Below are 288358 nucleotides of genomic sequence, written 5' to 3'. Positions count from 1 at the left end.
CTCGCATTTGCCCCATATCCCTCTGTACCCATTCTACCCATGCAACTATCTAAATGCTTTTTAAAAGATAAAATTGTACCTGCCTCTACTACTACCTCTGGCAGCTTGTTCCAGACACTCACCACCCTCTGTGTGAAAAAATTGCCCCCTGGACACTTTTGTATCTCTCCCCCTCGCCTTTTTTCAGAATCATGGAATTATAGGTCCCTACAGAGCAGAAGGAAGCCATTCAGCCCATTGGGTCTGTACAGACAGCAATCCCACTCAGGCCTTATCCCCGTAACCCCCCATTTTTATCCCGCTAATTGCTTTAATGGACACATCCTCTAATTTTATGATTTTATGCCCTCTAATTTTCGACTCCCCTATCTTTGTGAAAAGATATTGACTATGTAGCTGATCTGTGCCCCCCCATTATGTTGTAGACCTCTCTATGATCACCCATTAGCCTCCTACGCTCCAGAAAAAAAAGTCCCAGTCTCTCCAGCCTCTCGTTATAACTCAATCCATCAACTCCTGGCGGTACCTTAGTAAATCTTTTCTGCACTCTTTCTAGTTTAATGATATCCTTTCTATAATACAGTGACCAGAATTGCACACAGTGTTCCAAGTGTGGCCTTACCAATGTCCTGTACAACTTCAACAAGGCGTCCCAACTCCTGTATTCAATGTTCTGACTGATGAAACCAAGCATGCTGAATGCCTTCTTCACCACTCTGTCCACCTGTAACTCCACTTTCAAGGAACTCTGAACATGTCCCCTTAGATCTCTTTGTTCTGTAACTCTCCCCGATGCCCTACCATTAACTGAGTAAGTCCTGCCCTTGTTCAATCTATCAAAATGCATTACCTCGCATTTGTCTAAATTAAACTCCATCTGCCATTCATCAGCCCACTGGCCCAATTGATCAAGATGCCATTGCAACTGGACATAACTTTCTTCTCTGTCCACTATGCCACCAATATTGGCATCATCTGCAAATTTACTAACCATGCCTCCTATATTCTCATCCAAACCATTAATACAATATTAATATAAATGACAAATAATGGATCCCTGAGGCACACTGCTGGTCACAGGCCTCCAGGTTGAAAAAAACAACTCTCTACAACCATCCTCTGGCTTCTGTCAAGAAGCTAATTTTGTATCCATTTAGATACCTTACCATAAATCCCATGAGATTTAATCTTATGCAGCAACCTACCATGCGGTACCTTGTCAAAGGCCTTGCTAAAGTCCATGTAGACAACATCAGCTGCACTGCCTTCATCTACCTTCTTGGTTACACCTTCAAAAATCTCAATTAAATTTGTGAGACATGATTTTCCACTCACAAAGCCATGCTGACTGTCCCTAATCAGTTCTTGCGTCTCTAAATGCCTGTAGATCGTGTCTTTCAAAATACCTTCCAACAATTTACCCACCACAGATGTGAGGCTCACTGGCCTGTATTTCCCAGGCTTTTCCCTGCCGCCCTTTTTAAACAAAGGCACAACATTTGCCATTCTCCAATCTTCAGGCACCTCACCCGTGACTATCGATGATTCAAATATCTCGGCTAGGGGACCCGCAATTTCCTTCCTAGCCTCCCACAGTGTCCTGGAATACACTTCATCAGGTCCTGGTGATCTATCTCTCTTGATGCGCTTTAAGATTTCAGCACCTCCTTCTCTGTAATATCTACACTCCTCAAGACATCACTATTTATTTCCCCAAATTCCCTACATCTACTCAGTGCGACTGCTCCTCCTCACAATCTGTTTTCCCTCTTCCTCCTACCTCCTGGGTATGGCTGGGGCTGTTACAAAGTTACTTCTCACATCATTCACAGGCTGGCACAGATTCAAAAACTCACCGAGAGCTGACACAGATTAACAGAGAATAAAGGACAGAGGGAAAGAGATTGACGTGGAGGACAGGCAGGGTAATAAAGGGAGAGAGCTGTGAGGTGGAGGGCAAACGGCTGTGATTATTCACGATGTTTGCCGGTAATGTGTGTTTGGTATTTCTGATTTGGTGCCAGGTTTCAGATCTTTCAGCAGTAGTAAATGAAGAGACTGCAGCTGCTGATGTGAGAACTCTCAGAAGTTCGACATTGTTAACTGTTCCCAGTAATGAATCCAACAGCCGTTCACTAGGAGCTGACTGGAACACTGAGATTAATGGATCTTCTTCAAGTGGACAAGAAACTGCTTCAGGTGAGGAAGAACAGTGACTGAATCTTAATACTTTTAATCTTCCTTAAATAATGAGAAAAAAATATTGAAATAATAAAAAAAATTGTAATGGTGAAATGGTCACAGCACTGTTCATGGGATACAGGAACAGGAGTGTGTTAGAGTGTAATGCACAGGCACTGTTTATGTACAGGAACAGGGCTGTGTTAGAAGGTATAACACTGGTACAGTTTATGCTAAGTTTATTTGTTAATCATAAGACTTACATTAACGCTGTAGTGAAGTTACTGTGAAAATTCCCCTAGTCGCCACGTACTGGTGCCTCTTCGGGTCAATGCAACCTAACCAGCATGTCTTTCAGGTATTTATGGGGAGATGCCCATAATTTGCAATTTTGGAGATTATGGGGAGTATACATGGAGAGGTAGTAAATTGGATTACATTCTGGCTCAATGGAAGAAGCCAGAGAGTGGTTGTAGAGGATTGCTTCTCTGAGTGGAGGCCTGTGACTGGTAGAGTGCCGCAGGGATCGGTGTTGGGTCCATTGTTGTTTGTCCTGAATATCAATGATCAGGATGATAATGTGGTAAATTGGATCAGCAAATTTGCTGATGATACAAAGATTGGAGGTGCAGTGGACATTGAGGAAGGTTTTCAAAGCTTGCAGAGGGATTTGGACCAACTAGAAAAATGGGCTGAAAAATGGCAAATGGAATTTAACGCAGACAAATGTGAGGTAGTGCACTTTGGAAGGACAAACCAAAGTAGAACGTACAGGGTAAATGGTAGGATTCTGAAGATTGCAGTTGAACAGAGGGATCTGGGAATACAGGTACAGAATTCCCTGAAAGTGACGTCACAGGTGGATAGGGTTGTAAAGAGTGCTTTTGGTACATTGGCCTTTATAAATCGGAGTATCAAATATAAAATTTGGAATGTTATGGTAAGGTTGTATAAGGCATTGGTGAGGCCAAATTTAGAGTATTGTGTCCAGTTTTGGTCACCTAGTTACAGGAAGGATGTAAATAAGGTTGAAAGAGTGCAGAGAAAGTTCACGAGGATGTTGCCAGGACTTGAGAAGCTGAGTTACAGAGAGAGATTGAATAGGTTAGGACTTTATTCCCTGGAGCATAGAAGAATGAGGGGAGATTTGATAGAGGTGTACAAGATTTTGATGGGTATAGATAGAGTGAATGCAAGCAGGCTTTTTCCACTGAGGCGAGGGGAGAAAAAAAACAGAGGGCATGGGTTAAGGGTGAAAGGAGAAAAGTTTAAAGGGAATATTGGGGGGCATTCTTCATGCAGAGAGTGGTGGGAGTGTGGAATGAGCTGCCGGATAAAGTGGTAAATGTGGGGTCACTTTTAACATTTAAGAAAAACTTGGATGGGTTCATGGATGAGAGGGGTATGGAGGGATATGGTTCAAGTGCAGGTCAGTGGGACTAGACAAAAAATGGTTCGGCACAGACAAGAAGGGCCAAAAGGCCTGTTTCTGAGCTGTAATTGTCTATGGTTCTGTGGTTCAGACTGTGGGAGGAGAACGTGCAAACTATACACAGACAGAGATCCAAGCCAGGAATCGAACCTGGGCCCCTGCGCTGTGAGGCAGCAGTGCTAACCACTGTGTCACTGTGCTGCCTCACACGTACAGAAAGAGGATTGTGTTAGAGTGCATGACACTTACACTGTTTATACACAGGAACAGGCTTGTATTAGAATGTAGAACACTGGCACAGTTTATGTACAGGAATGGGATTATGTTACTGTGTGTAACACTGGAACTGTTTATACACAGGAACAGGATTGTTTTCCAGCGTATAAGAACAAAGATCAAAGAAAATTACAGCACAGGAACAGGCCCTTCGGCTGTCCATGCCTGCACTGACCATGCTGCCCAACTTAACTAAAACCCCCTACCTTGCCAGGGACCATATCCTTCCATTCCCATCCTATACGTGTGTTTGTCAAGATGCCCCTTAAAAGTCATTATCATATCTGCTTCCACAACTCCCCTGGCAGTGAGCTCCAGCACCCATGGACAACCTCAAATTTACCAACATTGTGCTCCATCTGCCAGACACTTGCCCAGTCACTTAGACTATCTATATCCCTTTGCAAACTTTCAACATCCTCTGCACACTTTGCTCTGCCACCCATTTAGTGTCATCTGCGAATTTTAACACACTACATTTGGTCCCCAACTCCAAATCATCGGGTTCGATTCCTGGCTTGGATCTCTGTCTGTGTATAGTTTACACGTTCTCCTCCCACAGTCTGAACCACAAAACCATAGACAATTACAACTCAGAAACAGGCCTTTTGACTCTCGTCTGTGCCGAACCATTTTTTGTCTAGTCCCACTGACCTGCACTTGAACCATATCCCTCCACACCCCTCTCATCCATGAACCCGTCCAAGTTTTTCTTAAATGTTAAAAGTGACCCCACATTTACCACTTTATCCGGCAGCTCATTCCACACTCCCACCACTCTCTGCATGAAGAAATCGTAAACAATTGGGAATCTTACTGACCCTCGGGTCAGTAGTTTTAGCTGGGGGAAGGGTAATTATGAGGCCATTAGGAGAGAATTAGGAAGCATTGGTTGGACTAGGAGATTACAGGGACTAGGAACGTCTGAAATGTGGAGTTTTTTCAAGGAGCAGCTACTGCGGGTCTGTGATAGGTATGTCCCTGTCAGGCAAGGAGGAATTGGTAGGGCTAGGGAACCGTGGTGCACAAAAAAAGTTGATTTGTTGGTTAGGAAGAAGAAGGAGGCTTATGTTCGGATGAGGCTTGAGGGCTCGGGTAGTGCAGTAGAAAGCTTTAGATTGGCTAGGAGGGAGTTGAAGAGGGAGTTAAGAAGGGCTAGAAGAGGGCATGAGATGACTTTGGCTGATAGGATTAAGGAGAATCCTAAGGCGTTCTATAGGTATGTCAAGAACAGAAGGTTGGTTAGGGCAAGATTAGGGCCAGTTACAGACAGTAGGGGGAAGTTGTGTGTGGAACCGGAAGAGATTGGAGAGGCATTGAACCATTATTTCTCTTCGGTGTTCACGCAGGACGATATGAATGTAGCTGAGGAGGTCAATGGGGTGAAGGGGTATAAAATAGAAAGTATTGCAGTTGATACAGAGGATGTGTTGGATATTCTAGAAGGGTTGAAAATAAATAAGTCCCCTGGTCCAGATGGGATTTACCCTAGGATTCTATGGGAGGCAAGAGAGGTGATTGCAGAGCCACTGGCTCTGATCTTCAGGTCGTCGTTGGTCTCTGGTATAGTACCGGAAGATTGGAGGTCAGCGAATGTTGTCCCATTGTTTAAGAAGGGGAACAGAGACTTCCCTGGGAATTATAGACCAGTGAGTCTTACTTCTGTAGTGGGCAAGGTTTTAGAAAGAATTATTAGGGATAGGATTTATAGTTATTTGGAGAGTAATGAATTGATTAGAGATAGTCAGCATGGTTTTGTAGCGGGAAGGTCGTGCCTTACTAACCTTATTGAGTTCTTTGAGAAGGTGACCAAAGAGGTGGATAGGGGTAAGGCAGTAGACGTGGTATATATGGATTTTAGTAAGGCGTTTGATAAGGTTCACCATGGTATGCTTCTGCAGAAAATGCAGATGTATGGGATTGGTGGTAATTTAGGTACTTGGATCAGGAATTGGTTAGCAGATAGGAGACAGAGGGTGGTGGTTGATGGTAATTATTCATCATGGAGTTCGGTTACGAGTGGTGTGCCTCAGGGATCTGTTTTGGGGCCACTGCTGTTTGTAATCTTTATTAATGATCTGGATGAGGGTATAGTTGGGTGGATTAGTAAGTTTGCTGATGACACCAAAGTCGGAGGTGTGGTAGATTGTGAGGAAGGGTGTCGAAGTTTGCAGGGTGACTTGGACAGGTTGCAGAGCTGGGCCGCGAGGTGGCGGATGGAGTTTAATGCAGAGAAGTGTGAGGTAATCCATTTCGGTAGGAATAACAGATGTGTTGAGTATAGGGCTAACGGGAGGACTTTGAATAGAGTGGAGGAGCAGAGGGATCTAGGTGTATGTGTACATAGATCCCTGAAAGTTGGGAATCAAGTAGATAAGGTTGTTAAGAAGGCGTACGGTGTCTTGGCGTTTATTGGTAGGGGGATTGAATTTAGGAGTCGCAGCGTCATGTTGCAACTGTACACAACTCTGGTGCGGCCGCACTTGGAGTACTGTGTGCAGTTCTGGTGCCCACATTACAGGAAGGATGTGGAGGCTTTGGAGAGGGTGCAGAGGAGGTTTACCAGGATGTTGCCTGGTATGCAGGGGAGGTCCTATGAGGAGAGACTGAGGGATTTGGGGTTGTTTTCACTGGAAAGAAGGCGGCTAAGAGGGGATCTTATAGAAACATATAAGATGATTAGAGGTTTAGATAGGGTGGATGGTGATAGCCTGTTTCCTCGGATGGAGAAAGCTAGCACGAGGGGGCATGGCTTTAAATTAAGGGGGGGTAGTTATAGGACGGATGTCAGGGGCAGGTTCTTTACCCAGAGGGTGGTGAGGGACTGGAATGCCCTGCCTGCTGCAGTTGTAAATGCGCCTAGTTTGGGGGCGTTTAAGAGATCGGTGGATAGGTTTATGGACGAGAAGGGATTGGTTTCGATTAGTGGGTCAATGTTTTTTTTTAAAAAATAAGACTGGTCGGCGCAACATTGTGGGCCGAAGGGCCTGTTCCGCGCTGTAATGTTCTATGTTCTATGTTCTATGTTCTTTCAAACATCAACAAAGCGATACTGAAGAAGTAATAAAAAGTGCTAAGGTAAGATTGATGAGGGTAGGGCACTGGATGTTGTCTCCGTGGATTTCAGTAAGGCCTTTGACAAGGTCCCTCATGGCAGACTGGTGCAGAAGGTGAAGTCGCATGGGATCAGAGGTGAGCTAGCAAGGTGGATACAAAACTGGTTCAGTCAAAGAAGACAGAGGGTAGCAGTGGAAGGTGCGTTTCTGAATGGAGGGCTGTGACAAGTGGTGTTCCTCAGGGATCAGTGCTGGGACCTTTGCAGTTTGTAATGTATATATATAAATGATTTGGAGAAAAACGTAACTGGTTTGATCGGTAAGTTTGTGGATGACACAAAGATTTGTGGATAGAGATGAGGGCCATTAGAGGATACAGCAGGATATAGATCAGTGGGAGACTTGGGCGGAGCCATGGCAGATGGCGGTTAACCCAGACAAATGTGAGGTCATGAATTTTGGAAGGTCTATAGGAAATATACAGTAAATGGCAGAACCCTTAAGAGTATTGATAGGCAGAGGGATCTGGATGTACAGGTAAACAGTTCACTGGAGAAGGTAATGAAGAAAGCACACGGCATGCTTATCTTCATTGGCTGGGGCATTGAGTTTAAAAATTGGCAAGTCATGTTGCAGCTTTTTAGAACCTTAGTGAGGTCACACTTGGAATATAGTGTTCAATTCTGGTCGCCATACCACCAGAATGATGTGGAGGCTTTGGAGAGGGTACAGAAAAGATTTACCAGGATGTTGCCTGGTATGGAGGACATCAGCTATGAGGAGAGATTGGAGAAACTTGGTTTGTTCTCACTGGAGCGCTGGAGGTTGAGGGGTGACCTGATAGAAATCTACAAGATTATGAGGAGCATAGACAGAGTGAATATTCAGAAGCTTTTTCCCAGGGTGGAAAAGTCATTGACTAGGGGGCATAGGTTTAAGATGTGAGGGGCAAGGTTTAAAGGAGGTGCACGAGACAGATTTTTACACAGAGAGTCATGGGTGCCTGGAACTCGTTGCTGGGGGATGTAGTGGAAGCGGATACAGTAGTGATTTTTAAGGGGCATCTTGACAAGTACATGAATAGGATGGGAATAGAAGGATATAGTCCTCGGAAGGGTAAGGGGTTTTAGTTAAGTCAGGCAGCATGGTGGGTGCACTCTTGGAGGGCTGAAGGGCCTGTTCCTGTGCTATAATTTACTTTGTTCTTTGTACACTGGAGGGAGTGCAGATGGAGTGAGATTCACTTGGTTGATTCTGGAGTTGAGAGAGTTGGCTTTGAGAAGACACTGAGGAGACTGGGGCTATACTCACTGGAATTCAGAAGAATGAAGGGAGATCTTATAGAAACTTATAACATTATGAAGGAAATTGATACGATGGAAGTAAAGAGATTGTTTCCAGTGGTAGGTGAAACTAGACTAGGGGGCATAGCCTCAAAATAAGGGGAAGTAGATTTAGAACTGAGTTGAGGAGGAACTTCTTCACACAAAGGATTGTGAATCTGTGGAATTCCCTGCCCAGTGAAGCAGTTGAGGCTACCTCATTGAATGTTTTTAAGGCAAGGATAGATACATTTTTGAACAGTAAAGGAATTAAGGGTTCTGGTGAGCAGGCGGGCAAGTGGAGCTGAGTCCACAAAAAGATCAGCCACGATCTTATAAGAACATAAGAACTAGGAGCAGGAGTAGGCCATCTGGTCCCTCAAGCTGCTCCGCCATTCAAGAAGATCATGGCTGAAGGGCCAGATGACCTACTCCTGCTCCTAGTTCTTATGTTCAATCTTTCCAACCTGCCAGTGGCAATGTTTACATACAGGGAGAGTATTGTGTTACAGTGTATAACACTGACACTGTTTATATACAGGAACAGGATTGTGTTAAAGTGTATAACACTGGCAGATTTTAAATACAGGAACAGATTTCAGTTAGATTGTATAACACTGTCTCTTTCAGTACATGAAAAGGATTGTGTTATAGTATAAAACACTGGCAAAGATTTGTGTTAGAGTGCATAACACTGGCACTGTTTATGCACAGGGACAGGATTGTGTTAGAGTGCATAACACTGGCACTGTTTATGTACAGGAACAGGATTGTGTTAGAGTGCATAACACTGGCACTGTTTATGTACAGGAACAGGATTGTGTTAGAGTGCATAACACTGGCACTGTTTATGTACAGGAACAGGATTGTGTTAGAGTGCATAACACTGGCACTGTTTATGTACAGGAACAGGATTGTGTTAGAGTGCATAACACTGGCACTGTTTATGTACAGGAACAGGATTGTGTTAGAGTGTATAACGCTGGCACTGTTTATGTACAGGAACAGGATTGTGTTAGAGTGCATAACACTGGCACTGTTTATACAGGAACAGGATCACATTCGTGTCTATAATACTGGCACTGTTTATGTACAGAAACAGGATTGCGTTAGAATGTATGACATAGGCACTGTTTATGTACAGGAGTAAGATTTTGTTAGAGGAAATAACACAGGCACTGTTATACAGGAACAGGATCACATTTGTGTATGTAATACTGGCACTGGTTATGGACTGCAACACTGGCACTCGAGTATAAAACACTGGCAAGGCTTATTTTCTGGAACAGGATTGTGTTAAAGTGTATTGATCTGGAAAGGTTTATATACAGGAACAAATTTGTGCTGCTTATGTAAAGGAACAGGATTGTGTTACAGTACAAAGATTTGTGTTAGATTGTACTAACTGGCATTAACCTGCATGGGTTCAATTCCCGTACCGGCTGAGGTAATTCATGTAGGACCCAACTTGTCAGCTTTGCCCCTTGCCTGAGGTGTGGTGATCCTCAGGTTAAAGCATCACCAATCAGCATCCCCTTTAATATAGGAACGTTTGCCTCTCTTCGCTCTTTACATTACCACTGTCCCAGTCTTCATTCAGCTAATTAAAGTCCCCATTAAAACTGCTCTATAATGTTTGCATCTCCGTGTAATTTCCCTGCAGACTCATTACTCTACATCCTTCTCACTAGCTGGGGGCTATAGCCTACACCGAGCAATGTAATTGTTCTTTATATTCTTTAGCTTTAGCCAAATTGATTCTGTCCTCGAACACTCTGGGACCTTCTCTTTCTCCAGCACTGAAATGATTCCCTTAACAATACCACACTCTCCTCTTTTCCTTCCTGTCCTACTGCTTCTGAACATCTTGTACCCAGAAAGATTTATCCCCCAGTCTTGCCCTTCCTTGTGTCAGGTCTCTGATAACACCACCACATCACATTTCTATAATACAATCTGCTCCTGTAACTCTCCAGTCTTATTCATGGGATGTTGCTGTCACTGGCTAAACCAGTTTTTATTAACCATCCCGGGTTCCATTCCTGGCTTGGGTTACTGTCTGTGTGGAGTTTGCACATTCTCCGTATGTCTGAACGGATTTCCTCAGGGTCTCCGGTTTCCTCCCACAGTCCAAACATGTGCAGGTTAGGTGGATTGGCCGTGCTAAATTGCCAGTTAGTGTCAAGAAGACTTGTGAGTGTATAACACTGGCATTGTTTATGCAGTAAACGCAGTAACCATGCAGTAACGATGGGGATAGGGCCTGGGTGAGATTGTTGTCAGTGTAGGCTCAATAGACCGAATGGCCTCCTTCTGCACTGTAGGGATTCTCGGGGTGGGGGGAGCGTGGAGGAGAGGTAGTCAAAGCAAATACAACAGTGACTTTTAAGGGGCATCTGGACAAATACATGAATAGGATGGGAATAGAGGGATATGGTCCCTGAAAGGATAGGAGGTTTTAGTTAAGTCAGGAAGCATGGTCGGTGCAGGCTTAGAGGGCCAAAGGGCCTGTTCCTGTGCTGTAACTTTCTTTGTTCTTTGTGATGGTTGGCCTTGCAAAGGTGGTGTTTAGATGCCTTCTGGAACTGCTGGGTGTAGGTACACTCAAGGTGCTCTTAGGGATGGAATTCCAGGATTTTGACCCAGTGACAATGAAGGAATGGCAACTCTTTCTACCCTTCCCGCTCCCTCAGAAAAGCAGCCAGCATGTGGAGAAGTGATAGCCTCGTGGTATTGTTGTTAGACTATTAATCCAGAAACTTAGCTAATGTTCTGGTGACCTGGGTTCGAGTCTCACCAGGGCAGCTGTTGGAATTTGAATTCAATACAAAATATCTGGAATTAAGAATCCTCTGATGATCATGAAGTCATTGTCAATTGTTGGAAAAGCCGATCTGATTCACTAATGTTCCTTACGGAAGGAAATCTTCCGTCCTTACCCGGTCTTGCCTATATGTGACTCCAGAGCCTGAGCAACATAGTTGACTCTCGACTGCCCTGGGACAACTAGGGATGGGCAATAAATACTGGCCAGCCAGCGATGCCCATGTCCCATGAATTAATAAAACAAAATCAAGGACCCCATATACCCGGACATTCTCTCTTCCACCTTCTTATATCAGGAAAAAGATACAGAAGTCTGAGGTCATATACCGACCAACTCCAGAACAGCTGCTTCCCTGTTACCATCAGACTTTGAATGGACTTCGTATTAAGTTGATCTTTTTCTATACCCTAGCTATGACTGCAATACTACATTCTGCACTCTCTCCTTCTCTATGAACAGTACTTTGTCTATATAGCGTGCAAGAAACAATACTTATCACTGCATACTATTACATGTGACAAGAAAGCAAATCAAATCAAAAAAAAAGAAAGAATCTGCTGCTCTTGTCCTTCTGGATGGCAGTGGTCATGAGTTTGGAAAGCACTGCCTAAGGATCCTTGGTGAGTTTCTTCAGTGTGTCTTTCAGACGGTACATATTGCGTCAGTGGTGAAGGGTGTGAATGTTGTGGAAGGGGTAGCAGTCAAGTGGACTGTTTTGTCCTGGATGGTGTCAAGTTTCTTGAGTGTTGTTGGAGCTGCATTCATTCAAGCAAGTGGGGAGTATTACATCACACTCCTGACTTGTAGAAGGTGGACAGGCTTCAGGAGTCAGGACGTGAGTTACTCTCCACAGAATTCCCAGACTCTGACCTGATCTTGTAGCCACTGTGTTTATATGGCTAGTCCAATTGAATTCCTGGTCAATTGTGATCCCCAGGATGTTGATGGAGAACGGTTTGTAATGGATTCATGTGAGGTACTGGATAGTCTGTCTATAATTAACATTGATAAAGCACTGGTACCAGATGAGATACATCTATGGAAGGTGAGGGAATTGAAAGTGAAATTTGCAGAGGCATTGACTGTAATTTTTCTGTCATTCTGAGTCTCCGGGGTTGGGCCAGATAACTAGAGAATTATATATCATAGAATCATAGTAAAACTACAGCACAAACAGGCCCTTCAGTCCACAAGTTGTGCCGATCATATCTCTACCTACTAGGCTTACCTATTGCCCTCAATCCTATTAAGTCCCATGTACTCATCCAGAAGTCTCTTAAAAGACCCCAACGAGTTTGTCTCCACCACCACCGACGGGAGCGGACTCCACTCACTCACCACTCTCTGAGTGAAAAACTTGCCCCTGACCTCTCCTCTGTACTTACTCCCCAGCTCCTTAAACCTGTGTCCTACGATCAAATCTATGGCACAGAAACAGGCCCTTCAGCCCAAACTGGTCAATGCCACCCAAAAAGCCCACCTAAGCTCAGCCCATTTTCCTGCATTTGGCCCATATCCCTCTAACCTTTCCTTTTCCAAATGCTTTTAAATATTGTCAATGTCGCTGCCTCAACACTTCCTCCGGCAGCCCATTCCACATACGTACCACCCTCTGTGTAAAAAGTTGCTCCTCAGGTTCCCATTAATTCTTTCCCCTCTTAACTTAAACCTATCCCCTCTAGTTCCCTATTCCCCAGCCCTGGGGAAAAGACTGAATGCATTCACTGTATCCATGCCGCTCATGATCTTATACACTTCTATAAGAGCACCCCTCAGTCTCCTATGCTCCAAACAAAAAAGTCCTAGCCTCTCCCTATAACTCAGTCCCTTGAGTCCTGGCAATATCCTTATAAATCTCTTCTGCCCTCTCTCCAGTTTAATAACATCCTTCTGAGAGCAAGGTGACCAAAACTGAACACAATATTTCAGAGACATGGATAGAGCAGGGACAGGAATGGTTGTTGTAGGTTCCGGGGTTCAGATGTTTCAGTCAGAGCAGAGAAGGTGGTAGAAGAGGGGGACGTGTGGCATTGTTAGTTAAGGACAGTGTTACGGTGGCAGAAAGGACATTTGATGTGGACTCGTCTATTGAGGTAGTATGGGCTGAGATTAGAGACAGGAAAGGAGAGGTCACACTGTTGGGAGTTTTTTATTGGCCTCCAAAAAGTTCCAGAGATGTAGAGGAAAGGATTGCAAAGATGACCCTGGATAGGTGCGAAGGTAACAGGGTAGTTGTTATGGGGGACTTTAACTTTACAAATATCGATTGGAAAAACTATAGTTCAAGCACGTTAGAAGGGTCAGTTTTTGTCCAATGTGTGCAGGAAGGTTTCATGACACAGTATGTAGATAGGCCAACAAGAGGTGAGGCTACATTGGATTTGGTACTGGGTAATGAACCAGACCAGGTGTTAGATTTGGAGGTAGGTGAGCACTTTGGTGATAGTGACCACAATTCGGTTACGTTTACCTTAGTGATGGAAAGGGATAGGCATATACCGAAGGGCAAAAGTTATAGCTGGGGGAAAGGTAATTATGAGGCTATTAGGCGAGATTTAGGATACATAGGGTGGAGTAGGAAATTGCAGGGGCTGGGAACATCTGAAATGTGGAGCTTATTCAAGGAGCAGCTACTGCGAGTCCTTGATAAATATGTACCTGTCAGGCAGGGAGGAAGTGGTTGAGTGAGGGAACCGCGATGTACTAAGGAAGTTGAATCTCTGGTGAAGAGGAAGAAGGAGGCTTATGTAAAGATGAGACGTGAAGGCTCAGTTAGGACACTGGAGGGTTACAAATTAGCCAGGAAGGAGCTAAAGAGAGAGTTAAGAAGAGCTAGAAGAGGAAATGAGAAGACTTTGGCAGATAGGATCAAGGAGAACCCTAAAGCTTTCTATAGGTATGTAAAGGATAAAAGATTGGTTAGGGCAAGATTAGGGGCAGTCAGAGACAGCACTGGGAAGTTGTGCATGGAGCCTGAAGAGATAGGAGAGGCACTGAATGAGTATTTTTCGTCAGTATTCACGCAGGAAAAAGTCAGTGTGGTCGAGGAGAATACTGCGATACCAGATAGTAGACTAGATGGGATTGAGGTACATAAGGAGGAGGTGTTAGCAATTCTTGAGAGTATGAAAATAGATAAGTCCCCTGGGCCGGATGGGATTTACCCTAGGATTCTCTGGGAGGCTAGGGAGGAGGTTGCAGAGCCTTTGGCTTTGATCTTCATGTCATCATTGGCTTCACTTATAGTACCAGAAGATTGGAGGATAGCAAATGTTGTCCCCTTGTTCAAGAAGGGGAGTAGAGACCATCCTGGGAATTATAGACCGGTGAGCCTTACTTCTGTTGTGGGCAAAGTTTTGGAAAGAATTATAAAGGATAGGATTTATAATCATCTAGAGAGAAATAAATTGATTAGGGATAGTCAACACGGTTTTGTGAAGAGTAGGTTATGCCTTACAAACCTTATCGAGTTTTTTGAAAAGGAGACCAAAGAGGTGGATAAGGGTAAGGCAGTTGACGTGGTGTATATGGATTTTAGCAAATGGCTTGATAAGGTTCCCCATGGTAGGCTATTGCAGAAAATGCAGATGCATGGGATTGAGGGTGATTTAGCAGTTTGGATTTAGCTAGCTGATAGAAGATAGAGGGCGGTGGTTGATGGGAAATATTCAACCTGGAGTTCAGTTACAAGTGGTGTACCTCAGGGATCTGTTTTGGGGCACTGCTGTTTGTCATTTTTATAAATGACCTAGATGAGGGTGTAGAAGGATGGGTTAGTAAATTTGCTGACGACACCAAAGTCGGAGGAGTTGTAGACAGTGAGGACGGATGTTACAGTTTGCAGAGGGACATAGATAGGGATATTTTGGCCTTGGAGGGAGTGCAGAGGACGTTTACTAGGCTGATTCCGGAGTTGAGGGGGTTGAACTATGAGGAGAGGCTGAATAAACTAGGCTTGTACTCGTTAGAGTTTAGAAGAATGAGGGGAGATCTCGTTGAGACGTATAAGATGTTGAATGGGATGGATAGGATAGAGGTGGAGAGGCTCTTCCCGCTCAGAAAGGACAGTAGGACTAGGGGGCACAGCCTCAAGATAAAGGGGGGGCGGTTTAGAACGGAGTTGAGGAGGAACTTCTTCACTCAAAGGGTGGTGAATCTCTGGAATTCTCTGCCCGTTGAAGTGGTGGAGGCTGCCTCGCTCAATATTTTTAAGACGCGGGTTGATGGGTTTTTGATAAGCGAGGGGATTAAGGGTTATGGGGAGAGGGCGGGAATGTGGAACTGAGCCGCGACAAATCAGCCATGATCTTATTGAATGGCGGGGCAGGCTCGAGGGGCGAGATGGCCTCCTCCTGCTCCTATTTCTTATGTTCTTATGTTAGACAAGCTGCAGAGCTGGGCCAAGAGGTGGCAAATGGAGTTTAATGTGGAAAAGTGTGAGGTGATTCACTTTGGTAAGAGTAACAGTAGTACAGAATATAGGGCTAATGGAAGGACTCTTAGTAGTGTTGACGAGCAGAGAGATCTCGGTGTACATGTGCATAGCTCCCTGAAAGTTGGCATCCAGGTTGATAAGGTTTTTAAGAAGGCCTACGGTGTGTTAGCTTTTATTGGTAGAGGGATTGAATTTCGGGGCCGTGATGTCATGTTACAACTGTACAAAACTCTGGTGCGGTCGCACTTGGAGTATTGCATACAGTTCTGGTCGCTGCATTATCGGAAGGATGTGGAGGCATTGGAAAGGATGCAGAGGAGGTTTACCAGGATGTTGCCTGGTATGGTGGGAAGGTCTTATGAGGAAAGGCTGAGGGACTTGAGGTTATTTTTATTAGAGAGAAGAAGGTTACGAAGTAACCTATTTGAGGCATACAAGATGATCAGAGGGTTAGATAGGTGTGTTCTTATGTTCTTATGACAGTGAGAGCCTTTTTCCTCAGATGGTGATGGCTAACACGAGGGGACATAGCGTTAAATTAAGGGGTGGTAGTTATAGGACGGATGTCAGAGGTAGGTTCTTTACTCAGAGGGTAGTAAGGTCGTGGAATGCCCTGCCTGCAGCAGTTGTGGACTCGCCAAGTTTAAGGGCGTTCAAATGGTCAGTGGATAGGCATATGGATAACATTGGAATAGTTTAGGTTAGAGGGTCATTAGATTGGCTCCACTGGTCAGTGCAATATTGAGAGCCGAAGGGCCTGTACTGCGCTGTTCTATATCCATGTGTGGCCTCACCAATGTCCTGTACAACTGCAACATAACTTCCCAACTTCTGAACTCAGTGCGCTGACTGATGAAGGCCAGCATGCCAAAAGCCTACTTCACTGCCCTATCTACCTGTGACTCCACCTTCAGAGAACAGTGCACCTGAACTCCAAGGTCCCTCTGTTCCATGATACTCTCTAAGGTCCCTAAGGTCCTACCATTCACTATTCACGCAAGGGGACATGGATATAGCTGAGGAGGACACTGGATTGCAGGGGAGTAGAATTGACAGTGTTGCAGTTGATAAGGAGGATGTGCTAGATATTCTGGAGGGTCTGAAAATAGATAAGTCCCCTGGTCCGGATGGGATTTACCCCAGGATTCTCTGGGAGGCAAGAGAAGTGATTGCAGAGCCTCTGGCTCTGATCTTCAGGTCATCGTTGGCCTCTGGTATAGTACCGGAAGATTGGAGGTTAGCGAATGTTGTCCCATTGTTTAAGAAGGGGAACAGAGACTTCCCCGGGAATTATAGACCGGTGAGTCTCACTTCTGTTGTGGGCAAGGTTTTAGAAAAAATTATTCGGGATAGGATTTATAGTTATTTGGAGAGTAAAGAATTGATTGGAGATAGTCAGCATGGTTTTGTGGCGGGTAGGTCGTGCCTTACGAACCTTATTGAGTTTTTTGAGAAAGTGACCAAAGAGGTGGATGGGGGTAAGGCAGTGGACGTAGTGTATATGGATTTTAGTAAGGCGTTTGATAAGGTTCACCATGGTAGGCTTCTGCAGAAAATGCAGATGTATGGGATTGGGGGTGATCTAGGGAATTGGATCAGGAATTGGCTAGCGGATAGGAGACAGAGGGTGGTGGTTGATGGTAAATATTCATCATGGAGTTCGGTTTCGAGTGGTGTGCCTCAGGGATCTGTTTTGGGGCCACTGCTGTTTGTAATTTTTATTAATGATCTGGATGAGGGTATAGTTGGATGGATTAGTAAGTTTGCTGATGACACCAAAGTCGGAGGTGTGGTAGATAGTGATGAAGGGTGTCATAGTTTGCAGGAAGACTTAGACAGGTTGCAGAGCTGGGCCGAGAGGTGGCGGATGGAGTTTAATGCGGAGAAGTGTGAGGTAATTCACTTTGGTAGGAGTAACAGATGTGTCGAGTATAGGGCTAACGGTAGGACTTTGAATAGTGTGGATGAACAGAGGGATCTAGGTGTATGTGTACATAGATCCCTGAAAGTTGGGAGTCAAGTAGATAAGGTTGTTAAGAAGGCATACGGTGTCTTGGTGTTTATTGGTAGGGGGATTGAATTTAGGAGTCGCAGCGTCATGTTGCAACTGTACACAACTCTGGTGCGGCCGCACTTGGAGTACTGTGTGCAGTTCTGGTCCCCACATTACAGGAAGGATGTGGAGGCTTTGGAGAGGGTGCAGAGGAGGTTTACCAGGATGTTGCCTGGTATGGAGGGGAGGTGCTATGAGGAGAGGCTGAGGGATTTGGGGTTGTTTTCGCTGGAAAGAAGGCGGCTAAGAGGGGATCTTATTGAAACATATAAGATGATTAGAGGTTTAGATAGGGTGGATAGTAATAGCCTTTTTCCTCTGATGGAGAAATCTAGCACGAGGGGGCATGGCTTTAAATTAAGGGGTGGTAGTTATAGGACGGATGTCAGGGGTAGGTTCTTTACCCAGAGGGTGGTGAGGGATTGGAATGCCCTGCCTGCTGCAGTTGTAAATGCGCCTAGTTTGGGGGCGTTTAAGAGATCCGTGGATAGGTTTATGGACGAGAAGGGATTGGTTTAGATTAGTGGGTCATTGTTTTGTAACTGGTCGGCGCAACATCGTGGGCCGAAGGGCCTGTTCTGCGCTGTAATGTTCTATGTTCTATTAAAACGTACCTTGATTTGGCTTTCCAAAATGCAACTCCATTTGCCATTTCTTGGTCCACTTCCCCAGCTGATCAAGATCCTGCTGCAATGTTTGATAACTTTCCTCACTATCTGCAATACCACCTATTTCAATGTCATCTGCAAACTTACTGATTATGCCTTGCACATTTGAATCCAATTGATACAGATAACAAATAGCAATGGGCCCAGCACTGACCCCTGAGGCACACCACCAGTCTCAGGCCTCCGATCTGACAAGCCAATTTGCCAGCTGTCCCTGGATTCCATGTGATCTAACCTTCCAGAGCAGCCTACCATGTGGAACTTTACCACCCTTCCCTCATCAACCTTCCTGATCACTTCATCAAAGAATACTAACAAATTTGTAAGGCATGATTTCCATGCACAAAACCTTGCTGACTACTCCTAATCAAACCCTATCTTTCCAAATTCCTGCATATCTTATCCTTCAGAATCCTCTCCAGTAACTTACCAACCACAGATGTTAGGCTTAGTAGTCTATAATTCCCAGGTTTTTCTTCAGTCCTTCTTAAACAAGCGCACAACATTTGCTACCCTTCAGCCTTCTGGTATCTGATCCATGGCTAACAATGATGCAAATATCTCACCCAGGGCTTCGCAATTTCTTCTGTAGCCTCACATGGTGTTCTTGTATGTACTCGGTCAGAGCCAGGAGATTTATCCACCTTTACACATTTTAATATGTCCAACACCTTCTCTACTGTAATGCAAGCTGTCCCCAAAATATCACCATTAACTTCCCCAGGTTCCCAAGTCTTAATGCCTTTCTGCACGTAAAAGTAGAGGAGAAATATTCATTGAGAACCTCAAACATCCCCTGCTGATTCATACATGTGTGCCCACTTTTGTCCTTGAGGGGTCCTATTCTCTCTCTAGTTATTCTTTTTCCTTTAATATACTTAAAGAATCCCTTTGGATTCACTTTAATCCTCTCAGCCAAAGCAATCTCATGCCCTCTATTTGCCGTCCTTCTTGAGTATACTCCTTTATCCCCTGTACACCTCCAAGGAATCCTGTGATTTCAGCTGCTTGTGCCTGAGCCATGCCTCCTTTTTCCTGGCCAAAACCTCACTATATCTTGTCATCCAGGATTCCCTACTCCTGCCAGCTTTGCCCTTCACCCTAACAGGAACATATGGACTCTGAACTCTAGCTATTTCACTTCTAAAGGCCCCTCACTTGCCGGAGGTCACTTTGCCCTCAAACAGCTATTCCAATCAACCCTTGCAAACTCCTGTCTAATTCCGTCAAAGTCCGCCTTGCCCCAATTTAGAACTTGTACCTGTGGACAAGTTTTCTTCCTTTCCTTAACTATTTTAGAATTAATAACTCTGGCCACTGGTCCCCCACTGCCATCTCAGTCACTCACCCTTTTACACCCTTGTTTAAAAAAAGGGTGTAAAGCAACAACAGACTTTTGAACTTTGGTGGTGGAGAAACTGCAAGAATCAATAAGTTAAGACATTATTGTCAATCATGTAGAAAATGGTAATTTGTAAAGAAAACCACAAGGGACAACTGTGTTAACTAATTTGCTGGTGTTTTTGAAGAGACCTTTGAGGAGGACAATGCTGTTGTCTCCAACAGAGAACAGGAAGGGTTGTTGAGGGTCATGCTGTTGATATGATGTGCATGGATTTGCAAAAGGCAAAAGGATACAGAACCACACCGTTTTAGGCAATGCTGTAAATGCAGTAATATGGACATTAGCAAATGGATATGCATCGTCTCCGTCACCAGAAACAAAACAATGGCTGGAGGAATGTTTGTACTGGGATTCCTCTGAGGTCAGTTTTTCAATTCTGTTTTTTCCGATGTATATTAATAACCCTGATGTACGGGGCACAATTTCAAAGTTTACAGATGACGTGAAAATCTTGTGCACTGTGGGTAGAATTGTTTAGAATTTATAAAGGTTATGGGTAAGTTGTTGGAATGGCTGGACAGGTAGATGGAGTTCAATCTGGAGAAATGTGAAGTGATTGTATTAAAGAACATGCAGAGATAATACAAAACAAAGGGTACAAACTCTAAGGAGTTACAGGAGCAGCTGTACAGTGACATACTAGCTGTATAGAATCAGAGAATGCATACAGACTGAAGAAGGCCATTCGACCCATCATGTCTGCACCAACTCTTACCGAGGCTTACTTTGCAACCCCGTGTCTTTACTCTGCTAATCCCCTAAACTATATATCTTGTGACACAAAGGGGCAATTTATCATCGCCAATTCACCTGACCTGCACATTTTTGGAGTGTGGGAGGAAGCCAGAGCACCTGAAGGAAACCCATGCAGACATGGGGAGAACATACAAACTCCACACAGACAGTGACCCAAACCCGGGTCCCTGGCACTGTGAGGCAGCAGTGCTAACCTGTGCATACTTCATTAAAGGTGACACGAACAACTCTGTTATTGTGTGAACTGTATTGCTCTCACTTGATTAAAACTGCCTCTTTTACCATTTAATTCGTATTGCCTTTCCATATTCTTCCCACCAAAATGAATATTTCACATTGTTCTGTATTCAGTTTCAACTGCCCATTTTCCTGTCTGTCTGTACGGAGTCTGCACATTCTCCCCGTGTCTGAGTGGGTTTCCTCCCACAGTCTGAAAGGCTTGCTGGTTAGATGAATTTAGCATTGGCCATGCTAAATTCTCCCTCAGTGTACTCAAACAGAGGCCAGAGTCTGGCACCTAGGGGATTTTTACAGTAACTTCAGTGTTAATGTAAGCCTACTTTTGATGCTAATAAATAAACTTAAATTTAAACTATGTCCCGCTGAGTACCAATTACTCCTATTAGAGTGTTGAGGAAAATATCTGGTGTGTCCAGATCGTGAATAAATATTGAAAAGAGCAAATGCTTTAAAACAGTGCCTTGATATCTTTCCCAAGCACCTGACAGCACAGAGGGAGAACTTCCTTCATCCGCTTACCTGAAGGATCTCACCTCTAACAGTACAGCACCCCCTCGGTACTGCTGTGGTGTTCAGCCTAGATCCCGTGCTCACATTGAGTGAGACTTGAAGTCACAACTACTGGATAATGATGTGTCGTTGAGTTGTGGATCTCAGTGGTAGGGATGACTTGTGCTGGGGTGACTGGAGCAGAAGGATCCTATTGTGGGGCCTGATAATACAGGTAGTTCCCCGTGCTGCGGTGTGTTGAGCTGTCCAGTACTTGGTTACACGAGTACTGAGGGCTGCCATTGTTGAGGCCTACGCAGACGAGGAGCCTGCTGGTGCTGAGAAATCTCTATGTCGTGGACTTTCACATCATGTCCAATATACAAAAATGGTGCCCTGGCCTTTGCTAAAATGCCACAAAATCTCCCCTTTGTGTTTCATACAGATGACCCAGATCAGCAGAAACTACTTGAAGAACTGAAGGATTACAAGTTTGTATTCCCACAGGTGTTAGTAGGGAAACGGAAACAGAACATAACCCTACTGCCACAGGTAATTAATCTGACGCGGTTCCGACAGGCTGATCGTAACAACCCAAAGTGCGTCTCCATCCCTGTATACTGTAATGATCAAAATCATTCCAGTTTATCCTGGGTGTGAATTGTTTGAGTAACATTGTGCTAATAATCCAGAAAAAAATCCCAATATGGGAATTGCAAAGTGGGAAATCTGTTTTTTAAAAACTGTAGTAGGTTTGGCTCAGAACGATTTGAAGCGTGGAAGATACTGAATGTTTTTAAGAGGAATAGTGCTGAGGGGGGAGTGTTGTATTTCCATGTACCCAGATGGTGTGTCCAGTTCAGAGAAATGATCCATTTTTGAACCTGAATACAGAAATTGTGTAATGGAATTTGCACTTTGGGACTCAGATAAGAGGCAATCAGTGCAATTTTACCCCCTCATCATGCCTGTTTTTCAGCAAATTAAGGCTGTAAAAGTGGGATTGAGCCGACTCACGGGAATATTACTCATTTTCACACCCATTCCCATTGTCCCTTCAGATTAGAGGGTAGATACTGGCACTCCAGTATTCAAAAAGGGAGATAGAGAGAAAACAGGGAAGCTTAACATCGATAGTGGAGAACACCAGTGAGCTTAACATCGATAGTGGGGAAAATTCTCAAATCCATTATCAAGGACTTTATAGCAGAGCGTTTAGAAAGCAGTGACAGGATCAGATAGAGTCAGCATGGATTTGTGAGTGGAAAATCATATCTCACAAATTTGATTGAGTTTTTTGAAGAGGTAACAAAGAAGGTAGATGAGGGCAGTGCAGTTGATGTTGTCTACATGGACTTTAACAATGCCTTTGACAAGGTACCGCAAGGTAGGTTGTTGCATAAGGTGAAATCTCACAGATTCAGAGTGAGGTAGCTAAATGGATACAAAATTGACTTCTTGACAGAAGCCAGAAGTTGGTTGTAGAGGGTTGTTTTTCAAACTGGAGCCTGTAACCAGCGGTGTGCCTCAGGGATCGGTGCTGGGTCAACTGTTATTTGTCATTTATATTAATGATTTGGATGAGAATATAGGAGGCATGGTTAGTAAGGTTGCAGATGACCCAGGATTGGCGGAGAAGGTTATATCAGATTGCAACAGAATCTTGATCAATTGGGTCAATGGACTGATGAATGGCAGATGGAGCTGAATTTAGACAAATGCGAGGTAATGCATTTTGGTAGATTGAACCAGGACAAGACTTACTCAGTTAATGGTAGGGCATTGAGGAGAGTTCAATAGCTCCTTGAAAGTGGAGTCACGGATGGACAGAGTGGTGAAGAAGGCATTTGGCATGCTTGGTTTCATTGGTCAGAACATTGAATACAGGAATTGGGATGTCTTGTTGAAGTTGTTTAATTCATTGGTAAGGCCACACTTGGAGTGCTGTGTACAGTTCTGGTCACCCTATTATAGAAATATATTATTAAACTAGAAATAATGCAGAAGAGATTTACTAGGATGCTACTAGGATTGATGGTTTGAGTTATAAGGAGAGGCTTGACAGACTGGAACTTATTTCTCTGGAACGTAGGAGGCTGAGGGGTGATCTTATAGTGTTCTATAAAATAATGAGGGGCGTAGATCAACTAGATAGTCAATATCTTTTCCCAAAGATGGGAAAGTCTAAAACTAGAGGGCATAGGTTTCAGGTGAGAGGGGAGAGATGCAAAAGTGTCCAGAGGGGCAATTTTTTTCCACAGATGGCGGTGAATGTCTGGAACAAGCTGTCAGAGGTAGTAGTAGAGGTGGGTACAATTTTGTCTTTTAAGAAAGCTATTAGACAGTTACATGGGTAAGATGGGTATCGAGGAATTTGGGGCAAATGCGGACAATTGGGGCTAGCTTAGGGATTTAAAAAAAAATGGGTGGCATGGATAAGTTAGGCCAAAGTGCCTGTTTCCATGCTGTAAGCCTCTATGACTGTCAGTCCTGCACAAGAGATTATCATGCAAGTTTAAAGCACACGGGATTGAAGCAAGTATATTGGAATAGATAGAAAACTGGTTGGCAGAGGGAAAACAAAGAATAGGAGTTAATGAGTGCTTTTCATATTGGCAGGCAGTAACTAATGTGATGCTACAGGGATCAGTGCTGGGACCCCAGCTGTTCACAACAATAATTAATGATTTCGATGAGGGAACAAAATGTAACATCTCAAAGTTTGCAGATGATGCCAAGTTGGGTAGGAGGGTGAACTGTGATGAGGATGCAGAAATTCTTCAGAATGATCTGGACAGGTTGGGTAAGTGGGTAAATCAATGGCAGATACAGTATAATTTGGATAACTGTGAAGCTATCCACTTTGGAAGCAAAAACAAGAAAGTAGATTAGTACCTGAATGGCTGTAAATTGGGAGAGGAGGGTGTGCAGTGGGACCTGGGTGTCCTTGTGCACCAGTCACTGAAGGTAAGCATGCAGGTGCAGCAGGCAGCGAAGGCAAATGGCACATTGGCTTTCATTGTGAGAAGTTTTGAGTACAGGAGCAGGGATGTGTTGTTACAATTATACAGGGCCTTGGTGAGGCCATACCTCGAGTATTGTGTGCAGTTTTGGTCTCTTAGATCATAGACCCCTACAGCGCAGAAAGAGGGCCTTTAGCCAATCGTGTCTGCACCGAACACAATCCCACCCAGGCCCTACCCCCATATATTATACCCGCTAATCTCTCTAACCCATGCATCCCTAGACACTGAGGGGCAATTTCTTAGCATGGCCAATCAACCGAACCCACACATCTTTGAACTGTGGGAGGAAACCTACACAGACATGGGGAGAATGTACAAACTCCACACAGACAGTGACCCGAGCCGGGAATCGAACTCAGGACCCTGGAGCTGTGAAGCAGCTGTGCTAACCACTGTGTTACCGTGCCGCCTGTTCCTGTACACCAGATCCCTTTGCCTATCAATATTCTTAAGGGTTCTTCCATTTACTGTATATTTCCTATCTGTATTAGACCTTCCAAAATGCATTATCTCACATTTATCTAGATTAAACTCCATCTGCCATCTCTCCGCCCATGTCTCCAACTGATCTGTGTCCTGCTGTATCCTCTGATGGCCCTCATTGCTATCCACAAATCCACCAACTTTTGTGTCGTCCACAAACTTACTAATCAAACCAGTTACATTTTCCTCCAAATAATTTATATATATTACAAACAGCAAAGGTTTCAGCACTGATTCCTGATGAATGCCACTAGCTGCCTATTAAGAAGCACACCCTTCCACTGCTACCCTCCGTCTTTTTTGACCGAGCCAGTTTTGTATCCACCTTGCCAGCTCACCTCTGATCCCGTGCGACTTCACCTTCTGCACCAGTCTGCCATGAGGGACCTTGTCAAAGGCCTTACTGAAGTCATGTAGACAACAGCCACTGCCCTACCCTCATCAATCATCTTCATCAGTTCCTTGAAAAATTCAATTAAGTTTGTGAGACATGACCTCCCCTTCACAAAACCATTGTGTTGCCGCTCACTAATACGTCCACTTATTTTCAAGTGGGAATAAATCTTGTCTTGAAGAATCCTCTCCAATAATTTCCCAACCACTGATATAAGACTTATCGGCCTATAATTACCTGGTTTATTCTTGCTACTTTTCTTAAACAAAGGAACAACATTGACTAGTCTCCAATCCTCTGGGACCTCCTGTAGCCAGTGAGGATACAAAATTTCTCTTAAGGCATCAGCAATTTCCTCCCTTGTCTCTCTCAGTTTTCTGAGGTATATGTTTAACGTCTGTGGTAGGTAAAATTTTAGAATCCGTCATTAAGGAGGAAATTGCGAGGCATCTTGAAGGGAATTGCTTGATAGGGCGGACGCAACACGGTTTCATTAAAGGGAAGTCGTGTCTGACAAATTTACTGGAGTTCTATGAGGATGTGTCTAGGGCAGTGGATAGAGGAGAGCCGGTGGATGTGGTCTTTCTGGATTTTCAGAAGGCGTTTGACAAGGTACCTCACAAGAGGTTATTGCAGAAGGTCAGGGGACATGGAGTTGGGGGTAGGGTGTTAGCGTGGATAGAGGATTGGTTGACAAATAGGAGGCAGAGAGTGGGGGTCAATGGGTGCTATTCGGATTGGCGGTTGGTGACTAGTGGGGTGCCCCAGGGGTCGGTGCTGGGGCCTCAGCTATTTACCATTTATATAGATGATCTGGAGGAGGGAACCGAGTGCAGGGTGTCGAAATTTGCTGATGACACCAAGACTGGGGGAAAGGCAAATTGTGCGGAGGGTGTGGAGAGTCTGCAGAAGGATCTAGATAGGCTGGGCGAATGGGCCAGGAAATGGCAAATGGAATTTAATGTTGGCAAGTGTGAGGTGGTCCACTTTGGTAGGAAGAATGGTAGGAAGGACTATTACTTACGTGGCGAAAAACTGCAGCAGGCGACGGTGCAGAGGGACCTCGGGGTCCTTGTGCATGAGTCGCAAAAACCCAGCTTGCAGGTGCAGCAGGTGGTCAGGAAGGCGAATGGGATGCTGGCCTTCATAGCGAGGGAGATTGAATATAAAAGTAGGGAGGTCTTGCTGCAGCTGTATAGGGCATTGGTGAGGCCGCAGCTGGCGTACTGTGTGCAGTTTTGGGTGCCGCACCTGCGCAAGGATATTTTGGCCCTGGAGGGAGTGCAGAGGAGGTTTACTAGGCTGATACCGGAGTTGAGGGGATTGAGCTATGAGGAGAGGCTGAATAAACTAGGCTTGTACTCGTTAGAGTTTAGAAGAATGAGGGGAGATCTCATTGAGACGTATAAGATGATGAATGGGATGGATAGGATAGAGGTGGAGAGACTCTTCCCGCTCAAAAAAGACAGTAGGACTAGGGGGCACAGCCTCAAGATAAAGGGGGGGCGGTTTAGAACGGAGTTGAGGAGGAACTTCTTCACTCAAAGGGTGGTGAATCTCTGGAATTCTCTGCCTGTTGAAGTGGTGGAGGCTGCCTCGCTAAATATTTTTAAGAAGCGGGTTGATGGGTTCTTGATAAGAGAGGGGATTAAGGGTTATGGGGAGAGGGCGGGAAAGTGGAACTGAGCCACAACAGATCAGCCATGATCTTATTGAATGGGGGGGCAGGCTCGAAGGGCTAGATGGCCTACTCCTGCTCCTATTTCTTATTTCTTATGTTCTTATATCCAATCAGGCCCTGGGGACTCATCTGCCTTAACTTTTCTCAAGAACCCCAATACTCCTCCTTTTTGATCTGAACAAGGCTCAAACACATCCTTTCCCAGACTCAACATCCACCAAGTCCTTCTCTTTGGTGAATACTGATGCAAAGTACTCATTTAATACCTCACCCATTTTCTCTGGATCCACCCATAGATTTACTCCCTTGTCCTTAAATGGGCCAAACCTTTCCCTGGCTATCCACTTGCTCTTTACATATGTATAAAAAAACCTTGTGATTTTCCTTAATCCTGCTGGCTAATGCTTTCTCGTGGCCCCTTTTTGCCCTCCTTACTCCTTGCTTAAGTTTCTTTCTGATTTCTTTGTATTCCACACTTGCTTTGTGTGTCCCCAGCCTCCTCGCTTTGAAAATGCTTCCTTTTTCTCTTTGACTAGGCTCACGACATCTCTCGTTATCCAAGATCCAAGGTTCCCAAAACTTGCCATACTTATCCTTCGTCCTTCCAGGAATGTGCTGGTCCTGGATCCCTATCAACTTAAACTTGAAAACCTCCCACATGCCAGATGCTGATTTGCCCTCAAACGTCAGTCCCCAATTTCCATTCTTCAGTTCCTGTCTAATATTGTTGTAATTAGCCTTCCCCCAGTTTAGCACCTTAACTTGAGGACTACACTTATCTTTATCCATCAGTACCTTAAAGCTTACTGAATTGTGGTCACTGTTCCCAAACTACTCCCCCACTGAAACATCGACCACCTGACCAGGCTTATTCCCCAATACCAGGTCTGGTATGGCCCCTTCCCTATTTGGCTATCTACACACTGTTTCAAGCCCTCCTGGATACTCCTTACAAAAGGCTTGAGTGTTTTGATATTCCCAGTAGAGGTGCACTAAGAACCCTCTCCCATGGACATCCACATGCAGGATTCCTCCAGCGAAGTCAGAAATGGTCATCCCTGTTGGAGGCTAATCAGAGACAATTTGGTCATAGCTGTGGGGATGCTACAACATTTATTAGTGGCTATGACTGTGCAGTCAAACTCAGTGCTCATATATAAAAAGTGCAAGTGAAACTTCACAGTGCCTAATTCACGAGCTAACTGGAATGTTCTTCACCCATGCCGTCAGACCCACTTTCCCGCGTCTGGCACCCCGCAGTTGGAGTTGCCTTGCGACAATGCCCTCCGTGCCCTTTGCTGCTGCATGTGGAGGTTTCCTGTATGGGTTGCTGCACATCTTCCATTACAGTGCCCTCGCCTGTTGCCTGGATACACCTTGGTGCACCTTGTTGCTGTCCAGTGTCAGAAGTCCCCAGTGGAGATGCCTCTAAGGAGGGATCTTCCCCCAGTACATTGGGAACCTGGGCTGGAAACTTGTGCATGCAGCACAACTGTAAATTCTACCTCTTCATGGGTTCCCAAGAAACCTGCCCCTTTTTGCAGTCTTGTGGAGTCCATGGATTAGGTATAAATTTATTGTTTTAAGCTGCACTCCCTTTTGTGTGACATCAAAAACCTTTTATTGATGTTTAGTTTGCACTTCAGTCCCACACTCCTGATCCATGTACCTGGCATGGGCGGGCGGCAGAGGTTGTGGGGGTGGGGGGGTGGGGGGTGGGGGTGGGGGTGGCGTGTGGGCCTGTCCACACTTGCCAGAAAAAGGTCCAGGCAGCTGTCGGGGGTGGGGGGGAATTGGGTGTCATCCGACCCAACTGTCTGACCCTCTATCACAGCTGCATTCATGAACAGTTATCCCTGGAGAGGGATCATGCAGAATCCACGGGCACTGTTTACTCCCTTGTGTTTATTGCACGCTGCAGGGGCTGGGGTCTATTATAGGCCCTCTTAATCACATTTTGATTTGACATTTTAAGTTTGCCTTACGCTTATTTTTTGTTTTGGGCGGTTGCCCCTCTTTATAAGGGGCTGCCCCTTTTACTTTGTCCCTCATTTTATTTGATTTACTTTACGCAAGACAGGCAATTGCTGATCTGCCTGAATGCTTTGGGACACTTCTCAACAGCCATTCAGTCGGTACAGTGTGGCCACAGAGTCATAGAGGTTTACGGCATGGAAACAGGCCCTCGGCCCAACTTGTCCAACCTGTCTTTGTTTTTCTAAATCCCTAAGCTAACCAATTGCCTGCATTTGGCTCATATCCCTCTATACCCATCGTACCCATGTAACTATCTAAATGCTTTTTAAAAGATAAAATCGTACCTGGCTTTACTACTACCTCTGGCAGCTTGTTCCAGACACTCACCACCCTCTGTGTGAAAAAATTGCCCCTCTGGACACTTTTGTATCTCTCCCCTCTCACCTTAAATCTATGCCCTCTAGTTTTAGACTCCCCTTCCTTTGGGAAAATATATTGACGGTCTACCTTGTCTACGTCCCTCAGTCTCCTACGCTCTCGAGAAAAAAGTCCCAGTCTATTCAGCCTGTCCTTTTAACTCAAACCATCAGAGGCCATCCTGAACCTCTAAGATTTTGGAAGACCACAACCAGTGCATCCACTAGTCCTGAAGTCAATTCGTTTCCATCCCAAGGAAGCAGGCCACCAGGTCCATGAGGGCTTGTCAGCTATTGATCCCAGTCCATTTTGCTTGGTGATTGTGATTGCATTAAGCTCCTCCCTTCCTGTTATCCACTGGTTTCTAACATTCTTGGGTCTTTTTTTCTGTGAAGACCGATACAAAATACTTGTTCAAAACTCCTTGTTTGCTATTTCTTTATTCACCAGTCTGACCCTCAAAGGGACCAACTTCCACTTTAGCAACTCTTTTTTATGTTTTGTAGGAGCTCTGAAATGTCTGTTTTTATATTTCTTGCTAGTCTGCTCTCATACTCTAAAATTCCCCTTTTGTTTTGTAATCATCATTTTCTGGTTTCTAAAATTTTCCCAACCTCCTGCCTTGTCATCCATTTTCAAAACATTTTCTTATAGGAGCTGTTCCGACCAAATGTTTTCTTGTGGGGTCTATTTTCTTGATGGTTGAAGTTGTACAAGATATTGGTAAGGCCACACTTGAAATACTGTGTGCAATTCTGGTCATCCAATTATAGAAAGGATATTATTAAACTAGAAAGAGTGCAGAAAATATATACTTGAATGCTACCGGGACTTGATGGATTGAGTTATAAGGAGATACTGGACAGACTGGGATTTTTTCTCTGGAGCGTAGAAGGCTGGGAGGTGGCCATATAGGGGTTTATAAAATAATGAGGGACACAGATCAGCTAGATAGTCAATATCATTTCCCAAAGGTAGAAGAGTCTAAAACTAGAGGGCATTGGTTTAAGGTGAGAGGGGAGAGATACAAAAGTGTCCAAAGGGGCAATTTTTTTCAGACAGAGGGTGGTGAGTGTCTGGAACAAGCTGCCAGAGATAGTACATAAGAACATTAGAAATAGGAGCAGGAGTAGGCCATCTAGCCCTTCGAGCCTGCCCCGCCATTCAATAAGATCATGGCTGATCTGAAGTGGATCAGTTCCACTTTCCCATTCTCTCCCCATAACCCTTAATTTCCTTGTCTATCAGAAATCTATCTACCCGTGACTTAAATATATTCAGCGAGGCAGCCTCCACCACTTCAATGGGCAGAGAATTCGAGAGACTCACCACCCTTTCAGTTCCTCCTCAACTCCGATCTAAACTGCACCCACCCCCCCGACTTATTTTGAGGCTGTGCCGTCCAGTTCTGCTATCCTTTCTAAGTGGGAAGAATCTCTTTACCTCTACCCTATCTAGCCCCTTCATTATCTTATATGTCTCTATAAGTTCCCCCCTCATCCTTTTAAACTCCAATGAGTACAGACCCAGTCTATTCAATCTCTCCTCATAGGCTAGCCCCCTCATCTCCGGTATCAGCCTAGTGAACCTTCTCTGTACTCCTTCCAAGGCCAATATATCCTTTTGCAAGTGCGGCGACCAAAACTGCACACAGTACTCCAGTTGCGGCCTCACCAGTGCCCTGTACAGTTGCAGCAAGACCTCCCTACTTTTATATTCTATCCCCCTCGCTATAAAGGCCAACATCCCATTCGCCTTCTTGATCACCTGCTGCACCTGCAGAGTGGGTTTTTGCGATTCGTGCACAAGGACCCCCAGGTCCCTCTGCACTGTAGCATGCTGCAGCTTTTCATCCTTTAAATAATAATCCCTCCTACTATTATTTCTACCAAAGTGATAACCTCACATTTGCTAACATTATACTCCATCTGCCAGGTCCTCGCCCACTCACTCAGCCTATCCAGATCTCTCTGCAGATTTTCTGCACCTTCCACGCAATTTGCTTTTCCACTCATCTTCGTGTCATCAGCAAATTTCATTACCCTACACTCAGCCCCCTCCTCCAGATCGTTCTATGTAAATGGTAAACAGTTCAGGCCCCAGCACTGATCCCTGCGGCACTCCACTAGTCACCAACTGCCAATCAGAATAGCACCCATTGATTCATAAGAACATAAGAACATAAGAAATAGGAGCAGGAGTAGGCCATCTAGCCCTTCGAGCCTGCCCCGCCATTCAATAAGATCATGGCTGATCTGTCGTGGCTCAGTTCCACATTCCCGCCCTCTCCCCATAACCCTTAATCCCCTCTCTTATCAAAAACCCATCAACCCGCGTCTTAAAAATATTTAGCGAGGCAGCCTCCACCACCTCAACGGGCAGAGAATTCCAGAGATTCACTACCCTTTGAGTGAAGAAGTTCCTCCTCAACTCCGTTCTAAACCGCCCCCCTTTTATCTTGAGGCTGTGCCCCCTAGTCCTACTGTCTTTTTTGAGCGGGAAGAGTCTCTCCACCTCTATCCTATCTATCCCATTCATCATCTTATACGTCTCAATGAGATCTCCCCTCATTCTTCTAAACTCTAACGAGTACAAGCCCAGTTTATTCAGCCTCTCCTCATAGCTCAACCCCCTGAACTCTGGTATCAGCCTAGAAAACCTCCTCTGCACTCCCCCCAAGGCCAAAATATCTTTGCGCAGGTGTGGCGCCCAAAACTGCACACAGTACTCCAGCTGCGGCCTCACCAATGCCCTATACAGCTGCAGCAAGACCTCCCTACTTTTATATTCAATCCCCCTCGCTATGAAGGCCAGCATCCCATTCGCCTTCCTGACCACCTGCTGCACCTGCAAGCTGGGTTTTTGCGACTCATGCACAAGGACCCCGAGGTCCCTCTGCACCGTTGCCTGCTGCAGTTTTTCGCCATGTAAGTAATAGTCCTTCCTACCATTAATCGTACCAAAGTAGACCACCTCGCACTTGCCAACATTAAATTCCATTTGCCATTTCCTGGCCCATTCGCCCAGCCTATCTAGATCCTTCTGCACACTCTCCACACCCTCCGCACAATTTGCCATTCCACCAATCTTGGTGTCATCAGCAAATTTTGACACCCTACACTCAGTTCCCTCCTCCAGATCATCTATATAAATGGTAAAAAGCTTAGGCCCCAGCACCGACCCCTGGGGCACTCCACTAGTCACCATCCGCCAATCCGAATAGCACCCGTTGACCCCGACTCTCTGCCTTCTATTTGACAACCAATTCTCTATCCACGCTAACACCCTACCCCCAACTCCATGTCCCTCGACCTTCTGCAATAACCTCTTATGAGGTACTTTGTCAAACGCCTTCTGAAAATCCAGAAAGACCACATCCACCGGCTCTCCTCTATCCACCGCCCTAGACACATCCTCATAGAACTCCAGTCAATTTGTCAGACACGACTTCCCTTTAATGAAACCGTGCTGCGTCTGCTCTGTCAAGCAGTTCCCTTCAAGATGCCTCGCAATTTCCTCCTTAATGACGGATTCTAACATTTTACCTACCACAGACGTTAAACTAACCGGCCTATAATTCCCCGCCTTTTGCCTGGCACCCTTCTTAAACAGCGGCGTAACATTAGCCGTTTTCCAATCCTCCGGCACTTCCCCGGAATCCAGCGACGTCTGGAAAATAACCACCAAGGCATCCACTATCACCTCCGCCATTTCTTTCAGAACCCTCGGATGCATTCCATCCGGTCCTGGGGACTTGTCCACAATCAGCCCCTCCAGTCTGTCGAGCACCGCCTCTCTAGTAACAGTAATGTCATTAAGACCCTCCAGTCCTACCACCTTTCCATCACTAACACCCGGCAAATTATTCACGTCCTCCTCCGTGAAGACAGAAACAAAAAAGTTATTCAATACCTTAGCCATATCCCCATCCCCTACCATTAGGTCCCCTTTCTCATCCTCTAAAGGACCAACGTTCACCCTAGCCAGCCTCTTCCTTTTTATATATTTATAAAAACTCTTGCTATCCTTTTTTATATTAAGTGCTAGCCCAGCTTCATAGTTTCTCCTACCCTCCTTTATCAACTTCTTTGTCAATCTTTGTTGACATTTAAACCTCTCCCAATCCTCTTCTTGCCCACTACTCTTAGCTACTCTAAATTCCTCCGCTTTTAATTTAACACTTTCCTTCACCTCCTTCGTTATCCACGGCTTATTACCTCTCCTCCTACTGTCCTTTTTGACCATCGGAATAAATTTCCGCTGAGCACCAAGGAAGATCTCCTTAAAGATCCTCCACTGCTCCTCAACAGACCCTGCCTCCAACGCGTTCCCCCAGTCCACATTCGCCAATTCTTCTCTCATCCTACCGTACTCCCCTCTATTCAAACAAAGTACACGTGTCTGGCAACCCACTTTCTCCTCCTCCATCTGCACCAGAAACTCCACCATATAATGATCACTCTCCCCAAGAGGATCCTTCACCGCAGGGTCCCTAATTCTACCCGCCTCATTACATAGCACGAGATCCAAGATAGCTCTCTCCCTCGTCGGCTCCAACACGCACTGTTCCAGGAAACTATCCCGGCAGCATTCCAAGAACTCCTCCTCGAGCCCACCGCGTCCAACATGGATCGACCAATCAATATGCAGATTGAAATCCCCCATAACTACGGCTGTCCCATTCCTGCACGATTCCAACACTCTGCTTCCTATTAGACAACCAATCCTCTATCCACGCTGACATCTTACCCCCAACTCCGTGCACCCTAACCTTTTGCAGCAACCTTTTGTAAGGCACCTTATCAAACACCTTCTGGAAACCTAAAAACAGCACATCCACTGGTTCCCCTCTATCTCCCGCACTAGTCACATCCTCATAGAAATCCAATAAATTTGTTAAACATGACTTCCCTTTCACGAATCCGTGCTGCGTCTGCTCGATCAAACCATTCCTTTCTAGGTGCCTTGCTATTTCTTCTTTGATGACGGATTCTAGCATTTTTCCAACTACAGACGTTAAACTAACCGGCCTATAATTCACTGCCTTTTGTCTGCTACCTTTTTTAAACAGCGGCATGACATTAGCCATTTTCCAATCTTCCGGCACTTCCCTAGAATCCAATGAATTTTGATAAATAATTACTAAGGCATCTGCTATCATCTCTGCCATTTCTTTCAGAACCCTGGGATGCATTCCATCCGGTCCCAGGGACTTGTCTACCTTCATAGCAGTAGAGACAGGTACAATTTTGTCTTTTAAAAAGCTTTGCGACAGTTACATGGGTAAGATGGGTATAGAGGGATATGGGCCAAATGTAGGCAATTGGGATTAGCTGGGGTTTTAAAAAAGAGTGTGGCATAGACAAGTTGGGCCTAAGAGCTTGTTTCCATGCTGTAAACCTCTATGACTCTATGACCCTCATGGCAGGCTGGAACAAAAAGTGGGATCAAGGGTGAAGGCAATAAAGAAGACAAATGATATGTTGGCTTTCATCATGAGAGGATTTGAGTATAGGGATAGGGATGTTTTGCTGCAATTGTATAGGACATTGGTGAGGCCACACCTGGAGTATTGTGTGCAGTTTTGGTGTCCTTATCTGAAGAAGGATATCCTTGCTATAGAAGAAATACCGCAAAGGTTTACCAGGCTGATTGCTGGGATGGTAGGTCTGTCATATGAGGAGAGTCTAAGTCGGTTAGGATTATACTCACTGGAGCTTAGAAGAGTGAGAGGGAATCTCATCGAAACTTATCAAATTCTATCAGGGTTAGACAGGGTAGATTCAGAAAGACTGTTCCCAGTGGTGGGGGAGTCCAGAACTAGGGGTCATAATCTGAGAATAAAGGGTAAACCGTTTACAACTAGAGTTCCACAAGAGTTTTTATAAATATATAAAAAGGAAGAGGCTGGCTAGGGTGAACGTTGGACCCTTAGAGGATGAGAGGGGGGACTTAGTGGTAGGGGATGGGGAAATGGCTGAGGTCTTGAATAACTTTTTTGTTTCGGTCTTCACGGAGGAGGACGTGAATAATTTGCCGGGTGTTAGCGATGGAAAGGTGGTAGGACTGGAGGGCCTGAATGACATTATTGTTACTAGAGAGGCGGTGCTCGACAGACTGGAGGGACTGATTGTGGACAAGTCCCCAGGACCTGATGGAATGCATCCAAGGGTTCTGAAAGAAATGGCGGAGGTGATAGTGGATGCCTTGGTGGTTATTTTCCAAACGTCGCTGGATTCCGGGGAAGTGCCGGAAGATTGGAAAACGGCTAATGTTACGCCGTTGTTTAAGAAGGGTGACAGGCAAAAGGCAGGGAATTATAGGCCGGTTAGTTTAACGTCTGTTGTAGGTAAGATGTTAGAATCCGTCATCAAGGAAGAAATAGCAAGGCGTCTTGAGGGGAATTGCTTGATAGAGCAGACGCAACACGGTTTCGTTAAGGGGAAGTCGTGTCTGACAAATTTATTGGAGTTCTATGAGGATGTGTCTAGGGTGGTGGATAGAGGAGAGCCAGTGGATGTGGTCTTTCTTGATTTTCAGAAGGTGTTTGACAAGGTGCCTCACAAGAGGTTATTGCAGAAGGTCAGGGGACATGGAGTTGGGGGTAGGGTGTTAGCGTGGATAGAGGATTGGCTGTCAAATGGGAGGCAGAGAGTGGGGTTAATGGGTGCTATTTAGATTGGTGGTTGGTGACTAGTGGAGTGCCTCAGGGGTTGGTGCTGGGGCCTCAGCTATTTACCATTTATATAGATGATCTGGAGGAGGGAACCGAGTGTATGGTGTCGAAATTTGCTGATGACACCAAGATTGGTGGAACGGCAAATTGCGTGGAGGGTGTGGAGAGTCTGTAGAAGGATCTAGATAGGCTGGGCGAATGGGCCAGGAACAGGCAAATGGAATTTAATGTTGGCAAGTGCGAGGTGGTCCACTTTGGTAGGAATAATGGTAGGAAGGACTATTACTTACGTGGCGAAACCTGCAGCAGGCGACGGTGCAGAGGGACCTCGGGGTCCTTGTGCATGAGTCGCAAAAACCCAGCTTGCAGGTGCAGCAGGTGGTCAGGAAGGCGAATGGGATGCTGGCCTTCATAGCGAGGGGGATTGAATATAAAAGTAGGGAGGTCTTGCTGCAGCTGTATAGGGCATTGGTGAGGCCGCAGCTGGAGTACTGTGTACAGTTGTGTCGCTGCACTTACGCAAGGATATTTTGGCCTTGGAGGGAGTGCAGAGGAGGTTTACTAGGCTGATACCGGAGTTGAGGGGGTTGAGCTATGAGGAGAGGCTGAATAAACTAGGCTTGTACTCGTTAGAGTTTAGAAGAATGAGGGGGGATCTCATTGAGACATATAAGATGATGAATGGGATGGATAGGATAGAGGTGGAGAGGCTCTTCCTGCTCAGAAAGGACAGTAGGACTAGGGGGCACAGCCTCAAGATAAAAGGGGGGCGGTTTAGAACGGAGTTGAGGAGGAACTTCTTCACTCAAAGGGTGGTGAATCTCTGGAATTCTCTGCCCGTTGAGGTGGTGGAGGCTGCCTCGCTAAATATTTTTAAGACGCGGGTTGATGGGTTTTTGATAAGAGAGGGGATTAAGGGTTATGGGGAGAGGGCGGGAATGTGGAACTGAGCCACGACAGATCAGCCATGATCTTATTGAATGGCGGGGCAGGCTCGAAGGGCTAGATGGCCTACTCCTGCTCCTATTTCTTATGTTCTTATGTAACTAAGGTGAGGAGACATTTCTTCACCCAGAGGGTGGTGAATGCATGGAATTCAGTACCACAGAATGTAGTTGAGACCAAAATGTTGTCTGATTTCAAGAAGAAATTAGCAATAACTCTTGGGGCTAATGGGACCAGGGATATGGGAGGAACGGGGATCAGAATATTGAATTTGATGATCAGCCATGATCAAGATGAATGCCGGTGCAGGCTCAAAGGGCCAAATGGCCTACTCCTGCTTCTAGTTTTATGTTTCTAACTAGCTAGGTGGATTCAGAACAGGCTTGGCCATAGAAGACTGAGAGTAGTGATGGAAGGGGATTTTTCTCAATGGTGATCTATAACTAGTGGTGTTCCACAAGGATTAGTGCTGGGACCTCTGCTGTTTGTAATATATATATATAAATGACTTGGAAGAAAATATAGCTGGTTTGATGAGCAAGTTTGTGGATGATACTAAGATTGATGGAGTTGTGGATAGTGATGAATATTGTCAGAGAATATAGCAGGATATAGATAGGCTGGAAAATTGGGTGGAGAAATGGGAGAAGGAATTTAATTTTGAAAAACGCGAAGTGATGCATTTTGGTAGATCCAATTCAGGTGGAGCTACAAAATAAATGGCAGAATCATCAGGAGATAAGACACACAAAGAGACCTGAGAGCACAGGTCCACAGATCCTTAAAAGTGGCAGCTCAGGTGGAAAAGGTGGTGAAGAAAGCATATGGCGTGCTAGCTTTCATCGGACGGGGCATCGAGTTTAAAAGTTGGTAAATTATGTTACAGTTATTCTAAAATGTTGGTAAGGCCACATTTGGAATATTGTGGTCAATTCTGGTCACCACACTAAGAAGGACGTGGAGGCTGACCAGGATGTTGCCTGGTATTGTTCCTGAGGAGCAGTATCCAGACGCAGCAATTTTTGGGCGTGTGAAGAGGCAGCAAGAAAGGTGCATTTTTCTGTTTATTTTGTTTAACTGTTTATTTCTAGTTTAAGTCGCGAGTTTTTTCGGCGGTTTTTTTAAAATTAGTTAGAAACCGGAAGTCGTCACTAGGACGCTTACCGGTAGTTGTAGTTTTTTTTTCTTGAGCCCCTAATCCTATAAATTAGCGCAGAGAGGTATCCCGATTCTCTACACTGGTAGAGAATCCCACCCCTCCTCCTCCTCTAACCTAAATTATAAGTGTGGGAAAGTTTTTTTTTGTTTTTGTTTTTTTTCTCTGCTGGTAATTGTTTCAGGGATGGCAGTTCAGGCAGTGTGCTGCATCTCCTGTGGGATGTATGTGGTGAGGGACTCCAGTAGTGTTTCAGGGGATTTCACTTGTAAGAAGTGTGTTAGATTGAAGCTTCTGGAGGAGCGTGTAAAGGAGCTGGAGGGGGAATTAGAGGAACTCCGCATAATTCGGGAGGCAGAGGAGGACATCGATAGGAGTTATAAGGAGATAGTCACTCCTAGAAATCAGTCTTGGGTCACTGCCAAGAGGAGGGGAAAGAAGCAAGTGGGGGGTCAATCCCCTGGGGCTGTTCCCCTCCAAAATAGGTTTTCGGTCCTGGAGGCTACAGTTGAGGAGGAATCAACTGGGGATAGCCAAAGGGAGCAGGTCTCTGGGGGTGAGCCTATTGTAAAAGCTCAGGTGGTTAGGGGATGCAAAAGATTGGGCCTCGTGATTGGGGACTCCACAGTTAAGGGGACGGATAGGAGAGTCGGTAGTAATGGTAGGGACTCAGGGCTGGTGTGTTGCCTACCAGGGGCTGGGGTCCGGGATGTATCTGAGAGGATATTCAAGACTCTTAGGGGAGAGGGAGATCAACCCCAAGTTATAATTCATGTGGGGACACATGACATAGGGAGGCTAAGGGAAGGGGATATTAAGCAGAGATTCATGGAGTTGGGGTGGAAACTAAAGGCCAAGTCAGACAGAGTGGTTATCTCTGGACTCTTGCCTGTGCCACGGGATAGTTTAGAGAGGAATAGAGAGAGGGAAAGTTTGAACTTGTGGCTGAGGGGATGGTGCAGGAGGGAGGGGTTCAAGCACTTGTGCAATTGGGGCTCATTCTGGGGAAGGTGGGACCTCTATAAGAGTGATGGTTTACACCTGAACCAGAGGGGAACAAATATCCTGGGGGGTAAATTTGTGAAGGCTATGTGGGGGGGTTTAAACTGATTCAGAGGGGGGGTGGGATCCTGAGTGGAGGGGGTGAAAGTGAGGGGGGCATAGATGGGGACTGCAATGCACGGCATTGTGGGGGTGGGGCGGAGCAGGGTTTGAAATGCGTATACTTTAATGCGAGGAGTATTCGCAATAAAGTGGATGAACTTGCAGCGTGGATCAGTACTTGGGACTTCGATGTTGTGGCCATTTCAGAGACATGGATAGAGCAGGGGCAGGAATGGATGTTGCAGGTCCCGGGGTACAAATGTTTTAGTCGGAGTAGAGAAGGAGGTAGAAGGGGGGGTGGGGTAGCATTAACAAAGAACAAAGAACAACCCAGCACGGGAAACAGGCCCTTCGGCCCAACGAGCCCGCGCCGCCGCGTCACCCTACACCTATTCTACCCTGCATGTCTACGAATGGGACCCTACTCAGTCAGATTCAGGGAAGAAATAGTGTCAATTTGGTGGAAACCGATTAGCCTAAGAGCACATCTTTGGGGTGTGGGAGGAAACCGGGGCGCCCGGAGGAAACCCACGCAACCACAGGGAGAATGCGCAAACTCCCACAGACACAGGCCCAAATCCATGTATCTGCACAGCTAGCAGTGCTAGTCACTGAGCTGTTGCGGCGCCCGTCTATCGGTCCAGGATCAAGCACATACACCGACATGAAGTACTAGGCCACTCCTGGACTTCCAAGAGCAGCCCACGCACGACCCGCCGTGTGCATGCCCCTCGCTTGACACGAGGTGGACCTCCACCTGTGGAATAAAGACAAAAAATATCAATCATACAGCCTGCCCTTCCGGTGTCTCCCGAGGTTTAACCCTATTTAATAGCCCCTACCATATCCCTCCATTCTCGTTTCACTCATGTGCCTATCTAACTGCATCTTAAACGAGTCCAACGTTCCTGCCTCCACCACCCTACTCGGTAGCGCATTCCAGACCCCCACAACTCTCTGCGTAAAGAACCTTCCTCTTACCTCCAAATTATACCTCCCCCCCTCACCCTTAAGTGATGACCTCTCGTGTTCAAGGACTGTATCACAGTGTCAGAGAGGAAGTTTGATGAGGACTTGTCTGTTGAGGTAGTATGGGCGGAGATTAGAAATAGGAGAGGAGAGGTCACCCTGCTGGGAGTCTTTTATAGACCTCCAAAAAGTTCTAGAGAGGTTGAGGAAAGGATTGCGGAGACGATCCTGGTTAGGAGTGAAAGTAATAGGGTAATTGTCATGGGGGACTTTAACTTTACTAATATTGATTGGAATAGCTATAGCTCTAGCTCGTTAGAGGGGTCAGTTTTTGTTGAAAGTGTGCAGGAAGGTTTTTTGACTCAGTATGTAGATAGGCCAACTAGAGGTGAGGCTATATTGGATTTGGTGCTGGGTAATGAGCCAGACCAGGTGCTAGACTTGGAAGTTGGTGTGCATTTCGGTGATAGTGACCACAATTCGGTTACGTTCACCTTAGTGATGGAAAGGGATAGGCATGAACCTCGGGTCAGTAGTTTTAGCTGGGGGAAGGGTAATTATGAGGCTATTAGGAGAGAATTAGGAAGCATAGGTTGGACTAGGAGATTACAGGGACTGGGAATGTCCGAAATGTGGAATTTTTTCAAGGAGCAGCTACTGCGGGTCTGTGATAGGTATGTCCCTGTCAGGCAAGGAGGATTTGGTAGGGCTAAGGAACCATGGTGTACTAAAAAAGTTGATTCGTTGGTTAGGAAGAAAAAGGAGGCTTATGTTCGGATGAGGCTTGAGGGCTCAGGTAGTGCATTAGAAAGCTTTAGATTGGCTAGGAGGGAGTTGAAGAGGGAGTTAAGAAGGGCTAAAAGAGGACATGAGATGACTTTGGCTGATAGGATTAAGGAGAATCCTAAGGCGTTCTATAGGTATGTCAAGAACAGAAGGTTGGTTAGGGCAAGATTAGGGCCAGTTACAGACAGTAGAGGGAAGTTGTGTGTGGAACCGGAAGAGATTAGAGAGGCATTGAACCAATATTTCTCTTCGGTGTTCACGAAGCGGGACATGAGTGTAGCTGAGGAGGACACTGGGGTGCAGGGGTGTAAAATAGAAAGTATTGCAGTTGATACCGGGGATGTGCTGGATATTCTAGAGGGCTTGAAAATAGATAAGTCCCCTGGTCCGGACAGGATTTACCCTAGGATTCTCTGGGAGGCTAGAGAGGTGATTGCAGAGCCTCTGGCTCTGATCTTCAGGTCATCGTTGGTCTCTGGTATAGTACCGGAAGATTGGAGGACAGCGAATGTTGTCCCATTGTTCAAGAAGGGGAACAGAGACTTCCCTGGGAATTATAGTCCGGTGAGTCTTACTTCTGTTGTGGGCAAGGTTTTAGAAAGAATTATTAGGGATAGGATTTATAGTTATTTGGAGAGTAATGAATTGATTAGAGACAGTCAGCATGGTTTTGTAGCAGGTAGGTCGTGCCTTACTAACCTTATTGAGTTCTTTGAGAATGTGACCAAAGAGGTGGATAGGGGTAAGGCAGTTGACGTGGTATATATGGATTTTAGAAAGGCATTTGATAAGGTTCACCATGGTAGGCTTCTGCAGAAAATGCAGATGTATGGGATTGGGAGTAATCTAGGTACTTGGATCAAGAATTGGCTAGCAGATCGGAGACAGAGGGTGGTGGTTGATGGTGAATATTCGTCATGGAGTTCGGTTACGAGTGGTGTGCCTCAGGGATCTGTTTTGGGGCCACTGCTGTTTGTAATTTTTATTAATGATCTGGATGAGGGTATAGTTGGGTGGATTAGTAAGTTTGCTGATGACACCAAAGTCGGAGGTGTGGTAGATTGTGAGGAAGGGTGTCATAGTTTGCAGGGTGACTTAGACAGGTTGCAGAGCTGGGCCGAGAGGTGGCGGATGGAGTTTAATGCAGAGAAGTGTGAGGTAATTCATTTCGGTAGGAGTAACAGATGTGTTGAGTATAGGGCTAACGGGTGGACTTTGAATAGTGTGGAGGAGCAGAGGGATCTAGGTGTATGTGTACATAGATCCCTGAAAGTTGGGAGTCAAGTAGATAAGGTTGTTAAGAAGGCATACGGTGTCTTGGCGTTTATTGGTAGGGGGATTGAATTTAGGAGCCGCAGCGTCATGTTGCAACTGTACACAACTCTGGTGCGGCCGCACTTGGAGTACTGTGTGCAGTTCTGGTCCCCACATTACAGGAAGGACGTGAAGGCTTTGGAGAGGGTGCAGAGGAGGTTTACCAGGATGTTGCCTGGTATGGAGGGGAGATCCTATGAGGAGAGACTGAGGGATTTGGGGTTGTTTTCGCTGGAAAGAAGGAGACTAAGAGGGGATCTTATTGAAACATATAAGATGATTAGAGGTTTAGATAGGGTGGATAGTGATAGCCTTTTTCCTCGGATGGAGAAAGCTAGCACGAGGGGGCATGGCTTTAAATTAAGGGGTGGTAGTTATAGGACGGATGTCAGGGGTAAGTTCTTTACCCAGAGGGTGGTGAGGGATTGGAATGCCCTGCCTGCTGCAGTTGTAAATGCGCCTAGTTTGGGGGCGTTTAAGAGATCTGTGGATAGGTTTATGGACGAAAAGGGATTGGTTTAGATTAGTGGGTCAGTGTTTTTTTTTAAAAAACTGGTCGGCGCAACATCGTGGGCCGAAGGGCCTGTTCTGCGCTGTAATGTTCTATGTTCTATGTTCTATGTATGGAGGGTATTAGCTATGAGGGAGAATGAATAAACTGGGATTGTTCTCCCTAGAGGAATAGAGGTTGAGGGGCAACCTGATAGAAGTTTATAAAATTATGAGAGGCATAGAAAAGGTGAAGAGTTGAAAGCTTTTTCCCAGGGAAGAAATGACAATTGCAAGGGAGCACAAGGGGGGAAAGGTTCTTTGGAGGTGTGTGGGGTAAGTTTTTTACACAGAGGGTGGTGGGGTCCTGGAATGCGCTGCCAAGTGAGATGGTTAAGGCAGACATGTTAGCGACATTTAATGCTTATCTGGGTAGGCACATGGACAGGTGGGGAATAGAGGGATACAGCTGGTTGGTCTAGATAGAACAGTGTGATCAGTGCAGGCTTGGAGGGGCCGAAGGGACTGTTTCTGTTCTGTACTGTTCTTTTTTCTATTCTTTCTTGATTTAATGCTCTGTCCTCCAGTGGAACTACTATTAAAGGGCCAATATTTTCTTTCCCTTCCTATTTCTTACCTTGGCCCAGGCTGATTCTACATCTGGCCGAGACCATTTCTCCCTGCTGCACTGGTCACAATGTTTTGGGGTCCCAACGCCATCTCCACACGTATTGTTTTGAACAGAGATGCACCATCTCCTCCTTTTTTCCAATCTTCCCAAAATCTTAAATACCCTTGAATATTAGGTTCCCTGCCCTCGTCACTTTGCAGTCAATGTTCTGCAATGGTTTCATATTTTACTCATTTGTTTCAATTTGTTTAAGTTGAAATTTATTTCTTTGGGTCCCCAAGTAGGCTTACATTAACACTGCAATGAAGTTACTGTGAAAATCTCCTAATCGCCACACTCCAGTGCATGTTCAGGAACACTGAGGGAGAATTTAGCATGGCCAATCCACCAAACCAGCACATCTTTTGGATGGCGGGAGGAAACCGGAGCACCCAGAAGAAACACACGCAGACATGGAGAGAATGTGCAGACTCCACACAGACAGTGACCAAAGCAGGAATCAAACCCAGGTCTCTGGCGCTGTGAGGTAGCAGTGCTAACCACTGTGCCACCGTGCTGCCTAATCTCAAGTAAAAGATAGAACAGTGCTATAGAATAGTACTGCAGATAAAATAGTTCTATGAGTTTATCTATCTTGTTATGAATGTTGCCATTTTTCCTCACTCTGACTCTGTTTGCTGTTGCTCACTCTGTTTGTATGCTCCGTTCTTTTATCACAATGTCATTCTCATTATCCATATCATTATCTTGCACTATTAATTGTCTAGCCCCTTCTTATTAACTTTCTAACTCTGTGCCCACATGAACCTATTTACTGTTCCCCTGTTCTGGTAGTGTGGTGGGAGGGAGAAAGGACGTTATGGGAAGTAAGAGTTGAGATGGGATATAGAACTGAGATTTGGATTGGAGCTAAGATGTGGAGATACTGGCGTTGGACTCGGGTGGACACGTATGTAGTCTCACAACACCAGGTTAAAGTCCAACTTGTTTATTTGGTAGCACGAGCTTTCGGAGTGCTGCTCCTTCATCAGGTCATCACCTGTTGGACTTTGACTTGGTGTTATGAGATTTAGATTTGGATTGAATTAAAAGCCAAGGAGTGACACATAAGCAAAACTGAGATGAAAACGGGAAAAAGAATGCGAGAGAGTGATGGAATGAGTGAAAGACTCAGCAAGAGAGCAAATAAGACTGAGAGAGTATAAGAGAGCATGAGAGAGAAAGAGAGATAATAAAACAAGATGGAAGATATGAGTGTGTGACTGGTGCTACAGTATTCATGTGGCTGTATCCTATTATTTCCGGGTTACTGATTAACCATTAAGATTTGGAAGGCATTATCCAAAATGGTGGTGGAAACAAGCCTTTAAAAAGGAATTGGAGAAATACTTGATAAATAATTGCTGGAAAGGTGTTAATTATTTATTTATGGTACGATAGAGTGGATATCACTGGCAAGGCCCATCCCTAATTGCTTTTGAGCAGAGAGCTGAGTGGGTGAAGAAAACTCAGTGCCATCCCAAAGGATTGTTCCAAATGAACGTCACTGCTGTGAGACTGGAAATAGAGAAATCAACCAGGCGAGTGCTGGAGTTCACCCACCTCACCCGCAGCTGGGATTCTCCAGTCCCACTGCTGTGATTGGAGCACTGGCTAATCACCAAATTCTCCATTCTCACTGTCAGCGGTACGACTCAGCGAGTACCAGACCAGGTAATGCCAGCAGGTTAAGTGGGACTCAGTAGAATGACATTGGAAAGGGCTGGTGCAGACTCAATGGATAGGATTCTGCACTGTACCATTCTATCACGCAATGCTTAGTACAGGAGATAACTGCTATGTCTGCAGAATTTGTTACTGTCCTAAGTTGGAGGAATCCATGTATACATATGAGCATTTATACTCTCCAAACAAATTACTGCCTTGTGAGTAATATAAAGTAAAAGTAAAGTTTATTAGTCACAAGTAAGGCTTACATTAACACTGCAATGAAGTTACTGTGAAATTCCTCTAGTCGCCTGTTTGGATCAAGGTATCGAACCAGCACATCTTTCAGAATGTGAGAGGAAACTGGAGCACCTGGAGGACACCCAAGCAGACCATGGTGGGCGGCATGGTAGCACAGTGGTTTGCACTGCTACTTCACAGCTCCAGGGACCGGAATTCAATTCCCGGCTCGGGTCACTGTCTGTGTGGAGTTTGCACATTTTTACTCTGTCTGCATGGGTTTCTTCTGGGTGCTCTGGTTTCCTCTCAGATTCCAAAGATTTGCGGGTTAGGTTAATTGGGCATGGCAGATTGCCCCTTAGTGTCCTGGGATGTGTAGGTTAGAGGGATTAGCAGGTAAATATGTAGGGATCTGGGAATAGGGCCTGGGTGGAATTGTGGTCGGTGCAGACTTGTTGGGCCGAATGGCCTCTTTCTGCACCGTAGGGTTTCTATGATTCAGACCCAGGGAGATCATGTCGACTCCACACAGACAGTGACTCAATTGAAGCCAGGCCCCTGGCACTGTGAGGCAGCAGTGCTCACCACTGTGCTACCTTGCTGCCCCATAATGTGCGGGCTTCAGTGAATAAATCATGTCTCATAGTGAGTAATTCTTTGTACCTTTGTAGACGGACTATCCAGAACACATTAGCATTTCTACGGTAATCGAGGAAGAGAACATAATATTGGACCTCCGCAGAGATCTGTAAGTAAATCTCACTTTGTATGAAAGAGAACTAGGTATCAATTCTCATGATGCCTTGTGGATGGATTTCATTCAGTAGTTTCTGTTTCATATTCAATATAGGTATCCTGTACAAATGATAGGAAAGTTAGAGTTTTGCTTTGTACCTAACACTCTTTAAACTCCATACTGCAGCTATCCTAGCCTGCCTCCCACCATTCTGCCCTTTGGCTTGTGCTGGTTGTAATGTAGAGCCACCCAGTCATTCCCACTCTCCTGTTCATTCCTCATAGTTTAAAGTTTATTTATTAGTCACGGGTTCAATCGCAATGAAGTTATTATGAATGTCGCCACACTCCGGTGCCTGTTCGGGTACACATAGGGCGAATTTAACATGATCAATCCACCCAACTAGCACGTCTTTTGGACTGTGGGAGGAAACAGGAACACCCAGAGGAAACCCACGCAGACGTTGGGAGAACTCCGCACAAACAGGGACCCAAGCTGGGAATCGAACCTAGAGCCCTGACACTGTGAGGCAGCAATGCTAACTGTGCCACCATGCCAACTCCTGTTCTCTCTTCAAGCACTTATACAATTATTTTGAAAGTAACAATTGGATTTGCTTGCTCCACCTTTCTGGAATACCTTCCAGGACTCATTTACTCCTTTTTTGTACAAGTAAAGTTTTAAAAAAAATTCTCCTGGTTCTTCTGTCGTCAACTCATTCACTTCAAATCTGCATCTTTGGTTGCTAACTCCTTTTGCTAAATTAGCTGATGAGATATGGACATGTGTGGTATTGCTCACTGTTGCATAAGAACATAAGAAATAGGAGCAGGAGTAGGCCATCTAGCCCTTCAAGCCTGCCCTGCCATTCAATAAGATCAAGGCTGATCTGAAGTGGATCAGTTCCACTTTCCCGCTTTCTCCCCGTAACCCCTAATTCCCTTGTCTGTCAAAAACCTATCTACCCGTGACTTAAATATATTTAGCGAGGCAGCCTCCACCACTTCAACGGGCAGAGAATTCTAGAGATTCACCACCCTTTGAGTGAAGAAGTTCCTCCTCAACTCCGTTCTAAACTGCGACCCCCTTATCTTGAGGCTGTGCCCTCTAGTCCTGCTATCCTTTCTAAGCAGGAAGAATCTCTCTATCCATCCCTTTCATTATCTTATACGTCTCGAGAAGATCCCCCCCTCGTCCTTCCAAACTCCAGCGAGTACAGACCCAGTCTATTTAGTCTCTCTTCATAGTCCAACCCCCTCATCTCTGGTATCAGCCTAGTGAACCTCCTCTGCACTCCCTCCAAGGCCAAAATATCCTTGCACAACTGTGGCGACCGAAACTGCACACAATACTCCAGCTGCGGCCTCACCAGTACCCTGTACAGTTGCCTGTCCTGGATTTTTCCTGAGGAGGTGTTGGTGATCTTTCTGAACTGCAGCAGTCTTTGTGATGTTGGAATAGTTCTCAGAAACCATTTTTAAACAGAACAAACTACAGCACAGAACAGTCCCTTCAGCCTACCAAGTCTATGCCAACACATGATGCCTTTCCTTGTGATCCTTGTCCCTCTATTCCCTCAAACTACGGGGGGAGTTTTCCCATCCTGCCTGCCACAGGAATGCAAAGATCCGTTGACCTCAGTCAGTATTTTCCCATTTTAGGGCAAGCGTGGCCGGAAAATCCCACCTGACATCTCTTACCCTGAGGTAGGCTTGGGCCTCAACCAATAATTGGTTACCATAGCTACCTGTTGTCTGCAGCTGAATTCCCTTAGACAAAGGCCCATTCAGTCTTACCAGTCAAGGTTAACATTCATGTAATCTCTTTACTCGGTGGCCTAAGAAACACATATTAATACCATTCTCTCACAGCAGTTTAAAAGTTTGTGTTAATGATCAAATGTCAGGAAAAAAAATGCTTAATATTCTGAAAGATAAAACATTTGTGTTCCAAATTCCATTTCCAGTTTTTCTAACATAGTTATTACTGAATCACTTCATCTTTTATTATCTCACAATTAAGACAATTTTCGTAACTAAAACTGGATGGCTTCCAGTAACACTAGATAAAAGCAAATTACTGCGCATGCTGGAATCTGGCACAAAAAGAGAAAATGCTGGCAAATCTCAGTAGGTCTGACAGCCTCTGTAAGAAGAGCTGATGTTTCGAGTCCAGATGACCCTGGGTCCAGTAACACTGGTTTTCTTTTTATTAAAGTGACTTTATCAATTGTTGAGGCCACAGTTGAAGTGCTGTGTGCAGTTCTGGTCACCACACTGTTGGAGGGATGTGATTGCACTGGAGGGGGTGCAGAGGAGATTTACCAGGATGATGCCTGGGAAGAAACAATTAAATTATAAAGAGAGGTTGGATAGTCTTGGGTTGTTTTCTCTGGAGCAGAGAAGACTGAGGGGTGACCTGATTGAGGTGTTCAAGATTATGAGGGGCATGGACAGAGCGGATAAATGGCAGCTCTTCCCTTTCGGGTCAGTTACAAGGCGACACAAGTTAAAAGTGAGGGGTGGGAGATTTAGAACGAATTTAAGGAAAACCTTTTTATCCAGAGGGTAGCGACGATCTGGAATGCACTGCTTGGGAGAGTGGTGGAGGCTTCACATCCTTTAAAAAGTACCTGGATGAGTACTTGGCACGCCATAAAATTCAAGGCTATGTGCCAAGTGCTGGCAAGTGGGATTAGCTGGGCAGGGCAGTGCAGACTTGATGGGCCAAAGGGCCTCTTCTGCACTGTAATATTCTGTGATTCTGTGACTTCCATCAGTTTCAGGTAAGAGCATAGTCATTCAAATTTCAAAATGCAAGCTGCAAAATGGCCATAACACTTCGTGATTTTGGAATTACCAACAACAGAAAATAAGTGTGGCTATCATTTTGTAATTTCCATTTGTAGCAGGTTGCGTTGGATGCAGGCAACTACAGAGATTTATCGAATCGCTGTTAACTCTGTAAAGACTGAGGCAAAGCCCATGCAGCAGCTGATGTCACAAATTAAACATGTGACTAACTCTTAAAGTAACAGCACAACAACAACCCCAAACATATAACTTCCCTCTCCCTTTACTTCTAAGGTCCCACAACAACAAAAAACCAAAATCATGAAAATATATATACAAGGGCTGGTAATGAATTATCAGACAGTAATAATACAGTTAATAGGAAAGGTCTTTTTCTGACTGGATGCCTACACACTTCAAGGATTTGGTTGTTCTCGAACTTTGGTCAATTTTGATCGAATGTGTGGATGAGGGAAGTGCATTTAATGTTGTTTATTGGATTTTAGCGAAGCTTTTGACAAGGTCACACATGGGAGACTGACTGAGAAGGTTAAAGCACATGGAATTCAAGGATAGAAGGCAAGATGATCCAAAACTGGCTCGGTAATAGACCTCAAAGGGTAGAAGGATGTTTGAGTATCCGGAGGCCGGTGTCCAGTGGTGTAATCATTGAAATCATAGAAACACTACAGTGTAGAAGGAGGCCATTTGGCCCATTGCATCTGCACTGACCACAACCCCACCCAGGCCCTATCCTTGTACCTCCACATATTTACCCTGCTAATCTCTCTAACCTACACATCCTGGGACACTAAGGGACAACTTAGCATGACCAATCAACCTAACTCGCACATATTTGGACTGTGGGAGGAAACCGGAGTACCTGAAGGAAACCCATGCTGACACGGGGAGAAAGTGAGGGGGGCATAGTTGGGGAATGCAGGGCACGGCATAGTGGGGGTGGGGCGGAGCAGGGTTTGAAATGCGTGTACTTTAATGCGAGGAGTATTCGCAATAAAGTGGATGAACTTGCAGCGTGGATCAGTACCTGGGACTTTGATGTTGTGGCCATTTCTGAGACATGGATAGAGCAGGGTCAGGAATGGATGTTGCAGGTTCCGGGGTACAAATGCTTTAGTCGGAGTAGAGAAGAAGGTAGAAGGGGGGGTGGGGTAGCATTGCTAGTCAAGGACTGTATCACAGTGTCGGAGAGAAAGTTTGATGAGGACTTGTCAGTTGAGGTAGTATGGGCGGAGATTAGAAATAGGAGAGGAGAGGTCACCCTGTTGGGAGTCTTTTATAGACCTCCTAAAAGTTCTAGAGAGGTTGAGGAAAGGATTGCGGAGACAATCCTGGTTAGGAGTGAAAGTAATAGGGTAATTGTTATGGGGGACTTTAACTTTACGAATATTGATTGGAGTTGCTATAGTTCTAGCTCGCTAGAGGGGTCAGTGTTTGTACAAAGCGTGCAGGAAGGTTTTTTGTCTCAGTATGTAGACAGGCCAACTAGAGGTGAGGCTATATTGGATTTGGTGCTGGGAAATGAGCCAGACCAGGTGCTAGACTTGGAAGTTGGTGTGCATTTTGGTGATAGTGACCACAATTCGGTTACGTTCACCTTAGTGATGGGAAGAGATAGGCATGAACCTCGGGTCAGCAATTTTAGCTGGGGTAAGGGCGATTATGAGGCTATCAGGAGTGAATTAGGACGCATGGATTGGATTAGGGGATTACAGGGACTGGGAACGTCTGAAATGTGGAGTTTTTTCAAGGAGCAGCTACTGCGAGTCCTTGATAGGTATGTCCCTGTCAGGCATGGTGGATTTGGTAGATCTAGGGAACCGTGGTGCACTAAAAGAGTTGAGTCGATGGTTAAAAAGAAAAAGGAGGCTTATGTTCGGATGAGATTGGAGGGCTCAGATAGTGCACTAGAAAGCTTTAGATTGGCTAGGAGGGAGTTGAAGAGTGAGTTGAGAAGGGCTAAAAGAGGACATGAGAAGACTTTGGCTGATAGGATTAAGGAGAATCCTAAGGCGTTCTATAAGTATGTCAAGAACAGAAGGTTGGTCAGGGCAAGATTAGGGCCAGTTACAGACAGCAGGGGGAAGTTGTGTGTGGAACCGGAGGAGATTGGAGAAGTATTGAACCAATATTTCTCTTCGGTGTTCACGCAGGGGGACATGAATATAGCTGAGGAGGACATTGGGTTGCAGGGGTGTAAAATAGACAGTATTACGGTTGATAAAGAGGATGTGCTGGAAATTCTTGAGGGGCTGAAAATAGATAAGTCCCCTGGTCCGGATGGGATCTACCCTAGGATTCTCTGGGAGGCTAGAGAGGTGATTGCAGAGCCTCTGGCTCAGATCTTCAGGTCGTCATTGGTCTCTGGTGTAGTCCCGGAGGATTGGAGGATAGCGAATGTTGTCCCATTGTTTAAGAAGGGGAACAGAGACTTTGCCGGGAATTATAGACCGGTGAGTCTTACTTCTGTTGTGGGCAAGGTTTTAGAAAAAATTATTAGGGATAGGATTTATAGTTATTTGGAGTGTAATGAATTGATTAGAAATAGTCAGCATGGTTTTGTAGCAGGTAGGTCGTGCCTTACTAACCTTATTGAGTTTTTTGAGAAGGTGACCAAAGAGGTGGATAGGGGTAAGGCAGTTGACGTGGTATACATGGATTTTAGTAAGGCGTTCGATAAGGTTCACCATGGTAGGCTTCTGCAGAAAATGCAGATGTATGGGATTGTGGGTAATCTAGGAAGTTGGATCAGGAATTGGCTATCAGATAGGAGACAGAGGGTGGTGGTGGATGGTAAATATTCATCATGGAGTGCAGTTACGAGTGGTGTGCCTCAGGGATCTGTTTTGGGGCCACTGTTGTTTGTAATTTTTATTAATGATCTGGATGAGGGTATAGTTGGGTGGATTAGTAAATTTGCTGATGACACCAAAGTTGGAGGTGTGGTAGATTGTGAGGAAGGGTGTCATAGTCTGCAGGGAGACTTAGATAGGTTGCAGAGCTGGGCCGAGAGGTGGCGGATGGAATTTAATGCGGAGAAGTGTGAGGTAATTCACTTTGGTAGGAGCAACAGATGTGTCGAGTATAGGGCTAACGGGAGGACTTTGAATAGTGTGGATGAACAGAGGGATCTAGGTGTGTGTGTACATAGATCCCTGAAAGTTGGGAATCAAGTAGATAAGGTTGTCAAGAAGGCGTACGGTGTCTTGGCGTTTATTGGTAGGGGGATTGAATTTAGGAGTCGCAGTGTAATGTTGCAACTGTACACTACTCTAGTGCGGCCGCACTTGGAGTACTGTGTGCAGTTCTGGTCCCCGCATTACAAGAAGGATGTGGAGGCGTTGGAGAGGGTGCAGAGGAGGTTTACTAGGATGTTGCCTGGTATGGTGGGGAGGTCCTATGAGGAGAGACTGAGGGATCTAGGGTTGTTTTCGTTGGAAAGAAGGCGGCTAAGAGGGGATCTTATTGAAACATATAAGATGATTAGAGGTTTAGATAGGGTGGATAGTGATAGCCGTTTTCCTCGGATGGAGAAAGCTAGCACGAGGGGGCATGGCTTTAAATTAAGGGGGGGTAGCTACAGGACGGATGTCAGGGGTAGGTTCTTTACCCAGCGGGTGGTGAGGGATTGGAATGCCCTGCCTGCTGCAGTTGTAAATGCGTCTAGTTTGGGGGCGTTTAAGAGATCTCTGGATAGGTTTATGGACGAAAAGGGATTGGTATAGGCTAGTGGGTCATTGTTTTTGTAACTGGTCGGCGCAACATCGTGGGCCGAAGGGCCTGTTCTGCGCTGTAATGTTCTATGTTCTAATGTTCTATGTTCTAATTTGCAATCTCTACACAGACAGTGACCCAAGCAGGAATTGAACACAGGTACTTAGCACTGTGAGGAGTGCAGTGCTAACCACTGTGTCACTGTGCTGTCCACAAAGTTCAGTGCTGTTATATCCAAAAATGATGTGGAGATGCCGGTGTTGGACTGGGGTAAACACAGTAAGAAGTCTCACAACGCCAGGTTAAAGTCCAACAGGTTTATTTGGTAGTAAATGCCACTAGCTTTCGGAACACTGTTCCTTCATCAGGTGAACTCTGCACTCATCTGATGAAGGAGCAGCGTTCCGAAAGCTAGTGGCGATTACTACCAAATAAACCTGTTGGACTTTAATCTGGTGTGTGAGACTTCTTACTGTGTATATCCAAAAATGACGTAGATGATAATGTGCGGGAAATGATAACCAAGTTTGCAGAAGACACTGACATTGGTAGGGTCGCTAAAGTGAAGAAGAAGGTCATAGGTTAGAGGAAGCTGTAGATTGATTGGTCAGATGGGCAGGGCAATGGCAGATTGTGTTTAACCCTAATAAGTGCAAGGTGATGCACTTTGGAAGAAGAAACAAGACGGGGGAGTATTTATTGAATGGCAGGACACTGGGAAGCTCAGAGGAACAGATGGATCTTGGACTAATTAGTTGTAGCTCCCTGAAGACAGCAGAGCAAGTGACTGGGCTAGTTCAGAAGGTATGTGGTATACTTGCTTTTATCACTCATTGTATGGAGTGTAACAGCAAGGTGGTAATGTTGGAGTCGGACAGAATGTTTTTCAGGCCACAGCTGGCATGAGTACTGGTCACCTCACTATAGGAAGGCTCTGATAGCACTTGAAGGGTACAGAGGAGATTCACCAGGATGTTGCCCGGAATGGAGCATCTGAGCTATAAGGAGCAACTGGAAAGGTTTGGATAGTTTTCTTTAGAACAGAGAAGGATGAGGGGGGGATATGATTGAGGTGTGTAAGATTATGAGGGGTATGGACAGGGTGAGTAAGGAACAGCAGTTCCCCTTAGTTGAGGGATCAATCATGAGGGAACAGGGTTTTAGGATGAGGGGCAGGAGATTCAGAGCAAATTTGAGAAATACTTTCTTTCTCTCAGATGGTGGTGGCAATCTGGAATGCACTGCCTGGGAAGGTAGTAGGGGCCGGAAACCTTCTACCCATTAAAAAGTGTTTGGATAAGCACTTGTTACATCATAACATTCAAGGCTATGGGACAAGTATTGGAAAATGGGATTAGCACACTTTGGAACATATTTTCTCGTATGTCAAAGGGTGAATAAAGCATGCAAGACTAAATCCCAACTGATTTGATTTTGATTTGATTTGATTAACTATTGATATATGTATTAGCATACAGTGAAAAGTGTTGTTTCTTGTGAGCTATACAGACAAAGCATACTGTACATAGAGAAGGAAAGGAGAGGGTGTAGAATGTAGTGTTACAGTCATAGCCAGAGTGTAGAAAAAGATCAACTTAATATAAGATAGGTCCATCCAAAAGTCTGATGGCTTTTGATGGGAAGAAGCTGTTCTTGAATTGGTTGGTGTGTGTCCTCAAACTTTTGTATCTTTTTCCTGACAGAAGATGGTGGAAGAGAGAATGTCTGGAGTGTGTGGGGTCCTTGACTGTGCTGGCTGCTGTTCCGAGGCAGTGGGAAATGTAGATAGGACTAATGGATATGAGGCTGGTTTGAGTGATGGACTGGGCTACATTTACAACCTTTTGTAGATGGTCGGAGCAGGAGCCATACCAAGCTGTGATACATCCAGAAAGGATTCTTTGTATGGTGCATCTGTAAAAATAGAGTCGTAGTGGACGGATCAGATCAAAGCTCTACATTGTGAATGTTGGTAGACAATTAAGTAACTCTCTGAAGGAGGAGGCTCCACAAATATTCCCATCCTCAATGATGGAGCAACTCAGCACGTCAGTGCAAAAGACAAGGGTGAAGTAGTCGCAACAACCTTCAGTTGCATTCAGTGGAATTTAGAAGAATAAGAGGGGAACTCATTGAAAGGTATTAAATTTGACAGGATGGGACAGACTGGATGCAGGAATGATGCTTTGTCTGAATGGAGGCTCTAGAACCAGGGGTCACAGTTTCAGGATGCAGAGTAGGCCATTTAGAACAGGATGAGGAGAAATTTCTTCACTCAGAGGGCGGTAAACCTGACAAATTCTCTACCAAAGAAACCCATAGAGGATAAATCACTGGATATTTTTAAGAAGGAAATCGTTAGATTTCTAGACTCACGGAGTATCAAGAGGTATCAAGAGTATCAAGAGGTTTAAATGTCAACAAAGATTGACAACAAAGTTGATAAAGAAGGGTAGGAGAAACTATGAAGCTGGGCTAGCGCTTAATATAAAAAAGGATAGCAAGAGTTTTTATAAATATATAAAAAGGAAGAGGCTGGCTAGGGTGAATGTTGGTCCTTTAGAGGATGAGAAAGGGGACCTAGTGGTAGGGGATGGGGATATGGCTAAGGTATTGAATAACTTTTTTGTTTCTGTCTTCACGGAGGAGGACGTGAATAATTTGCCGGGTGTTAGTGATGGAAAGGTGGTAGGACTGGAGGGTCTTAATGACATTACTGTTACTAGAGAGGCGGTGCTCGACAGACTGGAGGGGCTGATTGTGGACAAGTCCCCAGGACTGGATGGAATGCATCCAAGGGTTCTGAAAGAAATGGCGGAGGTGATAGTGGATGCCTTGGTGGTTATTTTCCAGACGTCGCTGGATTCCAGGGAAGTGCCGGAAGATTGGAAGACGGCTAATGTTACGCCGTTGTTTAAGAAGGGTGCCAGGCAAAAGGCGGGGAATTATAGGCCGGTTAGTTTAACGTCTGTGGTAGGTAAAATGTTAGAATCCGTCATTAAGGAGGAAATTGCGAGGCATCTTGAAGGCAATTGCTTGATAGAGCAGACGCAGCACGGTTTCATTAAAGGGAAGTCGTGTCTGACAAATTGACTGGAGTTCTATGAGGATGTGTCTAGGGCAGTGGATAGAGGAGAGCCGGTGGATGTGGTCTTTCTGGATTTTCAGAAGGCGTTTGACAAAGTACCTCACAAGAGGTTATTGCAGAAGGTCAGGGGACATGCAATTGGGGGTAGGGTGTTAGCGTGGCTAGAGGATTGGTTGTCAAATAGGAGGCAGAGAGTGGGGGTCAACGGGTGCTATTCGGATTGGTGGATGGTGACTAGTGGAGTGCCCCAGGGATCGGTGCTGGGGCCTGAGCTTTTTACCATTTATATAGATGATCTGGAGGAGGGAACTGAGTGTAGGGTGTCAAAATTTGCTGATGACACCAAGATTGGTGGAACGGCAAATTGTGCAGAGGGTGTGGAGAGTGTGCAGAAGGATCTAGATAGGCTGGGCGAATGGGCCAGGAACTGGCAAATGGAATTTAATGTTGGCAAGTGCGAGGTGGTCCACTTTGGTAGGAAGAATGGTAGGAAGGACTATTACTTACGTGGCGAAAAACTGCAGCAGGCGATGGTGCAGAGGGACCTCGGGGTCCTTGTGCATGAGTCGCAAAAACCCAGCTTGCAGGTGCAGCAGGTGGTCAGGAAGGCGAATGGGATGCTGGCCTTCATAGCGAGGGGGATTGAATATAGAACATAGAACATAGAACATAGAACATTACAGCGCAGAACAGGCCCTTCGGCCCACGATGTTGCGCCGACCAGTTACAAAAACAATGACCCACTAGCCTATACCAATCCCTTTTCGTCCATAAACCTATCCAGAGATCTCTTAAACGCCCCCAAACTAGACGCATTTACAACTGCAGCAGGCAGGGCATTCCAATCCCTCACCACCCGCTGGGTAAAGAACCTACCCCTGACATCCGTCCTGTAGCTACCCCCCCATATAAAAGTAGGGAGGTCTTGCTGCAGCTGTATAGGGCATTGGTGAGGCCGCAGCTGGAGTACTGTGTGCAGTTTTGGGTGCTGCACCTGCGCAAGGATATTTTGGCCCTGGAGGGAGTGCAGAGGAGGTTTACTAGGCTGATACCGGAGTTGAGGGGATTGAGCTATGAGGAGAGGCTGAATAAACTAGGCTTGTACTCGTTAGAGTTTAGAAGAATGAGGGGAGATCTCATTGAGACGTATAAGATGATGAATGGGATGGATAGGATAGAGGTGGAGAGACTCTTCCCACTCAAAAAAGACAGTAGGACTAGGGGGCACAGTCTCAAGATAAAGGGGGTGCGGTTTAGAACGGAGTTGAGGAGGAACTTCTTCACTCAAAGGGTGGTGAATCTCTGGAATTCTCTGCCCGTTGAAGTGGTGGAGGCTGCCTCGCTAAATATTTTTAAGACGCGGGTTGATGGGTTTTTGATAAGAGAGGGGATTAAGGGTTATGGGGAGAGGGCGGGAATGTGGAACTGAGCCACGACAGATCAGCCATGATCTTATTGAATGGCGGGGCAGGTTCGAAGGGCTAGATGGCCTACTCCTGCTCCTATTTCTTATGTTCTTAAGTTATGGGGCTCTGACCTTTTCAGTTATCAACATTCAAAGCTTTTAATAAGCTCAAGTACATTGGAGTTGCATTTACAAGTGTTGCTTATCAGTTTTTCTGTCAGATACTCCCATATTACTACAACTTTAAATCTTTAAAACTATAAATTAAATTCTAAAGTCGTGACTTTACTTTTTCCTGCAGTACCCATGTGCCAAATGTGTTTCAGACATCACACTACGATTCAAATGAGCCATTGATGACAGACAAGGGAGCTAAACTGGTGAGCATTATCTTATAAACTGAGATCAAACTGCATGTATTTTGCCCTTTTATTTCCTGCCCACCTTTCTGGTGGCTGTGACTTCTATAAAACTCCTCAGTTGTCAGAGTCAGAACTGTACATTGTCCAAGTTTCCATTCTTCAGATATAAGACCATAAAAAATAGGAACAGGAGTCGGCCATTCGACCCCTTGAGCCTGCTCTACCGTTCAATAGGATTATGGCTGTTTTGACATTCTCACTTCCATTTTTCTGCCCTTCCCCCTCACCCTTGATTCCCTTCCTGAGCAAAAATCTATCTCAGCCTTAAATATAAATATAGACAACTTCTGCTTCCATAGTTCTCTGTGGCAAGGAATTCCAAACACCCACAACCCTCTGAGAGAAGAAATTCCTCCCCATCTCTATCTTATCTCCTGGATTATCAGGGACTTTGCCATTTGGTCTGAGACGCAGCACTATCGCCTGGAATTTTGTGATGAAAGATCTACCATGATTCACAAATTTTTCTCATCCTGTGATCCAACCTTCATTCATTTAGGGAGATGGCGGTCACAACCCAGAGACCCAAGGCAATGCTCTGGGGACCTTGGTTTGAAATTTGGATTCAATTTGAAATTTAGAGTCGACCAGTGACCATGAAGCCATTATCAGTTGTCGTAAAAACCCATCTGGTTCACCTATGTCCTTGAGGGAAGGAAATCTGCCATCCTTACCTGGACTGGCCTACATGTGACTCCAGAGCCACAGCAATGTAGTTGATTCTTAAGTGCCCTCTGAAATGGTCTAGCAAGCCACGCAGTTCAAGGGCAACTAGGGATGGGCATTAACATAGAAACAGAAAATAGAAGCAGGCGTAGGCCATTCAGCACGTCGAGCCTGCTCCGCCATTCATTTTGATCATGGCTGATCATAGAATTCTGCATCTTGATCCCTCCTCCCCCCCATATTCCTTGATTCCTTTAGCCCCAAGAGCTGTATCTAATTCCTTCTTGAAATCAGACAATGTTTTGGCCTCAAGTAGTGAATTCCACACATTCACCACCCTCTGGGTGAAGAAGTTCCTACCAACAACCTGTCCTGGCCCCTGCACGCTGATGCCATATTTAAAAAAGCCCACCAGCACCTCTTTTCTCAGAAGGCTAAGATAATTTGTCATGTCGCTACGACTCTCACCAATTTTTACAGATGCAACATAGAAAGCATCCTTTCTGGATGTACCACAGTTTGGTATGAATCCTGGTCTGACCAAGACCACAAGAAATAACAAAAGGTTGTGAATGAAGCCCAGTCCATCACACAAACCAGCCTCCCATCTATTGACTTTGTGTATGCTTCCTGTTGCATCAGAAAAGCAGCCTAAATTATCAAGGACCCCACACACCACAGACATACTCTCTTTTACCTTCTTCCATGGGGAGAAAGATACAGAAGATAGAGAGTCATAGAGGTTTACAGCATGGAAATAGGCCCTTCGGCCCAACTTTGGTCCATAAAGCCCTTTTTTGTTCAAACCCCTGAGCTAATCCCAATTGCCTGCATTTGCCCCATATCCCTCTATACCCATCGTACCCATGTAACTATCTAAACGCTTTTTAAAAGACAAAATTGTAACCACCTCTATTACTACCTCTGGCAGCTTGTTCCAGACACTCACCACCCTTTGTGTCAAACAATTGCCCCTCTGGAAACTTTTGTATCTCTCCCCTCTCACCTTAAACCTATGCCCTCTAGTTTTAGACTCCCCTACCTTTGGGAAACAAGCTGAGCTGTATCCCTCATTATTTTATAGACCTCTATATGGTCACCACCTCCCTCCTACGCTCCAGAGCAAAAAGTCCCAGTCCGTCCAACCTCTCCTTATAACTCAATCCATCAAGTCCCGATTGCATCCTAGTATATATTTTCTGCACTCTTTCTAGTTTAATAATATCCTTTCTGTAATAGGGTGACCAGAATTGCCCACAGTATTTCAAGTGTGGCCTTTCCAATATCTCGTACAACTTCAACAAGACATCCCAACTCCCATATTCAATGTTCTGACCAATGAAACCAAACATGCTGAATGCCTTCTTCACCACTCTGTTCATCTGTGACTCCACTTTCAAGGAGCTATGAACATGTACCCCTAGATCTCTTTGTTCTGTAACTCGCCCCAACATCCCACCATTCTGAGGTCACATATCAACCGACTCAAGAACAGTTTCTTCCCTGATGCCATCAGACTTTTGAATGGACCTTCTTCGCATTGAGCTTTTGCTACATCCTTGTTATGACTGCAACACTACATTCTGCACCCTCTTTATAAACATTATGCTTCTTCTGTGTGTTACGCAAGAAACAATACTATTCACTGTATACCAATACATGCGACAATAATAAATTAATTCAAAAATCCTGAAGGGTTTACCTCTTATTGTCAAACTATGACCCCTAGTCCTGGACTTAGCCATCAGCGGGAACATTCTTTCTGAATCTAACCTGTCTAACCCCGTTAGAATTTTATCTGTTTTTATAAGATCCACTCTTCTAAATCCAATGAATACAATCCTAACTGATTCAGTTTCACCTTATGCGACAGGCCTGTCATCCTGGGAATCAGCCTGATAAGTCTTATTCTCCAGTGCCAATATATCCTTTCTCAAGTAAGGAGACCAAAATTGTAATAGTACTCCAGGTGTGGCCTCACCAGCACCTTATACAGCTGCAACGTTACCTCCCTGTTTTTAAACTCCATCCCTCTAGCAATGAAGGACAAAATTCCATTTGCTTCTTAATTACCTTCTACACCTCCAAACCAGCTCATTGAGATTCCTGCACAAGGACACCCAGGTCCCTCTGCACAGCTGCATGCTGCAATATTTTACTATTTAAATAATAGTCCATTTTGTTAGTATTCTTACCAAAATGGATGACCTCACATTTACCAGCATTGCAAGCCATCTGCCAGACCCTCGCCCACTCACTTAAACTATCTATATCCCTTTGCAGACTTTCAGCATCCTATGCACTCTTTGTTCTGCCACTCACCTTAGTGTCCCCTGTGAATTTTGACACACTACACTTGGTCTCCAGCTCCAAATCATGTTATGTAAATCATAAACAATTGCGGTCAAACACTGATCCGTGAGGCACACCACGAGTCACTGATCACCATGCTTATAAGAAGATAAGACCTAGGAGCAGGCCAACTGGCCTCTCGAGCCTGCTCCGCTATTCAATAAGATCATGGCTGATCTTTTTGTGGACTCAGCTCCACTTACCCGCCTACTCACCATAATCCTTAATTCCTTTACTGTTCAAAAATTTATCTATCCTTGCCTTAAAATCATCCAATGAGGGAGCCTCAACTGCTTCACTGGGCAGGGAATTCCACAGATTCACAACTCTTTGTGTGAAGAAGGTCCTCCTCAACTCAGTCCTAAATCTGCTTCCCCTTATTTTGAGGCTATGCCCCCTAGTTCTAGTTTCATCCACCAGTGGAAACAACTTCCCTGCTTCTATTTTATCTATTCCCTCATAATCTTATATGTTTCCATAAGATCTCCCCTCATTCTTTTGAATTCCAATGAGTACAGCCCCAGTCGACTCGGTCCCTCCTCATAAGCCAACCCTCTCAACTCCGAAATCATCCTAGTGAATCTCCTCTGCACCCCCTCCAGTGCCAGTGTATCCTTTCTCAAGTAAGGAGACCAAAACTGTACACAGTACTCCAGGTGTGGCCTCACCAGCACCTTATACAGCTGCAACATAACCTCACTGTTTTTAAAATCCATCCCTCTAGCAATGAAGTGGCGCCACTATTTAGAAAAGGAGGTAAACAAAAGGCATTTGCTATTTTCCAATCTGCGGGAACCACCCCAGAGTCCAGTGAATTTTGATAAATTACCTCTAGTGCATTTGCTATTTCTCCCACCATCTCTTTTAGTACCCTGGGATGCACTCCATCAGGGCCAGGAGACTTGTCTACCTTTAGCCCCCATTAGTTTGCCCAGCACTGCTTCTTTTGTGATAATGATGGTTTCTAGGTCCTCACCTGCCATAGCCTTTCTGTCATCAATTTTCGGCGTGTTATTTGTGAAGACTGACGCAAAATACCTGTTCAATGTCTCAGCCATGTTCTCATTTCCACTTATTACATCCCCCTTCTTGTCCTCTAAAGGACCAATGTTTATTTTTCGTCACTCTTTTTCGTTTTATGTATTTGTAGATACTTTTGCTATCTGTTTTTATATTCTGAGCTAGTTTATTCTCATAATCCATCTTACTTTTCTTTATAGCTTTTTTTGTGGCTTTCTGTTGGCCTAAGTTCCCACTAATCTTTGCCACTTTGCATGAATTTTCTTTCAATTTGATACCCTCCTTTATTTCCTTTGATATCCATAGCTGACTATCTCTTTTTCTACAGTCCTTCCTTATCACTGGTATATACTTTTGCTGAGCACTGTGAAAGATCACTTTGAGAGTCCTCCACTGTTCCTCAGTTGTCCCACCATAAAGTTTTTGCTCTCAGTTTACCGTAGCCAACACTCTCGCATCCCTTTATAGCCTCCTTTGTTTAATCACAAGACACTGGTATTGGATTTTACCTTCTCAGGTTCCACCTGTATTTTATATTCAATACTGTGATCACTTTTTCCAAGAGAATCCCTAACTGCAAGATCACTGTGTACGTACATAACGTGTATTACGACCGCAGGCTGTTCGCCCTTCCCCTTCAGGATGTCCTGCAGCCACTTCGAGAAATCCTTGACTCTAGCACCAGGCAGGCAACATACCATCCTGGAGTTTTATTTGTAGCCACAGAAACACTTAACTATTCTCTTTACAATTGAATGCCCGCTAAGTATGACATCCTCACGCCTTTTACTCCTCCCCTCTGCAGCAGAACCAAAATGATGCAAAGTTGCTGCTTTCCCCTGAGACCATAAAACCATAAGATTTAGGAGCAGAATTAAGCTATTTGGTCCATCGCGGCTTCTCCGCCATTCAATAATGGCTGTTATTTTTCTCATCCCCATTCTCCTACCTTTTCCCCATAACCCTGATCCCCTTATTAATCAAGAACCTATCTATCTCTGTCTTAAAGACACTCAGTGACCTGGCTCCACAGGCTTCTGTGACAAAGGATTCCACAGCCTTCTGTGGCAAAGAATTTCACAGATTCATGACTCTCTGGCTGAAGAAATTCATCATCAACTCTTTTTTAAAGGATCGTCCCTTTAGCCTGAGGTTGTGCCCTCTGGTTCTAGTTTTTCTGACTAGTGGAAACATTCTCTCCACGTCCACTCTATCCAGCCCTCGCAGTATCGTGTAATTTTCAGTAAGATCTCCGCCTCATCCTTCTAAACTCCAACATGTACAGACCCACAGTCCTCAACCATCCCTCATTTGACAAGCTCACTATTCCAAGGATCACTCTTGTGAACCTCCTCTGGACCATTTCCAAGGCCAGCACATCCTTCCCCAGATATGGGCCCAAAACTGCTCATAATTCTCCAGTGGGATCTGACCAGAACCTTGTACAGCCTCAGAAGTACATCCCTGCCCTTGTATTCTATCCCTCTTGACATGAATGCTAACATGGCATTTGCCTTCCTAACTCCGACTGAACCTTCACGATAACCTTAAGAGAATCTTGAACAATGACTCCCAAGTCCCTCTGTGTTTCTGATTTCCTAAGCATTTACCCATTTAGAAAATAAATCTATGCCTCCATTCCTCCCTCCAAAGTGCATAACCTCAAACCTTTCCACATTGTATTCCATCTGCCACTTTTTCGTCCACTCTCCCAACTTGTCCAAATCCTTCTGCAGCCCTTCCATTTCCTCAATGCTACCTGTTCCTCTACATACCTTTGTATCATCTGCAAACTTAGCAACAGTGCCTTAAGTTCCTTCCTCCAAATTGTTAATGTAGATTGTATAAAGTTGTGGTCTCAACACTGATCCCTGAGGCATATCATTAGTCACCAACTCCCATCTTGAAAAAGAGCCCTTCATCCCCACTCTCTGCCTTCTGCCAGGCAGCCAATCCTTTATCCATGCCAGGATTTTATCCTTAACACCATGGGCACTTTAATTAATTTAACAGCCTCCTACGCAGCACCTTGTCAAAGGCCTTCTGGAAATCTAAATAAATCACATCCATTGGTTCTCCTTTATCTAACTTCCATATTACCTTGTCAAAGAACTCTAACAGATTTGTCAAACATGACTTCTCCTTGCCAAAGCTGTGCTGACTCAGTCCTACTTTATCATGCACTTCCAAGTGCTCTGCGATCTCATCTTTCAGGGGAATGACCTTTGGAGAGGTCATTCCCTGAACAGTATCCAATAGGGTATATATGTTTTTCAGGGAAATGCCACAGGAGATTCCTGCACTACCTACCGTGCCCTCTTGCTCCATCTGGTGGTCACTCCCATTCCTTTCCTGCCTGTGGGGTCTGAGCCTGCGTTGTGACCACCTCTCTATATGGGCTACCCACAATACTCTATGCCTCGCAGGTGCTCCACAGTGTCCCCATCCACCGCTCTACCTCCATCTCCATCTGGAGCTGCAGCTGGAGACACTTCCTGCACACGCTGACCCAAGGCACTGGAAATGTTCCCGGCCTCCCACATGGAGCACGATGGGCAAACCATGGCTAGGAGCTCTCCTGACTTTCTCCCTTTCAGTTAAGCTTTTGAATGATACTTGATATCAGATTATATCCAATCCTCAAAGGCCGTTCTTTCTGTTCCTCATTACTACCGAACATAATTCTTACTATAAGTGACAAAAATTACTTCTGAAACTATAAGCAATAAAATTCAATACTTACCCAAACTTACTGCTTGCCAATCATCTTTGGACTGTGTGAGGAAAACAGAACACCCAGAGAAAACCCACTCAGACATGGGAAGACTCTCAGGATACAGTGAAAAGTATTGTTTCTTGCGTGCTATACAGACAAAATGTACCATTTATAGAGTACACAGGGGAGAAGAAAAGGAGAGGGTGCAGAATATTGTGTTACAGTCATAGTTAGAGTGTAGTGAAGGATCAACTTAATATAAGATTGATCCATTCAAAATTCTGATGGCAGCAGAGAAGAAGCTGTTCTTGAATTGGTTGGTACGTGACTTCAGACTTTTGTATCTTTTGCCTGACAGGAGAAGGTGGAAGAGAGAATGTCCGGGGTGCATGGGGTCCTTAATTATGCTGGCTGCTTTTCCGAGGCAGTGGAAAGTATAGACAGTGTCACTGGATGGGAGGCTGGTTTATGTGAAGGACTGGGATACCTTCACAACCCCTTGTAAATTTCTGCAACCTTCAGAGCAGGAACTGTACCAAGCTGTGATACAACCAGAAATAATGCATTCTATAGGGCATTTGTAAAAAATAGATGAGAGTTGTAGTGGATGTGCTGAATTTCTTTAGCCTCCTGAGAAAGTAGAGGTGTTGGTGGGCTTTCTTAATTATAGCACTGCGTTGGGAGACCAGAACAGTTTGCTGGTGATCTGAACACCTAGAAACCTGAAGCTCTCAGCCATTTCCACTTAATCACCATTGATGTAGACAAGGGCATGTTCTCCACTACACTTCCTGAAGTTGATGATGTTCTCCTTCATTTGACATTGAGGGAGAGATTATTTTTGCCTCACCAGTTCATCAGATTCTCTATCTCATTCCTGTATTCTGTCTCGTCATTGTTTGAGATCTGACCCACTACAGTGGTGTCGTCAGCAAACTTTCAAGTTTGTTAGAAGTCGAGTTGGAGGGGAATTTGGCCGCACAGTCATTGGTGTATAAGGAGTACAGTAGGGTGCTGAGAACACAGCTTTGTGGGGCACTGTGCTGATTTCCACATTCCATATCTAACTATTGTATAGTTGCAGTGTTGTACTGGAAGCGCTTGGCTAGGGTAGTGGCAAGTTCTGGAGCACAAGTCTTCAGTACTTTGGTTGGAATATTGTCAGGGCCCATTGCTTTTGCATGATCAGTGCCTTCAGCAGTTTCTTAACATCACTTGGAGTGAATCGAATTGGCGAGAGACTGGCATCTGAGATGCTGGGGACCACTGGAGGAGGGTGAGATGGATCACCCACTCAGCACTTCCGGCTGAAGATTGCTGTGAATACTTCAGCCTGATCTCTTGTACTGATGTTCTGGACTCCTCCATCATTGAGGACAGGAAATTTGTGGTGTCTCTTCCTCCAGTGAGTTGTTTAATTGTCCTCAACCATTCACGATTGGATTTGGCAGGACTGCAGAGCTTGGATTTAATCCACTGGTTGTAGGATCGCTTAGCTGTCTATCACTTGCTGTTTATGCTGTTTGGCATGCAAGTAGTCCTGTGTTGAAGCTTCACCATTTTAGGTATACCTGGTGCTGCGCCTGGCATGCCCTCCTGCACCCTCCATTGAACCAATGGTTCATTCTCTGGCTTGGTGGCAATGGTAGAGTGGGGGATATGATGGGCAATGAAGTTACAGATTGTTATTGAATACAATTATACATCTGCTGATGGCTCCTCAGCTCTTCATGGATGCCCTGTCTTGAGTTGCTAGGTTTGTTTGAAATCTGTCCCATTTAGCATAGTGACAGTGCCACATTACACAGTGACGGATATTCTCAATGTGAAGGTGGGACTGCATCTCCATAAGAACTATGCGTGGTCCCTCTTACAGATACTGTCATGGACAGATGTATCTGCGCAGGCCGATTTGCAAGGACGCAGTCAAATATGTTTTTCCCTCCTGTTGGTTTCCTCGCCACTTGTTGCAGTCCCAGTCATTGTCATCGTTAGAGATTTAAGTTGAGATATTTTACTGAGTTTGTAAATTTCATTATTTGTCATGATGGGAATTGAACCGAGGTCCTCAGAGCATTCCCTTGGGTCTCTGAATTATTAATCTCCCGACAATACTGCTCAGTGACATCAATAACTGTCTGAGGAATCTTGCTGCAAACAATGTGTGTGACGATTGAACAAGAGCAGGGTCAGCCTTTTGATGAATGGTCATTAACTTGAGGTGTTAACTCCAACTCTCTGTCTCTGTGACACTGCTCCACCTACTGAGTGCTTTGGAATTTTCTCTCTACCTTGAAGTGTTCGACCTCCCTGTGTCAATTGGCATAGAAAGAGACGACTTAATATGTGGCTTCGTTGGTGAGGCCAGAAAGTGGGTAAACATGCTCAGAGCACCACCATATTTCATTTTGGTAGGACAAACTTGAATGCAGATTATAGGGTCAACGGCAGGGTTCTGAGGAATGTGGAGGAACAGAGAGATCTTGGGGTTCATATCCACAGATCTCTGAAGGTTGCCATTCAAGTGAATAGAGCCGTGAAGAAGGCTTATAGTGTGTTAGCGTTTATTATCAGGGGGTTTGAGTTTAAGAGCTGTGGGGTCACGCTGCAACTATACCGGACCTTGGGTAAGACCACGTTTGGAATATTGTGTTCAGTTCTGGTCACCTCACTATAAGAAGGATGTGGAAGCATTGGAAAGAGTGCAGAGGAGATTTACCAGGATGCTGCCTGGTTTGGAGGGTAGGTCTTATGAGGGAGCTGGGGCTTTTCTGTTTGGAGCGGAGGAGGATGAGAGGGACTTAATCAAGGTTTATAAGATGATGGGGGGATAGATAGACTGGACGTGCAGAGACTAGTTCCTCGGGTAGATGCAGCTGTTACTAGGGGCCATATATATAAGGTTCATGGAGACATAGGAGGGGTGTCTGAGGTAGATTCTTTACTCAGAGAGTAGTTGGGGTGTGGAATGCCCTGTCTGTTGTGATAGTGGAGTTGAACACTTTAGGAACTTTCAATCAGTTATTGGATAGGTACATGGAACACATCAGAATGATAGGGAGTGGGATAGCTTGATCTTGGGTTTGGACATAGCTCAGCACAACATCGAGGACTGAAGGGCCTGTACTGTGCTGTACTGTTCTATGTTCTATATTTTCTGTTGAATGATAACCCCCAGTGCTCTGCATGGGGGATCACTAACTGAGCTGCCAGTTGGGCCTGTTGAGTATAAGCTTCCTAGAGATTGGTAATCAGCCAATCTCTATATGGAGCCCTGTATAAAGCAAGATCCTGAGACATATTCATTTGTGAGACATGAGTGTTGCTGACAGGCCAGCATTTATTGCCCATCCTAGGTGCCCTGAGAAGGTAGTGGTGAGCTGCCTTCTTAATTGCTGCAGTCCCTGTTCTGTGGGTTGACCCACAATGCCGTTAGGGAGGGAATTCCAGGAGTTTGACCCAGCAACTGCGAAGGAACAGCGATATATTTTCCAGTCAAGATGGTGAGTGACTTGAAGGGGAACTTGCAGGTGGTGGTGTTCCCATTTATCTGCTGCTGTTGTCCTTCTAGATGGAAGTGGTCATGGGTTTGGAAGGTGCTGTGTAAGGATCTTTGGTAAATTGCTGCAGTGCATCTTGTAGACAGTACACACTGCTGCTACTGAGCATCGGTGGTGGAGGGATTGAATGTTTGCCAATGTGGTGCCAGCCAAGTGAGCTGCTTTGTCCTGGATGGTGTCAAGCTCCTTGAGTTGTTTCAGCTGCACACATCCAGGCAAGTGCAGAGTATTCCATCACACTCCTGACTTGTGCTTTGTAGATGGTGGATAGGCTTTGGGGAATCAGGAGGTGTTACTCCACAGTATTCCTTGCCTCTGACCTGCTCATGTAGTCACTGTATTTATGTGGTGAGTCCAGTTGAGTTTCTGGTCAGTGGTAACCCCAAGGATGTTGACAGTGGGGGGATTTAGTGATGGTAATACCATTGAATGTTCAGGCGTGGTGGTTAGAGTGTCTCTTATTGGAGATGGTCATTGCCTGGCATTTGTGTGGCATGAATGTTACTTGCCACTTGTCAGCCCAAGCTTGGATTTGTCCATAGTATCATAGAATAGAATCCTTCAGTGCAGAAGCAGGCCATTTGGCCCATCAAATCTGCACCAATCACAATCACTGCTGGGCCCTATCCCAATGCACTTATCCAAGCTAGTGTCTCTGACACTAGGAGGAAATTTAACATGGCCAACCCACCTAACCCACACATTTTTGGACCGTGGGGGGAAACTGGAGCACCCAGAGGAAACCCACGCAGACATGAGGATAATGAGCAAACTCCACACAGACAGTGATCCCAGCCAGGAATCGAACCTGAGTCCCTGGCACTGTGAGGCAGCAGTGCTAACCACTGTGCCATCATGCTGTACAGATTGAGTTTGAACATGGACTGCTTCAGTATCTGAATGATGCTGAACATTGTGCAATCATCGGCAAATATTTCCACTTCTGACCTTATGACAGAGGGAAGGTCACTGATGAAGCAGGTGAAGATTGTTGGGCCTAGGACACTACCCTGAGAGACTCCTGCAGAGATGTCCTGGAGCTGAGATGACTGACCCTCCACAACTATCTTCCTATGTACCAGGTATAAGAACATAAGAACATAAGAACATAAGAAATAGGAGCAGGAGTAGGCCATCTGGCCCTTCGAGCCTGCCCCGCCATTCAATAAGATCATGGCTGATCTGTCGTGGCTCAGTTCCACTTTCCCGCCCTCTCCCCATAACCCTTAATCCCCTCTCTTATCAAAAACAACTCCAGTTAGCGGAGAGTTTGCCTCCTGATACTCATCGGTTCCAGGTTTGCTAGGGCTCCTTGATGACACACTCAGTCGAATGTAACCTTGATGCCAGGGGCTGTCACTCTCACCTCACCTCTGGAATTCAGCCCTTTTGTCCATGTTTGAACCAAGGCTGTAATGCGGTCAGGAGCTGAGTGACCCTGGTGAAACCCAAACTGGGCGTCACTGAGCAGGTTATTGCTGAGCTGGTGCTGCTTGATAGCACTGTCGATGACCCCTTCCATCAGTTTACCGATGATTGAGAGTAGACTGATTGGGTGGTAATTAGCTGGGTCGGATTTGTCCTGCTTTCCCACATTGTCGGGTAGATGCCAGTGGAAGAGCTTGGCTAAGGGAGTGGCAAGTTCTGGAGCACAAAATATTGCCTGAGTATTTATCAGGGCCTATTACCTTTGCAGTATACAGTGTCTTCTGCTGTTTCTTGATATCATGTGGAGTGAATCAAATTGCTGGAGACTGGCATCTGAGATGCTGGGGACCACTGGAAAAGGCCAAAATGGATCATCCACTTGGCACTTCTGGCTGAAGGTTGCTGTGAATACTTCAGCCTTGTCTTTTGCACTGATGTGCTCGGCTCCTCCATCATTGAGGATGGGGATATTTGTGGAGCCTCCTCCTCCAGTGAGTCGTTTCATTGTCCACCACCATTCATGACTGCATCCATTAACCTTTTAGTCCTGGTTGGGATCTGTGGTTATTGTTTATTTTCATTTTGTGCAATAAAAGCAGGGTTTCTTCACTGCCAACTCCTGGAGTTATTATATTGGTGATGAGGGAAAAGGAACCTGCTCACCAGATCCTGGTAAGCCTGTATCATTCAGTTTTGTAGTGCCATTTTTTTGGGAAGTTGGAGCCATACAATGTGAGTTTTGGGGACTGGCCACAATATGCTGAGGGAATGAGGTACATCTTTTGAACAAACAAAATAGAAGGAGATACTTGGCAAAAGGTCATTCTATTGACCGCATGTGGGGCTGCAACATTCGCTATTCTAAGAAATCGGACATATCCAGAATCACTGAAGTCCAAGACTGCCAATGAGTTAGTAGAAATGGTGGCAAATCATGGATCCTAAACCCGCCACGATTTTCCAACATGTGGTTGAAAAAAGAACAGCTACAACAATGATTTAACAACAATAATGGCAATAATGGCTTTAAAATGGCTATTCTGAATGAAGCATGCTGGGATTTTTGGTCAATTTATAGATTAAAACCAGGTGTAATTCATAAAGAGGCTCTGGTTTGGGAGCTGTGATCTGAAGCTACCTACGTTGGTCAGATCAGGGAAGTTGTTTACATTAACTGAGACATTGTGGCTCCGATTTATGGCTGCTCTGTATGGAACATGCGGTTTGAACTAAGTGTAATGGTTTCATTCAAAAGTAATTTCACTGGATGTTCAAGCCCTGTGATGTGTTTCTGGTGACACAGTTGGCTGGATGACAGGGAATCTTCCGGAAGCGAGTGGAGAATTGTGGATAAAAGACATGTGAGTTCTTTGTTTAGCAGCGATAACTTGAAGGGAACAACCATCGCAAAAACCTTGTACCCTGAATGATACTTCAGAGAGAAGAAGATTGGTTCTACATCAAGGATGTTTGTTAGCCAAGGTTTTCCTGAACTTGGGATTATCTATTTTCAGTTAAATAGTTAAAATTGATGTTCAGTTAAAGTTAAAGTGCACTGTGAGAGTTAAAGTTCAGTTGAAAGTTGATATTCAGTTGGAGTTAATGAGTCGCCCCAGAATGTAACTTCTAGTTGGCACTAGAAGTGTTTAATAAAGAAGTAGTTGAATTCCTCCCCTTGTTTGTCTCATTAAACTGGAATGCTTGGAAGGTATTTGAATTGAAGCTGTACAACAAAAGATACATGTTTAATACAACTAGTAGATTTGCAGGGGAGGCAGTGATAGAATTTTTGATGCGACTTAGAAAACTGATGAAGCATTGAGAGTATTGCCCAGCATTATCAGAAATGCTCAGAGACTGTTTAGTATACAACAGGAATGATCTGACAAACCAAAGAAAGTTTTTGACAGAGCCAAACCTAGTTTTAAAAAAATCTATCGAGCTGGCCTTAGCTTGGATAGATGCATAGAAAGGGGCTCCAATGATAACTTCAGCCAGGCTAATGAGGTTGGCTTGCTAGAGTATGCAGTCTCCACGGGCGCAGTTGATGCCTTCCACGTCTGCTGGGTGCCGCAGGGGCTGGGGTGTATTATAGACCCTGACAATCACATTTTGATTTAACATTTTAAGTTTCCTTTCGACTTTGGCTTTTTGTTCAGGCTGCTTCCCCCTACCTTTTTGGGGGGCTGCCCTATTTAATTTGTCCCTAAGTTAATTTGAGTTTGTTTATTTGGTGGTAAGCAAAAGAGCTACCTAATGAGCCCCCTTCAGTTGCACAGACTGAATTACGACATGCAGTTCCAGCCTTTCAATCTGCGGCGTATTCTGACTTCTTTGCAGGAGTTTATCAGGACCTCCTCACTGACTGGAATGCGGTTACCTTGCGACACAGCTCTCCCCCATCAGGAGGAGCGGCTCTTGTGTGAGACCCGCCGCTCAGGAATCCACTTCTCCAGCCATATAACTTCAGGTGACTGGCAGAGAGGACGGCTGTGGATGCTGGGGTGACCAGGATCAGGGATGTGCTGGATGGCGGAAGGGCGGGCTGGATGAGCCTCCACGTGCTGGCTGAGTGCACGAGGCTGGCCATCTGGCATGTGGCCAAAGACATCCAGCTATCCAACACCTTAGGACGGTCGTGCCCGGCCCCAAGTGCACACACAGTTTCGAGGTGGTCAGTGGGATCCCATCTGAACGTTTCCCTGTGAATCTATGCTTGGACAAATTCCACATTGGTCCAAAGCCTCGACACCGCCCCTCGCCCCCCCCCGCCCACCCCCCACTCTTATCCATGGGTCATAAGAACATAAGAAATAGGAGCAGGAGTAGGCCATCTAGCCCTTTGAGCCTGCCCCGCCATTCAATAAGATCATGGCTGATCTGTCGTGGCTCAGTTCCACATTCCCACTTTCTCCCCATAACCCTGGTGCCCCACAGCATTTGCCGCCTCACAGAAATATCCTCCGTGCCCTTTTCCACCGCGTGGAGGCTTTTCCTGTACTGGTTGCTGCTGCACACCTTTCATTACCGTATCCTCATCTGGCAGGATACACCTTGGCGGGCCTTGTTGCTGCCAGGTGGTGGAGATCCCCAGTGGAGGTCCCTCTATGGAGGGATCTCCCCCAATTATTTTGGGGACCTAGGGTGGAGGGTGCTGCGTGCAGCAGTCAAATACAACCGTACATTCTTTAGGTTCACGGGCCCCCAAGCTTGCCCTTTCTGTGGTCTTGTGGAGTCCGTGGACTATGTTAACGTTTTGTGACTTCAGTTGCACTCCCTTTTTGTTTTCCTCAAACACCTTTTGCTGATGTTTTGTTTGCACTTCAGTCCTACACTCCTGATCTTTGGGCACCCGGTGCGTAGAGGGGTGGGTTGGGATGCCGACTTCTTCATGAACCTGCTCCTGGGCCTGGCGAGACGCGCCATCAATAGATCCAGGCAGCGGGTGATCGACGGCATCGTCCATCCTGACCGTCTGCCCCTCTACTGCGGCTAGATTCGCGGCCAGGTGTCCCTGGAGAGGGAGCATGCAGGGGCGCAGTGACGCCTTCCATCCCCATTGGACACTGCAGGGGTTAGGGCGCATTATCGACCCCGATAATCACCTTATCTTTGAATGTTTTAAGTTTTCTTTCGACTTTGTTTTTTGTTTGTGCTGTTCCCTTTCCTTTTGGGGAGCTGCCCCTTTTAATTTGTCCTGAAGTTAATTTGAGTTTGTTTATTCAGTTGGTGCCAGAAAAGAAGAACCTTTTGAGTCCTATTTGTCCCGATGTTAATTTGAGTTAGTTTATTATGTTGGTACCTGAGATACCTGATGAGTCTTAATTGATGATTAGGGAGCGACGAACACAAAAGTGCTGTGCGTGCAGCCAGGAAGCCCACCCCAAGCAAGCTTACCAAAACAAACAGCGTGCAATGCCCATATCAAAGGGCAAAGCCACCCCAAACAGAGTGTACCAGGCTGAAGAGGAGGAACTAGCATTGCTAAATTTCATCATTGCAGTAAAGGTGGCCGGATATGGATACAGCCCCAAGTGAATGGACATGAGGGCAGCAAATCTATTGTACACGAGTGTGAACTGAAAAGATTATGATTGGGTATCTGTACGTTCAAGTTGAAGAACACTAAGGCAAGATTGACAACTACTCAGGACAGCCATTACTAGTAGTAGGGACCACCGTAACCCCAGTCACAGATGGGAAACAAACAAGAGCTTCTACAAATACGTAAAGGGCAAAAGAGTAACTAGGGAGAAAGTCGGACCTCTTAAGGATCAACAAGATCATCTATGTGTGGATCCAGAAGAGATGGGCGAGATCCTAAATGAATATTTCTCATCAGTATTTACTGTTGAGAAAAGCATGGGTGTTAGGGAACTTGGGGAAATAAATAATGATGCCTTGAGGAGTGTACATGTAACAGAGAAGGAAGTGCTGGAAGTCTTATCAAGGTAGATAGATCCCGGGACCCGATGAAGTGTGTCCCAGGACATTGCAGGAGGCGAGTGAGAAAATTGAGGGTGCCCTAACAGAGATATTTGAATAATCGTGGGTGAGGTGCCTGAAGATTGGAGAGTGGCCTTTGTTTAAAAAGGGCTGCAGGGAAAAGCCTGGGAACTACAGGCCAGTGAGCCTCACATCTGTAGTGGGTAAGTTGTTGGAAGGTATTTTGAGAGACGGGATCTACAGGCATTTGGAGACACAAGGACTGATTAGGGACAGTCAGCATGGCTTTGTGAGTGGAAAATCATGTCTCACAAATTTGATTGAATTTTTTGAAGGGGTGACCAAGAAGGTAGATGAGGGCAGTGCAGTTGATGTTGTCTACATGGACTTCAGCAAGGCCTTTGGCAAGGTACCGCATGGTAGGTTGCTGAATAAGGTTAAATCTCACGGGATCCAGAGTGAGTAATTAGATTCAAAATCGGCTTCTTGACAGAAGCCAGAGGGTGGTTGTAGAGAGTTAATTTTCAAACTGGAGGTCTGTGACCATCGGTGTCCCTCAGGGATCAGTGCTGGGTCCACTGTTATTTGTCATTTAAGTTAATGATTTGGATGAGAATGTAGAAGACATGGTGAGTAAGTTGCAGATGACACTAAAATTGGTGGCATAGTGTACAGTGAAGGAAGTTCACTGCAAATGTAGCAGGATCTTGATCAATTGGGCCAGTAGGCTGACGAACGGCAGACTATGAAGAGAGACTGAATAGACCGGGTCTGTACTCGTTGGAGTTTAGACGGATGAGGGGGGATCTTATAGAGATGTATAAGATAATGAAGGGGATGGATAGGGGTAGAGGTAGAGAGATTCTACCCGCTTAGAAAGGACAGTAGGACTAGAGGGCACAGCCTCAAGATAAGGCGGGGGGGGGGGCGCAGTTTAGAACGGAGTCGAGAAGGAACTTCTTCGCTCAAAGGGTGGTGAATCTCTGGAATTCTCTGCCCGTTGAAGTGGTGGAGGCTGCCTCGCTAAATATATTTAAGTCACGGGTAGATAGGTTTTTGATAGACAGGGGAATTAAGGGTTATGGGGAGAAAGCGGGAAAGTGGAACTGATCCACTTCAGATCAGCCATGATCTTATTGAATGGCGGGGCAGGCTCGAAGGGCTAGATGGCCTACTCCTGCTCCTATTTCTTATGTTCTTAGATGGAGTTTAATTTAGACAAATGCGAGGTGATACATTTTGGTAGATTGAACCAGGGCAGGACTTACTCAGTTAATGGTCAGGCATTGGGTAGACTTAGAGAACAAAGAGATCTAGGGCTACATATTCATAGCTCCTTGAAAGTGGAGTCACAGGTGGACAGAGCGGTGAAGAAGGCATTCAGCATGCTTGGTTTCATCGGTCAGAAGATTGAATACAGGAGTTGGCATGTCTTTTTGAAGTTGTACAAGACATTGGTAAGGCCACACTTGGAATACTGTGTGCAATTCTGGTCACCCTATTATTAGAAAGGATATTATTAAACTAGAAAGAGTGCAGAAAAGATTTACTCGGATGCCACTGGGACTTGATGGATTGAGTTATAAGGAGAGACTGGGACATTTTTCTCTGGAGCGTTGGAGTCTGAGGGATGATCTTATAAAAGTCTTTAAAATAATGAGGGGTACAGATCAGCTAGATAGTTAATATATTTTCCCAATAGAGGAATCTAAAACTAGAGGGCATAGGTTTAAGGTGAGAGGGGAGCGGTGCAAAAGCGTCCAGGGGGGTAATTTTTTCACACAGAGGGTGGTGAGTGTCTGGAACAAGCTGCCAGAGGTAGTAGTAGAAGCGGGTACAATTTTGTCTTTTAGAAAGCAATTAGATAGTTATATGAGTCTGATGGGTATAGAGGGATATGGGCCAAATGCGGGCAATTGGGATTAGCTTAGGGGTTTAAAAGAAAAGGTGGCATGGACAAGTTGGGCTGAAGGGCCTGTTTCCATGCTGTAAACCTCTGTGACTCTATGACTCTACAACTCAACATTATCCGATTTTAACTCCGATCTTTCAAAATCTTGATAATGACCATCCACATGTATCAAAAATGAAGATGCTTGTGGGAAGCTACATCTGGTGGCCTGGAATTGATGGGAACAAAGAGAAAATGGTAAAAACAATCTGGGGGATCTGTCGATACCAAACAGGCCATTTACTCTTCAGTTATAGATCAAAGACACATATAACAGGTATAGCCCCAGCTGAGTTATTAATGGGCAGGTGCCTACAAGGCTTCGCCTTGCATACCCAAACCTAAATGGAAGAGTGGAAGAGAAGCATGAAACCCAAAAATGTGGCCATGATAAAATAAAAGCAGATAGAGTCTTTTCAAAGGGAGACATGGCTTAATGCAAAACTTTGGAGGCAGCACCCAATGGACATCAGGAGCAATTCTCTCCGAAACAGGGCCTGTGTCCTACATGGTAAAAGTTGGAGACACAGTACAATGGAAAAATGTGGACCACCTAAAACGTCAGGATCCTTCAACAAAAGCAGCCAACTCGGCGAGTATGTCATCAGAAACCTCAAGTACACAAAGGAAGTTCATGACACATTTGACAATAGAAGGCCCCGAAACTTCTTATGAGATTTCCAACTCTGAAGCGGAGACTGAAACAGCAGAAGCCCAGCCAGAAGCTCTCAGTGAGGAAGAACTATCTTCAATAATACCTCGTTGATCATCAGGAAAGAGGCATTCGCTGATAGACTACAAACCACCTGACCAGGCGGTATATGAAATAGGAAAAAGGCCAAGGGCCAAAAGACGCAGATGGCCCTAATGCCCAAGGAGCGAGGGAGATCTCTCAGCCTTGGAAGGGGAGGGCCGTGATAACCCTCAGAATCTGCATGGGAAATCATTAATTGACCCCCAAGTTGGCCTCGTTGAATACAAGCTCCCTTGGTAATTAGCCAAGGAGGTGGATTTGTACCCTGAGCCCTGTATAAAGTGAGACCCTGAGAGGGTCCACTAACCAATTGGGACCTGCTGTGTTAACCACAGGTTTGTGGTTATTGTTCATTTCATTTTGTGCAATAAAAGCAGGGTTCCTCCCCAGCCGACTCCTGGGGTTATTATGTTTCGCAAAAATGTATCCTCTTCACAAAATATCTAAATGAACATTATTAACAACTCAAAATGGCCAGCATTGAAATTGCAACAACAATTATGCTTTCTCCATCGATTGTGTTGAACTCTGAGGTGCTTCAATGTTGTCAAAGAAAAATATCTCTGGTCCAGAACAAAGTGACTGCAGCCACCGTGAACAATCCCAATCAACCCGAGGCTCAGCACTGCCAAACCTTTCATTTTCCACCTTAATTACACAGTTGTTGCTGAATGCAACTGTCATCATTCTCTCACAAAGATACTGCGGGATGTGTGGAGTTCAGTGAACGCCAACACCAGACCTGCCCAGGAAAAGAAAGAGGAAATCAGCAGAAAACAGGCAAGAGCAGGTGAAGTGTCAAACAAAGCACAAAGACAGCCTCGTATCTCAATACGGGCTCTTTTATTTTGCCCTAATACAAACAGGCCTGTCATTTTCCTGTTGCTGTTCAAGTCTTCTTAATTGCCACAGCATCATAGTTCCATGTAGTAATCCAAGCTTTAAGTTCATCCACCTTACTTATCATACTCTTTGCGTTAAAACAGACACACCTCAGACCATCTGTCCTGTCATGGTTTGTACATCCTCTCTGTGTTTTATTTCTCTTAGTCTTACTGGACCCATTCAGTGAGTTCTCCACAGTCTCTGTACTGTGGCTCTTTTTGATTTTTGTCTTTGATCTCTGTGCCTTCCACTGTTTCCCTTCCTGCCTTTTGTTTCTGTCCACATTTTACTTCCCTCTGACACATTACATCTCCCTGCCACATTAGTTTAAACCCCCTCCAACAGCACCAGCAAACACTCCCCCAGCACATCAGTTCCAGTCCTGCCCAGATGCAGACCATCCAATTTTTATTGGTCCCACCTCCCACAGAACTGGTTCCAATGTTCCAGGAATTTGAATCCCTCCCTCTTGCACCATCTCTCAAGCCACATATTCATCTTAGCTGTATGACATTTCTCCTCTGACTAGCACATGGTCGCAATCCTGAGATTACCCCCTTTGAAGCCCTATTTTTTAATTTAATTCTTAACTCCCTAAATTCTACTTGTAGGACTTCATCCTGTTTTTTTTTTGCTGAGATTGTTGGTGCCCATATGCACCACAACAGCCGGCTGTTCACCCTTCTCCTCCAGAATGCCCTGCAGCTGCTCCAAGACATCCTTGACCCTGGCACCAGGCAGGCAACATACCATCCTGGAGTCTCGCTTGCGTCTGCAGGAACTCCTGTCTATTCCCCTCACAATTGAATCTCCTATAACCATAGCTCTGCCACTCGTTTTTTTGCCCACTGTGCAGCAGAGCCAGCCACAGTGACATGAACCTGCTGCTGCCACCTTCCCCTGGTGAGCCATTTCCCCCAACACTATCCAAAATGGTATATCTGTTTTGGAGGAAGATGATCACAGGGAACCCCTGCCTTCCAACTCTTCCTCTGTCTGGTGGTCATCTATTCCCTATCTCCCTCTGTAATCTTTATCTTCAGTGGGTGACCAACTCACTGAACATAAGAACATAAGAAATAAGAGCAGGAGTAGGCCATCTAGCCCTTCGAGCCTGCCCCGCCATTCAATAAGATCATGGCTGATCTGTCGTGTCTCAGTTCCACTTTCCCGCCCTCTCCCCATAACCCTTAATCCCCTTGCCTATCAAAAACCTATCAACCCGCGTCTTAAATATATTTAGCGAGGCAGCCTCCACCACTTCAACGGGCAGAGAATTCCAGAGATTCACCACCCTTTGAGTGAAGAAGTTCCTCCTCAACTCCATTCTAAACCGCCCCCCCTTTATCTTGAGGCTGTGCCCCCTAGTCCTACTGTCCTTTCTGAACGGGAAGAGCCTCTCCACCTCTATCCTATCCATCCCATTCGTCATCTTATATGTCTCAATGAGATCTCCCCTCATTCTTCTAAACTGTAACGAGTACAAGCCTAGTTTATTCAGCCTCTCCTCATAGTTCAACCCCCTCAACTCCGGTATCAGCCTAGTAAACCTCCTATGCACTCCCTCCAAGGCCAAAATATCCTTGCATAAGTGCGGCGACCAAAACTGCACACAGTACTCCAGCTGCGGCCTCACCACTGCCCTGTACAGTTGCAGCAAGACCTCCCTGCTTTTATATTCAATCCCCCTCGTGATGAAGGCCAACATTCCATTCGCCTTCCTGACCACCTGCTGCACCTGCAAGCTGGGTTTTTGTGACTCATGCACAAGGACCCCGAGGTCTCTCTTCACCGTCGCATGCTGCAGTTTTTCGCCATGTAAGTAATAGTCCTTCCTACCATTATTCCTACCAAAGTGGACAACTTCACACTTGCCAACATTAAATTCCATTCACCAGTTCCTGGCCCATTCGCCCAGCCTATCTAGATCCTTCTGCAGACTTTCCACGCCCTCCGCACAATTTGCCGTTCCACCAATCTTGGTGTCATCAGCAAATTTCAACACCATACACTCGGTTCCCTCCTCCAGATCATCTATATAAATGGTAAATAGCTGAGGCCCCAGCACCGACCCCTGGGGCACTCCACTAGTCACCAACCGCCAATCTGAATAGCACCCATTGACCCCCACTCTCTGCCTCCTATTTGACAACCAATCCTCTATCCACGCTAACACCCTACCCCCAACTCCATGCCCCCTGACCTTCTGCAATAACCTGTTGTGCGGCACCTTATCAAACGCCTTCTGAAAATCAAGAAACACCACATCCACTGGCTCTCCTCTATCCATCGCCCTAGACACATCCTCATAGAACTCCAATAAATTCGTCAGACACGACTTCCCCTTAATGAAACCGTGCTGCGTCTGCTCTATCAAACAATTCTCCTCAAGATGCCTCGCTATTTTCTCCTTGATGACGGATTCTAACATTTTACCTACAACAGACGTTAAACTAACCGGCCTATAATTCCCTGCCTTTTGCCTGCCACCCTTCTTAAACAACGGCGTAACATTAGCCGTTTTCCAATCTTCCGGCACTTCCCCGGAATCCAGCGATGTTTGGAAAATAATCACCAAGGCATCCACTATCACCTCCGCCATTTCTTTCAGAACCCTTGGATGCATTCCATCCGGTCCTGGGGACTTGTCCACAATCAGTCCCTCCAGTCTGTCGAGCACTGCCTCTCTAGTAACAATAAGGTCATTCAGGCCCTCCACTCCTACCATCTTTCCATCCCTAACACCCGACAATCCTCCTCAGCATTGCGAATGCTCCAAAATGAATCCAACTGCAGCATCAGAGCCGTCAATGTGTCCAACAGGGGCTGCAGTTGGACGCACTTTCGCACATCAAGGAGCCAGGGACACCAGAGGGGTCTCTAAATTTCCACATACCACAAGAGGAGCATGATATGGGTCCGGGATCTCCTGCCATGACTTAACCCTTAAGTTAACAACGTCAACTGCAATGCAAGAGGAAAAAAAAGAGAAAAAAGAAAGAAAAAAACTACTTACTAGTCACCAGCCAATCACTTACCTGCTGGCTGTGACACCAGGGTTCGATTTCTTTCTACTTCTCACTTACCCTCGAGTCTCCCACATAAGTCTGTCTCTCCGCTCCTCCTGAAGATGAGCACCTCTTTCTCCTCAGCACCAAATTCCTGATACCCTCACTCTGGCTGAATCTCACTCAGGCCGCAGTCTGTCTCTCACTGGCTTGCGAAAGCTCACTGATTCTGTGGAGACAGAAACGGAGCTAACACTTTCAGAGTGAGAGGGGATCTGATAGAAACGTATATAATTCCAACAGGGTTAGACAAAATAGATTTAGTGAGAATGTTCCCAATGGCGGGGGAGTCCAGAACTAGGGGGTCGTAGTTTGAGGACAAGGGATACACCTTTTAGAACTGAGGTGAGGAGAAATTTCTTCACCCAGAGGGTGGTGAATGTGGAATTCATTCCCACAGAAAGTAGTTGAGGTTAAACATTGTGTGATTCCAAGGGAAAATTAGATGTAGCTCTTGGGGCTAAAGGGATCAGGGGATATCGGGGGGAAGGGGAGATCAGGATATTGAATTTGGTGATCAGCCATGAACAAAATGAATGGTGGAGCAGACTCCAAGGGCCGAATGGCCTCGTGCTGCTTCTATTTTCTATGTTTCTGAGTTCAAGCACAAGATGCCTCATCTCTTTTCCAGAACTGCTGAGTTTTTCCAGCAATTTGTTTTTATTTCAGACCAGTCTGCAGTATTGCAAGGAATGAGAACTCAGCCTGAGTTAAATGGTGAATGTGGTAGTGCGCAGTCCTTCACAGGTCAATGACCAGTCCAGACCCAATGGCCAACCTGGAAGTGAGAATGAGCATTCCTGGACTAGAGGATTCATGATGTGTGTTGTCAAACTTTTTACTAGAGGATTCAGTCAGAGTCATGGTGTTAGGAGGAAACCTACATTAGTTGTGCTGTTAAACCCTTCTTAGTATCTAGTTCTTGTCATCAATAATTCCTTTCAATTAACTATTAGCCACATCGATGCATCTCAAGTTATGACAGCTAGTCTCACCAGAGATCATGGATCCTGACACTGGAGAGGGGCCTGTTTTGGGGCCCAGTGCCTGTGAATCACCACTAAAACTCCTTTCCTCCTGATTGTGAGAATCTCTCCCAGAATCAATGAAACTACAGCCATTCCGACTCCTCGCTCAGAGCTTTTGTTACATTTGTTCCCTGACTATAATGCTATTTGATATATCAAAGAAGATTTGTCAATATGTTCTCTTGAGGTATCAGGAGTTTTATACTGAGATTTAATCATCTTCCTACAGCATCACTGTTACTACAAGGGTTCCATCAGAAGACTCCCTGGATCCCAGGTCTCTGCAAGCATCTGCTCAGGACTCAGGTAACAAGACTGACAGTTAATTCTCAGTTTGCTGTAAATATTCACATTTGTAACTTATAGCCTGTTAATTCAGTTGGGTAAAGGGATGTGTTTTATTTGGAGTTAGCTTTCTCCTCTCAGGATTGAGGATTTAAAAAACATTATTCACATCATATAAATCCACATCCAAGATGTCAGAGCCTTTAAAAAGCCAGTTGTTAACAATTCAGGACAAGAATGTCCCTGTAAAAATGAAGGATGAAAATGGCAAGATTTGGGAACCCTGGATGACGAGAGATTGTGAGCTTAGTGAAAAGGAAGAAGGAGGCATACATAAATTTCAGGAAATTGAAAACGGATAAGGCTCTTGAGGAATACAAAGATAGCAGGAAAGAGCTTAAACAGGGACTTACGTGGGCAAAAAAGGGGCTATGAAATGTCCTTGGCTGGCAGGATTAAGGAGAAACCCAAGGCTTTTTATTCGTATATAAGGAGGAAGAGGGTAGCTAAGGAAAGGGTAGGTCCACTCAAGGACAGTGGAGGGAATTTCTGTGTGGAGCCAGATGAGGTGGTTGATGTCCTTAACAAATACTTTGCATCATTATTCACAAAGGAGAAGGATGTAGTGGATGGTGAGTGTAGAAAGGAGGATGTTGACATTCTCGGACATCTTGAGATAAAAAGAGAGGAAGTATTGGAGGTTTTAAAAACCATTAAGATGGACAAGTCCCCAGGGTCAGATAGGGTCTATACTCAGAGAAGCGAGGGAAAAAATTGCTGAGACCTTGGCCAAAATCTTTATATCCTCTTTAGCCACGGTCGAAATACCAGAGGATTGGAAATTGGCCAACATTGTTCCTCTGTTTAAGAAAAGCAGAAGTGACAATCTGGGAAATAACAGCCTGTGGACCTCACAACAGTGGTGGAGAAATTATTGGAGAAGATTCTCAGAGACAGAATGTACTCACATCTGGAAGAGAATAGGCTTATTAGCAATAGCATGGTTTTGTGAAGGGGAGGTCGTGTCTCACAATCTTGTTTGAGTTCTTTGACGAAATGACAAAAGAAATTGACCAAGGCAGGGCAGTGGATGTTGTATCCATGGACTTTAGTAAAGCCTTCAGGAAGGTTCCTCTGGTCTGATACAGAAGGTGAAGTCATGTGGGATCCAAGGTGAGCTGGTAAGATGGATGCAAAACTGGCTTGGGCTAAAAAGCAGAGAGTAGAAGAATACTTTTCTACTGGAGGTCTGTGACAAGCGGTGTTCCACAAAGATTCGTGCTGAGGCTTATGATGTTTATAATATATATAAATGCTTTGGAGGAAAATGTAGGTCTGATTCGTAAATTTGCAGATGATGCAAAAGTTGGGGGAATAGCGGGTAGTGAGGAGGATTGTCAGAGGATACAGCAGGAGACCTGGGCCAAAAAGTTGCAGATGGAATTTAACCCAGACAAATGTGAGGTAATGTGATTTGGAAGGTCCATTGAAGAAGGAAAGTACACAGTAAGTGGTAGAGCCCTTCGAATTATTAGCATACAAAGGGATCTAGACGTACAGATCCACAGATTCCTGAAGGTGGCAACTCAGATGGACAAGGTGGTCAAGAAGGTGTATTGCATGCTGGCCTTCATCGGTCGGGGCATTGAGTATAGGAATTGGAAAATCATATTGCAGCTGTATAAGACTCTGGTTCGGCCGCATTTGGAGTATTGTGTGCAATTCTGGTCACCACACTACCGGAAGGATGTTGATGCATTGGAAAGGGTGCAGAAGAGATTTACCAGGATGTTGCCTGGTTTGGAAGATATGGACTATGAAGAAAGGTTGAACAAACTTGGGTTGTTTTTATTGGAGTGTCGGAGGATGAGGGGGAGCCTGATAGAGGTTTACAAGATTATGACAGGCTTGGATAGAATGGATGGAGTCTTTTTCCTAGGGTTGAAGGGTCAATCACTTGAGGCATAGTTAGAAAGTGAGAGGGGAAAAGTTTAAAAGGGATGTAAGGAGCAAGTTTTTCACACAGAGGGTGGTGAATGTCTGGAATGCGCTTCTGGAGGAAATGGTGGAAGCAGTAGAGTCTATAACAATGTTCAAGAGGCATCTGGGTAAATACATGAATAGGTCAGGAATAGAGGGATATGGACCACATAGAGGCAAGAAAGTGTGAGATTAGAGAGACATCTGTGTTGGCACAGAGTTGGTGGGCCAAAGGGCCTGTTCCTGAGCTGTACTGTTCTTTGTGAGCATTTGAGTGTCAACCACATTGCTATAGGTCTGGAGTCACATGTCGACCAGACCATGTAAGGATGGCAGATTTCCACCTAAAGAACCTTTGTGAAGCAGATGGGCTTTTATGACAATCGACAATGGTTTCATGATCATCATTCGATTTTTAACTCCAGATTTTTAGTGAATTCAAATTTTGCCATCTGGTGTGGTGAGATTTGAACCTGGCTCCCCAGAGCATTATCCTGGGTCGATTGGACTACTAGTCCAGTGACAATACCACTACACCATGCATGCTTTGAACACGTTCCAAAAGCATTTCCTCCTGGGAGCATTGTGCTTTGATGGTGTTCTGAGGGGAGTGGTTGGTTCAGTTGTCTCAGTCGATGGATGATATATATGTCCTGCTCATTCGCAGCGTGCTGCCAGATTGCCTTTCTTTTTCTGGGGTTGGGAGAATCTTGAATGGGAGAGCGCTGATTGTATTTGTCAAGTTTCATGATTGATCTGCAATAGATTATTCAAATCTCTGAATTATATAAGAACATAAGAACATAAGAAATAGGAGCAGGAGTAGGCCATCTAGCCCTTCGAGCCTGCCCCGCCATTCAATAAGATCATGGCTGATCTGTCGTGGCTCAGTTCCACATTCCCGCCCTCTCCCCATAACCCTTAATCCCCTCTCTTATCAAAAACCCATCAACCCGCTTCTTAAAAATATTTAGCGAGGCAGCCTCCACCACTTCAACGGGCAGAGAATTCCAGAGATTCACCACCCTTTGAGTGGAGAAGTTCCTCCTCAACTCCGTTCTAAACCGCCTCCCCTTTATCTTGAGGCTGTGCCCCCTAGTCCTATTGTCTTTTTTGAGCGGGAAGAGTCTTTCCACCTCTATCCTATCCATCCCATTCATCATCTTATACGTCTCAATGAGATCTCCTCTCATTCTTCTAAACTCTAACGAGTACAAGCCCAGTTTATGCAGCCTCTCCTCATAGCTCAACCCCCTCAACTCCGGTATCAGCCTAGTAAACCTCCTCTGCACTCCCTCCAAGGCCAAAATATCTTTGCGCAGGTGCGGCGCCCAAAAATGCACACAGTACTCCAGTTGCGGCCTCACCAATGCCCTATACAGCTGCAGCAAGACCTCCCTACTTTTATATTCAATCCCCTTCGCTATGAAGGCCAGCATCCCATTCGCCTTCCTGACCACCTGCTGCACCTGCAAGCTGGGTTTTTGCGACTCATGCACAAGGACCCCGAGGTCCCTCTGCACCGTCGCCTGCTGCAGTTTTTCGCCACGTAAGTAATAGTCCTTCCTACCATTCTTCCTACCAAAGTGGACCACCTCACACTTGCCAACATTAAATTCCATTTGCCATTTCCTGGCCCATTCGCCCAGCCTATCTAGATCCTTCTGCAGACTCTCCACACCCTCCGCACAATTTGCCGTTCCCCCAATCTTGGTGTCATCAGCAAATTTCGACACTCTATACTCGGCTCCCTCCTCCAGATCATCTATATAAATGGTAAAAAGCAGAGGCCCCAGCACCGACCCCTGGGGCACCCCACTAGTCACCAACCGCCAATCCGAATAGCACCCATTGACCCCCACTCTCTGCCTCCTATTTGACAGCCAATCCTCTATCCACGCTAACACCCTACCCCCAACTCCATGTCCCTCGACCTTCTGCAATAACCTCTTGTGAGGCACTTTGTCAAACGCCTTCTGAAAATCTAGAAAGACCACATCCACCGGCTCTCCTCTATCCACTGCCCTAGACACATCCTCATAGAACTCCAGTAAATTTGTCAGACACGACTTCCCTTTAATGAAGCCGTGCTGCGTCCGCTCTATCAAGCAATTCCCTTCAAGATGCCTCGCAATTTCCTCCTTAATGACAGATTCTAACATTTTACCTACCACAGACGTTAAACTAACCGGCCTATAATTCCCCGCCTTTTGCCTGGCACCCTTCTTAAACAACGGCGTAACATTAGCCGTTTTCCAATCTTCCGGCACTTCCCCGGAATCCAGCGACGTTTGGAAAATAACCACCAAGGCATCCACTATCACCTCCGCCATTTCTTTCAGAACCCTTGGATGCATTCCATCCGGTCCTGGGGACTTGGATGTATTGATGGGCCAAAGGGCCATTGCTGCTGCCCCCTGAACCATAACCTTTGTCCTGGGTTTAAGGTACCACTCCATACACTCGGTCGAATGCTGAGCTGGAAGCAATGATAAACATCATTGTCTATGTCTTCCTTTATCAGATTGGGAGCTGCTTTGATAAGGAAAATGATGTACGTTTCCAGGATCTCACCATTGAGCTAGATCCGTGTGGGGGTGGGGTGGGGGGGTGTGTGGGTAGCACGGGGGGATTGTCACAAGAACATATGAACACGAGAAATAGGATCATGTCTCAAGAGATCAGGCGTTTCCACAGACTCATGGGAGAGTCTGGTTTGTGACCAGTCAGAATGAGAAGGCTCACACGGGAAGACAGCAGACATATTGACAGTCTTTGTTGGCAACGTGCAGAAGCAAAGTTGAAGATGTCGGAGGAAGTGTACAACCTCAAACTGGATGGCCAGCTAGTGAAGCTTGATCCACCATTCAACATTATCATGGCTGACCTTAGGGGCTTCAGCTACACTTTCCCACTCACTCCCCATAGAACATAGAACATAGAACATTACAGCGCAGAACAGGCCCTTCGGCCCACGATGTTGCGCCGACCAGTTACAAAAACAATGACCCACTAGCCTATACCAATCCCTTTTCGTCCATAAACCTATCCAGAGATCTCTTAAACGCCCCCAAACTAGACGCATTTACAACTGCAGCAGGCAGGGCATTCCAATCCCTCACCACCCACTGGGTAAAGAACCTACCCCTGACATCCGTCCTGTAGCTACCCCCCCTTAATTTAAAGCCATGCCCCCTCGTGCTAGCTTTCTCCATCCGAGGAAAAAGGCTATCACTATCCACCCTATCTAAACCTCTAATCATCTTATATGTTTCAATAAGATCCCCTCTTAGCCGCCTTCTTTCCAACGAAAACAACCCTAAATCCCTCAGTCTCTCCTCATAGGACCTCCCCACCATACCAGGCACCATCCTAGTAAACCTCCTCTGCACCCTCTCCAACGCCTCCACATCCTTCTTGTAATGCGGGGACCAGAACTGCACACAGTACTCCAAGTGCGGCCGCACTAGAGTAGTGTACAGTTGCAACATTACACTGCGACTCCTAAATTCAATCCCCCTACCAATAAACGCCAATACACCGTACGCCTTCTTAACAACCTTATCTACTTGATTCCCAACTTTCAGGGATCTATGTACACACACACCTAGATCCCTCTGTTCATCCACACTATTCAAAGTCCTCCCGTTAGCCCTATACTCGACACATCTGTTGCTCCTACCAAAGTGAATTACCTCACACTTCTCCGCATTAAATTCCATCCGCCACCTCTCGGCCCAGCTCTGCAACCTATCTAAGTCTCCCTGCAGACTATGACACCCTTCCTCACAATCTACCACACCTCCAATTTTGGTGTCATCAGCAAATTTACTAATCCACCCAACTATACCCTCATCCAGATCATTAATAAAAATTACAAACAACAGTGGCCCCAAAACAGATCCCTGAGGCACACCACTCGTAACTGTACTCCATGATGAATATTTACCATCCACCACCACCCTCTGTCTCCTATCTGATAGCCAATTCCTGATCCAACTTCCTAGATTACCCACAATCCCATACATCTGCATTTTCTGCAGAAGCCTACCATGGTGAACCTTATCGAACGCCTTACTAAAATCCATGTATACCACGTCAACTGCCTTGCCCCCATCCACCTCTTTGGTCACCTTCTCAAAAAACTCAATAAGGTTAGTAAGGCACGACCTACCCGCTACAAAACCATGCTGACTATTTCTAATCAATTCATTACACTCCAAATAACTATAAATCCTATCCCTAATAATTTTTTCTAAAACCTTGCCCACAACAGAAGTAAGACTCACCGGTCTATAATTCCCGGCAAAGTCTCTGTTCCCCTTCTTAAACAATGGGACAACATTCGCTATCCTCCAATCCTCCGGGACTACACCAGAGACCAATGACGACCTGAAGATCTGAGCCAGAGGCTCTGCAATCACCTCTCTAGCCTCCCAGAGAATCCTAGGGTAGATCCCATCCGGACCAGGGGACTTATCTATTTTCAGCCCCTCAAGAATTTCCAGCACATCCCCTTTATCAACCGTAATACTGTCTATTTTACACCCCTGCAACCCAATGTCCTCCTCAGCTATATTCATGTCCCCCTGCGTGAACACCATGTTCCTGAATTCCCTAAAAGACCAAAAATAAATCCATAAGATGTAGGAACACAAGTGGGTCATTCAGCTCATCAATTCTGCTCCACTGTTTAATATCAAAACTGATTCAATGCAAGCTTCAACACCATTTGCCTGCCTTATCCTCATAATCCTTGATTTCCTTACTGATTAAAAATCTGTCTATCTCAGCCTTGAACAACCTTAACGACCCAGCCTCTACCGCCCTCTGTGGGAAAGAATTCCACAGATTCACTACCCTCTGAGATAAGAAATCCCTTCTCATGCCACCCTTGGGGTGGCACAGTGGTTAGCACTCCTGCTTCACAGCTCTCAGGACCTGGGTTCGATTCCTGGCTTGGGTCACTGTCTGTGTGAGTTTGCACATTCTCCTCATGTCTGCGCGGGTTTCCTCCAGGTGCTCCGATTTCCTTCCACAGTCCAAAGATGTGCGAGTTAGGTTGATTGGCCATGCTAAAATTTCCCCTTAGTGTACTGAGATGAGTGGCTTAGCGGGTAAAATATATAGGGATATTGGGGTAGGACCTGGGTGGGATTGTGGTCGTGCAGACTCAATGGGCCAAATGGCACTGTAGGGTTTCTATGATTTCTCATCGCTGTCTTAAATAGCAATCCCTTACTTCGAGATTGTGCCCTTTGGTCCCAGACTCTCTTCCAAAGTAAAACAACCTCTCAGCATCTACCCTGTCAAACTCACTGAGAATCCGATGTGTCTCAATAAGGTCGCCTCTCATTCTCTACTTAAATAATAGTCAGCTCCTTCATTCTTCCTACCAAAGTATAAAACTTCACATTTTTGTACATTATATTCCATCTGTCAAGTTTTTGCTCACTCACTTAACCTGTCCATATCCCCCAGCACACTCTTTGTGCCTTCCTACCTAATTTTGCCAGTAGGACTTCCAAGTGGTGAACATATATTGTAAATCTGTCTCTTCCAGACTTTAATGTGTTCAATTCTAGAACTACCCTCTGCGGCAGAGAATTCCACATATTCATAACTCTCTCAGTGACATGATTTCTCCTCATCTCAGTCCTGCGTGATCAGACCTTTATCTTGAGACTGTGCCTGTGTTTGAGATTCCCCGATCAGTAGAAGCAATCTCTTATAAAGCCTCTTGAGAATCTTTCAATGGGATCACCTGTCATTCTTCTAAATATTGGAGAATGTGAGCTCAATTTACTCAGTCTCTCATCTCAGGACGAACCCTTCATGCCTGGGACCAAAACAATGAATCTTCTTTGTACCCCCTCCAATGTATCTTTCCTGGAAATGTGGAGACCAAAATTGTACACGTTATTTCAGATGTGATCTCGCCAAAGCCCTGTGCAATTGCAGCAAGCTTCTTTATTCCTGTATTGTGTAATGTCCCTTGCATTGAAGGCTAATATGCCATTTGCAATCCCAATTGCTTGCTGTACCTTTTTTCATCATTCTTTCATGGGATGTAAAGTGATAAGAGATGGGCGGGGCCATTGAAAGCACTATCAAGTGGCACTTACTCAACAATGACCTGCTCACTGGTGCTCTATTTGGGTTCTAGCAGGGTCAGTGAGCTCCTGACCTCATTACAGCCTTTGTCCAAAAAAGTGCTGAGGTGAGGTGAGAGTGACAGCCCTTGACATCAAGGCCACATTTGACTGAGTGTGGCATCAAGGAGCCCAGCAAAACTGGAATCAATGGGAATTGAGGGAAATTCTCTGCTGATTGGAGTCACACCTGGTTGTGATAGTGGACGATCACTCACCTTGGTTCCAAGTGCAAGTAACATTTGCATCACACAAGTGCCAGGAAATGATCATCCCAACAAGAAAGGATTCAACTACCTCATCATAACATTCACCACTGAATCCTCCCACTATCAACATCCTGGGGATTACCATTGACCAGAAACTGAACTGGAATAGTCATATAATAAATATTGTGGCTACTAGACCAGAGTAAGAAGTCTCACAACACTTGGTTAAAGTTGCGAAAAAGACGACTTGCATTCCAATCATTATTCTGTAAATTAAGTTTGTGTCTTTATATATCCTGTTTGTGATTAGAGTTCCCACTCGCCTGATAAAGGGGCAGCCAGCGCTCCAAAAGCTAGTGGCTTTTGCCACCAAATAAAACTGTTGGATTTTAACCTGGTGTTGTGCGACTTCTTACTATGTTTACCCCAGTCCAACGCTGGCATCTCCACATCATGACTCCCAGAGCAGTCCAGAGGCTGGGAACCCTGCAGCGAGGAACTCCCCTCCTGACTCGCCAAAGCTAGTCCACCATCACAGCACAAGTCAGGAGTGTGATGGAATACTCCCTGCTTGCCTGGATAGGTGCAGCTCCAATAACTCCAAGAAGTTTGACACCATCCAGGACGAAGCAGCTGGCGTAATTGCCACCTCTTCCACAAACATCCAATCCCTCCACCAACGACAAATAGTGGCAGCTGTGTGTAAAAGATGCACTGCAAGAACTCACCAAGGTTCCTTAGGTAATACCTTCCAAACCCATGACCACAACCATCTAGAAGGACAAGAGCAGTAAATACATGGGAACACCACCACCTGGAAGTTCCTCTCCAAGACACGCACCATCCTGACTTAGACCATTCCTTCACTTTGCTGGGTCAGAATCCTAGAACTCCCTCCCTAACAGCACTGTGGAAGTACCTACACCACAAGAAGTGCTTTGGTTCAAGAAGGCCGCTCACCATCATCTTCTCAAGGGCAATTAGGAATGGGCAATAAAAGCTGGTCTAGTCAGCGACACCCACATCCTTTGAATCAAATGAATATTGAGAAATGTTTGAGAAATGATTTATTCTGCAGAGCGAGTTATTCCTTTTGGAAATACAGATTTGTATTTCACCAGGGTAAGGGTGTTTTCTCTCTGTTTCTCTCCTCCAGCGCTCAGATTATTTTCAGTAATCAAATTTACATCATTGAACATCTGAAGGGAGATGAAGTTGGCCGTCATTTGTTATACAGATTCGAAGATCTCCCCCCAGAATCAAGTAGCTTTGGAGTCAGAACTGTCCATCAGAAACTAATTGACACTCATCAGTCTGATCGTTCACGGAGGGTGAGTAATCAGCAGTACAATAACTAAAAGAAAGAACCGATTAATTCTAAAATTGTGGCATGTAAACAATCTTATCGACCCAGCAAGCTGAACAGGTAGCATCCCCTCCAACCAAGGAAAATGTCCAAATCATATTGATGTGCCATGTTCTCATTCCCTTTTCCTTTATCTACCTATCTAATCTAAACGAGATCACACAGACTGCTAAGTAAAGCAAAAGAACATGCGATTGTAGGTCATGTCTTGAGATGGATAGAAAGCTGGTTAGCGGATAGCGATAAATGAATCTTTCTCTGATTGGTAGGCATTACCGAAAGATGTGCTGGTTAGGTGCATTGGCCATGCTAAATTCTCTGTCAGTGTACCCGAACAGGCACTGGCTTGTGGTGACTAGGGGATTTTTACAGTCACTTAATTGCAGTTTTAATGTAAGCTGATTTATGACACTAATAATAAACTTTAAACTAGTGGGGTACCGCAGGAATCTGTACCTGGACCCCAGTTGTTCACATTCTATATTAATGATTTGAAAGAGGGAACTAAATGTATTATCTCTAAATTTTCAGGCTATATAAAGTTGGGTGGAAGGGTGAGCTGTGAGGAGGGTACAGAGATGCTTCAGGGTAATTCAGATAGGTTGAGTGTAGCTGTATGCATGGCAGATGCAGTGTAATTTGGTAAATGTGAGGTTATCCTCCTTGATAGCAATAATAGAAAGGCAGATTATTATTCAAATGGGTGTAAATTGAGAGAGGTGGATACTCAGCGAGACCTTGGTGTCCCCATGCATCAGTCCCTGAAAGTAAGCATGCAGGTACAGCAGGCAGTAAATGAAGCAAATGGTATGTTGGCCTTCATAGTGAAAGGAATAGAGTATAGGGATAGGGACGTTTTATTGCAATTGTATAGAACATAGAGCCTAGAACACTACAGCACAAACAGGCCCTTCGGCCCACGAGTTGCGCCGATCACATCAACACCTACCAATCCATAGACCTATCTATAACCCCCAATCCGACTAAATCCCATATACTCATCCAGAAGTCTTTTAAAAGACCCCAGTGAGTTCGCCTCCACCACTACTGATGGTAGCCGATTCCATTCACTCACCACCCTCTGAGTGAAAAACTTACCCCTAACATCACTTCTGTACTTGCCTCCCCGCACCTTAAATCTGTGTCCTCTCATAGCGACCATTTCAACCCGGGGAAATAGCCTCTGAGAATCCACCCTATCTATTCCTCTCAACATTTTATAAACTTCTATCAGGTCGCCTCTCAACCTTCGTCTCTCCAGGGAGAAGAGTCCCAGCTCTCTCAACCTATCTTCATAAGGCATGCCTCCCAATCCAGGCAACATCCTTGTAAATCTCCTCTGTACCCTTTCAATAGCTTCTACGTCCTTCCTATAGTGAGGCGACCAGAACTGCGCACAGTACTCCAAGTGAGGCCTGACAAGGGTCTTATAAAGGGCATTGGTGAGGCCACACCTGGAGTATTGTATGCAGCTTTAGTGTCCTTATCTGAGGAAGGATGTCCTTGCTATAGAAGGAGTACAGGTTTACCAGGCTGATTCCTGGAATGGCAAGTCTGTCATTTGAGGAGAGATTAAGTCAGTTAGGATCATATTCACTGAAGTTTAGAAGAGTGAGAGGGGAATCTCATAGAAACTTATAAAATTCTAACAGGGTTAGAAAGGGTGAATTCAGAAAGAATATTCCCAATGGTGGGGGAGTCCAGAACTAGGGGGCCATAGTTTGAGAATAAGGGGTAAATCTTTTAGAACTGAAGTGAGGAGAAATTTCTTTACCCAGAGGCTGGTGAATGCGTGGAATTCATTCCCACAGAAAGTAGTTGAGGCCAAAATCTCATCTGATTTCAGGAAGAAAGTAGGCAGCTCTTATGGCTAAAGGGATGATGGGATGTGGCAGAAGGGGGTTATCAGGCTACTGAATTTAATGATCAAAGATAATCAAAATGAGTTGTGGAACAAGCTTGAATGGTCTTCTGCTTCTGGTTTCTATATTTACTTCACTTTGGAATCAACAACGAGTTCTGGAAGTGACTTCTACAACCTCGATTCACTGCGTGAGGTTTTTTTTTACATTCTTAGTCATTGCCTGGCATTTGTGAGGCATGATTGTTACCTCACTTATCAGCCTAAGCCTGAATGCAGTCCAAGTCTTCGTGAATGCGGGTATGGACTATTTCATAGAGTCATAGAGGTTTACTGCATGGAAACAGACCATTCGGCCCAACTTGTTCATGCCACCCTTTTATAACCCCTAAGCTAGTCCCAATTGCCCTCATTTGGCCCATATCCCTCGATACCCATCTTACCCATGTAACTCTCTAAACACTTTTTAAAAGACAAAATTGTACCCACCTCTCCTATTGCCTCTGGCAGCTTGTTCCAGACACTCACCACCCTCTGTGTGAAAAAATTGCCCCTCTGAACCGTTTTGTACCTCTTCCCTCTCACCTTAAACCTATGCCCTCTAGTTTTAGATCCCCTACCTTCGGGAAAAGATATTGACTATCTAGCTGATCTGTGCACCTCATTATTTTATAGATAAGATCACCCCGAAGCCTTCTACACTCCAGAGAAAAAAGCTCCAGTCTATCCAGCCTCTCCTTATAATGCAAACCATCAAATGCTGATAACATCCCTGAGTATTTTCTGCAGTCTTTCTAGTTTAGTAATATCCTTTCTATAATAGGGTGACCATAACTGTACACAGTATTCCAAGTGTGGCCCTACCAATGTCTTGTACAACTTCAATAAGACATCCCAACTCCTGTATTCAATGTTCTGACCAATGAGACCAAGCATGCTGAATGATTTCTTCACCACCCTGTAGTGTACCCCTAGATCTCTTTATTCTGAAACTCTCCTCGCATCCTACGATTAACTGAATAAGTTCTGCCCTGGTTCGATCGGCCAAAATGCATCACCTCACATTTGTCTAAATTAAACTCCATCTGCCATTCATCAATCCACTGGCCCAATTGATCAAGATCCCTTTGCAATCCTAGATATCCTTCTTCACTGTCTACTATGGCACCAATCTTGGTGTTATCTGCAAACCTACTAACCATGCCTCCTAAATTGTCATCCAAATCATTAATATAAATGGCAAATAACAGTGGGCCCAACACTGATCCCTGAGGCACACCACTGGTCACAGGCCTCCAGTTTGAAAAACAACCCTCTACAACCACCTTCTGTCTTCTGTCATCAAGCCAATTTTGTATCCATTTGGCTACCTCACCCTGGATCCTGTGAGATTTAACCTCATGCAACAACCTACCATGCGGTACCTTGTCAAAGGTCTTGCGAAAGTCCATGTAGACAAATCAGCTGCACTGTCCTCATCTACCTTCTTGGTTACCCCTTCAAAAAAACACGATTTCCACTCACAAAGCCATGCTGACTGTCCCTAACCAATCCTTGCATCTCTAAATGCCTGTAGACCCTGTCTCTCAAAGTACTTTCCAACAGTTTACCCACCACAGATGTGAGGCTCACTGGCCTGTAGTTCCCAGGCTTTTCCCTTTAGCCCTTTTTAAACAAAGGCACAACATTTGCCACCCTCCAATCTTCAGACACCTCACCCGTGACTATCGATGATTCAAATATCTCTGCTAGGGCACCCGCAATTTCCTCCCTGGTCATCCATGGTGTCCTGGCTTCACTTCATCAGGTTCCAGGGATTTGGCTTTAAGACTTCCAGCACCCCCTTCTCTGTAATATGTACACACCTCAAGACATCACTATTCATTTCCTCAAGTTCCCTAACATTGATCCTTTTCCCAACAGTAAAAGAACATAAGAACATAAGAACATAAGAAATAGGAGCAGGAGTAGGCCATCTAGCCCTTCGAGCCTGCCCCGCCATTCAATAAGATCATGGCTGATCTGTTGTGGCTCAGTTCCACTTTCCCGCCCTCTCCCCATAACCCTTAATCCCCTCTCTTATCAAGAACCCATCAACCTGCTTCTTAAAAATATTTAGCGAGGCAGCCTCCACCACTTCAACGGGCAGAGAATTCCAGAGATTCACCACCCTTTGAGTGAAGAAGTTCCTCCTCAACTCCGTTCTAAACCGCCTCCCCTTTATCTTGAGGCTGTGCCCCCTAGTCCTACTGTCTTTTTTGAGCGGGAAGAGTCTCTCCACCTCTATCCTATCCATCCCATTCATCATCTTATACGTCTCAATGAGATCTCCCCTCATTCTTCTAAACTCTAACGAGTACAAGCCTAGTTTATTCAGCCTCTCCTCATAGCTCAATCCCCTCAACTCTGGTATCAGCCTAGTAAACCTCCTCTGCACTCCCTCCAGGGCCAAAATATCCTTGCGCAACTGATGAGAAATATTCATTTAGGACCTCACCCATCTCTTGTGGATATGCACATAGACAACCTTGTTGATTCTTAAGAGGCCCTACTCTCTCCCTAGTTACTCTTTTGCCTTTTATGTATTTGTAGAAACTCCTTGGATTCTCCTTTGCCTTATCTGCCAAAACAATCTCGTGTCCCCTTTCTGCCCCCCTGATTTCTCTCTTAACCCTACTCCTACACCCCCTATACTCTTCAAGGGATCCACTTGATCCCAGATGCCTATGCATGTCATGTGCCTCCTTACTCTTCTTGACCAGGGCCTCAATATTCCGAGTCACCCAGGGTTCCCTACTACTGCCAGCCTTGCCCTTCACTCTAAGGGAAACGTGCTCACCGTGAATCCTGGTTTCAGCAATGATTAGGGCTGAACATCAGCGAACACACCACCTTTGACCTTTTGATGGAAGCTGAAGCTGGTTGGGCCCAAGACGCAACAGGGACTTCAGTAAAGCTTTTGACAAGGACCCACATGGGAGGGTGATCAAGAAGGATCATGGGACCATGGAATCCAGGGCAGTTTGGTAAATTGGATCCAAAATTGGCTTAGTAGCAGGAAGCAGAGGGTATTGGTCAAAGGTGTTCGTGGTGTGCCACTGGGATTGGTGCTGGGTCCTGTAATAAGTCCTTGGAGGTAGAAGTCCCTTCACTAAAATCCCTTTATTTGCAATTCTGACAACAGCACATAGAGTACTTTCAGTTAGCAATCTACTCTAGGAGTCCCAGAGGAACTGACACGCCTGGGTCAAATGGGCAGAGTACAGGCAGAGGGAATTTAATACTGAAAAGTGTGAGGTGATGCATTTTGGGAGGATTTGATTTGATTTACTATTGTCACATTTTTAAAGTTTATTTATTCATGTCACAAGTAAGCTCATATTCACACTGCATTGAAGCTAGTGTGAAAATTTTTTAGTCATCACACTCTGGTGCCTGTTTAGGTACACTGAGGGAAAATTTAGCATGGCCAATGTACCTAACCAGCATGTCTTTCAGAATGTGGGAGGAAACCAGAGCACCTGAAGGTTCTACACACACATGAGGAGAAGGTGCAGATCACCAACAACCTGACAGTGACCCAAGCCGGGAATTGAACCTGTGTCCCTGGTGCTGTGAGGCAGCAGTGCTAACCACTGTGCCACCATACTGTCATCATGTATCAGTATAGTAAAAAGGATTATTTCTTGCATGCTGTACAGGCAAGCATACCACTTGTAGAATACTGAAGGGTAAAAGAAAGGAGAGAGTGCAGAATGTAGTGTTATAGTCATGGCTAGGGGGTAGAGAAAGATCAGCTTAATGTAAGGTAGGGCCATTCAAAAATCTGACAGTAGCAGGGAAGAATCTGTTCTTGAGTCGGTTGGTACGTGACCTCAGACTTTTGTATCTTTCTCCCAAAGGAAGAAAATGGAAGAGAGAATGTCCGGGGTGTATGGGGCCCTTGATTATGCTGGCTGATTTTCCGAGGCAATGGAAAGTGTCGACAGTGTCAATGGATGGGAGGCTGGTTTGTGTGATGGACTGGGCTACATTCACAACCTTATGTAATTTCTTACGGTCTTGGTCAGAGCAGGCTGTGATAAATCCAGAAAGAATGCTTTCTATGGTGCATCTGTAAAAATTGGTGAGAGTCGTAGCGGACATGTCAAACTTCCTTAGCCTCCTGAGAAAGTAGGCTTTCTTAACTATAGTGTTGGTGTGAAGGGACCAGTTGTTGGTGATTTGGGCACCTAGAAACTTGAAGCTCTTGACCAATTCCACTTCATCCATGTTGATGGAGACAGGTTCATGCCCTCCACTATCCTTCCTGAAGTTGATGATAATCTCCTTCATTTTGTTGACATCGAAGGAGAGTTCACCAGATTCCCTATTTCTTTCCGGTACTCTGATCATTGTTTGAGATCCAGCCCTCTACGGTGGTGTGAAAATCAAGTTGAAGGGAATTTGGCCACACAGTCATGAGTATAAGGAACTGTATAAAACACTTGTTAGGACCAACAAGGCAAGGAAATATACAATGAATGGTAGTACTGAGGACCGCAGGGACCTTGGTTACATGTCTAAAGATCCCTAAAGGCACAGGACAGGTAAATAAGGTGGTTAAGAAGGCATATGGGATATTTCCTTTATTAGTTGAGGCATAGAGGTTCAAGCAAGGAGGTTATGACGTAGGTGTATAAAACACTCGTTAGGCCGCAGCTAGAGTATTGTGTGCTGTTTTGGTCAGCTTTTAATAGGAAGGATGTGATTGTACTGAACATAAGAACATAAGAAATAGGTGCAGGAGTAGGCCATCTAGCCCCTCGAGCCTGCCCCGCCATTCAGTAAGATCATGGCTGATCTGTTGTGGCTCAGTTCCACATTCCCGCCCTCTCCCCATAACCCTTAATCCCCTCTCTTATCAAAAACCCATCAACCCGCGTCTTAAAAATATTTAGCGAGGCAGCCTCCACCACTTCAACGGGCAGAGAATTCCAGAGATTCACCACCCTTTGAGTGAAGAAGTTCCTCCTCAACTCCGTTCTAAACCCTTTATCCTGAGGCTGTGCCCTCTAGTCCTACTGTCCTTTCTGAGCGGGAAGAGCCTCTCCACCTCTCTCCTATCCATCCCATTCAACATCTTACACATCTCAATGAGATCGCCCCTCATTCTTCTAAACTCTAACGAGTACAAGCCTAGTTTATTCAGCCTCTCCTCATAGCTCAACCCCCTCAACTCCGGAATCAGCCTAGTAAACCTCCTCTGCGCTCCCTCCAAGGCCAAAATATCCTTGCGTAAGTGCGGTGACCAAAACTGCACACAGTACTCCAGCTGCGGGCTCACCAGTGCCCTGTACAGCTGCAGCAAGACCTCCCTACTTTTATATTCAATCCCCCTCGCTATGAAGGCCAGCATCCCATTCGCCTTCCTGACCACCTGCTGCACCTGCAGGCTGGGTTTTTGCGAATCATGCACAAGGACCCCGAGATCCCTCTGCACCGTCGCCTGCTGCAGTTTTTCGCCATGTAAGTAATAGTCCTTCCTACCATTATTCCTACCAAAGTGGACAACCTCACAGTTGCCAACATTAAATTCCATTTGCCAGTTCCTGGCCCATTCACCCAGCCTATCTAGATCCTTCTGCAGACTCTCCACACCCTCCGCACAATTTGCCGTTCCACCAATCTTGGAGTCATCAGCAAACTTCGACACCATACACTCGGTTCTCTCCTCCAGATCATCTATATACATGGTGAATATCTGAGGCCCCAGCACCGACCCCTGGGGCACTCCACTAGTCACCGACCGCCAATACGAATAGCACTCATTGACCCCCACTCTCTGCCTCCTATTTGACAGCCAATCCTCTATCCACGCTAACACCCTACCCCCAACTCCATGCCCCCGACCTTCTACAATAACCTCTTGTGAGGCACCTTGTCAAACGCCTTCTGAAAATCAAGAAACACCACATCCACCGGCTCTCCTCTATCCACCGCCCTAGACACATCCTCATAGAACTCCAATAAATTCATCAGACACGACTTCCCCTTAACAAAACCGTGCTGCGTCTGCTCTACCAAACAATTCTCCTCAAGATGCCTCGCTATTTTCTCCTTGATCACGGATTCTAACATTTTTCCTACAACAGACGTTAAACTAACCGGCCTATAATTCCCCGCCTTTGCCTGCCACCCTTCTTAAACAACGGCGTAACATTAGCCGTTTTCCAATCTTCCGGCACTTCCCCGGAATCCAGCGAGGTTTGGAAAATAACCACCAAGGCATCCACTATCACTTCCGCCATTTCTTTCAGAACCCTTGGATGCATTCCATCCGGTCCTGGGGACTTGTCCACAATCAGTCCCTCCAGTCTGTCGAGCACCGCCTCTCTAGTAACAATAATGTCATTGAGACCCTCCACTCCTACCATCTTTCCATCGCTAACACCCGGCAAATTATTCACGTCCTCCTCCGTGAAGACCGAAACAAAAAAGTTATTCAAGGCCTCAGCCATTTCCCCATCCCCTACCACTAAGTCCCCCCTCTCATCCTCTAAGGGTCCAACGTTCACCCTAGCCAGCCTCTTCCTTTTTATGTATTTATAAAAGCTCTTGCTATCCTTTTTTATATTAAGCGCTAGCCCAGCTTCATAGTTTACCCTACCCTTCTTTATCAACTTCTTTGTCATTCTTTGTTGACATTTAAACCTCTCCCAATCCTCTTCTCACCCACTACTCTTAGCTACTCTAAACACATCCGCTTTTAATTTAACACTTTCCTTTACCTCCTTCGTTATCCACGGCTGATTATCTCTCCTCCTACGATCCTTTTTAACCACCGGAATAAATTTCTGCTGAGCACCAAGAAAGATCTCGTTAAAGATCCTCCACTGTTCCTCAGCAGACTTACCTTCCAACACACTCCCCCAGTCCACATTCGCCAATTCCCCTCTCATCCTACCGTACTCCCCTCTGTTCAAACAAAGGACACATGTCCGGGAACCCACTTTCTCCTCCTCCATCTGCATCAGAAACTCCACCATACAATGATCACTCTCCCCAAGAGGATCCTTCACCACAAGGTCCCTAATTCTACCCGCCTCATTACATAACACCAGATCCAAGATAGCTCGCTCCCTCGTCGGCTCCAACACACACTGTTCAAGGAAACTATCCCGGCAGCATTCCAAGAACTCCTTCTCAAGCCCACCGCGTCCTACATGGGTCGACCAATCAATATGTAGATTGAAATCCCCCACAATTATCGCCGTTCCATTCCTGCACGCCGCATTTATTTGCGCGTTAACAGCCCTACCCACCTCCAGATCATTATTCAGGGGCCTATAAACGACACCCACCAGCGTCTTCCTCCCTTTGCTGTTCCTAATCTTCACCCACAACGATTCAACATTCTGCTGTTTGGTTCCTATATCATCCCTTACTACCACCCTGATGCTATCCTTAATCAGCAGAGCTACGCCCCCCCCCCCCCCCCACTTTTTCCTCCTGCCTATCCTTCCTAAACACTTGATACCCCTGGACATTCAGTTCCCAGCCCCTGTCACCTTGCAGCCTCTGTCTTCACGGAGGAGGACGTGAATAATTTGCCGGGTGTTTGAGATGGAAAGGTGGTAGGAGTGGAGGGTCTTAATGACATTACTGTTACTAGAGAGGCGGTGCTCGACAGACTGGAGGGACTGATTGTGGACAAGTCCCCAGGACCGGATGGAATGCATCCGAGGGTTCTGAAAGAAATGGCGGAGGTGATAGTGGATGCCTTGGTGATTATTTTCCAGACGTCGCTGGATTCCGGGGAAGTGCCGGAAGATTGGAAAACGGCTAATGTTACGCCGTTGTTTAAGAAGGGTGCCAGGCAAAAGGCGGGGAATTATAGGCCGGTTAGTTTAACGTCTGTGGTAGGTAAAATGTTAGAATCCGTCATTAAGGAGGAAATTGCGAGGCATCTTGAAGGGAATTGCTTGATAGAGCAGACGCAGCACGGTTTCATTAAAGGGAAGTCGTGTCTGACAAATTTACTGGAGTTCTATGAGGATGTGTCTAGGGCGGTGGATAGAGGAGAGCCGGTGGATGTGGTGTTTCTTGATTTTCAGAAGGCGTTTGACAAAGTACCTCACAAGAGGTTATTGCAGAAGGTCGAGGGACATGGAGTTGGGGGTAGGGTGTTAGCGTGGATAGAGGATTGGTTGTCAAATAGGAGGCAGAGAGTGGGGGTCAATGGGTGCTATTCGGATTGGCGGATGGTGACTAGTGGAGTGCCCCAGGGGTCGGTGCTGGGGCCTCAGCTATTTACCGTTTATATAGATGATCTGGAGGAGGGAACCGAGTGCAGGGTGTCGAAATTTGCTGATGACACCAAGATTGGTGGAACGGCAAATTGTGCAGAGGGTGTGGAGAGTCTGCAGAAGGATCTAGATAGGCTGGGCGAATGGGCCAGGAAATGGCAAATGGAATTTAATGTTGGCAAGTGCTAGGTGGTCCACTTTGCTAGGAATAATGGTAGGAAGGAGTATTACTTACGTGGCGAAAAACTGCAGCAGGCAACGGTGCAGAGGGACCTCGGGGTCCTTGTGCATGAGTCGCAAAAACCCAGCTTGCAGGTGCAGCAGGTGGTCAAGAAGGCGAATGGGATGCTGGCCTTCATAGCAAGGGGGATTGAATATAAAAGTAGGGAGGTCTTGCTGCAGCTGTATAGGGCATTGGTGAGGCCGCAGCTGGAGTACTGTGTGCAGTTTTGGGCGCCGCACCTGCGCAAAGATATTTTGGCCTTGGAGGGAGTGCAGAGGAGGTTTACTAGGCTGATACCGGAGTTGAGGGGGTTGAGCTATGAGGAGAGGCTGAATAAATTAGGCTTGTACTCGTTAGAGTTTAGAAGAATGAGGGGAGATCTCATTGAGACGTATAAGATGATGAATGGGATGGATAGGATAGAGGTGGAGAGACTTTTCCCGCTCAGAAAAGACAGTAGGACTAGGGGGCACAGCCTCAAGATAAAGGGGGGGCGGTTTAGAACGGAGTTGAGGAGGAACTTCTCCACTCAAAGGGTGGTGAATCTCTGGAATTCTCTGCCCATTGAAGTGGTGGAGGCTGCCTCGCTAAATATTTTTAAGAAGCGGGTTGATGGGTTTTTGATAAGAGAGGGGATTAAGGGTTATGGGGAGAGGGCGGGAAAGTGGAACTGAGCCACGACAGATCAGCCATGATCTTATTGAATGGCGGGGCAGGCTCGAAGGGCTAGATGGCCTACTCCTGCTCCTATTTCTTATGTTCTTATGTTATGTTCTTATGTTCTCTGTAATGGCCACCAGATGATATCCATTTGTGCTGATCTGCGCCACCAGCTCCTCCACTTTATTCCGAATGCTTCGTGCATTCAGATAAAGTGCCTTCATCCCAGCCTTCACCTGTACCCTATTTGCCAGAACGCCACCAACCATACTCACGCCCCCTACTCCTTTCATTATTGGGACATCCTTGGCCTGCTCCCTTACCTGCACCCTCTCCTTTACTTTAGACCCCGTAATGTCACCTACCCTCGCACCCTCCCCCCCCAATTAGTTTAAAGCCCTAACTACAGTCCTATTTACATGATTAGCCAGGACTCTGGTCCCAGCATGGTTCAGACCAACCCCATCCCACCTGAACAGGTCCCACCTACCCCAATACTGATGCCAATGCCCCATAAATTCAAACCCATTCCTCCCACACAATCCCTGAGCCACCCATTCACTTCCTTAATCTTATCAGCCCTACGTCCGTCTGCACTCGGTTCAGGCAGTAGTCCGGAGATAACCACCTTGTCGGTTCTACTTTTTACTTCCATTCCCAGCTTTTCAAACTCCCTCCCCTGATCCTCAGTTCGCATTTTGCCTACATCGTTGGCACCCACATGTACTACAACGACCGGATTTTCACCCTCCCACTCCAGGTTCCTCTGCAGCCCAGATGTGACATCCTGGACCCGAGCACCAGGCAGACAACACACCCTTCTGTGCACTTTGTCATTGTGACAAAGGACCGTGACAATACCCTTCACCCCACTGTCCCCAATTACTACTATGTTCCTTTTCACCTTCTCTTTGCCTATGACCTGTGTCTGCATCACAGTACCGTGTGCAGTTTGCTCACCAAGCTCACTGCCCTCGTTCTTGTCCACACTGGAAGCAAGAACCTCAAACCTGTTATGCAGATTGAGAGGCTGAGGCATTTGGTCCCCACCCTCCTTCCTCCGGTCCCCACCCTCCTTCCTCCAGTCCCCACCCTCCTTCCTCTCCGCAGCCCCCTCCTGTTCCTGACCCTTAGAGAGGGTGCAGAGGAGATTTAGCACCCTTACTGGAGAGGTTTCAGAGGAGATTTAGCAGAATGTTGCCTGGAATGGAGCGTTTCAGCTATGAAGAGAGGCTCATTAGGTTGGGCTTGCTTTCCTTTGAGAAGAGAAAGCTGAGGAGGGACCTGATTGAGGTGTACAAAATTATGAGGGACATACACAGGGCAGATTGGAAGAAACTTGACCCTTTAGGGTCAAACTTGACCCTTTAGGTGCTAGACTTGGAAGTTGGTGTGCATTTTGGTGATAGTGACCACAATTCGGTTACGTTCACCTTAGTGATGGGAAGAGATAGGCATGAACCTCGGGTCAGCAATTTTAGCTGGGGTAAGGGCGATTATGAGGCTATCAGGAGTGAATTAGGAAGCATGGATTGGATTAGGGGATTACAGGGACTGGGAACGTCTGAAATGTGGAGTTTTTTCAAGGAGCAGCTACTGCGAGTCCTTGATAGGTATGTCCCTGTCAGGCATGGTGGATTTGGTAGATCTAGGGAACCGTGGTGCACTAAAAGAGTTGAGTCGATGGTTAAAAAGAAAAAGGAGGCTTATGTTCGGATGAGATTGGAGGGCTCAGATAGTGCACTAGAAAGCTTTAGATTGGCTAGGAGGGAGTTGAAGAGTGAGTTGAGAAGGGCTAAAAGAGGACATGAGAAGACTTTGGCTGATAGGATTAAGGAGAATCCTAAGGCGTTCTATAGGTATGTCAAGAACAGAAGGTTGGTCAGGGCAAGATTAGGGCCAGTTACAGACAGCAGGGGGAAGTTGTGTGTGGAACCGGAGGAGATTGGAGAAGTATTGAACCAATATTTCTCTTCGGTGTTCACGCAGGGGGACATGAATATAGCTGAGGAGGACATTGGGTTGCAGGGGTGTAAAATAGACAGTATTACGGTTGATAAAGGGGATGTGCTGGAAATTCTTGAGGGGCTGAAAATAGATAAGTCCCCTGGTCCGGATGGGATCTACCCTAGGATTCTCTGGGAGGCTAGAGAGGTGATTGCAGAGCCTCTGGCTCAGATCTTCAGGTCGTCATTGGTCTCTGGTGTAGTCCCGGAGGATTGGAGGATAGCGAATGTTGTCCCATTGTTTAAGAAGGGGAACAGAGACTTTGCCGGGAATTATAGACCGGTGAGTCTTACTTCTGTTGTGGGCAAGGTTTTAGAAAAAATTATTAGGGATAGGATTTATAGTTATTTGGAGTGTAATGAATTGATTAGAAATAGTCAGCATGGTTTTGTAGCGGGTAGGTCGTGCCTTACTAACCTTATTGAGTTTTTTGAGAAGGTGACCAAAGAGGTGGATGGGGGCAAGGCAGTTGACGTGGTATACATGGATTTTAGTAAGGCGTTCGATAAGGTTCACCATGGTAGGCTTCTGCAGAAAATGCAGATGTATGGGATTGTGGGTAATCTAGGAAGTTGGATCAGGAATTGGCTATCAGATAGGAGACAGAGGGTGGTGGTGGATGGTAAATATTCATCATGGAGTACAGTTACGAGTGGTGTGCCTCAGGGATCTGTTTTGGGGCCACTGTTGTTTGTAATTTTTATTAATGATCTGGATGAGGGTATAGTTGGGTGGATTAGTAAATTTGCTGATGACACCAAAGTTGGAGGTGTGGTAGATTGTGAGGAAGGGTGTCATAGTCTGCAGGGAGACTTAGATAGGTTGCAGAGCTGGGCCGAGAGGTGGCGGATGGAATTTAATGCGGAGAAGTGTGAGGTAATTCACTTTGGTAGGAGCAACAGATGTGTCGAGTATAGGGCTAACGGGAGGACTTTGAATAGTGTGGATGAACAGAGGGATCTAGGTGTGTGTGTACATAGATCCCTGAAAGTTGGGAATCAAGTAGATAAGGTTGTTAAGAAGGCGTACGGTGTCTTGGCGTTTATTGGTAGGGGGATTGAATTTAGGAGTCGCAGTGTAATGTTGCAACTGTACACTACTCTAGTGCGGCCGCACTTGGAGTACTGTGTGCAGTTCTGGTCCCCGCATTACAAGAAGGATGTGGAGGCGTTGGAGAGGGTGCAGAGGAGGTTTACTAGGATGTTGCCTGGTATGGTGGGGAGGTCCTATGAGGAGAGACTGAGGGATTTAGGGTTGTTTTCGTTGGAAAGAAGGCGGCTAAGAGGGGATCTTATTGAAACATATAAGATGATTAGAGGTTTAGATAGGGTGGATAGTGATAGCCTTTTTCCTCGGATGGAGAAAGCTAGCACGAGGGGGCATGGCTTTAAATTAAGGGGGGGGTAGCTACAGGACGGATGTCAGGGGTAGGTTCTTTACCCAGCGGGTGGTGAGGGATTGGAATGCCCTGCCTGCTGCAGTTGTAAATGCGTCTAGTTTGGGGGCGTTTAAGAGATCTCTGGATAGGTTTATGGACGAAAAGGGATTGGTATAGGCTAGTGGGTCATTGTTTTTGTAACTGGTCGGCGCAACATCGTGGGCCGAAGGGCCTGTTCTACGCTGTAATGTTCTATGTTCTATGTTCTATGTTTAGTAGAGGGGTCAATAACCAGGGGGAATAATTTTAAGGTAAGGAGCAGGAGATTTGAGGAAAGCTTTTCCACCCAGAGGATGATAGGAATCTGGAACTCACTGCCTGAAAGATGGTAGAGGTGGGAACCCTCACAGCATTTAAGAAGCATTTAGATGAGCACTTGAAACACCATAGTGTACAAGGCTAGGGACCAAGTGCTGGTAAATGGGATTAGAATAGATAGGCGCTCAATGGCTGGTACAGACACAATGGGCCAAAGGACCTCTTTCTGTGCTATAAAACACTCTGACTTGGAGGAATTCCTGTAGGGATGAATTGATTGACCAAAAACCACAACCATCTTCCTTGGTTCAACAATTGAAAAAATGTTTCCTGATTCTCAAGTCTTGATGTCGAGGGCAGTCACTCTCACCTCACCACTTTGCTCAGCTCTTTTGTCCATGTTCCATGCTGGAACCCGATGAGTGTTTCTTAGCAGCTTATTGTTGTTTAAGAGCTGTTCTATGAACTCAATTCTCCCCAGTGCTTTGCTGGTGATTGAGAGTCGATGTCTTTATTGGCTGGGTTGGAATCATCCTGTTTTTATGGACAGGAAATACGGACAATTTTTCACCATGTTAGGGAGAAGCAAGCGTTGCAGCTGTAAAGTTGAGCTTGGCTCGGGTTGTGGCTCACAAAATCACAAAATTGTTACATTTGGCCCATCATGTCTGCACTGGCCCTCTGAATGACTTAGTGCTATTTCCCTACCTTTTATTCTTACTCCTGCACATTGTTTTAATTCAAATAATCCATCAGATGCCCTCGAGTGCCTTGATTGAACCTGCCTCCACCACACTTCCAGCCAGTGCATTCAACTCAACCCATTAATTTGCAGAATGAACATCACTGCCTAGGCTCACATTTAGTGCCCATTCCTAATTGCCTTTGAGTGGAGTTTCAGAGGGTGTTTCAGAGTGGGTGAGGATGAGGTCGAGTATTTTTTGCTTCTCACTGCAAGTTCGTCTTTAGCTCCAAGCAGATATCCTGAACCCTGGCACCAGGCAGACAACACAGCCCTCTGGATTCTTGGCTGCAGAAAAGAGTGTCATTTCTCCCGAACTATCCTGTTCCCTTCTATCCCAATATTCTTTTTAACTCCCCACTTGAGTGGCTTCCTTCACCGTGGTTGTTCTGCACTCTAAGTCTGTACAGTTCGCAAGAAATAATGCTTTTCACTGTATACTGATACACGATGGCAGGTTCTAGATTCCCTAACATCCACACAGTAGCCCTTGCTCTTATACATTCAAGCAGGTTGTTTAATTTAAGTTTAAATTTGAGGCTCCTTTACTCCCACCTTCTCGATCCCCTTCCCTGCTTGTCTCACGGACTGGCCCCCTTTCTCCAAATACTGATCAAATCAGACAATACTAACCTAAGGGGTGTGACTTCCTTCTGGAATGAAATGTCCGGGTAACTGTTTCCCTCCCTGAGCATCAGCATTGTCTGCAGCTCAGCCTCCAGCCTATTAACTCTGAGCTCAATCTTCTCCAGCTCCAGATACTCACTGCAGATGTGGCTGCCATGGATTGCAATGTCACTCACATGCTGCAGCTGTGACACGTCTGTATTGTGTTAACTAAACAGTTATTTTAAAATTAGTTTCTCGTTCCCCTCCTCACCAAAGTCCCAGCTTGACCTTTTGTGTATCCAAAGCAGCAGCCAGAACAGACCAAGCGCTGTCTGTGTGGAGTTTGCACATTCTCCTTGTGTCTGTGTGGGTTTCTTCTGGGTGCTCCGATTTCCTCCCAGAGTCCAAAGATGTGCGGGTTAGGTTGAGTGGCCATGCTAAAATTGTCCCTTAGTATCCTGGGATGTGTAGGTGAGAGGGATTAGTGGATAAATGTGCAGGGATATGGGGATAGAGCCTGGGTGGGATTGTGTGTCGGTGCAGGCTCGATGGGCCGAAGGTCCTGTTTCTGCACTGTATGGTTCTATGATTCTAAACAGTACTAAGGAATCCCTGGCTTTATACTTTCTGAAAAACAAAGGGACATAGTGTTATAATTCAGGTCAGAAGTGTTTCATAAAGTCTGCCTGGTTCATAAGTTTTGCACTGTGAATTTGGCTAGGGTGAGCATGAGATGTTTTACTTCGGGTATGATTCAACCGACCCACTAGGGAGCTTTTACCAAACACAGTTTATTTAAGAATTCACATAACATATAGCAATAACTTTTACCAATTACAGACAAGAAAAAACAACCATAATATTGTATAATCCTTAACAACAATAACCAACAAACCTCCTGAAACAAAGCAAAACAAGTATAACACAGAAAATGCTCACATGGAGCTGGAACTTAGTCCTTTGTTGGAGAACTGAAACACTGACTTCCCAGCCTTGTAACTTTCAGCACCCCTCTTGATACATACACAGCTTGAATTCAGGACAGCTTCCCACAACACCAGGAGAGAGAGAGATTTTAGGTAATAACTAGCAAACCAGGTGCGGTCTAACCAAACTGCTTTCCAATTGAAGCAAGACATCACTACTCCTATACTCAAATCCTCTTCTGATAAAGGCTAACATTTCACAAACCTTCCTGAAAGCCAATCTCTTACAATTCAGAAAATATCCTGCACAGCTGCTCCTTCTATAAAAATGGATTAGCTCACATTTTTCATCCTATATTCCATCTGCTCATTCAGTAGATCTGTCCAAATCTTCCTGTAGCCATTTTATATCTTCCTAATAACACACATTCCCACCAGCATTGTATCATCTGTGAACTGGGAAAATTACATTAGGTTCCCACATGTAAATTCTTGATATATTTTGTGAACGGCTGGGGCCCAAGTACTGATCCTTGCAGTATCCCATGAGCCACAGCTTGTCAACACAAAAATTACCCATTTATTCCTACTCTCTGTTTTTGCCTGTTAGCCAATCCCCAATCCATGACAGCGTGTTACCTCCTATCCCACAGCCTACTATTTTTGCTAATTAACTTCCTCTAGGGGATTCAGAGCCAAAGAGGTTGACAGCATGGAAACAGGCCCTTCGACGCAACTTGGCTATGCCGTCCTTTTTTCTTAAAACCCCTAAGTTAATCCCAATTGCCCGCATTTAGAACATAGAACATTACAGCGCAGTACAGGCCCTTTGGCTCTTGATGTTGCGCCGACCAGTGGAACCAATCTAATGACCCTCTAACTATTCCAATGTTATCCATATGCCTATCCACTGACCATCTGAACGCCCTTAAAGTTGGCGAGTCCACAACTGCTGCAGGCAGGGCATTCCACGCCCTTACTACCCCCTGAGTAAAGAACCTACCTCTGACATCCGTCCTATAACTACCACCCCTTAATTTAAAGCTATGTCCCCTCGTGTTAGCCATCACCATCCCAGGAAAAAGGCTCTCACTGTCCACCCTATCCAATCCTATGATCATCTTGTAAGCCTCAATTAGGTCACCTCGTAACCTTCTCTCTAATGAAAATAACCTCAAATCCCTCAACCTTTCCTCATAAGACCTTCCCACCATACCAGGCAACATCCTGGTAAACCTCCTCTGCACCCTTTCCAATGCCTCCACATCTTTCCTATAATGCAGCGACCAGGACTGTATGCAATACTCCAAGAGCGGCCGCACCAGAGTTTTGTATAGTTGTAACATGACCTCACGGCTCCGAAATTCAATCCCTCTACCAATAAAAGCTAACACACCATAGGCCTTCTTAAAAACCTTATCAACCTGGGTGCCAACTTTCAGGAAGCTATGCACATGTACCCCGAGATCTCTCTGCCTGTCAACACTACTAAGAGTCCTTCCATTAGCCCTGTATTCTGTACTCCTGTTACTCTTACCAAAGTGAATCACCTCACACTTTTCCGTATTAAACTCCATCTGCCACCTCTCAGCCCAGCTCTGCAGCTTATCTATGTCCCTCTGCAAACTGAAACATCCATCCTCACTGTCTACAACTCCTCCAACTTTGGTGTCGTCAGCAAATTTACTAATTCATCCTGCTACACCCTCATCTAGGTCATTTATAAAAATAACAAACAGCAGTGGCCCCAAAACAGATCCTTGAGGTACACCACTTGTAACTGAACTCCAGGTTGAATATTTTCCATCAACCACCACCCTCTGTCTTCTATCAGCTCGCCAATTCCTGATCCAAACTGCTAAATCACCCTCAATCCCATGCATCTGCATTTTCTGCAGTAGTCTACCATGGGGAACCTTCTCAAACACTTTGCTAAAATCCATATACACCACGTCAACTGCCTTACCCTTATCCACCTCTTTGGTCACTTTTCCAAAAAACTCAATAAGGTTTGTGAGGTACGACCTACCCTTCACAAAACCACCTACCCTTCACAAAACCATTTGGCTTCTATACCCATCTTATCCATGTAACTGTCTAAATGCTTTTTAAAAGATAAAATTGTACCCACCTCTACTATTAACCTCTGGCAGTTTGTTCCAGACACTCACCCCCACTGTGTGAAAAAATTGCCAATCTCGACACTTTTGTATCTCTCTCCTCTCACCATAAACCTATGCCCTCTAGTTTTAGACTCCCTAACTTTGGGAAAATATATTGACTATCTACCTTGTCTATGCCCCTCATTATTTTATAGACCTCTGTAAGGTCACCCCTCAGCCTCCTATGCTCCAGAGGAAAAACGTCCCAGTCTATTTGAGGTATTGATCGGGTGGATTCTCAGAGGCTTTTTCCCAGGGCTGAAATGGCTGCCACAAGAGGACACAGGTTTAGGGTGCGAGGGAGTAGGTACAGAGGAGATGTCAGGGGTAAGTTTTTCACTCAGAGGGCGGTGGTTGAGTGGAATCGGCTGCCGTCCGTGGTGGTGGAGGCAAATTCGATAAGGTATTTTAAAAGACTTCTGGATGAGTACATGGGACTTAATAGGATTGAGGGTTATAGGTAAGTGTAGTAGGTAGAGATATGATCGGCGCAACTTGTGGTCCGAAGAGCCTATTTGTGCTGTAGTGTTATATGTTCTATGTTCGATTCAGCCTCTCCTTATAACTCAATGCATCAAACCCTGGTAGCATCCCAGTAAATCTTTTCTGTACTCTTTCTAGTTTAATAATATTGTTTCTCTAATAGGATGACCAGAATTGCACACGGTATTTCAAGTGTGGCCTTACCAATGTCTTGTATAACTTCAACAAGACGTCCCAACTCCTGTATTCAATGTTCCGACTGATGAAACCAAGCATGGCAAATGCATTCTTCACACTCTGTCCAGCTGTGACTCCACTTTCAAGGAGCTATGAACATGTACCCCTTGAGCTCTTTGTTCTGTAACTCTCCCCAACGCCCTACCAGGACCGGATGGAGTGCATCCAAGGGTTCTGAAAGAAATGGCGGAGGTGATAGTGGATGGCTTGATGATTATTTTCCAAACCTTGCTGGATTCCGGGGAAGTGCCGGAAGATTGGAAAACGGCTAATGTTACGCCGTTGTTTAAAAAGGTTAGCAGGCAAAAGGCAGGGAATTATAGGCCCGTTAGTTTAACGTCTGTTGTAGGTAAAATGCTTGAATCCGTAATCAAGGAGAAAATAGCGAGGCATCTTGAGAACTGTTTGATAGAGCAGAAGCAGCATGGTTTCGTTAAGGGGAAGTCGTGTCTGACGAATTTATTGGAATTCTATGAGGATGTGTCCAGTGCGGTGGATAGAGGAGAACCAGTGGATGTGGTGTTTCTTGATTTTCAGAAGGCGTTTGATAAGATGCTGCACAAGAGGTTGTTACAGAAGGTTAGGGGGCATGGAGTTGGGGGTGGGGTGTTAGCGTACATAGGGGATTGGCTGTCAAATAGGAGGCAGAGAGTGGGTGTCAATGGGTGCTATTCGGATTGGCGGTTGGTGACTAGTGGAGTGCCCCAGGGGTCGGTGCTGGGGCCTCAGCTATTTACCATTTATATAGATGATCTGGAGGAGGGAACCGAGTGTAAGGTGTCGAAATTTGCTGATGACACAAAGATTGGTGGAACGGCAAATTGTGCAGAGGGTGTGGAAAGTCTGCAGAGGGATCTAGATAGGCTGGGCGAATGGGCAAGGAACTGGCAAATGGAATTTAATGTTGGCAAGTGTGAGGTTGTGCACTTTGGTAGGAATAATGGTAGGAAGGACTACTACTTACATGTCGAAAAGCTGCAGCATGCGACGGTGCTGAGGGACCTCGGGGTCCTTGTGCATGAGTTGCAAAAACCCAGCCTGCAGGTACAGCAGGTGGTCAGGAAGGCGAATGGGATGCTGGCCTTCATAGCGAGGGGGATTGAAAATAAAAGTAGGGAGGTCTTGCTGCAGCTGTATAGGGCATTGGTGAGGCTGCAGCTGGAGTACTGTGTGCAGTTTTGGTCACCACACTTACGCAAGGATATTTTGGCCTTGGAGGGAGTGCAGAGGAGGTTCACTAAGCTGATACCGGAATTGAGGGGGTTGAGCTATGAGGAGAGGCTGAATAGACTGGGTTTGTACTCGTTAGAGTTTAGAAGGATGAGGGGAGATCTCATTGAGATGTACAAGATGATGAATGGGATGGATAGGATAGAGGTGGAGAGGCTCTTCCCGCTCAGAAAGGACAGTAGGACTAGAGGGCACAGCCTCAAGATAAAGGGGGGCGCAGTTTAGAACGGAGTTGAGGAAGAACTTCTTCACTCAAAGGGTGGTGAACGTCTGGAATTCTCTGCCCGTTGAAGTGGTGGAGGCTGCCTCGCTAAATACATTTAAGACGCGGGTAGATAGGTTTTTGATAGGCAAGGGGATTAAGGGTTATGGGGAGAAGGCGGGAAAGTGGAACTGAGCCACTTCAGATCAGCCATGATCTTATTGAATGGCGGGGCAGGCTCAAAGGGCTAGATGGCCTACTCCTGCTCCTATTTCTTATGTTCTTATGGTCTACCAGTAGCTGAGTAAGTCTTGACCTGGTTCAGTCTACCAAAATGCACCACCTTGCATTTGTCTAAATTAAAATGCATCTGCCATTCGTCAGTCCACTGGCCCAATTGGTCAAAATCCCATTGCAACTGGAGATAACTTTCTTCACTGTCCACTATGCCACCAATCTTGGTCTCATCTGCAAATTTACTAACCATGCCTCCTATATTCTCATCCAAATCATTAATATAAGTGACAAATAACAGTGGGCCCAGCACTGATCCCTGAGGCACACCGCTGGTTACAGGCCTCTAGTTTGAAAAACAACCCTCTGCAACCACCTTCTCTCAAGAAGTCAATTTTGTATCCATTTAGATACCTCACCTTGGATCCCGTGAGATTTCACGTTATGCAACAACCTACCGTGCAGTACCTTGTCAAAGGTCTTGCTAAAGGCCATGTAGACAACATCAATTGCACTGCCCTCATCTACCTTCTTGGTTACCCCTTCAAAAAGCTCAGTCAAATTAGTGAGACATGATTTTCCACTCACAAAGCCATGCTACTGTCCCGAATCAGTCCTTGTGTCTCTAAATGCCTGTAGATCCTGTCTCTTAAAATACCTTCCAACAATTTACCCACCACAGATGTGAGGCTCACTGGCCTGTAGTTCCCAGGCTTTTCCCTGCAGCCCTTTTTAAACAAAGGCACAACATTTGCCACCCTCCAATCTTCAGGCACTTCACCCATGACAATCGATGATTCAAATATCTCGGCTAGGGGACCCGCAATTTCCTCCCTAGCCTCCCACAATGTCCTGAGATACACTTCATCAGGTCCTGGGGTTTTATCTACCTTGATGCACTTTAAGACTTCCAGCACGTCCTTCTCTGTAATATGTACACTCCTCAAGACATCAATATTGATTTCTCCAAGTTCCCTAACATCCATGCTTTTCTCAACAGTAACTACTGATGAGAAATATTCATTTAGGATCTCATCCATCTCTTGTGGATCTGCACATGGATTACCTTGTTGATTTTTAAGAGGTTTTACTCTCTCCCTTCTTACTCTTTTGCCCTTTATATATTTGTAGAAGCTCTTTGGATTTTCCTTTGCCTTAACTGCCAAAACAATCTCGTGTCCCCTTTTTGCCCTCCTGACTTCTCCCATAACTCTACTCCTACACTCCTATTCTCTTCAAGAGATTCACTTGATACCAGCTGTCTTTGCATGTCATGTGCCTCTTTCTTCTTCTTGACTAGGGCCTCAATATCCCGAATCAACCAGGGTTCCCGACTTCTGCCAGCTTTGCCCTTCACTCTAAGAGGAAAGTGTTCACCCTGAACCCTAGTTAACACACTTCTGAAAGCATATCACTTACCAGATGTCCCTTTTCCTTCCCGCAGACTCCCCCTATTAACTTTTGAAAGTTCCTGCCTGATACCATCAAAATTGGCTGTGCCCCAATTTAGAATTTCAACTTTTGGGACAGACCTATCTTCAGACTAATAGAATTATGGTCACTGGTCCCGAAGTGATCCCTCATTAACACTTCTGTCACCTGCTCTTCCTTATTTCCCAAGAGGAGGTCAAGTTTTGCCCCCTGTCTCGCCCCCTTTCTCATACTGAATGAGAAATTCCTCCTGAATACAGTCAGCAAATTTCTCTCCATCCAACCCTCTAAAACTATCGCTGTCCCAGTCAATGATGGGAAAGTTAAAATCTCCGACTATTACCATCCTATTTTTTTGGAGCTATCTATAATCTCCTTTCATATTTGCTCCTCAATTTCCCGCTAACTGTTAGGGGGTCTATAGTACAACTCTATCAAAGTGATTTCCCCCTTCTTATTTCTCAGTTCTCCCCATATAGACTCAGTGGCCGAACCCTCAGATATATCCCCTCTCAGTACGGCTGTAATGTTTACCCTAATCAACAGTGCAACTCTCCCTCCTCTCTTACCTCCTGTTCTATCTTTCCTATCGCATCTGTACCCTGGAACATTGAGCTGCCAGTCCTCTCCCTCCCTTAGCCATGTTTCAGTAATTGCTATAATATCCCAGTCCCACGTACCCATCCATGCCCTGAGTTCATCTGCCTTGCCTGTCAGCCCTCTTGCATTGAAATAAATGCAGTTTAATCTGGACTTTGCTTGCTCTCTGCCTTGCTTCTGTCTGATCTGTCTGGTACTAGGATTACTGACACTGCCTTTACTAATTAATGTGCTCTCTTTAACTTCTGTCTTTTAAGGAGCAGTTGATGGGGCTGCAGGACAGGCATGTGTCTGTGAAAAGGAAGGATAGGAAAGTTAGGATTTGAGAGCCGTGGATAACCAGGGAAATTGAGGATCTGATCAAAAAGAAAAGAGAAGCGTGCGTTAGGTCCGGCAACTAAGAACAGACAGAGCACTGGAGGAATGCAGAGAAAGTAGGAAAGAACTCAAACGGGGAGTTAGAAGGGCAAAAAGGGATCATGAAATGTTCTTGGCAGACACAATTAAGGAGAATCCTAAGGCATTTTATTCATACTTTAGGAACAAAAGAGTTGTCAGGGAAAGAAATCGGACCACTCAGGGTCAAAGGAGGGGAATTATGCTTCGAGCCCAAGGAGGTAGGGGAGATCCTAAATGAATACTTTGCATCAGTGTTCACAAAGGAGAGGGACGTGTTGACTGGGAGTGTCTCAGAGGGAAGTGTTGACCCATTAGAGAAAATCTTCATTACGAGGGAGGAAGTGCTAGGTTTTTTAGGGAACATTAAAACTGACAAATCCCCAAGACCTGATGGCATCTATCCGAGACTGCTCAGGGAGACAAGAGATGAAATTGCTGGGCCTCTGATGGAGTTCTTTGTCTCTTCATTGGATACAGGTGAGGTCCCTGAGGATTGGAGGATAGCGAATGTGGTACTGTTATTTAAGAAGGGTAGCAAGGATAACCGGGTAACTATAGGCTGGTGAGCTTGATGTCCGTGGGAGGGAAGTTGTTGGAGAGGATTCTTGGAGATGGGATGTTTGAACATTTAGAACGGAATAACCTCATTAGTGATAGACAACATGGTTTTGTAAGAGGGAGGTCATGCCTCACAAATTTGGTGCAGTTTTTTGAGGAGGTGACAAAAATGGTTGACGAAGGTAGAGCCGTGGATGTCGTCTACGTGGATTTTAGTAAAGCATTTGACAAAGTCCCTCATGGCAGGTTGGTGCAAAAGGTTAAATCTCATGGGATAAAAGCAGAGGTGACTAGATGGGTAGAGAACTGGCTTGGCCACAGGAGACAGAGGGTAGCAGTGGAAGAGTCTTTTTCCAGCTGGAGGTCTGTGACTAGTGGTGTTTGCAGGGCCTTTACTGGGACCTCTGCTCTTTGTGATATATATAAATGATTTGGAAGAAGATGTAACTGGTGTGATCAGTAAGTTTGTGGATGACATGAAGATGGCTAGACTTGCGGATAGCGATGAACATTGTCGGAGAATACAGCAGGATATAGATAGGCTGGAGAATTGGGCAGAGAAATGGCAGATGGAATTTAATCCAGATAAATGCGAAGTGATGCATTTTGGTAGGACTAATGTAGGGGGGAGTTATATAATAAATGGCAGAACCATCAAAATTATAGACAGACAGAGGGACCTGGGTGTGCAAGTCCACAGATCCTTGAAGGTGGCAGCATAGGCGGAGAAGATGGTGAAGAAGGCATATGGCATGCTTGCCTTTATAGGACGGGGTATAGAGTATAAAAATTGGTGTCTGATGTTACAGCTGTATAGAATGCTGGTTAGGCCACATTTGGAGTACTGCATCCAGTTCTGGTCGCCGCACTACCAGAAGGACGTGGAGGCTTTGGAGAGAGTACAGAGAAGGTTTACCAGGATGTTGCCTGGCATGGACGGTCTTAGCTATGAGGAGAGATTGGGTAAACTGGAGTTGTTCTCCCTGGAAAGACGGAGAATGAGGGGAGACCTAATAGAGGTGTATAAGATTATGAGGGGTATAGATAGGGTGAACAGTGGGAAGCTTTTTCCCAGGTCGGAGGTGACAAACACGAGGCGTCACAGGTTCAAGGTAAGGGGGGGTGAGGTTTAACTCAGATATCAGAGGGACGTGTTTTACACAGAGGGTGGTGAGGGCCTGGAATGCACTGCCAAGTAGGGTGGTCAATGCAGACACGCTGGGATCATTTAAGACTTATCTGGATGGTCACATGAGCAGACTGGGAATGGAGGGAGACAGAAGAATGGTCTGGTTGGGCACATGAGTGGCGCAGGCTTGGAGGGCTGAAGGGCCTGTTTCCTGTGCTGTATTGTTCTTTGTTCTGTGTTGTCCCCAACCTTCTCTTCTGTCTCCCTGCTGCTTTGGATCTCCCCCCGCCCCGCCAAACTAGTTTAAACCCTCCTGAGTCGTTCTAGTAAATCTCACCGCCCTCTTGAACAAATCAGCTCTTCCCCAGAAAAGATCCCAATGATCCAAAAATCTAAATCCCTGCCCGCCCTGCACCATCTCTCAAGCCAGGCATTCATCTGCCTAATCTTCCTATTCCTACTCTCACTAGCACGTGGTACCGGTAGTAGTCCAGAAATTACTGCCTTCGGGGTCCTGTGTGTTAGCCTTCTGCCCAACTTTCTATATTCACATTTTAGGACCTCATTTCTTTTCCTCTCTATGTCGTTGGTACCAATATGTACAACAATCTCTGGCTGCTCACCCTCCCCCTTAAGAATGTCCTGCTATCGCTCAGTGACGTCCTTGATCCTGGCAACACCCATCCTGGAGACTCAACTGCAGCCACAGAAACACCTGTCCGTGCCTCTAACTAATGAGTTCCCAATTACGACTGCTCTTTGCTCTTTGCCCAACCCTTCCCCACAGCAGAACCAGCTGTGGTGTCACAGGCCTGGCTACTGCTGGTATCTCCCCCTGACTGGCTATCCCCCTCAACAGCATCCAAAACGGTATACCTGTTTGAAAGGGGAATAGCAGCAGGAGACTCAAGAGAAAAAACCCACTCTGCAGGTGCAGCAGGTGATCAAGAAGGCGAATGGGATGCTGGCCTTTATAGCGAGGGGGATTGAATATAAAAGCAGGGAGGTCTTGCTGCAACTGTACAGGGTACTGGTGAGGCCGCAGCTGGAGTACTGTGTGCAGTTTTGGTCCCCTTATTTGCGAAAGGATATATTGGCCTTGAAGGGAGTGCAGAGAAGGTTCACCAGGCTGATACCGGAGATGAGGGGGTTAGTTTATGAGGAGAGATTGAATAGACTGGGCCTGTACTCGTTGGGAGTTTAGAAGGCTGAGGGGGGGATCTTATTGAGACTTGCAAGATAATGAAGGGGCTAGATAGGGTAGAGGTAGAGAGATAAGAACATAAGAACATAAGAAATAGGAGCAGGAGTAGGCCATCTAGCCCTTCGAGCCTGCCCCCCCATTCTTTCCACATAGAAAGGAAACCAGAACTAGAGGGCACAGCCTCAAAATAAGGTGGCGGGGGGAGCAGTTTAGATCAGAGTAGAGGAGGAACTTCTTCACTCAAAGGGTGGTGAATCTCTGGAATTCTCTGCTCATTGAAGTGGCGGAGGCTGCCTCGTTGAATATATTTAAGTCACTGGTGGATAGATTTCTGATAGACAAGGGAATTAAGGATCATTGGGAGAAAGCGTAACTTAGTAAGATAACAGATAACTATCCCTTCACAGCAGCTCCTCCACAAACCATCTTCTGGTCACAGCGTCTGCACTTATGCAAACGTGACCTGCAACCACCAATCACCTTCGCCAGTAAGTTAGTTTTATACTCACAATTATGTTCAGCTCCGCCCTCTGACGTCTCCCTGCAAGCTAAGCTGTAGATCCCGAGATTGTTCCTGACCCTGTTCCTGATACTGTTCCTGATTGCGGTCCTGATCCTGTTCCTGATCCTGGTCTCGATCCTGATCCTGTTCCTGATCCTGTTCCTGAACTTGTTCCTGTTTCTGTTCCTTATCATGTTCCTGACCCTGTTCTTGATCCTGATCTCATTCCTGAACATGTTCCTGATCTTGTGTCTGAACCTGTTCCTATTCCTATTTCTGTTCCTGAGCCTGTTCCTGAAGCTATTCCTGACCCTGGTCCTGATCCTGTTCCAGATCCTTTCTGTGTTCCAGATCCTGATCCGGGTCCTAAACTGGTTCCTGATCATGTTCCTGATCATAGAAACATAGAAATATAGAAAAACTACAGCACAAACAGGCCCTTCGGCCCACCGGTTGCGCCGAACATGTGCCTACCCATTAGGCATACCTGTAACCCTCCACCTTACTAAGTTCCATCCTGAACTTGTTCCTGATCCTGTTCCCATTTCTGTTCCTGGTTGATCCCTGTCCTGATCCTGATTGTCTTCCTGACCGGGCTCCTGTTCCTGATCCCAATCCTGTTTCTGATCCTGATCTTGTTCCAGATCCAGTTCCTGATCCTGTTTGTGGTCCCGATCCTGTTCCTGTTCCAGATCATGTTACCGATCCTGTTCCTGATCGCGATCATGTTCCTGTTTCTGTTCCTGATCCTGTTTCTGTTCCTGACCCTGTTCCTGATCTTGTTCCTATTCCTGTTCATGATTCCATTCCTGTTCCTGATCCCGATCCTGATCCCAGTCTTGATCCTGATCTTGTTCCTGACCCCGGTCTCAATCCCGATCCTGTTCGTGTTTCTGCTCCTGTTTCTGCAAAGGGATATAGATAGTCTAGGTGAGTGGGTGGGGCCTGGTAGATGGAGTACGATGTTGGTAAATGTGACGTCATCCATTTTGGTAGGAATAACAGCAAAACGGACTATTATTTAAATGGTAAAAAATTGCAGCATGCTGCTGTGCAGAGGGACCTGGGTGTCCTTGTGCAGGAATCACAAGGAGTTGGTTTGCAGGTACAGCAGGTAATTAAGAAGGTAAATGAAATTTTGTCCTTCATTGCTAGAGGGACGGAGTTTAAAAACAGTGAGATTATGTTGCAGTGTATAAGGTGCTGGTGAGGTCACACCTGGAGTACTGTGTACAGTTTTGGTCTCCTTACTTGAGAAAGGATACACTGGCACTGGAAGGAGTGCGGAGGAGATTCACTCGGATGATTCTGGAGTTGAGATGGTTGGCTTAGGAGAGACTGAGTAGATTGGGGCTGTACTCATTGGAATTCAGAAGAATGAGGGGAGATCTTATAGAAACATATAAGATTATGAAGGGAATAAATAAGATAGAAGCAGGGAAATTGTTTCCACTGGAGGGTGAAACTAGAACTGGGAGCGTAGCCTCAAAATAAGGGGAAGCAGATTTAGGACTGAGTTGAGGAGGAACTTCTTCACACAAAGGGTTGTGAATCTGTGGAATTCCCTGCCCAGTGAAGCAGTTGAGGCTACCCCATTGAATGTTTTTAAGGCAAGGATAGATAAATTTTTGAGCAGTAAAGGAATTAAGGGTTATGATGAGTGGGTGGGTACGTGGAGCTGAGTCGTCGAAAAGATCAGCCATGATCTTATTGAACGGTGGAGCAGGCTCGAGGGGCCAGATGGCCTACTCCTGCTTCTTCTGTTCTTATGTCCTTATCCTGTTCCTGGTCCCGGTTCTGTTCCTGTTCTTATTACTGATCCTGTTCCTTATCCTGATCCTGTTTCTGTTCCTGACCCTGTTTCTGTTCTTGACCCTGGTCCTGATCCCAGCCCTGACCCCGTTCCTGGCCCTTCCTGTTCTTGATCTGTTCCTTATCCTGTTCCTGATCCCGGTGTTGATCCTGGTCATGATCCTGTTACTGATCCTGATCCTGTTCCTGATCCTGTTCCTGATTCTATTCCTGATCCTGGTAAAGCAGTTGATGTGGTGTACATGGATTTCAGTAAAGCGTTTGATAAGGTTCCCCCCGGTAAGCTACTGCAGAAGATACGGACGCATGGGATTGAGGGTGATTTAGCGGTTTGGATCAGGAATTGGCTAGCTGTAAGAAGACAGAGGGTGGTGGCTGATGGGAAATGTTCATCCTGGAGTTCAGTCACTAGTGGTGTACCACAAGGATCTGTTTTGGGGCCACTGCTGTTTGTCATTTTTGTAAATAACCTGGATGAGGGTGTAAGTTTGCGGATGACACTGAAGTCGGTGGAGTTGTGGACAGTGCGGAAGGATGTTGCATGTTACAGAGGGACGTAGATAAGCTGCTGAGCTGAGAGATGGCACATGGAGTTTAATGTGGAAAAGTGTGAAGTGATTCACTTTGGAAGGAGTAACAGGAGTACAGAGTTCTGGGCTAATGGTGAGTTCCTTGGTAGTGTGGGTGAGCAGAGAGATCTTGGTGTCCATATGTATAGATCGCTGAAAGTTGGCACCCAGGTTGATAGGGTTGTTAAGAAAGCTTACGGTATTTTAGCTTTTATTGGTAGAGGGATTGAGTTTAGGAGCCATGAGGTCAACAAAGAACAAAGAACAACACAGCACGGGAAACAGGCCCTTCGGCCCAACGAGCCCACGCCACCGTCCCATTGTCTCAGTGACCTATTCATGATTTTAGTCTACGCCTAATGTGCGAGGATCAGGGAGGTCCAATATAGGGACAATTTGTTACCCAATCAATCAGCCTAAAAGCACATCTTTGGGATGTGGGAGGAAACCGGAGCACCCGGAGGAAACCCACGCAATCACGGGGAGAACGCGCAAACTCCCACAGACACAGGCCCAAATCCATGTGTCCGCACAGCAACAGAGATAGTCTCTGAGCTGTCATGTTGCCCTCGAGATGGTCCAGTTTAAGCACACTAACAACATGAAGCAATAGGCAACTCCCGAAGCAACATCCAAGAGCAGCCCACTACAACCTGCCACATGCATGCCCCTTGCTGGTCAACAAGGTGGACTTAAATGCCTGTGGAGACAAAAAATTCATTATTAAACAGGCAAAGACTGTAACATCCCTGAGGCAAAAACGGAATCCCAAGCCTACAATGTTTAGTAAGGCCTGCTATATCCCCCTATATGTAGACCGCTCATGTGGCTGTCTAAGTGACTCTTAAACAACCCTAGCGTGCCTGCTTCCACCACCTTACTCGGCAGTGCATTCCACACCCCCACTACCCTTTGCGTGAAAAACTGCCCTCTAATATTTGTCTTATACCTAGCCCCCCTCACCCTAAGCCCGTGACCCCTTGTTCTATCCATTTCTAATAGCGGAAAAAGCTTACCACCATTTACTCTATCTATCCCCTTCATAATCTTATAAACCTCTATTAGATCCCCCCTCAGCCGACGTCTCTCAAGGGAAAACAGCCCAAGTTCGTTCAATCTTTCCTCGTAAGACAGCCCTTCCATACCAGGCAGCATCCTGGTAAATCTCCTCTGCACTCTCTCCAGGATCTCTACATCCTTCCGGTAGTACGGCGACCAGAACTGGACGCAGTACTCCAAGTGAGGCCTAACCAACATTCTATACAACTGCAACATCAGACTCCTACTCTTATATTCTATACCCCTTCCTATGAAGGCTAACATACCATACTCTTTCCTCATCACATTCTGCACCTGCGCCGACACCTTCAGGGACTTGTGCACTTGCACCCCCAGGTCTCTCTGCGTATCTATACTCCGGATAGTTCTACCTTTTATCGTATAACTCCCCTCCACATTATTCCGGCCAAAGTGCATCACCTCGCATTTCTCCGGATTAAATTCCATTTGCCATCTATCTGCCCAATCTACCAGCCTGTCTATGTCCTGTTGCATTGCCAGGCACTGCTCCTCAGTACCCGCCAATCCAACCATCTTAGTGTCATCAGCAAATTTGCTGATCACACCACCTACCCCCTCTTCCAAGTCATTAATATATACCACAAATAGAAGAGGTCCTAGTACCGAGCCCTGCGGCACACCACTGGTGACAGACCTCCAATTGGAAAAGGAGCCTTCCACTACTACCTGCTGTCTCCTCCTCCCAAGCCAGTTCTCCACCCATCTACATACCTGGCCTTGTATCCCATGAGCCTTCACCTTTTCTATCAGCCTACCATGAGGGACCTTGTCAAACGCCTTACTGAAATCCATATAGACAATATCAATGGCTTGTCCTTCGTCAACCGTTTTTGTCACCTCTTCAAAAAATTCCACTAGATTCGTAAGGCACGACCTCCCTGTAACGAAGCCATGCTGCGTATCCCTGATCAGATTGCAGCGCTCCAGATGTTCATACATCCTGTCCTTGAGGATCCTCTCCATTAGCTTGCCTATAACTGAAGTCAAGCTCACCGGCCTATAATTCCCTGGGTTATCCCTCTGACCCTTTTTAAACAACGGTACTACATTTGCAATGCGCCAATCCTCTGGGACCTCACCTGTGTCCAAAGAAGAGACAAAGATTTGCGTCAGAGGCCCAGCAATTTCATCCCTCACCTCCCTTAACAGCCTGGGATAGATGCCATCAGGCCCCGGAGATTTATCCGTCTTTATACTGTCTAAAAGTCCCAACACCTCTTCCCTCGTGATGACTATTTCCCTCAATGGACCCTCAAACTCCTCAAGCACAGCACCAGACATCAGGCCCCTCTCCTGCGTGAATACCGACGCAAAGTATTCATTCAGGATCTCCCCCATTCCCCCAGGCTCCAAGCATAGTTCCCCTCCTCTGTCCCTGAGAGGACCAATCTTCCCTCTAACCATCCTTTTGTTTCTAACATAGGAGTAAAATGCCTTAGGATTTTCCTTAATCCTACCCGCCAAAGCCATTTCGTGGCCCCTTTTTGCCTTTCTGATGCCCCTTTTAAGTTCTCTCCTACATTCTCTGTATTCTTCTAACGCTATCTCTGTCCTCAAATGCCTAGATCTAATGTACGCCTCCCTCTTCCTCTTGACCAGGTCCTCAATATCCCTAGTTACCCACGGCTCTCTAATCCTACCCTTCCCATCCTTCCTCTTGACCGGCACATGTCTTTCCTGCAAAGATTTTAGTTTTCCCTTGAGAGACTCCCACATACCCAGCGTCGACCTGCCATCAAACAGCTTACCCCAGTCCGTATCTTTAAGATCCTGCCTAATCCGGTTGTATCTAGCCCTCCCCCAGTTTAACACCCTCCCCTTAGGACAGGCTTCATCTTTATCCATTAATATCTTAAACCAGACAGAGTTGTGGTCACTGTTAGCCACATGCTCTCCTACTTCAACGTCAACCACCTGCCCAGGCTCATTCCCCAGAACCAAGTCCAGTATAGCCCCCTCTCTGGTCGGGCTATCCACATACTGCTCCAGGGATCCTTCCATTACACACTGTACAACTTCCTCCCCGTCAGCACCCTCTGATCTCGGCACCTTCCAGTCTACCCCGGGGAGATTAAAACCTCCCACTACCACCACCCTATTCTTCCTGCACTTATCTAGAATGTCCCTGCTTATCCCTTCTTCCACAGCCCTCGGGCTGTTGGGCGGTCTGTAGTACACACCCAACATAGTAACATCTCCCTTCCTATTCCTCAACTCCACCCATAGCGACTCGATTCCTATATCCTCTATACCTCCCTCCCTCTTCACTGCTATGATGCAATCCTTAACTAACAACGCCACTCCCCCACCTCTCAGCGACCCACCCCTATCACGCCTGAAGCACTTATACCCAGGAACATTCAACTGCCAGTCCTGCCCTTCCTTTAAGGAAGTCTCTGTAACCACCACCACTTCCAACTTCCTTTCGAACATTAATGCCTTCAGTTCATCTGTTTTGCCAGTCACACTCCTAGCATTGAAACACATGCACCGAAGACCCTCAGAAACAATCCGATCCTTCTTCCTACCCTCCGGGCTTACCCTATCCCCAATCCCAGTTCCGTCCACCTCTCCACCCCCCCTCCATATTAGTTTAAACCCTGCCGAAACACTCCAGCTAACCTTCCAGCTAAGATATGCATGCCCTTCCCAGTTAACTGTACCCCATCCCTCTTGTATATTTGCCCCTCTTTCATAAAGACTTCCCAGTGGTCTACGAATCTAAAACCCTCTGCCCTACACCAATCCTTCAACCACGCATTTAGTTGGAGTATCTCATTATTTCTAGCCCTGCTAGCCCCAGGCACCAGCAGCAGCCCAGAGAACGCCACCCTGGAGGCCCTACATTTCAGCCTAGCCCCCAACTCCCTGAACTGCCTATGTATGTCCCCCCTGCACTTTGTTCCTACATCCTTCTCTCCTACATGCACTATCACATCAGACTCAGTCCCTCCACCCTTCAAAATTCCCTCTACCCTTTCTGAAACATCCTGTACCCCTGCTCCAGGGAGGCAGACTACCATCCTGGAGTCCCGCTTTTGCCCACAGAACCGCCTGTCAATCCCTTTGACTTTCCCATCCCCCACCACTATCTCACACCCTGCACTCTTCCCTTCCTCCGAGGTATTCTGATCTCCCTCCCTTGCCTTCTCTACCCCAGCTGTCACCCCACCCTTGATATTCCGGGGTGATTCCTCCGGGGCGGTCCTAGTGCCATGACTCCTTTTCTTTTCGCTCTTCCTAACTGTAACCCATCCGTCTCTCCTCCTAGGTCCTGGTATCTGCTCAGTGTTACTGTCCCTATCCATTATTTCCTCATTTTCCCTAACTAAAAACATATCCTCCAGCCTCAGTTCCAGCTGCCTCACCCGGGCCCTTAATCGCTGCACCTCTAGACATTTCCCGCATATGTGGGCTTTCGGGAGATGTGCTGTCTCCAGAAATGTCCACATGTGACAGTGAACACAGTGAACCCGTGTAACCCTAGACCCTGCCATTATGTTTGCCCCCTTTTAAGGTGTCCTATTAATTCCTGTTACCGAGCCTGCGCTCGCCCAAGCCCAGTGAGCTTAAGCCCTTTTACCTCTCACTCTGCTTCCCACCTCACTCCGCTGCCCGCTATCTACCTTGGCCTTCTTTTTATACTCCCGCGCTCCCTTCCCAGCAGCCCCCGCGCCTATCTCCCGCTACGGAGCGCCAAAATAAACAAAAACCCTCCCGAACTAGAAGTAAGTCAAAATGCAGTAATTACAATGCAGCACACTCACCAAAAGGCAGCCACTCGTCGAAATCACAGCTCCAGAGAACAGTGAGCATGTTACAACAGGTCATGTTACAACTGTACAAAACTCTGGTGCGGCCGCACTTGGAGTATTGCGTACAGTTCTGGTCGCCACATTGTAAGAAAGATGTGGAAGCATTGGAAAGGGTGCAGAGGAGGTTTACCAGGATGTTGCCTGGTATGGTGGGGAGGTCTTATGAGGAAAGGCTGAGGGAGTTGAGGCTGTTTTTGATAAAAAGAAGGTTAAGAGGTGACCTGATAGAGGAATATAAGTTGATCAGATGAGGTGGACAGTGACAGCCTTTTTTCTTGGATGGTGATGGCTAGCACGAGGGAATGCAGCTTTAAATTGAGGGTGATAGATATAGGACAGATGCCAGAGGTAGGTCTTTACTCAGAGAGTAGCAAGGGCGTGGAATGCCCTGACTGCAACAGCCGTGGACTTGCCAACATTAAGAGCATTTAAATGGTCATTGGATGAACATATGGATGATATTGGAATAGTGTAGGTTAGATGGGCTTTAGATTGGTTTCACTGGTCAGTGCAACATTGAGGGCCGAGAGGCCTGTACTGCGCTGTAATGTTCTATGTTCTATGGTCCCGGTACTAATCCTGTTCCTGACACTGTTCCTGTTTCTCTTCCTGATTACATAGAACATAGAACAGTACAGCATAGTACAGACCCTCGGCCCTCCATGTTGTGCTGAGCTTTGTCTGAACCCAAGATCAAGCTATCCCACTCCCTATCATTCTGGTGTGCTCCATGTGTCTATCCAATGACCTCTTGAAAGTTCTTAAAGTGTCCGACTCCACTATCACAGCAGGCAGTGCTTTCCACACCCTAACCACTCTCTGAGTAAAGAATCTATCTCAGACATCCCTCCTATATCTCCCACCATGAATGAACCTTATAGTTATGCCCCCTAGTAACAGCGACATCCACCCGAGGAAATAGTCTCTGAACGTCCAGTCTATCAATCCCTCTCATCATCTTATAAACCTCTATTAAGTCGCCTTTCATCCTCCTCCGCTCCAAAGAGAAAAACCCCAGATCCCTCAGCCTTTCCTCATAAGACCTACCCTCCAAACCAGGCAGCATCCTGGTAAATCTCCTCTGCACTTTCTCCAATGCTTCTACATCCTCCTTATAATGAACTGACCAGAACTGCTCACAATATTCCAAATGTGGTCTCACCAAGGTTCTGTATAGTTGCAGCATAACCCCATGGCTCTTAAACTCTAACCCCCTGTTAATAAACACTAACACTGTATAGGCCTTCTTCACAGCTCGATCCACTTGGTGGCAGCCTTCAAAGATCTGTGGATATGAACCCCAAGATCTCACTGTTCCCCCACATTCCTCAGAACCCTGCAGTTGACCCTGTAATCCTCATTCAAGTTTGTCCTACCAAAATGAATCACCTCGCACTTATCAGGGTTAAACCCATCTGCCATTTTTTGGCCCAGCTCTGCATCCTAAACCTGTTTCTGTTTCTCATTCTGACCCTGTTACTGATCCTGTTCCTGAACCTGTCCCTGATCCTGTTCCAGATGCTGTTCTGGATCCTATTCCTGATCCTGAATCTGTTCCTGAACGTGTTTCTGTTCCTGATCCTGTTCGCAATCCTATTCCCGATCCTGTTTCTGTCCCTGATCCTATTCCGGATCTGTTCCTGCTCCTGACCCTGTTACTGTTCTCTGACTCTGATCCTGTTCCTGTTGCTGACTCTGTTCCTGATCCTGAAACTGTTCCTGAGCCTGTTTGTGTTTCTGTTTCTGACCCTGTTCCTAATATTTTCCTGATCCTGTTCCTGACCCTGATCCTGTTCTGGATCCTGTTCCTTTTCCTGAACTTGTTCCTGACCCTGCTCCTGATCCTGTTTCTATTCCTGACCCTGGTACTGATCCTGCTCTGCATCCTGTTCCTGTTCTGGATCCCGTTCCCGTTTCTGTTCCCCTTTCTGTTCCCGTTTCTGTTCCCGATTCTGTTCCTGTTTTTGTTCCTGTTTCTGGTCCTGATCATGTTCCTGATCTTGTTTCTGTTCCTGATCCTATTTCTGAGCGTGGTACTGACCCTGTTCTGGATCCTGTTCCTGTTCAAGATCCTGTTCCTGATCCTATTCCTGTTTCTGTTCCCGTTGCTGATCCTGTTCCTGTTCGTGTTCCTAATCCTGTCCCTGAACTCGTTTCTAATCTTGTTCCTGAACCGATTGCTGTTTGTGTTTCTGTTCCTGATCCTGTTCCTGATCCTATTTCTAATCCTATTCCACATCCTGTTCCCCACCTTGTTCCTGTTTCCTGACCCTGTTCCTGATCATGTTCCTGTTCCTGACCTTCATCCTGTTCTGGATCTTGTTCCTGTTCCTGAACACATTCCTGATCCTGTTCCTGAGCTGATTGCTGTTCCTGTTTCTGTTACTGATCCTGTTCCTGATCCTATTCCTAATCCTATTCCAGACCTGTTCCCGATCCTGTTCCTCACCCTGTTCCCGTTCCCTGTCGTTGACCCTGTTCCTAATCCTGTTCCTGATCATGTTCCTGAACTTGTTCCTGTTCCTGATCCTTTTACTGACCCTCATCCTGTTCTGGATCCTGTTCCTGTTCCAGATCTGTTCCTGCTCCTGTTCCTGCTCCTGATTCTGGTCCTGTTACTGATCCTGAATCTGTTTCTGAACCTGTTCCTGCTCCTGTTCCCGATCCTGTTCCCGTTTCTGTTCTTGAACCTGATCCTGACTGTATTCCTGTTCCTGCTCCTGATCCCACTCCTGTTCCTGCTCCTGTTCCTAATCCTGTTCCCAATCCTGTTCCCGATCCTGTTTCTGCTCCTGATTCTGGTCCTGTTACTGATCCTGAATCTGTTTCTGAACCTGTTCCTGCTCCTGTTCCCGATCCTGTTCCTGTTTCTGTTCTTGAACCTGATCCTGACTCTATTCCTGTTCCTGCTCCTGATCCCACTCCTGTTCCTGTTCCTGTTCCTGTTCCCGATCCTGTTCCCAATCCTGTTCCAGATCCTGTTCCTGATCCTGATCCCAGTGCTGATCCTGTTCCTGACCCTGTTTCTGTTCTTGATCCTGATTCTGTTGCTGTTCCTGACACTGTTCCTGTCCTGTTCCTGCCCCTGGTCATGACCGTGTTCCTGATCCTGATCTGGTTCCTGATCCTGTTCCTGACCCTGGTCCTGATCCTGTTTCGGATCAAAGAAGAAAGAACAAAGAACAGTACAGCACAGGAAACAGGCCCTTCGGCCCTCTAAGCCTGTGCTGCTCATTGGTCCAATTTGACCATTCTTTTGTATCTCTCCATTCCCAGTCTGCTCATGTGACTATCCAGGTAATTCATAAACGATCCCAGCGTGTCCGCCTCCACCACCCTACTTGGCAGTGCATTCCAGGCCCCCTCCACCCTCTGATATCTAAGTTAAACCTCGCCCCCTCACCTTGAACCTGTGACCCCTCGTGTTTGTCACCTCCAACCTGGGAAAAAGCTTCCCACTGTTCACCCTATCTATACCCCTCATAATCTTATACACCTCTATTAGGCCTCCCCTCATTCTCTGTCTTTCCAGGGAGAACAACCCCAGTTTACCCAATCTCTCCTCATAGCTAAGACCCACCATGCCAGGCAACATCCTGGTAAACCTTCTCTGTACTCTCTCCAAAGCCTCCACGTCCTTCTGGTAGAGCGGTGACCAGAACTGGACACTCCAAATGTGGCCTAACCAACGTTCTATACAGCTGTAACGTCAGACTCCAGGTTTTATACTTTATACCCAGTCCTATAAAGGCAAGCATGCCATATGCCCTTTTCACCACCTTCTCCACCTGTGCTGCCACCTTCAGGGATTTGTGGACTTGCACACCCAGGTCTCTCTGTGTTTCTATACTCTTAATGGCCCTGCCTCTTATTATATAGCTCCCCCCTACATTAGTTCTTCAGATTAGTTCTATTGCTGTTTCTGTTCCTGATCCTGTTCCCGACCCTGGTCCTATTCCTGATCCTATTCCTGATCCCGGTCCTGATCCTGTTCCGATCCTGGTCCTGATCCTGTTACTCATCTTGTTCCTGCTCCTGTTCCCAATCCTGTTCCCGAACCTGTTCCTGTTCCTGACTGTGCTCCTGATCCTGTTCCTGTTCCAGATACTGTTCCTGATCCTGTTCTTGATCCTGTTCCTGACCCTATTCCTGATCCTGGTCTGTCCCTGACCCTGTTCCTGATCTCAGTCCTGACCCTCTCCCTGATCCTGGTCCTGATCCTGTTACTCATCTTGTTCCTGCTCCTGATCCTGTTCCTATTCCTGACCCTCTTCCTAATCCTATTTCTGATCCTGACCCTGTTCTGGACCCTGTTCCTGATCCTCTTTCCTGATCCTGATCCTACTCCTGACCCTGGTTCTGATCTTGTTTTGGATCATGATCCTGTTCCTGATCCTGATCCTAATCTTAATCCTGGTTCTGATCCTGTTCCTGAACCTGATCCTGTTCCTGATCCTGAAACTGTTCCTGATTTGTTTCTGACTCTGTTCCTGATCTTGTTCTTGACCCTGTTTCTGATCCTGTTTCTATTCCTGATCCTGATCATATTCCTGACCCTGGTACTGATCCTGTTCCTGATCTTGCTTCTGTTCCTGATCCTGATCTTGTTTCTCTTCCTGATCCTATTCCTGACTGTGGCACTGACCCTGTTCTGGATCGTGTTCCTGTTCAAGATCCTGTTCCTGATCCTTTTCCTGGTTCTGATCCCATTACTGTTTCTGTTCCTGTTCCTGGTCCTGTTCCTGATCCTGTTTCTGTTCCTCACCCTGTTCCTGATTCTAATCTTGATCCTGGTCCTGATCCTGTTCCTGATCTTGATCATATTCCTGTTACTCATCCTAATCCTGAACCTATTCCTGTTTCAGTTCCTGACCCTGTTCTCGATCCTATTCCTGAACCTGTTTCTGTTCCTGACCCTGTTCCAGATCCTGTTCCTGAACACTTTCCTGATCCTATTCCTGAACCGATGGCTTTTCTTGTTTCTGTTCCCAACTCTGTTCCTGATCCTGTTACTGACCCTTATCCTGTTCTGGATCCTGTTCCTGCACCTGCTCCTGATTCTGTTCCTGAACCTGTTCCTGATCATGTTCCCGATCCTGTTCCTGACTCTGTTCCTGACCTTGATCTTGATCCTGTTCTGGATCATGTTCCAGTTTCATATCTTGTTCCTGATCCTGGTTCACATCATGTTCTGGATCCTGTTCCTGTTCAAGATCCTGTTCCCGATCCTATTCCAGATCCTGATCCTGTTTCTGTTCCTGAACCTGTTCCTGATCTTATCCCTGATCCTTGCCCTGACCTTGTTCCTGACCCTGGTCCTGTTCCTGTTCCGGATCCTGTTCCTGTTCCAGACCCTGATCCTGTTCCTGATCCTGTTTCTGATCCTTATTCCGGTCCTGACCCTGTTTCTGATTCTATTCCTGTCCCTGATCCAGTTCCTGATCCTGATCCTAACCCTGATAATGTTCTTGATCCTGATCCTATTCCTGATCCTAGACTGACCCTTGTCCTGACCTTGACCCTGTTCTTGATCCCTGTTCCTGACCCTGATCCTGTTCCTTTTCCTGATCCTGTTCCTGCTGCTGGTCCTGATCCTATTGCTGATCCTGTTCCTGATCTTGACCCTGGTCCTGACCCTGGTCCTGACCCTGGTCCTAATCCTGTTCTGATTCTGTTCCTGACCCTGGTCCTGATCCTGTTCCGGAGCCTGTTCCAGATCCTGTTCCTGATTCTGTTCCTTGAGAGCAAAGTGTACAGAGGACGCTAAAAGTCTGCAAAGGGATATAGACAGTCTAAGTGAGCGAGTGAGGGTCTGGTAGATGGAGTACGATGTTGGTAAATGTGAGGTCATCCATTTTGGTAGGAATAACAGCAAAATGGACTATTATTTAAATGGTAAAAAATTGCACCATTCTGTGGTGCAGAGGGACCTGGGTGACCTTGTGCAGGAATCTCAAGGAGTTGGTTTGCAGGTGCAGCAGGTAATTGAGAAGCAAATGGAATTTTGTCTTTCATTGTGAGAGGGATGGAGTTTAAAAACACTGAGATTATGTTGCAGCTGAATAAGGTGCTGGAGTACTGTTATAGTTTTGGTCTCCTTACTTGAGAAAGGATATACTGGCACTGGAGGGGGTGCAGAGGAGATTCACTAGGTTGATTCTAGAGTTGAGATGGTTGGCTTATGAGGAGAGATAGAATAGATTGGGGTTTTACTCATTGGAATTCAGAAGAATGAGGGGAGATCTTATAGAAACATATAAGATTATGAAGGGAAGAGATAAGATAGAAGCGAGGATATTGTTTCCACTGGCGGGTGAAACTAGAACTAGGGGGGGATAGCCTCAAAATAAGGGGAAGCAGATTTAGGACTGAGTTGAGGAGGAACTTCTTAGAACACTAAAGCCCTTTGGCCCACAACTTCTTCATTCAAAGGGTTGTGCATCTGTGGAATTCCCTGCCCAGTGAAGAATGTGCATAGGCAGCTGGGATCAAGTGAATCTCTTAAAAAGTATAGGGGGTGTAAGAGTACATTTAAGAGAAAGACCTTATACAAATACATAAAGGACAAAAGAGTAACAAGGGAGAGAGTAGGGCTTCTTAAGGATCAACAAGGTCATCTATGTGTGGATCCACAAGAGATGGGTGAGATCCTAATTGAATATTTCTCATCAGTATTTACTGTTGAGAAAAGCAAGGATGTTAGGGAACTTGGGGAAATAAATAGTGGTGTATTGAGGAGTGTACATATTACAGAGAAGTCTTAAAGTGCATCAAGGTAGGTAAATCAGCAGTACCTGATGAAGTGTGTCCCAGGACATTTTGAGAGGCTAGAGAGGAAATTGTGGGTCCCCTAGGTGAGATATTTGAATCATCGATAGTCACGGGTGAGGTGCCTGAAGATTGGAGGGTGGCAAATGTGGTGCCTTTGTTTAAAAAGGGCTGCAGGGAAAAGCCTGGGAACTACAGGCCAGTGAGCCTCACATCTGTGGTGGGTAAATTGTTGGAAGGTATTTTGAGATACAGGATCTACAGGCATTTAGAGATGTAAGGACTGATTAGGGACAGTCAGCATGGCTTTGTGAGTGGGACAATCATGTCTTACAAATTTAATTGAGTTTTTTGAAGGGGTAACCAAGAAGGTGGATGAGCGCAGTGCAGTTAGTGTTGTCTACATGGACTTTAGGAAGGCTTTTGATAAGCAAAACCAGTACCTTTGCAGGATCAGAGGTGGCTTAGGGTCATAATATTCATTTATAAGTCTGTCCCATCCGATTCAATTTTCAAGTTTGCTGACGACACCACCATAGTGGGTCGGATCTCAAACAATGACGAAACTAAGTACAGGAATGAGATAGAGAATCTGGTGAACTGGTGCGGCTACAATAATCTCTCCCTCAATGTCAGCAAAATGAAAAAGATTGTCATCGACTTCAGGAAGCGTAAAGGAGAAAGATAGACTAATGGGACTGATGGTGGACAAGTCCCCAGGACTGGATGGAATGCATCCCAGGGTTCTGAAAGAAATGGCAGAGGTCATAGTGGATGCCTTAGTAATTATTTATCAAAATTCGCTGGATGCCGGGGAAGTGCTGGAAGATTGGAAAACGGCTAATGTTATGCCGCTGTTTTAAAAGGGTAGCAGACAAAAGGCAGGGAATTATAGGCCGGTTAGTTTAACGGCTGTAGTTGGAAAAATGCTTAAATCCATCATCAAAGAAAAAATAGCAAGACACCTAGAAAAGAACGGTTTGATCAAGCAGACGCAGCATGGATTCGTGAAGGGGAAGTCATGTTTAACAAATTTATTGGATTTCTATGAGGATGTGACTAGTGCGGTAGACAGAGAGAAACTGGTGGATGTGGTGTTTTTAGATTTCCAAAAGGCGTTTGAAAAGGTGCCTCATAAAAGGTTGCTACAGAAGGTTAGGGTGCATGGAGTTGGGGGTAAGGTGTTAGCGTGGATAGAGGATTGGTTGTCTAATAGGAAGCAGAGAGTTGGTATCAATGGTTGCTATTCTGATTGGCAGTTGGTGACTAGTGGAGTGCCGCAGGGATCGGTGCTGGGGCCTCAACTATTTACCATTTATATTGACGATCTGGAGGAGGGGGCTGAGTGCAGGGTGACGAAATTTGCTGATGACCCTAAGATGAGTGGAAAAGCAAATTGCGCGGAGGGTGTGGAAAGTCTGCAGAGGGATCTGGATAGGCTGAGCGAATGGGCGAGGAGCTGGCAGATGGAGTATAATGTTGGCAAGTGTGAGGTTATCCACTTTGGCAGAAATAATAGTAGGAGGGATTATTATTTAAAGGGCGAAAAGCTGCAGCATGCTACGGTGCAGAGGGACCTGGGGGTCCTTGTGCATGAGTCACAAAAACCCAGTCTGCAGGTGCAGCAGGTGATCAAGAAGGCGAATGGAATGTTGGGCTTTATAGCGAGGGGGATAGAATATAAAAGCAGGGAGGTCTTGCTGCAACTGTACAGGGTACTGGTGAGGCTGCAGCTGGAGTACTGTGTGCAGTTTTGGTCGCCACACTTGAGGAAGGAAATATTGGCCTTAGAGGGAGTGCAGAGGAGGTTCACTAGGCTGATACCGGAGATGAGGGGGTTGGACTATGAAGAGAGACTAAATAGACTGGGTCTGTCCTCATTGGAGTATAGAAGGATGAGGGGGGATCTTATAGAGACGTATAAGATAATGAAGGGGATGGATAGGGTAGAGGTAGAGAGATTCTTCTCGCTTAGAAAGGATAGCAGGACTAGAGGGCACAGCCTCAAGATAAGGGGGGTGGACAGTTTAGATCGGAGTTGAGGAGGAACTTCTTCACTCAAAAGGTGGTGAATCTCTGGAATTCTCTGCCCGTTGAAGTGGTGGAGGCTACCTTGCTAAATATATTTAAGTCACAGGTAGATAGGTTTCTGACAGACAAGGGAATTAAATGTTTTGGGGAGAGAGCGGGAAAGTGGAACTGATCCACTTCAGATCAGCCATGATCTTATTGAATGGCGGGGCAGGCTTGAAGGGCTAGGTGGCCTACTCCTGCTCCTATTTCTTATGTTCTTATGTTCTTAGAACATGCCCCTATCTACATCAATGAGGACAAAGTAGAAAGGGTCGAGAGCTTCAAGTTTTTTGGTGTACCGATCACCAACAACCTCTCCTGGTCCTCTCATGTTGACACGATAGTTAAGAAAGCCCACCAACTTTCTCAGAAGTCTAAAGAAATTTGGCATGTAAGCTACCACTCGTACCAACTTTTACAGATGCACCATAGAAAGCTGGTTGTATCACAGCTTGGTATGGCTCCTGCTCTGCCCAAGACCTCAAGGAACTACAAAAGGCCATGAATGTAGCCCAATCCATCACACAAACCAGCTTCACATCCATTGACTCTGCCTACACTTCCCGCTGGCTTGGCAAAACAGCCAGAATAATTAAGGATTCCACGCACCCCAGGCATTCTTCCTTCGGGAAAAAGTTACAAAAGATACCAACTGACTCAAGAACAGCTTCTTTCCTGCTGCTGTCAGACTTTTGAATGGACTTACCCTTGTATTAAGTTGATCTTTCTCTACACCCTGACTGTAAAACTACATACTGGACTTTCTTGTTTCTTTCTCTATGAACAGTATGTTTTGTCTGTATAGTGCACAAGAAACAATACTTTTCACTGTGTACTAATACACGTGACAATAATAAATCAATTCAAATTAAATTGAAAAACAATGCAACCCACTTGATTGACACCACATCCACAAACATCCACTCCTTCCACCACTGATGAACAATGGTATCCGATGGTCAAAAAGGACCGTAGGAGGAGAGGTAATCAGCCGTGGATAACGAAGGAGGTGAAGGAAAGTGTTAAGTTAAAAGCGGAGGCGTTTAGAGTAGCTAAGAGTAGTGGGCAACAAGAGGATTGGGAGAGGTTTAAATGTCAACAAAGATTGACAAAGAAATTGATAAAGAAGGGTAGGATAAACTATGAAGCTGGGCTAGCGCTTAATATAAAAAAGGATAGCAAGAGTTTTTATAAGTATATAAAAAGGAAGAGGCTGGCTAGGGTGAACGTTGGACCCTTAGAGGATGAGAAGGGGGACTTAGTGGTAGGGGATGGGGAAATGGCTAAGGTCTTGAATAACTTTTTTGTTTCGGACTTCACGGAGGAGGACGTGAATAATTTGCTGGGTGTTAGCGATGGAAAGGTGGTAGGACTGGAGGGTCTCGATGACATTACTGTTACTATAGAGGCGGTGCTCGACAGACTGGAGGGGCTGATTGTGGACAAGTCCCCAGGACCGGATGGAATGCATCCGAGGGTTCTGAAAGAAATGGCGGAGGTGATAGTGGATGCCTTGGTGGTTATTTTCCAGACGTCGCTGGATTCCGGGGAAATGCCGGAAGATTGGAAAACGGCTAATGTTACGCCATTGTTTAAGAAGGGTGCCAGGCAAAAGGCGGGGAATTATAGGCCGGTTAGTTTATCGTCTGTTGTAGGTAAAATGTTAGAATCCGTCATCAAGGAGGAAATAGCGAGGCATCTTGAGGGGAATTGCTTGATAGAGCAGACGCAGCACGGTTTTGTTAAAGGGAAGTCGTGTCTGACAAATTTACTTGAGTTCTATGAGGATGTGTCTCAGGCGGTGGATAGAGGAGAGCCGGTGGATGTGGTCTTTCTTGATTTTCAGAAGGCGTTTGACAAGGTACCTCACAACAGGTTATTGCAGAAGGTCAGGGGACATGGAGTTGGGGGTAGGGTGTTAGCGTGGATAGAGGACTGGTTGTCAAATAGGAGGCAGAGAGTGGGGGTCAACGGGTGCTATTCGGATTGGCGGTTGGTGACTAGTGGAGTGCCCCAGGGATCGGTGCTGGGGCCTCAGCTATTTACCATTTATATAGATGATCTGGAGGAGGGAACCGAGTGTATGGTGTCGAAATTTGCTGATGACACCAAGATTGGTGGAAAGGCAAATTGTGTGGAGGGTGTGGAGAGTGTGCAGAAGGACCTAGATAGGCTGGGCGAATGGGCCAGGAAATGGCAAATGGAATTTAATGTTGGCAAGTGCGAGGTGGTCCACTTTGGTAGGAATAATGGTAGGAAGGATTATTACTTACGTGGAGAAAAACTGCAGCAGGCAACAGTGCAGAGGGACCTCGGGATCCTTGTGCATGAGTCACAAAAACCCAGCTTGCAGGTGCAGCAGGTGGTCAGGAAGGCGAATGGGATGCTGGGCCTTCATAGCGAGGGGGATTGAATATAAAAGTAGGGAGGTCTTGCTGCAGCTGTATAGGGCATTGGTGAGGCCGCAGCTGGAGTACTGTGTGCAGTTATGGGCGCTGTACTTACGCAAGGATATTTTGGCCCTGGAGGGAGTGCAGAGGAGGTTTACTAGGCTGATGCCGGAGTTGAGGGGGTTGAGCTATGAGGAGAGGCTGAATAAACTAGGCTTGTACTCGTTAGGGTTTAGAAGAATGAGGGGAGATCTCATTGAGATGTATAAGATGATGAATGGGATGGATAGGATAGAGGTGGAGAGACTCTTCCCGCTCAGAAAGGATAGTAGGACTAGGGGGCACAGCCTCAAGATGAAGGGGGGGCAGTTTAGAACGGAGTTGAGGAAGAACTTCTTCACTCAAAGGGTGGTGAATCTCTGGAATTCTCTGCCCGTTGAAGTGGTGGAGGCTGCCTTGCTAAATATTTTTAAGACGCGGGTTGATGGGTTTTTGATAAGAGAGGGGGTTAAGGGTTATGGGGAGAGGGCGGGAATGTGGAACTGAGCCACGACAGATCAGCCATGATCTTATTGAATGGCGGGGCAGGCTCGAAGGGCTAGATGGCCTACTCCTGCTCCTATTTCTTATGTTCTTATGTTCTTAAAAGATGTATTGCAGGGACTCACCAATGTTCTTTAGGCAGTACCTTCCAAACGCATGACCACTATTTGATTAGTTTGATTCCTAAGTTTGTGGACAACACAAAGGTTGCTGGACTTGTGGATAGCAATGAGGATCATTAGAGGATACAACAGGATATAGGTCAGTTGGATATTTGGGCAGAGAGATGGCAGATGGAGTTTAATTCGGACAAATGTGAGGTAATGCATTTTGGAAGGTCTAATACAGATAGGAAATATACAGTAAATGGCAGAACCCTTAAGAGTATTGATAGGGAAAAAGATCTGGGTACACAGGTCATTGAAAGTGGCAGTGCAGGTGGAGAAGGTAGTCAAGAAGGCATACGGCATGTTTGCCCTCATCGGCTGGGTCACTGAGTTTAAAAATCAGCAAATCATGTTGCAGCTTCATAGAATCTTAGTGAGGCTGCACTTGGAATATAGTGTTCAATTCTGGTCGCCACTCTACCAGAAGGATGTGGAGGCTTTGGATGGGGAGAGAAAAGATTTACCAGGATGATGCCTGGTATGGAGGGCATTAGCTATGAGGAGAGGTTGGAGAAACTTAGTTTGTTCTCACTGGAATGATGGAGATTGAGGGGTGACCTAATAGAAGTCTACAAGATTAGGAGAGGCATGGAGTAGATAGTCAGAAGCTTTTTCCCAGGATGGAAGAGTCAATTACTAGGGGGCACAGGTTTAAGGTACGAGGGATGTACGAGGCAGATTTTTTACACAGAGAGTAGCGGGTGCCTGGAAATTGTTGTCGGGGGAGGTAGTGGAAGCAGATACAATAGTGACTTTTAAGTGGCAGTTGGACAAACACATGAATAGGATGGGAATAGAGGGATATGGTCCCCGGAAGGGTAGGGGGTTTTAGTTCAGTTGGGCATTTGATGGGCATAAGATTTTGGTGGGTATAGATAGAGTGAATGCAAGCAGGCTTTTTCCACTGAGGCTAGAGGAGAAAAAAAAACCAGAGGGCATGGGTTAAGGGTGAAAGGAGAAAAGTTTGAAGGGAATATTAGGGGGGAATTCTTCATGCAGAGAGTGGTGAGAGTGTGGAATGAGCTGCCGGATAAAGTGGTAAATGCAGGGTCACTTTTAACATTTAAGAAAAACTCTGACGGGCTCATGGATGAGAGGGGTGTGGAGGGATATGGTCCAAGTGCAGGTCAGTGGGACTAGGCAGAAAATGGTTCGGCACAGACAAGAAGGGCCAAAAGGCCTGTTCCTGAGCTGTAATTTTCTATGGTTCTACGGCAGCATGGTCGGTGCAGTCTTGGAGGGCCAAAGGGCCTGTTCCTGTGCTATAATTTTCTTTGTTCTTGTTCACTGCCGTGTAGAAGGACAAGAGCAGCAGATACCGCCTGGAGGTTCCACTCCAAGTAACCCACCATCCTGACTTGGAAATATCCCACTGTTCATTCACTGTTGCTGGGTCAAACTCTTGGAACTCTGTAATAGCACTGTGGGTTTACCTACACATGAAGGGACTGCAATGGTTCGAGAGGACATTTGAGCACCATCTTCTCAAGGGCAACAAGGGATGGGCAATAGACTGTGGCCAAGTCAGCCATGCCAAAATCATGTGAATGAATTGAAAAGCAATTATAACAGGGATGCCCATTCGCTCCTTATATTGTGAGAATGAGACAGCGAAAAGTAAAGTACTTGTGTATAACTTCAAAAAATTGTTGGATCCACATGATCTGGGTCTCTCCCAGCCCAGGTCACTTGTACATTTGCACCTCAAACTAACTGATATTTTCTCTATCTCCAGGTAAGAAGGAATGTTATTACACAGCAGAAATATGTCGAGCTGGTGGTTGTGGCAGACAGTGCAATGGTAAGTGGCTTCTCTGAGCATGTTGAACATGGGTTATTGAGGCCTAGAAAAGGGCCCACAGTACAGGATAAGGAGCAAGACTGGAAATAGTGACATCAGGGTCAGGAGGATATCTCTTCCTCTTTGGTTGTATACAACGTTCTGGAGCTTGACTGTCCTTGACCCTAGACATATGATTTGGAACTTCGGTCGACATTTCTTCTCTGGAAACTGATAATGTTTCATTCCCTCTTGGTTATAGTAGCAGAGGCACAGTCATCAGACAACTAAGATTCAATTAACTCTTCCTGTAATAGTATTCACAACACTAGGGGCTAAGGAAATTGGCATTTCTGGAGATGATTCTGAGATATAATTTTGAGATGACAATTGGTCATCTTCAATTTAAACCGTGTAGGAAATGGGACCTGTTTTTGCGAAAACTATGGCTGGTACCCATTTCTCACTTGTGGGTAATGAGCATGAGATTGTTGTTGATGCTGTAATATCTCTGAAGTCTGGAAGTCAAACATCATTCTCAACTTTCTTTTTAAGAGTAGCATTGTAAGTGAACTTTGGGTTGTCGCATGAATAGTGTTTCTATAAGATACCAAAAAGGTGTTTACATGCAGTGATGACAAACATTGCTCTTTTGAAGCTTTTAATCTTTCAGTGAATCCATTGGTTGATGGATAATAAGGGTGTGAATACCATTTACTTTGAGATAATCGTGAATCTCTCATGAAGTAAATTGTGAACAATCTCTTCTAGTTTATCAAACCTTGTAAAGATTTAATCAAGTTTTTCAATGGCTAGTTCAGATGCGGTGGATCTCATAACTTCTGGACACTTTGAGTGTGCATCAATTATAATGAAGAACATGCAACCCTCAAACAGCAAAATCTACATGTAATATTAGCCATGGCATTTTAGGCCATTCCCAAGGGAGTAAAGAAGATAATGATGGCGTATTTCCTGTTTGTGCACAGGATTGACACAGTCCAACTACTTTTTTCAATTTGAGCATTCAGACCCATCCACAAAAATTAATTATGTGCTAATTCCTTCATCTGGACTATACAAAATTGTCCTGCGTGTAGTTGTTCAAGAACTCTTCCATACAGACTAGGAGCAATGAGCACTCAGATTCGCTGCAGTAGACACCTACCCTGGTCAGTCAACCCAAGCTCGCTTGATGTCTGGCCTCAAACCGGGATGTAGACAGTGAATTCCAGCGATCATAGTGATATTCGTGAATCTTTAAGAAGTGTTACGAAGGGCGGCATGTTGGCACAGTGGTTAGCACTACTGCTCACAGCGCCAGGGACCCGGGTCCAATTCCCATCTTGGGTCACTGTCTGGAGTTTTCACATTCTCCCCGTGTCTGTGTGAGTTTTCTCCGGGTGCTCCAGTTCCTTCCCACAGTCTGAAAGACTTCTACTTTAATTTTGTTTTTGTTAAATCATGTTCTCTGCAGTTGTAAGCAGGCCTTTTGGTTTTATTTTGCTGAGCTGTCTGCTGGAAGCCCTTTCATTGAAGCTTCAGCACTTTTTTAAAATTTTTATCCTGGGCCTCAGGTACTTTCTGGGACCTTTTATGACTGCATTGTTAGGGTGAAGATTGTTTGACAGGTCAAAGCCGGGTAGTTCCTCCCCAGAATTCAAGGACCTACTTTCAGATTTGGTTTTAGAATCAGAAGCTGTCCTGGTTGTTTCCCTCTCTCTCCCTGGTATTGGAGATTCCGCTGGCCAACTGGAAGCAGGTTTCCCTGCCTTCCTAGAGTGGAAAATCTGCTGTTGGTAGGAGCTTGCCTAAGGTCTCTCTCTCTCTCTCTGCCCCCCTGCTGTTTTTGAAAGCTGCCCTGACTCTAAGCTTGTCTGTGTGTGTGTGTGTGTGTGTGTGTGTGTGTGTGTGTGTGTGTGTGTGTGTGTGAAGAGAAAGGCAGCATCCAATGAAAGGACTAAGCTCCAGCATCGTATCAGCATTCATATTTCCTGTGCTAACCCTGTGTCAAGGGATTTCTATAGGGAGGTTTGTTTGGTTGGAACATTTCATATATTTATCTAAGATTATATAATATCATGGATTTTTTTCCTTGTTTGCCATTGGCAAAAGTTATTGCTATACAGTAACTGTATTCTTAAATAAACTTCGCTTGATAAAAGCTCCCTAGTGGGTCAGTGGAATCATACCTGAAGTGAAACCTATCATGCTTACCCTAGCCAAATTCAAATTGCAAAGCTCATGATCCAGGCAGACTGCATAACACACTTTGGAGTTTCTGGCCTGAATTATAACATTGTTCCTTTCAATACGATATCCATCACCTTCACATTGTGAGATCGTTTCTGATATGTCACTTCTGACGCGTCCCAGACATCCTGAAAGGGGAGGGTGAGGAGCCGGAGGTTGTGGTTCATATAGGTACCGCTGACATAGGCAGGAAGAGGGAAGGAGTCATGAAAAGGGATTATAGGGAATTAGGTAGACAGCTGAGAAAGAGGAACGCAAAGGTAGTAATCTCAGGATTGCTGCCTGCGCCGCAGGAGAGTGAGAGCAGGAATGGAATGAGGTGGAGGGTGAATGCGTGGCTGAGGGACTGGAGCAGGGGGGCAGGGATTCCAGTTCCTGGATCATTGGGACCTCCTTAGGGGCAGGTGTGACCTGTTCAGTAAAGACAGGTGGCACTTGAATCCCAGGGGGACCAATATCTTGGCGGGAAGATTAGCTAGGGCTACTGGGGGGGCTTTAAACTAGAAAGGTTGAGGGGAGGGAATAGAGATGAGGAGACTGAGAGCGAGGACGTTAGCTCCCAGGTAGAGGACTGTAGACAGTATGAGAGGGAGGTTAGACGGGTAATGGAGAAGGGAAGTGCCCAGACCGAGGGTCTGAGGTGTGTCTATTTTAACGCCAGAATATAAGAACATAAGAAATAGGAGCAGGAGTAGGCCATCTAGCCCTTCGAGCCTGCCCCGCCATTCAATAAGATCATGGCTGCAGCTGTATAGGGCATTGGTGAGGCAGTACTGTGTGCAGTTTTGGGCGCCGCACCTGCGCAAGGATATTTTGGCCCTGGAGGGAGTGCAGAGGAGGTTTACTCGGCTGATACCGGAGTTGAGGGGATTGAGCTATGAGGAGAGGCTGAATAAACTAGGCTTGTACTCGTTAGAGTTTAGAAGAATGAGGGGAGATCTCATTGAGACGTATAAGATGATGAATGGGATGGATAGGATAGAGGTGGAGAGACTCTTCCCGCTCAAAAAAGACAGTAGGACTAGGGGGCACAGCCTCAAGATAAAGGGGAGGCGGTTTAGAACGGAGTTGAGGAGGAACTTCTTCACTCAAAGGGTGGTGAATCTCTGGAATTCTCTGCCCGTTGAAGTGGTGGAGGCTGCCTCGCTAAATATTTTTAAGAAGCGGGTTGATGGGTTCTTGATAAGAGAGGGGATTAAGGGTTATGGGGAGAGGGCGGGAAAGTGGAACTGAGCCACAACAGATCAGCCATGATCTTATTGAATGGCGGGGCAGGCTTGAAGGGCTGGATGGCCTACTCCTGCTCCTATTTCTTATATTCTTATGTTCTTATGGCTGATCTGTCGTGGCTCAGTTCCACCATCCCACTTTCTCCCCATAACCCTTAATCCCCTCTCTTACTAAAAACCCATCAAGCCGCGTCTTAAAAATATTTAGCGAGGTAGCCTCCACCACTTCAACGGGCAGAGAATTCCAGAGATTCACCACCCTTTGAGTGAAGAAGTTCCTCCTCAACTCCGTTCTAAACCGCCCCCCTTTATCTTGAGGCTGTGCCCCCTAGTCCTATTATCCTTTCTGAGCGGGAAGAGTCTCTCCACCTCTATCCTATCCATCCCATTCATCATCTTATACGTCTCAATGAGATCTCCCCTCATTCTTCTAAACTCTAACGAATACAAGCAGGAATACAGTGAACAAAGTAGATGAGCTTAGGGCGTGGATTGCTGCTTGGGAATGTGATGTGGGGGCCATTACAGAGACTTGGATGTCTCAGGGACAGGACTGGGTACTTCAGGTGCCGGGATTCAGATGTTTCAGGAAGGACAGGGTTGGGGGCAAAAGAGGTGGCGGAATGGCACTGTTGGTCAGGGATAGTGTCACGGCTGCAGAGAAGGAGGATGCCGTGGAGGGACTGTCTACGGAGTCTCTGTGGGTGGAAGTTAGGAACAGCAAAGGGTCGATAACTTTGCTGGGTGTTTTCTATAGGCCGCCCAATAGTGACAGGGAAGTTGAGGAGCAGATAGGGAAACAGATCCTAGAGAGATGTAGTAATAACAGAGTTGTCATGATGGGAGACTTTAATTTCCCAAACATCGACTGGAATATCCCTAGGGTAAGGGGTTTGGATGGGGAGGAGTTTGTAGGTGTGTTCAGGAGGGTTTCCTGACACAGTACGTGGATAAGCCTACGAGAGGAGAGGCTGTACTTGACCTGGTGCTGGCTAATGAACCAGGACAGGTGATGGACCTCTCGGTGGGAGAGCATCTCGGGGATGGAGATCATAATTCTATCTCCTTCACGATAGCATTGGAAAGAGGTAGGATCAGGCAGGCTAGGAAGGTGTTTGTCTGGAGGAAAGGGAAATATGAAGACATCAGGCAGAAAATTGGATGAGTAAACTGGAAGGAGGTGTTCTTGGGGAAAAGTACTGAAGGAAGGTGGCGGATTTTCAAGGAATGTTTGACTGGAGCTCTGCACGACAACGTTCTGATGAGACAGGGAGGTTTTGGTAGGTCGCGGGAGCTGTGGTACACGAAGGTTGTGGTGAACCTGGTCAGGAAGAAAAGAAAGGTGTATAAAAGGTTCAGAGAGCTAAGAGATGTTCAGGATCTAGAGGAGTATAAGGCTTGTAGAAAGGAGCTTAAAAAGGAAATTAGGAGAGCCAGAAGGGGTCATGAGAAGGCCTTGGCGGGTAAGATTAAGGAGAATCCCAAGGCGTTCTACAAATATAAGAGTTAAAGGATGAGAAGAGAAGGGATAGGACCTATAAAAGGTGAAGGGGGAAAAGTCTGTGTGGAACCGGAAGAAATGGCAGGGGTGCTTAATGAGTACTTTGCCTCGGTATTCACGGTGGAATGTGATCTGGGAGGTTGTACTACAGGTTTGCAGCAGACTGAAAAGATTGAGTGTGTGGATATTAAGAAAGAGGATGTGTTGGAACTTTTAAACTCTATCAAGATAGACAAGTCGCCGGGACCGGATGGGATGTACCCCAGGTTACTGTGGGAGGTGAGGGAAGTGATTGCAGAGCCCCTGGCGATGATCTTTTCATCGTCGATGGAGACAGGAGAGGTTCCGGAGGATTGGAGGATTGCGGATGTGGTTCCTATTTTCAAGAAAGGGAACAGGGATAGCCCGGGAAATTACCGACCGGTGAGTCTGACCTCAGTGGTTGGTAAGCAGATGGAGAGGATTCTGAGGAACAGGATTTATGAGCATTTAGAGAAGTTTAGAATGATCAGAAATAGTCAGCATGGTTTTGTCAAGGGCAGGTCGTGCCTTACGAGCCTGGTTGAGTTCTTTGAAAATGTGACTGAACACATTGACGAAGGAAGAGCGGTAGACGTGGTTTACATGGACTTCAGCAAGACGTTTGATAAGGTCCCCCATGCAAGACTTCTTGAGAAGGTGAGAGGGCATGGGATCCAAGGGCCTTTGGCCTTGTGGATCCAGAACTGGCTTGCCTGCAGAAGGCAGAGAGTGGTTGTGGATGGGTCTTTTTCTGCATGGAGGTCGGTCACCAGTGGAGTGCCCCAGGGATCTGTTCTAGGACCCTTGCTGTTTGTCATTTTCAGAAATGACCTGGATAAGGAAGTGGAGGGATGGGTTAGTAAGTTCGCCAACGATATGAAGGTTGGTGGTGTTGTGGATAGTCTGGAGGGATGTCAGAAGTTGCAGCGAGACATAGATAGAACATAGAACATAGAACATTACAGCGCAGAACAGGCCCTTCGGCCCACGATGTTGCTCCGACGAATTAAAAAAGCAATGACCCTCTAACCTAAACCAATCCCTTTCCATCCATAAACCTATCCACGGATCTCTTAAACACCCCCAAACTAGGCGCATCGACAACTGCAGCAGGCAGGGCATTCCAATCCCTCACCACCCTCTGGGTAAAGAACCTACCTCTGACATCAAGATAGGATGCAAGACTAGGTGGAGTGTGACAGATGGACTTCAACACGGATAAATGTGTTGTGGTCCATTTTGGCAGGACCAATGGGATGAAGGAGTACAATGTCAAGGTTAGGAGTCTTAGCTGGGTTGAAGAGCAAAAGGATCTTGGGGTCCGGTTCCATCGGACTCTTAAATCGGCCTCGCAGGTGGAGGATGTGGTCAAGAAGGCATATGGTGTACTGGCCTTCATTAATCGAGGGATTGAGTTTTGGGGTCGGGAGGTAACGCTGCAACTTTATAAGACCCATGTCAGACCCCACTTGGAGTACTGTGCGCAGTTCTGGTCGCCTCACTACAGCAAGGATGTGGAAGCTATTGAGAGGGTGCAGAGAAGATTTACAAGGATGTTGCCTGGATTGGGAGACATGCCTTATGAAGATAGGTTGAGGGAGCTGGGACTCTTCTCCCTGGAGAGATGAAGGTTGAGAGGCGACCTGATAGAGGTTTATAAAATGTTGAGAGGAAAAGATAGGGTGGATTTTCGGAGGCTATTTCCCAGGGCTGAAATGGTCGCTACGAGAGGACACAGATTTAAGGTGCTGGTAAGCAAGTACAGAGGAGATGTTAGGGGTAAGTTTTTCACTCAGAGGGTGGTGAGTGAGTGGAATTGGCTGTCGGTGGTGGTCGAGGCGAACTCGCTGGGGTCTTTTAAAAGACTTCTGGATGAGTATATGGGATCTAATGGCATTGGGAGTTATAGACAGTTCTGTGGCTTGGTAGGTAGAGATGTGATCGGTGCAACTTGTGGGCCGAAGGGCTTGTTTGTGCTGTAGTGTTCTCTGTTCTATGTCTCTGAACTTGAGAAGCTGTCACAGGCAAATGATCTATGAGTGAAAAATAAAAAATATCAACAAAACTAGTTGTTGGCATCTACGCGATAGTAAAGATAAGAATGACAATGTATCAGCATTTGCATTAATACTCTGACAATACGCTATATCATAAGAGTGTGCTGATAAGATCAGTGACTATCTTTGCAATTGATTAGCAGTTAACGAAGGTTTGCCTTTATGTGGCCCAAAAATCGTGGTTTAGGGGTTCATGATCAGTGAATAATGTGAAATGATGACCATATAAATAATGATGATACGTTTGTTCATCACAAATTATACTCAATGCTTTATTTTCAAGCTGAGCATTGTTAGATTCAGCATTAGTGAGAGTCTGCAAAACAAAAGCTATTGGTTGTTCTTCTCTCGAAGACTTAATGTATGCAACGACCGCCCCAACTTCACAAGGTGAAACATCACAAGCAAGCAGTAATGTGAGTTTCCGATTAAAATTAACCAATACTTCAGATTGCTGCAAAGCATCTTTGACATCCTTGTGCTTTCTCATATTCTGTTGTCAAGTTCTGTGACTGTTTCACACAAAATAAATTAACCAATGGCTTCAATAATATCACTAAATTAGGAACAAGTTTGCAATAATAATTGACTAACCCCAGAAAATACCTGTTATGCTTCTAAATTTTTAGAATGTTTCCACATTTTTAGGTGCTTTGCTTAGCAAAGCATTATGGTCAATAACCTGACCCAAATACTGGACTGACATCACGCAGACCATGTTCTTGAATATAATCCAATGATACTTCTAAATTATTCAAGGGTTTCTGTTCACAGGACCCTGTATAAGGAAAATATCATCGAACATTTTTCACCAGAGAGACTTAAAACCTGATCTATTGATCTTTGAAATTGAGCTGGTGCGGGTGGTATTCCAAAAGACAATTTTTATAACAAAAAAGACCTTTAAGAGTAATAATGGTAAGCAATGTTTGGCATTCAGCAGCTATATTCATCTGTAAATATGCTGATGGAAGTTCAATCTTGCTGATAACCCCCCCTCAAAATCCAGCAAACAAATCTTCAGTTAAAAAAAGCAGATATTGATCAGCACAATGGATTTATTGTTGTTTTAAAATCACCACAACTGCAAACTGAACCATCTGGTTTCACGACAGGTAAGCGCGGGTAGCCCAGTCACTCACTGTAACCAGCTCTGTGGTTTTTCGTCTATCGTCGTCGATGAGGACCCCGACATTAGACGTTTTGAGGCTGGTTGCAGTGTGTCCGAAGATGATTGATCAGGTCAATTCGGGCACGGAATGTCTTGGCACATATCAGACAGACTTGTGTAGACACTGTAGTTGTTGCGCTGGTGGCTCTGGACTTGTGCAGCTCTCACTTAAGTTGTGCTTCAGCAATACACCTTGTTTCGTGAGCTTGACGGCCTTTGTAGATGAGGCAGCATCAGGTAGGGTGGTTTTGTGCCAGCATTTCCCAGGTAGTCGTGTTTATGTCAAGTGACTTCAGGGAGGCCTTGAGTGTGCCTTTGAAACGTTTCTTCTGCCCTCCATACGAGTGTCTTCCAGCAGAGAGTTCCCCAAAAAGGAGCTGCTTGAGTATGCGCTCGTCTGACATACGGATGACATGACCTGCCCACCGGGTCTGTGCTCTCATCAGCAGTGTGTGGACTGATGGTAGATTTGCTCTCGACAGAACTTCAATGTCTGGTACTTTGTCTTGCCATCGGATGCGTAATATTCTGTGAAGACAAGCCATGTGGAAATGTGGAAATGATTGAGTTGTCTTGCATACCTTCGATACACAGTCCACGTTTCACAGGCAGTGAGGACCACGGGGCTGTAGACCTTCACTTTTGTTGCTGGACTGATTCCTCAACCTCCCCATATAGTGGAGCGCAGTCTACCGAAAGCAGGACTTGCCTTTGCTATTCTGCAGTTAACTTCTGTATCAATAGACACTGCTTGGGAGAGGGTGCTGCCAAGATTAGTGAACTGGTACACTGCCTGTAGTTTCTGTCCTTTGATTGTGATTATGGGTTCTGTGTACGGTGCATGAGGAGCAGGCTGGTGCATGACTTTGGTCTTTTTAATGTTGATGGTGAGTCCAAAGTTGTCACAAGCCGTGGAAAATTTGTCCAAACTGATTTTCATCTCTGGCTCTGCGCCAGTAAGAAGTCTCACAACACCAGGTTAAAGTCCAACAAGTTTACTTGATAGTGAACCCACTAGCTTTCGGTGTTTGCCCCTTCGTCAGGTGAGTGGAGAGTTCTGGTCACAAACAGAGCATATAAAGGCACGCACAGTTTATAGAATACTGATTAGAATGTGAGTCTTTTCAGCTCATCAATTCTTAAAGGTGCAGACAGTGTGAGCGGAGATAGCATTAAGCATAGGTTAAAGAGATGTGTATTGTCTCCAGTAAGTAAGTGAGATGTTGCAAGCCCAGGCAAGTGATAGGGGTTACAGATAGTGTGACATGAACCCAAGATCCCTGTTGAGGCCATCCTCGTGTGTGGAAGTTGGCTGTCAGTTTCTGCTCAGCGATTCTGCGCTGTCGTATGTCGTGAAGGCCACATTGGAGAACGTTTACCTGAAGATCAGAGGCCGAATGCCCACAACCGCTGAAGTGCTCACCAACTGGAAGGGAACAGCCTTGCCATCCTTGATGGAGATGCGTGTGTCCAAGAATGCAACCGATTCTGGAGAGTAGCCCATGGTGAGTCTGATGGTGGGGTGGAATTTGTTGATATCATCATATAATTGTTTCAGTGATTGTTCACCATGAGGCCAAAGGAAGAAAATGTCATCGATGTATCTAGTGTATAGCATCGGTTGAAGCTCCTGTGCGGTGAAGAAGTCTTGTTCGAACCTGTGCACGAAGATGTTGGCATATTGAGGTGCGAATTTAGCCTCCATGGCTGTTCCGTGTGTCTGGATGGAGAACTGGTTCTTGAAGGTGAAGACATTGTTGTCCACGATGAAGCGGATGAGTTGTAAAATTGAATCTGGAAACTGGCAGTTGTCGGTGTTGAGTACTGAGGCAGTTGCAGCAATGCCATCGTCGTGCGGGATGCTGGTATAGAGCACCGAGACATCCATTGTGACAAGGAGTGCTCCTGGTTCAACAGCTCCATGTGTGCTGAGTTTCTGTAGGAAGTCCGTAGTGTCATGACAAAAGCTGTGGGTTCTTTGTACAATGGGTTTCAGGATGCCCTCAACGTAGCCGGAGAGGTTCTTGCACAGGGTCCCATTGCCCATTACGACGGGATGGCTGGGTGTGTTTGCCTTGTGTATCTTTGGGAGGCATAATCTTATATGTTTTGATAAGATCTCCCCCCATTCTTCTGAATTCCAACGAGTACAGCTCCAGTCTACTCAGTCTCTCCTCATAAGCCAATCCTCTCAACTCCAGAATCAGCCTAGTCAATCTCCTCTGCACTCCCTCCAGTGCCAGTGTATCCTTTCTCAAGTAAGGAGACCAAAACTGTACACAGTACTCAGATGTGGCCTCACCAGCACCTTATACAGTTGCAACATAACCTCACTGTTTTTAAACTCCATCCCTCGAGCAATGAAGGACAAAATTCCATTTGCCTTCTTAATTACCCGCTGCACCTGCAAACCAACTTATTGTGATTCATGCACAAGGACACCCAGGTCCCTCTGCACAGCAAAATCTCAATTTTTTTTACCATTTAAATAATAATGTTGCTGTTATTCCTGCCAAAATGGATGACCTCACATTTATCAACATTGTACTCCATCTGCCAGACCCTCACCCACTCACTTAGACTATCTATATCCCTTTGTAAACTTTCAGTGTCCTTTGCATCCTTTGCTGTGCCACTCACCTTAGTGTCAACTGTGAATTTTGACACATTACACTTGGTCCCCAACTCCAAACCATCTCTGTAAATCATAAACAATTGTGGTCCCAACACTGATCCCTGAGGCACACCACTAGTCACTGATCACCAACCTGAAAAACACCCATTTACCCCCACTCTTTGCTTTCTGTTAGTTAACCAATCCTCTATCCATGCTAATACATTACCTGTAACACCGTGCACCTTTATCTTATGCAGCACCCTTTGGTACGGCACCTTGCCAAATGCCTTCTGGAAATCCAGATACACCACATCCACAGGTTCCCCATTGTCCACTGTGCATGTAATGTTCTCAAAGAATTCGACCAAATTAGGCAAACATGACCTGCCCTTCATGAACTCATGCTACATCTTCCCAATGGGACAATTGATATCCAGATGTCTCATTCTTTCTTCTTTGATGATAGATTCAACCATTTTCCCTACTACAGAAGTTAAGCTAACCTGCCTATAGTTACCCACCTTTGGTCTACCTCCTTTTTTTAAACAGTGGCATCACGTTTGCCATTTTCCAATCTGTTGGAACCACCCCAGAGTCCAGCGAAATTGGTAAATTATCACTAGTGCATTTGCTATTTCCTCCGGCATCTCTTTCAGGATTTGCCCAACACTACTTCTTTACTGATAATGAGTTTCTAGGTGCTCACTCGCCATAGATTTGATTTGATATATTATTTTTATTGTCACATGTATTAACATACAGTGAAAACTATTGTTTCTTGCTCGCTATAAAGAAAAAGCATACCATTCATAGAGAAGAAAACAAGAGAGAGCAGAATGTAGTGTTACAGTCATAGCTAGGGTATAGAGAAAGATCAACTTAATGCAATCCATTCAAAAGTCTAACAGCAGCAGAGATGAAGCTGTTCTTGAGACCGTTGGTATGTGACCGCAGACTTTTGTATCTTTTTCCCAACGGAAGAAGGTAGAAAAGAGAATGTCCGGGGTGTGTGGGGTCCTTATTTATGCTGGCTGCTTTGCCAAGGCAGCGGGAAGTGTAGACAGAGTCAATGGATGGGAGGCTGATTTGCATGATGGACTGGGTTTCATTCATGACCCATTGTTGTGTCTTGCAGTCTTGAGCAGGAGCCACACCAAGATGGGATACGCCCAGAAAGAATGCTTTCTGTGGTGCATCTAGAAAAGTTGGTGAGAGTCGTAGCTGACATGCCAAATTTTCTTAGTCTTCTAAGAAAGTAGAGGCATTGGTGGGCTTTCTTAACCATAGAGTCAGCATTCGAGGACGAGGACAGGTTGTTGGTGAAGACCATAGCTTTCTTGTCATCAATTTTTGGCATGTTATTTGTGTTTTCCACTGTGAAGCCTGACACAAAATATCTGTTCAATGTCTCAGCCATTTTCTCATTTCCAGTTATTACATCCCCCTTCATCCTCCAAGGACTAATGTTCACTTGAGCCACTCTTTTTCATTTTATATATTTGGAGACACTTTTGGTAGATGTTTTGATATTCTGCGCTAGTTTACTCTCATAATTCATCTTACCTTTATAGCTTTTTTTGTGGCCTTCTGTTGACCTTTAAAGATTTCCCAATGTCTTAGGTTCCCACTAATCTTTGCCACTTTGTATGCATTTTTTTCAATTTGATACTTCCTTTATTTCCTTACATATCCATGGCTGACTATCTCTTTTTCTATGTCATAGAACATTACAGTGCAGTACTGGAACTTCAGCCCTCGATGTTGCGCTGACCAGTGGAACCAATCTAATGACCCTCTAACCTAAACTATTCCAATGTTATCCACATGCCTATCCACTGACCATTTGAACGCCCTTAAACTTGGCGAGTCCACAACTGCTGCAGGCAGGGCATTCCGCAACCTTACTACCCTCTGAGTAAAGAACCTACCTCTGACATCCGTCCTATAATTACCACAGCTTAATTTAAAGCTATGTTCCCTCATGTTAGCCATCACCAAGCAAGGAAAAAGGCTCTCACTGTCCACCCCATCTAACACACTGATCATCTTGTATGCCTCAATTAGGTCACCTCTTAACCTTCTTCTCTCCAACAAAAGTAACCTCAAGTCCCTCAGCCTTTCCTCATAAGACCTTCCCACCATACCAGGCAACATCCTGGTAAACCTCCTCTGCACCCTTTCCAATGCCTCCACATCTTTCCTATAATGCGGTGACCAGAACTGTACGCAATACTCCAAGTGCGGCTGCACCAGAGTTTTGTACAGTTGCAACATGACCTCACGGCTCCGAAATTCAATCCCTCTACCAATAAAAGCTAACACACCGTACGCCTTCTTAACAACCTTATCAACCTGGGTGCCAACTTTCAGGGATCTACGCGCACGTACACTGAGATCTCTCAGCTGGTTGAAACTACCAAGAGTCCTTCCATTAGCCCTACATTCTGTAATCCTGTTACTCTTACCAAAGCGAATCACCTCACACTTTTCCGCATTAAACTCCATTTGCCACCTCTCATCCCAGCTCTGCAGCTTATCTATGTCCCTCTGCAAACTGTAACATCCGTCCTCACTGTCTACAACTCCTCCAACTTTGGTGTCGTCAGCAAATTTACTAATCCACCCTTCTACACTCTCGTCTAGGTCATTTATAAAAATGACAAACAGCAGTGGCCCCAAAACAGATCCTTGAGGTACACCACTTGTAACTGCACTCCAGGTTGAATATTTCCCATCAACTACCACCCTCTGTCTTCTATCAGCTAGCCAATTCCTGATCCAAACTGCTAAATCATCCTCAATCCCATGCATCTGCATTTTCTGCAGTAGCCTACCATGGGGAACCTTATCAAACGCTTTGCTAAAATCCATATACACCACGTCAACTGCCTTACCCTTGTCCACCTCTTTGGTCACCTTTTCAAAGAACTCGATAAGGTTTGTGAGGCATGACCTACTCTTCATAAACCGTATTGACTATCCCTAATCAATTTATTTCTTTCTAGATGATTATAAATCCTATCTCTTAAAATTCTTTCCAAAACTTTGCCCACAACAGAAGTAAGGCTCACTGGTCTATAATTCCCAATATGGTCTCTGCTCCCCTTCTTGAACAAGAGAACAACATTTGCTATCCTCCAGTCTTCCGGCACTATACCTGTAGCCAATGACAACATGAAGATCAAAGCCAAAGGCTCTGCAATCTCCTCCCTGGCCTCCCAGAGAATCCTAGGGTAAATCCCATGCGGCCCAGGGGACTTATCTATTTTCATACTCTCAAGAATTGCTAACAGCTCCTCCTTATGTACCTCAATCCCGTCTCGTCTAAAAGCCTGTATCTCAGTATTCTCCTTGACTTCACTGACTTTTTCCTGTGTGGATACTGACGAAAAATACTCATTTAGTGCCTGTCCTATCTTTTCAGGCTCCATGCACAACTTCCCACTACTGTCTCTGACTGGACCTAATCTTGCCCTAACCAATCTTTTATCCTTTACAAACCGATAGAAAGCTTTAGAGTTCTCCTTGATCCAACCGCCAAAGTCTTCTCATGTCCCCTTCCAGCTTTTCTTAACTCTCTCTTTAGCTCCTCTCTGGCTAATTTGTAACCCTCCAGTGCCCTAACTGAGCCTTCACGTCTCATCTTTACAAAAGACTCCTTCTTCCTCTTCACCAGAGATTCAACTTCCTTAGTACACCACGGTTCCCTCGCACGACCACTTCCTCCCTGCCTGACAGGTACATATTTATCAAGGACTCGCAGTAGCTGCTCCTTGAATAAGCTCCACATTTCAGATGTTCCCAGCCCCTGCAGTTTCCTACTCCACCCTATGTATCCTAAATCTCGCCTAATAGCCTCATAATTACCTTTCCCCCAGCTATAACTTCTGCCTTTCGCTATATGCCTATCCCTTTCCATCACTAAGGTAAACGTAACCGAATTGTGATCACTATCACCAAAGTGCTCACCTACCTCCAAATCTAACACCTGGTCTGGTTCATTACCCAGTACCAAATCCAATGTAGCCTCATCTTTTGTTGGCCTATCTACATACTGTGTCATGAAACCTTCCTGCACACATTGGACAAAAACTGACCCCTCTAACGTGCTTGAACTATAGCTTTTCCAATCGATATTTGTAAAGTTAAGTCCCCCATAACAACTACCCTGTTACTTTCGCTCCTATCCAGGATCATCTTTGCAATCCTTTCCTCTACATCTCTGGAACATTTTGGGGGCCTATAAAAGACTCCCAACAGTATGATCTCTCCTTTCCTGTTTCTAATCTCAGCCCATACTACCTCAATAGACGAGTCCACATCAAATGTCCTTTCTGCCACCGTAATACTGTCCTTGACTAACAATGCCACGCCTCCCCCTCTTCTACCACCTTCTCTGCTCTGACTGAAACATCTGAACCACGGAACCTGCAACAACCATTCCTGTCCCTGCTCTATCCATGTCTCTGTAATGGCCACAACATCGAAGTCCCAGGCACCAATCCAGGCTGCAAGTTCATCCACCTTATTGCGTATGCTGTTTGCATTAAAGTGTACGCACTTCAAACCACCCTCCTGCCTGCCAATACACTGCTGTGACCTAGAAACCTTATCCATGACCTCCCTATTCTCATCCTCCTGTACATTGGAGCTACAATTCAGGTTCCCATCCCCCCTCTGAATCAGTTTAAACCCCCCTGAGTAGCATTGGCAAATTTTCCCCCCAAGATATTGGTACCCCTCTGGTTCAGGTGCAGACCATCCCTTTTGTAGAGGTCCCACCTACCCTGGAATAAGCCCCAATTGTCCAGGTGTCTGAACCCTTCCCTCCTTCACCATCCCTTTAGCCATGAGTTCAAATGTTCTCTCTCTCTATCTACGCTATCCCGTGGCACGGGTAACAAACCAGAGATAACCACTCAGTTTGTTTTAGCCCTAAGCTTCCAACCTAACTCCCTGAATTTCTGTCTTACATCCCCATCCCTTTTCGTACCCATGTCATGGGTGCCTACATGAACCACGACTTGGGGCTGGGTCCCTGACCCCTCTAACGTGCTTGAACTGTAGCTTTTCCAATCGATATTTGTAAAGTTAAAGTCCCCCATAACAACCATCCTGTTACTTTCTCTCCTATCCAGGATCATCCTTGCAATCCTTTCCTCTACATCTCTGTGTAGATTTGAGGAGTTGGGGGGGTGGGGGGGGGACATTACACATTAAGTGTCTCAGGTTCCCTCACCGTTCAAATTTATTAGGTGAAACAAAGTTACCCAGGTCTCCCTACGGCTGACTTCCGGTTTCCTGCTGCTCCGAAACAAAAACAATAGATGCACCTTCCAAATGATTGGATGCACAAGAAGAAGTCCATGCAACGGTAGAACAATTTGCAGCAGACATCGGCTACCCACATATACCATGTTGTCCACCTCAACTGTACCTTTGAGTCATGATGCTGCTTCTATGGGTGGGCTCTCGGGGGGTCACGTAAAGCAGTTGGCCAGCTGGGACAGAGTGCGCAGCTCCAGGGACTAAGTATGGAGTTCCCCTGTTTGCTGGGAGTCTTGAATCATGGGGTACTCCTTCCTTTTCATTATTCTCCGTCAAAAGTTATTTATCTCAATCAACTATTTATTCATCAATCTATCTGGTGGATGTTTGTCACTAACAATATGACAAAATCTCCCATCATTTTGACAATCTCTATCAGGACAACTCTCTGCCATCTCTCCTCAAGACAAAAAAAGACGCCTAACCTATGAACCATTCACTATTATGTATGGCCAAATATTCCTGGTGTTAACATTGTAACACGTGACTACAAACCCTCCAGTCCCTCTGTATTCTTTTCAAAATATTTGACCCCCTGGATTTGAACTGGAGGCTGAAATCTATCAAGGAGTCATCATGATTCAGACTGAACTGCCGGCAAGCATAAAGGAAGCAGCTTGAATGGAAACTTCCAAAAGGCAATTTGATATGGAAAGGATAAAGAGCAGCTGGAGCAGGGATACACACAGACTGAGTGGCCTCATTATTTACAATCATGTGGAATGATGGGAACAGGTGATGTTTCTGGGAGGGATGGAGATACTTTGATCACCTGATTCAAAGCCAATCATTTTGTTTCCCTTCAGAGGAGGAAACTGGGGAATACCGATGCTGCTGTTAGGCAGGAAGCGATTCGAGTTACAAATTTGATGGACGCTGTGAGTATTGGCATGGAGGTAAAATTTTTATTTCATCTCCCAATGTCGGCTGTGCGTTCAGTTCCCACTCTGCCTCTCTCCCTCTCTCTCCACTGCATTCTCTTTCCCTGTGCCACTCTGTGCTCTCTCTCTGACTCCAGTCTTCAGTCATTTCCCTAATCTGCTCTGTGCTCTCTCTCTCCACTGTACATTATCTTTCTCAATCCCAATCTTTGTTCTCTCTCTCTCTTGTGTACACTCTCTTTCCATGTCCAGCTCTTGTGCTTGCTCTCTCTCTCCCATGTACACTCTCTTTCTCTATTCCACACTAAGGCCTCTCTCACTCTCTGGTGTCCAGTCTTCCTATTTCACTCTCTGTTGTGTACATTCACATTCCCTGTCCCACTGTGTGCTGTCTCTCTCTCTCTCTCTCTCTCGCTCTCCTGTGTACTCTCTCTTTCCTTAACCCACTCTGTACTCTCTCTCCCCCATATGCCCTTGCTTTGCCTTTCTCTCTCTGTGTTCTCTCTCTCTCCCCCTGTACACTCTCTTTCCCTATCTTGCTCGGTACTCTCCCCACTATATGCACGGTCTTTCCCGATCCCACTCTGTACACTCTCTCTTTCTCCTCCTCTCTCTCTCTCCGATATACGCTTTCTCCTTCTCCCGTATACACACTCTTTCCCTACTCTGTACTCTTTCTTTTGGACTGTGGAAGGAAACTGGAGCACCTGGAAGAAACCCATGAGACACGGGGAGAACATGCAGACTCCGCAAAGACAGTCACACAAGGCTGGAATTGAACCTCTGTCCTTTGTGCTGTGAGACAGCAGTGCTAATCACTGTGTCACCGTGCTGCCCCGGGTCCCTGGCGCTGTGAGACAGCAGTGCTAATCACTGTGTCACCGTGCTGCCCCGGGTCCCTGGCACTGTGAGACAGCAGCGCTAATCACTGTGTCACCGTGCTGCCCCGGGTCCCTGGCACTGTGAGACAGCAGTGCTAACCACTGTGTCACCGTGCTGCCCCGGGTCCCTGGCGCTGTGAGACAGCAGTGCTAACCGCTGTGTCACCGTGCTGCCCCGGGTCCCTGGCACTCTGAGACAGCAGTGCTAATCACTGTGTCACCGTGCTGCCCCGGGTCCCTGGCACTGTGAGACAGCAGTGCTAATCACTGTGTCACCGTGCTGCCCCGGGTCCCTGGCGCTGTGAGACAGCAGTGTTAACCACTGTGTCACCGTGCTGCCCCGGGTCCCTGGCACTGTGAGACAGCAGTGCTAATCACTGTGTCACCGTGCTGCCCCGGGTCCCTGGCACTGTGAGACAGCAGTGCTAACCACTGTGTCACCGTGCTGCCCCGGGTCCCTGGCACTGTGAGACAGCAGAGCTAATCACTGTGTCACCGTGCTGCCCCGGGTCCCTGGCACTGTGAGACAGCAGTGCTAATCACTGTGTCACCGTGCTGCCCCGGGTCCCTGGCACTGTGAGACAGCAGTGTTAACCACTGTGTCACCGTGCTGCCCCGGGTACCTGGCGCTGTGAGACAGCAGTGCTAATCACTGTGTCACCGTGCTGCCCGGGCCCCTGGCACTGTGAGACAGCAGTGCTTATCACTGTGTCACCGTGCTGCCCCGGGTCCCTGGCGCTGTGAGACAGCAGTGCTAATCACTGTGTCACCGTGCTGCCCCGGGTCCCTGGCACTGTGAGACAGCAGTGCTAACCACTGTGTCACCGTGCTGCCCCGGGTCCCTGGCACGGTGAGACAGCAGTGCTAACCACTGTGTCACCGTGCTGCCCCGGGTCCCTGGCACTGTGAGACAGCAGCGCTAATCACTGTGTCACCGTGCTGCCCTAGGTCTCTGGCACTGTGAGACAGCAGTGCTGACCACTGTGTCACCGTGCTGCCCCGGGTCCCTGGCACTGTGAGACAGCAGTGCTAACCACCGTATCACCGTGCTGCCCGGGCCCCTGGCACTGTGAGACAGCAGTGCTAATCACTGTGTCACCGTGCTGCCCCGGGTCCCTGGCGCTGTGAGACAGCAGTGCTAATCACTGTGTCACCGTGCTGCCCCGGGTCCCTGGCACTGTGAGACAGCAGTGCTAATCACTGTGTCACCGTGCTGCCCCGGGTCCCTGGCACTGTGAGACAGCAGTGCTAATCACTGTGTCACCGTGCTGCCCCGGGTCCCTGGCACTGTGAGACAGCAGTGCTAATCACTGTGTCACCGTGCTGCCCCGGGTCCCTGGCACTGTGAGACAGCAGTGCTAATCACTGTGTCACCGTGCTGCCCCGGGTCCCTGGCACTGTGAGACAGCAGCGCTAATCACTGTGTCACCGTGCTGCCCCGGGTCCCTGGCACTGTGAGACAGCAGCGCTAATCCCTGTGTCACCGTGCTGCCCCGGGTCCCTGGCACTGTGAGACAGCAGTGCTAATCACTGTGTCACCGTGCTGCCCCGGGTCCCTGGCACTGTGAGACAGCAGTGCTAATCACTGTGTCACCGTGCTGCCCCGGGTCCCTGGCACTGTGAGACAGCAGTGCTAACCGCTGTGTCACCGTGCTGCCCCGGGTCCCTGGCACTGTGAGACAGCAGTGCTAACCACTGTGTCACCGTGCTGCCCCGGGTCCCTGGCGCTGTGAGACAGCAGTGTCTTCACTCTTACAACTTTTTTCCCTGTGGCTTATTTTACTTTCTGACTCATTTTAACTTTATTATTTGTTTCCAGTTCATTTCGCTGCAGCATCATCTCTTTGATTTGGTTTGATTTATTATTGTCACATGTATTAACACACTGTGGCAGCCATTTCAGCCCTGGGAAAAAGCCTCTGAGAATCCACTCGATCTATACCTCTCAACATCTTATACACCTCTATCAGGTCACCTCTCAACCTTAGTCTCTCGAAGGAGAAAAGACCGAGATCCCTCAACCTATCCTCATTAGGCATGCCACCCAATCCAGACAACATCCTTGGAAATTTCCTCTGCACCCTTTCTATGGCTTCCACATCCTTCCTGTCATGAGGCGACCAGAACTGAGCACAGTACTCCAAGTGGGGTCTGACCAGGGTCTTATATAGTTTCAGCATTATCTCCCAACTCCTAAACTCAATTCCTCTGGAAGAAGCTGTTCTTGAGCCAGTTGGTACATGATCTCAGATTTTTGAATCTTTTTCCAAACGGAAGAAAGTGGAAGAGAGAATATCTGGAGTGCGCGGGGTCCTTAATTATGGTGGCTGCTTTAACGAGGCAGTGGGAAGTGTGGACAGAGTCAATGGATGGGAGACTGGTTTGTGTGATGGATTGGGCTACATTCATGACCTTTTGTAATTCCTTGTGGTCTTGGGCAGAGCAGGAGCCATACCAAGCTGTGATACAAGTAGAAAGAATGCTTTCCATGGTGCATCTGTAAAATTGGTGAGAGTTGTAGCTGACATGCCAAATTTCCTTAGTCTTACATAAGAACATAAGAACATAAGAAATAGGAGCAGGAGTAGGCCATCTAGCCCTTCGAGCCTGCCCTGCCATTCAATAAGATCATGGCTGATCTGAAGTGGATCAGTTCCACTTTTCCGCCCTCTCCCCATAACCCTTAATCCCCTCTCTTAGAAGCGTTGGTGGGCTTTCTTAACTATAACGTCAGCAGGGGGGACCAGGACAGGTTGTTGGTGATCTGGACACCAAAAAAATTGAAGCTCTATTATTGTTTTCACTTCATCATTTAGAGTCTTTCATTCCCCACCTCCTGCAACCTTTCATTCCCCTCTAATCCTTTCATTCCCAAAGTCTGGGGTCTTTCTCTTGGAGTTTCTCTTTTTAGAGTTGCCCTCTCGCTGGGGCCTTGATATTTTGTCTCTGGTCCTTTATTTCTTCTTGTGGTTGTTTCATTACAAGTCATATAACTTCAATTATCTCTTGAAATGCATTAATGCTTCAAGACTGCCAGTTTTTTAAACTGCAAACAATTGTTTGTGTCTGTGCATTTCCTGTGTTTTTGGAGTCTTGGCAGGAACGTACAGCTGTTGGGCGTGTATGGGGTCTCAGGGAGGGGTAGTAACTCTGGTAGGGGAACATATTGCGTCCTTTCAGGGCGGTTTGTCCATCCTTTGTCCTCACCTGGCACTGAGTTCTCACCTGTGGCTCCCCGTAGCTGTTTGCACGCAACAGCGGCCACACCCCGGGCAACGGCTTTGACAAGCCGACTAAACCAGGTGAGAATAGCCAACGGGTCTCAACTCTCGGTGATGTCTATCCCAGCATGTGAAGACAGACTCCAGCGGATTGAGCAGTCAAGACCAATGGAAGGCCCAACGATCAAGAAGGCGGTCTCTACAAGTGTCATGGAACGCAAAGAGCTGGACAAGACACAGAAGATGTCCTGGTCATCCACTGTGCCTGGTCCCATCTCCAGCCGTCTCGACTCTTGTCTTGCCACTGGATCGAGATGGGAATTAGGAAGAGAGAGTGAGGCTGACGCTGCGCAACTCTCCCTCACTTTAATCCAAATCAAGCGCTAGTTTCGAGACCATCATCAGTGTCCTGTTCAACCCTTGAAGTCCTGTGGCAATGGGTGAGCGATGAAGCAGCAGGTGTGGATACACTGGGAGCTGTCATCACGGACCTGCACACAGGCGACTCAGGTCTAATGGTCATTTTCCGCTGACTGAAGCAGCAGTGAAACTCGGCGTCTACCTGGGCGACTGAGCAGTCCTCTTCAGGAACACACCGCTCACCTCCATAGAATGAGGAGTAGGCTGGAAAAGGTGCCCTAAACATTGCCTGGTTCACTACACCCTGGCCAGTTTATCGCGGCTGGCGGGGATCCCATCTTGCGGTCGAACAAACAAAATAAAACACAAGGAGACACCGCTCACCATTGGCAATTGGAACGTGTGCATGCTTTTGGATAACCCTACAGCAGACAGACCAGAGAGAAGAACAGCCTTAGTTGCCAGAGAGCTTGCAAGTTACAACATCGACATTGCAGTCCTGAGTGAAACTCATCTTGCCAACGTAGCTCAGTTGACTGAAACTGGAGGTGGATACACTTTTTAGTGGAGCAGTTGCGGCAGTGATGAGCGACGTGATGCTGGAGTTGGATTCACCATCAGGAGTCACCTTGTTCGGAAACTTGCTAGTCTACCCAAGGGCGTGAACGACCGGCTTATGACGTTACAGCTTCTGCTACAGAACAGAAGTCAAGCCACCCTGATCAGTGCCTATGCCCCCACAATGAACAACCCGGAAGAGATGAAAGACAAGTTCTATGAAGAACTGGGCGCCTTACTATCAGCAGTGAGCAGTACCGATAAACTGATCTTGCTTGGCGATTTCAATGCAAGAGTAGGGTGTGACTCTGCAATCTGGCAGGGAGTCATTGGGAGGCAGTGGAGTGGGCAAGTGTAACAGTAATGGCCTACTCTTAATGAAGACCTGTGCAGCACACGACCTCCTCATCACCAACACAACCTTCCATCTGCCTACCCATAACAAGACACCCTGGATGCAGCCCCGCTCTAAGCAGTGGCATCTTATCGACTATGTCATTGTCAGGAGAAAAGACAGGCAGGATGTCAGAGTGACCAAGGCCATGTGTGGTGCTGACTGCTGGACAGATCACAGGCTCATTGTCTCCAAAATGAGGCTCCACATCAGACCCATGAGGCGACCACAAGGAAGCAAGGTTATGAAAAGAATCAATGCGGCCAAGCTAAAGAACCCCAGCCACAGCTTCAGCACTGGCTGAAGACTTAGAAATCAAGCTTGCTGACCTACACCTCGCAGGCAGCGCTGAGGATGACTGGGAACACTTCAGGGTTGCTGTCCATACATCTGTGCTGAAGATGCTCGTGCCCTCTACCAGCAAGCAGCATGATTGGTTCGATGAGAATGATGAGGAGATACAGGCTGTACTTGTTGAAAAGCACCATCTTCATTGGGCCTGTCAGAACGACCCATCATCAGCTGCCAAGAAAACTGCTTTTACCCCCAGTGCTCGCCGGACAGTCCAGAATAAACTGCAGGATGCCTGGCTGAGCGCCAAGGCAGATAAAATACAGGGATATGCTGACAGAAACGACTTGAAACGGTTCTATGAAGCCCTCAGCACTCTCTACGAACCTCAATCTCTCGGGGGTTCCCCCCTCCTGAGTACAGATGGTACAACTCTCATTACAGAGAGGGCTCAGATCCTGCAGAGATGGGTTGAACACTTTGAAGCCGTCCTCAACTGACCGTCATCTATTAACGATGAGGCAATAGACAGGATTCCCCAGGTTGATATCAACAGCACCATGGATGACCCACCGGTAGTAGCCAAAGTCACGAAAGCTGTCAGCCAGCTATCCAATGGCAAAGCCCAAGGGGCAGATGCCATACCCGTAGAGATCTATAAAGCTGCTAGTCCTGTACTTATCGAGAAGCTCACTGAGTTGTTCCAGTCCTTTTGGAAGCAAATATCCATTCCTCAGGAACTTAAAATGCTTCCATTGTACACGTCTACAAAAGGAAGGGCAATCGGCAAGTATGCGACAACCACCGAGGAATCTTGCTGCTCTCCATCACAGGAAAAACCTTCACAAGAGTCCTGCTAAATCGTCTGGTCACTCATCTGCCGCTGGGCCTGCTTCCAGAGTCACAGTGTGGCTTCTGCAAAGTTCGTGGGACCACTGACATGATTTTTGCTGCGCACCAACTTCTGAAGAAGTGTCAGGAGCAGAATCACGAGCTCTACGCAACCTTTGTTGGCCTCGCGAAAGCCTTCGACACTGTAAACCAACAACTCTGTGAAGGATCATGTCAAAGTTCGATTGCCCCCCCAAATTCATTCAGATGGTACGCCAATCCCATGATGGCATGATGGCCAGAGTACTGGATGGTGAGAATCCTCTGAGGCATTCCCAGTCACCAATGGTGTCAAACAGGGCTGTGTGCTCGCACCCACACTGTTCAGCATGATGTTTACTGCCATGCTGAATGATGCCTTCCAGGACACTGGCCGGAATCAGCCTCCAGTACAGAGTGGATGGGAAACTCTTCAACCTGAGGAGACCTCAAGCTATTACCAAAATGAAGGAGACTGTTCTGAGAGATTTCCTCTTTGCCGATGACTGCGCCCTGTATACTGGCTCAGAGCCAGAGATGCAAGTCAGTATGGACAAACTTTCCACGGCTTGTGACAACTTTGGACTCACCATCAACATTAAAAAGACCAAAGTCATGCACCAGCCAGCTCCTCATACACTGTACACAGAACCCATAATCACAATCAAAGGGTAGAAACTACAGGCAGTGGACCAGTTCACTTATCTTGGCAGCACCCTCTCCCAAGCAGTGACTATTGATACAGAAGTTAACTGCAGAATAGCAAAGGCAAGTTCTGTTTTCAGTAGACTGTGCTTCACTGTGTGGGGACATTGAGGAATCAGCTCAACAACAAAACTGAAGTGCCGTGGTACTCACTACCCTCCTGTATGTCTGTGAAACATGGACTGTGTATCGAAGGCACGCAAGACAGCTCAATCATTTCCACGTGACTTGTCTTTGCAGAATATTACGCATCCGATGGCAAGACAAAGTACCAGATACTGAAGTTCTGTCGAGAGCAAATTTACCATCAGTCCACACACTGCTGATGAGAGCACAGACCCGGTGGGCAGGTCATGTCATCCGTATGTCAGACGAGCGCATACCCAAGCAGCTCTCTTTTGGGAACTCTCTGCTGGAAGGCGCTCGCATGGAGGGCAGAAGAAACGTTTCAAAGACACACTCAAAGCCTCCCTGAAGTCACTTGACATTGACACGAGCAGCTGGGAAACTCTGGCACAAAACCGGCCTACCTGGCACTGCCTCATCCACAAAGGCCGTCAAACTCATGAAGCAAAGTGTATTGCTGAAGCACAACTTAAGCGTGAGCTGTGCAAGTCCACAGCCACCAGCGCAACAACTACAGTGTCTACACAAGTCTGTCCGATATGTGCCAGGACATTCCGTGCCTGAATTGACCTGATCAATCATCTTCGGACACACCGCAACCAGCCTCAAAATGACTAATGGTGTCGAGGTCCTCATCGAAAACAATGGACGAACAACAACAACACAGCTCTTCCATTGTTTATCTTTTGTTTCAGCTTGTAGAAAGTTTTGACCTCAGTGTCTGCACCGACCCGTTTGTTTTGTCAGTTGTTTCTTCTCTCCTTGTTTTAACTGTGTTCTTTTTCTCAATTTCACAACTATCTCCAGCAGAACCATAGAGTTATAGAGGTTTGCAGCATGGAAACAGGCCCTTTGGCCTAACTTGTCCATATCCATGTTGAGAATGTCTCTCCTGTCATCTTATTCCTACAATTACAAAAAAGCGCCTTCCCTGGGCCCATAAGAAAGACCTTTTTTCCTGTCTGGACAATAAATGCCTTTATTTAATACATTTTGACGGTGATTCTCCCAGAAGTGCTGAATTGGTGGGAAAACTGTTCTAGATTGTGACAGTTCTGACAGTTCAGCTTCTCACCCGAATCTCTGCGGTCTGTGCACTGCAGAGACGCAGTCGTGAATATCATTAAACGCTTGGTGGGGGGAGGGGGGCAAGTGGGGCCAAAGCACCTGAAATCGACGGGATGAGCGTGCGCATGTGCACATCGTTGGGAGATCGTGGAAAAGACCTTCCAGCATCAAGATCAGTGGCCTATCAGCCCCGCCAGCTCCATGGCACACTCCTCCATGCTAGTCAGCTGCCACAGGTCAGGCACACCACCAACAGTGTGTGTCATCTCCCATGCAATGTGGATTTTATTTTCCGAGGGGAACATAAGATGTAAAGCAAGAATTAACGTATTGTAGTGCGTGGTGTAAAATGCGCACTTGTGTCTCCGGTGTTGTGCTGGCAGTTTTGAGGAAAGTGGTCACCATGGAAGGGGTGAGGGGAAGGGGTTACATTCTGTTCTTGGGGGAAGGGTCACTTGTTGCATGGCTTTCAGGTGAATAAGCAGGGTTGGAGATGTGTGCCAAGTATACATGAGGTTCTAAGAGGGATGCTCACTCACCCTTGCTTCTTGCAGAAGGTTGTACATTTTTTTTGTGGCACTGCCTGCCAGAGTGCGGTGTCAGGCTCTTGGCATTCACCACTTCTGTTGTTGCAGGAAGTGGTGCCGACACAGCGTGCGAACCAGGCCAACACTGCAAGGGTGGCGACTGCAGTGGAAAGGCTTGTTCAAGGGTCTGTCCTCATGGATGACAGGATCCAAGCCATCCTGGAGACACAGCGGGCCATGGACGAGTATGTTTCCAGCATCCAGGAGGCATATTATTCCATGGCCATGGGTGACGGAGGGCATGTGGGACACACTGCTGGCCATGGCTGGGATCGCCACTGGCATTCTGGAGACACACCAAGCTGTGGCTCTGAGCCTCGACAACTTAGCCCAGGCTCAGAGGGCCAGGGCTCCAGGCTCACAGACCATGAGGCAGGCGCATCTTGTCCCCCAGGACTGGCAGAGCCAAGTGATGCCGAGCTTCTGGAGCTCAGTCCAAACTATCCTGGCATCCCATGGAGTGTCCCTGGGACCTCTGGGCCACCCCAAGGGAGGAAAGGCTCGAGCCCATGTCAGGGTCTTCCACCCAGGAGAGCCTGGACATCCCGAGACCTTCCGACTGCCCCCTTTCTCACACTGGGGCATCTCAGGGCTAACGAGGTGAACAGGGTGGCACAAAGAAGTGCCACAGAGGGGATGTCTACCAAGGGCATCACAGGCAGTGGGACATGCACCACAGCTGGACACCTGCACCTCCGATGTGCATCCTGAGGTAGCATCTAGAAGAAGCAGTCGGCCGCACAAGGTTAGAAAATTGTAGTTCACTAGAGGGTGGGGTTGAGGGTCAGCATTAGTCAGAGTTTGGGAATCATTTATGTTAAGAGCACCATAGACTGTTAATTGCACATCAAGCTGCGACTAATGTGTCTCTGATTCTCTTCACCCACCCCCCACACTGCCCCCTTCAACAGCTCTGTGTTCCCGACTCCGAAACATAGAGGTTGCCTGTTAAGCCTTGCAGACTCAGCCATGTGTTTAAGAGTGCCTGCCTTACCTTCCCCAACATCCAGTGGACCCTTGATGAAGTGCCCCCCACCCCACCCTACGCCAATGCACCATTCAATGACGGACCGGGTTGGTGCTTGGCCTTGTTGTAGCAGGTCTCCACCTCAGCCTGGGGCCTCTGTACAGGTGTCATCAGCCATGACCTTAACTTGTCGCCCAGTAGTGCCCAGACTGCCACAAAGCTGTCATGGACACCCCCTGGGTGGCGTGCATTGACCTGCATAATCTTGAGCTGATGGTCGCAGTCAATTTGGACGTTCAGGGAGTGGAATCCCTTCCGGTTCACAAATCACAGTGGCCCTGCACGTGGGGCCCGCAAGGTAGTGTGCGTGCCATTCACTGCATATTCAGGATCCCAGCGTTGGAGGTGAAGCTAAGAGCCTGGGCCTTTTGCTGTGCATGGCCCACATTGAAATTAATGAACTTCCCGGCCCAGGCACACAGGGCATTTGTGACCTGCCACGCACATCTCTGCACGGGTCCTCACTGGGAGCCTGGAATGATCCAGAGGCATAGAAATTGAGGGCTACTGTCACCTTCACATCCACAGGGTATGGGTGGCCACCCCCTCTCCTAACGTGTGAGAGCACCTCACAAATGTGATGCACTGTAGTCTTGGAAAAGCACAGCCGGCAACATCTCCTCAGAGGGCCTCAAAGGAATTGCTGTGCCTGTACCTCCTTGGCCTTGGCACCCTCCGCCTTCTGGGCATCCTCTCAGGAGCCTGCTCACCCACCTCCTGGTCCTTGGCAGCCCTCCTTCCTGAGGGACTGGTAGTGGCTGCTCTTGCAGTGCTCTCTCCGCCTCCTCGCCTGCCCTTGCTGCCACCGACATGGCCAGCTCCAGTTCAAACAAATCGAGAACCATCTGCACAGTGGGGTTTGGAAAAAAACATAGAGTGACAGATTATTCCCATTGGCTGCATAGACCCAGACCACCCCCAAATGCTCACTTGGGCCAGTACCCCCACTTGTAGGAGCTGGAACCCCATACAATCCATGGTGCCATGCATGGCCGATTTGGATTGTGTGAGATTCCAGTCATGACAAATGCTGGCACAGATTATGTAGTTCTGTGTGCAGACGTGGGCACTGCACACCCTTGAGCCATTGCTATGTGTGTAACTGCAGCATCTGTTACAGGCATGTGTTGCTGGTCAGTGTCACAGGGCAGGGACAGACTACAGACAACACCAGATGGGTGCCCACTGACAACAGATTCAATGTCTGAACCTCTGCATCCTGGCCTGGAGCAGCAGCTGCTTCTTCTGGTTAGGCCTCAGTCAGCACATGGTGCACTCCTCCCTCACACCAGAAACCCAGCACTCAGTAGATTCCTGACCACATCCTGCGGCAAGACACTATCACTGCAAGAAGGAGCCCTCGAAACTGCTTCCCACAGTATGCTATAGCACTGCTTGGAGAGGGGGTGGGAGTGAGGGGGTGGGGCGGGGTGAGTGGGAGCCCTCAAAGCTGTTTCCCACAGTGTGCTATAGCGCTGCTGGGAGGGGGCGTTGGGGTAGGGTACTGGATCCTTGATGGAAACTCATCCAGGGAGCTCTCATCATCTTATAAACCTCTATTAAGTCACCTCTCATCCTCCTCCGCTCCAAAGAGAAAAGCCCCAACTCCCTCAACCTTTCCTCATAATGGTTTTAACCTTTCCAACTATACTGTTACTAAAACTATAAATCTGCCTGTGGGTATTTTGCTGACATCAAATCCACTTCCAAAGTTTGTTTATCCTTCCTCCTGAAGCCAAACTTTCTTCATTTTAATTTAGTGTTTCAAATATATTTCCGAAACTCTTTGACTTATCTGGTTCGCTACTACAACTGCCCCCAAGGTCTTGCACTAACTCAACAACCTCTTGCTGAGTACTCTTTGCTAAGTTTATTCACATTGAGCCTGACCTTTCACACTGAGACTGACCTTTCACACCTTAAATCTCACGGGTGAGGTATCCAAATAGATACAAAATTGGCTTCTTAACAGAAGCCAGAGGGTGGTTGTGGAGAATTGTTTTTCAAACTGGAAGGCTGTGACTAGCGGTGTGCCTCAGGGATCAGTGCTGGGTCCACTTTATATTGATTTGGATGAGAATATAGGAGGCATTGGTAAGTTTGCAGATGACACCAAGATTGATGGCATAGTGGACAGCAAAGAAGGTTATCTAAGATTGAAATGGGATCTTGGTCAGGTGGGTCGTGGGCTAACAAATGGCAGATGGAGTTTAATTTAGATAAATGCGAGGTGATACATTTTGATAGATTGAATCAGGGCAGGACTTACTCAGTTAATCTTCTGCATTGGGGAGTTACAGAACAGAGATCTAGGGGGACGTGTTCTTCGCTGCTTGAAAGTGGAGTCACAGGTGGAGAGTGTGGTGAAACCTCGCTGGATTCCGGGGAAGTGCCAGAAGATTGGAAAATGGCTAATGTTACGCTGCTGTTTAAAAAGGGTAGCAGGCAAAAGACAGGGAATTATAGGTTGGTTAGCTCAACATCTGTTGTAGGAAAAATGCTTGAATCCGTCATCAAAGAAGAAATAGCGAGGCACCTTGAGAAGAATTGTTTGATAGAGCAGACGCAGCACGGATTCATTAAGGGAAAGTCGTGTCTGACGAATTTATTGGAGTTCTATGAGGATGTGTCTAGTGCGGTGGATGGAGGGGAACCAATGGATGTGGTGTTTCTCGATTTTCAGAAGGCGTTTGATAAAGTGCCGCACAAAAGGTTATTACAGAAGGTTAGGGGGCATGGAGTTGGGGGTAGGGTGTTAGCATGGATAGAGGATTGGCTGTCAAATAGGAGGCAGAGAGTGGGGGTCAATGGGTGCTATTCGGATTGGCGGTTGGTGACTAGTGGAGTGCCCCAGGGATAGGTGCTGGGGCCTCAGCTATTTACCATTTATATAGATGATCTGGAGGAGGGAGCTGATTGTAAGGTGTCAAAATTTGCCGATGACACAAAGGTAAGTGGAAAAGCAAATTGTGCGGAGGGTGTAGAAAGTCTGCAGAGGGACCTAGATAGGCTGAGCGAGTGGGTGATGACCTGGCAGATGGAATACAATGTTGGCAAGTGTGAGGTTATCCACTTTGGCAGGAATAATAGTAGGAGGGACTACTACTTACAGGGCAAAAAGCTGCAGCATGCTACAGTGCAGAGGGACCTGGGGGTCCTTGTGCATGAGTTGCAAAAACCCAGCCTACAGGTGCAGCAGGTGGTCAGGAAGGCGAATGGGATGCTGGCCTTCATCGCGAGGGGGATTGAATATAAAAGTAGGGAGGTCTTGCTGCAACTGTACAGGGCACTGGTGAGGCCGCAGCTGGAGTACTGTGTGCAGTTTTGGTCGCTGCACTTGCACAAGGATATTTTGGCCTTGGAGGGAGTGCAGAGGAGGTTCACTAGGCTGATACCGGAGTTGAGGGGGTTGAGCTATGAGCAGAGGCTGAATAGACTGGGTCTGTACTCGTTAGAGTTTAGAAGGATGAGGGGGAATCTTATTGAGACATATAAGATGATGAAAGGGTTGGATAGGGTAGAGGTGGAGAGGTTCTTCCCGATCAGCAAGGACAGCAGGACTGGAGGGCACAGCCTCAAGATAAGGGGGGGCACAGTTTAGAATGGAGTTGAGGAGGAACTTCTTCACTCAAAGGGTGGTGAATCTCTGGAATTCTGTGCCGTTGAAGTGGTGAAGGCTACCTCGCTAAATATATTTAAGACACGGGTAGATAGGTTTTTGGTAGGCAAGGGAGTTAAGGGTTATGGGGAGAAAGTGGGAAAGTGGAACTGATCCACTTCAGATCAGCCACGATCTTATTGAATGGCGGGGCAGGCTCAAAGGGCTAGATGGCCGACTCCTGCTCCTATTTCTTATGTTCTTAAGGAGGCATTAAGCATGTTTGGTTTCTTGGTCAAAACATTGAATACAGGAGTTGGGATGTCTTGTTGAAGTTGTACAGGAATTGGTAAGGCCACATTTGGAATACTGTGTAGTTCTGGTCACCCTATTATAGAAAGGATATTATTAAACTAGAAAGAGTGCAGAAAAGATTTACTAGGATGCGACTGGGATGTTTTTACTCTGGAGCATAGGAGACTTAAGGGTGATCTTATAGAGGTCTATAAAATAATGAGGGGCACAGATTAGCGAGATAGTCATTCTCCATTCCCAAAGGTAGGGATTCTAAAACTAGGGCATAGGTTTGAGGTGAGAGGGGAGGGATACAAAAGTGTCCAGAGGGACTATATTTTCAGAGGATGGTGAGTGTCTGAAGCAAGGTGCCACAGTAGTAGAGATGAGTACAATTTTGTCTTTTAAAAAGATAACTGCCTTTAAAAGACAACTGTCTTTTCAAGACAGTTACGTGGGTAAGATGGGTATAGAGAAATACGGGCAATTGGGACGAGGTTAGGGATTGAAAAAGGGGCAGCATGGACAAGTTGGGACAAAGGGCCTGTTTCCATGCTGTAAACCTCTATAACAGTTATATTAAAAATGTTGGTATCCATGGGTGAGGTGCTGGATGATTGGAGGATAGCTCAAAAAGTAATCCAGGAAATTATAGGCCGATAAGTTTGACGTCAGTCGTAGGTAAATTATTGGAAGGAGTACTAAGATTGGATCTACAAATACTTGGATAGATGGGACTTTTTAGGGAGAGTCAACATGGCTTTGTGTGTGGTAGGTCATATTTAACCAATCTATTAGAGTTTTTCCAGGAGGTCACCAGGAAAGTGGATAAAGGGAAGGCGGTGGATGTTGTCTACATGGACTTCAGTAAGTTCTTTGACAAGTCCCGCATGGGAGATGAGTTAAGAAGGTTCAGTCACGAGGTATAAATGGAGAGGTAGTAAACTGGATTGGACATTGGCTCAATGGAAGAAGCCAGAGAGTGGTCGTGGAGGATTGCTTGTCTGAGTGGAGGCCTGTGACGAGTGGAGTGCCGCAGGGATCGGTGTTGGGTCCATTGTTGTTTGTCCTGAATATCAATGATCTGGATGATAATGTGGTAAATTGGATCAGCAAATTTGCTGATGATACAAAGATTGGAGGTGTAGTGGACAGTGAGGAAGATTTTCAAAGCTTGCAGAGGGATTTGGACCAGTGAGAAAAATGAGCTGAAAAATGCAGATGGAGTTTAATGTGGACAAGTGTGAGGTATTGCACTTTGGAAGGATAAACCAACGTAGAATATACAAGGTAAATGGTAGGACACTGAAGAGTGCAATAGAACAGAGGGATCTGGGAATACAGATACATAATTCCCTAAAAATGGCTTCACAGGTAGATTGGGTCATAAAGAGTGCTTTTGGAACATTGGCCTTTATCAATCAAAGTATTGAGTATAAGAGTTGGAATGTTATGGTGAGGTTGTATAAGGCATTGGTGAGGCCGAATTTGGAGTATTGTGTACAGTTTTGGTCACCTAGTTACAGGAAGGATGTAAATAAGGTTGAAAGAGTGCAATGAAGGTTTACAAGGATGTTGCCAGGACTTGAGAAACTGAGTTACAGAGAAAGGTTGAATAGGTTAGGACTTTATTCCCTGGAGCATAGAAAAATGAGGGGAGATTTGATAGGTGTGTATAAAATTACGATGGGTATAGATAGAATGAATGCAAGCAGGCTTTTCCACTGAGGCGAGGAGAGAAAAAAACTAGAGGACATGGGTGAAGGCTGAAGGGGGAAAAGTTTAAAGGGAATATTGGGGGGTGGGGTTCTTCACACAGAGAGTGGTGGGAGTGGTGGGTCGGATCTCAAACAATGACAAGACAGAGTACAGGAATGAAATTGAGAAACTGGTGAGCTGGTGCAGCAAGAATAAGCTCTCTCTCTCAATGTGAACAAATCGAAGGAGATTATCATCAACTTCAGGAAGCAGAAAGGAGAACATGCCCCTGTCTACATCAACAGGCATGAAATAGAAAGGGTCGAGAGCCCACCAATGCCTCTACTTTCTCAGAAGCCTAAGAAAATTTGGCATGTTGGCTACAACTCCGCAACGTTTACAGATGCTCTGCCCAAGACCGCAAGGAACTACAAAAGGATGTGAATATAGCCCAGTCCATCACGCAAAGCAGACTCCCACCCTTTGACTCTGTCTACACTTCCTGCTGCTTCGGCAAAGCAGCCAGCATAATTTAGGATCCCACACACCCCAGACATTCTCTCTTCCATTTCTTCAGTCAGGAAAAAGATACAAACGTCTGAGGCCACATACCAACTGACTCAAGAACAGCTTCATCCCCACTGCTGTCAGACTTTTGAAAGGACTTACATTGCATTAAGTTGATCTTCCTCAACACCCTTGCTATGACGCTAACACTACATTCTGCATTCTCTTGTTTCCTTCTCAATGAAGGGTGTATTTTGTCTGTAGAGCGCACAAGGGACAATACTTTTCACTCTGTTAATAAGTGTGACAATAATAAAGCAAATTAAATCAGAACAGGAGGGTAGCCAGGGAGAGGGTTGGCCCAATCGAGGACAAAGAAGGGTATCTATGCGTGTAGCCAGGGGAAGTGGGCAAGGTATTAAATGAGTTCTTCGCGTGACGATTCTCCATTGAGAAGGAACTGGTGGATGATGTGTCTGGGAAGGAGTGTGTAGATAGTTTAAGTCATGTTGAGATCAAAAAAGTTCTTGAGAGACATTAAGATAGACAAATCTCCAGGACTATATCACAGTGTCAGAGAGGAAGTTTAATGAGGATTTGTCTGTTGAGGTAGTATGGGCAGAAATTAGAAATAGGAGAGGAGAGGTCACCCTGTTGGGAGTCTTTTATAGACCTCCTAAAAGTTCTAGAGAGGTTGAGGAAAGGATTGCAGAGACGATCCTGGTTAGGAGTGAAAGTAATAGGGTAATTGTTATGGGGGATTTTAACTTTACTAACATTGATTAGAATTGCTACAGCTCTAGCTCGTTAGAGGGGTCAGTTTTTGTTCAAAGTGTGCAGGAAGGTTTTTTGACTCAATATGTAGATAGGCCAACTAGAGGTGAGGCTATATTGGACTTGGTGCTGGGAAATGAGCCAGACCAGGTGCTAGACTTGGAAGTTGGTGTGCTTTTTGGTGATAGTGACCACAATTCGGTTACGTTCACCTTAGTGATGGAAAGGGATAGGCATGAACCTCGGGTCAGTAGTTTTAGCTGGGGGAAGGGTAATTATGAGGCCATTAGGAGAGAATTAGGAAGCATTGGTTGGACTAGGAGATTACAGGGACTAGGAACGTCTGAAATGTGGAGTTTTTTCAAGGAGCAGCTACTGTGGGTCTGTGATAGGTATGTCCCTGTCAGGCAAGGAGGAATTGGTAGGGCTAGGGAACCGTGGTGCACAAAAAAAGTTGATTTGTTGGTTAGGAAGAAGAAGGAGGCTTATGTTCGGATGAGGCTTGAGGGCTCGGGTAGTGCAGTAGAAAGCTTTAGATTGGCTAGGAGGGAGTTGAAGAGGGAGTTAAGAAGGGCTAGAAGAGGGCATGAGATGACTTTGGCTGATAGGATTAAGGAGAATCCTAAGGCGTTCTATAGGTATGTCAAGAACAGAAGGTTGGTCAGGGCAAGATTAGGGCCAGTTACAGACAGTAGGGGGAAGTTGTGTGTGGAACCGGAAGAGATTGGAGAGGCATTGAACCATTATTTCTCTTCGGTGTTCACGCAGGACGATATGAATGTAGCTGAGGAGGTCACTGGGGTGAAGGGGTGTAAAATAGACAGTATTGTAGTTGATACAGAGGATGTGTTGGATATTCTAGATGGGTTGAAAATAGATAAGTCCCCTGGTCCAGATGGGATTTACCCTAGGATTCTATGGGAGGCAAGAGAGGTGATTGCAGAGCCACTGGCTCTGATCTTCAGGTCGTCGTTGGTCTCTGGTATAGTACCGGAAGATTGGAGGACAGCGAATGTTGTCCCATTGTTTAAGAAGGGGAGCAGAGACTTCCCTGGGAATTATAGACCAGTGAGTCTTACTTCTGTAGTGGGCAAGGTTTTAGAAAGAATTATTAGGGATAGGATTTATAGTTATTTGGAAAGTAATGAATTGATTAGAGATAGTCAGCATGGTTTTGTAGCGGGAAGGTCGTGCCTTACTAACCTTATTGAGTTCTTTGAGAAGGTGACCAAAGAGGTGGATAGGGGTAAGGCAGTAGATGTGGTATATATGGATTTTAGTAAGGCGTTTGATAAGGTTCACCATGGTATGCTACTGCAGAAAATGCAGATGTATGGGATTGGTGGTAATTTAGGTACTTGGATCAGGAATTGGTTAGCAGATAGGAGACAGAGGGTGGTGGTTGATGGTAATTATTCATCATGGAGTTCGGTTACGAGTGGTGTGCCTCAGGGATCTGTTTTGGGGCCACTGCTGTTTGTAATCTTTATTAATGATCTGGATGAGGGTATAGTTGGGTGGATTAGTAAGTTTGCTGATGACACCAAAGTCGGAGGTGTGGTAGATTGTGAGGAAGGGTGTCGAAGTTTGCAGGGTGACTTGGACAGGTTGCAGAGCTGGGCCGCGAGGTGGCGGATGGAGTTTAATGCGGAGAAGTGTGAGGTAATCCATTTCGGTAGGAATAACAGATGTGTTGAGTATAGGGCTAACGGGAGGACTTTGAATAGAGTGGAGGAGCAGAGGGATCTAGGTGTATGTGTACATAGATCCCTGAAAGTTGGGAATCAAGTAGATAAGGTTGTTAAGAAGGCGTACGGTGTCTTGGCGTTTATTGGTAGGGGGATTGAATTTAGGAGTCGCAGCGTCATGTTGCAACTGTACACAACTCTGGTGCGGCCGCACTTGGAGTACTGTGTGCAGTTCTGGTGCCCACATTACAGGAAGGATGTGGAGGCTTTGGAGAGGGTGCAGAGGAGGTTTACCAGGATGTTGCCTGGTATGCAGGGGAGGTCCTATGAGGAGAGACTGAGGGATTTGGGGTTGTTTTCACTGGAAAGAAGGCGGCTAAGAGGGGATCTTATAGAAACATATAAGATGATTAGAGGTTTAGATAGGGTGGATGGTGATAGCCTGTTTCCTCGGATGGAGAAATCTAGCACGAGGGGGCATGGCTTTAAATTAAGGGGGGGTAGTTATAGGACGGATGTCAGGGGCAGGTTCTTTACCCAGAGGGTGGTGAGGGACTGGAATGCCCTGCCTGCTGCAGTTGTAAATGCGCCTAGTTTGGGGGCGTTTAAGAGATTGGTGGATAGGTTTATGGACGAAAAGGGATTGGTTTAGATTAGTGGGTCAATGTTTTTTTTTAAAATAAGACTGGTCGGCGCAACATTGTGGGCCGAAGGGCCTGTTCCGCGCTGTATTGTTCTATGTTCTATGTTCTATGTTCTACCTGGTGGGATATACCCCAGAATACTGAGAGAGGCAAGAGAGGAAATTGTTGGGGCCTTGAGAGAAATCTGTGTATCCTCACTGGCTACAATGGAGGTAAACACAGTAAGAAGTCTCACAACACCAGGTTAAAGTCCAACAGGTTTATTTTGTAGTAAAAGGGTAGGAAAAGGGATGGGGATGTAAGACAGAAATTCAGAGAGTTAGGGTGGAAGCTTAGGGCTAAAACAAACAGAGTGGTTATCTCTGGTTTGTTACCTGTGCCGCGGGATAGCATGGAGAAGAGAGAGAGAACATTTGAACTCGTGGCTAAAGGGATGGTGCAGGAGGGAGGGGTTCAGATACCTGGACAGTTTGTAGAGGTCCCACCTACCTCATTCTGGGGTAGGTGGGACCTCTACAAAAGGGGTGGTCTACACCTGAACCAGAGGGTGTTGGGGGGAAAATTTGCCCATGTTCTTCGGGGGGGGGGGCGGTGTTAAACTGATTCAGAGCGGGGGATGGGAACCTGAATTGTAGCTCCAATGTACAGGAGGATGAGAATAGGGAGGTCATGGATAAGGTTTCTAGGTCACAGCAGTGTATTGGCAGGCAGGAGGGTGGTTTGAAGTGCGTACACTTTAATGCGAGGAGCATACGCAATAAGGTGGACGAACTTGCAGCCTGGATTGGTGCCTGGGACTTCGATGTTGTGGCCATTACAGAGACATGGATAGAGCAGGGACAGGAATGGTTGTTGCAGGTTCCGGGGTTCAGATGTTTCAGTCAGAGCAGAGAAGGTGGTAGAAGAGGGGGAGGCGTGGCATTGTTAGTCAAGGACAGTATTACGGTGGCAGAAAGGACGTTTGATGTGGACCTGTCTATTGAGGTAGTATGGGCTGAGATTAGAAACAGGAAAGGAGAGATCACACTGTTGGGAGTTTTTTATTGGCCTCCAAAAAGTTCCAGAGATGTAGAGGAAAGGATTGCAAAGATGATCCTGGATAGGAGCGAAAGTAACAGGGTAGTTGTTATGGGGGACTTAACTTTACAAATATCGATTGGAAAAGCTATAGTTCAAGCACGTTAGAGGGGTCAGTTTTTGTCCAATGTGTGCAGGAAGGTTTCATGACACAGTATGTAGATAGGCCAACAAGAGGTGAGGCTACATTGGATTTGGTACTGGGTAATGAACCAGACCAGGTGTTAGATTTGAAGGTAGGTGAGCACTTTGGTGATAGTGACCACAATTCGGTTACGTTTACCTTAGTGATGGAAACGGATAGGTATATACCGAAGGGCAGAAGTTATAGCTGGGGGAAAGGTAATTATGAGGCGATTAGGCGAGATTTAGGATACATAGGGTGGAGTAGGAAACTGCAGGGTCTGGGAACAATTGAAATGTGGAGCTTATTCAAGGAGCAGCTACTGCGAGTCCTTGATAAATATGTACCTGTCAGGCAGGAAGGAAGTGGTCGTGTGAGGGAGCCGTGGTGTACTAAGGAAGTTGAATCTCTGGTGAAGAGGAAGAAGGAGGCTTATGTAAAGATGAGACGTGAAGGCTCAGTTAGGGCACTGGAGAGTTACAAATTAGCCAGGAAGGAGCTAAAGACAGAGTTAAGAAGAGCTAGAAGAGGACATGAGAGGACATGAGAAGACTTTGGCAGGTAGGATCAAGGAGAACCCTAAAGCTTTCTATAGATATCTCAGGAATAAAAGATTAATTAGGGCAAGGTTATGGCCAGTCAGAGACAGTAGCGGGAAGTTGTGCGTGGAGCCTGAAGAGATAGGAGAGGCACTAAATGAATATCTTTCGTCAGTATTCACACAGGAAAAAGTCAATGTAGTTGAGGAGAGTACTGAGATACGGGTTTTTAGACTAGACAGGATTGAGGTACGTAAGGAGGAAGTGTTAGCAATTTGAAAGTATGAAAATAGATAAGTCCCCTGGGCCGGATGGGATTTATCCTAGGATTCTCTGGGAGGCTAGGGAGGAGATTGCAGAGCCTTTGGCTTTGATCTTTATGTCAAATGCCTTTAGATTTCCAAAAGGCGTTTGATAAGGTGCCTCACAAAAGGTTGCTACGTAAGGTTAGAGTGCACGGAGTTGGGGGTAAATTAGTGTGGATAGACGATTGGTTGTCTAATAGGAAGCAGAGAATTGGTATCAATGGGTGCTATTCCGGTTGGAGTTGGTGACGAGTGGAGCGCCGCAGGGATCGGTGCTGGGGCCTTAACTGTTTACCATTTATATAGATGATCTGGAGGAGGGGGCTGAGTGTAGGGTGACGAAATTTGCTGATAACACTAAGATGAGTGGAAAAGCAAATTGCATGGAGGGCTGGAAAGTCTGCAGAGAGATCTGGATAGGCTGAGCGACTGGGCGAGGACCTGGCAGATGGAGTATAATGTTAACAAGTGTGAGGTGATACATTTTGGCAGAAATAATAGTAGGAGAGATTATTATTTAAAAGGCGAAAAGCTGCAGCATGCTAAGGTGCAGAGGGACCTGGGGGTCCTTGTGCACGAATCGCAAAAACTCAGTCTGCAGGTGCAGCAGGTGATCAAGAAGGCGAATGGGATGCTGGCCTTTATAGCGAGGGGGATTGAATATAAAAGTAGGGAGGTCTTGCTGCAACTGTCCAGGGTACTGGTGAGGCCGCAACTGGAGTACTGTGTGCAGTTTTGGTCGCCGCACTTGCGGAAGGATATATTGGCCTTGGAGGGAGTACAGAGGAGGTTCACTAGGCTGATACCGGAGATGAGGGGGTTGGACTATGAAGAGAGACTAAATAGACTGGGTCTGTACACGTTGAGTTTAGAAGGATGAGGGGGGATCTTATAGAGACGCATACGATAATGAAGGGGATGGATAGGGTAGAGGTAGAGAGATTCTTCCCGCTTCGGAAGGACAGCAGGACTAGAGGGCACAGCCTCAAGATAAGGGGGGGTGGGAGCGGTTTAGATCAGAGTTGAGGAGGAACTTCTTCCCTCAAAGGGTGGTGAATCTCTGGAATTCTCTGCCCATTGAAGTGGTGGAGGCTACCTCGCTAAATATATTTAAGTCACGGGTAGATCGGTTTCTGATTGACAGGGGAATTAAGGGTTATGGGGAGAGAATGGGAAAGTGGAACTGATCCACTTCAGTTCAGCCATGATCTTATTGAATGGCGGGGCAGGCTCGAAGGGCTAGATGGCCTACTCCTGCTCCTATTTCTTATGTTCTTGTGTCATCATTGGCTACAGGAAATGTGCCGGAAGACTGGAGGATAGCAAATGTTGTCCCCTTGTTCAAGAAGGGGAGCAGAGACCATCCTAGGAATTATAGACCGGTCAGCCTTACTTCTGTTGTGGGCAAAGTTTTGGAAAGAATTATAAGAGATAGGAATTATAATCATCTAGAGGGAAATAAATTGATTAGGGATAGCCAACACGGTTTTGTGAAGGGTAGGTCGTGCCTCACAAACCTTATTGAGTTTTTTGAAAAGGTGACCAAAGAGGTGGATAAGGGTAAGGCAGTTGACGTGGTGTATATGGATTTTAGCAAAGCGTTTGATAAGGTTCCCCATGGTAGGCTATTGCAGAAAATGCAGATGCATGGGATTGAGGGTGATTTAGCCGTTTGGATCAGGAATTGGCGAGCTGATAGAAGACAGAGGGTGGTAGTTGATGGGAAATATTCAACCTGGAGTTCAGTTACAAGTGGTGCACCTCAGGGATCTGTTCTGTGGCCACTGCTGTTTGTCATTTTTATAAATCACCTAGATGAGCGTGTAGAAGGATTTGTTAGTAAATTTGAGGATGACACTAAAGTTGGAGGAGTTGTAGACAGTGAGGACGGATGTTACAGTTTGCAGAGGGACATAGATAAGCTGCAGAGCTGGGCTGAGAGGTGGCAAATGGAGTTTAATGCGGAAAAGTGTGAGGTGATTCACTTTGGAAAGAGTAACAGGAGTACAGAATATAGGGCTAATAGAAGGACTCTTGGCCGTGTCGTTGAGCAAAGGGATCTCGGTGTACATGTGCATCGATCCCTGAAAGTTGGCACCTAGTTTTGATAAGGTTGTTAAGAAGACGTACAGTGTGTTAGCTTTTCTTGGTAAAGGGATTGAGTTTCGGAGCAGTGAGATCATGTTGCAACTGTACAAAACTCTGGTGCGGTCGCACTTGGAGTATTGTGTACAGTTCTGGTCGCCACTTTATAAGAAAGATGTGGAAGCATTGGAAAGGGTGCAGAGGAGGTTTACCAGGATGTTGCCTGGTATGGTGGGAAGGTCTTATGAGGAAAGGCTGAGGGGCTTGAGGTTATTTTCATTGGAGAGAAGGTTAAGAGGTGACCTAATTGAGGCTTACAAGATGATCAGAGGATTAGATGGGGTGGACAGTGAGAGCCTTTTGCTTCGGATGGTGATGACTAACATGAGGGGACATAGCTTTACATTGAGGGGTGATAATTATAGGACGGATGTCAGAGGTAGGTTCTTTACTCAGAGGGTACTCAGAGTCCACCACTGCTGCAGTTACCGCCATGACTTGCCTGGGCTTGCAAAATCTCACTAACTGTCCTGGCTGGAGACGATACACATCTCTTGAACCTCTGCTTAACTCTCCCTCCATTCATAACATAAGAACATAAGAAACAGGAGCAGGAGTAGGCCAACTAGCCCTTCGAGCCTGCCCCGCCATTCAGTAAGATCATGGCTGATCTGAAGTGGATCAGTTCCACTTTCCCGCTTTCTCCCCATAACCCTTAATTCCCTTGTCTGTCAAAAACCTATCTACCTGTGTCTTAAATATATTTAGCAAGGTAGCCTCCACCACTTCAACGGGGAGAGAATTCCAGAGATTCACCACCCTTTGAGTGAAGAAGTTCCTCCTCAACTCTGATCTAAACTGCACACCCCCCCTTATCTTGAGGCTGTGCCCTCTAGTCCTGCTGTCCTTTCTAAACGGGAAGAATCTCTCTACCTCTACCCTATCCATCCTCTTCATTATCTTATACATCTCTATAAGATCCCCCCTCATCCTTCTAAACTCCAACGAGTACAGACCTAGTTTATTTGGTCTCTCTTCCTAGTCCAACCCCCTCATCTCCAGTATCAGCCTAGTGAACCTCCTCTGCACTCCCTCTAAGGCCAATATATCCTTCCGCAAGTGCGGCGACCAAAACTGCACACAGTACTCCCCTCACATTGTCTGTACCTTTAAAACTTGGTTACCTGTAAAGATTCGCATTCCAACCATCACCTTGTAAATTGAATTTGTGTCTTCATATGCCCTGTTTGTGACGAGAACCCCCACTCACCTGATGAAGGAGCAGCCCTCTGAAAGCTTGTGGCTGTGCTAGCAAATAAACCTGTTGGACTTTAACCTGGTGTTGTGAGACTCCTTACTTTCACACTAAGCCTGATCTTTCACACTAGAACTGACCTTTCACACTGAAATGCCTCCATGATTATCCTCAACAGTGGAGACCCACAAGGCTGTGTTCTCAGCCGCCTCCTATACTCCTTATACACTGACGACTGTGTAGCCAAATTCCCCTCCAATTCAATTTTCAACTGACCTTTCTCACTGAAACTGACCTTTCTCACCAAAACAGAGTTTCACACTGAAAATAACTTTTCTCATTGAGACCATATAACCTAGGAATAGACCATCTGGCCCCTGAAGCCTGCTCCGCCATTCAATAAGTTCATGGCTGATCTTTTCATGGACTCATGGACTCACCTTAACCGCCCACTCACCATAACTCTTAATTCATTGACTGTTTAAAAATTTATCTGTCCTTGCCTTAAAGACATTCAATGAGGTAACCTCAACTGCTTCACTGGGCAGGGAATTCCACAGATTCACAATCCTTTGTGTGAAGAAGTTCCTCCTGAACTCAGTCCTAAATCTGCTTCCCCTTATTTTGAGGCTATGCCTCCTAGTTCTAGTTTCACCCACCAGTGGAAACAACTTCCCTGCTTCTATCTTATCTATTCCCTCATAATCTTATATGTTTCTATAAGATCTCCCCTCATTCTTCTAATTTCCACTGAGTATAGCCCCAGTCTATTCAGTCTCTCCTCAAAAGCCAACCCTCTCAACTCTGGAATTAACCGAGTGAATCTCCTCTGCACCTCCTCGAGTGCCAGTATACCCTTTCTCAAGTAAGGAGACCAAAGCTGCATAGTACTCTAGTTCACTCATCTTAGTGTCATCTGTAGCACCTTATGCAGCTGCAACATAACCTTACTGTTTTTAAACTGCATCCCTCTAGCAATGAAGGACAAAATTACATTTGCCTTCTTCATTACCTGCTCCACCTGTAAACCAACTCCTTGTGATTCATGCACAAGGACACCCAGGTCCCTCTGCACAGCAGAATGCTGCAATTTTTTACCATTTAAATAATAGTCCATTTTGCTGTTATTCCTACTAGGATAAATGACCTCACATTTACTAACAGGTGCCATTCCCTTTCCCACTCACTTAGACTGTATCCCTTTGCAGACTTTCAGCGTCTTCTGCACAGTTTGTTCTGTCCCTCATCACAGTGTCATCTGTGAACTTTGACACACTACACTTGGTCCCCAACTTCAAATCATCTATGTAAATCGTAAACAATTGTGGTCCCAGCACTGATCCCTGAGGCACATCACGAGTCACTAATCGCCAGCCAGAAAATCACCCATTTACCCCCACTCTTTGCTTTCTGTTAGTTAACCTGTATTCTCTATCCATGCTAATACATTACCCGTAACACTGTGCAGCTTTATCTTGTGTAGCAGTCTTTGGTGAGGCACCTTGTCAGATGCCTTCTGGAAATCCAGATAAATCACATCCACAGGTTCCCCATTGTCCACTGTGCATGTAATGTTCTCAAAGAATTCCACCAAATTAGTTAAACATGACCTGCCCTTCATGAACCCATGCGTCTAAAAAGTGGTAAAACTGACCTTTCACACTGAAACTGACCTTTACCACTAGAACTGACCTTTCATACTGAAACTGACCTTTCGCACTAAAATTTATTCTCAGGCCTCCCAGAGTAGCTGGGAGCTGGTTTGTAGCATTTGGTGGCTGTAAACAATTTTCGTACCTGTTTCCCTGTACAACATTGACAACACCGTCCTTCATAAAGACAGATAGGAAACATTAATTTGTCACCTCCGCTGTGCCCTCTTCCTATCTTTGCATCTCTGATTTCCTTCTTAAATCTCCTTGGAAAATTCTATTGTCACCTTGTTTAGTTTGATTTGATTATTGTCACATATTAACACACAGTGAAAAGTACTATTTCTTGCACACTGCACAGACAAAGTATACCATATATTGGTTGTCAAATAGGAGGCAGAGAGTGGGGGTCAATGGGTGCTATTCGGATTGGCGGTTGGTGACTAGTGGGGTGCCCCAGGGGTCGGTGCTGGGGCCTCAGCTATTTACCATTTATATAGATGATCTGGAGGAGGGAACCGAGTGCAGGGTGTCGAAATTTGCTGATGACACCAAGATTGGGGGAAAGGCAAATTGTGCGGAGGGTGTGGAGAGTCTGCAGAAGGATCTAGATAGGCTGGGCGAATGGGCCAGGAAATGGCAAATGGAATTTAATGTTGGCAAGTGTGAGGTGGTCCACTTTGGTAGGAAGAATGGTAGGAAGGACTATTACTTACGTGGCGAAAAACTGCAGCAGGCGACAGTGCAGAGGGACCTCGGGGTCCTTGTGCATGAGTCGCAAAAACCCAGCTTGCAGGTGCAGCAGGTGGTCAGGAAGGCGAATGGGATGCTGGCCTTCATAGCGAGGGGGATTGAATATAAAAGTAGGGAGGTCTTGCTGCAGCTGTATAGGGCATTGGTGAGGCCGCAGCTGGAGTACTGTGTGCAGTTTTGGGCGCCGCACCTGCGCAAGGATATTTTGGCCCTGGAGGGAGTGCAGAGGAGGTTTACTAGGCTGATACCGGAGTTGAGGGGATTGAGCTATGAGGAGAGGCTGAATAAACTAGGCTTGTACTCGTTAGAGTTTAGAAGAATGAGGGGAGATCTCATTGAGACGTATAAGATGATGAATGGGATGGATAGGATAGAGGTGGAGAGACTCTTCCCGCTCAAAAAAGACAGTAGGACTAGGGGGCACAGCCTCAAGATAAAGGGGAGGCGGTTTAGAACGGAGTTGAGGAGGAACTTCTTCACTCAAAGGGTGGTGAATCTCTGGAATTCTCTGCCCGTTGAAGTGGTGGAGGCTGCCTCGCTAAATATTTTTAAGAAGCAGGTTGATGGGTTCTTGATAAGAGAGGGGATTAAGGGTTATGGGGAGAGGGCGGGAAAGTGGAACTGAGCCACAACAGATCAGCCATGATCTTATTGAATGGCGGGGCAGGCTCGAAGGGCTAGATGGCCTACTCCTGCTCCTATTTCTTATGTTCTTATGTTCTTATATGGCGAAGGAAAGGAGAGGTTAGAGAATATAGCGTGGCAGTCATGTCGAGAAAGATCAACTTAATGCAAGGTAGGTCCATTCAAAAATCTGATGGCAACAGGGAAGAAGCTGTTCTTGAATCAGTTGGTACATGACCTCAGACTTTTGTATCTTTTTCCCAACAGAAAATGGTTGAAGAGAGTATATCTGGGTATGTAGGGTCCTTAATTATGTTGGCTGCTTTGCCGAGGCAGCGGGAAGTGTGGACAGATTCAATGGATGGGAGGCTGGTTTGAGTGATGAACTGAGCTTCTTTCACGACCTTTTCTTGTGGTCTTGGACAGAGCAGGACCTATAGAAGCTGTGTTCTAACCAGAAAGAATGCTCTCTATGGTGCACCTGTAAAAGATGGTGAGATTTGTGGCAGACATGCCAAATTTCCTTAGTCTTCTGAAAAAGTAGAGGAGTTGGTGGGCTTTCTTAACTGTAGTGTCGACATGCGGGGACCAGGACAGGTTGTTGGTGATCTGTACACCGAGAAACCTGAAGTTGTTGACCCTTTCTACTTTATCCCTGTTGATGTAGACAAGGGCATGTTCTCCTTTACACTTCCTGAAGTCGATGACAATCTTCTTGGTTTTGTTGACATTGAGGGAGATTATTGTTGCCGCACCAGTTCACCAGATTCTCTATCTCATTCCTGTACTCTTTCTCGTTACTGTTTGAGATCTGACCTGCTACAGTGGTGTCGTCAGCAAACTTGCAAATTGAATTGGAGGAGAATTTGGCTGCCTTGTGATTGGTTGTTGTTTTTATGTGCCTATCAGAGAAATTCATTCAGCTCAGTTTATGACACCCTTTCTTTTCATCAGTACTTTTCGAAAATGCAAGTTCGCGTTGTGCTGGTTGCAGTTGAGGCATGGACAACGGATAAAATCCCTGTGAACCCTAATCTTGTGCAGACTCTGGAGCGATTCAGGCGATGGAGACAAAGAGACCTTCTACCAAGGATACCTCATGACAATGCTCAACTCATACTGTGAGTATCTGACACATCATTCTCTCACAACAAACCAACCCTGGGTAGAAATAGATATCATAGAATCCTACAGTGCATTCAGCCCATCGAGCCTAACCTGTCAACATTCCCACCCAGGCCCTATACCCAAAACCCCACGCATTTATCCTAGCTTAGGCGCCCTGCCACTGAGGGGCAATTTGACATGGACAACCCACCTATCCTGCACATCTTTGGACTGTGGGAGGAAACTGGAGCACCCGGAGGAAACGCATGCAGACATGGAGAGAATGTGCAAACTCCAAGTCACCCGAGGCCGGAATTGAACCTGGGTCACAGGCTCTGTGAAGCAGCTGGGGGTTGAAGGATAGATGCTCTTTCGGAGAGTTGGTGCAGACTCGATGAGCCGAATGGCCTTCTTCTGCAGTGTAAAGTTTTTTAAAGTCAAGTTTATTTATTGGTATCACAAGTAAGACTTACATTAACAATGCAATGAAGTTACTGTGAAATCCCCCTAGTCACCACACCCCAGCACCTGTTCAGATCAATGCATCTAACCAACATGTCTTTCAGAATGTGGGAGGAAACTGGAGTACCCAGAGGAAACCCATGCAGGTACGGGGCAAATATGCAAATGCCACATAAACATTAACCCAAGCTGAGAATCGAACCCAGATCCCTGGTGCTGTGAGATACCAGTGATAACTACTGTGCCACGTGTCGCACCTAGGGATTCTATGTCGGGGATTCTGTGTCAGAGATTCTGTGTTGGTGATCTAGAGACCCAGGGTAATGGTCTCGGTAACCAGGTTCATATCCCACCATAGCAGATGGTGAAATCTGAATTCAATAAAATTCTGGAATTAAAAGTTTAATGAAGACCGTGAAACCATTATCCATTACTTTAAAACCCCATCTGGTTCATAGGGAATCATAGAGGTTTACAGCATGAAAACAGGTTCTTCGGCCCAACTTGTCCATGTCGCCCCCTTTTTTTTAAAGCCCTAAGCTAGTCCCAATTGCCTGCATTTGGCCCATATCCCTCTATACTCATCTTACCCAACTAACTGGCTAAATGCTTTCTAAAAGACAGAATTGTACGTGTGCTACTACTACCTCTGGTAGCTTGTTCCAGACACTCACCGCCCTCTGTGCGAAAACATTACCCATCTCGACTCTTTTGTATCTCTCCCCTCTCACCTTAAACCGATGCCCTCTAGTTTTAGACTTCCCTTCCTTTGGGAATAGATATTGACTATTTTGCTGCCCCTCATTGTTGTATAGACCTCTACAAGATCACCCCCTCAGCCTTCTACACTCCAGAGAAAAAAGTCCCAGTCTATCCAGCCTCTACAACCACTCTAGCTTCTGTCGTCAAGCCAATTTTGTATCCATTTAGCTACCTCACCCCGGATCCCATGAGATTTAACCTTATGCAACAACCTACCATGCGGTACCTTGTCAAAGGCCTTGTTAAAATCAGTGTAGACAACATCAACTGCACTGCCCTCATCTGCCCTCTTGGTTACCCCTTCAAAAAACTCAATCAAATTTGTGAGACATGATTTTCCACTCACAAAGCCATGCTGACTGTCCCTAATCAGTCCTTGTATCTCTAAATGCCTGTAGATCCTGTCTCTCAAAATACCTTCCAACAATTTACCCACCACAGATGTGAGGCTCACTGGCCTGTAGTTCCCAGCCTTTTCCCTGCAGCCCTTTTTAAACAAGGGCAGAACATTTGCTACCCTCCAATCTTCAGGCACCTCACCCATGACGATCAATAATTCAAATATCTCTAATAGGGGACCCACAATTTCCTCCCTAGCCTCCCCCAGGGTCCTGGGATACACTTCATCAGGTCTCCCTCAGTGTCTCCAAAAAGGTGCTGGAGTGTGGCGATAAGGGAATTTTCACATTAACTTCATTGCAGTGTTAATGTAAGCCTACTTGTGACTAATAAATAAACTTTAAACTTTAAAAATGTTTGGTACTACGAACAAATCATGAATGACGTCTTTTCTCTCTGATAGGCAGCAAGTCACTCAGAAACAGCTTGAATCAGCATCCTAAGGATGGACTGCAACTGCAATATTCACCCTGTACACACACACACACCTCAATGTGCACTAGGCACTGCATTGATTTAGTGTACCTCAGGCAGAGACAGAGAAATCCAAGTTCACCGGCACTCAGAGGACTTTGTTTAAAGTCATTTTCAGGATGTGGGTGTTGCTGACCGGGCTAATATTTATTGTCCATTCCTAACTTTCAGAGAGTTACACTGCAAAGCACTCAGTGCAGTTCGGTGAATGATGAGCTTGTCATGGGTCCTCACTGGTTGGGAGATGCCAGTCTCACCCTGGGAACAAACACAGTCCTGGGCAGCTCTGCTATTTACACTGCGCGAGGGCCTGAGATCAGACATCCCACCGTCTCCTGCAGGATCTCTCTCCCTTTTGCCCTGGGTGAGTTCATCCTGCATAAAGGTGGTCAGACTCTGAGCAGGATGGATGCCAAGATAGATTATAAAGGTGCCAGAGATTCCTGAGGGGACTTGTTCCAGAGCTGAAGATGCCAGCTGTATAGGATGTAAGCGATGAAGATGTTGACATGTTTGTGAGAGTCAGTGCTGATGTCTGTTGGGATGGTAGTGTGATGATCTCTGTGAATGGTTGATGGGCTGTGAGACTGGGAGTTGAGAAGTGGGAAGAGCCTGACTTACCCTGGCAGAGTGGATGAGCTCATTCATCCTTCTCCTGCACTGGATGGCACTCCTGTAGCCAGAGTTGGCGCTGAACTCACTCACTCACTCACTAGAAGGGGAATTTCACATTACGGTAGAATTTATCCACCAACCTCACTTCATTGATGAGGTTGGTGGATTTCCTTCTATGATCACAGGTATAAGGTATCTCACTGTGTCTCGGATAAGCCCTGAAGATCCTCATCACTGAATTTGAGGATAGCAGCTGTTTGCTTTTTGAAGCCATCACTCAGCTCTGATCTGTGGATAGTGAATTGGTGTTCTCGAACGACCTTTAAACTTGATACCTGGCAAGAGAGTCCAGTAAGGTCACAAAAGAGGACCCCAGCTCACACTGCCACATCGAAACAGAGAAAATAGAAGCAGGAGCAGGCCATTCAGCCCTTCAAGCCTACCCTGTCATACATTTTCATCATGACTGATCATCAAATTCTATAGCCCAAGCCCACCTTCCTCCCAAATGGTGAGGGGGAACCAGCTCCCCCTCACCATTTACCTGGATGCATGAAGCATTCGAAACAAAATGAATGAGCTGATGGTGCAAATCAGCACAAATGGGTATGATCTAGTGGCCATTACGGAAACGTGGTTGCAGAGTGACCAGGACTGGGAACTGAATATCCAGTGGTGTCAGACATTTCGGAAGGATAGACAGGAGGAAAAAGGAGGAGGGGTAGCTCTGTTAATAAAGGATAATATCAGGGCGGTCGTAAGGGAAGATATAGGCTCCAAAGAGCAAAACACGGAATCGTTGTGGGTGGACATAAGAAATAGTAAGGGGAGAAAGTCGCTGGTGGGTGTGGTCTATAGGCCCCCAAATAATAACTGAGGCGGGGCGGGCTATAAACAAGCAAATAATTGATGTGTGCAGAAACGGAACGGCGATAATTATGGGGGATTTTAATCTGCATATTGATTGGTTGACTCAAGTCGGACACGGTGGACTTGAGGAAGAGTTCTTTGAATGCTGTCGGGATAGTTTCCTTGAACAGTGTGTGACGGAACCAACGAGGGAGCGAGCTATCTTAGATCTGGTGTTTTGTAACGAGGCAGGTAGAATTAGGGATCTTCTTGTGAGGGATCCACCTGGGATGAGCGATCATAGTATGGTTGAATTTCTGATGCAGATGGAGGATGAGAAAGCAGGGTCCCAAACCAGTGTCCTCTGTTTGAACAGAGGGGAGTACGATAGGATGAGATCGGAATTGGTGAATGTAGATTGGGGGCGCAGATTGGTCGGTAGGACGGCTGAGGAACAGTGGAGGATTTTTAAGGAGATCTTTTTCGGTGTTCAGCAGAAATATATTCCAGTGGTAAAGAAGGACTGTAAGAGAAGAGATAGCCAGCTATGGTTATCGAAGGAAATAAAGGAGAGTATTAAATTAAAAGCCGATGCGTTCAGAGCCACGAAAAATAGTGGGCAATTAGAAGATTGGGAAAGATTTAAAAATCAACAAAGAATGACTAAGAAAGCGATAAAGAAAGGAAAGATAGAGTATGAAGCTAAACTAGCTCTAAATATAAAAAATGATAGTAAAAGTTTTTACAAATATATAAAGAAGAGGAGGCTGGCTAGAGTGAACGTTGGACCCTTGGAGGATGGGAGGGGGGATTTAGCGGTGGGTAACAAGGAAATGGCTGAGGCCTTAAATAAGTTTTTTGTGTCGGTCTTCACAGTGGAGGACACAAATAGCTTACCAAATATTAAAGATAGAGGGATGGTAGGAGACGAGGTCCTTAATACAATTACTGTTACTAGAGAGGTAGTGCTTGGTAGACTAATGGGACTGAAGGTAGACAAGTCCCCGGGACTGGATGGAATGCATGGAATGAAAGAAATGGCAGAGGTGGTAGCAGACGCCTTAGTAATTGTTTATCAAAATTCACTGGACTCCGGGGAAGAGCCAGAGGATTGGAAAACAGCTAATGTCACGTCGCTGTTTAAAAAAGGTAGCAGACAAAAGGCAGGGAATTATAGGCTGGTTAGTTTAACATCCGGAGTTGGAAAAATGCTAGAATCCGTCATCAAAGAAGAAATAGCAGGACACTTAGAAAAGAACGGTTTGATCAAGCAGACGCAGCACGGATTCGTGAAGGGGAAGTCGTGTTTAACGAATTTACTGGATTTTTATTAAGATGTGACTTGTGCAGTAGAAAGAGGGGAACCGGTGGATGTGGTGTTTTTGGATTTCCAGAAGGCGTTTGATAATTTATATAGATGATCTGGAGGAGGGAACCGAGTGTAGGGTGTCGAAATTTGCTGATGACACCAAAATTGGTGGAAAGGCAAATTGTGCGGAGGGTGGGGAGAGTCTACAGAAGGATCTAGATAGGCTGGGTGAATGGGCCAGGAAATGGCAAATGGAATTTAAGGTTGGCAAGTGTGAGGTGGTCCACTTTGGTAGGAAGAATGGTAGGAAGGATTATTACTTACGTGGAGAAAAACTGCAGCAGGCGACGGTGCAGAGGGACCTCGGGGTCCTTGTGCATGAGTCGCAAAAACCCAGCCTGCAGGTGCAGCAGGTGGTCAGGAAGGCGAATGGGATGCTGGCCTTCATCGCGAGGGGGATTGAATATAAAAGTAGGGAGGTCTTGCTGCGGCTGTATAGGGCATTGGTGAGGCCGCAGCTGGAGTACTGTGTGCAGTTTTGGGCGCCGTACTTACGCAAGGATATTTTGGCCTTGGAGGGAGTGCAGAGGAGGTTTACTAGGCTGATACTGGAGTTGAGGGGGTTGAGCTATGAGGAGAGGCTGAATAAATTAGGCTTGTACTCGTTAGAGTTTAGAAGAATGAGGGGAGATCTCATTGAGACGTATAAGATGATGAATGGGATGGATAGGTTAGAGGTGGAGAGACTCTTCCCGCTCAGAAAGGATAGTAGGACTAGGGGGCACAGCCTCAAGATAAAAGGGAGGCGGTTTAGAACGGAGTTGAGGAGGAACTTCTTCACTCAAAGGGTGGTGAATCTCTGGAATTCTCTGCCCGTTGAGGTGGTGGAGGCTGCCTCGCTAAATATTTTTAAGACGCGGGTTGATGGGTTTTTGATAAGAGAGGGGATTAAGGGTTATGGGGAGAGGGCGGGAATGTGGAACTGAGCCACGACAGATCAGCCATGATCTTATTGAATGGTGGGGCAGGCTCGAAGGGCTAGTTGGCCTACTCCTGCTCCTATTTCTTATGTTCTTATGTTCTTAAGGTGCCTCACAAAAGGTTGCTGCAGAAGGTTAGGGGGCATGGAGTTGGGGATAAGGTGTCAGCGTGTATAGAGGATTGGTTGTCTAATAGGAAGCAGAGAGTTGGAATCAATGGGTGCTTTTCTGGTTGGCAGTTGCTGACTAGTGGAGTGCCGCAGGGATCGGTGCTGGGGCCTCAACTATTTACCATATACACAGAATGATCTGGAGGAGGGAGCTGAGTGTAGGGTAACAAAATTTGCTGATGACACAAAGATAAGTGGAAAAGTGAATTGCGTGGAGGACGTGGAAAGTCTGCAGAGAGATCTGGATGGGCTGAGTGAGTGGGCGAGGACCTGGCAGATGGAGTATAATATTAGCAAATGTGAGGTTATCCACTTTGGTAGAAATAATAGTAGGAGGGATTATTATTTAAAGGGTGAAAAGCTGCAGCATGCTACAGTGCAGAGGGACCTGGGGGTCCTTGTGCACGAGTCGCAAAAACCCAGTCTGCAGGTGCAGCAGGTGGTTAGGAAGGCGAATGGGATGCTGGCCTTTATCGCGAGGGGGATAGAATATAAAAGTAGGGAGGTCTTGCTGCAACTGTACAGGGCACTGGTGAGGCTGCAACTGGAGTACTGTGTGCAGTTTTCGTCCCCTTATCTGCGTAAGGATATATTGGCCTTGGAGAGAGCGCAGAGAAGGTTCACCAGGCTGATACCGGAGATGAGGGGGGTTAGCTTATGAGAAAAGATTGAATAGACTGGGCCTGTACTCGTTGGAGTTTAGAAGGCTGAGGGGGATCTTATAGAGACAAGATAATGAAGGGGCTAGATAGGGTCGATGTAGAGAGATTATTTCCGCTTAGAAAGGATAGCAGGATTGGAGGGCATAGCCTCAAAATAAGGGAGGGGGGCATTTTAGAACGGAGTTGAGGAGGAACTTCTTAAGAACATAAGAACATAAGAAATAGGAGCAGGAGTAGGCCATCTAGCCCCTCGAGCCTGCCCCCCCATTCAATAAGATCATGGCTGATCTGAAGTGGATCAGTTCCACTTTCCCGCTTTCTCCCCATAATCCTTAATTCCCTTGTCTTCACTCAAAGGGTGGTGAATCTCTGGAATTCTCTGCCTGTTGAAGTGGTGGAGGCTGCCTCGCTGAATATATTTAAGTCACGGGTAGATAGACTTCTGATAGACAAGGGAATTAAGGGTTATGGGGAGAAAGCGGGAAAGTGGAACTGATCCACTTCAGATCAGCCATGATCTTATTGAATGGCGGGGCAGGCTCGAAGGGCTAGATGGCCTACTCCTGCTCCTATTCTTATGATTTCTCCCTCCACAGCCCCAAACCCCTCTGCTTTCCTGACCACTCCAAGCAGGCTGACCCTGCCCCAACCCTTCAGCCTGCCCCGATCGCTGGGCTCCCTTCTTCCCCTACCAGTCCTGTCTGCAGAGTGGCAGCAGGGCCTTCCCATCGATTCTCCCACCCAGCAGGCCCCACACCATCAGGCCCTGCCCCATCAGCCATGTCCCCATTGGACTCTCCATCTTATTACTGCCCCATACCCAATGCGCAGGACCAAGGTGCCCCCCGGTCATTCTTCTGTACTTTTTAATTGAGATGAGGCTATGAGGTAAAAGCTATTAGCTGTAGCAGAGACAGTTACAGGCTGTGTGTGTCTCTCTCTCAAGCTGTGGCAGAGGCAGCTGCTGGCTGGCTCTCTGGAACTGGAAATTGGCTGTTCTACTCCTGATGACAGAGTAACATTCCTACAATAGGATTGGTTTACAAGTTACCAAAACATCAAATTCAAATCTGATAGGCTGCTGTTATTCAGATGCCTAGTGCAAACTGATTGGGCAAATTTCAAACACAGCCTGTTGTCTTGGCAACAGTACTATCTGGCCTTGCATTATAATGTTTCAGTCTGTTTACTGCGTGCATCATGCACCTCTCTTTTTTCCAAAATTCCAAGTACAAAAAAAGCAAAACCGCCTTTAGAACAGACAATTTTACAAACACAAACTTCACAACGTCAAAGTGATGTTGTGTTTGTAAAATTAGCCAAGGTTGGCACTGCCAAGATGCCAATGTGGACGAAAAGGGATTGGTTTAGGTTAGTGGGTCATTGTTTTGTAACTGGTCGGCGCAACATCGTGGGCCGAAGGGCCTGTTCTGTGCTGTAATGTTCTATGTTCTATGTTCTATGAAACGATCGGCCTAGTGGCCTAATTCTGCTTTTATGTGTTATGGTCTTATATTGTCATACATTTCAGAATGAAACAACAGCTCTGGGAACAATGAAATTTCATGTTGTTTGTGGTATTGTGGGATTGTAATCTCCTCCAACTAGGTTTTTATTAAATATAAAACCCCAAAAGCTTCACAGACATAATACTGTAAACAGGCCAAACCTCAAGATCAACTGGGGTTAATCTTCAAAATTAGTTGATACCGAAACCAAGACACAAGGATGTTGCCACCTCAAAGACAAAACAGTTGTCATCAGACAATCCAACTAAAGAATCTGGGAGGCCATCAGAGCTGATGACCCCAGACAACAGCTGCTATACAAACAAGTGTCTACATCGCAGGAGAAATGGACTTTATCACATACATATCGATCTGGGAGCCAGAGCCATCACACCTGAATGGGGTCGATTGTTTTGGTTGCGACGTGGTGGCATAATGGTTAACACTGCAGCCTCGCAGTGCCAGGGACCCTGGTTCGATTCTGACTTTGGGTCACTGTCTACTTGGAGCTTGCACATTCTCCCCGTGTCTACGTGGGTTTCCTCCGAGTGCTTCACTTTCCTCCCACAGTCCAAAGATGAGCAGGTTAGGTCGATTGGCTATACAAAATTATGCCTTAGTGTCAGGGGTCTAGCAGGGTAAATACATGGGGTTACAGGGATAGCACCTTGGTGGGATTGATGTCAGTGCAGGCTCGATGGGCTGAATGGCCTCCTCCTATAGGGATTCTATCACCGGAATTCTACTACACCGTCCACTGCAGAATCAGAGCAGATGAGGAACGGACATTGGAAATGTCTGGGTCAAGCAAGGCCGCCAATTCCTGTCTATGATTCTATGATGAATGGTTTGTCTGACCTAAGGCAAAAGCCGGGCTAAAAGAGATTAAACTGTGCTTCAAGAACATGCTTCGATTTCTTTGATAAAATTTTGTAATAAAAGACAGTTGAGTCTTGCACTGCAGTCATGAAGGAGGGTCAGGAATGGTCAACTTCATTCACAACCTGCAGCTCGCAACAGCAAGACCAACTGTGTAGAAAGTGTAAATGTGAGTCAGATCTGAGGAATACTTGGGCTGAGGTTTAACAATAGTTTAAAGGTAGCAACTAAATCCCGAGGGGGATTGAGTTGAGGTTTAAACAGAAATGTAAGGTTTTTGTCTGTCGTTTTTCACGAAAGCTTTTATTAATAAGTCATGCTGTGCGGCAGCACTACACTGGTTTATATTAAGAGATTTTTTTTCTGTTAATCAGATGTTTGTGCTTGAGCCTGAAGGCCTCTGGCTGTGTAAGTTTGTCCTTTATCAATTCCTAAAGCCAAGGAATAACAGTAAGAGTAAACAGGAGTGTGCAGCTTTTACAAATGGCTGGTATTCTCCAGTCTCGCACGTCCTGCTACTGCTGCCAACAGGTTTGGAGAATTTGGCACTCAGCTAAATCTCCGCTCGCAGCGGCGGGGCCAGAAAATCCCAGCCACAGGTGAGGTCGGAGAATTCCGGCCAATATTTGTGGCTGCAATTGGTTTCCTTCATCTATGCTGAGGCCATTTCCAGGATATGCATCTAAAATTGAATAACATTCAACAGGGGGGCGGTCAGAGAAGCACAAGAATTAGATACGAGTAGTGGGATATGCTGATGAAATTGCACAAAGAAGGGTACAGGAGGAGGCTTGTGTAAAGCATAGACTATGCTTTTAAATTACTATGAAATTCTCCTAATCTCCAATCCCTGGTGCCTGTTTGGGTACACTGAGGGAGAATTTGGCATGGTCAATGTACCTAACCAACATAGTCCAAAGATATGCGGGTTGGGTTGGTTGGCCATGCTAAAATTGCCCCTGAGTGTCCTGGGATGTGTAGGTTAGAGGGATTAGCGGATAAATGTGTAGGGATATGGGGATAGGGCCTGGGTGGGATTGTGGTCGGTACAGACTCGATGGGCCAAAGGGCCTGTTTCTGCACTGCAGGGTTCTATGATTCTATGTCCAGGGGCACTCCCCCAATAGCCTGCCCTTTGGGAGGGGCCCCAATTGCCCCTTTTTACTCCAGCAGGGTTGAGCCACCAGTTCCCTGTTAGTGGGGAGCTACTCTAAACTAGGTGGATGGAGTCACTCTGGCGGGGGAGGGAGATGATATTGGGCCCAGAGACTTCAGTCCCAGGCCCATTAATTGTAATCAAAATATATTGAAATAACTATTGAAATTTTTTGGCAGCTCCCAACCGATTTCTGGCACAGAGTCGATGCCACTGGAAATCCAGTGGAAGGAGGCACTATCAGGGCGGGAATAAATGTGTGAATTCCGCCGCATCAGCCGCCACAAGATTTTCCCGGCTCACTGCGCTGAGTTTGCATCAATGGAAGCATCAATCTTAATGTGTTCAGTTTCCTTTTTCAAATCATTAATATATAATGTGAAGAGTTGGGGTCCTGGCATAGATCCCTGCGGAACCCCACCAATCCCTGACTGCCAATCAGACTCTTTGCTTCCTATCTGCTAGTAAGAAATCTCACAACATGAGGTTAAAGTCCAACAGGTTTATTTGTCTCCTTATAACTCAAACCATCAAGTCCTGGCAGCATCCTGGATAAATCTTTTCCAAATTCTTTCTAGTTTCATAATATCCTTACTATAATAGAGTGACCAGAACTGTGCACAGTATTCCAAGTGGGGCCTTACCAATGTCTTGTACAACTTCAACAAGACATTCCAACTCCTGTAGTCGATGTTCTAATCAATGAAACCAAGCATGCTGAATGCCTTCTTCACCACTCTGTCCATCTGTGACTCCACTTTCAAGGAGCTATGAACATGTACCCCTAAATCTCTTTGTTTTGTACCTCTCCCCAACACCTACCATTAACTGAGTAAGTCCTGCCCTGGTTCAATCTACCAAAATGCATCACCTTACATTTATCTAAATTAAACTCCATCTGCCATTCGTCAGCCCACTGCTCCAGTTGACCAAGATTCCTTTGCAACCGGAGATAACCTTCTTCACTGCGCACTATGCCACCAATCTTGATGTCATCTGCAAACTTACTAACCATGTCTCCTATATTTTCATCCAAATCATTAATAAAAATTACAAATAACAGTGGACTAAGTGCTGATCCCTGAGGCACACCGCTGGTCACAGGCCTCCACTTTGAAAAACAACTTTCTGCAGCAATTTTGTATCCATTTAGAAACCTCACCCTGGATCCCGTGAGATTTAATCTTATGTAACAACCTACCATGTGGTACCTTGTCAAAGGTCTTGCTGAAGTCCCTGTAGACAAATCAGCTGCACTGTCCTCGTCTACCTTCTTGGTTACCCCTTCAAAAAACTCAATCAAATTTGTGAGACATGATTTTCCACTCACAAAGCCATGCTGACTGTCCCTAATCAGCCCTGTCTTTCAAAACACCTTCCAACAATTTACCCACCACAGATGTGAGGCTGTAATGAGGCGAGTAGAATTAGGGACCTTGCGGTGAAGGATCCTCTTGGGGAGAGTGATCATTGTATGATGGAGTTTCTGGTGCAGATGGAGGAGGAGAAAGTGGGTTCCCGGACGCGCGTCCTTTGTTTGAACAGAGGGGAGTACGGTAGGATGAGAGAAGAATTGGCGAATGTTGACCGGGGGAGCGCGTTGGAAGGTAGGTCTGCTGAGGAGCAGTGGAGGAACTTTAAGGAGATCTTTCTTGGTGCTCAGCAGAAATTTATTCCGATGGTCAAAAAGGACTGTAGGAGGAGAGGTACTAAGCCGTGGATAACGAAGGAGGTGAAGGAAAGTGTTAAATTAAAAGCGGAGGCGTTTGGAGTAGCTAAGAGTAGTGGGCAACAAGAAGATTGGGAGAGGTTTAAATGTCAACAAAGATTGAGAAAGAAGTTGATAAATAAGGGTAGGATAAACTATGAAGCTGGGCTAGCGCTTAATGTAAAAAAGGATAGCAAGAGTTTTTATAAATATATAAAAAGAAAGAGGCTGGCTAGGGTGAACGTTGGTCCCTTAGAGGATGAGAAGGGGGACTTACTGGTAGGGGATGGGGAAATGGCTGAGGTCTTGAATAACTTTTTTGTTTCGGTCTTCACGGAGGAGGACGTGAATAATTTGCCGGGTGTTAGAGATGGAAAGGTGGTAGGACTGGAGGGTCTCGATGACATTACTGTTACTAGAGAGGCGGTGCTCGACGGACTGGAGGGGCTGATTGTAGACAAGTCGCCAGGACCGGATGGAATGCATCCGAGGGTTCTGAAAGAAATGGCAGAGGTGATAGTGGATGCCGTGGTGGTTATTTTCCAGACGTCGCTGGATTCCGGGGAAGTGCCGGAATATTGGAAAACGGCTAATGTTACGCCGTTGTTTAAGAAGGGTGGCAGGCAAAAGGCAGGGAATTATAGGCCGGTTAGTTTAACGTCTGTTGTAGGTAAAATGTTAGAATCCGTCATCAAGGAGGAAATAGCAAGGCATCTTGAGAGGAATTGCTTGATAGAACAGACGCAGCACGGTTTCGTTAAAGGGAAGTCGTGTCTGACAAATTTACTGGAGTTCTATGAGGATGTGTCTAGGGCAGCGGATAGAGGAGAGCCGGTGGATGTGGCCTTTCTTGATTTTCAGAAGGCGTTTGACAAGGTACCTCACAAGAGGTTATTGCAGAAGGTCAGGGGACATGGAGTTGGGGGTAGGGTGTTAGCGTGGATAGAGGATTGGTTGTCAAATAGGAGGCAGAGAGTGGGGGTCAACGGGTGCTATTCGGATTGGCGGATGGTGACTAGTGGAGTGCCCCAGGGGTCGGTGCTGGGGCCTCAGCTATTTACCATTTATATAGATGATCTGGAGGAGGGAACCGAGTGTATGGTGTCGAAATTTGCTGATGACTCCAAGATTGGTGGAACGGCAAATTGTGCGGAGGGTGTGGAGAGACTGCAGAAGGATCTAGATAGGCTGGGCGAATGGGCCAGGAAATGGCAAATGGAATTTAATGTTGGCAAGTGCGAGGTGGTCCACTTTGGTAGGAATAATGGTAGGAAGGGTTATTACTTACGTGGTGAAAAACTGCAGCAGGCGACGGTGCAGAGGGACCTCGGGGTCCTTGTGCATGAGTCGCAAAAACCCAGCTTGCAGGTGCAGCAGGTGGTCAGGAAGGCGAATGGGATGCTGGCCTTCATAGCGAAGGGGATTGAATATAAAAGTAGGGAGGTCTTGCTGCGGCTGTATAGGGCATTGGTGAGGCCACAGCTGGAGTACTGTGTGCAGTTTTGGGCGCCGTACTTATGCAAGGATATTTTAGCTTTGGAGGGAGTGCAGAAGAGGTTTACTAGGCTGATGCCGGAGTTGAGGGGATTGAGCTATGAGGAGAGGCTGAATAAATTAGGCTTGTACTCATTAGAGTTTAGAAGAATGAGGGGAGATCTCATTGAGACGTATAAGATGATGAATGGGATGGATAGGATAGAGGTGGAGAGACTCTTCCCGCTCAGAAAGGATAGTAGGACTAGGGGGCACAGCCTCAAGATAAAAGGGGGGCAGTTTAGAACGGAGTTGAGGAGGAACTTCTTCACTCAAAGGGTGGTGAATCTCTGGAATTCTCTGCCCGTTGAAGTGGTGGAGGCTGCCTCGCTAAATATTTTTAAGACGCGGGTTGATGGGTTTTTGATAAGAGAGGGGATTAAGGGTTATGGGGAGAGGGCGGGAAAGTGGAACTGAGCCACGACAGATCAGCCATGATCTTATTGAATGGCGGGGCAGGCTCGAAGGGCTAGTTGGCCTACTCCTGCTCCTATTTCTTATGTTCTTATGTTCTTATGTTCACTGGCCTGTAGTTCCCAGGCTTTTTCCTGCAGCCCTTTTTAAACAAGGGCAGAACATTTGCCACCCTCCAATCTTCAGGCACCTCACCCGTGACTATCGATGATTCAAATATCTCTGCTAGGGGACCCACAATTTTTTCCTTAGCCTCCCACAACGTCCTGGGATAAACTTCATCAGGTTCCAAGGATTTATCTACCTTGATGTGCTTTAAGACTCCCAGCACTTCATTCTCTCTAATATGTACACTTCTCAAGACGTCATTATTTATTTTACCAAGTTCTCTAATATCCATGCTGTTATGTGTGACCTTCTGAGTGCCTTCTGAGTGTCTAATTAAGACACATCCACTGGTTCTCCTTGATCAACTCTACTAGTTACATCTTCAAAAAATTCCAATAGATTTATCAAACATGATTTTCCCTTGTGTAAATCCATGCTGACTTTGTCTAATTACACCACTGCTTTCCAAATGCCGAGTTATAAGAACATAAGAACATAAGAAATAGGAGCAGGAGTAGGCCATCTGGCCCTTCGAGCCTGCCCCGCCATTCAATAAGATCATGGCTGATCTGTCGTGGCTCAGTTCCACTTTCCCGCCCTCTCCCCATAACCCTTAATCCCCTCTCTTATCAAAAACCCATCAACCCGCTTCTTAAAAATATTTAGCGAGGCAGCCTCCACCACTTCAACGGGCAGGGAATTCCAGAGATTCACCACCCTTTGAGTGAAGAAGTTCCTCCTCAACTCCGTTCTGAACCGCCCCCCCTTTATCTTGAGGCTGTGCCCCCTAGTCCTACTGTCTTTTTTGAGCGGGAAGAGTCTTTCCACCTCTATCCTATCCATCCCATTCATCATCTTATACGTCTCAATGAGATCTCCCCTCATTCTTCTAAACTCTAACGAGTACAAGCCTAGTTTATTCAGCCTCTCCTCATAGCTCAACCCCCTCAACTCCAGTATCAGCCTAGTAAACCTCCTCTGCACTCCCTCCAGGGCCAAAATATCCTTGCGCAGGTGCGGCGCCCAAAACTGCACACAGTACTCCAGCTGCGGCCTCACCAATGCCCTATACAGCTGCAGCAAGACCTCCCTACTTTTATATTCAATCCCCCTCGCTATGAAGGCCAGCATCCCATTCGCCTTCCTGACCACCTGCTGCACTTGCAGGCTGGGTTTTTGCGACTCATGCACTATGAAATCCTTGATAATGGATTCTAGCAACTTCCCCAGTAAGCTCACTGGTCTATGTTCTGTGGGCAACATGGTGGCTTAATACAGAAACTAGAAGCAGGAGGCGGCCATTCGCCCCTTTGAGCCTCCCCCACCATTCATTTTGATCATGGCTGATCACCGAATTCAATATCCTGATTCCCACTTCCCCGCATATCCCTTGATCCCTTTAGCCCCAAGAGCTATATCTAATTTCTTCTTGAAATCAGGCAACGTTTTGGCTTCAACTGTTTTCTGTGGTAGTGAATTCCACACATTCACCACCCTCTGGGTGAAGAAATTTCACCTCACCTCAGTTCTATAAGGTTTATCCCTTATCCTCAAACTATGACCCTTAGTTCTGGACTCTCCAACATTGGGAACATTCTTTCTCTGTTAGAATTCTAACGCTGTTAGAATTTTTAAGTTGCTATGAGATCCCCCCTCACTCTTCTAAACTCCAGTGAATATAATTCCAACTGACCTCGTCTCTCTTCATATGACAGACCTGCCATCCCAGGAATCAGCCTGGTCAACCTTTGCTGTAATCCCTCTGGAGCAAGAGCAGTTAGCACTGCTGCCTCACACACCGGGGACCCTGGTTCTATTCTGGCCTTGGGTGACTGTCTGTTTGTATAATCTGCACATTCTCCCGTGCCTGCGTGGGTTCCCTCTGGTTTCCTCCCACAGTCCAAAGATGTGCAGGATAGATGGACTGGCCATGCTAAATTGCCCCTTAGTGTGCAAAGATTTGTCGGATTAGTCACAGTAAATGTGCAGGGTTATGGGGGGTAGCAAGGGATCGGGAGAGCAGGCGGTTGGAGGTAAGATGCTCTTTCAGAGACTCGGTGCATACTCAATGAGCCAAATGTCCTTCTTCTGCAGAGTAAGAAATCCATGTTTTTAATAGTTGCTGTAGCAATACCTACAGAAGTCACGAGGAGCATGAAGTTGTTTTCGTGTCCTTTATAAATATTAACTGTTTATTTACGCCCATGGGAGATTTTTAATTGTTCTTTGATTCATGCTTCTCCTTTTCCAACATTGATTTGTCTTTTACAGAGGTCGGGTTACATCTGGAAATCCACTTCATTCAATCTATTCTGGAATGTGTTCTCCAAAGTATTCTGCAGGACTAATCACGGTGAGTGTTCTATCACTCCTTGTATTTCCTTGTTCCACAACTGTGCATAACTGGCCTCAAATTGCTGGTGACCTCATGCTAATAGCTAAGCTTGTTTGATGGATACTGAGGTGGCCACTCTGAAGAGAATAAAAAACAAAAACCGAAAATGCCGTAAAATCTCAGCAGGTCTGACAGCATCTGTGGGAGAGAATCGAGCCAATGTTTCGAATCTGGATGACACCACGTTAGAACTCTCTGTGCCTGACCTCTAACTTTTCAATGGGCTTGTACTTTAATCACAGCTGCTTTGGAAGGGCTTTGAGCAGCTTGAATTAAATCTCCAATTAAGTGTCATGTTGAATGTGCCCTTCACTAGATGTTACAGACTCTTGTTTTCCCCAGACTATCATATAGTCACGGACTACCCCAAATGCATATCTACTCTATACCCACACTCCCCACTTAAAGGTCACTCTCGTATCTGCCTCCATGACCTCCCCCAGCAGCAAGTTCCAGGCACCCTCCACCATTTCTGTGCAAATAAACATGCTTCATACATCTCCTTTAAACTTTGCCCCTCATGCATCCAAACTCATGCCCCTTAAAGTTGCCTCAAATTGAGTGGAGGATTGACAGCTGCTTATTTCTTGGCTCTAGCCCAACCATGCTGTTGCTGACAGCCCGCATCTCCCCTTCCCTGGACAGCTCCCAACACCTGCTCTTTAAAGGGGGTGAGGACCTGGAGGTCTGGCTCACCACCCCCTGTCTCACCAATCCTGGTTAGGAGTGAAAGTAATAGGGTAATTGTTATGGGGGACTTTAACTTTACGAATATTGATTGGAGTTGCTATAGTTCTAGCTCGCTAGAGGGGTCAGTGTTTGTACAAAGCGTGCAGGAAGGTTTTTTGTCTCAGTATGTAGACAGGTCAACTAGAGGTGAGGCTATATTGGATTTGGTGCTGGGAAATGAGCCAGACCAGGTGCTAGACTTGGAAGTTGGTGTGCATTTTGGTGATAGTGACCACAATTCGGTTACGTTCACCTTAGTGATGGGAAGAGATAGGCATGAACCTCGGGTCAGCAATTTTAGCTGGGGTAAGGGCGATTATGAGGCTATCAGGAGTGAATTAGGAAGCATGGATTGGATTAGGGGATTACAGGGACTGGGAACGTCTGAAATGTGGAGTTTTTTCAAGGAGCAGCTACTGCGAGTCCTTGATAGGTATGTCCCTGTCAGGCATGGTGGATTTGGTAGATCTAGGGAACCGTGGTGCACTAAAAGAGTTGAGTCGATGGTTAAAAAGAAAAAGGAGGCTTATGTTCGGATGAGATTGGAGGGCTCAGATAGTGCACTAGAAAGCTTTAGATTGGCTAGGAGGGAGTTGAAGAGTGAGTTGAGAAGGGCTAAAAGAGGACATGAGAAGACTTTGGCTGATAGGATTAAGGAGAATCCTAAGGCGTTCTATAAGTATGTCAAGAACAGAAGGTTGGTCAGGGCAAGATTAGGGCCAGTTACAGACAGCAGGGGGAAGTTGTGTGTGGAACCGGAGGAGATTGGAGAAGTATTGAACCAATATTTCTCTTCGGTGTTCACGCAGGGGGACATGAATATAGCTGAGGAGGACATTGGGTTGCAGGGGTGTAAAATAGACAGTATTACGGTTGATAAAGAGGATGTGCTGGGAATTCTTGAGGGGCTGAAAATAGATAAGTCCCCTGGTCCGGATGGGATCTACCCTAGGATTCTCTGGGAGGCTAGAGAGGTGATTGCAGAGCCTCTGGCTCAGATCTTCAGGTCGTCATTGGTCTCTGGTGTAGTCCCGGAGGATTGGAGGATAGCGAATGTTGTCCCATTGTTTAAGAAGGGGAACAGAGACTTTGCCGGGAATTATAGACCGGTGAGTCTTACTTCTGTTGTGGGCAAGGTTTTAGAAAAAATTATTAGGGATAGGATTTATAGTTATTTGGAGTATAATGAATTGATTAGAAATAGTCAGCATGGTTTTGTAGCAGGTAGGTCGTGCCTTACTAACCTTATTGAGTTTTTTGAGAAGGTGACCAAAGAGGTGGATGGGGGTAAGGCAGTTGACGTGGTATACATGGATTTTAGTAAGGCGTTCGATAAGGTTCACCATGGTAGGCTTCTGCAGAAAATGCAGATGTATGGGATTGTGGGTAATCTAGGAAGTTGGATCAGGAATTGGCTATCAGATAGGAGACAGAGGGTGGTGGTGGATGGTAAATATTCATCATGGAGTGCAGTTACGAGTGGTGTGCCTCAGGGATCTGTTTTGGGGCCACTGTTGTTTGTAATTTTTATTAATGATCTGGATGAGGGTATAGTTGGGTGGATTAGTAAATTTGCTGATGACACCAAAGTTGGAGGTGTGGTAGATTGTGAGGAAGGGTGTCATAGTCTGCAGGGAGACTTAGATAGGTTGCAGAGCTGGGCCGAGAGGTGGCGGATGGAATTTAATGCGGAGAAGTGTGAGGTAATTCACTTTGGTAGGAGCAACAGATGTGTCGAGTATAGGGCTAACGGGAGGACTTTGAATAGTGTGGATGAACAGAGGGATCTAGGTGTGTGTGTACATAGATCCCTGAAAGTTGGGAATCAAGTAGATAAGGTTGTCAAGAAGGCGTACGGTGTCTTGGCGTTTATTGGTAGGGGGATTGAATTTAGGAGTCGCAGTGTAATGTTGCAACTGTACACTACTCTAGTGCGGCCGCACTTGGAGTACTGTGTGCAGTTCTGGTCCCCGCATTACAAGAAGGATGTGGAGGCGTTGGAGAGGGTGCAGAGGAGGTTTACTAGGATGTTGCCTGGTATGGTGGGGAGGTCCTATGAGGAGAGACTGAGGGATCTAGGGTTGTTTTCGTTGGAAAGAAGGCGGCTAAGAGGGGATCTTATTGAAACATATAAGATGATTAGAGGTTTAGATAGGGTGGATAGTGATAGCCTTTTTCCTCGGATGGAGAAAGCTAGCACGAGGGGGCATGGCTTTAAATTAAGGGGGGGTAGCTACAGGACGGATGTCAGGGGTAGGTTCTTTACCCAGCGGGTGGTGAGGGATTGGAATGCCCTGCCTGCTGCAGTTGTAAATGCGTCTAGTTTGGGGGCGTTTAAGAGATCTCTGGATAGGTTTATGGACGAAAAGGGATTGGTATAGGCTAGTGGGTCATTGTTTTTGTAACTGGTCGGCGCAACATCGTGGGCCGAAGGGCCTGTTCTGCGCTGTAATGTTCTATGTTCTACGTTCTATGTTCTATGTCTTTGCCATCTCTCGGGTGTTATGGTCAGCCTTCTCCTGTGGGGACATAGCCATGAAAGAAATTATGGCATGACTCCTACAGAGTATCAGGAGGTGGTCCTCAGAGGGTAATCACAGTGGGGCTCTTGTTGGGGTAGGGAGAAGGAAGGAGGCGCTGGTGCTCAGGGGCTGGAAGCATGCAGGATGCTGGGGTGGGAGGATCTGGGAGTGATTTGGGGGAATATGCTAGATGGGGTTCAGCACTCACCCTTGCTGCCTGGATGAAGTCATTGACCTTCTTGCGGTACTGCTTCCCAGTTGTGGGGTACAGTGCCCTGGCACCGAAGGAAGCAGTAAAAGCCTCCCAGTACATATTGCCATCGACCCCCCTGGGTCTGCGTCCTACTGGGGAGAAGGGGGTGTCCCGCCTCACCTCTGCTGCATCCAGCGGCCTCCCGAGGTCACCTTCAGTAAATCTGGGGACTGGTCGTTTGGTCATCTTTCTTCTGCATTGCCTGCCTACCTGTCCATCTTTGCCATTTTTATGGAGCTGCCCCTCATTAGGGCAGATCAGCGACAGACAAGTTGGCAGAGCATTCCAGCAAATTACATGCAGTTTGCTTGTTAGCATTGAGGAGAAGGCAAGTGAGCACTTGCAGATATGCTGATGGGGGTGGATCAGTGACTCAATGATTGGGGACAGGGAAGAGAAAGGGAGGTGTCATACAGCCATCGGAGTCCGGAGGAGATGGCGGGCCTTGTACAGGAGGGTCTAGGGTGAGGTGGAGAGGGAGGGGAAATCACTCTACATGTGATCGATGGAGGGAAACGGGGAGGGCCGCTGCCACTCTGTTTGAGATTGGTGAGGGGAAGGGGGCTGCAATCAGTCTGGGTGGCAGGGGGCTAGGGTCAGTAATGTTGGGAGGGGATGGGGCAATGTCAGTGGGGGCCAAGAGGAGACATTATCCAGCCTGGGAGGGATGTGGGAGGAGAGCATCGTTCTATCTTTTTTTTGTGCATGCGCAGTTGGAGGCTTCGATCGGAACTGCAGGGTTTTGGGTGTATTAAACCCCGCCCACGTACTTGTGTAGCACGATTTGGAATTGCTGATATTTTTGCAGGCTGAATCCATATGAGGGTGCCTCAGAACAGGCCTAAAACTCCCAGTTTCAAGTTGCCCAGCACTTAGAATCAAAATGGTAAAATAGGGCCCATTATGCCTATATGTTTCTATGTACAGGCCTCCTAGCAGTATTCAGGATGTCAGACAGAAAATATATCAGGCGATAGAAAAGGTGTAGAAGAAAGGCAACATTACAGTAATCATGGGGGAATTCAACGTGCAGGTGGACTGGGAAAATCAAGTTGGTAACGGATTCCAAGATAAAGAATTTATGGAATTTTTTTCGGAGCAGCTTGCATTAGAGCCCACCAGGGAACAAGCATTTCTGGATCCAGTGATGTGTAATGAGGTAGACTTGATCAAGGAACTAAGATGAAGGAACCCCTTGGGGCAGTGACCACAATATGACAGAATTCACCTTGCACTTTGAGAGGGAGATATTGGAATTGGAGATAAAGGTGTGACAATTGCATAAAGGAAACTATACGGCCATGAGGAAGAGCTGGCCAGAGTTAATTGGAAAGGGAACACAGCAGGAAAGACTGTGGAACAACAGTGGCAGGAGTTTTGGGGGATAATTCAGAAGGCACCACACAAATTCATTCCAAGGAAGAGGAAGCATGTTCATGGAGGTTGAGGTAACCATGGCTGACAAAGGAAGTCAGGGATAGCAGAAAAGCAAAGGAAAGAGCACAATGTGAGTGAGAAATAGTGGGAAGCCAGAGGATTGGAAAGCCTTTAAAAGCGAGTAGAGGACAATTAATAAGCTAACCAGTAATATGAAAGAAGATTGCAAGAATTTTTTTGGACTGCCGGAAAATGAGGCTGGAGGAGTAGTGTGAGGGACAAAGAAATGGCAGAGGAACTGAATGGGGACTTTATATCAGTCTTCACGGTAGAAGACAACAGTAACATGCCAGAACTTCAAGAGAGTCGGGGGTTGGGGGGGGGAGGGCAGAGGAAATGTGGTGGCCATCACTAAGGAGAAGGTGCTAGGGAAGTTGAAAGGTCTGAAGGTGGATAAATCCAGAGGGACCACACCCAGGGTTCTGAAGGAGATAGCTGAGAAGACTGTGGAGACATCAGTGGTGATCTTTCAGGAATCACTGGAGTCAGGGAAGGTCCCAGAGGACTGGAAAAAGGCTAATGTAACACCGCTGTTTAAGAAGAAAGGGAGGCAGAAGATGGAAATTGGAGGCAAGACAGCCTGACCTCGGTCATGGGTAAGATCTTGGAGTCCATTATTAAGGATGAAATTGTGGAGTACGTGGATACATTTGGGGAATGTATACTAGGGGACAAAGAAATGGCTGAACAACTGAATATATACTTTGATTCTGTCTTCACAAAAGAGGACACAAACCAGATGCCAGAAATGTTGGACAATACAAAATTTAGTGAGAGGGAAGAAATGAGGGAGCTCAATATTAGTAGAAAAATGGTGCTGTGAAAATCAATGGGATTGAAGGCAGATAAATCCCCAGGGCCGGATAATCTACATCCCAGAGTACTTAAGGAAGTGGCTTCAGAAATAGTGGATGTATTGGTGGTCATCTTGCAGGATTCTATAGACTCTGGAACAGTCTGTACAGATTGGAGGGTAACGAATGCCACTCCATTGTTCAAAAAGGGAGATAGAAAGAAAACAGAATTGTAGATTAGTAAGCTTAACATCAGTAGTGGGGAAAATTCTCAAATCCATTATCGAGGATATTATAGCAGAACATTTCGAAAGCAGTGACAGGATCTGACAAAGTCAGCATGGAGTTGTGAAGGGGAAGTCGTGCTTGACAAATCTGTTGGAATTCTTTGAAGATGTAACTCGTAGAGTTGACAAGGGGAAGCTAGTTGATGCGGTATATTTGCACTTTCAGAAAGCGTTGACAGAGTCCTGCATAAGAGATTATTGTGCAGATTAAAGGGCATGGGATTGGGGAAAGTGTATTGAGGTGGATAGAAAACTGGTTGGCAGAGAGGAAACAAAGAGTAGGAATTAATGGGTGCTTTTCAAATTGGCAGGCAGTAACTAGTGGGGTGCCACGGGGTGCCACTATTCACAATATATATATCAATGATTTGGATGAGGGAATAAAATCTAACATCTCAAAGTTTGCAGATGATACTAAATTGGGTGGAGGGTGAACACTGATAAGGATGCAGAGATCCTTCAGAATAATCTGGGCAGGTTAGGTGCGTGGGTAAATCAATAATTTGGATAAATATGAGGCATTCACTTTGGAAGCAAAAACAAGGCGGCAGATTACTACCTGAATGGCTGTAAATTGGAAGAGGGGAGTGTGCAGAGGGATCTGGGTGTCCTTGTGCACCAGTCACTGAAGGTAAGCATGCAGCTCCAGCAGGCGGTAAAGAAGACAAATGGTAAATTGGCCTTCATTGCCAGAGGTTTTGAGTACAGGAGCAGGGATATGTTGTTGCAATTATACAGGGTCTTGGTGAGGCCACACCTGGAGTATTGTGTGCCGTTTTGGTCTCCTTTCCTGAGGAAGGATGTTCTTGCTCTCGAGGGAGTGTGGCGAAGGTTTACCAGGCCGATTGTGGGGTTAGTGGGACTAATGTATGAGGAGAGATTGACTAGTTTAGGATTGTTTTTGCTGGAGTTCAGACGAATGAGGGGGGGATCTCAATGTGATGAAGATGAGTGGAAAAGCAAATTGCGTGGAGGATGTGGAAAGTCTGCAGAGGGATCTGGATAGGCTGAGTGAGTGGGCGAGGACCTGGCAGATGGAGTATAATGTTAGCAAGTGTGAGGCTACCCACTTTGGGAGAAATAATCGTAGGAGGGATTATTATTTAAAAGACAAAAAGCTGCAGCATGCTGTGGTGCAGAGGGACCTGGGGGTCCTTGTGCATGAGTGTAAAAACCCAGTCTGCAGGTGCAGCAGGTGATCAAGAAGGCGAATGGAATGTTGGCCTTTATAGCGAGGGGGATAGAATATAAAAGCAGGGAGGTCTTGCTGCAACTGTACAGGGCACTGGTGAGGCCGCAACTGGAGTACTGTCTGCAGTTTTGGTCGCCGCACTTGCGCAAGGATATTTTGGCCTTGGAGGGAGTGCAGGGGAGGTTCACTAGGCTGATACCGGAGATGAGGGGGTTGGACTATGAAGAGAGACTAAAGAGACTGGGTTTGTACTCATTGGAGTTTAGAAGGATGAGGGGGGATCTTATAGAGACGTATAATTTAATGAAGGGGATGGATAGGGTAGAGGTAGAGAGATTCTTCCCGCTTAGAAAGGATAGCAGGACTAGAGGGCACAGCTTCAAGATAAGAGGCGGGGGACAGTTTAGATCAGAGTTGTGGAGGAACTTCTTCAGTCAAAGGGTGGTGAATCTCTGGAATTCTCTGCCCGTTGAAGTGGTGGAGGCTACCTTGATAACTATATTTAAGTCATGGGTAGATAGGTTTCTGATAGCCAGGGGAATTAAGGGTTATGGGGAGAAAGCGGGAAAGTGGAACTGATCCACTTCAGATCAGCCATGATCTTCTTGAATGGCGGGGCAGGCTCGAAGGGCTAGATGGCCTACTCCTGCTCCTATTTCTTATGTTCTTATGTTCTAAAAGTCTAACAGGTCTAGACAGGGTAGATGCAGGCCGGATATTCCCAATGGTGGGGAAGTCCAGAACAGTCTGAGGATTCAGAGTGGACTATTGAGGATGGAGATGAGGAGACATTTCTTCACCCAAAGAGTGGTGATCCTGTCTAATTCATTACCACAGGAGTTGATGCCAAAACATTGAATATATTCTAGACATAGCACTTGGGGCGAATGGGGTCAAAGGTTATGGGGAAAGGACAGGATTAGGCCATTAAGTTGGATGATCAGCCATGATCATAATGAATGGTGGAGCAGGCTTAAAGGGTCAAATGGCCTCCTCCTGCTCCTATCTTTTATGTTTCTATGAAATACATGGTAAAATAAGGCTGAGTCAGCCCAGCTTCGTCAAAGGGAAGTCATGTCTGACAAATCTGATAGAATTCTTTGAGAAGGTAACAAAGAAGTTAGACAAAAGAGCCAGAGGAGAGCCAGTGGACGTATCTGAATTTTCAGAAAGCCTTTGACAAGATACCCTGCAAGAGGCTGCTACATAAGCTAAGAGACAATGATCTGATTTTGATTTGATTTGACTTATTATTGTCACATGTATGAGTATACAGTGAAAAGTATTGTTTCTTGTGCACTGTACAGACAAAGCATACCATTCATAGAGAAGAAAATGAGTGAGTGGAGAATGTAGTGTTACAGTCATAGCTAGGGTGTAGAGAAAAATCAACTCAATGCGAAGTAGGTCCATTCAAAAGTCTGACAGCGGTCGGGAAGAAGCTGTTCTTGAGTCAGTTGGTACGTGACCTCAAACTTTTGTACCTTTTTCCCGATGGAAGAAGTGGAAGAGAGAATGTCCAGGGTGCGCAAAATCCTTTATTATGCTGGCTGCTTTGCCGAGGCAGCGGGAAGTGTAGACAGAGTCAATGGATGGGAGGCTGGTTTACTGATGGATTGGGCTACATTCACGACCTTTTGTAATTCCTTGCGGCCTTGGGTCAGAGCAGGAGCCATACCAAGCTGTGATACAACCAGAAAGAATGCTTTCTCTGGTGCAACTGTAAAAGTTGATGGGAGTCAGAGCGAACTTGCCAAATTTCGTAGGGATAAGGGAATCCTTTTCAGGATGGCAACTGGTGACTACTGGTGTTCCACAGGGGCCAGTATTGGGACCACGTCTTTTCACTGTATACATTAATGGTCTGGAAGATGGAACTGAGTGCATGGTTGCTAAATTTGTGAATGACACAAAGATATGTAAGGGGACAGTAAGAACTCTCACAACACCAGGTTAAAGTCCAACAGGTTTATTTGGTAGCACAGTCTCACGTGAGTCTGTACGCTCATCATAGAAATCATAGAAACCGTACAGTACAGAAAGAGGCCATTCAGCCCATCAATTCTGCACCAATCATAATCCCACCCAGACTCTACCCCCATATCCCTACATATTTACCCGCTAATCCCTCTAACCTATGCATCTCACGACACTGAGGGGCAACATCTTTGGACTTCTCCCTATGTCTGCATGGGTTTTCTCTAGGTGTGCAGTTTCCTCCCACAATCCGAAAGATGTGCTAGTTAGCTGTGGAACTCATTGCCACAGAGGGTTGTGGAGGCCACAGTGAAAAACCACACAGACCTCCTTACGGCAAGCAGAGTACCCTTTATCGTCCAGTACTTCCCCGGAGCTACGATATCTTTTCTGGAGCCTTCAACAAGGCATATGGGCAGCACGGTAGCACAGTGGTTAGCACCCCTGCTTCACAGCTCCAGGGACTGGTTTGGATCCCGGCTCGGGTCACTGTCTGTGTGGAGTTTGCACATTCTTCTCGTGTCTGTATGGGTTTCATAGAATCATAGAACCTACAGTGCAGAAAGAAGCCCTTCGGCCCATCGAGTCTGCACCGACCACAATCCCACCCAGGTCCTACCCCCATATCCCTACATATTTTACCTGCTCATCCCTCTAAACTAAGCATCCTAGTACACTAAGGGGCAATTTTAGCATGGCCAATCAACCTAACCCGCACATCTTTGGAATGATCTTTTCCTCCGAACGTTCTGGTTCCTCCCACAGTCCAAAGATGTGCGGGTTAGGTTGATTGACCATGCTAAAAAATTGCCCCTTAGTGTCCTGAGATGCATAGGTTAAAGGGATTAGCGGGTAAAATACATAGGGGTACAGGGGTAGGGCCTGGGTGGGATTGTGGTCGGTGCAGACTCAATGGGCCGAATGGCCTCTTTCTGCACTGTAGGGCTCTATGATTCTATGATACATACTCCTGTGACTTGGCCAACATTGTCTACCTGATACGCTGCAGGAAAGGATATCCTAAGGCATGGTACGTTGGCGAGACCATGCAGACGCTGCGATAACGAATGAATGGTCACCACTCAACAATCACCAGGCAGGAGTGTTCCCTTCCTGTCAGGAAACACTTCAGCAGTCACGGGCATTCAGCCTCTGATCTTTGGATAAGCATTCTCCAAGTGGTCTTCATGATACACAACACAGAATCGCTGAGCAGAAACTGATAGCCAAGTTCCGCACAAATGAGGACGGCCTCAAACAGATCTTGGGTTCATGTCATACCATCTGTAACCTCCACGATTTGCCTGGCCTGGCTGGAGACAATTTATACTTCTTTAAACTGTGCTTAACCCTCTCTCCATTCTCACATTGTCTGTCCCTGAAAAGACTTGATTACCTAAGACTTGCATTCCATCCATTATCTTGTAACTGAGTTTGTGTCTATATATGCCCTGTTTGTGAATGAACTCTTCACTCACCTGATGAAAAAGCAGCACTCAGAAAGCTTGTGCTGCCAAATAAGACTTTAGACTTTAACCTGGTGTTGTGAAACTACTTACTGTGCCTACCCCAGTCTAACATTGGCAACTCCACATTATGTAGACAGCAGAATTAGTCAATCCTGCAACAACTCTGTTCATAAGCCTTTGAAAAGTAGTTGGTGTGTTTTTCATCCCAAAGGTCATCACTTTAAATTGATAGATCCCATTTGAGGTTACAAAAGCTGAAACTTCTTTTGCTGTCTCTGACAAAGGTGCTTGATTTGATTTCGATTTGATTTGATTTATTATTGTCACATGTATTAACGTACAGTGAAAAAGTATTGTTCCTTGTGTGCTATACAGACAGAACATACCGTTCATCGAGAAGGAAACAAAAGAGTTCAGAATGTAGCATTACAGTCATAGCTAAGTCTTTAAGATCAACTTAATGCAAGGTAAGTCCATTCAAAAGCCTGACAGCAGCAGGGAAGAAGCTGTTTTGAGTCGGTATGTGACCTCAGACTTTTGCAGCTTTTTCCCAAAGGAAGAAGGTGGAAGAGAGAATGTCCAGGGTGCGCAGGATCCTTAATTATGCGGTGCTTTGTCAAGGCAGTGAGAAGTGTGGACAGAGTCAATGGATGGGAGGCTGGTTTACTTGATGGATTGGGATACATTCACCACCTATTGTAGATCCTTGCGACCTTGGGCAGAGCAGGAACCATACCAAGCTGTGATACATCCAGAAAGAATACTTCCTACGGTGCATTTGTAAACATTGGTGACAGTCGTAGCTGACATGCCAAATTTTCTTAGTCTTCTGAGAAACTTACCAGTAACCACAGAATAAGTCCAACTTTGTAATGTAAGATCCTTGTCCTACATTTTCCACACAATACTCCAGCCTTGGAATTGGATATGAGTTAGTTGACGTTCCGATAATGTACGCAGAATCATTGAGTACCACCAGGTTTGGGGACCAAACAATCGGCGAACTCCACTCGCTTTGACTCGGCTCTGTGATGAATTGTTGTAGCATCACTTCCATTTCCTTCTGAACCTGTGCTCCTTTGAGAGGATTAAGCCAATAGGAGTGTTGTTTTATTGGAACAAAACTCCCTATGTCAACCTCATATACCGTGTCATTTGTCCTCCCCATTCTATTTCCACAAAGAGCCTCATGGCACATAACAAATCTTTCAATTCAGTTCTTTGTTCCTGAGACAGATGGCTCACTACTCCACTTCTCTTGGGATTTCCTTCACTGTTTTAACTAATTCCACTGGTTGAGCCTCTTTTACCACATCATTTTTTCTAGTGCCTTTCTTAAGCCTCCAGCACTGTGCCTTTGTGTGTCCCACCTTACCACAGTGAAAACACCTGAGGTCTTTCACCTCTTTTCCACTCTCTTTAATTTCTTTTTTCACAGGTGGTAAACTGTCCCCAGTTGTTTTTCATTGAAGGGTCTCCCTCTCTCCCAATTTCTATCCCTCTCAGAATGAAATTGTTGTCGGAAGCTAGATTTCAATTTATGCACTAATGTGCACTCATCTGCCATCTCTGCATCTTTTCTTTTTGTTTCAAATTTCTGTTCCTCAACACAGAGGTCATAGAAGTCATAGAGATTTACAGCATGGAAACAGGCCCTTCAGCCAACTTGTCCAAGCCGCACTTTGTTTTTAAAACTCCTAAGCTAATCCCAATTGCCCGCATTTGGCCCATATCCCTCTATACCCATCATACCCATGTAACTATCTAAATGGTTTTTAAAAGACAAAATTGTACCCACCTCTTCTACTACCTCTGACAGCTCGTTCCAGATACTCACCACCCTCTGTGTGAAAAAAATTTCCCCTCTGGACACTTTTGTATATCTCCCCTCTCACCTTATACCTATGCCCTCTAGTTTTAGACTCCCCTACCTTTGGGAAAAGATATTGACTATCTAGCTGATCTATGTCCCTCGTTATTTTATAGCATCATAGAGTCATAGAAACAGGTCCTTCAGTCCAACTTGTCCATGCTGCCTTATTTTTTTTCAACCCCTAAGCTAATACCAATGCCCACATTTGGCCCATATCCCTCTATACCTATCATACCCATGTAACTATCTAAATGGTTTTTAAAAGATAAAATTGTGCCCACCTCTACGACTACCTCTGGCAGCTTGTTCCAGACACTCACCACCCTCTGTGTGAAAAAATTCCCCCTCTGGACACTTTTGTATCTCTCCCCTCTCACCTTAAACCAATGCCCTCTAGTTTTAGACTCCCCTATCTTTGGGAAAAGATATTGACTATCTCCCTTGTCGATGCATCTCATTATTTTATAGACCTCTATAAGGTCACCCCTCAGCCTCCTATGCTCCAGAGAAAAAAATCCCAGTCGATCCAGCCTCTCCTTATAACTCAATCCATCAAGTCCCCGTAGGATCCTAGTAAATCTTTTCTGCACTCTTTCTAGTTTAATAATATCCTTTCTAAAATAGGGTAACCAGAATTGCACACAGTATTCCAAATGTGGCCTTACCAATGTCTTGTACAACTTCAACAAGACGTCCCAACTCCTGTATTCAATGTTCTGACCGATGAAACCAAGCATGCTGAATGTCTTCTTCACCACTCTGTCCACCTGACACTATACTTTCAAGGCGCTATGAACATGTACCCCTAGATCTCTTTGTTCTGTAACTCTCCCCAACGCCCTACCATTAACCTACCATGGAGGTCCTATGAGGAGAGACTGAGGGATTTGGGGTTGTTTTCGCTGGAAAGAAGGCGGCTAAGAGGGGATCTTATTGAAACATATAAGATGATTAGAGGTTTAGATAGGGTGGACAGTGATAGCCTTTTTCCTCGGATGGAGAAAGCTAGCACGAGGGGGCATAGCTTTAAATTAAGGGGGGGTAGTTATAGGATGGATGTCAGGGGTAGGTTCTTTACCCAGAGGGTGGTGAGGGATTGGAATGCCCTGCCTGCTGCGGTTGTAAATGCGCCTAGTTTGGGGGCATTTAAGAGATCCGTGGATAGGTTTATGGACGAAAAGGGATTGGTTTAGGTTAGTGGGTCATTGTTTTTTAACTGGTCGGCGCAACTTCGTGGGCCGAAGGGCCTGTTCTGCGCTGTAATGTTCTATGTTCTATTAACTGAGTAAGTCCTGCCCTGGTTCAGTCTACCAAAATGCATTACCTCGCATTTGCCGAAATTAAAGTCCATCTACCGTTCGTCAGTCCACTGGCCCAACTGACCAAGATCCTGTTGCAATTGGAGATAACTTTCTCACTGTCCACTATGCCACCAGTCTTAGTGTCATCTGAAAACTTACTAACCATGTCTCCTATATTCTCATCCAAATCATTAATATAAATGACAAATAACAGTGGACCCAGCACTGATCCCTTTGGCACACCACTGGTCACAGGCCTCCTGTTTGAAAAATAATGTTATAATGTTAGCAAGTGTGAGGTTATCCACTTTGGCAAAAACAATAGTAGGAGGGATTACTATTTAAAGGGCGAAAAGCTGCAGCATGCTACGGTGCAGAGGGACCTGGGGGTCCTTGTGCATGAGTCACAAAAACCCAGTCTGCAGGTGATCAAGAAGGCGAATGGGATGCTAGCCTTTATCGCGAGGGGGATAGAATATAAAAGTAGGGAGGTCTTGCTGCAACTGTACAGGGCACTGGTGAGGCCGCAGCTGGAGTACTGTGTGCAATTTTGGTCGCTGCACTTGCGCAAGGATATTTTGGCCTTGGAGGGAGTGCAGAGGAGGTTCACTAGGCTGATACCGGAGATGAGGGGGTTGGACTATGAAGAGAGACTAAATAGACTGGGTCTGCACTCGTTGGAGTTTAGAAGGATGAGGGGGGATCTTATAGAGACGGATAAGATAATGAAAGGGATGGATAGGGTAGAGGTAGAGAGATTCTTCCCGCTCAGAAAGGATGGCAGGACTAGAGGGCACAGCCTCAAGATAAGGCGGGGGGCGCAGTTTAGATTGGAGTTCAGGAGGAACTTCTTCAGTCAAAGGGTGGTGAATCTCTGGAATTCTCTGCCCGTTGAAGTGGTGGAGGCTACCTCGCTAAATATATTCAAGTTACAGGTAGATAGGTTTTTGATGGACAAGGGAATTAAGGGTTATGGGAAGAGAGCGGGAAAGTGGAACTGATCCACTTCAGATCAGCCATGATCTTATTGAATGGTGGAGCAGGCTCAAAGGGCTAGATGGCCTACTCCTGCTCCTATTTCTTATGTTCTTAAAGTCACAGCTCCCAGTTCCAAGTGGCCAGACAGCCACCGCTTCTGCTGGCAACAGTTCATAGCTTGAGGGAGAGACAGCATAACAGCCATATTTATGTCTTAAAAGAAAGCCTCATCTCAATTGTAAAGGTACCAACAGAGGATACTGAATATAGAAGATAAAGGAGAAAGAAGATTCTGGAAGATGACATACCCGGGATAAATCTTATTACCTTCCTCTGGACTGTCTCCAATGCCAGTGTATCTTTTCTTAGATAAGAGACCAAAATTGTTCACAGTATTCCAGGTGGGGTCTAACTAGCGCTGTGTACAACTTTAGCAAGACTTCCTATTTCTATACTCCATTCCCTTTAAATAAAGTGGCGATGCCAGCGTTGGACTGGGTGGACACAGTAAGAAGTCTCATAACACCAGTTTAAAGTCCAACAGGTTTATTGGGCATCAGGAGCTTTTAGAGCACTGCTTCTTCAATGAAACTAAACTAGCTCTAAATATAAAAAATGATAGTAAAAGTTTTTACAAACATATAAACAAGAAGAGAATGGCTAGAGTGAATGTTGAACCCTTGAAGGATGAGAGGGGGGATTTAATGGTGGGAAACGAGGAAATGGCTATGACTTTAAATCAGTTTTCTGTGTCGGTCTTCACGGAGGAGGACGCGAATAGCTTACCAAATATTAAAGATAGAGGGTTGGTAGGAGATGAGGCCCTTAATACAATTACTGTTACTAGAGAGATAATGCTTGATAGATTAATGGGACTAAAGGTGAACAAGTCCCCGGGACCGGATGGAATGCATCCCAGGGTTCTGAAAGAAATGGCAGAAGTAATAGCAGATGCCTTAGTAATTATTTATCAAAACTCACTGGACTCTGGGGAAGTGCCGGAGGATTGGAAAACAGCTAATGTTACGCCGCTGTTTAAAAAAGGTAGCAGGCAAAAGGCAGGGAACTACAAGCCAGTTAGCTTAACGTCTGTAGTTGGAAAAATGCTCGAATCCATCATCAAAGAAGAAATAGCGAGGCACCTGGAAAAGAACGGTTCGATCAAACGGACGCAGCATGGATTCGTGAAGGGGAAGTCATGTTTAACGAATTTACTGGATTTTTATGAAGATGTGATTAGTGTGGTAGACAGAGGGGAACCAGTGGATGTAGTGTTTTTAGATTTCCAGAAGGCGTTCGGTAAGTTGCCTCACAAAAGGTTACTGCAAAAGGTTAGGGTACATGGAGTTGGGGGCAAAGTGTTAGCGTGGATTGAAGATTGGTTATCTAATAGGAAGCAGAGAGTTGGAATCAATGGATGCTTTTCTGGTTGGCAGTTGGTGACTAGTGGAGTGCCGCAGGGATCGGTGCTGGGGCCTCAACTATTTACCATATACATAGACGATCTGGAGGAGGGAGCTGAGTGTAGGGTAACAAAATTTGCTGATGACATGTGGAAAAGCGAATTGCATGGAGGATGTGGAAAGTCTGCAGGGGGATCTGGATAGGCTGAGTGAGTGGGCGAGGACCTGGCAGATGGAGTATAACATTAGCAAGTGTGAGGTTATCCACTTTGGCAGAAATACCAGGAGGAAGGAATATTATTTCAAGGACAAAAAGCTGCAGCATGCTACAGTGCAGAGGGACCTGGGGGTCCTTGTGCACGAATCGCAAAAACCCAGTCTGCAGGTGCAGCAGGTGATCAAGAAGGCGAATGGAATGTTGGCCTTTATAGCGAGGGGGATAGAATATAAAAGCAGGGAGGTCTTGCTGCAACTGTACAGGGCACTGGTGAGGCCGCAGCTGGAGTACTGTGTGCAGTTTTGGCCCCCTTATTTGCGAAAGGATATATTGGCCTTGAAGGGAGTACAGAGAAGGTTCACCAGGCTGATACCGGAGATGAGGGGGTTAGTTTATGAGGAGAGATTAAATAGACTGGGCCTGTACTCGTTGGAGTTTAGAAGGCTGAGGGGGATCTTATAGAGACTTACAAGATAATGAAGGGGCTAGATAGGGTAGAGGTAGAAAGATTCTTTCCACTTAGAAAGGAAACCAGAACAAGGGGGCACAGCCTCAAAATAACAGGGGGGGGGGGCGGGCGCAGTTTACAACAGAGTTGAAGAGAAACTTCTTCTCTCAAAAGGTGGCGAATCTCTGGAATTCTCTGCCCATTGAAGTGGTGGAGGCTGCCTCGTTGAATATATTTAAGCCACGGGTAGATACATTTCTGATAGACAAGGGAATTAAGGTTTATGGGGAGAAAGCGGGGAAGTGGAACTGATCCACTTCAGATCAACCATGATCTTATTGAATGGCGGGGCAGGCTCGAAGGGCTAGATGGCCTACTCCTGCTCCTATTTCTTATGTTCATCAGGTGAGTGGAGAGTTGGGTTCACAAACACAGCAGACGTGGTTATGTGAAGGGCAGGATTGGCAGCTGAATGTTCCTGGGTATAAGTGTTTTAGGTGTGACAGAGGAGGGTTGAAGAGAGGTGGTGGGGTGGCGCTGTTAGTAAAGGAGCACATCACAGTAGTGCAGAGGGAGGACGATATGGAGGAGTTAGGGATCGAGTCACTGTGGGTGGAGTTGAGGAATAAAAAGGGAGAGATTACGATGCTAGGGGTATACTATAGGCCACCCAACAGCCCGAGGTCAGTGGAGGAAGGTATTTGCAGAGGCATTTTAGATAGGTGCAGAAAGAATAAGGTGGTTGTAGTGGGTGACTTTAATCTTCCTGGAGTGGATTGGAAGGTGCCTAGAGCTGGGGGTATGGAGGGAGAGGAGTTTGTAAAATGTGTGTTGGAAGGTCCTTGGAGCAGTACGTAACTAGCCCGACTAGGGAGGGAGCTATACTGGATTTAGTGTTGGGTAATGAGCCAGGGCAGGTGGTTGAGGTTGCAGTAGGCGAACATGTGGCTAACAGTGACCACGAGTCCGTCTACTTTAGGATAAAAATGGAAAGGGATGAGCGCTGTCCGAAGGGTAGGGTGCTGAACTGGGGGAAGGCGAGCTATAGCCGGATTAGGAGGGAGCTGAAGGACACTGATCGGGAGGGGTTGTTAGCTGGCAAGTCCACGGTTGGTAAGTGGGAGGCTTTCAAGGGCAAACTGATAATGTTGCAGGAAAAGCATGTGCCGGTAAAGAGGAAGGATGGGAAAGGCAGGATTAGACAGCCGTGGATTACAGCGGGTATCGAAGACTTGGTCAGGAAGAAGAGAGAGGCATATGTTAGGTCGAAACAACTGGGAACGGAGAGTGTGCTGGAGGAATATAGAGAGAGCAGGAGGGAGCTTAAAAGGGGAGTTAGAAGGGCAAAACGAGGGCATGAAATGACTTTGGCTGATAGGATTAAGGAAAATCCAAAGGCATTTTACTTTTATATTAGGAACAAGAGGGTGGTTAGAGGGAAAATTGGTCCTCTTCGGGACAAAGGAGGGGAGCTATGTATCGAGTCGGAGGGAATGGGGGAGATCCTGAATGAATACTTTGCGTCAGTATTCACGAAGGAGAGGGGTTTGGTGTCGTGTAGTGTCTTGGAGGGAGCTGTAGATCAGTGGAAGGAAATATCCATTACGAGGGAGGAAGTGCTCAGGTTTTTAGGTAGCATAAAAACTGATAAAGCTCCGGAGCCTGATGGTATTTATCCCAGGCTGCTTCGGGAGGTGAGAGATGAAATTGCTGGGCCTCTGATGCAAATCTTTGTCTCTTCTTTGGACACAGGTGAGGTCCCAGAAGACTGGAGGGTAGCAAATGTGGTACTGCTGTTTAAAAAGGGTCGTAGGGATAACCCTGGAAATTATAGACCAGTGAGTTTGACATCGGTGGTAGGAAAATTATTGGAAAAAATTCTTCGGGATAGGATGCATGAACATTTGGAGCGTTGCGATCTGATTAGGGATACGCAACATGGCTTTGCTCGGGGGAGGTCTTGCCTTACGAATCTGGTAGAATTCTTTGAGGAGGTGACAAAAACAGTTGACGATGGGCGAGCCATTGATGCCATCTATATGGATTTCAGTAAGGCGTTTGACTAAGTCCCTCACGGTAGGCTGGTAGAAAAGGTTAAGGCACATGGGATACAAGGACAGGTAGCTAGGTGGATTGAGAACTGGCTGGGTAATAGGAGACAGAGGGTAGTTGTCGAGGGGTCCTTTTCTGGCTGGAGGCCAGTCACCAGTGGTGTGCCGCAGGGCTCAGTACTGGGATCTCTCCTCTTTGTAGTATATATAAACGACTTGGAAGAGGTCGTATGTGGTGTGATCAGCAAGTTTGCAGATGACACCAAGATGGCAGGATTGGCAGATACTGAGGAGGACTGTCAGGTGACACAACAGGATATAGATAGGTTGGTATATTGGGCAGATAGATGGCAGATGGAATTTAATCCTGACAAATGCGAGGTGATGCATTTTGGAAGGAATAATGCAGGGAGGAGTTACGTGATAAAAGGTAGACCGATTAAGAGTATAGAAATACAGAAGGACCTGGGAGTGCAGGTGCACAAGTGTCTGAAGGTGTCAACACAAGTAGAGAAGGTTGTGAAGAAAGCTTATGGAATGCTAGCCTTTATAGGAAGGGGTATAGAGTATAAGAGCTGTCGTCTAATGCTTCAGTTGTACAGAACATTGGTTAGACCGCATTTGGAGTACTGCGTCCAGTTCTGGTCACCTTACTACCGGAAGGACGTGGAGACCCTGGAGAGGGTGCAGAGGAGGTTTACCAGGATGTTGCCTGGCATGGAAGGACTGAGTTACGAGGAAAGGTTGGAAAAACTGGGGCTCTTTTCCTTAGAAAGACGGAGATTAAGGGGGGATCTGATAGAGGTGCATAAAATACTGAAGGGAATAGATAGAGTCAACAGTGGTAGGCTTTTCCCTAGATTGGGGACAACTATCACGAGAGGTCACGATCTTAGGGTGAGGGGGGAGAAGTATAATTTGGATACGAGAGGAAGGTTTTTCACACAGGGTTGTGGGGGTATGGAATGCGCTACCAAGTAAGGTGGTGGAGGCAGGCACGTTGGACTTGTTTAAGGTTTACTTAGATAGACACATGAGCGAAACAGGGATGGAGGGTTATAGAAGACAGTATTAAATAGGGTCAGAGCCTCGGGACGACACTGGAAATGTAATATTACATGTTAACGTTTTGTCTTTTTATTCCACAGGGTCGGTCCACCTTGTTGTCAAACAAGGGGCATGCACACGGTGGGTCGTGCGTGGGCTGCTCTTGGAGGTTCTGGGAGTGGCCTAGTACTTTGCGTCGTTGTGTGTGCTTAATCCTGGACCAGCAGATGGGCACCACAACAGCTCAGTGACTATCACTGCTAGCTGTGCAGATACATGGATTTGGGCCGGTGTCTGTGGGAGTTTGCGCATTCTCCCTGTGGTTGCGTGGGTTTCCTCTGGGTGCTCCGGTTTTCTCCCACACCCCAAAGATGTGCTCTTAGGCTGATTGGTTTTACCAAATTGACACTATTCTCCCCTGAATCTGGCTACATTAGGGGTACCATTCACATACACACGGGGCACGGTAGGTGTGGGAAGATGCGGCGGCGCGGGCTCGTTGGGCCGAAGGGCCTGTTTCCCGTGCTGGGATGTTCTTTGTTGTTTGTTCTTTGTACACAGAGACACAATTACAAGATAATGGTTGAAATGTGAGTCTTTACAGGTAATCAAGTCTTTACAGGCCCAGACATTGTGAGTGGAGAGAGGGATAATCACAGGTTAAAGAAGTGTGAATTGTCTCAAGCCAGGACAGTTAGTAGAATTTTGCAAGCCCAGGCCTGATGCTGGGGGTTACAGATAGTGTGACATGAACCCAAGATCCCGGTTGAGGCTATCCTCATGTGTGTGGAACTTTGCTATCAATTTCTGCTTGGCAATTCTGTGTTGACGTGTGTCTTGAAGGCCACCTTGGAGAATGCTTACCTGAAGATCAGAGGCTAAATGCCCTTGGCTGCTGAGTGTTCCCCGACAGGAAGGGAACAGTCCTGCCTGGTGACTGTCGCATGGTTTCTGTTCATCCGTTATAGCGTCTGCATGTTCTCACCAACGTTCTTTCCTGCAGCGTATGAGATAGACAACATTGGCTGAGTCACATAAGTATATATCATGTACCTAGTGGGTGGTGTTCTCATGTGTGATGGTGGTATCCGTGTCAATGATCCGGTATGTCTTGCAGAGGTTGCTATGGCAGGGTTGTGTAGTGTCGTGTTTGCTCTGGAACTTTGAAATAAAGACCAACATTCCATTTTCCTCCCAATTACCTGCTGAATTTGCCCGCTAGCTTTTTGTGATGAATGCACAAGGACCCCAAAACCCTCTCTGTGCTGCAGCTTTCTGCCGCCTTTCTACATCATGAATAATATTCCGCACCTTCATTCTTCCTACCCAAGTGTAAAACTTCACATTTTCATGCATTGTATTCCATCTGCTAAGTTTGTCCCCACTCACCTAACCTGTTTATATCCTCGGTAGACTCACACCACTTGCATTCCCACCGATTTTTATGTCATCTGCAAACTTGGCAATAGGACATTCACTTCCCTCCTCCGAGACATTAATATATATTGTAAACCATTGTAGGCCCAGTACTGATCATTTTGGCACTCCACTAGTTACAGGTTGCCATGCTGAAAATAGCCCTCTTATCCCACCTCCCTGGCTTCTATCAGTTAAAAGTCTGACAACACCAGGTTTTAGTCCAACCGATTTATTTGATCAAATAAATCGGTTGGACTAAAACCTGGTGTTGTCAGACTTTTTACTGTGTTTACGCCAGTCCAATGCCGGCATACCCACATCATGACTTCTATCAGTTAGCCAATCCTCTATCCATGCTTATATCCTACCTCCAACACCTTGGGCCCTTATCTTATTAAGTGGTCTTCTGTGCAGTGCCTATCAAACCCTTTTTGGGGATCCTATTATACCACATCTACTGGGTCCCCTTTACCTACCCTGCTTATTACCACCTCAAAAAATTCTAATCAATTTGTCAGGTATGATTTCCCCTTCATGAAGCCACATTGACTCTGTTGGATTATATTGCGTGTTTCTCAATGCTCTGCTATTACAACCTTTATAATGAACTCTAACATTTGTGGGTGGCACGGTAGCTCAGTGGTTAGCACTGCTGTCTCATGGCTCCAGGAACCTTGGTTCAATTCTTGGCTTGGATCGCTGTCTGTGTGGAGTTTGCATGTTCTGCCTTGTCTACATGAGTTCCCTCTGGGCGCTCCTGTTTCCTTGCACAGTCCAAAGACATGCTGGTTAGGTACATTGGTCATGCTAAATTGCCCCTTAGTATCCCGGGATGCATAGTTTAGAGAGATTAGTGGGGTAAATATGTATGATTACAGGGATAGGGCCTGGATGGGATTGTTGTTGTGCATACTTAATGGGCTGAATGGCCTCATTCTGCACTGTAAAGTTTCTTTCTAGTTTCTAATTCCCAGTGACGGATAGTAATTTTACTGGCCTATAGTTACCTTTTTTTTATCTCCCCCCTTTTTTAATAAGGTATTACATTGGCATTTTTCCGATTGTTTAGGACTTTTCCAGGAGTTAAGGATTTTTGGTGTGTTATTACCAGTGTGTCCACTATCTCTGTAGTTACTTCCCTTAGCATCCTGAGAAATGATCTATCAGGTTTGGGGGATTTATCAGCCTTTAGCCCCATTAGTTTCCCTGATAAGTTTTCTCTACTGATAGTTATTGTACTTATTCCCTACCACCCCCCCCTATATTTACCCCTTGATTATTTAGTATTGCTGAAATGTTATTAGTGTCTTCTCCAGTGAAGACTGATGCAAAGTATTCATTTAATTCACCTGCCATTTCCTGGTTCCCCATTGTTATTTGCCCAGTCTCATTCTCTAAGGCACGAAGGTCAATTCTCTCCCTGGGCATGGACACCCTGTGCCAGTCTGTGCTCCCTGGCATTGTCCAAGGGGCTAAGTGCCAATGGGGGCACCTTGGCATTGCTCATTGGGCATCGGGTAGTGCCAAATTGTGGGTGGGGCCTCGGGGTGATCAGAGAGGATGGGGGGGCTCTGGTACCACTCTGTATGGCGATCGACCTGGGATGGAGGGAGGCCAGTTATCGGAGCAGGCTGGGGGTGGGCGGGGGGAGGGTGTGGTCTGCCGGGAAGGCAGGGAGGAGTGCCTCCGGGGAGGGTCTGACCCCAGAGGAGGAGTCAGCGAGAGGGGTCTGCTGGGATGAGGCGGGGGTAGGGGGACCACCACTGCTGGGAAGGAGGGGGGTGCTGGGCTGTGCATTGTGGCACTGCAGGGTGGAGAGGGGGGTCAGGGCTGGTCTGGGAATTGTTGTGGGGACTGTGGGTGGGGGCGGGGGGGGAGCTGGAGGGGCAGCACTGATGGGGTCCCAAACTGTCCAGCAAATGGGGAAATGGACAGATCAGGACCATTGCGCACGCGCAGAGTTCAGAACTGTCAGACTCTGGTGCGAATAGGCTCTACCCCTCCACCCCCCAGGGGTGAGGTTCACGACTGGCACCTCTGCATTGCACAGAGTGCGGAGATTCGGGTGAGAAGCTGAACAGTTGGGATTTAGAACAGTTTTCCCACCAATTCAGCACTTTTGGGAGAATCGCTCCCCACCAGCACCCCCCCACCCCACCAACAACTCTGAAGCAGCTTATTTGTCCGTTTTCAGACAGAGCCTTTAATTCTATCTTTTTTTATATTCCTTGCAATCTCTGCCCTGATCTCTTGTTACCCTGTTCAATGTTTAAGCACTTCCTGGCCCTTTCTGCCACACTCTGGGTATTATGAGCTATATCATTATCCTGCTCTATTTTTCCTGAGACACACCAGCTCTGGCAAGGCCAGGATTTTTTGGCCATCTCTAATTGCCCTTGAACTGAATGGCTTGCCAGGCCATCCTTACCCGGTCTGACCTACATATGACTCCAGAGCCACAGCAAAATGGTTGAATCTCAACTGCCTTGGGCAACTGGGGATGGGCAATAAATGCTGGCCAGCAGCGACACCCATCTCCCACAAATTAATAACAAAAACAGTGCAATTAGCTTTCAGCTGCTGATTTATTAATTGAATATAAATTCTACCCCCAACATTCCTTTGGTGGGATTTGGAACTATGTCCTGGAATGTTTATCTGACCCTCTAGATTACTAGTCCAGGTTCATTACAAATATACTATCTATGTACAATTTTCTTGTGATGAGGCAGTGTGAAGCATTTATGTGAGTCTGTGAAATGTCTTATTATTGGTATTCGAGGATAAATTTGTCGCATTTTCACCAAAATTTCTTTCTGTTCCCTTTTAGGATCGTCGGCCATACACTGAGCAGCGTGCTATGCTCATGTCCCATTCGCTGGGACACAATTTGGCATATGGACATGATGCCAGAGGCTTTAATTGTCCGTGTGCCGAAGGGTCAAGAAGATGCATCATGACTGAAACTTTAACGTGAGAACTATAATCAAACAGTGTTGTTGGATCTTATGTGAGATAACGTATATCATCACCAATTCAAAACAAGGTTGAAATATTTACAAAATGTCCTCAAAAAGTGTGGAGTGGATGATCCTAATGAGGACTTCAACATGACTTGGGCCAGTGTCCTTGTTGGGTTGTTTATATTAAATTGGGAACTTGATCCTCCTAATTGCTCTCATCTCCCTCAGCATTCCACACCTATTCCCCATCAGTACTTATAGCTTCTCATTCACTCCCCAAACACGTAACCTCCATATGCTCAGCCATTTTATCCTTTAACCCCAGCCTCTCCCATGCCCACTCACCCATTATTCATTCAACATAAAAGCCTTAAGCCCTATAATAACATTAAGGGAGCGATGTTACCACTGTTGTAAAGTTGAGTGTAAAGCACTTAGCGCAATTGGCACTGGTTTTCACAACAGGTGCCATTTTACAAGTACCAGATTTCTGGCATGGTCATCCTCTTGCCGGAAATGAGCAAGAGGGAGGTTAATATATGGAAATTTATTTTAATGCTGTTAAACATCTGCTTAGTGAGCTCGGCTCTCAATCGCATGGGCCCGCCCCACTTTATGACCTGGCTGGGAAAGGTTCTCGCCAGTGAGGAATAGACAAGCTCCACATAAACAGGGAGCAGGTTCCCCAGGCAGGCTGAGGGCAAGGGGGATCATCCCTTGGCAATGCCCATGTGGGCTCTGAGGCAATGGCAACCTGGGTACATGGGCAATGCCCATCTGGCAGTGCTAAATTCTCTTTCAGTGTACCCAAACAGGCACCAGAGTGTAGCGACTAGGGGATTTTCACAGTAACTTCCTTGCAGTGTTAATGTAAGCCTATTTGTGACACGAATAAATAAACTTTAAAACCTTATTTTGAGCTTTTGCCCCTTAATACTAGTTTCATCTGCCAGTGGAAATAAACTCCCTGCTACTATCTTATCTATTCCCTTCATAATTTTATATATTTCTATGAGATCTACCCCCATTCTTCTGAATTCCAGTGAGTATAGCCCCAGTCTACTCAGTCTCTCCTCATAAGCCAAACCTCTCAACTCTGGAATCAACCTAGTGAATCTCCTCTGCATCCCCTCCAGTGCCAGTATATTCTTTATCAGGTAAGGAGACCAAAACTGTACACAGTACTCCAGGTGTGGCTTCACCAGCACCTTATACACTGCAACATAACCTCCCTGTTTTTAAACTCCATCCCTCTAGCAATGAAGGACAAAAATAAATAGTGATGTCTTGAGGAGTATTACAAAGAAGAAGGTGCTGGAAGTCTTAAAGCATACCAAGGTAGATGAATTCTTGAGATCTGATGAAGTGTATCCCAGGATGTTGTGGGAGGCTAGGGAGGAAATTGCTGGTCTCCCAGCAGTGATATTTGAATCATCGATAGCCACAGGTGAGGTGCCTGATGACTGGAGGGTGGCAAATGTTGTGCCTTTGTTTAAGAAGCGCTACAGGGAAAAGCCTGGGAACTAGAGACAGCTGAGCCTCACATCAGGTAAGTTGTTAGAAGGTTGCTGAGAGAAGGGATCTACAGGCATTTAGAGAGGCTGGGACTGATTAGAGACAGCAAGTCTTTGTGAGTGGAAAATCATGTCTTGTGAATTTGATTGAGTTTTTTGAGGGTGTAACCAAGAAGGTAGATGAGGACAGTGCAGTTGATATTGTCTACATGGACTTTAGCAAGGCCTTTGACAAGGTACTGCATGGTAGGGTTGTTGCATAAGGTTAAATCTCATGGGACCCAGGGTGAGATACCAATTGGATACAAAATTGGCTTGACAGAAGACAAAGGGTGGTTGTAGAGAGTTGTTTTTGAAACTGGAGGCCTGTAACCAGCAGTGTGCCGCAGGGATCGATGCTGAATCCACTGTTATTTGTTATTTACATGAATGATTTGGATGAGAATTGCAGAGGTTGTGGCATGGTTGTGTGGTGTTGTGGTCACTGTTCCCGTGAAGGCTGGGTAGTTTGCTGTTTGAGGTCGTTCAGTTGTTTGAAGGCAAGAAGTGGGGGTGTGGGGATGGCCTTGGTGAGATGTTCATCTTCACCAATGACACGTTGAAGGCTCCAGAGAAGATGTCGTAGCTTCTCCGCACTGGGGAAGTACTGGATGACGAAGGGTACTCTGTCTGCCGTGTCCCGTGTTTGAGAGGTCGGTGCGGTTTTTCACTGCGGTGCGCTGGAACTGTTGATCAATGAGTCGAGCGCCATATCCTGTTCTTACGAGGGCATCTTTCAGCGTCTGGAGGTGCCAGTTGCAATCCTCCTCATCTAACATGCTGTGTATACAGAGGGTTTGTCTCTAGGGGATGACTTTTTTAACGTGTTTAGGGTGGAAGCTGAGAAGTGGAGCATTGTGAGGTTATCCGTGGGCTTGCGGTACAGTGAATTGAACAGACCATTGTCCGCAGCAACCCACTCAACCTTCAGGAGAACAATGACCATGACACCACACAAACCTGCCACAGCAATCACTGCAAGATGTGCCAGATCACTGACATGGATGCCATCATCTCATGTGAGAACACCGTCCGCTAGGTACATGGTACATACACTTGCAACTCGGCCAACATTGTCTCCCTGATACGCTGCAGGAAAGGATGTTCCAAGGCATGGTACACTGGGGAGACCTTACAGATGTTAGGACAACGGATGAATGAACACTGCTCGACAATCACCAGACAAGTGTGTTCTCCTGTTGGGGAACACTTCAGCGGTCACGGGAATTCAGCCTCTGATCTTCGGGTAAGTGTTCTCCAAGGCGGCACGATACACGGAAGCGCAGAGTCACTGAGCAGAGACTGATAGCCATGTTCCACACACATGAGGACAGCCTCAACCGGGATCTTGTCACACTATCTGTAATCCCCACAACTTGGCTGGGCTTACAAAATCTGTCCTGACTGGAGACAATACACGTCTTTTTAACCTGTGCTTAACCTCTCTCCATTCACATTGTCTGTACCTTTAAGATTTGATTACCTGTAAAGACTTGCATTCCAACCATTATTTTGTAAATTGAGTTTGTGTCTTTATATACCCTGTTTGTGAGCAGAACTCTCACCATTTGATGAGGGGCAGAGCTCCGAAAGCTAGTGACTTGTGCTACCAAATAAACTTGTTGGACTTTAACCTGGTATTGTGGGACTTCTTACCATGTTTATCCCAGTTCACTGCCAGCATCTCCATATCATTCCTCTCAGAGTCCAAAGATGTGTCGGTTAGGTGTACTGGCTATGCTAAATTGCATGTAGTTGTGAGGGTACGGTCTGGGTGAACCCTTCTATTGTTTCCTGGAGCAGGCGGAGTGAAGGAGCAGAGAGTCAGGTAAGAAATTACCTGTTTAAAATCTGTTTAAATCAGTTAAAAGCATGTTCGCAGGCTTTTTAGTGTGTAGTAAGAACTTACCTTGTAGAACTGTTTAAATCATTTAAAAGCATTTTCGCAGGCTTTTTGTGTTTACCGCTTTAAGAATTCAAAGGGAGTGGAGAGCAGGGATTTGTGGGTAAGCAGGCTTTTAAACAGCGCCAGGTTTAAAAGGAGGCCTGGTGTAGACAGCGGGCAGCGTCGGAGCGGGCAGCGGAGTGAGAGGGAAGCAATATCGTTGTTCAATATTACTGCAGGGAATAATGGAGGGGCATGTGATGTGCTGTTTCTGTATGATGTGGGAGCTGGTGGACCCCAGGGTCCTTCCCAGTGACCATGTCTGCAGTAAGTGCAGGTTGCTGGAGGAGCTCCAGCTCAAAGTAGATGATCTGGCCTCTGAGCTTCAGATACTGAGGCTTATCAGGGGGAGGGAGGGTGTCAGGAACAGGAGGAGGCTGCTGAGAGGAGGAAGGAGGGTGGGGATCGGAGGAAGGAGGGTGGGGTTCGGAGGAAGGAGTGTGGTACCAAATGCCTCAGCCTCTCAATCTGCATAACAGGTTTGACGTTCTTCCTTCCAGTCTGGACGAGAACGAGGGCTGTGAGGTTGATGAGCAAACTGCACACAGTACAGTGATGCAGACACAGGACATAGACAAAGAGAAGGTGAAAAGGAATGTAGTAGTAATTGGGGATAGTGTGGTGAAGGGTATTGACACTGTCCTTTGTCACAATGACAAAGTGCACAGAAGGGTGTGTTGTCTGCCTGGTGCTCGGGTCCAGGATGTCGCATCTGGGCTGCAGAGGAACCTGGAGTGGGAGGGTGAAAATCCGGTCGTTGTAGTACATGTGGGTGCCAACGACATAGGCAAAATGCGAACTGAGGATCTGGAGAGGGAGTATGAAAAGCTGGGAACGGAATTAAAAAGTAGAACCGACAAGGTGGTCGTCTCTGGGCTACTGCCTGAACTGAGTGCAGACGGGCGTAGGGTTGATAAGATTAGGTGGGACCTGTTCAGGTGGGTTGGGGTTGGTCTGAACCGTGCTGGGACCAGAGTCCTGGCGAATCGTGTAGATAGGACTGCAGATAGGGCTTTAAACTAATTAGGTGGGGGGAGGGTGCGTGAGTAGGTGAAATTACAGGGTCTAAAGTAAAGGAGAGGCCAAGGATGTCCCAATAATAAAGGGAGTAGGGGACATGAGTATGGTTGGTGGCGTTCTGGCAAATAGGGTACAGGTGAAGGCTGGGATGAAAGCGCTTTATCTGAATGCACAAAGCATTCGGAATAAAGTGGATGAGCTGGTGGCGCAGATCAGCACAAATGGATATGATCTGGTGGCCATTACAGAGACGTGGCTGCAAGGTGACGGGGACTGGGAGCTGAATGTACAGGGGTATCATGTGTGTAGGAAGGATAGGCAAGAGGAAAAAGGGGGGTGCGTAGCTCTGCTGATTAAGGATAGTATCAGGGTGGTAGTAAGGGATGATATAGGAGCCAAGGAGCAGAAAGTGGAATCGTTGTGGGCGGAGATTAGGAACAGCAAAGGCAGGAAGACGCTGGTGGGTGTCGTTTATAGGCCCCCAAATAATGATCTGGAGGTGGGGCGGGCTGTTAATGCGCAAATAAATGTGGCGTGCAGGAATGGAACGGCGATAATTATGGATAATTTATTCCGATGGTTAAAAAGGATCGTAGGAGGAGAGATAATCAGCCGTGGATAACGAAGGAGGTAAAGGAAAATGTTAAATTAAAAGCGGATGCGTTTAGAGTGGCTAAGAGTAGTGGGCGAGAAGAGGATTGGGAGAGGTTTAAATGTCAACAAAGAATGACGAAGAAGTTGATAAAGAAGGGTAGGATGAACTATGAAGCTGGGCTAGCGCTTAATATAAAAAAGGATAGTAAGAGTTTTTATAAATATATAAAAAGGAAGAGGCTGGCTAGGGTGAACGTTGGACCCTTAGAGGATGAGAAGGGGGACTTAGTGGTAGGGGATGGGGAAATTGGCTGAGGCCTTGAATAACTTTTTTGTTTCGGTCTTCACGGAGGAGGACGTGAATAATTTGCCGGGTGTTAGCGATGGAAAGATGGTAGGAGTGGAGGGCCTGAATGACATTATTGTTACTAGAGAGGCAGTGCTCGACAGACTGGAGGGACTGATTGTGGACAAGTCCCCAGGACCTGATGGAATGCATCCGAGGGTCCTGAAAGAAATGGCGGAGTTGATAGTGGATGCCTTGGTGATTATTTTCCAAACGTCGCTGGATTCCGGGGAAGTGCCGGAAGATTGGAAAATGGCTAATGTTACACCGTTGTTTAAGAAGGATGGCAGGCAAAAGGCAGGGAATTATAGGCTGGCTAGTTTAATGTCTGTTGTAGGTAAAATGTTAGAATCCGTGATCAAGGAGAAAATAGTGAGGCATCTTGAGGTGAATTGTTTGATAGAGCAGACGCAGCACGGTTTCGTTAAGGGGAAGTCGTGTCTGACAAATTTATTGGAGTTCTATGAGGATGTGTCTAGGGCGGTGGATAGAGGAGAGCCGGTGGATGTGGTGTTTCTTGATTTCCAGAAGGCGTTTGATAAGGTGCCTCACAAGAGGTTATTACAGAAGGTCAGGGGGCATATAGTTGGGGGTAGGGTGTTAGCGTGGATAGGGGATTGGCTGTCAAATAGGAGGCAGAGAGTGGGGGTCAATGGGTGCTATTCGGATTGACAGTTGGTGACTAGTGGAGTGCCCCAGGGGTCGGTGCTGGGGCCTCAGCTATTTACCATTTATTTCGATGATCTGGAGGAGGGAACCGAGTGTATGGTGTTGAAATTTGCTGATGACACCAAGATTGGTGGAACGGCAAATTGTGCGGAGGGTGTGGAAAGTCTGCAGAAGGATCTAGATAGGCTGGGCGAATGGGCCAGGAACTGGCAAATGGAATTTAATGTTGGCAAATGTGAGGTTGTCCACTTTGGTAGGAATAATGGTAGGAAGGACTGTTACTTACATGGCGAAAAACTGCAGCAGGCGACGGTGCAGAGGGACCTCGGGGTCCTTGTGCATGAGTCGCAAAAACCCAGCAGCAGGTGGTCAGGAAGGCGAATGGGATGCTGGCCTTCATAGCGAGGGGGATTGAATATAAAAGTAGGGAGGTCTTGCTGCAGCTGTATAGGGCATTGGTGAGGCCGCAGCTGGAGTACTGTGTGCAGTTTTGGTCGCCGTACTTACACAAGGATATTTTGGCCTTGGAGGGAGTGCAGAGGAGGTTTACTAGGCTGATACCGGAGTTGAGAGGGTTGAACAATGAGGAGAGTCTGAATAAACTAGGCTTGTACTTGTTAGAGTTTAGAAGAATGTGGGGAGATCTCATTGAGACGTATAAGATGATAAATGGGATGGATAGGATAGAGGAGGAGAGGCTCTTCCCTCTCAGAAAGGACAGTAGGACCAGAGGGAACAGCCTCAAGATAAAGGGGGGGCGGTTGAGAACGGAGTTGAGGAGGAACTTCTTCACTCAAAGGGTGGTGAATCTCTGGAATTCTCTGCCCGTTGAAGTGGTGGAGGCTGCCTCGCTAAATATATTTAAGACGCGGGTTGATAGGTTTTTGATAGGCAAGGCAAGGGTTATGGGGAGAGGGCGGGAATGTGAAACTGAGCCACGACAGATCAGCCATGATCTTATTGAATAGCGGGGCAGGCTCGAGGGGCTAGTTGGCCTACTCCTGCTCCTATTTCTTATGTTCTTATGTTCTTATGCCTTGTGGCCAGTGCAGACTCGATGGGCCAAATGGCCTCCTTCTGCACTGTACGATTCTATGATTCTGACAGAAATACTTGACACTGACTTTAAAATGTAGAATTAACAATTTATTTATTCAACTAACAGGGGAACTTAACTAAACAAGTAACATACTGAATAAAATAAGATTCTAATAGAATGCTATTCAAATAAATGCAAATATCCATTCCTTAACCAAAGAATATAACAATAGAATTCAGTCACTCAAAAAAAATCACCAGGCTTTGTGGCTTTAGGAATCTTTTGGAGTTCCTCTGTTGATTCCTCTATCTGTGAGTTATTCCTGATTTGGTCCCTTTTGTGAGTTAGATGGTGCGTTCTCGTCAGACATATCTGAAGCTGGCAGAGTTGAGAGCTGACCTTTCTCGTGAGAGATCACAAGGCTTGAAAGATGGCCCTTCTCCTGCTGCTCTCCTGGTTTTCCCCCTGCACTCTCTTTTATAACTGTGATGATCTATCAATTTTCCTCCAATAGGATTGGTCTGATGATGTCAACACCATAAAATTCAAATTTTCTATGTTCTTGGGAGCCGAGTGCCAGCTTTAAATTGATTGGGCAAAATAAAAAAAAGGTTGTTTTGTCAAGAGTACTGCTTGACATTTTTGTACCAATGTTTCAGATTGGACTGTGTGTGTACTTCATATTCTAAACCTCCAAGCACTGGAACGAAACACCAACTTTTAAAGGGACCATACAATGGTCCCTCTGGCATTTTTACAATATTTTACATCGTTCCTAACACCAAATTTCAACTTCAGGACTCAACTTTGCAACATTCTTAAAAAATGTGGTTCACCTCACTAAGCTTTCATCCATTATGTCTTGTGGCTGTCTGTATTTGGCCAAAGTGTGTACAGAATATTTTCAAAAATGCATATTTAAAATCTCTAACAGTGGTTATATGTGTTTCTATGCAATTGCACCTTTGTAATTTCAGATGTGTCAGAGATTTTCTGTACTATATTCATTTCTAAATTCATCTACTCTGATTTTTCAGCCTTTTAGTATCAGATTATCCTTATTTCCTCCATCAGCATGCTTGGTTTCATTGGTCAGAACATGGAATCGCGGGATGTGTTGTTGAAGTTGTACAAGACACTGGTAAGGCCACACTTGGAATGCTGTATACGGTTCTGGTCACCTAATATAGAATGGATATTATCAAACTAGAAAAAGTGCAGAAAATATTTACCAGAATGCTACCAGGACTTGATGGATTGTGTTATAAGGATTGACTGGATTTTTTCCCTGGAGCTTAGAAGGCTCGCGAGTGATATTATAGATAAAATAATGAGGGGCACAGATCAGGTAGATGATCAACATCCTTTCCAAAGGTAGGGGTGTCTAAAATTAGAGGGCATAGGTTTAAGGTGACAGGGGAGAGATACAAAAGTGATGATGAGTGAGGATGATGAGTGTTTGGAACAAGCTGCCAGAGGTAGAAATATAATTTTGAGGTGGGTATAATTTTGTCTTTTAAAAGCATTTAGACAGTTACATGGATAAGATGGGCATAGAGGGATATGGGCCAAATGTGGGCAATTGGGACCAGCTTAATGTTTAAAAACTGGATAGCATGGACAAGGTGGGCTGAAGGGCCGATTTCCATGCTGTAAATCTCTATGATTATAAAATTCTGTTTGAACATACATAAGAACATACATAAGAAATAGGAGCAGGAGTAGGCCATCTAGCCCTTCGAGCCTGCCCTGCCATTCAATAAGATCATGGCTGATCTGTCGTGGCTCAGTTCCACTTTCCCACCCTCTCCCCATAACCCTTAATCCCCTCTCTTATCAAGAACCCATCAACCCGCTTCTTAAAAATATTTAGCGAATCAGCCTCCACCACTTCAACGGGCAGAGAATTCCAGAGATTCACCACCCTTTGAGTGAAGAAGTTCCTCCTCAACTCCGTTCTAAACCGCCTCCCCTTTATCTTGAGGCTGTGCCCCCTAGTCCTACTGTCTTTTTTGAGCGGGAAGAGTCTCTCCACCTCTATCCTATCCATCCCATTCATCATCTTATACGTCTCAATGAGATCTCCCCTCATTCTTCTAAACTCTAACGAGTACAAGCCTAGTTTATTCAGCCTCTCCTCATAGCTCAATCCCCTCAACTCCGGTATCAGCCTAGTAAACCTCCTCTGCACTCCCTGCAGGGCCAAAATATCCTTGCGCAGGTGCGGCGCCCAAAACTGCACACAGTACTCCAGCTGCGGCCTCACCAATGCCCTATACAGCTGCAGCAAGACCTCCCTACTTTTATATTCAATCCCCCTCGCTATGAAGGCCAGCATCCCATTCGCCTTCCTGACCACCTGCTGCACCTGCAAGCTGGGTTTTTGCGACTCATGCACACGGACCCCGAGGTCCCTCTGCACCGTCGCCTGCTGCAGTTTTTCGCCATGTAAGTAATAGTCCTTCCTACCATTCTTCCTACCAAAGTGGACCACCTCACACTTGCCAACATTAAATTCCATTTGCCATTTCCTGGCCCATTCGCCCAGCCTATCTAGATCCTTCTGCAGACTCTCCACACCCTCCGCACAATTTGCCTTTCCCCCAATCTTGGTGTCATCAGCAAATTTCGACACCCTGCACTCGGTTCCCTCCTCCAGATCATCTATATAAATGGTAAATAGCTGAGGCCCCAGCACCGACCCCTGGGGCACCCCACTAGTCACCAACGGCCAACCCGAATAGCACCCATTGACCCCCACTCTCTGCCTCCTATTTGACAACCAATCCTCTATCCACGCTAACACCCTACCCCCAACTCCATGTCCCCTGACCTTCTGCAATAACCTCTTGTGAGGTACCTTGTCAAACGCCTTCTGAAAATCCAGAAAGACCACATCCACCGGCTCTCCTCTATCCACTGCCCTAGACACATCCTCATAGAACTCCAGTAAATTTGTCAGACACGACTTCCCTTTAATGAAACCGTGTTGCGTCTGCCCTATCAAGCAATTCCCTTCAAGATGCCTCGCAATTTCCTCCTTAATGACGGATTCTAACATTTTACCTACCACAGACGTTAAACTAACCGGCCTATAATTCCCCGCCTTTTGCCTGGCACCCTTCTTAAACAACGGCATAACATTAGCCGTTTTCCAATCATCCGGCACTTCCCCGGAATCCAGCGACGTCTGGAAAATAACCACCAAGGCATCCACTATAACCTCCGCCATTTCTTTCAGAACCCTCGGATGCATTCCGTCCGGTCCTGGGGACTTGTCCACAATCAGCCCCTCCAGTCTGTCGAGCACCGCCTCTCTAGTAACAGTAATGTCATTAAGACCCTCCAGTCCTACCACCTTTCCATCGCTAACACCCGGCAAATTATTCACGTCCTCCTCCGTGAAGACAGAAATAAAAAAGTTATTCAAGACCTTAGCCATATCCCCATCCCCTACCACTAGGTCCCCTTTCTCATCCTCTAAAGGACCAATGTTCACCATAGCCAGCCTCTTCCTTTTTATATATTTATAAAAACTCTTGCTATCCTTTTTTATATTAAGTGCTAGCCCAGTTTCATAGTTTCTCCTACCCTCCTTTATCAACTTCTTTGTCAATCTTTGTTGACATTTAAACCTCTCCCAATCCTCTTCTCGCCCACTGATCTTAGCTACTCTAAATTCCTCCGCTTTTAATTTAACACTTTCCTTCACCTCTTTCGTTATCCACGGCTTATTACCTCTCCTCCTACAGTCCTTTTTGACCATCGGAATAAATTTCTGCTGAGCACCAAGAAAGATCTCCTTAAAGATCCTCCACTGCTCCTCAGCAGACCCTCCCTCCAACGCACTCCCCCAGTCCACATTCGCCAATTCTTCTCTCATCCTACCATACTCCCCTCTATTCAAACAAAGGACGCGTGTCCGGGAACCCACTTTCTCCTCCTCCATCTGCAACAGAAACTCCACCATACAATGATCACTCTCTCCAAGAGGATCCTTCACCGCAAGTTCCCTAATTCTACCCGCCTCATTACATAGCACCAGATCCAAGATAGCTCGCTCCCTCGTCGGCTCCAACACACACTGTTCAAGGAAATTATCCCGGCAGCATTCCAAGAACTCCTCCTCGAGCCCACCTCGTCCAACATGGGTCGACCAATCAATATGCAGATTGAAATCTCCCATAACTACTGCCGTCCCATTCCTGCACGCCGCAGTTATTTGCGTGTTAACAGCCCGCCCCACCTCCAGATCATTATTTGGGGGCCTATAGACGACACCCACCAGCGTCTTCCTCCCTTTGCTGTTCCTAATCTCCACCCACAACGATTCCACTTTCTGCTCTTTGGCTCCGATATCATCCCTTGCTACCACCTTGATACTATGCTTAATCAGCAGAGCTACGCCACCCCCTCTTTCCTCCTGCCTATCCTTCCTAAACACTTGATAGCCCTGTACATTCATCTCCCAGTCCCTGTCACCTTGCAGCCACGTCTCTGTAATGGCCACCAGATCGTATCCATTTGTGTCGATCTGCGCCACCAGCTCATCCACTTTATTCCGAATGCTTCGTGCATTAAGATAAAGCGCTTTCATCCCAGCCTTCACCTGGACCCTATTTGCCGTAACGCCACCAATTGGGACATTCTCGGCTCTTCCCTTACCTGTACCCTATCCTTAACTTTAGACCTCGTAGCGTCACCTACCCTCGCACCCTCCCCCCCCCAATTAGTTTAAAGCCCTGTCTACAGTCCTCTTTACTCGATTCGCCAACACTCTGGTCCCAGCACGGTTCAGACCAACCCCATCCCGCCTGAACAAGTCCCACCTACCCCAATACTGGTGCCAATGCCCCATAAATTCGAACCCATTCCTCCCACACCAATCCCTGAGCCACCCATTCACTTCCTTTATCCTGTCAACCCTACGCCCGTCTGCACTCAGTTCAGGCAGTAGCCCAGAGACGACCACCTTGTCGGTTCTACTTTTTAATTCCATTCCCAGCTTCTCATACTCCCTCCCCAGATCCTCAGTCCGCATTTTGCCTACGTCGCCGGCACCCACATGTACCACAATGACCGGATTCTCACCCTCCCGCTCCAGATTCCTCTGCAGCCCAGCTGTGACATCCTGGACCCGAGCACCAGGCAGACAACACACCCTTCTGTGCACTTTGTCATTGTGACAAAGGACAGTGTCAATACCCTTAACCCCACTATCCCCAATTACTACTACGTTCCTTTTCCCCTTCTCTTTGCCTATGTCCTGCTGCATCACTGTACCGTGTGCAGTTTGCTCACCAACCTCACCTGCCTCGTCCTCTTCCAGACTGGAAGCAAGAACCTCAAACCTGTTATGCAGATTAAGAGGCTGAGGCCTCCGCTCCTCACCCCCCTTCCTCCTCCCAGCAGCCCCCTCTTGTCCCTGACCCTTAGAGTTAGCCAGTCTAGGGGGCGTGGATGTCACTTGCACCCCATTGACAATGACACCCTCTCTCCCCCTGATGAGCCTCAGTGTCTGTAGCTCAGAGGCCAGCTCATCCACCTTGAGCTGGAGCTTCTCCAGCAACCTGCACTTACTACAGACATGGTCACCGGGGAGGACCCTGGGGTCCACCAGTTCCCACATCATACAGAAACCACACATCACATGCCCCTCCATTATTCACTGTAATTTTTTATGGGGAAAAAAAATTTTTTCCTTATTTCCTGCTGTAGTAGTTTTGAAAAATTTTTTTTTCCTTGTTTTTTCAAACAAACTCACCTGGCCTTTTTCCTTCCAGCCTTTTTTGATATTAAGCCCTATTAACTCACTCTGCTTCCCACTCACTCCGCTGCCCGCTCAGACGCTGCCCGCTGTCTACACCAGGCCTCCTTTTAAACCTGGCGCTGATTTAAAGCAGGCTGGTCCACAAATGCCTTTTAACCACTCCTTCAGAATTCTTAAAGCAGTAAATACAATAAATAAATGCTTTAAACAGTTCTACAAAGAGTAAAGTGCTTTAAACTTATTTTAAACAGGTTTTTAACAGGTAAAATCTTAGCTCTCTCTCTCTGCTCCAGCAAACAATGGAAGGCTTCAAGTTTGCCTTCTTAATTATCTGCTGCACCTGCAAACCAACTTTTTGCAATTCATGCACAAGGATACCCAGGTCCCTCTGCACAGCAGCATGCTGCAATTTTTTGCCATTTAAATAATTCTCGTTCGTACAGTGGTTGCCACCGTGGTTAGCATCCCTGCCTGTCATGTGGGAGACCACGATTCAATTCCCCCATGGGGAGCTGCAAAAGATCTTGACTGTGTCAGAAGACAAAGTCTTTAGGGTGGCACAATGGTTAGCTCTGCTGCCTCACAGCACCAGGGACACAGGTTTGGTTCCTGGCTAGGGTCACTGTCTGTGTGGAGTTCGCACATTCTCCCTGCATCTGCATGGGTTTCTTCTCGGTGCTCCGGTTTTCTCCCACAGTCCAAAGATATGCGGGTTAGGTGGATTGACCATGCTAAATTTCCCCTTAGTGTCAGGCGGCTAGGTAGGGTACATGCATGGGGTTATGGGATAGGATCTAGTGGGACTGTGGTCAATGCAGACTCAATGGGATGAATGGCTTCTGCACTGGAGGATTCTATGATGATATGAATAGCCCATTTTGTTGTTATTCCTACCAAAATAGATAACTTCACATTTACCAACATTGTACTCCATCTGCCAGATCCTCACCCACTCATAGAACATAGAACATAGAACATTACAGCACAAACAGGCCCTTCGGCCCACGAGTTGCGCCGATCACTTGTATACCTACTAAGCCATAGACCTATCTATAACCCCCAATCCCATTAGATCCCATATACTCATCCAGAAGTCTTTTAAAAGACCCCAGCGAGTTCGCCTCCACCACCACCGATGGCAGCCGATTCCATTCACTCACCAGCCTCTGAGTGAAAAACTTACCCCTAACATCTCCTCTGTACTTGCTTCCCTGCACCTTAAATCTGTGTCCTCTCGTAGCGACCATTTCAGCCCTGGGAAATAGCCTCCGAGAATCCACCCTATCAATTCCTCTCAACATCTTATAAACCTCTATCAGGTCGCCTCTCAACCTTCGTCTCTCCAGGGAGAAGAGTCCCAGCTCCCTCAACCGATCTTCATAAGGCATGCCTCCCAATCCAGGCAGCATCCTTGTAAATCTCCTCTGCACCCTCTCAATAGCTTCCACGTCCTTCCTGTAGTGAGGCGACCAGAACTGTGCACAGTACTCCAAGTGGGGTCTGACAAGGGTCTTATAAAGTTGCAGCATTACCTCCCGACTCCTAAACTCAATCCCTCGATTAATGAAGGCCAGTACACCATATGCCTTCTTGACCACATCCTCCACCTGCGAGGCCGATTTAAGAGTCCTATGGACCCGGACCCCAAGATCCCTCTACTCTTCAACACAGCTCAGACTCCTACCCTTGATATTGTATTCCTTCATCCCATTGGTCCTGCCAAAATGGACCACTGCACATTTATCTGTGTTGAAGTCCATCTGCCACTTCTCCGCCCAGTCTTGCATCCTATCTATGTCCCACTACAACTTCTGACATCCCTCCAGACCATCCACAACACCGCCAACCTTCGTATCATCTGCGAACTTGCTAACCCATCCCTCCACTTCCTCATCCAGGTCATTTCTGAAAATGACAAACAGCAAGGGTCCTAGAACAGATCCCTGGGGCACTCCACTGGTGACCGACCTCCATGCAGAAAAAGACCCATCCACAACCACTTCTGCAGGCAAGCCAGTTCTGGATCCACAAGGCCAAAGGCCCTTGGATCCCATGCCCTCTCACCTTCTCAAGAAGTCTTGCATGGGGGACCTCATCAAACGCCTTGCTGAAATCCATGTAAACCACGTCTACCACTCTTCCTTCGTCAATGTGTTCAGTCACATTCTCAAAGAACTCAACTAGGCTCGTAAGGCACGACCTGCCCTTGACAAAACCATGCTGACTATTTCTGATCATGCTAAACTTCTCCAAATGTTCATAAATCTTGTCCCTCAGAAGCCTCTCCATCAACTTACCAACCACTGAGGTCAGACTCACCGGTCGGTAATTTCCCGGGCTATCCCTGTTCCCTTTCTTGAAAATAGGAACCACATCCGCAATCCTCCAATCCTCCGGAACCTCTCCCGTCTCCATCGACGATGCAAAGATCATCGCCAGGGGCCCTGCAATCACTTCCCTCACCTCCCACAGTAACCTGGGGTACATCCCATCCGGTCCCGGCGACTTGTCTATCTTGATAGAGTTTAAAAGTTCTAACACATCCTCTTTCTTAACATCCACACACTCAATCTTTTCAGTCTGCCGCAAACCTGTAGTACAACCTCTCAGATCACATTCCACCGTGAATACCGAGGCAAAGTACTCATTAAGCACCTCTGCTATTTCTTCCAGTTCCACACAGACTTTTCCCCCTTCACCTTTTATAGGTCCTATCCCTTCTCTTCTCATCCTTTTACTTTTTACATATTTGTAGAACGCCTTGGGATTCTCCTTAATCTTACCCGCCAAGGCCTTCTCATGTCTCCTTCTGGCTCTCCTAATTTCCTTTTTAAGCTCCTTTCTACAAGCCTTATACTCCTCTAGATCCTGAACATCTCCTCGCTCTCTGAACCTTTTATACACCTTTCTTTTCTTCCTGACTCATTTAAACTATCTATATGTCTTTGCAGCCTTTCAGTGTCCTCTGCACTTTGCTCTGCCACTCATCTTAGTGTCATATACAAGCTCCAAATCATCTATGTAAATTGTAAACAATTGTAGTCCCAACACTGATCCGTGAGGCACACCACTAGTCACTGATTGCCAACCAGGAAAACACCTATTTATCCCCCACTGTTTTCTTTCTGTTAGTTAACCATTCTTCTATCCATGCTAATACATTACCTGTAACACCGTACACCTTTATCGGCAGCCTTAGGTGCAGCACCTTGTCAAATGCCTTCTGGAAGTCCAGATACACCACATCCACAGGTTCCCCATTGTCCACCGCACATGTAATGTTCTCAAAGAATTCCACTAAATTAGCCAAACATAATCTGCCCTTCATGAACACAGATGCTGCATCTGACCAATGAGATAATTTCTATCTAGATTTCTCGCTATTTCTTCCTTGATGATAGGTTCAAGTATTTTCCCAACACAGAAGTTAAGCTAACTGACCATAGTTATACGCCTTTTGTCTACCTCCTTTTTTAAACAGTGGCGTCATATTTGCTATTTTCCAATCTGCAGGAGCCACCCCAGAGTCCAGCGAGTTTTGGTAAATCATCACGAGCACATTTGCTATTTCCCCTGCCATCTCTTTTAGTACCCTGGGATGCATTCCATCAGGGCCAGGAGACTTGTCTACCTTTAGCCCCATTAGTTTACCTAATACTGTTTTTTTTCACTGATAATGATAGTTTTTAGGCCCTCACCTGCCATATCCTTCCCATCATCAATGTTTAGCTATTATTTGTGTCTTCCGCTGAAGACTGACATAAAATACCTGTTCAATGCCTCAGCCATTTCCTTATTTCCCATTATTAAATCCCCCTTAAATCTCCAGAACTAAATGCACTGAAGTCTTTGAAGTTATGGAAAAGAGCCATCTATCTATTCAAGCTTTGCAGCAAGAAAAGTGTACCTTGCTGTCAAACAAACATCTCAGTGTTGAAATCGGGAAGCTGACATAGAACTCTCATTCAATGAAAAGACATGATTGACGCAGTGAAACCTGAATTTCAAGATGTTCAGTTCAAGAGAGAGCTTTATTGATTGGATAACCTGTTCCAATGCATTTTCACAAAGCTGTTCCGGTAGTGTTCTCCCAGGTTCATTCTCTCCCTATTTCAAATCTCCTCTTTGCAATTTCTTTCCCCTCCAGTCTTTTCACAGAAGCCCTCATCCCAGGAGTATTCTAGAAGAATTTTCTGTACCCTTGCCAAAACTTTCCTGTATATTTCTATGATACCCAGGTCTCTCTGCCTTGTACCAGCTTTAAAATTGCATCACTCAGATTCAGCCTTTGCCCCAGAGTGGATCGCCTCTCAATTTTCTGCATTGAAATTCAATTCCCAAGTTTCCCCACTCTCACACAGAGAGTCATAGTTATAGAGTCAGTAAGTCACTAACTTCATGCTAATCCCATTTTCCTGCTCTTGTCCCATATCCTTGTATGTTATGACATTTCAAGTACTCATCCAAATATTTTTTATAGTTCAAAGTCATGCATTCTAGATTCCCACCACTCTCTTTATGAAAATGTTTTTTCTCAAATCTCCTCTGAATCTCCCGCCCCTCATCCTGAAACTAAGCCCCCTCGTGATTGAGCCCTTCAACCAAGCCTCTCGCTTCCTACTCAGCCTGTCCATGCCCCTCATAATCTTATACACCTCAATCGTGTTCCCCCTCAGCTTTCTCTGCTCCAGAATAAACAATCCAAGCCTATTGTTATAGTTCAAATGCTCCATCCCAGGCAACATCCTGATGAACTTCCCCTGTATCCACTCAAATACAATCATATCCTTCCTTTAGTGAGGTGACCAGAACTGCACACAGCTGCGGCCAAAGCAATGTTCTGTACAACTCCAACATTACCTCCTTGCTCTTCCATTCTATACCATGACTGATGAAAGAAAGTGTCCCATATGCCTAATTAACCACCCTATACATTACAATGCCGACTTCTGGGATCCGTGAATAATTACCCCAAGATCCCTCTGTTCCACTGAGCTACCCAATGTCCTGCCATTCATTAAATTCTCCCTCATTGTGTTTCTTCTTGCAAAGTGCATCACCTCACATTTATCAGGGTTAGAAACATAGAAATGAGAAGTGGAGGTGTCCATTCAGCCCCTTGAGCCTGCTTGGCCATTTATTTCAATCATGGCTGATCATCAAATTCAATATCCTGATCCTCCCTTCCTCCATATCCCTTGATCCCTTTAGCCCCAAGAGCTATATCTAATTTCTTCTTGAAATCAGACAACGTTTTGGCCTCAATTACATTCAGTGATAGTGAATTCCACACCTTCTGTGTGAAGACATTTCTCCTCACCTCAGTTCGAAAAGTTTATCCTTTATCCTCAACTATGACTCCTAGTTTGGACTCCCCCACCATTGGGAATATTCTTTCTGAATTCACCCTGTCTAACCTTGTTAGAACTTTATAAGGTTCTATGAGCTTCCCCTCTCACTCTTCTAAACTCCAGTGAATATAGAACAAAGAACAACCCAGCACGGGAAACAGGCCCTTCGGCCCAACGAGCCCGCGCCGCCATCTTAAAGCATTTTCCCACACCTACTTTGCCCCGTGTGTATGCGAATGGTACCCCTATTGGAACCAGATTCAGTGGAGAATAGTGTAGGGTCAATTTGGTACACCAATCAGCCTAAGAGCACATCTTTGGGGTGTGGGAGGAAACCGGAGCACCCGGAGAAAACCCACGCACCCACAGGGAGAATGCACAAATTCCCACAGACACCGGCCCAAATCCATGTATCTGCACAGCTAGCAGTGATAGTCACTGAGCTGTTGTGGTGCCCGTCTGCTGGTCCAGGTTTAAGCACACACAACGACGCAAAGTACGAGGCCACTCTCAAAACATCCAAGAGCAGCCCACGCACGACCCACCATGTGACAACAAAGTGGACCGACACACCTGTGGATTAAAAGAGACAAAATATTAACATGTAATATTACATTTCCAGTATTGTCCCGAGGCTCTGACTCTTTTTAAAACCGTCTCCTGTAACCCTCCATCCCTTTTTCACTCGTGTTTATCCAAGTAAACCTTAAACGAGTCCAGCGTGCCTGCCTCCACCACCTTACTTGGTAGCACATTCCATACCCCCACAACCCTGCGTGAAAAACCTCCCTCTAGTATCCAAATTATACTTCTCCCCCCTCACCCTTAGCTTGTGACCCCTTGTGATAGTTGTCTCCAATATGATCCTAACTGACTTAGTCTTTCCTTATATGACAGACCTGCCATCTCAGGAATCAGCCTGGGAAACCTTTGCTGTACTCCCTCGATAGCAAGGATATCCTTCCTCAGATAAGGACAGTAAAACTGCACACAATACAGCCACCCTCACCAACACCCTGTACAATTACAGCAAAACATCCCTATTCCGATATTCAAATCCCCTCGCTATGATGACCAACATACCATTTGCCTTCTTTACTGCCTGCTGTACCTGCATGCTTACTTTCAGCAACTGATGCACGAGGACATCAAGGTCTTGCTGAGTGTCCGCCTCTCTCGATTTACACTTATTCAAGTAATATTCAGTCTTCTCATTATTGCTACCAAAGCGGATAATCTCACATTTATCCTCATTATACTGCTTCTGTCATGCAAATGCCCACACACTCAGCCTGTCCAAATCAAACTGAAGCATCTCTACATCCTTCTCACAGCTCACCCTCCCACCCACCTTTGTATCATCTGCAAATTTTGAGATAATGGTCAGGACTCTCCCAAACAAATTCTAGGGGGTGATTCCCCCAGTCCACTGTGCTGGGTGTCACGGCCTTCTCGATTCTCTCAACCAAATTGAGCTGATTTCAATGTGGAAGTCATTATTGTCATTTCATTATTGGGCCCAGAACTGAATTCTCTGGACCCACTAATGTCCCTGCCCATGCCAGGAGTGGTTACTTACTTCCAGTGGGCTTTACTCCTGCCCCCTACTAACAGGGAACAAGTGACCCAACTTCACTGGAGTGAGCAGAGACTATTGAGTGCCAGATGAGTGGGGACAGAAGGGGTGGGGCCTATTGGGGCGATTGGTGCGCGGTGCAAGGGTGAGGGGCACCCGCTGCCATTCTGCAGTGGGATCAGTGGCAGAGGCAGGAGGACGGTGATCGGGACTGTCCACTGGGGTGGGAAGGGGACATCCGGGGCTGGCGTGAAGTTGGGGGGGAGGTGGTGGGGACAGGAATGTTGAACTGTCGGGATGGGTCGGGAAATTGGGGCTGGCTGGTTGGGGCGTCGTGGAGTTCGGGGCAGCTGGGGTGGGGGGAAGGTGAGAGGGAAGACATCGAGGCTGGCCTAGATTGGGGACTTGGAATTATTTTGGAGAATCCTGGCCTCTTAAGTCACCCATGTGTGGGAAAATGGGAGCAGATCCTAATTTTTTTAGCATGATTTTCAGAGAGAATCTCCATCACTCTGAGAAATTCTGAGTGCCCTAGCGTGATTCCATCTCGAAATTAGGGGGCGGGACCTATTAGTGCCCGAGAGGCTGGCAGCATAACGCTGAGTGGGCCATTGCACAAGCGCCAATCTGTCAGCACTGAGATCGGCACATGTGCAGTACCCCCCAATGCCACCTGCCCAATCGCTGGACTCATGGACCTTCCTGGGCTAACCCCAATGTCCTCTCACCCTGGCCAGCCCCAATCTCCCTGCCCCTTCCCCACTCCCCCATCCGGCCAGCCCCGATCTCTATCCTTCTTCCCTTTGCCACTGATTCCAGTGCAGAGTGGCATCAGGTCCTTTCACCGATTGCCCTCAATAGGTTCTGTCCCCAATATGCCCTGCCCCCTTTGACCAGTGGGCAATGCCAAGGTGTCAGGCTGGCACTGCCTACGAGGCACTTCCCCTTTACATCTGACATCCTGGGGAGGGGGGGCTCAATGGCTTCTCTTCCCTCCAGCAGGGTCAGGTCACTTGTTCCATGTCAGTGGGGAGCAGGAGTAAACCCTGCTGGAGGGAACCACTCCTGGGGCGATGGAAGGTGCTAGCGGGTCCTGGCCTGAAGTCCCAGGCCTGCTATTAACAGCCTGACAACAATTTCCACATTTAAACCAGCTCCGTGCCAATTTCCAGCACGGACCTGATTATGCTGGAAAATTTAGTTTTGGAGACTCACAGAGGCCATGACGCCCTGCAGGAAACCCGCAAAATGATCTCCACTCATCTTCCTTCCAAATCATTAATGCTTGGTGTGAAAAGTTGGCGCCCTATCACAGATCCCGAGCAAAACTGGAATCAATGGGAATCGGGGGCAAACTCTCCACTGGTTGGAGTCATACCTAGTACATAGGAAGATGGTTGTTGTTGTGGAGGGTCAGTAATCCCAGCTCCAGGACATCTCTGCAGGAGTCCCTCAGGGTAATATCCTTGGCCCAACAATCTTCAGCTGCTTCATCAATGACCTTCCTTCCATCATAAGGTCAGAAGTGATGGTGTTCACTGACAAAGTGGAAAGTATTGTTTTTTGCATGTTGTGCAGACAAAGCATATCGTACATGGGGAAGGAGAGGAAGAGTACAGTTATAGCTAGGGTGCAGAGAAAGATCAACTCAATGCAAGGTAAATCCATTCAAAAGTCTGATGGCAGCAGGGAAGAAGCTGTTCTTGAGTTGATTGGTACATGACCTCAGACTTTTATCTTTTTCCTGATGGAAGAAGGTGAAAGAGAGAATGTCTAGGGTGTGTGGTGTCCTTAATTATGCTGGCTGCTTTTCTGAGGCAGCGGGAAGTGTAGACAGAGTCAATGGATGGGAGGCTGGTTTGCCTAATGGACTGGGCTTCTTTCACGACTGTTTGTAGTTTGTTGATGTCTTGGGAAGAGCAGGGGCCATACCAAGCTGTCATACAACCAGAAAGATGCTTTCTATGGTACAAAGAAGAAAGAACAAAAAAAACAGTATAGCACAGGAACAGGCCCTTCGACCCTCCAAGCCTGTGCCGATCACATTGTCCGATCTAAACCAACCAGTCGTATCCCTCTATTGCACGTCTGTTCATGTGCCTATCCAGATAAGTCTTAAATGTCGCTAACGTGTCTGCCTCAACCACCTCACTTGGCAGTGCATTCCAGGCCCCCACCACCCTCTGTGTAAAAAACATCTCCCACACATCTCCACTGAAGTAATTACCTTGAACTTGTGCCCCCTTGTAATTGTCATTTCTGTCCTAGGCAAAAAGCTTCCAACTATTCACTCTATCTAAACTTCTATCAGGTTGCCCCTCAGCCTCTGCCTTTCCAGGAAGAACAATCCCAGTTTATTCACTTTCTCCTCATAGCTAATACCCTCCATACCAGGCAACATCCTGGTAAACCTTTTCTACACTCTCTCCAAAGGCTCCACGTTCTCCTGGTAGTGTGGTGACCAGAACTGGATACAGTATTCCAAATGTGGCCTAACCAATGTTTTCTTCAACTGTAACAGAATTTGCCCCCATTTATACTTGATGCCCCTGCTGATGAAGGCAAGCATACCATATGGTTTCTTCACTTCATTTGCCACCTGTGCTGCCACTTTTAAGATCTGTGGACTCCCAGATCTCTCTGTGTGTCTATGCTCCTGATGATTCTGCCACTTATTTTGTAGCTCCTAGCTGAATTGGTTCCATCAAAATGCATCACTGCACATTTGTCTGGATTAAATTCCATCTGCCATTTCTCTGCCCAGTTTTCCAGTCTAGCAATATCCTGCTGTATTATCTGACTATTTCATCACTATCCACAACTCCACTGCAAACTTGCTAGTAAAACCAGTTATGTTTTCTTCCAAGCCATTTATATAAATTACAAACAGCAGAGGTCCCAGCACTGATCCCTGTGGAACACCACTAGTTACAGACCTCCATTCGGAAAAACACCCTTCCACTGCTCTGTCTTCTATGGCCAAGTCAGTTCTGAATCCATCATTCTCGTTCACCCCTAATCCCATGTGATTTAACCTTTTGTACCAGCCTGCCATGAGGGACCTTGTCAAATGCTTTACTAAAGTCTATGTAGACAACATCCTTCCCTCAACACCTTTCACTTCCCTCGTCACCTTTCACTTCCCTCGTCAATCATTTTTGTCTCCTCCTCAAAACACTCAATCAAATTAGTGAGACATGACCTCCCTCGTACAAAACCATGCCATCTGTCGTTAATATGTTGCAAACTTGAGTTTGTAAAAATGTAAAGAATGTAAAGAAAATGCTAGAGGGAAAAAAATATTGTGTGGTCCCTTTAAAAGCAGGTGTTTTGTTTCAGTGCTTGGTGGTTTAAAATGCAAAGTGCATCCCAAGTCCAGACTGAAACATTTGTATCAAAAAGTCAAGTGGTTATCTTGAAAAGGCAGCAGCTTGTTTGTGTTTGAATTTTTTCCAATCCATTTAAAGCAGGCACTCAGCTACCAAAAACCTATAAGATTTGAATTTGATGTTGTTAACAACAAATGACCAATCCTATTACAGGAAAATTGATTGGTCATCACAGGTATAAAAGAGAGTGCAAGGGGGAAACAGATAGTTAGCAACTGCCTCCTTTCAAGTCTCGAGAGGGAGACAGCAACTCTTCACCCAGCCAAGTTTATATCTCAGTGGAATGCACCATTGAACCAGCAAAAGTTACCAAATCAAAATGAACTCAAAGACAAAGAAATCAACCGAGAAACTCCAGAAGCTTCCAAAAGACACAAAACCTGGTTGTATTTTTTTCAGAGTTGCAAAATGTTATTTTTTTGTCAATGAATTAATGTTACATTTTTTTGAACAGCACTCCATTAGAATCTTATTTTATTCAGCATATTACTTGCTTAGTTAAAATTCCCTGTTAGTTAAATAAATCAGTTTTTAAGTGTTCATCTTAAAGTGAATGTCAGGTATTTCTGTTAGTTAGTCACTGAACATTACTGAAAAACAGTTCACACCTTCCCATACACTTTTAACAGATTATGAGGTGTGGTATTCATTTTGGGGGCATTTGCCATTACTTCTTTTGGGGACCAATCTCTGCATTATCACAATTAAGACCATTCAGTTCCAAACGTGTATGGATCCTGTCCCTAAGAATCTTCTCCAACAGTTTCACTATCATTGACATCAAGTTCACTGGCCTATACTTATCTGGGTTATCCTTGCTACCCTTCTGAAAGAATGGGACAATATTGGCTATCCTCTAATCCTCTGGGACCTCACTTGTGGCCAATGAGGAACCAAAGATTTCTATTAGAGGCCCAGTAATCTGCTCACTTGTCTCCCTCAGTATCACAGATGCCTTCTGGTCCTGGGAATTTGTCGACCTTAATTCTTCTTAACTCCTAACATTTCCTCCCCCATAATGATGTCTTGCTCTAGAAGGTTTACACGCCCCTCTGATACACCATCAATCGCCATGTCCCTCTCCTTTGTGTACTCATTAAGGATCTCACCCACTTTCTTTGGTTCTCTGCATAATTCCTCCCCTTTGTCCTTAAGTGGACCAACTCTTTCTCTATCTACCTTCTTGTTCCTAATGTCTGCATAAATGCCTTGAGATTGTCCTTGATCCTGCCTGCCAAGGACATTTTGTTACCCCTTTTTGCCCTCCTAATTCCCTGTTTAAGCTCTTCTCCACTCTGTAGAAATTGGTGAGATCTGTACGTTAGTAGCAGACATGCCTTTCTTTAGTCTCCTGAGAAAGTAGAGGCATTGGTGGGCTTTCTTAACTGTAGTGTCGGTATGGGGATCAGGACAGGTTGTTGGTGATCTGGACACCTAAAAGCTAGAAGTTCACAACCATTTCTACTTCATTCCCATTGATATAGACAGGAGCATGCCCTCCACTACACTTCCTGAAGTCAATAACTATCTCCTTCGTTTTATTGACATTGAGGGAGAGATTATTGTCGCCACACCAGTTCACCAGATTCTTTATCTCATTCCTGTACTCCGTCTCGTTATTGTTTGAGATATGACCCACTATTGAGATATGGTGTCATCAGCAAACTTGAAAATCGAGTTGGAAGGGAATTTGGCCATGCAGTGTTAGGTGTATAAGGAGTACAGTAAGGGGCTGAGGACACAGATTTATGGGGTACCAGTTTGAGGATGATTGTTGATGAGATGGAATCGTAGAATCATAGAAAAACTACAGCACAAACAGGCCCTTCGTCCAACAAGTTGCGCCTATCTTATCTCTACCTACTAGGCTTACCTATAACCCTCAATCCTATTAAGTCCCATGTACTCATCCAGAAGTCTCTTAAAAGACCCTATCAAATTTGCCTCCACCACCACCGACGGCAGCCGATTCCACTCATCCACCACCCTCTGAGTGAAAAACTTACCCCTGACATCTCCTCTGTACCTACTCCCCAGCACCTTAAACCTGTGTCCTCTTTTGGCAGCCATTTCAGCCCTGGGGAAAAGCCTCTGAGAATCCACCTGATCAATACCTCTCAACATCTTATACACCTCTATCAGATCCCCTCTCATCCTTCGTCTCTCTAAGGAGAAAAAATTGAGCTCTCTCAACCTATCCTCATAAGGCATGGCACCCAATCCAGGTAACATCCTTGTAAATCTCCTCTGCACCCTTTCAATGGCTTCCACATCCTTCCTGTAAAGAGGCGACCAGAACTGAGCACAGTACTCCAAGTGGGTTGTTGCTTATAAGGATAAGGTGTTGTTGCTTCTTCTTACTGACTGCGGTCTGTGGATTAGGAAGTCTAGGATTCATTACAGAGGAAGGAGCTAAGGCCCCTAGCGATGAAGTTTGGAGATGAGTCTTGTAAGAATGGTGTTGAAGGCTGAGCTGTAGTTTATGAATAAGGGTCTGACATTGGTGTCTTTGTTATCTCGGCATTCCAGGGTTGAGTGTAGGGCCAGGGAGATGGTATCTACTGTAGACCTAGTGCGGTGATAGGCGAACTGTGGGGGACCCAGGCATCCAGAAGCAGCACTTCACCAATTCACCAATGATCCTGAGACAACACCTTCCAAATCCATGACCACTTCCATTTAGAAGGACAAGAGCAGCAGATACACCGGAACTCTGCCACCTGCAATTTCCCCTCCAGCCTACTCAGTGTCTTCACTTGGAAATATATCGCCGTACCTTCACAGTCGCTGGGTCAAAATCCTGGAATTCCCTCCCTTACGGTATTGTGGTTCAACTCACAGAATATGGACTGCAGCGATTCAAGAAAGCAGCTCATCACCACCTTCTCAAAGACAACTAGAGAAGGGCAATAAATGCTGGCCAGCCAGCGATGCCCATGGAGAACATAGAACATTCCAGCGCAGTACTGGCCCTTCGGCCCTCGACGTTGCGCCGACCAGTGGAACCAATCTAATGACCCTCTAACCTAAACTATTCCAATGTTGTCCATATGCCTATCCACTGACCATTTGAACGCCCTTAAAGTTGGCGAGTCCACAACTGTTGCAGGCAGGGCATTCCACGACCTTACTACCCTCTGAGTAAAGAACCTACCTCTGACGTCCATCCTACAATTATCACCCCTTAACTTAAAGCTATGTCCCCTCATGTTAGCCATCTCCATCCGAGGTAAAAGGCTCTCACTGTCCACCCTATCCAATCCTTTGATCATCTTGTCAGCCTCAATCAGGTCACCTCTTAACCTTCTTCTCTCCAATGAAAATAACCTCAAGTCCCTCAACCTTTCCTCATAAGACCTTCCCACCATACCAGGCAACATCCTGGTAAACCTCCTCTGCACCCTTTCCAATGCCTCCACATCTTTTTTATAATGTGGCGAACAGAACCGTACGCAATACTCCAAGTGCAGCCGCACCAGAGTTTTGTACAGTTGTAACATGACATCACGGCTCCGAAATTCAGTCCCTCTACCAATAAAAGCTAACACACCGTACGCCTTATTAACAACCCTATCAACCTGGGTGCCAACTTTCAGGGAGCTATGCACATGTACCCCGAGATCTCTCTGCTTGTCAACACTACTAAGAGTCCTTCCATTAGCCCTATATTCTGTAATCCTGTTATTCTTACCAAAGTGAATCACCTCACACTTTTCCGTATTGAACTCCATCTGCCACATCTTGACCTAGCTCTGCAGCTTATCTATGTCCCTCTGCAAACTGTAACATCCATCCTCACTGTCTACAACTCCTCCAACTTTGGTGTCGTCAGCAAATTTACCAATCCATCTTTCTGCACCCTCATCCAGGTCATTTATAAAAATGACAAACAGCAGTGGCCCCAAAACAGATCCTTGAGGTACACCACTTGTAACTGAACTCCAGGTTGAATATTTCCCATCAACTACCACCCTCTGTCTTCTAGCAGCGAGCCAATTCCTGATCCAAACTGCTAAATCACCCTCAATCCCATGCATCTGCATTTTCTGCAATAGCCTACCATGGGGAACCTTATCAAACGCTTTGCTAAAATCCATATACACCACGTCAACTGCCTTACCCTTATCCACCTCTTTGGTCACCTTTTCAAAAAACTCAATAAGGTTTGTGAGGCACGACCTACCCTTCACAAAACCGTGTTGACTATCCCTAATCAATTTATTTCCCTCTAGATGATTATAAATCCTATCCCTTATAATTCTTTCCAAAACTTTGCCCACAACAGAAGTAAGGCTCACTGGTCTATGATTCCCAGGATGGTCTCTACTCCCCTTCTTGAACAAGAGAACAACATTTGCTATCCTCCAATCTTCCGGCACTATATGTGAAGCCAATGACAACATGAAGATCAAAGCCAAAGGCTCTGCAACCTCCTCCCTGGCCTCCCAGAGAATCCCAGGGTAAATCCCATCCGGCCCAGGGGACTTATCTATTTTTCACACTCTTAATAATTGCCAACACCTCCTCCTTATGTACCTCAATCCTGTCTGGTCTACTACCTGGTATCACAGTATTCTCCTCGACTACACTGACTTTTTCCTGCGTGAATACTGACGAGAAATATTCATTCAGTGCCTCTCCTATCTCTTCAGGCTCCACGCACAACTTCCCACTGCTGTCTCTGACTGCCCCTGATCTTGCCCTAACCAATCTTTTATTCTTGACATACCTGTAGAAAGCTTTAGGATTTTCCTTGATCCTATCCGCAAAAGTCTTCTCATGTCCTCTTCTAGCTCTTTTTAACTCTGTCTTTAGCTCCTTCCTGGCTAATTTGTAACCCTCTAGTGACCTAACTGAGCCTTCACGTCTCATCTTCACATAAGCCTCCTTCTTCCTCTTCACCAGAGATTCAACTTCCTTAGTACATCACGGTTCCCTCGCTCGACCACTTCCTTCCTGCCTGACAGGTACATATTTATCAAGGACTCGCAGTAGCTGCTCCTTGAAGAAGCTCCACATTTCAGATGTTCTCAGCCCCTGCAGTTTCCTACTCCACCCTATGTATCCTAAATCTCGCCTAATAGCCTCATAATTACCTTTCCCCCAGCTATAACTTCTGCCCTTCGGTATATGCCTATCCCTTTCCATCACTAAGGTAAACGTAACCGAATTGTAGTCACTATCACCAAAGTGCTCACCTACCTCCAAGTCTAACACCTGGTCTGGTTCATTACCCAGTACCAAATCCAATGTAGCCTCACCTCTTGTTGGCCTATCTACATACTGTGTCATGAAACCTTCCTGCACACGTTGGACAAAAACTGACCCCTCTAACGTGCTTGAACTATAGCTTTTCCAATCGATATTTGTAAAGTTAAGTCCCCCATAACAACTACCCTGTTACTTTCGCTCCTATCCAGGATCATCTTTGTAATCCTTTCCTCTACATCTCTGGAACTTTTTGGAGGCCTATAAAAAACTCCCAACAGTATGATCTCTCCTTTCCTGTTTCTAATCTCAGCCCATACTACCTCAATAGACGAGTCCACATCAAACGTCCTTTCTGCCACCGTAATACTGTCCTTGACTAACAATGCCACGCCTCCCCCTCTTCTACCACCTTCTCTGCTCTGACTGAAACATCTGAACCCCGGAACCTGCAACAACCATTCCTGTCCCTGCTCTATCCATGTCTCTGTAATGGCCACAACATCGAAGTCCCAGGCACCAATCCAGGCTGCAAGTTCGTCCACCTTGTTGCGTATGCTCCTCGCATTAAAGTATACGCACTTCAAACCACCCTCCTGCCTGCCAATACACTGCTGTGACCTAGAAACCTTATCCATGACCTCCCTATTCTCATCCTCCTGTACATTGGAGCTACAATTCAGGTTCCCATCCCCCCTCTGAATCAGTTTAAACCCCCCTGAGTAGCATTGGCAAATTTTCCCCCCGAAGATATTAGTTCCCGTCTGGTTCAGGTGCAGACCATCCCTTGTAGAGGTCCCACCTACCCCAGAATGAGCCCCAATTGTCCAAGTATCTGAACCCTTCCCTCCTGCACCATCCCTTTAGCCACGAGTTCAAATGTTCTCTCTCTCTATTCTTCTCCATGCTATCCCGCGGCACAGGTAACAAACCAGAGATAACCACTCAGTTTGTTTTAGCCCTAAGCTTCCACCCTAACTCTCTGAATTTCTGTTTTATATCCCCGTCCCTTTTCCGACCTATGTCATGGGTGCCTACATGAACCACAACTTGGGGCTGCTTCCCCTCCCTTAAGGATCTCAAACACTCGCTCAGAGATATCATGGACCCTGGCACCTGGGAGGCAACATACCAACCGTGAGTCTCGCTCGTTCCCGCAGACTCTCCTATCTGTCCCCTTAACTATGGAATCCCCAGTCACTAATCCTGTTCTTTTCTTCCCCCTTCCCACCTGAGCATCAGGGACAGGCTCTACCCCTGAGACCTGTCCTCCATGGCTTACCCCAGTTGAGTCTTCCTCCCCAACAACATCCAAAACAGAGTACTTATTTTGGAGAGGAACAGCCTTGGGGGATCGCTGCTCTGACTGTTTCTTACCCCTTCTAGCAGTCACCCATGCATCACTTTTGGGAGTAACTACCTCCCTGTAACTTTTATCAATAGCTGCCTCTGCTTCCCGAATAATTCTTAGTTCCTCCAGTTCCAGCTCAGGTCCCTAACACGGTCCTCAAGGAGCTGTAAATGGGTGTACCTCCTGCAGGTGTCATCAGCTGGGACACTACCAGTGTCCCTCACCTCAAACATCCCACAGGAGGAACATGGCACTGCCTGCACTGCCATCCCTATTACTTCCCTTACCAAGAAACAAAAATAAACTTAAACTTACCTGCTCTCACTCCAAGTCACTCGCTTTTTTTTAGGTTAGAGGAGGGGGTAGGATGGGATACTCTACACGTGGAGAATATCAGGTTTCTTCACCTTTCCAATTTATGGGGGTCCAGAGGGAAGAAAAAACTACTTCCCAGGCCTCCTCATGACCACTTCCTATATCCGGTTTAAAATTTGAAAAAAGCTCGAGACGTTTGTTTAAAAAAAACACAGTAACTTACTCACAAGCTCTCCTCTCACCAGTCTCTCCCTCTCTGATGTGCTCCCAAGGAACAATGAATTAATAAATAAAAACCCACGATTCATTGGCTGCCAATCAGGAAACGGCCCATTGATGCCAACTCTTTGCTTCCTATCTGCTAACCAGCTTTCTATCCATCTCAAAACATTACCTGCAACCTCATGCGTTTTAACTTTACATTGTGGTCTGATATGTGAGATCTGGGGAGATTTGGGGTTCAAGTGCTTCAGTAGGAGTAGGGAAGGAGGTGGGGGGGGAGGGGTAGCATTATTAGTTAAGGATTGTATCACGGTGTCAGAGAGGAAGTTTGATGAGGACTTGTCTGTTGAGGTAGTATGGGCTGAGGTTAGAAATAGGAGAGGAGAGGTCACCCTGTTGGGAGTTTTTTATAGACCTCCTAAAAGTTCTAGAGAGGTTGAGGAAAGGATTGCGGAGACGATCCTGGATAGGAGTGAAAGTAATAGGGTAATTGTTATGGGGGACTTTAACTTTACTAATATTGATTAGAATAGCTATAGCTCTAGCTCCTTAGAGGGGTCAGTTTTTGTACAAAGCGTGCAGGAAGGTTTTTTGACTCAGTATGTTGACAGGCCAACTAGAGGTGAGGCTATATTGGATTTGGTGCTGGGAAATGAGCCAGACCAGGTGCTAGACTTGGAAGTTGGGGTGCATTTTGGTGATAGTGACCACAATTCAGTTACGTTCACCTTAGTGATGGGAAGAGATAGGCATGAACCTCGGGTCAGTAGTTTTAGCTGGGGGAAGGGTAATTATGAGGCTATTAGGAGAGAATTAGGAATCATAGGTTGGACTAGGAGACTACAGGGTCTCGGAACGTCCGAAATGTGGAGTTTTTTCAAGGAGCAGCTACTGCGAGTCCTTGATATGTATGTCCCTGTCAGGCAAGGAGGAATTGGTCGAGCTAGGGAACCGTGGTGCACTCGGAAAGTTGATTCACTGGTTAAAAAGAAAAAGGAGGCTTATGTCCGGATGAGACTTGAGGGCTCAGGTAGTGCACTAGAGAGCTTTAGATTGGCTAAGAGGGAGTTAAAGAGAGAGTTAAGAAGGGCTAAAAGAGGACATGAGAAGACTTTGGCTGACAGGATTAAGGAGAATCCGAAGGCGTTCTATAGATATGTTAAGAACAAAAGGTTGGTTAGGGCAAGATTAGGGCCAGTTAGAGACAGCAGTGGGAATTTATGTGTGGAACCGGAACAGATTGGAGAGGCATTGAACCAATATTTCTCTTCGGTGTTCACGCAGGGGGACATAAATGTAGCTGTGGAGAACACTGGGTTACAGGTGTGTTAAGGAGGAAATTGCGAGGCATCTTGAAGGGAATTGCTTGATAGGGCGGACGCAACACTGTTTCATTAAAGGGAAGTCGTGTCTGACAAATTTACTGGAGTTCTATGAGGATGTGTCTAGGGCAGTGGATAGAGGAGAGCCGGTGGATGTGGTCTTTCTGGATTTTCAGAAGGCGTTTGACAAGGTACCTCACAAGAGGTTATTGCAGAAGGTCAGGGGACATGGAGTTGGGGGTAGGGTGGTAGCGTGGATAGAGGATTGGTTGTCAAATAGGAGGCAGAGAGTGGGAGTCAATGGGTGCTATTCGGATTGGCGGTTGGTGACTAGTGGGGTGCCCCAGGGGTCGGTGCTGGGGCCTCAGCTATTTACCATTTATTTCGATGATCTGGAGGAGGGAACCGAGTGCAGGGTGTCGAAATTTGCTGATGACACCAAGATTGGGGGAAAGGCAAATTGTGCGGAGGGTGTGGAGAGTCTGCAGAAGGATCTAGATAGGCTGGGCGAATGGGCCAGGAAATGGCAAATGGAATTTAATGTTGGCAAGTGTGAGGTGGTCCACTTTGGTAGGAAGAATGGTAGGAAGGACTATTACTTACATGGCGAAAAACTGCAACAGGCGACGGTGCAGAGGGACCTCGGGGTCCTTGTGCATGAGTCGCAAAAACCCAGCTTGCAGGTGCAGCAGGTGGTCAGGAAGGCGAATGGGATGCTGGCCTTCATCGCGAGGGGGATTGAATATAAAAGTAGGGAGGTCTTGCTGCAGCTGTATAGGGCATTGGTGAGGCCGCAGCTGGAGTACTGTGTGCAGTTTTAGGCGCCGCACCTGCGCAAGGATATTTTGGCCCTGGAGGGAGTGCAGAGGAGGTTTACTAGGCTGATACCGGAGTTGAGGGGATTGAGCTATGAGGAGAGGCTGAATAAACTAGGCTTGTACTCGTTAGAGTTTAGAAGAATGAGGGGAGATCTCATTGAGACGTATAAGATGATGAATGGGATGGATAGGATAGAGGTGGAGAGACTCTTCCCGCTCAAAAAAGACAGTAGGACTAGGGGGCACAGCCTCAAGATAAAGGGGGTGCGGTTTAGAACGGAGTTGAGGAGGAACTTCTTCACTCAAAGGGTGGTGAATCTCTGGAATTCTCTGCCCGTTGAAGTGGTGGAGGCTGCCTCGCTAAATATTTTTAAGAAGTGGGTTGATGGGTTCTTGATAAGAGAGGGGATTAAGGGTTATGGGGAGAGGGCGGGAAAGTGGAACTGAGCCACAACAGATCAGCCATGATCTTATTGAATGGCGGGGCAGGCTCGAAGGGCTAGATGGCCTACTCCTGCTCCTATTTCTTATGTTCTTATGTTCTTATGTTCTTAAACTGGACAGTATTGCGGTTGACAAGGAGGATGTGCTAGTTATTCTTGAGGATTTGAAAATAGATAAGTCCCCTGGGCCGGACGGGATTTACCCTAGGATTCTCTGGGAGGCAAGGGAGGAGATTGCAGAGCCTCTGGCTCTGATCTTCAGGTCGTCGTTGGTCACCGGTATAGTGCCAGAAGATTGGAGGTTAGTGAATGTTGTCCCATTGTTTAAGAAGGGGAACAGAGACTTCCCCGGGAATTATAGACCGGTGAGTCTTACTTCTGTTGTGGGCAAGGTTTTAGAAAAAATTATTAGGGATAGGATTTATAGTTATTTGGAGAGTAATGAAATGATTAGAGATCGTCAGCATGGTTTTGTGGAGAGTAGGTCGTGCCTTACTAACCTTATTGAGTTTTTTGAGAAAGTGACCAAAGAGGTGGATGGGGGTAAGGCAGTTGACGTGGTGTATATGGACTTTAGTAAGGCGTTTGATAAGGTTCACCATGGAAGCCTTCTGCAGAAATTGCAGATGTATGGGATTGAGGGTGATTTAGGAAATTGGATTCGGAATTGGCTGGCGGATAGGAGACAGAGGGTGGTGGTTGATGGTAAGTATTCAACATGGAGTTCAGTTACGAGTGGTGTGCCTCAGGGATCTGTTTTGGGGCCACTGCTGTTTGTAATTTTTATAAATGATCTGTATGAGGGTATAGTTGGGTGGATTAGTAAATTTGCTGATGACACCAAAGTCGGAGGTGTGGTAGATAGTGAGGAAGGGTGTCTTAGTCTACAGGGAGACTTGGACAAGTTGCAGAGCTGGGCCGAGAGGTGGAGGATGGAGTTTAATGCGGAGAAGTGTGAGGTAATTCACTTTGGCAGGAATAATGGATGTGTAGAGTATAGGGCTAACGGTAGGACTCTGAATAGTGTGGATGAACAGAGGGATCCAGGTGTATGTGTACATAGATCCCTGAAAGTTGGGAATCAAGTAGATAAGGTTGTTAGGAAGGCATACGGTGTCTTGGCGTTTATTGGTAGGGGGATTGAATTTAAGAGCCGCAGCGTCATGTTGCAACTGTACAAAACTCTGGTGCGTCCGCACTTGGAGTATTGTGTGCAGTTCTGGTCCCCACATTATAGGAAGGATGTGGAGGCTTTGGAGAGGGTGCAGAGGAGGTTTGCCAGGATGTTGCCTGGTATGGAGGGGATGTCCTATGAGGAGAGACAGAGGGATTTGAGGTTGTTTTCATTAGAAAGAAGGCGGCTGCGAGGGGACCTTATTGAAACATATAAGATGATCAGAGGTTTGGATAGTGTGGACAGTGATAGCCTTTTTCCTCGGATGGAGAAAGCTAGCACGAGGGGGCATGGCTTTAAATTAAGGGGTGGTAGTTATAGGACGGATGTCAGGGGTAGGTTCTTTACCCAGAGGGTGGTGAGGGATTGGAATGCCCTGCCTGCTGCAGTTGTGGATGCGCCTAGTTTGGGGGCGTTTAAGAGATCCGTGGATAGGTTTATGGATGGAAAGGGTTTGGTTTAGGTTAGAGGGTCATTGTTTTTTAACTGGTCGGCGCAACATCGTGGGCCGAAGGGCCTGTTCTGCGCTGTAATGTTCTATGTTCTATGTTCTATCTTGCTGAAAACCTTCTAAGAGTCTAAATAATTCAAACCATCAGGTCCCAGTAGCATCCTAGTGGTGTAATCAGGTAAAGTCAACATGGGATTACAGAAGGAAATCATGCTTGACAAATCTACTGGTATTCTTTTATAAATATATAAAAAGGAAGAGGCTGGCTCGAGTGAACGTTGGACCCTTAGAGGATGAGAAGGGGGACTTAGTGGTAGGGGATGGGGAAATGGCTGAGGTCTTGAATAACTTTTTTGTTTCGGTCTTCACGGAGGAGGATGTGAATAATTTGCCGGGTGTTTGAGATGGAAAGGTGGTAGGACTGGAGGGTCTCAATGACATTACTGTTACTAGAGAGGCAGTGCTCGACAGACTGGAGGGACTGATTGTGGACAAGTCCCCAGGACCGGATGGAATGCATCCGAAGGTTCTGAAAGAAATGGCGGAGGTGATAGTGGATGCCTTGGTGGTTATTTTCCAGACGTCGCTGGATTCCAGGGAAGTGCCGGAAGATTGGAAAACGGCTAATGTTACGCCGTTGTTTAAGAAGGGTGCCAGGCAAAAGGCGGGGAATTATAGGCCGGTTAGTTTAACGTCTGTTGTAGGTAAAATGTTAGAATCTGTCGTTAAGGAGGAAATAGCGAGGCATCTTGAGGGGAATTGCTTGATAGAGCAGACGCAGCACGGTTTCGTTAAAGGGAAGTTGTGTCTGACAAAATTACTGGAGTTCTATGAGGATGTGTCCAGGGCGGTGGATAGAGGAGAGCCGGTGGATGTGGTCTTTCTTGATTTTCAGAAGGCGTTTGACAAGGTACCTCACAAGAGGTTGTTGCAGAAGGTCAGGGGACATGGAGTTGGGGGTAGGGTGTTAGCGTGGATAGAGGACTGGTTGTCAAATAGGAGGCAGAGAGTGGGGGTCAATGGGTGCTATTCGGATTGGCGGTTGGTGACTCGTGGAGTGCCTCAGGGGTCGGTGCTGGGGCCTCAGCTATTTACCATTTATATAGATGATCTGGAGGAGGGAACCGAGTGTATGGTGTTGAAATTTGCTGATGACACCAAGATTGGTGGAACGGCAAATTGCGCGGAGGGTGTGGAGAGTCTGCAGAAGGGTCTAGATAGGCTGGGCGAATGGGCCAGGAACTGGCAAATGGAATTTAATGTTGGCAAGTGCGAGGTGGTCCACTTTGGTAGGAATAATGGTAGGAAGGATTATTACTTACGTGGAGAAAAACTGCAGCAGGCGACGGTGCAGAGGGACCTCGGGGTCCTTGTACATGAGTCGCAAAAACCCAGCCTGCAGGTGCAGCAGGTGGTCAGGAAGGCGAATGGGGTGCTGGCCTTCATAGCGAGGGGGATTGAATATAGAACATAGAACATAGAACACTACAGCACAAACAGGCCCTTCGGCCCACGAGTTGCGCCGATCACATCAACACCTACCAACCTACAGACCTATCTATAACCCTCAATCTCATTAAACCCCATATACTCATCCAGAAGTCTTTTAAAAGACCCCAGCGAGTTCGCCTCCACCACCACTGACGGCAGCCGATTCCATTCACTCACCACCCTCTGAGTGAAAAACTTACCCCTAACATCACTTCTGAACTTCCCTCCTTGCACCTTAAATCTGTGTCCTCTCGTAGCAACCATTTCAACCTGGGGAAATAGCCTCTGAGAGTCCACCCTATCTATTCCTCTCAACATTTTATAAACTTCTATCAGGTCGCCTCTCAACCTTCGTCTCACCAGGGAAAAGAGTCCCAGCTCCCTCAACCTAACTTCATAAGGCATGCCTCCCAGTCCAGGCAACATCCTTGTAAATCTCCTCTGTACCCTCTCAATAGCTTCTACATCTTTCCTATAGTGAGGCGACCAGAACTGCGCACAATACTCTAAATGAGGCCTGACAAGGGTCTTATAAAGTTGCAGCATTACCTTCCGACTCCTAATATAAAAGTAGGGAGGTCTTGCTGCGGCTGTATAGGGCATTGGTGAGGCCGCAGCTAGAGTACTGTGTGCAGTTTTGGGCGCCGTACTTACGCAAAGATATTTTGGCCTTGGAGGGAGTGCAGAGGAGGTTTACTAGGCTGATACCGGAGTTGAGGGGGTTGAGCTATGAGGAGAGGCTGAATAAACTAGGCTTGTACTCGTTAGAGTTTAGAAGAATGTGGGGAGATCTCATTGAGACGTATAAGATGATGAATGGGATGGTTAGGATAGAGGTGGAGAGACTCTTCCCGCTCAGAAAGGACAGTAGGACTAGAGGGCATAGCCTCAAGATAAAGGGGGGGCGGTTTAGAACGGAGTTGAGCAAGAACTTCTTCACTCAAAGGGTGGTGAATCTCTGGAATTCTCTGCCCGTTGAAGTGGTGGAGGCTGCCTCGCTAAATATTTTTAAGATGTGGGTTGATGGGTTTTTGATAAGAGAGGGGATTAAGGGTTATGGGGAGAGGGCGGGAAAGTGGAACTGAGCCACGACAGATCAGCCATGATCTTATTGAATGGCGGGGCAGGCTCGAAGGGCCAGATGGCCTACTCCTGCTCCTATTTCTTATGTTCTTTGTGGATGTAACTAGTTGAGTTGATGGAGGATAACTTTTTTACAGAGGATGGTACGTGTGTGGAATGAGCTGCTGGTGGGAGTGGTTGAGACAGGGAAATTGGCAACATTTAAAAGGCCTTTGGACAGATACACGGATAGGAAAGGTTTAGAGGGATATGGGCCAAACGCAGGCAAATGGGGTGAGCTCAGAAGGGCATTTTGGTCAGATTGGAGCAGTTTGGGCCAAAGGACGTCTCTGTGCCATAGGCTCTAGGATTCTATGATTCCATTCAAAAAAGAAGTTTGAGAGAAAACAGGGAACTGTAGACCATTGAGGCAATAGTACAGGCAGATACAATTTTGTCTTTTAAAAAGCGTTTAGACAGTTACATGGGTAAGTTCGGTATAGAGGGATATCATCGAGTCATGACTCTATGATATCCCTCTATTCCCATGATATGGGCCAAGTGTGGGCAATTGGGACTTGCTTCGTGGTTAAAAAAACGGGTGGCATGGACAAGTTGGGCCAAAGAGCCTGTTTTCATGCTGTAAACCTCCCTGACTCTGTAACTTGATGACACTGTCTTCCAAATGCTGAGTTATGAAATCCTTGATAATGGACTCTCGTGACTGCCCCTGTACCGATGTTAGGCTCACTGATCTCACTGGTCCTTCAGCTGATCTGCCCTAATGAGGGTAGTTCCATAAAAACACCAAGAATCAACAGGCAGCTAGGCAGTGAAGGAAAAACTGTCCAAAAGCTGAGCACCCAGGTTCACAAAGGGCGACTTCAGCACATTGCTGGATGCTGCAGAGGTGAGGTAGGGCACCCTTTTCCCCCCAGGTGTTGGAAGCTGGCAGCAAAGCAGCCTGGGAGGCAGTTGCCACCTCAGTTAGTGCCATGGCACTGGCCCCCAGAATAAAGAACTTATGCTGCAAAAAAATCAATGACCTCATCCGGACAGCAAGGGTGAGTGCTTAACTTTGTCTACCAAGTTCCCCCAAATCACCCGTAGATCCTCCCATCCCCAACACCCTGTGTGCTTCCATCCCCTGACCCCCAAGCTCCTCCCCACCCCCCTCAAGAGTATCACTGTGTGTGCCCTCTGAGGGTCACCACCTGATACTCTGCTGGTGTCGTGCCATCATTTCTTTCATGGCTCCTACTGTTCCCACAAGAGAAGACTGACTATAACACCCGAGAGAGAGTGAAGATAGGGGGTGAGCCTGACCTGTGGGTCCTCACCTCCTTTGAGGACTGAACACTGGAGCTGTCCAGAGAAGTGGACATCCCAGCTATCAGCAACAGCCTGGTCGGGCTAGAGTCGAGAAATGAGCACTTGTCAATCCTCCACTCAATTTGAGGAAATTACAAAGGGGCGTGGATTTAAGGTGCGAGTTTAAAAGAGATGTTTGAGGGTGGTGGGTAGCTGGAACTCGCTGCTGAGAGAGGTCATGGAAGCAGGTACGATCGTGACTTTTGAGGGGTGTCTTAACAGATACATGAATGGGACGGGAATAGAGGCATCTGGTCCCCGGAAGAGTAAGAGGTTACAATTCAGATGGGCAACATGGTTGCTGCGGGCTTGGAGGACCGAAGGGTCATTCCTGCAAGGTAATCTTCTTTGTGCTTGATTCTATGTTCAATGGAGAAATGTCAAGCCACATTCTGGCATCCCAGATTCCTCTCCCTCTTTTGCATTTAACTTTGTGTCCTGTTTTGCAGGAAGGGATCCAGGCATGCCTGGGCCATCTGGACTTGAGGCTCCAACTGCAGCTCCCGGCCATCCTGAGGCTGACAGCTCAGAAGACTCCTCGGAGAAAGCAGGTGAAGGGACCTCTGAGGGTGGCACCATTCTGGCATCAGCCTCCACCTCACAACTCACCATCCCAGATACTTTCACATCAGTGGGTGCAGTTCATGTTCAGGTTTCTGGGTCACTCTCTGGTGAGCACGACACATCTGATAATGTACATTGGGTGGAGGAGGGAACATCCGACGCCTCTGGCACACAGGGGCGTTCCGGAGGTGAGGACTCAGCTGACCCCAGGCTACATGCTGGGCCTCTGAGATCACTTCTCCCTCAGCTGCTGGAGATGCAGCAACAGAGCCACGGAATGCAGGAGGGGTTGACGGCCACATGATACCAACTGAGAGACTGTTGGGTGAAGTCCCAGATCTTTCAGGCAGACCAGCTATTGCCTGTCTTGCATGGTTCCCAGGCCAACAATGCAAGGTTGGTGCCCGCAGTGGGGTAGGGAATCCTGACCATGAGTGGCAGGTTCCAAGTGGTGGCTGAGTGACAGCGGGCCACAGCGGAGTTCCAGAGGGCCACAGCTGGGGGACTCAATAAGCTTCTTGAGGTTCTGTGGCCCATGGCTGAGAGGCTTGAGAGCTTGCAGGAGACCCAGTGGGACAGTGCTGTGGCACAATGGACTACGGCAGCTGCTGTTGAAAATGTGGCCCAGTCACGGAGGCTATGGCTGAGGGGCTGCAGAGCATGGCCCAGTCCCAAAGCGCACTTACTGCCACCATGGCCCTGACGCAGGTGGCCATCACTGTGGGTTCGACCAGCGTAGGTAGAACACAGGTTGTCCTCCAGGACTGGCAGGAGCAGGTGACACTGGAGTTCCTGGAGCTCACTCTAGAAGCACCACCATCCCCAGGAACTCTGAGGGAGGAGGAAGGGCTCAAGCCCATGCCAGGGCCTTCCAGCCAGGAGACTGTGGCTGTGGCTTGTTACAAGCCAGGTTGGATATTTCAAGCTGTTCCATGAAGCTTACCTGACCTGTAATGTTTTATGTTGAGTTTGGCTAGGATGAGCATGAGAGATTTCACTCCAGGTGTGATTCAGCTGACCCACAAGAAGCTTTTATCAAAAACAAAGTTTAATCAAGAGTATTGTTGACATATATAGTAAGACAATGAGCAAGAACTTTTAACAATTACAAACAAGAAACACAACAGCCAAGATAATGTATAACTCTCATTAAATATCTCTAATGTGTTCTAACCAAAGCCAACGTCCAGTACACAAAATCCTCCAAATAAGCACAATACAGCAGAGGTTAATGCCCACTTGTTACAGGAATCCAGCCTCCTGGTTCAATGCTGAAAATCCCTTCTGAAGAAGCTCAGAAGAGATTGTAGTCAAATCTGTTCCCCAAAACACAGCTTCTTTGAGGCAGAACCGAACAAAGAGTAGAACAGTGGGGGGAGAGAGAGAGAGAGATTGCTTCTCAGCTTGCTGCTAAACTGCTTCCAACACACTGCCCAAAACAAAACTGAAAGCTCAAAGGAAAAAAAAAACACTATCACCTGACTGCGAGAGGTTATCTTCACCCTCAATGACATCGCTGAAGCTATTAGCTGCTTGGTTTAAAAAAAACCTCTCTTAAAGGCACACTGACATGACATCTTCCCCTTAAGGAAAAAAATGAACCACCAACATTCAAGGATGGTTTCATTTTTCAAACACTTCTTGTTGACATTACTGGTATTCTACAATATATATACGTTTTACAAAAACATCAAAATATGCAAAAATAACAGTAACATAGTCCCTTTTAGTCCTTGTCTTCTGTCATCAATTCTTTCTTCACTTTATCATATTCGTGACCATGCATCGGCAATCACATTTTCTCTTCCTGCCACATATATAAATTTTAAATGGTTGCAATCATAGACTCTGTTGAAACATTTTTCATTTTAAATTTCTCCAGAAATATCAGTGCATTATGATCAGTGTACACCAGTGTCTCTGATGAATTATTGGCAACATGAAGGTTAAAATGTTGCAAAACCAGCATTAAATTTAAGATCTCTTTTTCAATCGTTGAATATTTCTTCTGGTGATCATTCATTTTTTTGGAAAAATACCCAATAGGTCGCTCTATTCTTCGTTATCTTCTTGCAAGAGCATGGCACCTACACCCAGATCGATCTATCAAAATGCATCACTTCGCATTTATCTAAATTAAACTCCATCTGCCAGCCCACTGATGCAATTGATCAAGATCCCGTTGCAATTGGAGATAACTTTCTTCACTGTCCACTGTGTCACCAATCTTGGTGCCATCTGCAAACTTATTAACCATGCCCCCTATATTCTCATTCAAATCATTAATATAAATGACAAATAACAGTGGACCAGTGGACTGATCACTGAGGCACACTGCTGGCCACAGGCCTCTGGTTTGAAAAACAATCATGCAGCTTACAGCTTCAGCCAAGTCATTGGGGATGGACATAAGCTGCAGCAGTCAGGGGATAGGCTTTCAGTTTCATTTGTGATTGGGTTTTTGAAGGGGTAACCAAGAAGGTAGATGAAGGCAGTGTAGTTGTTGTCTACATGGACTTTATAACAAGGCCTTTAACAAGGTACCACATGGTAGGTTGTTGCATAAGGATAAATCTCACGGGACCCAGGGTGAGGTATCTAAATGGATACAAAATTTGATGACAGAAGCCAGAGGGTGGTTGTAGAGAGTTGTTTTTCAAACTGGAAGCCTGTGACCAGAGATATGCCTCAGGGATCAGTGCTGGGTCCACTGTTATTTGTCATCTATATTGATGATTTGGATGAGAATTTAGGAGAGATGGTTCGTAAGTTTGTATATGACCCCAGGATTGGTGGCATTGTGGACAGTGAGGAAGGTTATCTCCGATTGCAATGGGATCTTGATCAATTGGGCCAGTGGGCTGACGAATGGCAGATGGACTTTAATTTAGACAAATGCGAGGTGATGCATTTTGGCTGATTGACCAGGGCAGGACTTACTCAGTTAATGGTAGGGCATTGGGGAGATTTAGAGAACAAAGAGATCTCAGGATACAGGTTCATAGCTCCTTGAAAGTGGAGTCACAGGCGGACAGTGTGGTAAAGAAGACATTCAGCATGCTTGGTTTCATTAGTCAGAACATCGAATACAGGAGTTGGAACGTCTTGTTGAAGTTGTACAAGATATTGGTAAGACCACACTTGAAATATTTATACAGTTTTGGTCACTCTATTATAGAAATAATATTATTAAACGAGAAAAGATTTACGAGGATGCTACCAGGACTTGATGGATTGAATTATAAGGAGAGGCTGGATAGACTGGGACTTTTTCCTCTGGAGCATAAGAGGCTTTGGAGTGATCTTAGAGAGGTCTATAAAATAATGAGAGGCACAGATCAGCTAGATAGTCAGTATCTTTTCCCAAAGGTACGGGAGTCTAAGACTAGAGGGCATACATTTAAGATGAGAGGGGAGAGGTACCAAAGGGTCCAGATGGGTAATTTTTTCACACAGAGGGTGGTGAGTGTCTGGGACAAGCTGCCAAAGATAGTTCAAGAGTTGGGTACAATTTTATCTTTTAAAAAGCGTTTAGACAATTGCATGGGTGAGATAGGTGTATAGGGATATGGGCCAAATGCATGCAATTGGGACTAGCTTATTGGTTAAAAAAAGGGGCGGCATGGACAAGTTGGGCCAAAGGGTCTGTTTCCCTGCTGTGACTCTATGAATCTATCACTCACATCAATAGCCACCTTGAATGGTTTTGAGTAATTCGGTGTAGCCAGCACAAGAGCAATGGTTAACACAGCTTTCAGGCCGTCAAATGTCTGTTGTCACTCCACCGTCCACTGAAGTTTGTTATGCTTCTTCAGCAAGTCACTCGTTGGAGCAATCACGCTGCTAAAATTCAGCACAGATTTATAGTAAAAACCACTCAGGCCCAAAAGTTTCATTATTTCCCTTTGTGTCATTGGTATTGGGCACTTCCCAATAACTCGATTTTACTTCCCTTGCCCAAGGAACATGATGTGGGCTTTTCCAAATTCACTCTTAGCCAGGTTTACTGCCAAAGACTTCTACATCCTTCTCATCAAACTTTGGCAATGCTTGGACATATTTAAATCGATCCCCACCAAGCCTTTGACTGTGATGGTCTTGCTCCTTCTTATTACCCTCATCACAACCTCAGACAGTACTTTGCCATTTACCTCCGCCAATCATACCCAACGTTCACTTTTCAAAACAAGTTTCTGAAGTTCAAAGTCTCTGTTTCTTTTTCCCTTTCCCTCACCCCCCTTTCTTTTTCTGTTTCTTTTACTCGCAATTTAAATAGTTTTAATTCTTTTTCATATTAGAACAGTTTCATTGTAACTGAATTCTCACCATTTCCAATGATTCTGACGTGTTTCTGGCAATTTCAAATGCTGTACTATCACCACATTTACCTCTCCTTTCTGTACTCTGTCAGGCAATAGCAACTGCAATGTGTTTGCCAATTCCAAAAGTTTTGCTTTAGTCACTTTCTGTAAGGTATCTTGCATGACTTCCTCCACCCCCAGAAACTTCTGAGCCACTGGAAGAGCCATTAGTCCACACCGCACTCCCTATTTAAACTTGAATATAACACTCGAAAAGAAAACACAAATCTGCTCACCACTCACTGTCTCTAATCCCAAATCAATCCAGAAGTACAGATTTCAATCCCAGACAAGCCCCCAGTGTTACAAGTCAGGTTGGATACTTCAAGGTGCTTTATGAAGCTGATCGGACCTGTAACATTTCACATTGAATTTGGCTAGGATGAACATGAGAGGTTTCACTCCAGGTGTGATTAACTGACCCACGGGGAACTTTTATCAAAAATAAAGTTTCATTAAGAATATTGTTGATGTGTACAGTAAGACAACGAGCAGGAACTTTTAACAATTACAAACAAAAAACACAACAACCATGATAATGTGTAACTCTTAAGGAAATGTCTCTAATATATTCCAACCAAAGCCAACATCCTATGTACAAAACCCTCCAAATAATCACAATACAGCATTGATTAATGCCCACTTGTCACAGTAATCCCCCTCCTGTGTTCAATGCTAAAAATCCCTTGTGAAAATCTCAGAGGAGGTTGTAGTCAAATCTGTTTCCCAAAACACAGCTTCTTAAAGGCAGGATGGCAATAAGCCTCTCCTTCAGCTAACTGATAATAGTTTCAGAACCAAACAAAGAGAACAGGGAGAGAGAGAGAGAGAAAGAGAGACTGCTTTTCAGCTTGCTGCTAAACTGCTTCGAACATACTGCCTAAAACAAAACTGAAAGCTCAAAGGAAAAACCCTATCACCTAACTGCCACCCCCCGTGACATCGCTGAAGCTGTAAACCGCATGATTTTAAAAAAAGCTTTCTCAAAGGTTAACTCACATGATAGGCTACACCTCCTGACTCTTCCCTTCCTGACACCGGGGAATCTCAGGGGCAGCGGGATGAAGAGTTTGGTATGAATATGTCCCTGACAGCAGAACCCTCAAGGACACTCGCCAAGCGCATCACAGGCAACAGAGCAAGGTAGGCGCTGGCTCCTTCACTCCTGATGTACATTCTGGGGAGACACCAAGATGTGATAGGCCATGTAAGGTTAGGAAGGTGTAGCTGCACTAAGATGGCACGGGTGAAGGGCTGCAATAGTTACATAGATTGTTGAGTACCTTAATGTCTTCTGTTCACATGTTTTTATGTTAGAACTTATTATTTCGATACACATTGTAAACAATAAATGATTTTTCACCATCCACCTGTGACTAATTTGTTTCAGATTTGCCTCGAACAGGAATCCTCTTCCTTTAATAGTTGCTGGAGGGATCCTTCATGTTCATATCAGTTGAGGAGGCCCCTCAATGCTTGAAAATGAAGACATTGTTTCCCCAGAATCCACAAGTGATTCCCTCCCCTCTCCCACCCCACCCGCCCCAGGGCCCTGTATCACTACACTGATATGGGCCTAGGTGCCAGTGTGCATGTGGATCCCAGGTAGGAGTCAGACTATATTGCACCATGGATCTTCATTATGGTGCTTAGCACTCTCCTGCCTGCCAAAGCAACTCGCTAACACAGCACACCCAGGCCCACCACTCTGGTGTTACAATGTTGCAGGAGATAGAACAACCTTGGAGAGGGAGAATGGACCCAGGTGCACAAACACAGGCCCCTAGTGAGCAAAGTATCTGGTGATCAGGCATGCAATATTAGCATTCAGGTCGAGAGGGCTAAAATACAAGAGCAGGGATGTACTTATGAGGCTGTATAAGGCTCTGGTCAGACCCCATTTGGAATACTGTGAGTAGTTTTGGGCCCCATATCTAAGGAAGGATGTGCTGGCCTTGGAAAGGATCCAGAGGATGTTCACAAAGTGATCCCTGGAATGAAGAGCTTGTCGGACAAGGAACAGTTGAGGACTCTAGTTCTGTACTTGTTGGAGTTTAGAAGGACAAGGGGGGATCTTATTGAAACTTAAGGGATACTGTGAAGCCTGGATAGAATGGATGTGGAGAGGATGTTTCCACTTCCAGCCTCTGGTGGTCGTCTCGCTCTACTTCTGCGAGTGGTAAGACCTGACCCTCCTCTGCCCGCAATTCATTCTCCTGCTCCTCCTCCTCAGCTCCAGCAGCAACTGAAAGAAATCCTCCATTCCTCATTCCACAGGTTCCCCCTCAATATAACCCCTGGTATAATTGAAATCCCTGGTATATGAAATCCCCTGGTGGACATTAAGAAAGAAGATGTATTAGAACTTTTGAATAGCATCAAGATAGATAAGTCGCCAGGACCGGATGGGATGTATCCAAGGTTACTGTGGGAGGTAAGGGAAGAGATTGCAGAGCCTCTGGCGATGATCTTTGTGTCATCAATGGAGACGGGAGAGGTTTCGGAGGATTGGAGGATTGGGGATGTGGTTCCTGTATTCAAGAAAGGGAATAGGGATCGCCCAGGAAATTACCGACCGGTGAGTCTAACCTCAGTGGTTGGCAAGTTGATGGAGAGGATTCTGAGGGATAAGATTGATGAACATTTAGAGAACTTTAGTATGATCAAAAGTAGTCAGCATGGCTTTGTCAAGGGCAGGTCGTGCCTTACGAGCCTGGTTGAGTTCTTTGAAAATGTGACTAACACATTGACGAAGGAAGAGCGGTGGATGTGGTTTATATGGACTTCAGCAAAGTGCTCAATAAGGTCCCCCATGCAAGGCTTCTTGAGAAAGTGAGAGAGCATGGGATCCAAGGGGCTGTTGACTTGTGGATCCAGAACTGGCTTGCCTGCAGAAAGAAGTCTGACAGCGCCAGGTTTCTTACTGTGTTTAGCCCAGTCCAACACTGGCATCTCCACATCTTGCCTGCAAAAGGCAAAAGTGGTTGTGGATGGGTCTTTTTCTGCATGGAGGTTGGTCACCAGTGGAGTGCCCCAGGGTTCGGTTCTAGGACCCTTGCTGTTTGTCATTTTCATAAATGACCTGGATGAGGAAGTGCAGGGATGGGTTAGTAAGCTCGCTGATGATACGAAGGTTGGTGGTGTTGTGAATGGTCTGGAGGAATGTCAGAAGTTGCAGCGTGACACAGATAGGATGCAAGACTGGGCGGAGAAGTGGCAGATGGACTTCAATGCGAATAAATGTGTAGTGATCCATTCTGGCAGGTCAAATGGGATGAAGGAGTACAATATCAAGGGTAAGACTCTTAGCAGTGTAGATGATCAGAAGGACCTTGGGGTCCGGGTCCATAGGACTCTTAAATCGGCCTCGCAGGTGGAGGATGTGGTCAAGAAGGTGTAGGTGTACTGGTCTTCATTAATCGAGGGATTGTGTTTAGGAGTCGGGAGGTAATGCTGCAACTTTATAAGACCCTGGTCAGACCCCACTTGGAGTACTGTGTGCAGTTCTGGTCGCCTCACTGCAGGAAGGATGTGGAAGCTATTATAGGGTGCAGAGGAGATTTACAAGGATGTTGCCTGGATTGGGAGGCATGCCTTATGAGGATAGGTTGAGAGAGCTCAGTCTTTTCTCCCTGGAGAGACGAAGGATGAGACGTGACCTGCTAGAGGTTTATAAGATGCTGAGAAGTATAGATTGGGTGGATTCTCAGAGGCTTTTTCCCAGGGTTGAAATGATCACTACGAGAGGACACAGGTTTAAGGTGCTGGGGAGCAGGTACAGAGGAGACGTCAGGGGAAAGTTTTTCACTCAGAGGGTAGTGGGTGAGTGGTATCGGCTGCCGTCGGTGGTGGTGGAGACAAACTTGTTGGGGTCTTTTAAGTGACTTGTGGATGAGTATGTGGGATTTAATGGGATTGTGGGTTATAGGTAGTCCTAATAGGTAGAGATATGAGCAGTGCAACTTGTTCGTGCTGCAGTTTTCTGTGTTCTATGTTCTGTAATTACCTGGTTATTACCGTTACACACCTCTGTGAACTGGCTCCTCTATTTCCCACTCTTTGCTTGGCTCCCAGTAATGTGGCCACCCCCTTTATATCCTAAGTTCTACTCAGAAAGCATTGTTTAACGACCCTTCTAAGATATCATCTCTCCTCATTGCAGTAACTGAATTAACAGTTCTGCACTACGTCCCTTTTTATATCCTCCTCTGATTCACCGAAAGATCTTAAACCCCAGAATGTTGAGTTGCCAGTCCTGCCTTTCCCTCAACCATGTTTCTCTGATGGCAATGATATCACACTTCCATCAGTCAACCCACACCTGTAACTTATTAGCCCTCCCTACAGAAGGATCTAGATAGGCTGGGCGAATGGGCCAGGAAATGGCAAATGAAATTTAATGTTGGCAAGTACGAGGTGGGCCACTTTGGTAAGAAGAATGGTAGGAAGGATTATTACTTACGTGGAGAAAAACTGCATCAGGCGACGGTGCAGAGGGACCTCGGGGTCCTTGTGCATGAGTCGCAAAAACCCAGCCTGCAGGTGCAGCAGGTGGTCAGGAAGGCGAATGGGATGCTGGCCTTCATCGCGAGGGGGATTGAATATATAAGTAGGGAGGTCTTGCTGCGGCTGTATAGGGCATTGGTGAGGCCGCAGCTGGAGTACTGTGTGCAGTTTTGGGCGCCGTACTTACGCAAGGATATTTTGGCCTTGGAGGGAGTGCAGAGGAGGTTTACTAGGCTGATGCCGGAGTTGAGGGGATTGAGCTATGAGGAGAGGCTGAATAAATTAGGCTTGTACTCGTTAGAGTTTAGAAGAATGTGGGGAGATCTCATTGAGACGTATAAGATGATGAATGGGATGGATAGGATAGAGGTGGAGAGACTCTTCCCGCTCAGAAAGGACAGTAGGACTAGAGGGCACAGCCTCAAGATAAAGGGGGGGCAGTTTAGAACGGAGTTGAGGAGGAACTTCTTCACTCAAAGGGTGGTGAATCTCTGGAATTCTCTGCCCGTTGAAGTGGTGGAGGCTGCCTCGCTAAATATTTTTAAGATGCGGGTTGATGGGTTTTTGATAAGAGAGGGGATTAAGGGTTATGGGGAGAGGGCGGGAATGTGGAGCTGAGCCAAGACAGATCAGCCATGATCTTATTGAATGGCGGGGCAGGCTCAAAGGGCTAGTTGGCCTACTCCTGCTCCTATTTCTTCTGTTCTTATGTTCTAATTAAAATAATCTCGTAAAGCATCTAATCTTGCTTTGCTCTCTTAACTGAATTTTCCCAGACTTGCTTCATTTACTGCAGCATGCTGTGTCCTGATTTAATCAAAATTCTGTGTGCCTCCCTCTACCAGACTAGTTTAAGCTCCTTCCAACATGACTCGCAAACCTACCTGCAAGGATGCTGGCCCCAGTGTGATACAGGCGCAGACCACCCTATTTGTACATGTCCTCTTGAAGCTGAGTTATCATTTTAATTATAACATTTAAGGGTATCGTGTCATTTAAAAACTTTGATATTGTGCCATATATTTTTCAGTTCAAGTTATTCATACATATACAAAACAACAATAGTCCAAGGTGAGGTGCTTTAAAAATGCATTCATGCTCTTGTTAATCTTTAACTTCAGATCAAGATTGCTGGTCAGCTTTAGCAGCTGCTCCAAAAGTGACTTGGAAATCTTCCTGAACAAGGGTAAAGGGCCCTGTCTGTTCAATATGCCAGACTTTAACAAGGCGATTACGACCCATAGGTGTGGAAACAGGTTCGTGGAGACAGGCGAAGAGTGCGACTGTGGCACACCTCAGGTAAGGGATAAACAAGCAAACCAACATACAAATTACAAGCATAAGGGGAGCACTCATTCCCTCAAGCCTGCTCTGCCATTCTGTATGGTTATCTGACTGAAACCTTAACTCCACATCCCTGCCCACTTCCAATAACCTTTCACCCCCTTGGTAATCAAACATATATCTCGCTATGCCTTAAAAATGTTCAAAAACTCTGTTTCCACTGCCTTTTGAGGAAGAGAGTTCCAGAGACTTTCAAACTCTGATAGAAAAAGCTTCTCCTCATACACAGTTACATATAACTAGGCCATTCGGCTCTTCAAGCCTGCTCTGCCATTCATTTTGATCATTGTGGATCATCAAATTCAATATCCTGACCCCCCACCTTCCCCCATAACCCTGGATCCCTTTAGCCTCAAGAGCTCGATCGAATTTCTTCTTGAAATCAGACAATGTTTTGTTCTCAACCACTTTCTGTGGTAGTGAATTTCACACATTACCACTCTCTGGTTGAAGAAATTTCCACTCACTGCCGTCCAAAAAAGTTTTACTCATTATCCTTTTGAGTTGTTTTGATTTAATTTATTGCCTCATGTATTGGGACACATTGAAAAGTTTCTTTCTTGCATACTATATAGACAATGCATACCATTCATATAGTATATGGGGAGAAGTGTGACCCTACTGTACTTTTAAGAAAGATGTGGAGATGCTGGCATTGGACTGGAATAGGCATCTCACAATACCAGGCTAAAATCCAACAGGTTTATTTGGTAGCACAAGTTTTCGGAGTGCTGTGTTCCGAAAGCTCGTGCTACCAAATAAACCTGTTGGACTTTAGCCTGGTGTTATGAGACTTCTTACTTTAAGAAAGATATTTTAATCATGCTCTCTGCAGTAATAACCAGCCCCTGAGCTATCTGCTTAATTTCTTGTTTAATAAGGGGATCAGGGGTTATGGGGAAAAGGCAGGAGAATGGCGATGAGAAAAATATCAGCCATGATTGAATGGCGGAGCAGACTTGATGGGCTGAGTGGCCTAATTCTGTTCCTATGCCTTATGTCTTATGGACCTTTCATTGCTGCTTAAATAGTTTAAATGGGGTTTTGTTGATTTATACTCTGGGCTTAACACAGTATCTGGGATTTTTATAGCCCTGAATTACTGAAGAAAGAATGATGGGTAAGTCAGGTGCCTTTGGACAGTTTTTAAGGTTTACTTGCAGTTTGGCTGCTGTTTTAGTTAGAAGATGTTTTACTTCCAGCTGGATGCAGTGTCCTGTCTCTCTTTCCCTCTCCCTGGTGTGTTCAGAAGCTGTTCTGACTTCAGGCTTGTTTGTGTATGTGTGTCGGTGTGAAATAAACTGCAGACTCCAACAGCATCACGTGAGCTTGCTTGTTTTCTGTGTTAAATCTGTGGCGGGGTGTCTGTTTATGGAATTGGTTTGGTTGGATTTGTATTTAACTGTTAAGGTTTATGCAATAACATGGCCATTTTTTTTCTTGTTTGTAATTGCTAAAAGTTATTGATAATTTTCCTTCCTCTATGTTAACTGTATTCATAAGTAAACTTTGTTTGATAAAAGCTCCCTAGTGGGTCAGTTAAATCATATCTGAAGTGAAACATTTCATGCTTACCCCAGCCAAATTCAAATTGCAAAACTTATGACTGGAGTTCTATGAGGATGTGTCTAGGGCGGTGGATAGAGGAGAGCCGGTGGATGTGGTCTTTCTAGATTTTCAGAGGGCGTTTGACAAAGTACCTCACAAGAGGTTATTGCAGAAGGTCGAAGGACATGGAGTTGGGGGTAGGGTGTTAGCGTGGATAGAGGATTGGTTGTCAAATAGGAGGCAGAGAGTGGGGGTCAACGGGTGCTATTCGGATTGGCGGATGGTGACTAGTGGAGTGCCCCAGGGGTCGGTGCTGGGGCCTCAGCTTTTTACCATTTATATAGATGATCTGGAGGAGGGAACCGAGTGTAGGGTGTCGAAATTTGCTGATGACACCAAGATTGGGGGAACGGCAAATTGTGCGGAGGGTGTGGAGAGTCTGCAGAAGGATCTAGATAGGCTGGGCGAATGGGCCAGGAAATGGCAAATGGAATTTAATATTGGCAAGTGTGAGGTGGTCCACTTTGGTAGGAATAATGGTAGGAAGGACTATTACTTACGGGGCGAAAAACTGCAGCAGGCGACGGTGCAGAGGGACCTCGGGGTCCTTGTGCATGAGTCGCAAAAACCCAGCTTGCAGGTGCAGCAGGTGGTCAGGAAGGCGAATGGGATGCTGGCCTTCATAGCGAGGGGGATTGAATATAAAAGTAGGGAGGTCTTGCTGCAGCTGTATAGGGCATTGGTGAGGCCGCAGCTGGAGTACTGTGTGCAGTTTTGGGCGCCGCACCTGCGCAAGGATATTTTGGCCCTGGAGGGAGTGCAGAGGAGGTTTACTAGGCTGATACCGGAGTTGAGGGGATTGAGCTATGAGGAGAGGCTGAATAAACTAGGCTTGTACTCGTTAGAGTTTAGAAGAATGAGGGGAGATCTCATTGAGACGTATAAGATGATGAATGGGATGGATAGGATAGAGGTGGAGAGACTCTTCCCGCTCAAAAAAGACAGTAGGACTAGGGGGCACAGCCTCAAGATAAAGGGGAGGCGGTTTAGAACGGAGTTGAGGAGGAACTTCTTCACTCAAAGGGTGGTGAATCTCTGGAATTCTCTGCCCGTTGAAGTGGTGGAGGCTGCCTCGCTAAATATTTTTAAGAAGCGGTTTGATGGGTTCTTGATAAGAGAGGGGATTAAGGGTTATGGGGAGAGGGCGGGAAAGTGGAACTGAGCCACAACAGATCAGCCATGATCTTATTGAATGGCGGGGCAGGCTCGAAGGGCTAGATGGCCTACTCCTGCTCCTATTTCTTATGTTCTTATGTTCTTATGTTCAAAAAAGACAGTAGGACTAGGGGGCACAGCCTCAAGATAAAGGGGAGGCGGTTTAGAACGGAGTTGAGGAGGAACTTCTTCACTCAAAGGGTGGTGAATCTCTGGAATTCTCTGCCCGTTGAAGTGGTGGAGGCTACCTCGCTAAATATTTTTAAGACGCGGGTTGATGGGTTTTTGATAAGAGAGGGGATTAAGGGTTATGGGGAGAAAGCGGGAAAGTGGAACTGAGCAGCGACAGATCAGCCATGATCTTATTGAATGGCGGGGCAGGCTCGAAGGGCTAGATGGCCTACTCCTGCTCTTATTTCTTATGTTCTTATGACCAAGGTGGACTTTATAAAATGCTGGATTAAAAAGAAGAAAAGGAGAGAGCACAGAATGCACTGTTACAGTCATAGCTCGGATGTAGAGAAAGTTCAACTTTCTGCAAGATAGGTCTTATGGCAGCAGAAAAGAAGCTGTTCTTGAGTCGGTTGGTATGTGAGCTCGGTTGTTTGTATCTTTTTCCTGATGGAAGAAGGTGAAAGGAGAATGTCCCGGGTGGGCTCCTTGATAATGCTGGCTCTTTTCTAAGGCAGGGCAAACTATGACCCCTAGTTCTGGACTGCCCCATCATTGGAAACATTCTTTTTGAATCTACTCTGTCTAACCCCGTTAGAACTTTATAAGTTTTTATGAGATCCCCTCTCACTCTTCTAAACTCCAGTGAGTACAATCCTAACCCACTTAGTCTCTCATACAACGATCTGCGAATCTATTTTCCTATTATTGCTACCAAAGTGGATAACCTCACATTGATCTACATTATACTGCATCTGCCACGCACATGCCCACGTGCTCAGCCAGTCCGCATCATGCTGAAGCATCTTTGCATCCTCCTCACAGCTCACCCTCCCATCCAACTTTGAATCATCTGCAGAGCTGGAGATAATACATCAGTTCCCTCTTCCAAATCATTAATACATAATGTGAACAGTTTGGAGATGAGCACAGACCCCTGTAGTATACTACTGGTCACTGCCTGAATGTCAGATATGATCTAAGGGGATCTGTCAAAGATGCCAAAAGGCAGTGCCAGACCAAGCTAGGGTCCCAGGCTAGTCACATGGACCCCCGCCAACTACGGCAAGGATCTGCAAGACATAACAGGGTACAAGATATGGACATATAAAATCGCCGGCACTAATGCTCCCCTCATTAGTGTTCAATGCATTCTTTGCCCGTTTTGAGCAAGAGGTCAGTGGTAGCACGCCCTCCACTCTGGAAGCCTTGAATGAACCTGTATTTGAGGTCAGCATTGCAGATGTCAGCTGGTGGGGGTATTCGCAGACATCTTCAACCTCTACAAAAATCTGAGGTCCCTATCTGCTTCAAGAAAATGACCATCATCCTGGTACCAAAGAAAAGCGTGCCTTTGTGACTATCGCCCAGTGGCTCTGGCAGCCATCATTATGAAGTGCTTCCAAAAGTTAATCATGGCACAAATCAATTCCAGTCTCCCAGATTGCCTGGATCCACTACAGTTCACCAATTGCTGCAACAGGTCCACAGCAGACATGATCTCCCTGGCCCTGCATTCAACCCTGAAACACATAGATAACAGCACAGCTTTGTCAAGGGCAGGTCATGCCTTATAAGCCTAGATCCACTACATTTTCTTTGAAAATGTGACTGAACACATTGACAAAGGAAGAGAGTGGACGTGGTTTACATGGACTTCAGCAAGGCGTTTGATAAGGTCCCCCATGCAAGACTTCTTGAGAAGGTGAGAGGGCATGGGATCCAAGGGGCTTTGGCCTTGTGGATCCAGAACTGGCTTGCCTGCAGAAGGCAGAGAGTGGTTGTGGATGGGTCTTTTTCTGCCTGGAGGTCGGTCACCAGTGGAGTGCCCCAGGGATCTGTTCTAGGACCCTTGTTGTTTGTCATTTTCATAAATGACCTGGATGAGGAAGTGGAAGGATGGGTTAGTAAGTTCGCCGATGATATGAAGGTTGGTGGTGTTGTGGATAGTCTGGAGGAATGTCAGAAGTTGCAGCGTGACATAGATAGGATGCAAGACTGGGCGGAGAAGTGGCAGATGGACTTCAACGCGGATAAATGTGTAGTGGTCCATTTTGGCAGGACCAATGGGATGAAGGAGTACAATATCAAGGGTAGGAGTCTTAGCTGGGTTGAAGAGCAGAAGGATCTTGGGGTCCGGGTCCATAGGACTCTTAAATCGGTCTCGCAGGTGGAGGATGTGGTCAAGAAGGCGTATGGTGTACTGGCCTTCATTAATCGAGGGATTGAGTTTAGGAGTCGGGAGGTAACGCTGCAACTTTATAAGACCCTTGTCAGACCCCACTTGGAGTACTGTGCGCAGTTCTGGTCGCCTCACTACAGGAAGGATGTGGAAGCTATTGAGAGGGTGCAGAGGAGATTTACAAGGATGTTGCCTGGATTGGGAGGCATGCCTTATGAAGATAGGTTGAGGGATCTGGGACTCTTCTCCCTGGAGAGATGAAGGTTGACAGGCGACCTGATAGAGGTTTATAAAATGTTGAGAGGGATAGACAGGGTGGATTCTCGGAGGCTATTTCCCAGGGCTGAAATTGTCGCTATGAGAGGACACAGGTTTAAGGTGCTGGAGAGCAGGTAAAGAGATGTTAGGGGTAATTTTTTCACTCAGAGGTTGGTGAGTGAGGGGAATCGGCTTCCGTTGGTGGTGGTAGAGGTGAACTCGCTGGGGTCTTTTAAAAGACTCCTAGATGAGTGCATGGGATTTAATGGGATTGGGAGTTATAGATAGTTCTATGGCCTGGTAGGTATGGATATGATCGGCGCAACTTGTGGGCCGAAGGGCCTGTTTGTGCTGTAGTGTTCTATGTTCTATGTTCTAACATCTCTGTCAGACTCCTGGTATTAATTGACTTCAGCTCAGTCTTCAACACCATTATCCCAATGAAACTCATCTCCAAACTCCATGGCCTGGGACTCAGCTCCGCCCTCTGCGACTGGATCCTGAACTTCCTAACCCACAGACCAGAATCAGTAAGGATAGGCAACAACACCTCCTCTATGATCATCCTCAACGCCGATGCCTCACAAGGCTATGTCCTCAGCCCTCTTCTATATTCCTTATGCACCTCTGACTGTGTGGCCAAATTCCTCTCCAGCTCTATTTACAAGTTTGCTGATGACACCACCATAGTGGGTTGGATCTCAAACAATGACAAGACAGAGTACAGGAATGCGATAGAGAATCTGGTGTGACAACAATAATCTCTCCCTCAATGTCAACAAATCGAACGAGATTGTCATCGATTTCAGGAAGCATAATGGAGAACCTGCTGCTGTCTAGATCAATGGAGACGAAGTGGAAAGGGTCAAGAGCTTCAAGTTTTTAGGTACCAGATCATCAACAATCTGCACTCGTCCCCCCATGCTGACACTGCAGTTAAGAAAGCCCATCAATGCCTCTACTTTCTCAGAAGACTAAGGAATGGGGCACGGTAGCACAGTGGTTAGCACTGCTGCTTCACAGCTCCAGGGTCCTGGGTTCAGTTCCTGGCTTGGGTCACTGTGTGTGCAGTTTGCACATTCTCCTCGTGTCTGTGTGTGTTTCCTTCGGGTACCCTGGTTTCCTCCCACAGTCCAAAGATGTGCAGGTTAGGTTGATTGGCCATGCTAAAAAATTGCCTCTTAGTATCTAGGGATGTGTAAGTTAGAGGGATTAGTGGGTGTAATGTAGGGATATCGGGGTAGGGCCTGGGTAGGATTGTGTTCAGTGCAGACTCAATGGGTGGAAGGGCCTCTTTCTGCACTGTAGGGTTCTATGCACTATGAAATTTGGCATGTCAGCTACGACTCTTAGATTTTTACAGATGCATCATGGAAAGCATTCTTTCTGGCTGTGTCACACCTTGGTACGGCTCCTGCTCTGCCCAAGATTGCAAGAAACTGTAAAAGGTCATGAATGAAGTCCAGTTCATCATGCAAAGCAGCCTCCCATCCATTTACTCTGTCTACACTTCCTGCTGCCAGCATAATTAATGATCCCAAGTACCCCAGACATTCTCTCTTCCACCTTCTTCTGTTGGGAAAAAGATACAAAAATTTGAGGACATGTGCCAACCGACTCAAGAACAGCTTCTTCCCTGCTGCTGTCAGACTTTTGAATGGACTTACCTTGCATTAAGCTGATCTTTCTCTACAGCCTAGCTATGACTATAACAGTACCCTCTCCTTTCCTTCTCTATGAATGGTATGCTTTGTCTAGCGCGCAAGAAACAATACTTTTCACTGTATGTTAATACATGTGATAATAATAAATCAAATCAAAATGGAAATTATGGTCTCTGGACCCAAAATGACTGTCTGACACTCCTCCATCTTGTTTCCGAAGAGGAGGTCCATGCTCCTGAATAGGGCGCTCTATAGATTAATTCAGAAAACTTTCTTGGACACGTTTAACAGATTGCACCCAGTCCAGGCCTTTTGCACTCTGGGTAGCCCAGTCAATACTGGGGAAGTTAAAATCTCACACCAATACTACCTTATTATTCTTACAATGATCTGCCATCTCTCTACACATCTCTCCCTCTAGATCCCGCTGGCTATTGGGAGGGTTTGTAATACAGCTCCATCAGAGTGACCATCCTTTCTTGTTTCTAAGTTCTATTCATCTGGCCACATTTGATGAACCTCCAAAGACTGTTGTTGTGCCTTCACTGATCAAAAAGGCAATGCTCCTCCTCACTTACTGCACCTCTGTCATTCCTGTAGCATCTGTACACTGGAACATTGAGCTAGCTGCCAGTCCTGCCCTTTTCTCAGCCTTGTTTCAGTTGTGGTGATAATGTCCCAGTCCCGAGACCCAATCTCCGTTCTGAGTGCATCCACCTTACCTGTTAATCCTCGTGCACTGAAATAAATGCAGTTGAAACCAGAAGTCTTTTCTCTACCCGGCCCCTGGCTATCCTGACTCCCAAACTTGCTCTCATTTGCAACTGTATCTGGATGGACACATGAACAGACAGGGGATAGAAAGTTACAGGCAGTTGGTCAGTGCAGGCTTGGTGGGCCGAAGGGCCTTTTCCTGCGATGTACTGATCTTTGTTCTTTGTATTTTCCCCTGACTGCTCATTGGTCCCTCTCTTGCTCATAGTTCCCCACCCCACCCCCCCAAACGAATTTAAACCCTCCCAGGATGCAGTAGCAAATCTCCCAAAAGGATATGTGCCCCCCCCACACCCACCCTCCAGTTCCGGTGCAACCTGTCCCTCTTGTCTGAGTCACCTCTGCCCCAGAAGAGATCCCAAGAACCCGAGAACCCGAATCCCTGCCCCCTGAGCAACTCCTCAATCATTTGGCCTGTCTTGCTATTTCTGTCCTCACTGTCTGTATTTTATGAGGCTCTTTCTCAGAGCAGTTAAGAGTCATTTCGCTTCTCTGTCATTTCTCTGCTTACCATTATATATACTCCTGTCTCTGCCTCTAATGTATTCCCATGTCTTAGACGTGTACCTATGGAAACTTAGTTTTGGGCGCCGCACCTGCGCAAGGATATTTTGGCCCTGGAGGGAGTGCAGAGGAGGTTTACTAGGCTGATACCGGAGTTGAGGGGATTGAGCTATGAGGAGAGGCTGAATAAACTAGGCTTGTACTCGTTAGGGTTTAGAAGAATGAGGGGAGATCTCATTGAGACGTATAAGATGATGAATGGGATGGATAGGATAGAGGTGGAGAGACTCTTCCCGCTCAAAAAAGACAGTAGGACTAGGGGGCACAGCCTCAAGATAAAGGGGAGGCGGTTTAGAACGGAGTTGAGGAGGAACTTCTTCACTCAAAGGGTGGTGAATCTCTGGAATTCTCTGCCCGTTGAAGTGGTGGAGGCTGCCTCGCTAAATATTTTTAAGAAGCAGGTTGATGGGTTTTTGATAAGAGAGGGGATTAAGGGTTATGGGGAGAGGGCGGGAAAGTGGAACTGAGCCACAACAGATCAGCCATGATCTTATTGAATGGCGGGGCAGGCTCGAAGGGCTAGATGGCCTACTCCTGCTCCTATTTCTTATGTTCTTATGTTCTTATGTAACTTTTACAGTCTATTTTGATGATTTTTTTGCGAGTTTACATTCTTATTCTCGTATTTATTTCTTTATCATTTTCTTGGCCTTCCTTTGCTGCATTCTAAAAATCTTAATCTTCAGATTTACGACTATTGCTGGCAATTTTATAAACTTTTTCTTTTAATCTGATACAGCCCATTACCTCCTTTATTAAGCATCGCTTTTGGGAGTTTTGTGCATCAAAGGAATGTACAATTGCTATAAGCAATGTAATAATTTTATAAAACTATCCATTGCCTAAGCAATGTATTTTCCTCATCCATCTCAACAAATTTGTCCCTCATACCTTCATAATTTCCTTATTCAACACTCACACCTGAGCTTTGTAGATCCACAGAACCATAGAAAGGTTACAGCATTGAAGGAGGCTCTTCATTCCGTCTCCTCCATGCCAGCCTGAGGAAACCCACCTCACTTTCAAATATAATGCAAAATTTGATCACGTTGTGGTCATTTGTCCCTTTTACAAGATTATTAATTAGCCATTTTTCATAACATAACAGTGGATATAGAATAGTCTGTCCTCTTGTTGGCTTCTCAAATTTCTTCACCCAGAGGGTGGTGAATGTGTGGAATTCACGATCACAGAAAGTAGTTGAGGTCAAAACATTGCCTGATTTCAACAAAAAAAACCTGAAATATCTCTAGGGGCTAAAGGGATCAAGGGATATGGGGGAAGGGCAAATTAAGATATTGAATTCGATGATCAGCCATGATGATCAAAATGAATGGTGGACCAGCTTTGAAGTGCCGAATGGCCTATTCCTGATTCTTTGTTCCTATGTTTTAGAAACCAATCCCTAAAACATTCCAGAAAATTGCCACCTACAGCCTTAGTATTCACTTGGATTAACCAGTCTCGGTGCAGGTTGAAGTTACCCATGATCACAATTATGCCCATATTACATTCTTCTCCAATCTCCTGATTGATATCATGTCCTACTTTGTTTGGTGGTCCATAAACAAATCAAACCAATGTCCACTGCCCTTTGCTGTTCCTTTAGTTCCATCCAAACAGATTCCACCCATTATTCTTCCAACCTAAGATCCTCCCTTCCTACTGCAATGATCCCTTATCATCAGTGCAACTTCTTGAAAAGGTAGCGGAAGCAGAACCTTTGAATATTTTTTGAGACAGATGAGGATTGATTCTTGACCAATAAAGCGAGGATAGGTCATTGGGGTGAGGCAGAATGCAGATTTGATGTTACTATCAGATCAGCCATGATCTTATTAAATGCTGGAGCAGCTTTGAGGGGCTGAAAGGCCTACTCCTGCTCCTTGTTCAGATGATATCTCACCCAATAATCCCCCACACATCAGAACACTGGTCCCAACGTAGATGAGGTGAAGGCTGCCCCAGTGCTTGATGGCAGAAGATGTGGAGATGCCGGTGTTGGACTGGGGTAAGCACAGGAAGAAGTCTTACAACTCCAGGTTATTGTGAAACTTCTTATTGATGGCAGAAGTCAGAGCATAGTTATAGAGTGTTGTTTTTCAAACTGGAGGCCTGTGACAAGCGGTGTGCCTCAGGGATCAGTGCTGGATCCACTGTTATTTGTCATTTACATTATTGATTTGAATAGGAGGCATGGTCAGTAAAATTGGTTCTAGTGGACAGTGAAGAAAGTTATCTCAGACTGCAACGGGATCTTGATCAATTGGGCCACTGGGCTGACAAATGGCAGATGGACTTTAATTTAGATAAATGCGAGGTGATGCAATTTTGGTAGATTGAACCAGGGCAGGACTTATTCAGTTAATAGTAGGGTGTTGGGGAGAGTTACAGAGCAAAGTGATCTAGGAGTACATGTTCATAGCTCCTTGAAAGTGGAGTCACAGGTGAACTGCTTGTTGAAGTTGTGCAAGACATTGGTAAGACCACTTGGAATACAGTGTACATCCTGGTCACCCTATTATAGAAAGGATATTATTAAACCAGAAAGAGTGAAGCAAAGATTTACTAGGATGTTACCAGGACTTGATGGTTTATTATAAGGAGAGGCTGGAAAGATTGGAACTATTTTTTCCTGGAGCATAGGAAACTCGGGGCTGTCTGACAAATCTGTTAGAGTTCTTTGAGGAGATAAAAAGGAAGTTAGATAAAGGAGAACCAGTGGATCTGATTTATTTAGATTTCCAGAAGGCCTTTGACAAGGTGCCACACTGTGAAATAAGTTAAGTGCCGATGATGTTAATGGTAAAATTCTGGCATGGATAGAGGATTGGCTGCCTGGCAGAAGGCAGAGAGTGGGGGAAAAGGGGTCTTTTTTAGGATGATAGCTGGGGACTAGTGGTGTGACTCGGGGTCAGTGCTGGGACCACAACTTTTCACAATATATGTTAAAATCTGGAAGAAGGAACTTAAGGCACTGTTGCTAAGTTTGCAGATGATACAAGGATACGTAGACTGAAAAGTAGTATTGAGGAAGCAGGGGGGCTGCAGAAGGACTTGGATGGGTTAGGAGAGTGGGCAAAGAAATGGCAGATGAAATACAATGTGGAAAAGTTGAGGCTATGCACTTTGGAAGGAGGAATGGAGGCATAGACTATTTTCTAAAGGGGAAAATGCTTAGAAAATCAGAAACACAAAGGGAGTTCCTGTTCAAGATTCTCTTCAGGTTAATGTGCAGGTTCAACTGGCAGTTAGGAAGGCAAATGTTAGCATTCATGTTGTGAGGGCTAGAATACAAGAGCAGAGATGAACTTCTGAGGCTAAAGTTCTGGTCAGACCCCATTTGGGATATTGTGAGCAGTTTGGGCCCCATATCTCGGGAGGTATGTGCTGGCCTCAGAGGAGGTTCACAAGAATGATCCCGAGAATGAAGAGCTTATCATATGAGGAATTCTGTGTCTATACTCATTGGAGTTTAGAAAGATGAGGGGGGATCTTATTGAAAGTATAGGATATTGCAAGACCTGGATAGAGTAGACATGGAGAGGATGTTTCCACTAGTAGGAAAAACTAGAACCAGAGGGCACAACCTCAGGGTAAAGGGATGATGCTTTAAAACAGAGATGAGGAGGAATTTCTTCAGCCAGTGGTGAATCTGTGGAACTCTCTTTGCCGCAGAAGGCTGTGGAGGGCAGGTCATTGTGTGTCTTTAAGACGGAGATAGATAGGTTCCTGATTAATAAGGGGATCAGGAGTTATGGGGATGAGAAAAGTATCAGCCATGATTGAATGGCAAAGCGGACTCAATGGGCCGAGTGGCCTAATTTTGCCCCGTTTTATGGCCTTATAGAGGTCCATAAAATAATGAGGGGCATAGATCAGTTCGATAGCCAATATCTTTTCCCAAAGGTAGGGGAGTCTAAAACTAGAGGGCATAGGTTTAAGGTGAGAGGGGAGAGATACAAAAGGGTCCAGAGGGGAAATTTTTTCACACAGAGGATGGTGAGTGCCTGGAACAAGCTGCCAGAGGTAGTAATAGAAGTGGGTACAATTTTGTCTTTTAAAACGATCTGGAGGAGGGGGCTGAGTGTAGGGTAACAAAATTTGCTGATGACATGAAGATGAGTGGAAAAGCAAATTGCGTGGAGGGTGTGGAAAGTCTGCAGAGAGACCTGGATAGGCTGAGTGAGTGGGCGAGGACCTGGCAGACGGAGTATAACATTAGTAACTTTGGTAGGAAGAATGGTAGGAAGGACTATTACTTACGTGGCGAAAAACTGCAGCAGGCGACGGTGCAGAGGGACCTCGGGGTCCTTGTGCATGAGTCGCAAAAACCCAGGTGCAGCAGGTGGTTAGGAAGGCGAATGGGATGCTGGCCTTCACAGCGAGGGGATCAAATATAAAAGTAGGGAGGTCTTGCTGCAGCTGTATCGGGCACTGGTGAGGCCGCAGCTGGAGTACTGTGTGCAGATTTGGGCGCCGCACCTGCGCAAAGATATTTTGGCCTTGGAGGGAGTGCAGAGGAGGTTTACTAGGCTGATACCGGAGTTGAGGG

At 46.1% G+C, this 288358-nt stretch overlaps 1 protein-coding gene across 1 annotated transcript; it reads left to right on the top strand.

Moving 5' to 3' along the window:
* Nucleotides 1-45821: 45821 nt before the first annotated feature.
* LOC145348482 (zinc metalloproteinase-disintegrin-like protein H3) lies at nt 45822-226186 on the top strand. Its single transcript, XM_080196673.1, has 9 exons — nt 45822-45883; nt 57193-57271; nt 81417-81493; nt 90970-91144; nt 139515-139580; nt 156543-156614; nt 185277-185443; nt 201689-201770; nt 226040-226186. Exons 2-9 carry the CDS (start codon nt 57248-57250, stop codon nt 226184-226186), a joined length of 810 nt encoding a protein of 269 aa, XP_080052799.1. The 5' UTR covers nt 45822-45883; nt 57193-57247.
* The last annotated feature ends 62172 nt before the right edge of the window (nt 226187-288358 follow it).

This window comes from Carcharhinus amblyrhynchos, chromosome 1, assembly GCF_965287045.1.
Source record: "Carcharhinus amblyrhynchos chromosome 1, sCarAmb.v2.hapA, whole genome shotgun sequence".
NCBI classification, from domain to species: Eukaryota; Metazoa; Chordata; class Chondrichthyes; order Carcharhiniformes; family Carcharhinidae; genus Carcharhinus; species Carcharhinus amblyrhynchos.
The sequence above is the reverse complement of the archived record's forward strand: the minus strand, read 5'-3'. Positions and strand labels throughout refer to the sequence as shown.

What these genes read in the sequence shown, in the direction of transcription:
- LOC145348482 (XM_080196673.1), top strand. Translation starts at nt 57,248, where the DNA reads ATGACAGACAAGGGAGCTAAACTG. An exon ending in TTGTGGCAGACAGTGCAATG is followed by an intron (nt 139,581 to 156,542) that starts GTAAGTGGCTTC and finishes GTTTCCCTTCAG; the next exon opens with AGGAGGAAACTGGGGAATAC. An exon ending in TTACAAATTTGATGGACGCT is followed by an intron (nt 156,615 to 185,276) that starts GTGAGTATTGGC and finishes TCTTTTCATCAG; the next exon opens with TACTTTTCGAAAATGCAAGT.